Source organism: Sceloporus occidentalis, unplaced genomic scaffold (assembly GCF_023333645.1).
Source record: "Sceloporus occidentalis isolate IW3139 unplaced genomic scaffold, rSceOcc1.0.p SCAF_7, whole genome shotgun sequence".
NCBI lineage: Eukaryota > Metazoa > Chordata > Lepidosauria > Squamata > Phrynosomatidae > Sceloporus > Sceloporus occidentalis.
In genome coordinates, this window is record NW_028316987.1 from 85,091,104 (window position 1) to 85,379,461 (window position 288,358).

At 39.4% G+C, this 288,358-nt stretch overlaps 4 protein-coding genes and 1 long non-coding RNA gene across 17 annotated transcripts in view; 3 read left to right on the top strand and 2 right to left on the bottom strand.

Annotated features, from left to right (window-relative positions):
* Nucleotides 1-20,100: 20,100 nt before the first annotated feature.
* On the bottom strand, nucleotides 20,101-55,194 carry DYNC2I1 (dynein 2 intermediate chain 1). 3 transcript variants are annotated; one of them, XM_089533544.1, is made up of 25 exons: nucleotides 55,058-55,194; nucleotides 51,026-51,079; nucleotides 48,496-48,919; nucleotides 46,513-46,565; nucleotides 44,764-45,087; nucleotides 42,667-42,734; nucleotides 41,120-41,168; nucleotides 38,339-38,416; nucleotides 38,139-38,204; nucleotides 37,323-37,569; nucleotides 36,372-36,474; nucleotides 34,936-35,065; nucleotides 34,635-34,746; nucleotides 34,341-34,426; nucleotides 33,640-33,769; nucleotides 32,431-32,603; nucleotides 31,063-31,225; nucleotides 29,956-30,069; nucleotides 29,192-29,253; nucleotides 28,222-28,273; nucleotides 27,837-27,897; nucleotides 27,172-27,271; nucleotides 26,566-26,697; nucleotides 24,355-24,578; nucleotides 20,101-20,593 (listed from the first exon to the last, which is right to left on the bottom strand). In XM_089533544.1, the coding sequence occupies exons 1-25, from the start codon at nucleotides 55,070-55,072 to the stop codon at nucleotides 20,422-20,424; spliced, it is 3,192 nt and encodes a 1,063-aa protein (XP_089389670.1). In that variant the 5' UTR covers nucleotides 55,073-55,194; the 3' UTR covers nucleotides 20,101-20,421. The 3 variants fall into 3 exon arrangements, with proteins under 3 accessions (XP_089389670.1, XP_089389672.1, XP_089389669.1); XM_089533546.1 differs by having other exon boundaries at nucleotides 20,102-20,593; nucleotides 41,108-41,168; nucleotides 48,715-48,919; XM_089533543.1 differs by having other exon boundaries at nucleotides 20,102-20,593; nucleotides 41,108-41,168.
* A 2,924-nt stretch (nucleotides 55,195-58,118) lies between these two features.
* LOC149310039 (extended synaptotagmin-2-like) lies at nucleotides 58,119-142,975 on the top strand. Of its 6 annotated transcripts, none has more exons than XM_089533547.1 (24): nucleotides 58,119-58,571; nucleotides 83,417-83,458; nucleotides 85,013-85,147; nucleotides 87,966-88,042; nucleotides 88,800-88,872; nucleotides 89,106-89,195; nucleotides 102,426-102,481; nucleotides 111,165-111,285; nucleotides 112,279-112,455; nucleotides 113,497-113,579; nucleotides 114,615-114,663; nucleotides 115,317-115,406; nucleotides 116,580-116,675; nucleotides 120,635-120,736; nucleotides 124,656-124,718; nucleotides 127,131-127,205; nucleotides 129,146-129,232; nucleotides 130,142-130,291; nucleotides 131,844-132,229; nucleotides 134,252-134,350; nucleotides 135,697-135,828; nucleotides 137,084-137,189; nucleotides 138,787-138,836; nucleotides 138,923-142,975. In XM_089533547.1, exons 1-24 carry the CDS (start codon nucleotides 58,227-58,229, stop codon nucleotides 138,966-138,968), a joined length of 2,730 nt encoding a protein of 909 aa, XP_089389673.1. In that variant the 5' UTR covers nucleotides 58,119-58,226; the 3' UTR covers nucleotides 138,969-142,975. The 6 variants fall into 6 exon arrangements, with proteins under 6 accessions (XP_089389673.1, XP_089389674.1, XP_089389675.1 ...); XM_089533552.1 differs by lacking the exon at nucleotides 58,119-58,571 and adding an exon at nucleotides 64,794-64,874 and having other exon boundaries at nucleotides 138,923-142,974; XM_089533548.1 differs by lacking the exon at nucleotides 124,656-124,718.
* An 8,990-nt stretch (nucleotides 142,976-151,965) lies between these two features.
* LOC149310040 (condensin-2 complex subunit G2-like) lies at nucleotides 151,966-211,791 on the top strand. 4 transcript variants are annotated; one of them, XM_089531443.1, is made up of 28 exons: nucleotides 151,966-152,051; nucleotides 158,273-158,378; nucleotides 159,065-159,253; nucleotides 163,317-163,431; nucleotides 164,700-164,860; nucleotides 165,505-165,639; nucleotides 167,278-167,372; nucleotides 169,979-170,048; nucleotides 171,147-171,233; nucleotides 172,135-172,230; nucleotides 176,901-177,026; nucleotides 178,818-178,997; nucleotides 180,498-180,650; nucleotides 188,571-188,793; nucleotides 189,371-189,474; nucleotides 191,920-192,093; nucleotides 192,823-192,893; nucleotides 193,077-193,230; nucleotides 193,351-193,524; nucleotides 194,574-194,690; nucleotides 194,784-194,924; nucleotides 196,277-196,376; nucleotides 198,774-198,958; nucleotides 202,715-202,861; nucleotides 204,223-204,326; nucleotides 206,378-206,475; nucleotides 209,583-209,688; nucleotides 211,538-211,791. In XM_089531443.1, the coding sequence occupies exons 2-28, from the start codon at nucleotides 158,301-158,303 to the stop codon at nucleotides 211,587-211,589; spliced, it is 3,435 nt and encodes a 1,144-aa protein (XP_089387569.1). In that variant the 5' UTR covers nucleotides 151,966-152,051; nucleotides 158,273-158,300; the 3' UTR covers nucleotides 211,590-211,791. The 4 variants fall into 4 exon arrangements, with proteins under 4 accessions (XP_089387569.1, XP_089387572.1, XP_089387570.1 ...); XM_089531446.1 differs by having other exon boundaries at nucleotides 209,586-209,688; XM_089531444.1 differs by lacking the exon at nucleotides 151,966-152,051 and adding an exon at nucleotides 152,509-153,020.
* Nucleotides 211,792-222,416: 10,625 nt separating this feature from the next.
* Nucleotides 222,417-229,694, bottom strand: LOC149310041 (uncharacterized). Its single transcript, XR_016281861.1, has 4 exons — nucleotides 229,653-229,694; nucleotides 226,070-226,095; nucleotides 223,962-224,065; nucleotides 222,417-223,384 (listed from the first exon to the last, which is right to left on the bottom strand). It is a non-coding gene; the product is annotated as an uncharacterized LOC149310041 (long non-coding RNA).
* A 4,993-nt stretch (nucleotides 229,695-234,687) lies between these two features.
* Nucleotides 234,688-288,358, top strand: part of PTPRN2 (protein tyrosine phosphatase receptor type N2) — a 651,730-nt gene continuing 598,059 nt past the window's right edge. For all 3 annotated transcript variants that reach the window (XR_016281968.1, XM_089533554.1, XM_089533553.1), the window contains exons 1-2: nucleotides 234,688-234,960; nucleotides 279,255-279,305. Coding sequence is in view for 2 of the 3 variants with exons in the window: in XM_089533554.1 (XP_089389680.1) it covers nucleotides 234,852-234,960; nucleotides 279,255-279,305 (160 nt within the window). In the remaining variant the exon portion in view is untranslated. The remainder of the gene's footprint in view (nucleotides 234,961-279,254; nucleotides 279,306-288,358) is intronic.

Genomic DNA, 288,358 nt, shown 5'->3' on the forward strand with positions numbered 1-288,358 from the left:
AATTGTGTATCCAGTGGGGTGAGCCATAGATGTCGGAGGTGGCACACAGCACTAGAAACATATGTACACATATGGCAATCTTGTCCACATGCCCAGAAATTTTGGAATGCCATATTGAATTACATATATACCATGACTAATCAAAATATTGAGCACTCTCTATCATTAGGGTTTTTGTTCCTATTCATTGCTGCTGTTGTAGTTGCCATCAAATTGACTTTGACTTATGGTGACTATATAAATGAGAGACCTCCAAGTCACTATCATTGCCCAAGGTCGTCCAATGAGTTTCATAGTCAAGATGGGAATCAAACCCTGGTTTCCAGAGTTGTAGTCCAACACCCAAATGACTACATCACGCTGGCTCTCAAAAGCACTATGTGCAAACAGTAATCTCTGGAACGACTAAATAAGACCAACTTTGCTAAAGACTACACAGTCCAACTTTTTTTGTGTCACTCCCAGCTGAGATATTTCTTTCGTAATGTAGACTTATTGTAATGATGCTTCTTATTATCATCTTTGTTGCAATTTTGTTATTGTATTCCTGTTTATCCACCAATAGTGGCCTCCATCCTCTTGTTAATCCTAATTAGAGTACACCCACTGAACCATTTGGATTTACCTACATGTTGTCTCACCATTCAGCAGTTGATCCAGTGTGTCTACTCTTGTTGACACTAACCAATAGAATTCCAGTCAAAATATTTTCAAATAAAGTTATGCAGCCTGACTTGCTTTGATTTCAGTAGCAGAGAGCTACAAGGAATTCCACCTGGTATATACTTTCATTGCTTTCTATTGGATTTGATCAGGACTAATGGTATGAGACCATGGTCTCTGTATTCAGAATGGGAACCACAATATTGGCTTCCAGTCAGGTTAGTCCCATTCTTAAATGCAAGGACATATCTCAGTCCAACCAAAAAAAGGAGTTTAAATATGTCAGTACAGACCTTTGTGGAGCCTGGATCAACATCCCTAAAAGGTAAACATGAGTTTCCATTTTTTTTAAAAAAAGCCAGTGCTTAATTTTATAAATAAAAGTCCATAGCAAAAACTTCAGTTTAACTTGTCCTTTTGCTTTTACAAGAGCATTTGTATATATTTCTCCTACCCTTGGTAAACCTTTGCCCATAAAAAATTGCTTTATAGCTCAGCTGTGGTCTTACATCATGTTCAGTTTATACTGTTGCTGTGTACAATGATGCCAATGTCTTAACCTTAATTCACCAATGGCATCCATTTATTTGCCCCATTTTATTTTATTGGAATTTTTATTTCCTGTGATCTAAATCCAGCAAAGTACACCTGTTGTGGTATGTGCAAATTCTAATGAAACAGTCAACTGAGTGGCTTTCATTCTGCAAGCAAACAATTGAAGAAAGTGCTACTTGTGCCCCTGAAATCCTGATCCTAGTTCCTAGTCAGTCCACTGCACTCTGTATATTAAGCCAATATATGTTATCAGGGTCGGGACCATAGATCAGCGGTAGAGTATATTCATGGCATACATAAAATGCCAGTGTCTTCAGATACTAATGAACCATGATATTTCTCCATTGATCAGTTGGGCTAGTGTTGATGGTAACTGTGGTTTAATAACATCTGAAGGGCCACGGATTCTTCAGACATGACTTAGAGCTAACTGAGCTGGGGAAAATGGGGGGGAAATCCCCTGTTCGGTTTTGGATTGCTTCTGTCACTCAGGAAAAAAGTGTTACACTGACAATATTTCTTATGATATTTTTTCCATTTGTGTGTATAGGCTCAGTCTTTCTTATCCAGATTTCTGAAATCTGAAATGTTCCAAAACCCAAAACTTTTTTCATGGGTGGCTGGGATAGTGACACCATGTGTGTGTGTTTTTTCATGCAAAAAAAATTATTTAAAATATTGTGTACGAAATTACATTTAAGCTATTTGTAAAAGGTATTTCAGAATACAAAAAAAATCCAAAATACTTCTGGTCCCATACATTACAAATAAAGTAGCACTGTTATTCCACTTTAACTGCCAAGGTTCTGATTTATGGAGTTCTGGGCTTTATAATTTGGCGAAGCACTGGAGCTCTCCCTAAACTGCCAATCCTAGGATTCATGGGACAGAAACTTGCCAGTTAAAGTGGAATAACAGTGCTATAATTCTGCAGTGTGGAAGGGCCCCTAATAGATACAAGTGGTATTATAAGCATGTTAAATAACAAATTAATCACAATGTTTTTTTGTGGGTTTTTCGGGCTATGTGGGTTTCTGAAGGTGCCTTCCTGAAATTTATATTGAGAGAGCACCTTAATTACCTGAGACAACTCCACTGTATAACAGTGCACTGTATGACAATGCAATACACTGGAGGCAGAGAAAAACCACTTCACATTATTATTATTATTATTATTATTAGTAGTAGTAGTAGTAGTAGTAGTATTCATCATCTTAAGTGTGTAGAATACTACACCAGATTTACATTTGGTTTCAGGATTTATTTGATCTTTCTTCACTTGACTTTTTAAATCATTTTGATTTTTTTCCCAATTATTTAATTATATTTTTTATGAATTTTATTTTTGTGCATCACATTTGTGGGTGTTACAAATGTAGAAACACCTTACATAAATAATTAGGCACATCGTAGGGTAGCGTATATTTGAAATTACAGTTTGTCCTCCATATCCATGGATTCTTTATCCACAGATTCAACCATCCACAGCTTTAAAAGATTTTAAAATATACAAATTCCCAAAGACAAAACTTGAGTTTGCCATTTTATATAAGGGACACAATTTTGCTATGCTACTGTATATAATGGGACTTCAGCATCCACAGATTTTGGTGTCCATGAGGGATTCCAGAACGAGAACCAAATTCCAGTGGATTCCAAGGGCTCTCTGTATTAACTTAAAATCAATGCAGATGTCTAAATTTTAGGCTCCACATAAAACATATTCTGCTCTTTTCCCTGGAAAAAGCTGAAGCTCATCTTGTATAGTGAAGTATGTCATTTATATAACCAATTGTGCAAACAGAAATACAGAATAACATGCATACATGTTCACAGGGGACCCTGAAAATGGGTTTTGTTAATTGTCTGCAGAGATGTCATATCAAAGTTCTCATCAGAGTACATGCCTCTGGGCAAAAAACAGACTTCACAGTGTTACATTCCCAAGAGAGACCATCATGGGGCTTCACATAAGAAATCCAGCTGCTGGTCGTAGGAAGAAATGGTTCCTGATTACTTTAGGGGAGGGAGGAAAGGGGATTGTGGACAGCATGCTGCTGCTGTTGTTGTTGTTGTTGTTGTTGTTGTGAGCCTTCAAGTCATTTCCAAATTATAGAGAGCCTAAGACAAATCTATCATGGGATTTTCTGGGGCTAAGAGTGTGTGGTTCACTTGGTGGGTTTCCATGGCTGAGCAGAGAATTAAACCCTGGTCTCCAGGGTCATCATCTAACGGTCAAACCTCTGCACAATGCAGTACAGCTTTATCTTTTGATAAAATTGTGACTTTCTAAATATACCTAGGACAGGGAGGGCATTATGCAGCCCTAGTTGTTGTTGTTTTTCCCCATTGAGCAAAGATCTCCCAGAGAGGGACAGGAGTGGATGGAAAGGCAATCTGTATGCTCTGTTCCAGAAGTTACTTTGCTGTTCCCTCATAGTCAATCTGGACCAGGTACTGGTGCATTACAGCCGGTAGCTCCTTCCACTCACTGTCTGCTGCTGCCACCACCATATTATTGCTTCACCTAAGGAGCAATGGAAGTCTTTATCCCCTGCACATCACAATCCACACAAGACCAGGGTCAACACAGGCCACACAGGGATCCACACAGGCCCCTAGCCTCCTGCTCCTCTACCCTTTCAGTCACACATCTCCAGCCCTCTAGAGGTGGCTGAACTACATCTTCCAGCAAACAATACTTTTGCTGTCTGGGACTGATAGGGTTTGCAGTCAACAACACCTGAAGGCCCACACAAAGCCATCATTGATTTAGAACAAATGAGATCTGGAGCCGCAGTTAGAATAGCATTACCATCCAGACAAGAATTAGAGTAGACTCAATACAGAATTGGATCCTTATAGGATGGAATATTATTGCATTGGTGATATTAATTCATTGTGTCAGCGGACCATAAAACAGATGCAGTTTTCTTGTTTTTCAGTCTAAATAGTCCCTTTTAACATTGCTCTTAAAGAGCCAGCTGTGGTGTAGTGGTTTGATCAGTGGAATATGACCCTGGAGACCAGGGTTCAATTCCTGGCTCTGCCAGGTAAACCCACTGGATGACCTTGGGCAAGTCACACTCTCTCAGCCTCAGAGGATGGCAATGACAAACCCCCTCTGAAGAAACTTACCAAGAAAATGCTATGATAGGGTCATCACAAGTCAGGATCTACTTGAACACACAACAACAACAACATTTGTTCTATTTAACTGACTCAAGACTATTGCCTCTTGATGCTATGAGCAAAAAGTATTATTGTTCTGCAAAATGTTGGTGTAATACATAACTGCAATTAGATTTCATAGAAAATACATGTCTTACAAACAAACAAACAAAAAAAAGAAACTTGTAACTGAAGGCTGATATGATGTTTTAATGGCATCCTTCATGGAACAGAAAATTAATGCAAACAATCAGCATCTGTTAATCCAACCTGACTGGTATATATTGCTATCTAGAAGGTGTGTACATTTATGAATTTAGTTTAGCGTCAATATTAAACAATGGAAAACATGATATTTGCCTGTATTAATGAATTAACATATGCAACAGGTCTGTACAGTGCAGGGATAGTGGGTAAATTGTTTGTAGGCTGCTGTTTCCCAATCTATCACCATTGTCTACAATGCTTGAGGCTGATGGGATCTGTAGGCAAAAAACATATGGAGGGCTGTAGTTATCCACACACACACATTTGCAGCAAAGACGGTGGCAAGGTACACAATAAAAGTTTTAGAATCTCTTCGGATATGCTCAGATCCATCAGGGAGTGCCAAAGGAGTGTAAGGCAGTTAAGACCCACTAGTTCTTGTTCAAGAGTGATAGAGAACACATGACTTTCATACTGAAAATTTTGGCCATCTCTCTAATTTCAAAAAAGCAGAGGTGAGGGAGGTTGGATTGCCTGTGGATTGCACCACAATTCCAAAAGGATGTTGAGAAGCTATCACGCAAGGGCTATTTATACTTTAATAGCACTATTCTAATGTTATTTAGCATGAATGATACAATGGTTAAATTGCAACACTTACTTCCACATGGCAATTACAGGGCATTAATGGTTCACGAATGGTAAAATAGCACTTTTACATTCCACACGTCGAAAGATAGGTTTGTGATCGGAAAGAGAATAACAGGTCATCTATCACTGCTAAGGAACTCTCCTGTGACTCACAAGTAGGACACAGGAAGTGATTCTGCTGAGAAGCACACCGGGGGAATGGGGGATTCAATTTATTTCCAGAAGGTTTAATGATGGATTCTCAATGGCGTAATTGAAATGTTGTCTTTCACACGATAGCGTGATAGCGTGAATGAAGTGCTACTGGCAAGCCATTAATGCTTTTTTTTGTCATTAATGAGAAGTTGCACTAGTACAATGCTTCAATGACGGGACAAGTACTGTATGTACATGATGTTGTGTGAAAATCTTCCTAGGATTGCACAAACATGACAAGAGCATAGCACTTTTCTCCCATTTCTTATTCCCATGTGATAATCTCCCAAAAGGATGTTGACAAACCAGAGTGTGTCCAAAGGACGGTGACCAAAATGGTGAAAGATCTAGAAACCCTAACCTTAAGGAACAAATTAAAGAGCTGGAGATGTTTAGCTTGGAAAAGAGAAGGTGATATTGTAGCCCTGTTTAAATATTTGAAGGGATGTCATATTGAGGATGGAGCAAGCCTGGTTTCTGCTGCTCCAGAGAATAGAACCAGAACAATAGATGTAAGCTACAGGAAAAGGGTTTCCACCTCAACATTAGGAGGAACTTCCTGACAGCAAGAGCTATTTAACAGTGGAATACACTCCCTCAGAGAGCGGTGGAATCTCCTTCTTTGGAGGTCTTTAAGCAGAGGCTGGATGGCCATCTGTCAGGGGTGGTTTGATTGTGAGTTCCTGCATAGCAGCAGTTGTACTGGATGGTCTTTGTGGTCTCTTCTAACTCAATGAGTCTATGATATGCAAGACCTCTGCCTGAAACCCTGGATTGCTAGTAGACCAGCGGTTCTCAACTTGTTGGTTGTGACCCCTTTGGGGCCGAATGGCCTTTCCACAGGGGTCACCTAAGACCATCTGAAAACACAGAGCATCAAAAAACACAGCATAATTTTATGGTTGGGGGGGGTCACCACAACAGAAGGAACTGTATTAAACAGTTGTGGCATTAGGAAGGTTGAGAACCACTGCTCTAGACAGTTGAATGTTCTGACAAGAGATTTAAATTGCTAGGTAGTACATGCAATCCTTACTTCAGATTTAATACGTGAACCTCTAGACATAATGAATGAAAATCCATTAGTCCTTGGCTTTGACAATGCAGGAATCGAAACATGCAAAAATGCAAGTCTCTTTTGGGTCATTTTATCCATTTTTTAAAACGTCCTAATGCCTTTTCCCATTACTTTTTTCTTTAAAAATGCTAATATTTCATGAATATTACATATGAGAGCTTGAGAGTGTGAATTTAAATAATGTTAAATTATTCTGTATATATTCTCCTGTTTGTTTGACTGAGTGGCATTGTTCTGGTAAAAAGCATTTAAAAGGATACAACAATGTAAAAAAATAATAGTGCCTTGTACAAATTTCTTCTTTCCTAATTGCCATTAAGCTTTACCACAGTGTTTTCCACATCGTGCCATCTTCCTTGTGGAATGAAACTTGGCAAGAGAGGGTGTATACATTGGAAAAAATAGGACAATCTGAGTATTCATTAAACCATTCTGCTCACTGAAAGAGAAACGCAGAACAATAGTAATTAAAATGCTATCCTGAGAAGACTGCAATCAGAGATGGTCTGTTTTTACAGCTGAGATCTGGGAAGCATTTGGCAATTAGGGTTTTCCATTCATGGGGGGGGGGGGGGGGAGATGGCAACATAAAATGTGACAGATCCTTTTTTTCCCCTATTGTGTTTCATTACAGACCACTTTCTAAAATTAGACTACACTAAGCATTATACAATGCCAAACTAGTTTTAAAATGCACAAAATAATGTCTACTAATGGTTCTGTAGGTTGGTAGAAACCATGGGACCTGGATTCAAACAGTAGAAGGGTGACTAAGGCCCTATTCAGATGTTGTTTGTAACGTATCTGAATAATCTCACTTGCGAGTTCCAGTTTTGTTGTTCACACTATATTTTTTATCAGAACCACATCTCTGTGCATCTGTGCAAGTTAATAATAATATGTTTATTTATTTATATGTTCTGTTGCTCACATGTGTCAGTATTCGAATGAAGATCAAATCGATGACATAGATGTAGTTGAAGCACATTCAAGGCATGTAGAGTTCTATCATGGTTTATCCTGGGTCTATTCGCATTGGTTATTCACACAGCTGAGAATGCAAATCTTTTAGGAAAACTTGGGGGGGAAATAAGATCAACTATCCTGGGTTAAGGGGGTATTTTGGCAGCCCCCCACCAAAAAAAACCTTAATATGATGCATTTGAAATGCATGTGAACAACAAAGATTCAACTCACATTTTACCAGGATTATTTTTCACCATCTGAATAACCCCCAAGGATAGGCAAACCCAGGCATCCAAGAAACATGTGGTATTTCTAATTTTGTCTGGAAAGAGGTGGGCATAGGAAACTATTAAGTGATCTATTGACTTGTTTAGCGACTCCCACAAAGGAATAATTTATTTAATAAAGTAGAGGCTTAGTGTTGCCAGGCTTTCAAAATAGCTGTAAGAGACAGCTGAAATTAATGGCATGCAGGAGCTGGCAATCAGGAGAGCTATTAACAAGTTTTTGTTCTGTCCAAAGACCAAATGAAAGTATTGATTTAAGTTCACTTAGCCATATGTTTCTCTGTAAAACTAGCATACCGTCCACATTTACAATTTATATGATGCACACATTTGAGTCTCTATGGACGGCCCGCACCCAAAAAATACAGCACATTTGGCATCTCATTCAGTCTATATAAAAGGGAAAGTTTTCTAACTTTCCAATAAGAAACATTAGTTATTATAAAGGACTCCTGCCAACCCTATAAGGGACATGTTTTCTGACCCTCAAATAAAAGACAACCTTTAAAATAAAGGACACTTGGGAACCCTGTGAGGAAAGTAGAAGAGAAAGCAAAACAAAAAGATCAGTGATTCCCAAACTTTGGTCCTCCATTGAACTAGCAGAAGGGGTTTATAGTAACTTATTTATTTATGACATGTATTTCTCTCCCCTCAACCCACTTGTACCCTGAGACAATGCACAATGAGTAAAAAGACTTCCATTCACTGTATGAATCTTCTCTCCCCATTCATATAGGGTGCTAAATCCTCCACTCAGCATAACAAAGTACATGCACAATTCTCTTGCCCAATGTATATATGCTTCTAAATAGATGGTTGTGAGAAAGTGTGCCATAGTGGTTTGAGACTATGACTCTGGAGGTCTGGGAGACCCTGTTGGAGGTCTGACTTACGCTTGCCATAAGTCGGAAATGACTTGAAGGCAAACAACACACACAGCACTATGCCAGTTCTGCCAAAATCTGAGGAGGGATTTGTTCCATTCCCAGCCCACACACCATAGGAAATTGGCACAATTGAAACAGGTAGTGTTTATTGCTTATACTGGAGAGTAAATATAGGGGATTTAGAGGTGATGCATGTACCCCGCAATTGTGAAATATGAGAATTCAGGACTGGGCCGCAGCTGGCTGTATCTCTGAATACAGAGAAACACAGGATTTTATTGTGTTCAGAGAAAGCTGTACAACCAAGAAGCCATACACAAAGTGGTGCAATTACAGGGGGAAAAAGATGTCCTTCACAGGTACAATAGGAAATGCAGGCAACTTAATGGAAATATACTGTTGTTCTGCTGCTTCAGTTTGGTCAGAAGAAAGTGGAGAAACCTTGCTGAAAATGTATTATGAAAATGGGCCTACATGGTATGGCATGGCATGGCCTTCAGTGGATGTTTTCCCATTAAACATTCAACAATATTCATGTATACTATAAAAAGAGCAAATCCTCCTATCTCTGATTTCAACACTGTGACTCATGGGGCTAAATGAGGTTAGACTGGGAAAATATAAAGCTTTTCAGAGCAGGTACATGTCCAGGGACAGAGACACTTTGAAATATAAGTGAGTGAAAAAATGTAAAAAGAGATCTGGAGTTCTTGGAGGATGATACAAAGCTTTAAATGCAGCTGAATTCTTTTCTTGAAAACCCACCAAACATGGAAAATCATCAACATCATCATCATCATCTGTATCCTGCTTTCCCCCCAAAATTGGGACTGAAAGCGGCTTTCAGCCCATAGGCCAAATTTAATGTCAAAGAGGTTCCCAGAGAGGATTCAGTGGTGGGCAAAACCAAAACCAAAAAGTGAGAACCCCCAATACAAGCATATTTTAGCATAAAGTTCTTTCTACCAGGAGGAGCATTTAAGCCTTTCAAAATTATGCAGAATCTGGGAACCACCAAAGAATGATGCATTGGGAAAGAACGTATGCTTCTTCCTGGCTTGGATGGGCTAAGAAAGAATTCATCAGTCATCACTCTCAGACAAAGGACAACCACAAAAGAGAAACACGAAGTGTGAATAAATGTATAGTGGTCTGAGTCCTGGATATGACTCTGGAGACCAGGGTTCAATTCCCTACTGAGCCATGAAAATCCACTGGGCAACCTTCGGCAAGTCATATGCTCTCAGCCTCAGAGGATGGCAACGGCAAACAACCTCTGAACAACTCTTGCCAAGAAAACCGGTAGCCCTAAGTAAAAAATGATTTAGAGGAACACAGCAACAAATTCCTCTGTCATATGTACATAGGAAGTAGTCAATGTCTTTACTTCTTACTTTTATTTTTTAAAAAACAACAACACTCCATTCACTGAATTGAAATTTACCACTCTACTACTGAATTGAAGCTCATGAAAATATTGCATCACAACATTTGTTGCTGTAAAGATCAGCTTTAGCATCCTGAATACCAGGAGGGCTCCACTTTATTTATGCAATATGAGTTAAGATGGTGAAGGGAAAAAATAATAAATGTTATGATGCTTTTTAAAAAAGGCTTTGCACTGTATGTGGCACTGCATCTACTCCATTTTGCCACCCTCTGGAGATGGTCATGCTAACTCAAGCCCCAGATCTGTGCAGAGGCATTGCTTCCCCCCTCCCTTTAAAAAATTATGGGACTACTAACCAAGCCAGGGTTCTTTTTTATGAACTACACTTGATCTTAGCCAAAAGGCCGAGAAGCAATTTTATTTCATTCTTTCCCTGCAAATCTCTGACAGACTTCAAGGTACTGACAGATGCTCAAGCATATTCATCTAAGGAAAGGAGTCTTTTAAACCAAACAGTTCTGGAAGAAGAACCAAGAGAAAAAGAAGAAAAATGCCCACAGTTTAGCTATTCAGATATTCTCTTCTCCTGAAGCTACTGTCTTGACTCTCTTAACACAATCTATTATACAGCTATAAATATTTTCTTTCCAGAGAAGATATTGCTTGAAAGATTCCACAATTATTCTAAGTAATTTATGATAGCGTAACTTATGATCAACTGTTTCAGGCATCACAACCCGCAAAGGCTCCAAAAGACAGTAATCATCTTAGATGATCTTGCCAATGAACATTGTGTACAGAAAGTACCATAAATTATAGTGGCCAAGTGTGGCATATTATCTTCTATTTAGTGGTGTACTGTGGTGAGCAACATTTCTTATGCTGTCAAAATGGCACCAGTAACACAGCAGAGAGAGATGTCAGGCTACAAGCAGGCTCCTCAAAGGAACCCCCAAATTTACGAAGGATCAAAAATGGTTTAGAAAACAAAATGAGCACCCTCTTCCTGCAAACAAACCAATGAAAAAGAACAAGTGTGGTCTGCAACAAAATGTTGCATAATGGAATGTATGTTTTTTCCTTGGGTTGAACCAATCAGTCATCCTCTCTTCCAGGATATTCCTTCCATTCCTCCTCCAGTCCTCACCCACCCCAAGTATTCTGTGCCTACAGGAGCACTTCTAATCAGGTGCTGGGAAACTTTCAGCTCTCCAGATGTTGTGGGATTGCAACTCCGTCCTAGCCAGCATGCCTATTGGTGAAGAATGCTGGAAACAGCGATTCAGCAACATGCGTGAGGGCATTTTATTGCAGCTCCACTTGTACTAAGATCCAGTTGCATATACTATACTGTGATGAAAGAGAGAGAGAAAGGGAGAGCACAACTAGTGTGGCACTGTGGTTTGAGCGCTGGACTCTACATATCTGGAGACCAGGGTTCGATTCCCTACTCAGCCATGAAACCCACTGGGTGACCTTAGGTGAGTCACACACTCTCAGCTTTAGGGAAAGACAATGGCAAACCTTCTCTTGATAAATCTTGACAAGAAAAAACCAGGATAGATTCACCTTAGGGTGACCATAAGTTGGAAATGACTTGAAGGCACCATAACAACAAACACACACACACACACAATTAGACTTAATCAATTCAATTGATTGAATAGCTGCATTCTGGTTGGGACTGACAGCAGGATATAGGCAATAACACCTGCATCAAATGTTCATGCTCAATGACCAGCTCTGCTTACGCTCTAGCATCACTACTTTTTATCTTATAGTTTCATAGAGAGGAAAGATTTGTTTCTAGTAATTACTCTAATGCACAGCAAGTAATACCATTTCCATTAACCTGAACTACGTATTTTAATATTTCCCTTTTGTTCTCTGTAACATCTTGTCCAGACAATTCTAATTTCATAAGAAACATGTCACTTATATAACTGTGTAATTGTAGCTTGTCAGGGCAGGCAAATGTAACCAATGCAAATAAGGCCCTTTACTTTGAAAAGAAAGTCCATAAGATTGGCAATTTGTAGTTGTAGGCTACCAGTCAAATTAAACATGCACTCATCCTTTTCCCTTGAGCAGCAGCTGCGAAACTGAGCTAAAAGGCCATGATTTAGGACTGCTGCCCCAAGTCAAAACAAATTTTGTCCTCCTGGGCTTTTTTTCCTACAGCTTTCCTGAATTCAAAAGGTGACATTGGGAAGTTCACTCTGTCCAGGAGTTCCACTGTGTACTTTCATGGCTTATTTCAAGGTTAACTACATGTCACTTTCAATGAGCAGCACCGTTTTAATTTTCTTTCCTATTTTATTCCAGCTGCTCCCAAAACTAACAAGGAGATTTACTAGAGCACTGATGGTAAACCTTTTAGACTGAGGGGCTGTGCACACTGGTGGGAAAGACCGGGATGGGAGTGGAGTCGGGGCATAGTGTCCATATGACACACGCCCGCAGCTCTGCCCCCAGGAGAGCATGATGCCATGCACCGCACCACATGGCATGCAGGATCACAGCGGTCCTCTGGCACTGCGTCCGTACGACGCAGCCCTGAAGAAGTGCTGTAAAACTGTGACGCCGTTGCTATTGTGCCCTTTGCAAGGTGCAAAAAGCAGTCACTTTTTGCAGCTCCTTTTTATGCCCTGCAAAGGCCAGATCAGGGGTGCAGCGTGAGGTTGCTGCAGCCCCAATCTGGCTGTAAAAGGGGCGGATGGAGGCCACCCCTTAGAAGCAGTCTGCACAGCCCGAGTGCCCAAACTCAAAAGGCATTCCTGCACCAGGCGTTATCTGGTGCTGGGGGGTGGGAGTTCCTGGGGGTGGGACTTCCACCAGGGGCGGAACTTCCAGGGGCAGAACTTCCCCAGAGACTGCTGAAGGCCCGGGAGGGCAGGGAGGAGAAGAATAGGTGTGTGCCTGTTCCTCCTCTTCCCTGCACTGTCCAGGTCTTCAGCTGCCTCCCTGGAAAAAGCTAAAGGCTCAGAAGGACGGGAGGAAGAAGAGGAACAGGCATTTGAAGTGAAAATTTAATTGAAAAGTCTTTATTGCCCCCCCAGCAAACCTACAATAGAGCCACTGAAGTCCCCCCTGCAATGCCCATCTGTGCCTAGTGGACAGCAGGGAGGAATCACTGGAGCACCTGGCTATGTCCTCATAGCCAGATGTGAAATAATTACATCAGCTGCTGAATCCTCTGGAGGACTTCAGCAGATCTCAGAGGATGATGTAGTCACTTCATGTCCAGCTACAAGGATGTAGTCCAATGCTTCTGTGATGCTCCCTCCTTTCCACTAGTCATGGCATGACATGGCAGGTGGTGGTGGACAGTGGCTCTGTGGTGGTCTTGGGAACCGACAATGGTATTACACTGCTTAGTTCGGCTATGCTGAGCCATGCAGGATTGTGGCCATTACTTCAGATGCTTGAGCATTGAACAGTCTTAAGAGCTATTAGGAATGACCTGCCAGAAGAGATTCAACACCTGAATACACTTTCTGAATTCAAAGCAGCATTAAAGACCTGTCTCTTCCGGCAAACTTACTCAGATGACTTTTAAATTGTGAATTTTAAGTGATGAGTTTTAAATGTAGAATGTTTTAATATGTGTATATCTTGTCCTTTTCTATTGATGCATATGTTAATGGATGTGTTTTAACTGATGTGGTGTGTCCGTTAAACATTGTTGTTCCCCACCTCGATCCATGGAAAGAGGTGGATAAGAAATATTATTATTATTATTATTATTATTATTATTATTAAAACCAATGTTATTGCCCCAGGAAGTAACACATTGGATGTGATCTCATTACTTGTAACATGTTATATCCATGCACAAAGGATTTTGAATTTGAATTGGCATTCTCGCATACCAATGGCACATATATGTCTGTCCTTGGTTTCCACTTCACTAAATGCATCTGAGGAAGTAGACTCAAATCTATGAAAGCTCATGCTGCCAACTTCTTTATTTCAGTTAGTCTTGAAAGTGCTACAAGATCTCTCTATGCGATGTTATTTCCAGGTTCTGGTGGCAGTGGATGCTGGTTGTGCCAATGTCAGTGGGGAAATGAAACCATCCTGTGTTTTAGTTTAAATTTTAAAGGAGTATCCAAAGTTCAGTGTTACATCAGCACCAGACTACTACTGGATAGAAATTTCTGCTTTTTCTGTGGGTAAACCAGTTTGGTCATTCCCACTGAGAAGAGTAGGCTATCTCTGGAAGTTCAGAGAATTACTTAAAGTGATTTGGTTTAACATACTTTTTCTATCATGGGCCCATTCACACTACAAAAATATAGTGCTATATTCTGCTTAAACTGTCATGGCAACATTCTATGGAATTCTGGGATTCATAGTTTAGTGAGGCACTAGAGTTCTCTGGCTAAGAATTCTAAATTTTTGTTGTTGTGCGCTTCCAAGTCATTTTTCACTCATGGCAACCCTAAGGTGAACTTCTAATGGGATTTACCTTTGGCAAGATTTGTTCAGAGGAGGTTTGCCATTGCCATCCTCTGAGGCTGAGAGAATGTGACTTGCCCAAGGTCATACAGTGGGTTTCCATGGCTAAACTGGATTTGAACCCTGCTTTCCAGAGTCCAGTGCTCAAAGCACTGCACCACACTGGCTCTCCAAACCCCTCCCTAAACTCCGAATCCCACAATTCCATAGTGCAAAACCATGGCAGTTAAAGTGGAATCATACTGCTGCAACTATGCAGTGTGAACAGGCCCTATATTTCAAGAAAAAACCCTCCGCCCAAATATTTAAGTCTGTTTTTTTCATAATTGTTCATTTGTTGATTAGCCCCTAACATTTTTCCATGTATAAAACTAATGCTCTAGGATCCTTTATGCTCATTTCTCATTCTAATTTGTCAAATAAAATGTGGAAAAACAGTTTCTCTTCTGGCACACAAGCTAAAGGTCAGAAAAGTCTGAGATAAATTTATACCTTTTTGTTTCTAACTCCACACACTGTTTTGGCAAGAGGGCTGTAGGGATTAAGCCTGTTATGCTTGTGAGATATTAGAGGATAAGCAAATTGGGGTACATATCATATAAATAGGCAGATATTTGAGAAATCTGAGTAGTTTCCACTAAAGAAATTGTTTTTATAATTTTATTACTATTTTTCTGTCATCCATTTTCTATTCTGTACCAGCAATATCAGAGCTGTTGTACCAGTACTATAGCAGTCAACCAGCTGTAGCTGAAAAGAGTTCTGTGGGAACTGAGTTTAGTTACTTTTAGTTAGTAGGAATGTTACTTGTTGTTTTTTGTCTCTATGAGGCAACTTTCCTTATTATCACTCATTCAAAATAATTTTTTTAGAAAAACACTTGAAACAAACTAAGAAAATGAGCATTTGTCTTGACAGAGGTTGCATCTACACTGCAAAAATAATCCAGTTTGACATCACTTTAACTGCCATGGCTCAATACTATGGAACTTTGGAAACATTAATTTATAATACCATAATATGCCACCATCAGAAGCTGTATCCACACTACAGAAATAATCCAGTTTCTGACATTATTTTAACTGTCATGGCTCAATGCTATGGAATTCTAGGAGTGGTAGTTTGTTATGGCACCAGAGCACAAACTGCCATTCCCAGAATTCCACAGCAATGAGCCATGGCAGTTAAACAGGTATCAATCCAAATTATTTCTGCAGCATGGATGCAACCCTACAGATAGATGTTTTTCATCTTCTCTTGGAAGCAAGAGCATTAAATTAATTTTAATGGGATTTACAACCCAGCAAATATTAATGGGATTGAGGTCCCCTTCACAAGATACAGCTACAGCACTTTGATTTCACCTTAACTGCAATAGCTACATTCTACAGAATCCTGGGATTAGCAGTTTGCAGAGGCGCTAGAGCTCTCTTGAAGAGAATTCTAAATATAGTACTTTACAAAAATACAAATTGCAGGATTCCATAAGATGGAACCATGACAGTTCAAGCAATATCAATCCCATTTAGGGAGAAAGGCGGGATATAAATCGAGTAATAAAATAAAATAAAAGTCCACACACAAAACCTCTACCCTCTGACTCTCAATAATACTACAAGGATGTAGTTGTACCAGAGGTTTGCACCAGAATGGCAGATTTAAATGATGAGCTGGCCTAATTTCCTTTCTATGACACTAACACAGAATTTGATTATTAAAGGTATCCATGGAATATCCCATTATGCATAAATATTCAGCTCTAAACAACATGGATCAGTTATATCTCATCCTGCACATATAATGTTGCACTGCTGAACCAGAAGGTATTTGTTAGTTTCTTCCTCATTGTTATTTTTCAATTTGTGCCTGGTGATATATTTTTTAAAATGTAATTCAAAACATAATCTTGTTACCTCCTTGTAGGGAACTGACTGATGTAAAACAATAGCAGCTTATCACCCTGCAGTTCTTTACCTTCATCATTTAAAGTCTGCTTAATAAAATTGTATTTTCTCTGCAGTTTGCATATAATTGTTTGCGTAGGTTAAATGCCACAGTGTCGATCTAATAATGTTTAGTTACTTATGTATTAAATTTTGAACCACACAGAGATTCCACCTAGAGAAATGCTATGAACCTACTGTATATGGTAGGTATCAATGTTAAATATATATATATATTTAATAAATTAATGCAGTCTGTCTTGAAAACATCAAAAGTCAAACAAAAGGCAACTTTGAGGTTGTACATCCCATTGTTCAAAAGCATTGTAAAGAATCTTTTTAAAGGTAGAGCTTCCCCCCCAACCTTGCCTTCATAACTTGTATTCTGCAATCACTTTTAGAATTACAGTATGTCAGCTCCCAGTGTAACATTTGGAAATATTCCATTTTTAAAATGTATTTAAAAGTAATATGACTTAATGTTGATTTTAAATGGACTGAAAATGACATGAATATGACCTAATTTTTTTAATTGTATTTTTATTATAGCTTGTTTTGTTAACTGATTGGGACACATTCTGTGGAAAGGCATCATATATAGATCTTAAATATAGAAATAAATAAAAATATTCCAGTAAGGCGGCTATGTCATGTCAAACTCCAAGTCCGCATACATGTTTTCATCAGTGACTCAATTAACTGTAACTTAAGTAGTTAAATCATTTTGACTATTTTGTGAGAGTATATTAAATTTCCAGTTTCTAATGTCCAACTTTAATGAATAATTTTCAAACTTAATGCTCCAACTGCTTTTCCTCCCTGAGAACATTTACCTTCTTCTCCTCACATCTGATTTGTCACTGTGGGAAATAAGATGTTAAGACTATAGGTTGTAATCCTGTAAAACATTTGTGTTCTTACAAAAGTACCAACACATAAAAATTGGATTTCTTTTTACATAGTACACTGTGAAACAAATTTGTCCCAACGATTTCATTTAATTGGGAGCAACAGGTTTGCCATGGAGGCTATAGGTCAACAATGGAGCATGCATTTTGCATGCAAAACATTGTAGGTTTAATTATTGGCATCTCTAAGTAGAGCAGAGAAAGATCTCCACCAGAAATCAGAACAGACTGGGGCTAAAAATATTTCACCTTGCAGATGATTTGGTTTACAACTCTCACGAAAACTTACAACTTTCAGCAACTCTATGAAATGTACTTTGGAACACTGATAGTTCTCCACCCTTCCTGTAGATAGTTTTGAATAGATTTCCTGTACTATAAAGTTATATCCTACGTATGTTCAATATATACAGTGGTCCCCCGGGTTACGAAATTAATTCGTTCCGCGGTTAATTTCGTAACCCGAAAAACCTTCGTAAGCCGAATTCCCATAGGCGCTAATGGAAAAAAAGCCGCGGCTCTGCCGCGGCTCCATTTAAAACAGCGCCGGGGTTTTTTCGTAACCCGAAAAAACCTTCGTAACCCGAAACAATAAATCCCTATGGGATTTATTCGTATCCCGAAAAATTCGTACCCCGGGTAATTCGTATCCCGGGGTACCACTGTATATAAAAGTAGAGCAGGGATCTCTGTTTTTGTTTTTTAGCCACTTTTTGATCACATTTTTCTTTAAACCAGCACCACCAGCACTACCAAAAGAAGGCTTTCAAGCTTATATTTAGACCACAGCCAAGGGGGCTGTGCAAAAATGTAATATTTCCTAACTTCTAGCATTTGGCTTTGTTTTCAAGTTACTGCAGATGTATTGTGATGTGATATTAGCAGTTTGAGCGTTGGGAGACCATGGTTCAAATTTCCCCTCAGTCATGGGATCCCAGCTGAAGGCAAAGTCCATTTGAATAAATCTTGCCATGAAAAATCCATGATATGCCTTAGGAAATGGCTTGAAGGCACACACAAAAACAAGTTTTGCATTATAGTTACTGACATAGACAGATTTATGTTGTTATAAATGGTTATATAATTTTTGGCTATTATTTTAAACTAGTAGCTGAAGTTTTTTTTAAAAAAAAAACTGCAAAGAATATTGGTTTGGAGAATATTTTAAATCTGAAATCTTCTTTCCACTACATACCTTAAAATATATGTGAACAAGATTCATGAGCATTCCAGATGCTTCCTTCTGGACAAGCGGTTAACACTGTATTTATGCATTATGTAAATACACCTGTCACTGCTTCTAATTTTACACAAATGTCCATATTAACTCACAATGGCTTGGTGCCCTCTTGTGGACAAGACTATTTTACTGTAAAATATTTAAATAAAGCTCCCATTGAGAAGATAAACTTGCAGAGCAACAAGTCCTATTAGTTTTTTGCATCAAGTGGCATACCACAGTTGACAATAATGTGAGCTTTAAAACTACATAGTACACTTCTTCAGTCTGGATGTTAATTTCTTTTGTAGAAATAATCCTAGCATTGTTAAATAACCATGATTTACCATTGCTATGAATTGTCACTAAGATTAATCTTCAGGTGGATGCAATTCATCCATTTAGAACACATACAAACAACTCATGTCACACTGGATATATATTGCCTTTGGTTAGTTTCTGTGGCTTGCTGGAGCCCTGGAAAGTCCACATAATTGCCCCTACAGTCAGGCTGATCTGCCATCACCTGTGCAATGTGGAAAAGAGTAATGTTCTGGCACAGGTATTAAGAGTCCAGACACAACTATCAGGATCAGAAGGAAGAAGAAATGCTTTAAAGCCCTCCCTCCCTCAACACAATCTCTTCCTCTCTAAGAATAGGGAAAGCAGGTTTAAACTGCCTCATTCTTGCCTCTGAAACTTGGAAACAGAATCTTTCACTGCCTGGTCTTGTGCATATCTGCCACAAGACCCAGTTTTTCTCAGCACTACAGACTTTAATTTAGTACATCACAAGTAGTAGCATTATGGATCTTATCATGACTTATTGCTGTTGTGAGTTGTGAGTATACTTATCTTGCATACATCTGAGCCTTGGGCAGAAAAGTAAGGCACTTTATCACTTGCATTTCATTGTCAGTTGACTCCATGATCTTTACATTTCCCTCTTCTACTCCTATGTATACAATTACTGATGATAAGAATTCATACATCTGGCAAAGCGAACTCAAAATCATGTCAGGAACTGTACACATCCAGTATTCCTGACATAAAGTGATCACGTCAATCCCTGCAAATCCAGGAGTAGTTGCTGGCATAAGTGAAGTGCCTGCAAAATACAAGTAACTCCAAAACCAAGAAAATCAAGAGTTTCCTTAGCTTTACAGTATTACAACATCAGAAGTCTTAATGATAAACTGTAAACATAAAAAATAAAACAGATTTCATATACAGTGGGCCCTTGTTATCCGCTGGCATTTGGTTCCAGGACTCTCAGTGGATACCAAAATCCATGGATGCTCAAGTCCCATTCAATACAGTGGTGTAGTAAAATAGTATCCCTTATATTAAACGGCAAAATCAAGATTCGCAACTTGGAATTTATACTTTATAAAAATATATATTTTCAAGCTGTGAATGTTTAAATTTGTAGATAGAGAATCCATGGATATGGTGGGCCAATTGTATATTTAGAAACAGATACTCAAATTTTATGGGAGCATATGCTCAGGAGTTTATTCCAAAATATCTATAAACATTTACAGTGCACAAAATATTAAAAGTAAATAATTTTTTCAACTAAATATAAATACATTTCCTTTGAAGGTATGATTTCATATATATATATCTGTGTAGTTTTGTGGCTAAAAAAATATTCTGTATTTCCAGTTCAAATACTGCGTACTTAAATACATACATACATACATATTATTTACAAAAAATGAATGAAAAACATGAAATATCTTTTAAGAAATAATGCCTGGCCAAAACCAAGATATTAACAAATACATCTCAAATCATGGTCACATTTGTGTATTCAGAGAAAGGTATTTGGATTTTATAAGGCTTGCTGCAATAGTAAATTTAGTTTCTCAGACTCCTCTGGTTGAGGTAGTGCCCATTTCTTCTTTACATACTTGATGTCTATTGTTCCAGATTCTTTGGCCAGCGCAATCCCAAGGAGACCACTTGGTTTTTCAGGCTCACCCAGAACAGCCATAGTTATAACCCTGAGGACAGAAACGTGTTTTTGCTTAAGAAATGGATAGAAAGAAAGGTATAATGGAAATAACAAAATTAATGCTATCAGCAAGGCTGGGACTAAATTCCACTTGACTAGAATCGTCAATAACCTCCTTGAAAAGCCTCAAGACCACTTGGTTTTGTCTGAGATGAGATACCAAGATCCTCCTCACTGCCCCTTGGCTCCTCATCTCTCAGAACTAGCTCCTCAAGCTGCCATTCCTTATTACTATTTTGGAGAAAAGCCCATCTCCCTGAGTGAGGCAACCATCATTTGGTTCCCTCTCTGCCCAAGTACTGCCCCACACAGTGCCATACTACTATAATGTCCTTTCCTTTTCCCTGCCTCTTTTTGTATCGTAAGGCATTTAACTCATCGTAACAAAGAGACAGTCCAAAAATGAAGTAAAGGGAGGAATCTGTGGGATCTTTTAGGAACAAAACCCAGTAACTTTCTGCAGAAGTAATAGTGTGTTCTAGCATATCTCTCATTCATAATAATGGAGCTTGTGGCAGGAGATACTTATTAACTAAGACTTACGAACAAAAGATGGATTGTAGTTAATGACAACTTTTCTTTCTCAAACCTACAAGAATCAGAATTGACAACAATGCTAATTCTGAAAGCCTCCTAAACGACATTATATTTACCAGAAATACCACTTTGAAAGATAATCTTATTCTGTCAAAATATTTAACACCAAGTTCAGGTTCCATGTTTAGAAACCTGAGAACAATAGATGGTACTTGTAAAGTTGTACCTCTGAGAAACTTTTTTACATGAAGGTGGACCGATAGCAACTTTCCTTTGCTGGAAAGTACTGTTGACAGACCTGTCATTTTAGCACACTGGGTCTCAGGCCCACTAATCCATCTTGTAAAAATGAGAGAACCTCCTTTATTTTTGCTCCTTCATGCAGTATTGAATTCTCTGAACGCCACCTCCAGAAAGCTTTCTAGGTGGCCTCATATATGTGTTGAGTAGATTGTCTTCTAGAAGCCAAAATCGTACTAGTTACTGATTTCAAATACCCTTTTTGAATCATGTTTCTTCACTCAATTTCAAAGCAGTTAATTTTAACCATTCTAGATTGGGATGGAGTATTGGACCCTGATGTAATAACTCTGCTGTCTGTGGCAGAAAACATTATTCCTCCACTGACATGCTTATCAAAAGAGGAAGCTACGGCCTGCAAGGCCAACATAGAGTTGTTGTTGTTGTTATCATTATTATTATTATTATTATTAAGCTTTATTTCTATAGCACTGTAAATTTACACAGCACTGTACATAAAATCTTTTAATTAGACGGTTCCCTGCCTTCAGGCTTACACTCTAAGAAGACACAATACAAAAGGAGAATGGAATGGTGGAGAGGGGGAAGAGGATCAGGTCCAGCATTCTTCTCTCCCTCTGAGGCCTGGACCAAGGCAGATGGACAGATGGAGGGCTCTGTATCTTAAGGATAGGCCTGATGGCATTGGCCCACCCTCTCTCCCCCTTGGAGGCCAGGATGGAGTCAGATGCCTTGTGGGAAGGGTTCAGTTCCTTTAGGGAGGCCCGATGGCAAGGCCTACCTTTCTCTCTTATTAAGACTATTACTGTATATACTCGACTATAAGTCGAGAAATTTATGCCCCAAAATGGACTCCAAAATCAAGGATCGACTTATGGAAGGGTCAATAGGTTTCTACTGCTGATTAGGTTAATAAAAAAAAATGCCCACCTTCCTCTGTGTTCAAGTAAACAGCTCCCCATTTGAGTCCCAGTGCCAGCAGCCTCTCCTCTCTCCGCAAGAGAGTGTGTGTGTGTGTGCATGAGAGAGAGCTCCGTCAGCCTTCCCTCGCAACTGGAGCTAAAAGTAGCTACTGAGGGAAGGGAGAGGGATGCAGAGAGAGGGAGCATGCCTAGGCTTGGACCCCGTTTTGCAAGCCATGGGTCTGGAAATGCTGGGCTTAAAAGCAGGGAGAAAGCAAGGCTGGTTGATGTCCTCCTTTTTATTTTGCTAGGCATGGGTCTGGAAATGCTGGGTTTAAAAGCAAGGCTGGTTGATGTCCTCCTTTTTTTATTTTGCTAGGCATGGGTCTGGAAATGCTGGGTTTAAAAGCAAGGCTGGTTGATGTCCTCCCTTTTTTTATTTTGCTAGCCAAGGTCTGGAAATGTTGGGCTTAAAGGCAGGGAGAAATCAAGACTTGTGTCCCTTTTTTTTGCAAGCCATGAGTATGGAAATGCTGGGCTTAAAGGCAGAGAGAAAACAAGGCTGGTGCCCCCTTTTTGTTTTGCAAGCTGTGAGCCTGGAAATGCTGATGCAAAGAGGTGTGTGTGTATGCATGCACCCAGACTTCTTTCCCCATGCTGATACTGTGACCCTTATGAGAGGTTCAATGAGGGAGATGTAGAGAGGGAAGTGGTGCTTTGTTTCCCCCTTTAGATCTTTTGTAACATGGCCTTGACTTATGCACGGGTCATATAAAAATCCATGATTTTGGCCTCAAAAATTGCCCTCGACTTATACATGAGGTCGACTTATACATGAGTATATACGGTAAGCTCTCTTCAGTTTGATTTTTGTATGAGTTTTTTTTATCAATTGGCAAAGGTGGAAAGGCATACAGAAGCTCTTTTGGCCATGTTACTTTTAAGACATCATGAAATTCTGCATTTATATTTCCACCTATGGTGGGGGGTGGGGTGGTTACTTTAAAATTCTCACCAGAAGCAAATATGTCTATTATAAATTCTCCATATTGTGCCTGGAACCAGCCTGTTTAAATTCCATTTTCCCAGTGATATTCTGCACCTGCTTTAAAAAGCAGCTGTCAAGTTTAGTGTCCCATAAACTATGGGTAATGTTTTTAGTCATTTCTTTGCTCAACTCACAATTCTGTTTAACTTCTTTATCAGTTGCTGAGAGCAGGATTTCTGTAGACTGGATAAGTGTACCGTACCTTCACTGACATGTCTATGCGTTTCTGTACACTCTGATTTCTATCACTGGTGCGAACCCAACTAATGCCATCTTGACCACTCTCATTTCCAGAAGACTGATACTGAATGTCCTCTCTGATTCTGTCCGCTCTACCTGTATAAACCAGCCATGGTAATATTTCCAGCCATATAGTCTCTCATCTGTTGTTATTTTTCCTTGGGGAATGAAAGAACCGTCGTCCAAAGCCTTGTTTTTGATCCAACATTTTAACACTTTCCTGATTTGGAATGGTAAAGTCATATTGTAATGTAACTTTTTGTAACACTGCAGCCACTCTATTAGCTCACTGCTGATCTTCAGTATCTTCCTGAATTGAATTAAGATCAGTGTCTAAACCTAAAGTATTTAGCACTTTTCAAAGTAACCATTTGAAATTATCTGCCTCAAATAATCTGCTCTTGCTACCCTCTTTTACTATTTTTATTTGTGAGTCACTATCACTTTTTGAACCAACTCTGCTGTCCCCAGAATTCGAGTCCAATTATGAAAGCTTTATCCTCAACCTTTATTCTCAAGAGAGAAATCTGTATCATGTGCTAAAGGGAACGGTGAAAAATCTCACTTTAGCAACAAATTATCTATCATTGTTAAGAAAAAGTGAAATGTTCTTCCTGGCCCCAATATGGTAATTATTTGCACCATGGTTATTAGTACAGATTAGCACAGAAGAAGCAGAATATTTGCAAGGATTAAAAGATGGAATATTAGCAACTTTCAATCTTGTATAATTTCAATTGAAAATGCATGTAATGGACTTACTTATCTGACCAGATAGGCTGCTTTGCTACAGGTGACAAGTCATTTTCCAGCAGGTCCCAGATATAAACAACAGATGTTGCATCCAAAACAAAAAATACAGCTGGTCTAGTCAGAGCCCACTGGAGGGCAATTATTGGCTGCCCTGTTGTGCTGTTGTTCCATTGCATAAGCGGAAGCTCAGACGTCATTTGATGCAATCTTATACTCCCATCTGAACATCCCACCTGTAAACAAAAAAGGAAAATATAATATAAATTTTAAAATCCTGTCATTATTAAAAGAAATAATATAATCTGTATATTGATTAAAACATCAAACAAGTACTTCTAAAAGGGAACATGTCACTTGCAAAATATAACAACTGTCCACTAAAAAGCAGATGAATGGTGAAGGTACACCTACATCTAGTAATGTTCTCCCTTCAGTCTGTTACTATCTCACTATTTGCACTGCTACAGGTATCCCTGGTAATAAAAAGACAAGGCTGGCACTGGGAATTAATCTCTATATTGACTTCTACAGTGGCAGACTTGCCAATAGTAATCTTGCCACTAGAACTCTGGTTCCCTTCTGCCTTAGCAAGCAAAAGGAAGTTGTGCAGTTTGTGAACATTTCCTGACCTAACATGTTTCACATCTACAGTCCATTAAGCAGCAGGTTGAACAAAGACAATGGCTTCCTGGCACACTACATATATTATAACACTGGATGCTCTTTGCCAGTTTAACATAACCCCTTTCTGGTTCCCACATCACATTCCAAAACTCTTTCCACCAAATCTACATAAGCTTATGCTACAATTTATTTTGTACAGTTCGTCTCAAAGATGCTACAAAATTCCTTTGCTTACTGATGTTTCACCTCATGGTTGCCTGCACTAGCCTTACAGTACCATCAGGGGCTGGCCTGAAGAAAGAGGCTCCTCCTCCCTAACTGTCATCTTTCGGCCTCTGAGGGAGAGAGAAGGCTGGCCCAGTACCATCAAGAGCTGGCCTGAAGAAAGAGGCTCCTCCTCCCTAACTGTCATCTTTCGGCCTCTGAGGGAGAAAGTAGGCTGGCCCAGTAACATCAGGGGCTAGCCTGAAGAAAGAGGCTCCTCCTCCCTAACTGTCATCTTTTGGCCTCTGAGGGAGAGAGAAGGCTGGCCCAGTACCATCAAGGGCTGGCCTGAAGAAGAAGAGCCCTCCCTCCGGTCCATCTGCCTTGGTCCAGGCCTCAGAGGGAGAGAAGAATGCTGGACCTGATTCCCTCCCCCCTCACCATTCCCTTCTCCTTTTGTGTCATGTCTTTTAGATTGTAAGCCTGTGGGCAGGGAACTGTCTGTTATCCCCTCTATTGTAAACCGCTCGGATTCCCAGTGATTGGGCGGTATATAAATAAAACCTATTATTATTATTATTACAGGAGTAATGCAGCACATGTAAAATAACACCAGTGATGTCACAATTCCTCACCTCTCCTCATTTTTGCCTTATGCATATAGTTCGTGTACATTGTGTTGATAATTCATAGCCTGAATCCAAAAAAGATTGGAACTAGTTGTGCATATCCAAGTTATCTCTGGATTAATGGTTATTATACAGTATTTCTTTTCTTGCACTGTATGGCAGAGCATTTTTGAAACAGGATAGTCACAAAGCAGTATGAAACATGGCACAAACACATAGTTCTCAAAACCAACAATTTCACTGGACATATACAACTCCTTGTACAGAGCATGTTGGTTGGTTAACTTAATCCAAAGCAATAGCTCTTCTTTGGTTTTGGAATACAGCAGTATTATACATTGATGGTTTGCACCTTTGTAGTTTTACTATATACATTACGAAAATATTCTGGGTACTTCTATATTTAATTTTCTTATGTGATTCTGCAGCTAAATGAAGAATTAAAATAATACTATTATCTCCTTGCTCTAAATTATCACCTAGCTAAGTAATAATCTTAATGACTATCAATATAAAAGACTAGAGAAATTCAGTCTCTAGCAGAACAGAATAAAATCTGAATCAATTAATGTTACTGGAGCTGGACTGAGCTATTTTGATGCTACTTCCAGGATTGAGCTATTGGATTGCAACGGCTTCTCCCTTACAGCGTATATATGTGTGACTATGCATAATTCAAACCCAACTTTCAGATACTGTTACCTTTAGCTACAATAGGCATCCTTGGCAATTCTGACCAACAAATGTATAAGAACATCCATACCAAAAATATTGGCTTTCCGAAAGGGGAGAAGTCGATTGCATTGACTCTGGTTGATCTTGCTCCCCCCTGCTGAGGTTTGAACCACTTGGGAGGTACTCTTAATTCATGCCTTGTACCATGACTCACTATGGCCTGTGATTTAAAGAAGGAGAAGGAAAGGAGGAAGTTATCTCTTATCTGTGTTACATAAAATAAAAATTAAGAATAAAGTGGACCCTTGTTATACGCTGGGGTTTGGTTCCAAGATCTCCTGTGTATAACAAAATCCGTGTATGCTCAAGTCTCATTGAATATAATGACATAGCAAAATGGTGTCCCTCATAAAAACTGGAAAATCAAGGTTTGATAATTGAAATTTATACTTTTTTTGAACATTTTCAAACCGTGTATGCTTGAAGCCGTGTATAAAAAATCCGTGTATAAGAAGAGTCGACTGTACTTTACAAAGAACTACTGGTTTTATTCAGACTTTAAAATGCAGTCATTGGTAATAAGTACCTCAACATGCATATTTTTAGTGGGTTACCTTTAAAAACCCACACATTTTTTTCACAGTTAGGAAAGGAAAGGGGGCAATAGATGAATTAAAGTTACAATCATACTTACAACATCTGTTCCAACAACAAAGTGATTAGGATTTGAAGGCAGAAATTTAATGTTCAGTGTTTGGGGTACCTCCATGAACATGGTATCTTTTGGACAAAAGCTGGGAAAATGAAAAAGACACAAGTGAATATAACAAATGAAACCTATGACAGAACATAGCAGCACAGCATGTTCCAGCCACCGAATAATCCCATTTCTTTGTCCAGTTTTCTGCTTAGCAGATATTAAGCATTCTGTGGACATTGAATGTCCACTGATTCTTCAATGGGCTATAAGGAGGAAGGGTTTAGCCTGTAAGGCATTCTCCCCCTAGAGTTTCCCTTCCTCACTTTTTTTCTTAGTGGCCTCATTGTTGCTACTCTCCTCTCAGCATTTACAAGAGGAGCTTGCTGTTGGAGGAATCAATTGATTTTCTTCACCTAAAGCAATTTGTTAATACAGTATGAATAGACATTTTGGCCTGTTCTCAGAGTTGTTTTTAGAAAAAGAAATGTACTCAAAGTTATTGATGAACTGGGCATGTATACACATTTATTTGTTTGATAGGACAATGTAGACTTTAAGCAAGCAAACACTTGTCAATAGTACTAAACAGGGAAGAGCACTAAAAATGTAGATACAGACAGCAATATGCTTGAGTTAAGAAGTTATATATCATATTTTACCTGCAATTCAGTTGCACAGTAGAGCTATGGACCAACTTTATTTTCCCCCCAGGAATTAAGCCTGAAAGTAGTAAAACTGGATTGTAATTGGTTACTGTTATTAGTTTACTTGGATAAATACCAAACAACCATCATAATTATAAATGAATGCCATATTCAAGCTAGGTATCAAAAAACTCAGTGGTCAGAGTGACTGTATACAGTCTTATAATTCTAATATTACCATTTTAATATTTCACTTAATCAATATATGCAACTGCACAACTGACTGCCCAGAATAGTTTCAATCTTGTGTGGTTACCAACACTGCTTTTCTCTCAGAAAAAAACATATTTCTCTCTCTTCCATTAATTGAACAGATGGTTCTATAATTAGTTTTACTCACCTAAATCACTTTGTGAGCCAGCCAAATCCCCCTTTTGAAGTTCAACCACTACCTAGAAAATGGCACAAATTAACAACAAAAAGCAACATAGTTGCAAATAATATATAATCTGTTTTTATATCTTTCTAGATCATTTTAGTAGGCCCTTCTCGATTTTGCAGTTCTCCACAATTAAAAGTTTGTATTATGTTCATTCTGATTCTTTTATTGCTGCCCATTCATGTGCCTACTGCAAAGCATTTCTTTTTAATCTTACATAAAATGTGAAACTATACATTTCTGTGATTTAAAATTCAGAATGAACAATTTATAATAAATATCAGAAGCCTAAAAATGGCTGTGTAGAACAGATTATTGTCCGTTGGAAATCCAGATTTTAAAGCAGGATAGTTATGAAACTAAACACTAATCCAAAACTGTAATTCCAATATTGCAAATCATGTTGCCCTCTTGAATACCAGTTCTGGTCTATGCACAGTTTCCAGTTGTAAAAGTGGTGTGCAACAAGAATTCTGCTTCAGACCACAAGAACAATTGTGCTTTCACGGCCAGGATTCATAGTTTTTTGTGGGTTTTTCAGGCTATGGGGCCATGTTCTAGAACAGTTTATTCCTGACGTTTTGCCAGCAGCTGGGGCTGGCATCTTTAGAGATGCCCACAAAAACTCTAAATGTGCTACATTTCATGCAACTAGGAAAAACAACAATGTAATTCTGTTAAGAATACTGTTTTGCACAGTATTTAGGCAAAATATTGCTACTGTTTTCAAAGGTACAAAACAAAAGGTGTTACAAATGCTTAACAGCTGCTCTTACAATTACAATGTATGTCCTATTTAGTAGAAAGGAGAACATTTCTGAAATGATCAAACCTTCAGTTTAAATGACACACACCTCCCCCAAAAAGAGTACTTTGAAAAAACTATGCAGCATATGAGTTAGATTTTGAGAAATAAAAAGCACAAACTTACCCACAGACTGAGAGAGCCATTTTCATCCATTGAAGCAATCTGAAATGAAAGCCCTAATATTTCTGTAGAAGAAAAGAGTAACCCAGTAGTTATATATCTGCACAAACTTTTCTGCGTATCTTAACTAATTTTGTCTTTAATAATTTAACTCACATAAAACCAATTAGACAGATTTATTGCCCAAGGCCACTATCCAAAATGTTGAGAGAACACAGTTTATTTATTTTATTGTTAAATATATGCTAAATATATACTGCTAAATATATGTTGTATGCTAAATACATATAAACAGAGCCACCAATCAAAGCCCATAAGCCAGTTCACAAAAGCAAATTATTTAAACTATTACATCGTTGTACCTCAAAATATTGAACAAAAATACATAATGATGAAACTCAATAGTGGCCACCTGCCTGCCCCCTTCAAAGACTCCATGGGGGGGGGGGAGATAACTTAAGTCTCTAAGACTAACAGATTGATCTCTTTGGGAACTCTACAAAAAAGTATGATTAGTTCCTCTAAAGAACATTTATTATGTGCATTTTTCATACAAAAAGTACCAGATTCAATCTCAGCATCTCCAGGTTGACTGAAAAACTTCTCACTTGAAACCATGGAGAACCAGCCAATGTAAACAATACTATGCTAAATGGAACAATGATCTGATAAGATAGGAGGCAGATACTCATGTTCCTGTGACTTAAGTGAAGGGACACAAACCGCAGATAGAACATTTGTTGATTTCTGGAAAGTAGTTCACATGCCTTCTGGAGATGAGAGATAGGAAAGCCCAGAGTTCTGCTCCTTGAAGACAGATGTTGAGACAGGTTCAATCATCAGTACAGGACATGTGTGGTTTATTGAGGCAAACACTCCATCTACAGTAAAGCAATAAGCAAAAACAGTCCACATTCAACCTATTCATCCCCAATCATTTTATTCAAAAATATGATAATTACTAATTTCTCAAAAACTATATTTTAACTATGTTCTCTGGTCAATCTGAGTCAGGCTTCTATTAACATATATGGCAACAGAGCCAGCCTAAGATATTTTGCTGCCTGAAGCACAGTTGTGGATGAGCCCCTTCAGCCATCCAAGTTAAGCAACACAGAATCCAAAACCCCAAAGCATAAAAAATTGGCTCCAAAGCATAAAATTCCTCAAAGACATCTCCTAATACCTAGCAATAAAAATATAGTATTCGCAATTTAAGTAACAAACAATTTGCTGCAGTTGTATGACACTGGGAATCTGCTGCTGGGAATTACTACCTCAGTTTGCTCAATGGTAGAGTTGTTATGGATAATAAAAAAAGTTCATTATATGGGCATCAACATTCTTTGAAACAGAAAGTGTTACGTCTAATCCATTTCAAACTATGAGGATTCTCAACACAGATACTCAGAATATAATCTTCCATTGACAGAATGTCATTCATCATAGAAATTATCATAAAAGAGGCCTGGGTGGTGAAGAGACAAATCTTCCTCTAACTGGTAATAGTATATACTATTATTGTTAATATTAATCTCTAAACCTTGAAGCGTATCAGATTTGGCAAATTTCTGTTTAAAACAATTAAATCCTATGCCAACTATTAAGAAATAAGTTCCCCTGAATTCAGTGGAGTGAACTTCCATATGACAGGACTGGTCTGGCAGCCTTATTGAACTTATTGTGGTAAACCTTAGATACATGCGTTTCTCCTGAAGCTTAACTTTTACTGCATAATAAGCAGAATACATATTTTCAATGGAATTAAGAAAAACAACTGAAGTGGAATGGAAGATTTTATACTTACAACCTGGTAATGTCTAATCTGGATGTAACAGAGATGTCATTCTGTTATTCAAGGTATGTCAACTAACCTGTAGAAAATGTAGGAGATCGAAATGTCCAATTTGCTTCATTGACTTTTATGGAGTGATGCATCCTGGAGTCTTCTCTGAGATCCCATACCAGCACTGAACCATCAACTGTTCCAGCAAACGCTAAAATAGCTTTACTGGGGCTAAAGCAGCAGCATGTCACCTAAGTAGCAGGAAAATTAAGTTAGCATCAAATTATTTAGCCTAGAGAAGAGATGGTTAAGAGATGATATGAGAGCCCTGTTTAAATATTTGAAGGGATGTCATATTGAGGATGGAGCAAGCTTGTTTTCTGCTGCTCCAGAGAACAGAATCCAGAACAATGGATGCAAGCTACAGGAAAAGAGATTTCACCAAACATTAGGAGGAAATTCCTGACAGTAAGAGCTGTTTAACAGTGGAACACACTCCCTGGGAGAGTGGAGAAGTCTCCTTTTTTAAACAGAGGCTGGATGGCCATCTGTCAGAGGTGCTTTGATTGTGAGTTCCTGCATGGACTGGATGGCCTTTGTGATCTCTTCCAACTCTATGATTCTATGTTTCTATTATCTGAGCATCATTAAAGAATGGAACTTGTTATGTTGTAAATGTTTTTCACTGAGACTTACAAATCAAAAAAATATTTTTTCTTCCACAGAAGTTCAGCTTAACTAAACAGAAGAGTATTGTAGAAAGCCTATAGTTTCAATGTACCCTTCATAGTGCTGTTGTTGCATGCCTTCAAGTCATTTCTGACTTATGGTGACCCTAAGGCAAACCTATCACAAGTTTTCTTGGCAAGATTTGTTCAGTGGGGGTTTGCCAGTAGGTTTCCATGGCCAAGTGATGTCCAGGATCATAGTCCAACACTCCAGGCACTACACCACACTGGCTCTTGTATCCTTCACAACCTCTCTTTTAAAATTCCTGATACGCTTATCTATTCTTTCCTTTTCTCTATGTTTTTCCTCTTCATGCAGAAGGCATTCTGGAAGCAGCTACTGTTTACTTTGCCTGATGTAGGCAGCCACACTCATGGCTATGGTAGATTTGGCTAGAGTACACTTCTGCAACACGACACCTTAAAGTCTGTATTTCTCCAGCATACCTTCACCCACTACCCAGTGCCAATATGGCTAAAAAACATCTAGCTAGAGAGAGGGCAGGGAAGAAAAGTGGGGGGTGGGAGCACAGAAAGGAGCTTCATTGTCAGAGGCTTTGTTAACTGAGATATGCCTGTATTCTGAACTGTTAACCTGATTTTCCTCCTATCATTTTTTTGCTTAAATTTTAACATACTTTCAGATAATTATTCAGGTTCCCTTTCAACAGGGAGGTGGGAATACAGTTGTGTTATGGTTCATTAAATGTAAATAAATTATATTATACCTGTGATTCACAGAACAAGAGTTTCTGAGGACTGGAAGGTTGCCAGACATTCCACACACATATGATGTATTTCCTGTCCAGTAGCAAATCGTTTGACTTTTCAGGTAAGCCATGAACAGAAAGCAGAGCTTGCCTCTGAGCCTGAGAAATGTGCAAGTGCGATATTTTTCGACCTAAGAAAAACATTGAAATTGTAGATTACATTTTTAAAAAAATACATGAAGGCCAAAGAGGCAAGGCCATTCTCCGATGGTGTCACGTAAAGCTTCATTTTTTACTTAAGGAGATATGCTATATTTTTGATTACAAAATAAATTGGGGGTGGGGGAGAAAGCAAGGATTAACAATTCTAGATCTCTTTTTTAACCTCAAATTGTCATTTCCCCTGCTGGAGCAAAGTAGAGGTACTTTGAAGCACTTAAAATGCTGCCTGAAAAGCACCCCAAGAGAAGAGAAACAAGTACACTGGGAGGAAAGCTTAGCTATATTTTTACTCAGTGCTTCAAGACAAACAAAATACAAAATCCACAGAACAGTGAGGACTTTTGTGAAGCTGGGCAAACCTGATTGGAGCCAGCTAATCAAAACGGAGGGAATGTTGTGAAGGGGGACTTGCAGTGGCCAAAGGATACACAACTGAGGATTGTCTCTGATACAAATGAGCCAGGGAAAAGATGGTATAGAGATAGAGAATAGCTATAAAAGAGACAGGATAGGCAGGCATAGAAAAGAAATGAACAGGGTTTGGAGGACCTGTCAATGATTAAATAGTTCAAGGGTAAATATGTATTAATAAACTTAGACTTTTTTGAGGGGGGAGTTTTTTACAACTGTCCAGCTGTTCCTGTTCAGTTTTCTCATGTTTACCACAGTGAGCTCACAAAACAACACAGCCCTGGTCCATATAGGGACTACCCTGAGGTCCAAGTACCAAACCCAGGGAGGGATCTTAAAGGCAAAAGGGGCAAGGTGTGTGACATGAATCCAAGAGACAGCCTGGAGAGGGGATCTATCACATCTTTACTGGGCTAACTAAAAGGCACAAAACTGGGCTAAATGGCTTCTTCAACAGTTCGTCCACCAAGAGTTTTTCATTGCAGGAGTAGACTCTTATGCCCTGCTTATGGATTTCCCATAGGCATCTGATTGGCCAAAAAACAGGATGCTAAACTAAACAGGTCTTATGAAGGAGAAAAAAAAGTTACTTACCATTTAGGAAAGGCAGATCAGTATTTAACTGGAAACATCTATCACTAATAGACAGACTGGATGGCCGTGATCTTAGATTCCGTCTAGGCTGTGTTGCTACTTGATCTTCCTCGAGGAGAACTTCAATCACCTTTTGAACACAATATTTAAAGAAATAAAAAAAAGTTATTTCTTTTTTCCATTTCAAATACTCAAGTAGTACTGCATCTGCATATCCCAATGCAGTGACTAAGACAGAAAACTCCATTCACTCTCTTCTGCTTTCAAGACATGCAAAAAAAATGTGGATGGGTCATGGAAGAAACCGTGCCATCCCTATCTAATCAAGAAAAACTAAAGTGGAGGATAGGGCAAACAGTTTTTCCATTTATCATTATGTCTCTGTATATTCAAATATATTCAATAATATACTTTAATATACAATGCACTGGATCCAGACTTATTCAGGATTAAAGAAATCATAGAGCCATGGAGCTGGAAGGGACCACAACAACCAGAAAGGTGTTCCTAATGTTTATATGTTCAAAGATCTGCAGAAAACAAGCTTGTTCCACTTTCTACATCAATGAAACTTATGACTAACCTATCCCAGAACAGCTTTAGACTGAGTCTGGACACAACTCTGTTTAAAGTTTACTGTTTACTGTTACCATTTATCAGCACTATTATATTACTAATACAGACTTTTAAAAAAAACATACCTGACAAGCTGATCGCAGAAAACTTGCCAATCTCTGGGAATCAATTTTTGGTGTAAAAGCAGAAACGTCACTACTGCTTTTTGGACCTGGTATGAAACACAAGGTTACATGTAGGAACCAAAACATCACAAAACATTTCTCAGAAAGCTTCATGAAATGCTGTAAATGTTAATGCTTTTTTGCTGTTTACTTTATGGAAGATAACCATTTAATAATGAGGGTAATCAGGTTTACCCTACTAAGCACTTGAATTACATTGGATTTAAATAACACTACACAACATATACTAATCACCTCCACACACAATAGCCGTTTCTCCAGGATGTTGGGTCCACTTTTCTTGAGTCTCTATTTCCTCAGTCTGAACATCTCTGTCCAGATTATCTTCATTCCACTGACAATAGGCCTAAAGTAGAAGAATGAAGTTACAAGTCAGAATAGTATTTTATTTACATCACACTGTCAGTTATATTAACAGAAGGGAATGACAGTGTTGAGGATCTGCAGATTTGACTAATTAAGTGATTTTTTTTTAAAAAGACTGTGTTGTCCTAAGAAATGTGATGAATTGGGATGAATACAATTTGCTCTATACCTGCTTGGTATTTATTTTTCCAAAGTTCCGGATATACATGTCATATTCATTTACTGGAGGTAAATCCAGCAAGCAGAAGCTGACTGAAAAGTCCAGGTCAATAAATCGTAGGAGTTCAGTGCTACGTTTCCTTGAAAACATATCACAGAAAAGCAAAATGATCAACAAGCACAAATCATACAGAGACATATAGCTGGTCTAGAACTATCTGCACTCCTAAAGCGATAAACAGGGAGTTCAGCACCAAGATGTATGAATCAAGGACAGGGGTGCTTTTTTTAAATGAAGTGAAAGACGTTAAGGTGAATTCTGAACGGGATTTTTTCTTTCTTTCTGGGTACGTGTATATACATCTTGTAAGGTGTTAAAGGCTGTGCCATACATTGCAAAGGGAACAATGTGGGTTTGCCTCCAAGGAGTTGTTCAACAGGAAACTGAAACTCCCTGATATATGTACCTTTTCGATACATGTATTTGTAAGCATGTTTGTTATATTCACACTTCAGCTTTTAGCTGCTCATTTAAAACATCTTTGGTTTTAAAAATGATATGTAAGCTGACTTTAGGTACATGTTAAATATTAATAACAGCTCGTTATAGTGAATATTCCTGAATAAAAGTTAGATAGACTTTCTTATTAATGCATATCTTTCAGGAGGGAAGAAAACTCCATAATAGTTTCACCTTGAGATTGCCATAAATCGGAAATGACTTAAAGGCACACAACAACAACAACAACAACAACAACAGCGACAACAACACCCTCTCCAAAGCTGAACAGATCTGCTCCTAAGTTCAAGAATCCTCTAGTTTATAAGGAAAAATACAGCTTTGTCTTTTAGGGGGCGAAACAGATGCCCTGATGGGGTGGCTTGGAGGTATCCCATTTAAGGCTGGATTGGGGCTGCAGCAGACAGACGTGCAGCCCCAATCCAGCCAGCTTCCACCCCAAATAGGAGCCCTTTTGGCGGTAGAGAAAAGCTGCCCCTTTGCCTCTGGAGGTGGCGTTTCACCATCGCCGGGGCATGTGGCATCTAAAGAGCATGCCCCCAAGTCACCCCGAAGCCGCCCGTCATGTAATTGCAGGTGCAACTTCCAGGTGACTTGGGGACATGGCACATGTAAACACCATGCCCCTAAACCAGTTTGAAGCTGACTGAAGCTGCCAGTCTGTTCAGCCCTTACACAAAACAAAGAACAGCACAGTAAAATACAGACACATACAGTTTTCAGCATTATATAGCACTGATTTCTATCCCCACTGGATGTGATGAATTCAATTAATTTACACCTTATGCACATGGCATGCACAATAAAAAGATTTTTCCACTTTGTTAGGAATACCGCACTTGTACCATTACAAAAATCAGTTTAAATTTTATACGCAGCCCATCTTGCAACAATTACATGAAGTGATTTATTTTATTATCACCTACTTCTGTTGAGTGGCTATCTTTCTGATGTTTTGCCGCTGTTTAGCTGTTTGGAAATCAATGAACTTTCCAGACATAGGTATATGAGCAGATGACTTTTGCCTTTCTGGAAAACAGGTATATTAATGAAACCTTTAAACAATAGGTGGATAACTCTGATACAAAGCAAATATAATTAAAATGACATTTCCTTCTGTTTTTGGGTTTTTTAGACTGATGAATAATTCAGTAGGGTAGACTTTATTACCTTCTCAGACCATACTATTCAGATAACATTATTACAATCACGTTTAAATCTTTGCCAAAGTAAAAGTTCCATCCACATGGAAGGAGCATTTACAGCAGGCAAAGGTTCAGCCTAGCCTCATCTATGATATATTAACTTTCCACATGCAGGGAGGGTTTTTTATGCACAGAAGCATCCAGTCATGGAATCTAATGACTTCCACTTGAATTATAATTGACAAAATATAGTGAAGCTAAAATAGTTGAAGATGCAAATAGAGAGAAAAAACACTTTGAGATTATACTGAGATTATCCTATGTTGGTCCACTACCCACACAATCTAAAAAGACTAGAAGAGGTAAAGTACACAACAGTGATGACACAGTGATGCTTGGAATGACAGACAAGCAAAGAAGCATAGCAATCACGGAACTTCCTAATTCCTGTAGTTCTTACCATTGGACAAGTGTTATGAGGAGCAACATAATATTAACAGGACATTTATTTATTAACTTTTATTAAAATATTTATATTTAACCTAAGGTACACTTTGATGGTCATTCCCTGAATCCCAGTTCCTTAGCCAGTGTAAACCCCCTCACAGCTGAGGTCTATAGCAGTCCATAAGAAAAGCCAGTTTTCATTGCCTTTAGAATGAGAGGTAATGACTTTACAACTAAATGAGGTTGTTCTCATAATTTCTAACTACAGCTAGTGACTGGACATACCAAGTTTTGGTTTCTTTTCATGTTGTTTAGGATGAAATTCTTTCTTTCTTTGCTTGGGGAGAAAGGTTTCAATCTTTTCATTTTCAGCATTAATTGCTTTTTGAATTTCTGCTATTTCTGAGTTCTTCGATATATTATTTTTTTTAAGTTTTTCTTCTGCTTCTCTTTCTTCCTTTTCCTGTTCTTGATTGTCTTCATCATCCTCATCATCCTCATCATCTTCATCATCAAAATCATCTTCATAATCCTTTAAAAAGAACCAAAGATTTTAAAAGCAATAGATCAGTCCAGCAAGGACACCTCATGTCTCCCTCACCACTACGTCCGTCTTACCACCGCACAGTTCTTTGTTGTTTGTTCCTTATTCATTACTAAAAAAGACATTTCACAGATGTTACAACAGTATCTTATAAAAAGTATTAATGTAATTTGTTTTACAGAAACAGCATTCCATTGTGGGCTTTTCACCTTCTGAGAAAAGGCCTATATAGATTAGTGGATTTTTGGGAAAGGACCATAGGCCATTGGTCCCAAGCTCAGTCCCTAACTCTGAACACTTGTTGCCAGTCAGTGTGAATACTAGGCCAAATACACATTTTGATTGAATATAAGGCAATGTCCTAGCTTTCTTCTATTTCTATAAAGTTATTTCTGTGTGTGTCATGGTGGGAGCTGTCAGCATTGCATCTTAATTGTACAGAACTCATAAATGGCCAAAGGCACATCAATTAAAATTCCTCTCTCATCATCCCTTTGGGCAGAGCTGTGTTTATTTTTATCTCTCAAGTCTTGCAAAAAACATGGGCCTGCACTCACCTCAAAATCATCTTCATAGTTTATTGAATAATCTGTATCTGGATAGGCGGTGCCCTTTTTTTGTTCCTGGTAAGCAAGAGAAACAGAATTAAATCTTGATATAACTGTACTGCTGACAATATTAACTGAAGGTATTTAACAAGAGAAATCTGGAATATCTGTGTGCTTAAGAAAATATTATAATTAGATATAACACTTACATTTTCTTCTTCTTCCTCTTCATATGCTTGCCTTTTGTGATGTGGACCCATGGCTAACAAGTCATCAGCTCTGTGGTGCTAATGTATCAATATACAAAACAACTAATATGAGAAAAGCATCGAAATGTGGCAATTAACTGGATGATTAATGAAATTAAATAAAAATCTAACAAATAAGAGTGAAATCCCACCCAAACTAGAAATTTCAGCATTCAGATCTTAAAACAATAGGTTAGAGCATGTCCAACTGGTTTTTGTGAATGGTCATGATAAATGTACTCCTTGATTCTATTCATTTGCGATTTAACCGAGACCAAATTTTTCTTTCTACTACAGATTTTAAGTTAACATAGCACAGGTATCTAGATTATATAACTTTATACCAAACACAGATGTTGTATGTGGTCAATATAATTACCTTGGATACGTCTTCGCTTTGCTCAGATACATCATATACTTTCAGTTCATGGCTTTTTGCCCTTAGCTTTTACAAAGTTTCCTCCATAATCATGTACATAGATTTCCAATTGACAAAGCACTAATTTATCTGATGAAGCTGGCAATCTTAGATCACAGTAATTCTGTTAGCTTTTAAGAAGCTGTAATACTTTTGTTTGTTTTAAGAGACTTAATGCAACTACCCATTCTGAACTTGTTCCATTAATACTGCATTCCAAAAGCAATTGGTATGATTTACATGAAAAACAGAATTTTTCCAGCTGAAGAAAGTGACATCTGTATGTATATGCATTTTATTTTAAAGAATTAATTATGTCATTTCACCTTAAGGTCTCCATATGTTAGAAACTAAGGCCCCATAAAGGCAGTCCAAAATAAAGCTGCTTTGGGTCACTTTGGAGGTATGTTGTTTAAATGATACATGTGTCCTAAGAGTCCGGAAACCATGCCAAAGCCACACTCCAGTCCTAAGGACCAGAACGTAGTTTTGGCACAGCTTCTGGAGACTTAGGACACATGCATCATTTAAATAACATACCTCCAAAGTGACCTGAAGCAGCTTTATTTTGGCCTATCTGTATGGGCCCAAAGGCACACAATTTATGCCTGCATCAGGTGTACATTCTGGAATGCTCAACTCTGCTGGTTTTTAAAAAGTAGTAACTAAATATTTATAGTCTGTTGGATGTTAAACTATTTTTAGATGTCTTTAATCTACCTTCATAAATAATTTCAAGCATTTTAAAATGCTCTATAGGAAAAGACTGTATGAGCAGTTTCAAATACTTTTAATACATAGTACTTTAAAAGGCTCTTTCAGTTCAACTGAATAGGGTTGCAGTCTCATGCACAATCATTTTGAAGTAAGGCCTACTGAATGTAGTTAAAGGAGTTGCAAATAAATATACAAAGGCGGGGTACAGAAGGGCAGGGGAAGACGTCTTGGAGGTGTATTCTGCTGAATACGGAGCCACCAGACCGCCCGCCCTGGGGGCGTGGCTCAGGTGTATAGGGCTTCCACATGGGGAGCAGTGAAGACGCCTCACCTGGGGCCATTTCTGACCCGCAGTTTCCATACCACCGCCTTGGAGGACGCTGCAAAGAGAGAGGCAGCTTCTGCACGGGCAGCCAAAAACGGGGCTTTTTTTTTCCTTTTGCCAGCTGGCGGATGCGCAGCTGCGCAGCTGCGGCGCTCAGCACCGGCGACAAAAGCGCTATGTGCACATTTAAAGCGCCCAGGCCCCTTTAAACTTTTTCCCTCGCCCTGCCCAAGAACAATGGTGGTCTCCTGCCAGCTGGTGATCAGCTGGTGTTGGCATCCTTGTCCACTTGCACGTTGGTAGTGTCACCAGCATCATGGATGCCTCCTCTCCTTTGGTCCCCACACTCTTGCTGAATCTGCAATGCACAGCCACAGCTGTCGCCGCTGCCACCGCTGTCCCCCTGCCATCCCCCATCACCTCCCTTGTACATATGTAAATATTTAAAGTTTTAGGGGTTTTTTATTGTTAGGCGAAAATGGCACAGGAATGTGTGTAGGGGTTCACTTTAAATTCCAAACTTTCCCCAATTCTAGCAGCGCATGCGTACATGTTGCTCTAGGGTTAGGGTTAGGGTTAGGGTTACGAGCATTAAAATAGAGTGCAGCTGTGCTGCAGCTTCCACATCTGCATGGCATCTGACGCTCTAATTAGAGCCTCGGTGCAAACTGCGCATGTTCCAGGACCCCGACTCATTATGCGACGCAGCAGACACGGAGCTTTTAAATGGGCAACTTAAATTAGCGGCGTAACAATTCTGGCGTACCGGTGCAGCAGCTTATAGACGGAGATGCGCAGCTGCGCAGTATATAGAAAAGAAGCGGGGAAAAGCAGCACCTTTTTAATGCCGCTTCTTCCCGCTTGGGGCGTGCGGGCGGTGTGTTCATGGCGGCATTCAGGTAAGGGCCGTCTGAAGGCTATACCTTCATGACGTCATGAACACACCCCTTTTTGCCCGTCTGTATCCCGCCATAGGGACCAGGACTTGTCATGAATCTTTAATTCGCTTTGATCATTGGAAAAGCGGGATAAAAATATTATTATTATTATCATCATTATTATTATTATTATTATTATATCACAATCCAAATAATGATAATCACTTCCAAATCCCATTCATTTAATCTGAAGAAAGTTAAGCACAAACCTAACTCTCCCTTCAAAATAAAACCCTTATATTAGCATATAATTCTTAGCTCTGTTTCCTTTCTGTTGTACTACCAATTCCCACAAAATTCTAGTTCGAAAATGCCAAATATAACCATCTTACATCTCGTTTTACATCCTCTTTTTCACTCATGTCACGTTTCTTTATTATTTCTTTTGTATTCCTATTAGGGAAAAAAGAATTACATTAAATTAAAAGCTCATGAAGTGAAAGATAATTGCCAGAGGAAAATGAGATCACAGAGGTGCATTACATCTGAATAAAGAAAATACAAAAGAGGACAGGGATAAGAGACTAGTGCTTCATATTTCTCCACTACTGTTGTAACATGGGCATACAATCCATGGTTCTCAGATTTCATGAAATCTATGAACCCTCGGTTTCTTTCTAAGACTAGCTCTAAATTAGTCACCTTGAATCCCATTTTGGAAGAAAGGCAGGATATAAATCCCTTAAATAAATAAATTATTTCATCACAAACACGTTGCTTGCTCCTTTGTAATTTCTCAGATATAGATAAGTCACTTTACATATTAGAACATTTTTAGGAGCAGCAATGTACTTCAGTCCTCAAACTGTTTTCCTCTAAACACCCATACTTTATCAGCTACTAGAAAAAACAAACAAGCCAAACAAAACCCTTCTTTACAGAGTTCTGGTCAGCCTTCCCACTTAGATGTGACAGCTAGGTCAACTTTCAAAATCATCTCTCCATTCTATTAGGGCCTTTGGGTGGCATTTTTGGATATACTTGTTTTAACCATTTTAAGCCATTTTAGGACTCTAAAAACCTATCCTAGGCTACTAAAGATCTGTCAGTGGCACTTTGTTTTACAGCGCGCCCGCGCCATACGTGGCCTTGAGCATACGCGCTCAAGCCGTGGGGCGTGCGCGGGGCGGAAGGGGCGGCGTGTCCCATTCAATTGAATGGGCGCGTGCACCTGTTGCGCCCCGCGCGCGCCCGCGCCGCCATGCACAAGCCCCATTGTTTCCAATGGGGCTCGAGCATAGGCGGAATTCGCCTTACGCGGAGGGATCCGGAACGGATCCCCCGCGTAAGGCAAGGACAGACTGTATTATGAGAGCGTAGCAAATCAAAATAGACAAATAAACATGAAGCAACATCACATCATCCTGTGAAACGCATTCTTAAGAAACAAACTGACATGGAAAGGAAGTCATACTAATTCTATTGGCCTCGAAAGGCTGGAAAACAACATGAATCACCCAAATGCTTATATAAAAATGCAGATGTTGATGCCTAAGAATAGATCCTTCCTCTCCCAAAGTGGTACAGGGCTAATGTTTAAAAAATATGGTTCTGCTTTTAAAACATTGTGGATTGGATTTAAATATTTTCCGAGACCTCTCATCATAGGGTCATCAGTCAATCATTGTTTGAAGCCATTAAAATCCCACATGGCATTTACTACTAGAAAGGCATGAATAAGCAATCTGCCCATGCATTTACTTGAGAACATATTTTAAAAAGAAAGAAAATTGGAAATAGATAAAATGAACAATGTAATCCTATGTGTATTTATTAGGTAAAATGAACAATGTAATCCTATGTGTATTTATTAGGTTCCACCACTTTATGGAGCTTACTGGACTGCATAAGATTGTTGCCAAAGTGTCTCAAATATCTGAATGGAGCATACCTCTCGTGTGGATGGACTGTATCATCTTCATGCCTTGAGCTTTTCCTGTGGCTTCTATCTTCACTGTGCTGGGAGAGGGGAGGGAACGTAATGATTCATACAATTTAAACACTATCAGGTATCTTAGATTATCAGACATGTAATTTCAAAGGTTTTTACTATTTCCTACAGATTTACTCTTCTTGTAGACAGAAATATGCAGTGACTGAAACAACTGCTTACGTTGGCTGGATAAACATTGGATATTATGTAACCAATGCTTGCTATTTTGATTCTACGACTGTATTCACAACAGCATTCTTGTAACATGCTCTATTGCAGTCTCTTCCAACTCTATGATTCTATGATTCTTCCTTTCTTTTTTTCAAATCAAATTAAAATCACTATAGGCCAAAATAGACCGGGAAAAAACGCCAGCTTCGGGGTGACATGGGGCCATGGTGTTTACACAGCGCACACCCCAACACCACCCCCAAGCTGGCATCACACCACCATGCTGACCATGCAGCAGGTGGCATCATGACATTTTTGCAGCACAGTGTTTACATGTGTCGCACCGCAAAAATGCTGAAAAGCTGTCACTGCAGCAGAAAGGGCACCTTTTATCTGCCCCAAAAGGAGTGGCATTTTGCCGTTTATTTTTGGGCCAGAAGAACGCTGGATCGTAGTTGCCTCGCCCCTATCCAGTGCTCAAAGAGATCACGTAGAGCTAGATTTTTGGGGTCATCTGTTGTGCCCCTATGTGAACAATACCAGAGATACAGTGTAGGCCTGGGTCCCCACAGCATGTATACAAAGCCAAATAATATTGTGGTTCTTTTGTGTCTGGGAAAGACTGGCTTGAATTGGCTTTTTAAACGCAACTAGAATAAACCCACCAAATTAATGGAGCTTATATAAATTTTGCTATGCTAACTTCACATTATTTAATGGATCTACTGTAGTTGGGACTAAGAGATATAGGTCTTTATGAGTAAACATGGTCTACAGGCACATGCTCATTAAATCAGAGCATCAGGAATAGGTTTTATTAAATAAATATTAAATAAGGCTGTACAGCTGCTAGGTTATCAGCCCCCCCAAAAAAAAACAACACATGGGACTGGGTTGGAGATTAGTTTACAAATAGTGTGTCTGCTAAATAAAATGGTCTACATGATGACTTATAGCCTGTGCAGACTGGCCATTAAGGTTGGCCTTGGGGTGGATTCAGGGTGTGGTGTCCATACGACGCACGCCCTGACTCTGTCCCATGACGACGTGACGCTGCATGCCACTCCACATGGTGTGCGGCATTCACAGTGCTCCACTGGTGCTGGGTTTACATGATGCAGCCCCAAAGCTGTGGTGCCATGGTTATTGCACCCTTTCCAGGGTGCAAAAAAGAGCCACTTTTTGCAGCTGCTTTTTGTGCCCTGGAAAGGCCAGATTAGGTCCGTGGTGTGCGGTTGCCACTGCCCTGATCTGGTATGGCTGGAGCCAGCTGCAGGCCATCCCTTAGGGGAGGTCTGCACAGCCCCTTAGTTTTAAGAGATATGTGGCCATGTTCTAGAAGAGTTTATTCCTGACGTTTCGCAAACATCTGTGGCTGGCATCTTCGAAAATGCTGGCATGACAACATTCTCTGAAGATGCCAGCAACAGATACTGGCGAAATGTCAGTCATAAACTCATCTAGAACATGGCCACATAGCCCGAAAGACACACGAAAAATTATGGATGCCAGCCATGAAAGCCTTCAACTTCACAATTGGTTAGTCCTTTATATCTTAACACTCCTTATTCTTGCTTTGGTCAGAAACTCCTTCATCTTGAATTGCTTGCAATGTACACTACTCAATTAAAATAGTAAAAAGGGGAAGGAGACATGCCTTTGGCTAGGAAATATAGTTCCTATATAAATTTTGTGTTTCTTGGCTTAAATCTATTAATTGACATTTTTCATTACATCTTGATTTATTTCAACCCAGATTCTTGATATTTTATTTACCCTGCCAAAACCCTGTTCTTTATAACACATCATTTCTCACACAAATGGTTTTACAGTCATTTGCTGAGAATGATACATTTGCTGACTGAAAGTCAATTTAAAGCAAACCTTGTGGTCTCTCTCTTTTTCTTCACTTTCTTCTTTTTGTTGACTTTCACCATTCCCACTATGATGTCTCCTTCCATGGCGATATTGTTCTTTATGTTTTCTTGATATATGGCTTTCTTCACCATCTTTGACATATATGAGATTCTTCAATTTCAAGTACTTCTCTTTTCCTTCAACAGCTGAAAAGTCATTCTCTTTCTTCTCTTTATGCCTTTGTCTTCTGTCCTTATCTGGGTCTTGCTCCTTCTGTGCCTTGTGCCTGTGTTCTCGTTCCTCATACCTGTTTGCTGAAACCTCTCCCAAACTGTCTTTCCTCTCCTCATTCTGGAAGCAGGTAGGGGGATTAATAGTTCAAAACATCTTATTAGACCAGAAAAGACATAAATACATGTTAGCATCCAACAAACCAGAGATCAGCTTATCTTTGCAGTAGGAGCAGCTAAATAAACCACAGAGTTCAATTCTGCAGTTAGTTTAATTTATCATCTGGCAGTGGGAAGCTTCCTTTCACTTAAAGAGTCCAGGGTTTGTTCTTTGCTTCTTCCTTTGATTTACTGGGGAAGAACAAAGCAGAAAAAAGAATGTGCCCCCTGCCGTATCTCCAGTAGCAGAGCAAACCTACAAGTGGCAGCAACTGACCAGAATTTACCAGCATACTCATTTGTGATGAACTCTGGGTTCTCATATTATATAAACATAACTGCTGTAGTGGATGTAGACTTGGTCCTATTTCTGTTGAAATCAACAATACTTATGTTATTGTTCAGTGCCTATTGTGTACACTTAACCCTCATTTGGTTGTTTTGGAGTTTCCTCCCACTCATTGAATGCTTTTTTAAATAAGGTTTTTTGGTACCTTGTTAAAGGGTTTCCACCAAACCTGCTGATACCTTCCTCTTATATTTGGATGGTGTTGCTTTGGCTACATAAAAAGTCATACTTAACAGAATGAGTCGTGTTACTAGTAAACAGCACACCTTTAATATATCTAATACAGCTTTTAAATTGTACAGGCTCAAAACTTGTGACCTATCTACATTTTTATTTTGGCAAGTGTAGGCTGACTTTGGGATAGTATTGCAGTGTTGCTCATGAGAAGAAATGTATTTTTTCTACATGGAGACCAGAATCTAGGATACCTTAAAGCTCTTATGTTAAGGTGTGGTATTTTCCAGAGCATGTGAAAGCTATAGTGAAAACTCTGTTCAGATCACTCTGAGTCCATGTGGGGAGGGGAAAGGTGTCCTGTACTAGCAATGGTTCTGATGATAAATCATTCCCTTCTCCTTTTGTTTCGTGTCTTTTAGATTGTAAGCCTGCGGGCAGGGAACTGTCTGATTAAAAATGATAAATGTAAGCCGCCCTGAGAGCCATTAGGGCTGAAGGGCGGGATATAAATACCTAAATAAAAAAATAATAATAATATAAAAATGAAGACATATTATGCCTAATTAATTTGTTTATAAAGTCTGTCAAAATATCTGGTGAAATATTATGGATAGTGCCTGTTCAATGTCCCTTAAATCTATGGAATATTTGTGTAATTATGATAAAATAATTTTAGACACAAAGTGAGCAAACAAAACTACTGCACCCACAATATGGAGAGCAAATTAATTATGTTTGAACACAATAACCAGATTATTCTCCAGTATTTTGTTTACTTTAGCACTGGAGGCTTCACCTAACCAATGAATTGTATTTTGCTATTACTTCTGAGACATGACTTGATCTCTTGCCTTTTCTTACCTTTCTCTCTGTGTGTCTTCTCTCCCTTTCCTCACCTTTTATTTTTGGATGATCTAAAAAATAAGGACACTTATAAGATTAAACAATTTATAGGCGTGTTACAGACCGCCCCTTTGAGGCGGCCTCTACCCGCCCCTTTCCCCGGGGTATCGGGGCCTCAGTGGCCAGAATGGCAGCTGCTGAGGCCCCGATCCACCGCTTTCCAGGCTGCGGGGAAGCGGCAAAAGGTCGCTTCCCCGCAGCCTGGAAAGGGGTGTCCTAGGGGCTTCAAGCCCAAAGGACACCCCGCAGCGGCGAGGAGGAGGAGAAAGGGGCCGCTTGGCCCCTTTCTCCTTTGCGTCGCTGGGCGCAGCTGTGTGAAGGCTGCGCCCAGCGGTGCAAACCAGGAAGGAGCTCCGAAACGGAGCTCCTTCCTGCTCCATGCAAAGGGCGCACTAAGCACCCTGGCGTGGAGCGACGACGTCATGTCTGCGCCGCCCCGTATAGAGGCGGCGCGGTTGTGACGTCATCATGGCGGCCCCCATGTAGATGGGACGCCGCCATTTTGTACAGACTCAATCCGTACTAGGGTTAGAGGGTGCGGAAGCACCGCACCTTCCTAACCCTAATACGGACTGACTCCGTACTAAAAGGCCCGTCTGTAACGGGCCATAGTAAGTACATTTCAAACTCTTTCGCACTTTATACAAGATAAGCACTTCACATCCCTCCAAAACATATCTCTGATTTCTTGTAACTATAAAACAATTCAAATAAGACATATTTCTTCTGTATTAAAATTCTTGTACCACTCTGAGACAATAAATCTCTAGAAACTTAAAGCAAGTATACATACATGTTATTCAGTTTTTCTCTACTAGTTCATTTTTTAGGTTTCCCTATCTATTCTCATGATACATTCAAAGGGACAGTTTGGCCATTGCCCACACATATATAATCTATACAGAATGGAGCATGAGTGTAAATCATTCCCCATGGGGTACTGATACCTAATTCTTGGACAATAATGGGAAAAGGATGCATCTGATGAAGTAGAGGTGAAGCAGAGGGGACAAAAGGATCAGCCAGAGGACGCTCCCACCCCGATTGTTATGGACCACTGTGGGACCATGGCAACCAGTCCTGGTGTGGCGTCTGCGTGATCTGGAGGTGTGCGTCATGTGCATGTCCCACCCCCGGATCACCCCAATGGCGGCCCTTTGGGGCCATCTGTTTGAAGCTCCAATCTAAGAAAGCTTATGATACAAACTTCTCTTTCTCAGGGCCCGAACAGACAGAAATGACACACACATCTTAAGAGGACAGAAGGTGCGCCAAAACTGGTGTGTGGCTTTGGTGTGGCTTCAGGCCTATTAGGACGCATGCATCATTTAAATAGCATACCTCCAAAGTGACCCGAAGCAGCTTTATTTTGGCCTGTCTGTTCAGGCCCTCAGTTAATCTTAAAGATGCTACAAGATAATTTTGATCCAGACTATCACTGCATCCACACTGCAGAAATAATTCGTTTTGACACCACTTTAACTGCCACGGGTCAGTGCCGTGGGATTCTGGGAATGGTAATTTGTTGTGGCACCAGACCTTTGCCAGATTATTTTTCAGCGCAGACGCAGCCTAAGACAGTTATGCCTTTGACTTTCTGACCCTGCTATCTTGCTAAGACAGACCAGCTTTAAAAAGCAGCATATGTAAAGCCACAACTATCAGGAGGGTGGTTTCAAAATATATATACAGTGAACCCACGCCATATGCAGACTCATTATAGGCAGCTTTCATCTTATGCTGAAGCCACCCGGCAAAAGGGAGTATGGCACGTGAATCCGCGGTGCACGTGCATGGCCGCACAGCAAGCCCAAGCCCCATTATATCCAATGGGGCTTGAGCATATGTGCTTTTTGCCTTATGCAGGGAGTGGTGGTGGTGGTGGTCCGGAATGGATCCCTGCATAAGGCAAGGGCCCACTGTAGTAACAAATTAGTGTACCTGCATGAACTTTGCTCTCTCTTCTTCTATAATGTTCTTTACTCCTTTTCCCATAAGCTGCCATAGCGTTTTCCATCAGAATCTGTCTGCGATCATCCTTCTTATGCTTTCTTTCTCTCTCTTTACCACTGTGTCTCTCTCTACTGTTTCCTGTGATATGTTTTTCTTTTTTGGTATATTTTTCATGAGTAACTGGAATTTTCTCATTCACTCGCTCACCGGGGTAATCTTTTTCTCTTCCCTTTTCTCTTCTTTCATCCCGATGCCTTTCACTTGATTTAAATCTTACTTTTTCTTTTACTCTCTCTTTGTCTTGGTCTTTCTGCAAACCTTCTTTGTAGTCATCAGTATCATTCTTGTCTCCATCTCTTGCTTTCCTCTGTCGATGTCTTCTGTCTTCAGACTGACTATCTGATCGAGATATCTGAAAAAAAGAAGCTACTGTTATGTATCATTTTCGTAGTCTCATACTTATCATGGCTGAAGAGCTCAAAGTGCTACACTGAATGAAGGATTTAAAAAATTCTTTATAACTCCATTTTTATATTGGAACTGCAAACCACTTGTCTCTAAATTGCCTTTCAATATTTGGGTTCATTTTGTGGCAAACAGGGGCAAGTTCTATATTCCTGGAGTTGGTTTATCTTTTATCATTTCCTGTCACATTTTAAGAAGAACTATAGAGGAAAACTGAGGCATTAAGAGGGTTCTGAGGTATACAAGGGGTTTGGGTTGGGGCATTTTTGTGTGTTTTCATGTGTTTTAGGAGCTTCTGTGGGAAAAATATTACTAAAAATCATGTAGAGCTTTTTGTAAAAAAAAATAGAAAGTATAGCATAGGGGGATAGGTGAGGGAACTTCAAGGGCCTCAAAAGTGGCAGCCAAAGAGTGCACTATGCCCACCCATTCTTTACAGATACAGAGAACATGTATTTGGATGTTGTAAGTTCATTACTTAGTGAAAATGGACTAAGGAATGAATATGCTTCCTGAATATTTTGTCAGGAGAAAAACTGGCAGAACAAAGAATAGATAATAATATAATAGGTGAGATAGTAAACATTTAGATATAATGCTATACAGTGGTTTAGCGTAAGAGTAATGAATCCTGAGAATCCTTAGCTCATGCATTTGCTCCTTGTATGCAGCAAACATTTCCCCCTATTTTTTCTGAACAAGTGAAATGTGGGCTGGCATCCTGTTCAATTACTATGGCATAAGTCAAATTTATGGTATGGCGAGTCAATGCACTTTCTTGGTTATTGTGGGGTTGGAATTCTGTTCTGACCATGCAGCAACCAAATTCCACCACCCCCTCTCCGCAAACGTTCCTTGTAAACAGTGTAGCCCTCACGAAATGGACATTTCTGTGGCGTCACAGAGCAGGGGGATGAGTGAGGACATGTCCAACTGTTTTCCTGTAGCTAGACACTCAGTGACTAACATCTGCAAAGATCTCCAGGTGTCCTTGAGATTTCTCTGCAGATTATGTCCTTGCAGCATGTCCAGCTACAGGAAAGAACCCGGAGATATCCCTGCTCATTTCATCACTGTCTGACACCAGAGAAACGTCAGTGTTGGGTTTGCTGTGCTTACTAAAGTAGGTTTCAGGGGCTAACATCGGAAAATGTAGTTACAGAGATGTAGCTGTGTGTGATACATGTGCAGGATCTCGGCCACTGTTAATGCTTGCCTCGATCCAAGAGCAAACTATATTATTATTATTGTTATTGTTATTATTATTTATGGTATTAATACCCCGCCTTTCAGCCCTAAAGGCTATGGTTTACACTAGTGATTACTGTGTCCAAAGGTAGATGAGCAAAAGACACCTGAATGTCATATTCATTACTCCAAAGCATTGGTTGACATTATATCTGAATAGCTCTAGAGTGTCATTCTTTCTTTTTTTATTTTTTTCAAGTAGATCTAATAAAAAAAAATTCTACCCTCCATTGCTTAAACCAGATCACAAAGTTACTTTGGTGAGTAGATATGTCCTATAAGCCATCAGATTGCTATTCCTGTCACGTGGCACACATTTCATTTTGAGCTGAGAAAACTTTCAGTACTAGTCAAAAATTTTTACTTAATACCCATTAATGACTATTACCAAATGCTTAGCAAATGTAAAAAAAAAATACTGTGTAAGACCTCAAATAAGTAATTTTGAATTTAATTCTCAAATTCAAATCCACTCAAAAATTCAGATCTGGTATTCTTTTAATTATTATTCTTTTAATTATATTGTAACTGCTATAATTGCTAGATTGGCTGGGATCCAAAACAGCCATACTTTCCTTTTTCAAAGAGCAAGCACATATACCACAAGGTAAATGACTTCTGAAACAAAATGGGAGGGGGGGGGGGGGTCGGTCAAAAACTGTGTATGATCTGCCCGGGGAAATGCTATACAGAGAAACAAGTTTAAAATCCTATAAGCTGCTAGGCACAGCAAAAATTCATTTGGCTTCTAAAATTTCTATAAGGTGTCTAGCAATGATGGTAATGGTTCAGGAATACATGTTACCTTAAGATGCTTCTTTAGTTCATCTGATTTCCAAGTGTCATCTTTTGTTCTTCTCTGAAAAAAAAGATAGACACTCTTAAAATGGGAGTTGTTTTTGGAGTATCAAGTCAATTCACATTTGAGCAAGTTGTTCATGTTATTATGTACCTACTAGCTGTTTCCAACTTATGGTGAATCTACTTGGCAAGATTTGTTCAGAGGGTGTTTGCCATGGCCCTCCTATGAGGCTGAGAGACTGTGACTTACCCAAGGTAATCCAGACGGTTTCCATGGCCAAGTGGACATTCGAACCCTGGTCTCCTGGAATCCTAGTCCAACACACAGACCATTACACCATACTAGCTCTAGTTTGAATACATACCATACTTATCCTGTTAAGCAGGACTGGGGAACCTTCAACTTTCCAGACATTGATGAACTAACACTCCCATCACCCCTCACCATTGGTCAGGCTATCTAGAGCTAATGCAAAGTGGAGTTCAAAAATGTTTGGATGGCTCTGATTCTCTGTTACAAAGGCAGAAGTATCAGGGAACAGAAAAGTGCAAAGTCTGAAATTTAAAAGAAAGTTAGCATGGAATAAAAAGACTCAACATGTGACCCTCAAAGAACTGAAAGTTACTTAGCCCATTGAACCAAAATAGCTTACAGGGTAAATTCAAGGAGAATGGGGTTATCAGAATTCATTATGACAAGGAGGTATTCCTTCAAATATCAGAGGGAGTTCCTTCTGTGTATCAGTTCTTGGGAAGAATGAATGGAATAAGACTCCATAGCATACTTAACCTGCTTGCCAGGTTCTGATAGGAAACTGGTTGTACTTTGTATGAAAAGAACATTGGATTAACTAGGTATTTGGTCTGCTCCAGCTAGGCTTTTGTTATTACAACTGCAAACGTGAAGCCCACCAAACATATCCTCATAGAATATTTTTTTTCTTTTTAAAAATTCATTCTTTATTAATTTTGAATAACAATAGTTATCAAATGTACTATACAAAACAGGATTAAATAATTCCCCGTATCCCCCTTCCCCCTCTCCTAATTCCCCAGAAAAGAAATTTATTCTAAGATTTATTTTTAAATCAAATATGACTGGCTTCTCCTTCCTATATATTATCCAAGTAAGATAAATTATACCACAAAAGATAATATCAACAACTTCATATCGTTTATTTTTTAAAGTTCCCTCAAAGCTCATAAACTTACTGATGACAACCTATATTAGCTGTTTAAATTATATACAAAATGAACAGTTCTCATAATTCCACAAATTTGTCACAGCGGTTTGTGAAGATTTCCCACCCGGGTTCTTGTGATTCAAAAGAATGTGCTTCAATTGATCTTGTCAAATTATCCATCTTTGGCTTCTAGCATCCTAACCATGCATATTATTTATTAATTATTATTTTATTTTCCTATATCCCACCTTTCTCCCAACACAGGGACTCAAGGCAGCAAACAACATGTATTTTTTAAAAAAATACAATTAAAACCATTAAAAGAGCATATAAAACAAGGCACAGCAAGATGGCTTCTCCCTTTGCTCAAATAAATAAATAAATATGTACGTACATATGTATGTAAAATATAATTAATGTATTAATATCATAATAAGTATTTTTTTATTTATTTATTTTTATTATGGTATTTATACCCTGCTCTTCAGCCCTAAATGTTATCAGAGAGGCTTACAATTATTATTTTTAATAAGACGGTTCCCTGCCCTCAGGCTTACAATCTAAAAAGACATGACACAAAAGGAGAAGGGAATGGTGGTGAGGAAGGGGATCAGGTCCAGCAGTTAATCTCTCCTCTGAGGCCTGGACCAAGCCAGATGGACTGGAGGAAGGGTTCTGCTTCTTAAGAATAGGCCTGATGGCTTTTGTATTTTAACATACTTTATGTATTGTAAAGTTATAAAATTGATAAAATTATAAGAAACACATTTTACGCAACACAAAATGTAACAGTCAGACTCCGTATTATGACAGCTCATATTATGTGGTTTCAGTTATACACAACCAGGGGAAAAATGTTCTCTTAGAGGAGGAAACTGTTGAAGCACAAGATCACATTTGAATGATGACAACAGGACCAACATACATACACAAAACCAGCAGCATCAACTAAGGAATGTGAGTGCAAGATAGGAGGCTGTTTGCACTGCAGAATGAGAAACACACATTCTGTACTGAGGTGTGAGTTTTTCCAACAGTCCAGATATTGCAAAAGGTGCTACGAAAGATTCAAAGGGAATAGGCAATAGTGGTGCTGCTGGCCCCACAGAATTTCCAAGCCCCTGTTGAACTGAGTGGACTGTGTTGCATGCTTTGTGTGTTTACTCAGAAGTACGTAAACCAGTCGCCTTATTAATTTTGGCTTATTTGTGGGGAAGTCTAGCTACAATTAGCTTTTAAAATGAAGAAGGTTATGTTTATATGTAGTTGATGATACAAAGGCTATAGTAAAGTAGAGGGATAGGGGAAATGTGAAGACGCGACTTATCCATGGATTTTTTATCCACAGATTCAAGCATTCACGGCTTGAAAATATTAAAAAAAAGTATAAATTCCAAATAGCAAGCCTTGATTTTCCATTTCATATAAGGTACACCAATTTGCTCTGCCATTGTATTTAATGGGACTTGAGCATCCACAGATTTTGTTATCCATGGGGGAGCCTGGAACCAAACCCCAGCGGATAACAAGGTCGCACTGTATTTATGTTTAGTAAAGCAAGAAAGAAATTGAAGTGGCTGTTGGAATGAACTAACAAAATGACAGGCAATGTTGAACACTATGATAGACCAAGAAGTGATAATAGGACAGAGAGTATTATAATGGAATATAGATCAGGTTGATAGTGAAATCAGACACGTAAAACATATAGTGAGATGTTTGAAAAAAACGTTATAGGATTACACAAACGGATCAACAGTACAAAAGATACGAGTGATTGCAAGGCGATAAAAGTAAATATTCAATGCAAAAACAAGAAGCTCATCGAACAATACCAAGTAATCCAGATAATACCAATACCAAATAATCCATCAGGGATAAGAAGGAAGTGAAGGATGTGTGGTAAGAATGAAGAAAGAAGTATGGATTGACTGAAGTGAGTTAAGTAATTGAATGTAAAGTAAATCGAAGAAGGTGTGTAAATCTACAGCGCTTTATAAATAAAGTATAATAATAATAATAAGAAGAAGAAGAGAATGCAGTTTAGAGATGAATGTGATGTAAGGGTTTTTTGAAGGGAGATTGTGGAATAGAGAGAAAATAATGGAAGGATATGGATGCAGAATAAAGCTTGGAGGGGAAGGAGAGATTAGGGAAGAATAGGATTATTTATTATTATTATTATTATTATTATTATTATTTTAGGGTATTTATAGCCCTCCATTCGGCCCTAAAGGCTCTCAGAGTGGCTTACAATTTTTATTGTTATTAATTAGATTGTAGAGAGGCAAGAGATGAAATTCTTTTGCTCTCTCTCTCTCTCTCTCTCTCTCTATATATATATATATAATTATATCTATATACAATATAGATATATAGATATACATATAAACTACTAAGCTATTGGAAGAAATTGCTTCTTAGCCTGAAATGGTTTGTTTAAAGATGACACTGTGGTTGCTGTATTTTGTATGCTTAAATGTGATGGTATGATTGTAATATTTTAAATTTTAATCAACAATATATATTATATATATATATATATATATATATATAGAGAGAGAGAGAGAGAGAGAGAGAGGTAAACCAGGTGTGTTGACAGGGATTTAGGGCTTGTTGTCCTCCTTTGCAACTAAGGCAGTGCTTCTCAACCTTTGGGCCGCCTCCAGATTTTTGGACTACAATTCCCAGAAGTCTCAGTCACTATGTTCATTGTTCAGGAATTCTGGGAGCTGAAGTCTCAAAAGATCTATAGACCCAAACGTTGAGAACCATCTGTTTCCCCTGAGCCTCGTAAGGGAGCGTCATCCCTTCCCCTGAAAGATGTATACAGCCCACCTGACCGCTCTCACCTTATCGCCCTCCATCACGGCCCGTAGCGGACTCAAAGGAGAACATGCCCAACTCCGCTTCACCTCGGACTAGGCCGCAGCCTGGTTAGGGAACCAAGGCAACCGCGTCGAAGCCCCGCCCAACAAGACGCTGACAGAGCGGAGTCATAGCCGATAGGCGGAGTCGATCTACCTGAACCAATCGGAAGCACGCTACGGGAAAGGGGCGGGACCAAGGCCGCAAAGGATTCTGGGGGTTGAAGTCTTTCTGGTTTTTAGCCTGGCTGTCCATCTTGCTCACCTCAGAGCTTGTTGAAATGTCAGGGAGAGGTTGGGACTTCGAGTTATTTTGAATAATACAAGCCTGTCATAGTAGAAACACCAATGAGTCTTGGAAAAGGCTGCTGCAATGACACTCTTTATCATTATGAGGCTATTATTATTATTAAGCTTTATTTATATAGCACTGTAAATTTACACAACGCTGTACACACAATTAAAATACATAAATCTGCCTATGGCATATATTCCGCACAAATAATTAAATGATATGTATTAATTCATGTTAACGTTCAATAAAATAGGGCAGACAACAATTTAAAATGACATCGGATAACAGTCGTGCGATGCCTGGGAACGCTTCCCTGAACAGTATAGTCTTCATCTCAATAGATTTCTTTTCTCTGTAGTGCACTTTTCGCTTTTAAAAAGGTTGCCACGCTACCTGACAAATCCTATTTAAATTCTCTGAAGATGCCAGACACAGATGCTGGCGAAATGTCAGGAATAAACTCTTCTAGAACATGGCCACATGGCTCGGAAAACCCACAAAAAACCCTATAAAGTCCTCTTTTTTTCATGTTGTGTGCCTTCAAGTCAATATGGCGGCCCTATCATGGGATTTTCTTGGCGCGTTTCTTCAGAGGGTGGTTTGCCATCGTCATCCTCTGAGGCTGAGAGAGTGTGACTTGTCCAAGATCACCCAGTGGGTTTCCATGGCCATTTGAACCATGGTCTCCAGAGTAATTTTAGTCCCTATGATTCTTTCGGTTAATTTTATTATGGGGGGAAAAGATGCCATCCATGAAAACCTTCGACTTCACATATTTACTCAGGAAGAAGGCCTACTGTGTCCATCAGGCTTGCAGTTAAGTAAACATAATTAGTTTTGCGAACACTCTTCCTTATCAGCGCTCTGGAAAACAAGCGTTACAGATGTATTATCAGCAAACTCGGTAGAATATTAAAAATTCAAAATACACACAGGGAGTATATCCCTAGCACAGATGCGTGTGTGTAGCATTTCACGGCTGAATTGGCTTGGAAGAATGAGCATCGTATTAGTACTTAATACTACATGGATGTCTGATAGTCCTGTAATGTCACAAACTGAGAGGACATAAATAAATAGACCATGACAACACAGAATTAGAAAAGCTAAGCCAATTTATAGACAGCCAGTGTGGTGTAGTGGTTTGAGCTTTGGACTATGACTCTGCCATGTGAACCCCTTGGGCATGCCACACTCTCTCAGCCTCAGAAGGTGGCAATGGCAAAACTCCTCTGAAGGAACTTGCCAAGAAACCCCCATGATAGGTTGGCCTTAGGGTTGCTGTAAGTCAGAAACAACTTGAAGACAACAACAACACAATTTATAATTGCTTGGTGGATTTTACACTTCATGATTGAAGAAGAGGTCACAGGCACACCCCTCTTTTAGTTTTGACTCATGTTACTCTGGATTCGAATCCTTCTTGACTAAGACAAACCTGAAGGTGGACTCTAGAGAGGAATAGGACAATCTTTTTAGCTATGTTGCTCTGACTTTCAAAAAGTGTTTGCTTTATATGAGTCCAAAACACACAGCAGAAATAATTCAGTTTGAGGCTGAAACTGATAACCAAGGGCTGCATCAGTATTGCAGAAATAATGCAGTCTGATACCACTTTAACTGCCATGGCTCAGTACTATGGAATTCTGGGAACTGTAGTTTTGTGAGACATTTAGCCTTTTTATTGAGGACGGGTGGGTTTGGGAGGGTTGGGATATAATGATGATAACTGTTTTATTATGTTTTAAGGGTGTTTTATTATTAATGTTAGCCACCTCGATCTGCTTGGAGAAGCGGGATACAAATACATTTCATTTTCATTATTATTATTACTATTATTATTCTGTCAGAGAGCTCTGGCACCACAATAAACTGCAGTTCCGAAGATTCCCTAGAACTGAGCCAGAGCAGTTAAAACGGTCTCAAAACGGATTTTCCATATAAGGATTTGACAGCCGTTGGGTGCGCGCGCACCCTCTTTTTAAAAAGGCTATGGGCCTCTGAGGGAAATGGATGGGCGTGGCAGTTACGGGGAAGACCCTTGGCAGGAAAGCCAGGAGGGAAGGAGGGGCGTAAACCTTTTTCAGTTAGGAAAGGATGAAGGGGCGTTGTCCCCTTCAGTGACAGACACCCCTAGGGACGCAAGGATTGGGCGAAAGGGCTAGAAAGAGGCGGGGCTTAGTCCCTGGAGAGCCAATCACAGGGTCGTTTTTCCCTGAGGTGTTTTTCTACTACACTACTGAGTTGGTCCCTTCACTCTCCCGCATCCTTTAAGGTTCGCTCCTCGATCAGAGAGAGGGAGGTGGCAGTCACTCAGACACTCCTAGAGACGCAGGGAGTGGACAGGAGGAATAGAAAGAGGCGGGGCTTAGTCTGGGAAAGAGCCAATCCCAGGGCCGTTTTTCCCTGAGGTGTTTTTCTACAGGACTGGAAAGAGGCTTAGTCCTGGGAGAGCCAATCGCAGGACCGCTTTTCCCTGAGGTATTTTCCTACTACACTACTGAATTGGTCACATGTTTCCCCCCGCATCCTTTAACTAATGGTTCGCTCCGGGAGAGAGGCGGTGATTTTCCTTGTCACTCTCTCATAGCGACGCAGAGAGTGGAGGAGAGGGCTAGAAGGGGGCGGGGCTTAGTCCTCGGGGAGCCAATCCCTGGGCCGCTTTTCCCTGAGGCGTTTTTTCCCCACTTTCTCTCTCCCCCTCCGTCTGTTACGGAATGGTTCGCTCGGCGTCCAGAGGGAAGGAGGCGGTAGTTGTCGCTGTCAGTCAGGCGGCGCGAGGCGGTGTCGGCGGGGGCTGCGTCCCTCCTTTCCTCAGAGAAGCGGGATGTGAGGCGGCGCCGCCGGAGAGGAAGCACCATGAGCGGCGCAGGGCCCCCGCAGCCCCCAACGTGCCCCGGCCCCGGAGGCGACTCAGAGCCGCCTCCAGCCCCTCCACCAGACGCCCCTCCGTCCATGCTGAGCGTCGACGTCCCCGGCTTAGTGTCGCAGTTCGCCCGCGCCTTCGCCCTCGTCTTCCCCGTCTACGTCCTGGGCTACCTGGGGCTCAGCTTCAGCTGGGTCCTCATCGCTTTGCTCGGCCTCTTCTGGATCCGGAGGCACCGCGGAGGGAAGAACTCCCGCCTCGGACGGGCCCTCGCCTTCCTCCGCGACGAGGAGCGAGCCGTCAGGCTCACCATCGCCACCGGGGACCTGCCCGCATGGGTGAGCCTCGGAAGGAAGGAGCCCTCGCCTCGACGTTGCAGGAAGAATAGCCCAGTTTGACAGCGCTTTAACTCTGCCTGGCTATTTGCTATGGAATTCTGGGAGTTGGAGTTTGTTGTGGGCCCCACAACAAACGCCATCTCCCAGAATTCCATAGCAAAGAGCCAAAGCGGAGCGTGAGCTTTGGTAGACTTGAACCCGCTTCCTCAGATGCATTGGGGGCAATGGAGGGTCCAGAGGAAAGAAGCTTCTTTGATTCTATGGTTGTCTGAACTTCCCTAGGCTTTTGCCTACTTCCTCAGATGCGTGGCTTGGAGTGGAGAGTCCAAAGGCAAGAAGTTGAGAACATGAGCTTTCTAAGGCATGAGCCGCTTTCTTCAGATGCGTGAGGTGGAGCGGAAAAGTTAGAGAAACAAGCGTCTGTGATTCTGTGGTAGCCTGAGCTTTGCTACACTTGAGCCTCCTTTTTGAGACGCATGGGGTGGAGTGGGGAGTCCAGATCAAGCAAGCTTCCATGATTCTGTGGTAGCATGCGTTTTGATAGACGTGAACCCACTTCCTCAGATGCATGGGGTGGAGTGGAGAGTCCAGAGGAAAGAAGCTAGGAACATGAGTTTTTGTAGACTTGAACCCGCTTCCTCAGATGCATTGGGTCGAGTGAAGAGTCCAGAGGAAAGAAGCTGCCATTCTGAGCTTTTGTAGACATGAACCTTATGCAGATGCATGGGGTGGAGTGGAGAGTCCAGAGGAAAGAAGTTTCTATGATTGTATGGTAGCCTGAACCTTTGTAAGCTTGAACCCTCCTCCCAAGATTAATTGGGGGGAGTGGAGACTCCAAAGGGAAGAAGCTGGGAGCCTGAACTTTGGTAGACTGGAGCCCTCTTCCTTCGATGCATGCGGCAGAGCAGAAATCCCAGAGAAAAGAAGCTTCTATGATTCTATGGTAGCCTGAGCTTTGGTAGACTTGAGCCCACTTCCCAAGATGTATGTGGTGGAGTAGAGAGTCCAGAGGAAAGAGGCTTAGAGCCCAAGGTTTGGTAGACTTGAACCCATTTCCATAGATGCATGGAGTGGAATGGAGAGTCCAGAGGAAAGAAGCGTCTATGAGTCTGTGGCAGCCAGAATTTTCCTAGACTTGAGCCTACTTTCTGAGTTGCATAGGGTAAAGTGGAGAGTCCAGAGGAAAGAAGCTAGGAGCATGAGCTTTTTGAAGGCTTGAGCCTAATTTCTGAGTTGCATTGGGGGCAATGGAGAGTCCAGAGAAAAGATGTGTGGAGCATGAGCTTTGGTAGACTTGAGCCTACTTCCTCAGAGATATGAGTTGGAGTGGAGAGTCCAGAGGAAAGAAGCAGGGAGCATGAGCTTTCGTAGGCTTAAGCCCATTTCCTCAAATGCATGGGGTGGAGTGGAGAGTCCAGAGGAACGAAGCTTCTGTGATTCTCTGGTAGCCTGTGCTTTGCTACATTGAGTCTCCTTCCTCAGATGCATGGGTTGGAGTTGATAGAGCAACCATATGTCATAACTGCAGAGAAGGACAAAGCACCTTTAAATTTAGGACATTCAGAAAAATGCAGGACATTGCCAAATAAAAACTGAAAACACTGATATAAATATAAATCCACGCTTCTTAGTTGTGCTCACAATGGAGGACCTTTTGGAATTCATATGGACAGAAGGTTGAAATGTAGGACATGCCCTGGAAAAAAAGGATAGATGGTCAGTGGAGAGTCCAGAGGAAAGAAGCTGGTAGCATGAGTTTTCATAGGCTTGAGCCTACTTCCTGAGGTGCATGGCGAAGAAAGACGCTAGTAGCATGGGCTTCGTAGACCTGAGCCTACTACTTCCTCAGATGTATGGGGTGGAGTGGAGAGTTAACAGAAAGGAGCTGGTCTCCACCCCATGCATCTGAGGAAGTAGGCTCAACTCTGTGAAAACTCATGCTACCAGCCTCTTTCCTTCTTTTAGTCTCAAAGGTGCTACAAGATCCCTTTGCATACCCTGCTTTGCTGTTGTGTGCATTTAAGTTGTATCTACCTTATGGCCACCCTGTCACAGGGTTTTCATGGCAAGTTTTGATCAGAAGGGGTTTGCCATTGCTGTCCTTTGAGGCTGAGGGAATGTGACTTGCCCAAGGCTGCCCAGTGGGTTTTCATGGCGGAGCAGGGGATTTGTACCCTGTTCTCCAGAGTCACTATAGAGAGCATCTACACTCTGGAAATAATGCAGTTTGACACCCCGCTTGAACTGCCTTTGCTCCATCCTACAGTACCCTGGGACTTGTAGTTTTGTGGAGCACCAACACTCTTTGGCAGAGAAGGCTGAAAACAGGGTTGTAAAGCTACACATCCCAGGATTCCATAAGATGGAGCTTCAGCATTTAAAAGTGTTGTCAGAAGTGCATTATTTCTGCAGTCTAGATGTATCCAGAGTCTAATGCTCAAACCACTGCACCACGCCCAGCTGTGATGGTTAAACCTGCAAGGGGAAAAAGGGCCTGCTTTGTTTTTAGCGTTTCATCTCAGTCTCGCCCCTTAACCCATCCCTTCCGACTCTACTACTAGGTGCCTAGGCTGGGATCAGCTTTGGATCTTGTTCAGTGACAAGACACACTCTCTTCCCCCAGTATGTCTTTTAAGCAGGGTTTGGGGTGCATCCATTGGTATTTCAAAACTTGACTTTAGCTCGCTAGGTCAAGCTTGGTCTGCAGCCGAACCTCTATTCTCCGCCCTCCATGCTGGAAGAAACACGTTTCTTTCTATCTCAGACTCTTGCCAGACATTGGAAACATTGTTGTCCTGTGCCTTTTGTTCCCTCCCCTCGCAGGAAACTGGACTGCATCAACACTCCTCCAGTAGTAATTGCATTTCTTGATGAACTACTGAAAGATGTGTCTGCGGATACTTGCTTCCCAGAGAGCTCTATCAGAGAGCTCTGGTGCCACAAAAAAACTACAAAACCCAGGATTCCATAGCACTGAGCCATGGCAATTAAAGCAGTGTCAAACTGGATTATTCCTGCAGTGTGAATGCAGCCAGAGGAGCATTTCTCTTGCACTGTGAAAGTCACGCCCTCAGCAGCATTCCCACTAGATCTGTTTTCTACCACTGTGCTGCCCCACAAGGAATGACATTTCCCTGTGAAGAAGCCCCAGGACTTACCTGTACAGACTTTGTCCTGTTGTGACTACATGCACTTTAGAAATGTTGTCTCCTTTATGTGAGGAGTAGTGAGAAGGTTAAATACTGGTGGTTCCTCGTCACAATTGCACATAGATGGCCTCAGTTGTTTTTCAGTTTGCCCGCTTTCAATCTGGTTATCCTGTGAACTCCATAAATTTACTTTTCTTATTTAAATAGTTGTGTGTGCCAGTGTGCTGTAGTGGTTTGAGTGTTGGCCTATGACTCTGGAGACCAGGGTTCGAATCTCTGCTTGGCCATAGTAACCCACTGGGGCAAGTCATACTCTCTCAGGCTCAGAGGACAGCAGCGGCAAACCCCATTTGAATGAAACTTGTCATGAAAACCCAGTGGCATGTTCACCTTAAGGTTGCCGTAATTCGGAAACAGCTCTTCCTTGTGAGACTCCTGCCCGCTAAGTGTCCCATCCTCTTTTGTATCTTCATGAAATGTAAAAAACGTAATTTGTGGGTGTGATTTCTCTGTACTGAACTGGGAACGCTAATGTTCAAGGAAATCTGCAAGACTCTGCTTGTATTCGTGTGAAGAAGAAAGTTTCAGTTTATATTGTTAATACAGCATTAGTATGACACTCACATTTGTTTGTGCAATCCCTAAATAAATAAGTAGCTTAAGTTAGAAGGAGACATTTATCAGGATGAGATGAGGACGTTTTCAGCATGGGGCCTGGTTGGGAGAAGCTCTTGTGAGGGTAAAGTGCAGATTGGTTTTTGATAGCTGTGTTGTGCTTTTGGAGCATGGCTCATTGTGAAAAGAAATAGGGCTGATAATCATTGCACTAAATCCCTTTACTACTCCCAGGTGGAACAGAGCCATCGGATCAGTGGGATTTACACACGTCTTGACATATACTCAGCAGTTGAGTCGGTGGCTCAACTTTAATTAGACATTTACCAAGCAGGCGATTGAAATGACTTTTAAAGCAGTATAGGAACTTGAAAATGTCTTAAAATTTGTGAGTTTAATTTAATCATAGAGTTTGAAAGGGCTGTTGCAGCTGCAGATGGGTGGAATTTTTTACATTTCCTTAGGTTGCTGGATTCAGTTGAAGCAGGGGCTAGTTCTACAACGCTAAAGGCAAAGCTATGTGGAATTCATGAGCATTTATTGCCCTCAGGTATGGCCACATCTTGGTATCTTTTTGTGCACTCTGGAAAAGGTATAAATTATTACAGAGGTGGCCAGGTTGCTGAGAAAGCCAGGCCTGTTCTTCAAAGGTGTATTGTTTGTATTCAATTGTTCATCTTCCTGGTGCAGAAAACCCGAAGAAGCTTACCTCTCTTTCTGTGATGGCAGGAGTGATGTTTCCTGTTTTGGTATGCTGAGAATGTGAGCAGTAAAACTGCTGTAGTGCAGCAAGGCAAACCAGGGAGTGGCAGAGTCATTATGTTGGCAATGAGAATGTGTTTCCATTTTCTCCCCCCTCCCCCCCCCCAACCGTTCATTGAGGGCAAGTTGGTTAACTACATAATTGACAGTCATCATAAATGATGACTCTGGCATAAAGGTTAGAGAACTGAGTTCTGGGGACCCAGATTCAAATACCACTTGATCATGAAAGTCATTGGGTGACCTTTGGCAAAGTTAGGTCCAAAACATACTGCAGAAATAATCCAGTTTTTGTTATTTGAAAACTGGTGGGAAAAGGTCTGCGACACACATTTGTTCAAAAAACTTTCCTATTCCTCCAAGAACAGATCTGGATAAAAAAAGACACATACATTCATTGAGGATTGGTCTCTTTTTATTGATTATTTCAATAACAATATATATCTCATTTTGCTACACCTCCACCAAGCTGGTTTATGGAAGGACATCTTGGACCTACCAGACTGTAGCAAAATGATCTATGATTTCCCTTTCTGGATCTTTTTATAACTTTGAAAGAGTGTATTATTGGGTAGAAATTCTCTTAGCTCATTCCCAAGGTCTGTTGTTTCTATTGTTTATAAGTTTGTTATTTGATAAAACTTAATAATAAACTTTTAAAAAGGAAATAATCCAGTTTGAGACCGCTTTAACTGCCCTGGCTCAGTGCTAGGGAACACTGGGAATTGTAGTTTATTGTGGCTCCAGAGAAGGCTAAATGTCTCACAAAACTACATTTCCCAAAATTTTCTAGCTCTGAGCCAGGGCAGTTAAAGCGGTCTCAAACTAGATTATATCTGCAGCGTGTTTTGGACCTTAGACTCCCTCAGCTTGCCTACCTCACAGGGTAGTTTTTGTGAAGATAAAGTTGTGAGGAAGAGAGCCATGTATGTACACTAACCTGAGCTCACTAAAAGAAAAGTGGGGCATACACATAGCTGTAATAATAATAATACCTGGTCTTACTAAAATAGAAATAAAAGAAGTAAAATCTTCTTCTAGAACATGGCCACATAGCCCGAAAAACCCACAAAAACCATAAAATCTGACTGGATACATAGTATGGTGATATAGCATTTTTAATGTGGTCTTTTATTGACTGGGATCACTTGGGAAAAAATGTGATGGTGCAGCAGGAGCAGAAGTAGAATGAGACTTGAAAAGTGTTATGAAGGTTCACAAAATGGTATTGTTTAGCAAAACCCTTTGGCCCCCCTTGAAAACACCTTCCTTGTGCCAAAAATATAGAGGGCAAGATCCTAGGTCTAGATGTACATCCTAGATGTAAAGGATTTCCAAATGCAATAGTGGGATTTCCTTCCTTTTCTTTTTGAATAACTTTCCCTGAAGTTGTATTTAAGAACTTGCGTGGTTAGCCATAGGCAACAAGAAATTACATACAGGTGAGTAAGTTGTTTGGCAGATAATGTTCCATCCTTCCTCTGCTCCAAGCAATGAGGCAAACAGACAGATGATTTCTTCCTCTCTGACTTGCATAGAACTGCAGTGGGTGGCTGGAGAACCAAAATTCCTGGTTCTCCATTAACAAATTCCTTCAGGCAAGTAAATTTTGTGGACCTATTTATAAGGCTGCCCTTCATTTATCATATTGCTTTTATTCTGTTTCTAGTTTCTCTTTTGCCTTTCCCACATTAATATTACTTTTTCATACATGGATTTTACCATAGGAGGAGAAGGCATCAAGAGAAGAGAGGAAAACAATGTCCCATTCTTTTTGGTAATGTTGCCATTGGTACACAGTGTTGAACACTTTTGCACGTTATTCATGTTCAGGTTTACCCACTGACATGTTTTATTCTTAGAAAGCAAAATCGGGGGGATATCTCAGTAAGCATTGTAAGTCAGAGAACAGGCTAGTTGTTCTACAAAATTCCATGCCCTTTCCCATGATCACTAGCTAAATTTAATAAGTTTTACATATAACCCCTTCTGATAGTGAGTCTAACAACTTTGATATTCTGTCACGGCTCCCATTCTTGGGAGTATAAGAAGGAGAAAGGGAAGGGAGGAAAAAAGGAATATGGCCGCACCTTTGAGACTAACTACTTTTTATTTTAACACGAGCTTTTATGCATGTAAACTCACTTTTTCAGATACTGTAGAGTGATATTAAAACTTTGGTCTATAAAGCATATTTATACAGTTGTGGGAGTGGGATAGATTCCATGTAATAGGAACCAGAAAGATTTGAGTCCTGTCCCTTGCCTTAAAAGGGCTGGGCGAGGTGATACAGATGTGTAAAAGCAATAAATCTGCTTACCAAAAATCTTATAGATCTTCTGTGGTCATTCAGTAATATTGTGTCATCTGTATATCTGAGATTGTTAATATTGCTTCCTCTGATCTTCACTCCTCCTGCCTCTGAGTCTAAGGCTGCTTTTCATATGACATTTGGATGTATGATGTGGAGGCTATCTGTCGGCAAATAAAGACATGTCTCCTAGAGCTTGTAGAGGGCTCTATTGGTTGTAGCTCATTGATGATGCATTTGAATGGTCATAGCTGGAGACTGTAGGTAACAACTAAGGGTGTTCTGCCATTTTGTGTTTCTTGGGAGTGTATATCGTTGGAGTGTATTATTAGAAGGGTATATCATGGACCAGAAGCTTTAAAATTCTCTCATCCTTTGCTTCAGCTGCTTTTATTCAAGGCTATGTTTCTATGCAAACTAAAATTGCTGGGTAGGTGGGGTCCTCCAGAGGTTGTTGGTTTATAACTCCTATCAGCCCTAGCTATTATAGCTTGTGGTGGAGGCTGCTGGAAGTTGTAATCAATAGTTTCTGAAGTGACACATCTGCATTGTCTGGAACTAAACTAAAATAATAATGTTGTTTCAGCTTTACATTTGGAGAGGGAAATAATCTGGTTTGAATTTTATTATATTTGCTTCCCCCCTTCTCAGTAGCAAAATCATTTTAAATGACAGTTGTGTAAATAGTTCCTCAGACGTAAGCTTCACTTAACAGCTATGTGTATATATGATTGAGAGTACCAGCATGGTTTGAGCATTGGACTACAACTGTGGAAACCAGAGTTCAGATTCCCACTGAGTGAACTTGAGTAAGGCCCACTCTCTCAGCCTCAGAGAAAGGCAAAGCCTCTCTGAACAAATCTTGCCAAGAAAATCCATTTTAGGTTTGCCTTAAGGTCGCCATAAATCAGAAATGACTTGAAAGCAAACAGCAACAACAATATGGGACAACAGCTTTAAACTAAACAGAGCTTACCAAATGCTTACAAAGCTGTGCAAATTTGTCTGTCTCTTCAGATATTTTTCTTATTAATAATCTAGAAAGGTAACCAAGTCACATTCTTTCTTCTACAGTTTTTCGGCTGCAGTCTTATCCATACTAAATAGGAATCAATCATACTTATCACATTTGGACTACTTGGTAAATGTGCATGGAACCCACAGTTAGAATTTAATTTCCTAATCTTAAATAATTTGTATCCCTATCAATTTCGGTGGGACTTGCACTATGATCATAAACTCAGAAATAAAATGTTTTCCTGTTAGGCTCAGTTGCAAGAGAAGCACTGGACAAAGTACAGTAGTCATGTCTGCCTAATACAAATACCCATTTCTCTTGCTGAACTTGTATGTTTATAATAAACTTTGTGAAGAACTTTAGGGAGGCATTCCTTTGTAATGAGTCACTGCAATATTATTTTTTCAACTCATTCTTGGTGTAGCTGTAAAATTTCCATCAGTAAGTTTCTCAGTTCGTAGTTATATTTTCTTAGATGTTAGCTGCATTATTTAATGCAACTAACTTGTACAGTAAGTTAAGCTATAAACATACTTTTTGAGAAACAAGTTTAATTAGAATTAGTAGAACTTCTGAATATAAATTTATTTGGGATTGAACTGTGAAACAGTAGAAGTTGTGGGCTAACTCAGTTGAATAATATATACAGAATTGGTTACTAAAACGAGACTGTGGGTTGTCTTTGGCTGAAAATAACTGTCATATGATGAGTATTACATTGTCATTTGGCTGTCCTTATCATATAACACCATGGCTTAAGAGCTGCATTTCCTCCAGTTCAAAGGCAAACCCTTTTGCATGTCAAAATTACAAAATTATGTTTCCTGACATAAAGTAAAACACATTTTAAGATGCATCAGATTCTTAATAATGGTTATATTAACTAGTGAAATTCATAGCATAGTTCTTGAGGATTCTGTTTTCATAACCTTTATATACTGTCTACTAGTTGTCAGCATGAATGTCCTTATTTGAGGTTGACTTATGTTGTATAATTGTGATGCAGCATTAAGTGTTCCATTGCATCCTGTATATATCAACACTACGATTTTGCCCTGGTCCTCTAATAGTGTAATTCTAAAAATATGTGGACTTGTGCCTTAGCATGTTCCTGAGAGCTAAATTCTGCATGCATTAACAAAGCTGTCATCAAATGAGATGGGGTACACTAGAGGCAGTAAAATAATGGTAATGTGCATGAATGTGGCTCTGTAGTTACCAGAAATGCTTGATTATTTGTGAGAAGATTTTGCCAGTGTAAAATGCCATATGATATTTTCACAGTAACTAATAAAATAAATATCACATGTCCCCTTATACTTATGTAACAAAAATAGGACAATCCATATGATGTAATTTTTCTGTCATGCTATGCTGCACAGTTTTTCCTCTTTTCAGACTTTCTTACAGTGAAAAAAATGCTGTAGTGCCTTTGTATCAAAAGGTAATAATCTTCTAGGTCTTTCAAGTACTTTGAAGTACTGTAACTGTAGGTATTTTTTTAACTTGGTGATGCTAACTAATGGAGTACAGTAAGGCCTGTCTTCTAAAATCTGAGATGTTCACTCTCAGTTGAGAAGAAGTTATGTGCCAGTTCCCTCAGTTTTCAGAAGCAACTTTTGGTGTGAGACTTATCAGGTAGTGGTGATAAAAAAAAAAGTCAGACCTCATCATATAAGTAAAAATGTTTTGAGGTTGTTTGGTTGTTCATTTGGTTATTTGGTATTTTTGCCACCTACTGAAATGTCAGAAGATAGAACTGACTGTCATCTTGCGTCTGCAGTACACTAACTTAGATTCATTTATTTGTATAGTTCTACAGTTCATTACTAAATTTCAGAGCTTTGCTAGTGTATGAATACAATCAACATATTTCTTCCATTTCTGGTAGCATTTATTTATATATTTGATTACATGCTGAATGAACTAAATATGCCCATCTGCTCCTCACCTCTGCTATTCCATTGGAATTAATTGATGTTGTGATTTAATTATACAGCATGCTGTTGAACAGTAGAGTTCCCCTCCTGTTTTCATTGCTTTCCAAGGCTCTCCTCCTCATTTCTCCTTTTTAAAAGGAATTGTTCTATTGAGTGTTCGTCCTAGCTATAGGGGTTATCAGTATTGTTATTGTTAGATGCCCTCGAGTTGCCTCCAACTCATGGCAACCCTGTGGATAAGACATCTCCAAGAATCCCTTTCCTTCACTGCCCTGCCCAGATCCTGCAAGCCCTTGTCCATCCATCTGGTCTGTGGTCTTCCTCTCTTTCCTCTACCCTCTACCTTTCCTAGCATTATTGTTTTTTTCTAGTGATCTGTCCCTTCTCATTATGTGGCCAAAGTACAATAGTCTCAACTTGATCATCTCAGATTACTGGTCTGAAAAGTCCTATTGCATGTGTCCCTAATTCACTTTTTCTCCATCTATTCTGTGCCAAGTCGGCCTCCCTTACTTGCCTTGCACTTCTCTGTTTTCCCAGTCTTAAGAGGTTTGGAAGTGACTTTTGCTAGGCCAATCTATTTGACTATGGCGTGTTACAGACCGCCCAAAAGCGGGCAGTCTGTCACCACTGTCATTAGCTGCGCTGAGAAGCCCCAGCGGCCAGACCGCGAGGCTTCCCGGTGCAGCTAAAAAGAAGCACCGAAATGGCGCTTCTTTTTGGCACCCGGAAGTGGAGGCGCGAGGCATGCACTCGCGGCGTCACTTCCGCCGCCGACGTCGGGACGCTGTGTGTCCAAGATGTAAAGATGGCAGCACCTGTGAGGACGGCTGCTGCCATTTACTGTGCGCTCCCGCGTACTAGGGACAGGGCCGATTAGGAAGGTAAGACCCTTCCTAACCCTAGCATGCCCCTTCCTAACCCTAGTACGCGCGGAGCGCGTACTAAATGGCGGTCTGTAACGCGCCTATGCTAACAATACCCAAAGTAAGGGCATGATTATTATTTGCATGATTATTATTTGATGTTTTTAGTTTGTTGCCTCCTTAGTATTCATATGTATTGTTTTATTATTTTGTAGAATGTATGCCACAGGCAGGCTTATTTTTATCTATTTTTATCTATTTTGTTAATTGTATATACAGCGCTATGCTGTGTAAACCTACAGCACTATATAAATAAAGCGTAATAATAATAATAATAATAATAATAATAATAATTAGTTTGGCCTTCACCGCAACCTGTTTTAAGTCCTTCCTTCTGCTGGTTTAGAAGAAAAATATAAGTAGCTCCCTTATGAGAATCAGATATGTTTATGTTCTGATACTTCAGTTGAATCACTTGTGAACATTGCATTGTACTGCCCATTCTATCAAGGTGTACGCTCCCCTTTAATCTACCTAAATTTACAGAAATTCTCAGGAAGACCAACCAATTATTACTTGACATTACTGCTTGAAGATGTAGACTCGCAAATAATTGAGATCATGACTCAATTCTGTGCATCTGTCTTTACTATGTGCAGACAAATTACCCAGGGCAAGATCTAATATTAAATGTTGAAAATAGGTTGCTAGAAGGGTGCTCTGCAATCTGATGTGTAATATGCTGCCTGTCTATAAGTACATTTGTATTTTAGCTGATTTTATTTGAATGCACTAGTGTATTTGTAGGTTTTTTCTACTAGTTAATACTTGGACATTTTTTAGATACTTTGGTCAGAGTCCGTAAGCAAAATTGTATTGTATTGTCTGTTCTCACCTATCTCCTTCCCTGAAGAAGGGATTCTTCAGCTCATGTAGTGGTTGGTTGCACATCTTCAATTGAGTTAATGTAGTAACTGTATAGGGAATGTGTAACAGTAAACAAAACATCCTGTCAAATCCTGCCTGTATTTTTAAAACCGCAGAGAAATTGTGTACTTTAACACCTGAATTGCTTGAGCTAAGAGTGTTCTGATCACTGTTACTATTTTAAACTTGAAAAATATGCTGTGTTTGTTATACCTTGGAGAGTAAAAATATGGCATTGGTGATACTACATGTACTGTTAGGCTGGAAATTTTATTTACATAGAACTATACTTGGCATGATTCTGGCATACAACCATTAGTGCAACCGAATTTTCCGTCTCCTTCCTTCCCCCTTGTAGTTCTCCACACCACTTGATAATTAGCTCTGGAGGCTTTCCTTGTCCTCTGGAACAAGAATTAAGTGCGTATGGGCTGCAGCGGAGGGAGGGGATTATCCATTCTCATTCTGCTGGTGCAAATAGTCCCATCAGTCGAAGTATTTACCTGGACTGTGCCCAAAATTTAGTGAAATTTAATAATGTTAGCTCTTGTTTTATTGATGTGACTACAAGTGTCGTCACAACATGACTGGCTCATTTTCAGATATAGACTACATGATGTACAAATCAGTCCAGCTTTACATTCCTATTCTGTCGGTGGACTTGTCTGTGGAGATTGGCATAACAGCATGTAAACTCAGTGACAGATTTTCCTTTTCAGCTTTTTGTACGTATATGGCTTATATAACCATTTCTTTAGGGGAAATGACTACACTGCTCCTGAGACAAAAATAGACCTGGCTGGTATATTCCAAGCACCTTTCCCCCTCTTTTACTGTTCTTTTTTCTTCTTCTCTGTCTGGCTCTCCAGCCGTGTATAAAACAGCTAACATACAATCAGGGGCCTGTAGTGGGGATCAGAAGATCATATTATTCAATCTGCAGCCCTGGCAGGATCCTCAAAACATTCAGCATCATCTATACTGCATCATCAAACCCCTGAAGATTAATCTGTCTTTGTGGCACATCTGTTAACGGACCACAAAGTACAGCAGTGAAAAAGATTGGCTTCTTTCTTGACTGCCTAAATACACTAGGAATTTTTTAGAAGTATACCATAATTGAAACTTTTCTAATTTATGCTCCTAAAGCAATAGCTTGTATTTATAGGGGCAGATATAGTATTCTATCAACAAACAAAAGTTGAATGTTGAAGTAAGGTCCACAACACACTGCAGAAATAATCCAGATTGAGACTGCTTTAACTGCTCTGGCTCAATGCTAAGGAATTTTGGGAACTGTAGTTTTGTGAGACATTTAGCCGCCTCTATCAGGAGAACTTTGGTGTCATGATAAAGTACAATTCCCAAGATTCCCTAGCACTGAACTAAGGCAGTTAAACCAGTCTCAAACAGGATTATTTCTGCTGTGTGTGTTGGACCTAAGTGAACATGAATAGAATAGAGTTGAATAGAATTTTTATTACAGTTTTATTATACTTTCAGATTCCAGTATAGTGAGAGAAGATTGGTGCTAGTCTACTGTGGAGATCATTACCTCCACAGTAAGTGAGCATATGCTTTTATTCTGGAACAATATAGTGGAGGCAATGAGTATAATTACTTGTGAGTCTCAGGAGTGGGGACATTTAAATAGTTGCTGGCCCTTAAAATCTTGACTTGCATTGAAGCCTGTCACTCAAACTCAAACATGGCAAAAATGTTTGGTAATTTGTTCACACTAGAATCCATCCAGGTAGTTTGTTAGTGCAGACTGATTTGGTGTGCCGTTTCTCCAGTTCTGCCAAATGTTTCCTGTTTGGCAGATAATTTGAACTTGAATTCTGTAAAGAGACACAGGTCGAAAACACACTACAGAAATAACCCAGTTTGAGACTGCTTTCACTGCCATGGCTCAATGCCAGGAAATTCTAGGAATTATTATTATTATTATTAACCTTTATTTATAAAGCGTTGTAAATTTACACAGTGCTGTACATGCAATCTTAGGAACTGTAATTTTGTGAGACATTTAGCCTTCTCTGTCAGAGAGCCCTAGTGCCACAATAAACTACAATTCCCAGGATTCCCCGGCACTGAGCCATAGCAGATAAAATGGTTTCAAATGGGATTATTTCTGCAGTGTGATTGGGACCACAATTTTCTGACCAGATGTGTTGTTCTGCCTGTATTTTGGCAAGATACAGGTACATCAGATAAGACCTGGGTTTCTCAATAGGGTCAGGTAATAGAATGCCAGTGTTGAAATCAATTGGATAAGTATTTAGAACAGGACAGTGCTCTCCTTATCAGATGGCTTTCTCAAATGGACTCTTAGTGTAATACTCTTTGAGAGCTACATGGCGTCTGACTAATCTTGTGTAATCCTGTCTAAAAGTTCTTTTTGTGATAGATCCTAAACCTGTCTGTAAGTTTTTAATGCACGGTCAAATGCCTAGTCTTTCTATGGTTTGATTGCAAGTTTATGAGAGGTTCTTGAATGTGTTTGCTGTTAAGCCTAACACTGTCCATGAATAGAGAGAAATTACCAGAAGGGTGCCCACATACCACAGGTACAAACTGTTATGTGACTATATAGAAAGACAAGAATACTACATTTTTTAAAAAAAAAAAATCTGCAGCGTGAAAAACCTCTTCCATGTTTACTAAATTTAGGAACTACTATTTTAAGAAAACCTACTAATCTTAATGCAGGCAAGGTCATGTAATTTTTGCTTCTGAGTAGCATATTGTGAAGTCGGCACTTTGGAAACATTTCAGTGTAACAAGAATATTTAGAGACATTGTTGAACTTTCATCTTAATTGGGAAAGTAGATCTGCAGTCTTCCACAAAAATGAATGTGCGGAGTTGTGGTGTTTGCTAATGCTCTTTTGTAACACTGTGCCATTTGCTTCATAGAAGGTTACTTCTTTTAAAAAAATGACAAAATGTTTTATTGACTGACGAAAAAGTCAAAGGTTACTTTTGATATGCAATGTAGTGAGAAAAAACTCATGACATGACAGATTATAACATTGTAATTTGACAGTTCAAAATTGGATGGATGGCTGTTGGTACATCCTTTACGAACTCTATCTTCATTAGCCTTTCTCTTACCTTTTGTATCCAGAGAGTTTGTAGAAACACTTACAGCAAAGCTCAATGGTAGAGCACACTGAAGGTCCATATTTCAATCCCTGGCATTTCCAATTGAAAGGACATCAGGAAATGGAGGTGGAAGAAATAGCCACCTCATCTATTGAAGTTTATTGCTTTGGTCTGATGTTAATCTAATCAGGGCTGGGAACTATGTGTTCCTCCAGAAGTCATTAGACTGCAAGTCCCTAAATTCCTCAGCATTGGCTATGCTGGCTACTACTGCTGGGATTAACAGTGCAACAACATCTGGAGAGCCATAAGATTCCAGCCTGATTTAAGCATTCCTGTCTCATTTTACACACTTTGAGACTGATTCAAAATGCGTGCTCATGAAACATGATTAGTTATGTTTGTTACAGTACGGAGAAGCTTGGTCTTTTGGCAGCAGATATTAATCATGAGGGGTGTGGTATCCGGTTTCATTTTAGCCGTTGAGGCCCTTTGATTTTTGTTGTAACTCTTTCAGGGTAAAGTCCTGAATCATTATCTGTTTTATCTCATTTTCTCTTACATGTTGTTAAAGGGGGAAATGTTAAAATTAAGCTTTGATGAAAATAGTGTGTTGGTCTTGTGCTGATCTCATGGCTTAAACATGGAGATAAATGGTAGTTTTTTCTCATCCGTTTATGGCCATACAATTATGAATGCTTAATTTTAGAAAACATCATGCATAGGCATTCTGCACATCTGGTTTACTATCTAAATTGTTATTGCTGGCAGCTTCCTTGTTGTTTCAGCTGCTAAATATACCCAAGATGCATGTGCAGATAAGCACACTAGTGTTTTTTTATGACTGAAATAGATGTTAGCTTTGACAGTTCTTTGCCAAGTTCTTACCTCTGCATGTATTAGAGGTGTTGCGATGTGCCTAAGGTTTGAAGTGGTAACAAAACATTTTCACTTAAACTAGCAGTGTAGTGTAGTGGTTTGAGTATTTGACTATGACTCTGGAGACCTGGGTTTGAATCCCTGCTCTGCCATGGAACCTCAGTGGGTGAACTTGGTCCAGTGATATCCTCTCAGCCTCAGCAAATGGCAATCGCAAATCCCTCTGAAGAAACTTGCCAGGAAAACCCTGTGATAAGGTAGTCCTAGGGTTGCCGTAAGTCTGAAACAGCTTGAGGGCACACAAGAAGAAAGCTCTTTATACAGTGGGCCCTCCACATTCGCTGGCATTAGGAGTGAAGAATCTCTGTGAATGAGGAAAACCGCAAATAAAAACATCCCACTGTGCTTTTTACCTGAGAAAACACATCTCTAGGAATCTCCAGGTCCTCCAGTGTAACTTTGTGACCAACATCTACCAGAGGTTGATCACAGAATCATGCTGGATGACCTACAAATGCCTAGAGAAGTGTTTTCTCTAGGACCTTCTAGGTTCTCCAGCACAATTCTATGGTCAGCTTCTGGCAGAGTTGTGCTGGAGGACCTAGAAATTCTTAGAGAGAACATATGAATTAAAACCACAAATAATCAGATCTGCAAAAGTCAAAGCCACAAATGTGGAGGAGAGTCAACTGGAATATGTTTTCAGAACATCCCAGCCCCTCCTTCCCTTCCTTAGCACCCCCCCCCCCAAACTTTGTTTTAGTTGCTGCAGATTCTTGTTGTATTAATGTTCTCTGTGTATGAATCATTTCAGCTCACAGGCTTGAGTTTGGAATAAACTTTTTGCAAAGTGTAGTTTCATGACTAAGTATTTTTCAAAACCAAGCTCTCCATCTGCCTGGTAATAAAATATGTGCTGTCGTTTCTCTGTAAACAGTATGGCTCTGCAGTTTTGGCTTTAGCTTCTTATAAATTACTTACATAAATCCTGATCAAGATAGCTATTGACTTGCACTATAATGGGATGGGGGGACATTTTTTAAAAAGCAAATCTAGCTATGTGTTCTGGCAAACAAATGGGAACATTTCAGTAGAAGGTGTAATAGTTTTTATTAGCATAGAATAACATAGTAAAGGTTCTCTATATCTCCTCTTGAAAGTAATTACACATCTACTACTACTTTCCTCCTTTCAAAAGGACAGCCCCGCTGTTCTGCTACAGTGAAATAAAAAGGAGTTGTGAGGCACCTTTAACGCTAACAGATTTATTAGAACATGAGTAGCTAATAAATTCCACAATAGGCTCCATTTGACTGTTTACCCAAGAACAGCTTGGAGATCACATTAGAAATACATTGTAAGGCTGTACTTTACTTCTATGGACAAACTACATAATATGGAGAACATCTTCATGAATGTCAATTCCAAAGAGCAACTGCTGAATACAAATTTATTTTCAGAATTTCTGTCCCATGTTTTGTTTCAGAAAAGTAAGTCTTTTAAAATGCAACTGAAATACAGCATTAAATACATAGCAAAAATGATGACACAACACAAGCTGTCTTATCGTGAAAACTTCAGGAAATAAACAGAGGAAAATAAAGGTTTTTTTTTTTTAATAATAATATCACTAACCTTTTGATGTTGCTGAAGTAGTGGACTCATGAGCCTCTTTAAAGAGGTGCAGAGGTTTCGGTGCTACAGCTGAGAATCTTAAGCTGTGCTCTAGTTAAAAAGGGTGAGAGAATTCATATTGGCAAATGTGTTATATAAAACATACTGGACCCAGGTTATGTGCTTTTAGATAGCTTTAGTGCCATGAATAGAGTTGCCATATCCCGCCGGGGGGCGGGACAATCCCGGTTTGGGCGGTGCCAACCCGGTCCCGGTCCGGTTTGGCGCCCAAACCGGGACGGCCCCGCCCACCGCGGCCACCTCAGCCCCCGCGGCGGCTCCAAGGCCTTGCTGAGGCCTGGGAAGGCTCTCCGCGGTTGGAGCTCCAGCCGCGGAGACGCTCCCTCCCGGGCCCCAGCGAGGCCTTCGAGGCAGCTCCGCGGTCGGAGCTCCGGCCGCGGGGTCCTCCAAGGCCTGCGCGAGGCCAGGGAAGAGGAGGAGGCTGCTTCCCACCGCGGCAATCGCCGCGATGAGGGGCAGCCCCCGCCTCCTTCCTGGCCTGGGAGCAGGCCTAGGCTCCCTCCCAGGCCGGGAGGAGGAGGAGGAAGCCTGGCACCGCGGCGATCGCCACGATGCCAAGCTTCCCCGCGCCCTTCCTGGCCTGGGAGCAGGCCTAGGCTCCCTCCCAGGCCGGGAGGAGGAGGAGGAGGACAAGGTTTAAAAATCTAGGACTTTTTTTTTTAATTTCCTAGCCAGGAATTTTTTTTAAAAAAAAGTCCTACATTTTCAAACCTTGTCCTACATTTGTCCCTGTTTGGAGGTCCTCCATTATGGCAACCCTAGCCATGAAGTATGCCCTCAAACTGATAGGCAAGAAGGAGTGCAACAAAACCTAGTGCGTTTTTAGTTACTCATTCCCAATAGTGCACATCAGTGATTTATGCAGGTTGCCAATAGTTCTTAGAGAAGGGTTATATACATGTAGACTTGAAAGAGCTAGATGACAGGGTGAGACATTAGAGGACACGTTTTAATAATCATTATGCTATACTTAAGATATGTGTACAGAGATATAAAATTATCAAAGCTAGATTCTGATAATGTTGGAAGTGGTTTGGCATACTGCATATACTCATGTATAAGTCTAGAAATTTTAATCAGAAAACTGACTCCAGAAACCTAGGTTGACTTATCCACAGGTCAGTGAAAGTACTATAACTCTTATAAAAAAAAGGAGAACCATTCCCTGGTGAAAGGCAAAAGTGCAATTTGTCCTGGAAGCACTGACCTCACTCTACCCTCTCTTCCATCCAGCCTTTAGTGTGAGCCAAAACAGTTTTATGGCTGCCATAATTTTGCCACGTTCTTTGGCATTATTTTCCTTTACTTGTTACATGCCCCTAAGTTTTACCCTTGACTTATCCATGAGTCATATCAAAATCCATAATTTCCCCCCAAAATCTGTCTCAATTTATACATGAGGTTGACTTATAGTCAAATATATGTGGTACTGTAATCACTTAGCTAATTCTAACATTTTCATTTCCATGCCTCGTTTTTAGACAGAATTAAGTAATTCCTTTATTTTCCAGGACTTTTAATTTATAAGTAGCAACCCTAATTTTGGAAGTCCCCCCCCTAATATTTTGTGAATTAGTAGATAGTTATCTACTAATGAAAAGCTTCCTAAAACAGGTAACTAGCAGACCTCTTTTTTTTGGGGGGGGGGGGAGGGGGAGAGGTAACAATAGTGCTCATCACCTTACTTAACGCTCTTGTTATCATGCTAATATGGGTGTAATGTATGTTTGAGGCTTTTAATAACTTGAACTCTCTCTTGGTTGTGCACCTTCAAGTTGTTTCTGACTTATGGCAACCATAAAGCAAACCTATCATGAGGTTTTCTTGGCAAGATTTGTTCAGAGGAGGTTATTCATTGTCTTCTGAGGCTGAGAGAGTGTGACTTACCTAAGGTCATCCAGTGGGTATACGTGACCAAGCTGGGAATTGAAGCTTGATCTCCAGAATCATAGTCCAACACTCAAATCACTATGCCACACTGGCTTGCCTATGAAATCTCTTACATAGGTCCAAAAAACATTGCAGTTTTAACTGCCCTAGCACAAGGAATTCTGCAAAATGTAGTTTTGTGAGACATTTAGCCTTCTCTGTCAGAGAGCTTTGGTGCCACAATAAACTACAATTCCCAGGATTCCCTAGCACTGAGCCAGGGCAGTTAAAGCATTCTCAGACTGGATTATTTCTTCATTACCCACATTTAGCTTGTTTGTAGAGGAAGCTGTGGGTCCATATTGCATTGCAGGAGGAGTTTATCCTTTTCTACTTTAGGGGGGGGGAACACATTTCCCCCCATAAGATTGTGTTAGAAATTGTTATTTTCTCCAACAGCTGCCATTGGTACTATGTTTCCGAAGTGCTTAATCTATGTCTAGCATCAAAATACCAGGGTTATTTTTAGTTTTGTTTGTTTGTTTGTTTTGGCTGCTTCCATTCAGTTTGTTAGGTTTGTCAGTTTGTTTGGTGTTTTGTGGGACATTTGCAGTTTAAGTATGTGTACCATTGTACACAGTAACTTTTTGGATTCTGAGTAGCATGCCCTCCATCTATTCATTGTAAAATAAATGCAGCTTCAACTGTATGTATTTTGACCTAGGCTTTTCTTTGTTTAAAACAGTGCTCAGCTAAGCACAGCTCTGCCCAAGTGGCTGCCATTCTCTAGGCGAATATTGCACACCTTTTTGGCTTAGTTCATTTTGTCTGAAGGTATGTGCCTCCTTGGGACAGCCTTATAAATATGCCTGCAGAAATTAATAGCCTGCTGGAGGTAACAAAAAAGAGGTAAGAAGTTCCATTGTTATTACAGTCAGCCATTGCATTTCAGTGTGGGATGCAGAAGAGGGGCATGTTGCCTTCCTGTGACAAAACACTTCAAATCTACAGTAAGTGCAGTAGAGAGATTAAGTGCTTTGTACTCCCTCCTCCTACCTGAACACTCATTCACCTGGATGCAGTTCCCGGTCATATGTAAGTACTAGGCTAGTGCTTAAATACAAGCCTGCTCTACGTCTGAAGTCTGTCTAAAGTTAAATGACTCAGGCTGCAGATAACTGTAGTGGAGATATATTGGACAAGAACTGAAGAATGGTCATCTATTCACTTAGTGCTTTGTAGATGTCTGATTCAGAACATCACATTATTTGCATGCTTATCTATAAAATATGTGTGCCCTTGATGCCTTAAATGTGAGCTGGGCAAAAGGATTTGGGGCCCTGTGGAGCTATAAAAAGAACTTAAGCAGAAGAAATAAACAGTAAAAAGCTGTTTTCCTAAAAATGCTGAGGTACATTTTCAATAGCTCAAAATAATGGTGCATTAGAAATACAGTCTTTGGCGGGAAGTGGCATTTGAAACATATAGAACACTCAAAAGAAATGTTAACCAAAATGGCACACGTACCTTTTAGGATAATTGTTTCTGCTCAAGGATCTAGCCATCCTGTGTATTTATAGAGATAGTCAGACCCCCCCGGGGCCTGAATGCACAGGTAGGATAGGTAGACCGGCGGTGTACCTACCAGTGGTGGCAGGTAAGAGGATGCATGTATGTCTAGTCTGCTGGTTGTCATTTCTGAGAAACTCTGCTCCACACAGCTGGACTTCTTAGATTCGGCTAAGAACTCAGACAGGATATGCCAGAATGGTGTGTGGTCTGCCTGTTCCTGGCCCTGGGCTATTGGCCTGCATTGTCTAAATAGGACAATGACAGGCAGGGAGAAACATGGGCCTTTTCAGCCATGCATACAACCCCTTGATGGGGTGAGGAGTGAAGTAAATTCCAGACACGGAAAAAGATATGAGACATTACTTTTATACCCTAGCCCCAAATCTATTTATTTATTCATTTTAAATAAATTTATATGTTTGACAGTCCTGATGAGAAATCTGTACCAAGGACAAGAGGCCAATGTCAGAACTGAATTTAGAGAAACAGAGTGGTTCCCAGTGGGCAAAGGGGTCAGGCAAGGCTGCATTCTATCACCCTACTTGTTCAACTTATATGCTGAAAACATCACAGGAAAAGTAGACCTAGAATCAGAAGAAGAAGAAGTGAAGATAGGAGGAAGGGATATTAACAACCTAAGGTACGCAGATGATACCATAATAATAACAGAAGACATCAGACTTGGAAAGTTTACTAAGGAAGGTTAAAGAGGAAAGTGCAAAGGAATGGTTAATGCTGAACAAAAAGAAAACAAAAATTGTGACCACAGAAGAGATACATAAATTCCAGCTAGACAACAAGAAAATTGAAATAGTTAAGAATTCCCATACCTTGGACCAAATATAGATCAGAGTGGTGACTGCAGTCAAGAAATAAGAAGATGACTAGGAATGGGGAGGGCAGCTATGAAAGAACTAGAGGGGCTTCTGAAGAATAAAGATACACAACTGAGCACAAAAGTTATAATCGTCCAAGCTATAGTATTCCCCATCACCATGTATGAATGTGAGACCTGGACAGTAAAGGACATGGGCATGGGCTGAGTGGAGAAGAAGGGTTCTTGGAGGTGTCTCATCCACAGGATCGCCATGAATCACAGTCATCTCAAGGCCAAATAATAGCAACAAACATTATATATGATTCTATAAATATAAATTATTTAAAGTAATATTTATATATACATTTAAATACATAAATTATTTTAATAAATAAAGTTGTTTCCTGACTATTTTGCCTAATGTGAGTACTACCACACACTCGATCTTATTATTATATAAAGAGCATAGAGCCCACAATACGTTTTCTTCTCCATGTAGGACACTAACATAATGGGCCAATTCCATCCTCCCATCCCCTCCATCTATTCTCATACCCCCCCCCCCCAAATTTCTCAGCTTAATATTTTGTGTTACAACTGCAGGATTTCTTTGGTAGACTGAGTGGGTTTCCTTAGACCTATTTTGTTTGGTTACTACGAGTATTTTGTGAACTCAGAGATTATAATCAGGCATTGGGATCAGGGGTTAAAATGTATGTGTGTGCGTTTAATTCACAACTTGTGTGAATTCTGCATATCTTCTTTATATATTTGGGGAGTCCTATGAGTACAGTATGTAGAAGCCACTACTTTATTTTTGGTAGTTCTGGCCTGTTACAGACTGCCAAAATAAAGCTGCTTCGGGTCTCTTTGGAGATGTGCTATTTAAATGATGCATGGGTCCTAAGAATCGGGAAGCTGCACCAAAGCTGCACTCCAGTGCTTAGGAATGGAATGTGGCTTTGGTGCGACCTCCGGACTCTTAGGACCGATGCATCATTTAAATAGCATATCTCCAAAGAGACCCGAAGCAGCTTTATTTTGGCAGTCTGTAACAGGCCTCTGTTTGGCTTCCAGAATACAAGGCACTGAATTTGTTATTGAGGGAATGTCAAGTATGTTACATTGAAACATGGAGATAAATCAGTAATGTTCTTACTACCAATATCTGCATATTTATCATAATGATTTCCTTCAGCTCTTGCCTTTGCTTAGTCCCGTTATTGGTTTGTGGCTCAAAATGAGGTTTCAGATTTAAATGAAAGGATGGTAACATCCACAAGTTTGAAGGCATAAAAAGAGTTCTGTGTGAAGTTCTGGTTGTGAATGAAACTAAAGAATTGCAGTACAGTTATTTTAGTTGGCCTGTATTTAGAGGTTTTTTAGATTGCTGCATCCTGAAATAGTACAAACTTCTGTTTTCTCTGTCCACATTTTTGAATTCACTGTGTTAGCTGAAGGGTTAAGGTCATGTGAGGTGATCAGAAAGGTAGCTAAGAACATTGATTTCATTTGATTTGCCATCATGAATACAAAATATACAGAAGGGCTACAACTATATATTAAAGAAGTCTTCAGATATTTTAAATAAAGATTTCATGCTATTCCACAGACTTCTCACTTGCTTCCATGTTATTTAGATTCATGGTCACTGCAAGATAGATTATATTCTTTTCTCATAAAGGTTCTTATAAACTTATTTCAGAGCAAAAACAAACAAACAAACCCAAAGGCATTTACATTTTATAGAACAGAAAGGAGTAGCTCTGAAAAAAGTTGTAGGGAGACACCACCCTTTTATTGCCATAGCTGCCTGTCTGTGTTAGACACGATTGCCCTGTCTGTTTGAACTCAGTAATGTATAAATAAAATATTATATTCTTATACTTAGAAGCCTTCAATATACATTATTGATAGATCTCATGTACATACTTTAGCTCATTAAGTATGACTAGCATTTGGAACAAACAGCCCTTTTACTGTAGGTGTTAGGGGTCTGAAACAAAGTAAAACTGTATATGCAAGCAGATTGGAAGTCTGCTGTAACAATATCTGTTTGGATCTGTTGTCCTTTCCCCCCTGTTTCTCCTTCTTGCAGTGAACTACCATAGTGACAAAAACCAAACTGACTTTGCTTGAAGACTGTGTCAGCAAGCTGATGAGGTTTTCCCTACTTTCCTGATTGTACACACACTACAGTAGCTTAAAGGATAGTGGAAGCATATGTCCCTGGTTTCTTAACCATGGATCAAAATTAGTTAGCCAAATTGATTAAGCATAACTAATGCAAAGGGATTTTATAGCACCTTTGAGACTGACTGAGCGAAAGAACTTGTAGCATAAGCTTTTGCATCTGAGGATGTAGACCAGGTCTACAAAAGCTTATGTTAAGTTACATCCCTTCCACATTGCAGAAACAAAGCACGGTAACACCACTTTATTGGCCATAGCTGCATCCTGTGGAATCCTGGGATTTGTAGTTTGGTGAAGTATTCAGACTGACCTGTCAGAGAGCTATGGTGCCTCACCAAACTACAAATCCCAGGAGTATGTAGGATAGGATAGAGTCATGGCACTTAAAGTGGTGTCAAACTGCTTTATTTTTGCAGTGTTGATACACCCTTAGTCTCAAAGGTGAAACAAGTTCCCATTGCATACTGATATTTGAGACTAACATGGCTATGTCTCTGAATTCTACCAAGTAGCTAATGTTGATGCAACAGTGGCATCACAGCAGTGATCTGGGAAAAGGCAGATAAAACCATCCCCATCAAAAGAGAAAATTGTCTTGGCAGCTCCCAACTAGCTCCAGAGCTGCCAGAGCAGGTTTCTTTCCTGATAGTGATGGTTTACCATGTTTTCTCCCCCATCACTATTTTGTCTGGCCATTTCACTTCTGCTGCCGTGCATTGCCAGCATCATTAGCTATTTGGCTTAGTTACACTGATCAGCAGGATCTTGGCCAGATACAGGGAAATGATGGTGCCTCATCACCAGTCAGATTGTCATACTCTTGGGGTTTTGTTCAGGCTATTCTGTGCATATATATTAACGCTATAGAAAACCTGTATTCAAAACAGCCTGTTTTCAGTGGTAGTAAAAGATTTAACAATTTTAGGCAAAAGGGGGGAAAAAGGTATTTGTGCTCTCCTGGTCTAAGCCAGTAATAGCAAGGATGGTCAGACTTTATTTTTCATGTTCTTTATGGTCACTAGCTTGTTTGGTACAGTTTAGCATGTTATGTTTTTACATTCACCCGCTAATGTTTATATGTCAATGTGACTTCATCTGTTCTAATTTGAAACTTTCTTTTGTTAGGTTCACTTTCCAGACACAGAAAGAGCAGAATGGCTAAATAAGGTAAGCTATTATTCTTACTGCCTAGAAAAGTTTGTAATAAAATTATTTCTTATTGCTCTTGCCTTTTGGCCAGCACTCATTTATTACACCATCGTCCTTGAATATGGCATTTTTAATATGTTTGGACTATATCTCCTATCACCCTCTGCTAACCTGGGGACTAGTTGAGGATGATGGGAGTTGCAGACTAAAATTTATGAGGTGATAGTTTGTAGAAAGCTGCATTACACACTTTCTGATCTTTCTTTTGGAAACTCAGAACCTCTTGTCTTGGACCTTAAGAGCTACAAATGAATTGGGTATGTGTGTCAAATTCTGTACCTTTTGAAGTAGTTAATGATTAGTTCTTGCTAATTCTCAAATAACACTAAAAGCTAAGACTTCAAGACTCATTCCTTTCCAAAGAAAGTGTTGCCTTGGTCAGGAGGAGGTCCTGGCATGATAAACCAACTAATGTCTCTATATGTCATAATTGGGGAAACAGACTGTACTGTCTTGTTGTGCAGTTTGAAATGAAGCATTTCCCTGATATTTCTCTCCCTTCAGGGCTTACTTACAGCCAGCATGGAGACATGTGTTGCAACACTTGCAGCTTTTAGAAGTAGTGCAGATGATGGCTAAGGAACCATAATTTCTACTCTCTCTGTGTGTGCACATGCACCTTCCCCTCTCGACTTGTGGCGACCTGTGAATTTTATAGGGTTTGCTTAAGTAATGCATGCCATTCCTTCCTCTGAAATGTATTGCACTTGGTATTCATTGGGTGGTCTCCCATCCAAGAACTAACCAGGACTAAGTTGTTTAGCTTTCAAGATCAGATAGGATTTGTTGCCTTTAGGATATTCAGGCCACACTTTGCTAGTCAACTACTAAAAAGCTTCAGATAGGACTTGTGTGCTAATTTGCAACAAGTTCTTACTTACTTAATTGAAAGACATATGTTGAGAAGATGCATATGAAACATTGTAGATGAGTTTTAGGAATAACCTTTAAGAGGCTGCTGGGGTACCATAACTAGTGACTACCTTATATACTCATCTATAAGTCTAAAAATTTGATGCTCAAAAATTGACCCCCAAATCCCAGGCTGACTTACTTATGTATGGGTCACTATGGTAATATAATAGCAGCTCTTTCAGATTTCCCCATGCAGTTTTTTTTTCTCTTGAACCAAGCAGAAAAAATCCTGGGTGACTGATAGATATTGCTATTTGTTTAAGAGTTGTTCCCTTGCCTGCGTGCCCCACTGCCTGAGAAGTGAAGGCTGAAACAAAAGCTGAATGCTGAAACAAAAAGCCTCAATTGGAGTCCCTCTTGCCGCACGCACACATACACATACTGAAGGAGCCTCCAAGTTTTACTCTTGACCTATCCACAGGTCATGGTAAAATCGTAATTTTGGCCCCCAAAACTGCCCTTGACTTATACATGAGGTCAACTTATAGTTGAGTATATACAGTAAATTGCACATAACATTATCATTTTTATGAAATACTCTGTTCACATGATTGTGTGTCATGGCTAAAACCTCCAAAATACTTTTTTCTTTCCCAGACTGTAAAGCACATGTGGCCTTTCATTTGCCAGTTTATTGAAAAACTTTTCCGGGAAACCATAGAACCAGCAGTCAGAGGAGCAAACAGTCACCTGAGTACTTTCAGTTTCACAAAAATTGATGTAGGACATCAGGTAAGATTTTTCTGGGCTGTGTGTGGTCTGCACACTTTGAGCCTGTGTCCAAAAAAATAAATAAATATTTTTTCTGGGTTGACCTTCCTGTTTTTCTTGAGATATCTGAATATAACTTGCTGTTGGGAAAGGGAGCAGTCCCTGATAATAACCACCTATGTTAAAGTGAAGAAATATTTTTATTTCAAGAAATTATTTTGATGCATTGCTTCCATTACAGTGATTCACAGTGCTGTACATTTTGAACTAAATATGTACGGGAATCAAATTTGTTACTCTGCAGCAGTGGCATGGTATATTTCAGTACTGTGGTGTGTTTTTGTCATCTTGCGTATTTTTTTGGATGACATATTTTCTGTCTTAGTGGTGATCAGGTGTTTGATTGCTGTTGCTGTGGTGATGGAACAACAGGAGAGGAAGGGTTGTAACGTGTAAAACGACTCATGTTGCAATTTTTTTTTTTAAGTTGTTAAAAAAAGATTCTTCCTTTCTGGATACAGATTGGACATACGTTATTCTGTTCTTTGGAAAAACTTGTTCAGTGTACAGATGCATAAGCATCAAAGTACTGTTGCTCAGGGCAGATATTGTTTGATTGCTCTGCTCAGCTCTGTTCTGATTCAGTGAGCAGAAGCAATGGCTGCCTCGCCACTCACATATTAATTTTTGGCTAACTATAAATAATAGCCATGCAATAAGCATTTGGACAAAAATAACTTGGGGAGAATTTTGACACCACTTGTAAACATTTACTAATGTGTATGTAGAGAGATTTTGTAGCACCTGTGTGACTAACTGAAAGAAAGAAATTGGCAGCATAAGCTTTTGTAGACTTTCGTAGAGGAAGACAGCCAATTTCTTTCTTTCAGTTAATCTTAAAGATGCTACAAGATCTCTCTACCTACTGATTCTGTAGACACGGCTATATCTTTGAATTTGTTAATGTGAATGATGTTGGGAGGTGGGGTATATTTTTTTGTCTGCATCTCGGAAAATGAATTCATGTACAGAGTAGCTTGGGAGAGATTTGATAGAGCACTTGATTCATATTGTTTTCCTATTTTATGTTCTAAAAATTCCAGGCAGTACTAACACATTATTTATGGCAATATAAATGACAATGTATTCATTCCTTTTTTCTTTTAATGTTTAAACAATTTATTTCTCAAGCTGCAGCCAAAAAGGGTTGTGGCTCTCAAGCTACATAGAAAGGGAATGGATGCCCTCAGGCTTACAAGTCTAATTTTAAGACATAACACACAAGGAAAAAGGCTGTAGGGGAAGGATAAAATTAAATTGCTTCTTTCTTGCCTTTCTACTTGATGATGTGCCTTCCAGATGACTGGCAGTTAGTCGGAATGAATACATAATAACATATAATAAGATTGTTTAAAATAAAGGAGACTGATGAAGGCTGTGGAAGGAAAACAATGAAAAGTGTCCACTGCTTGGGCTTTAGATTACAGATGGGCAACATACCACCTTCCAGAAGTTATTATCTTCCTTGAGTTATTCTGACTAGGGCTGCTGGAAAACTTAGACCTGTTACAGACAGCCAAAATAAAGCTGCTTTGAGTCACAGTGGAGGTATGGTGTTTCAAGGATGCATGCATCTTAAGAGTCCAGAAGTCGCACCAAAGCCATGCTCCAGACTGGAGCATGGCTTTGGTGTGGCTTCTGGACTTTTAGGACGCATGCATCATTGAAACACCATACCTCCACTGTGACTCAAAGCAGCTTTATTTTGGCTGTCTGTAACAGGCCTTAGTTAAGCAATTCATAGAGGGTGCCTTATCTCTACCCTTGCCTTAGAGATGGTGTTGCTGTCTTTGTAATTGCTGTTCCTGCTGATGCTTTTTTGAAATTCCATGATGGTGGTGGTGTGGCTGTGTGTACCTCTTTTGAACTAGATATCTCGGTTATAAACCGCGTGCAAGTGTCAAGGATCCCTTAGTCTTTCAAAACAGTTCTTAAAATATTTATTGATCAGCCCATACATTGTAGCTATTCCCTTGGCACTGGGGGAGAAGGACAAAAGAGAGACATTTCTTCACAAAATTTTGCTACCTGGTCACTTGAATGACCAGGTAGCAAAAAGTTCTTACTCAACACAGGTGAGTAGGTGGTCTGATTTATAATAATTGTATATATTGGAAAATAAATATCTGTCTTATTACACAATGCTGGTGCTTTCTTTTTCTCGAATAGTGTGCCTTTTGGATGGAATTTGGCCAGAGTCCAGTTGGGGTGCTCTGTTCATGTAACAACCTGTTAGACAAGTACAGTAGTCACAATTTTTTGTCTGACATTGAAGGAATATAAAATTGTTATTGTTGTCAAGAAGAGAACATTGCCAGCTTGAAGCAAGCCACTTATCCTATGCCTGGTTTCCAGGGGGTGGGGACTTCTGGGTGTGCAGGTTTGGACAACTGTTGTGTCCTTTGGAACAAGCACATGTCCCAACCAGCCTTCCAAGAGCGTTGTCGTTCTGATGACCACTCCCCTTCCCCTCAAAAACTAGGCAAAGAAGAAATAGGTGGCCTGGAGCCAAAAACTTTCCCTCCTTTGTTGTCTTTTCTTCACTACCTGTTGCTTGCTTTCCGTCTCCTTCTAGCACATTGCTTCTCCATGTCCCAGTGTAGTTAACCAACGTCATCTCCACCTTGGTACTTATTAACATGTCCTATGTGAAAGGAAGTCTTCAAGCTATATTTTTTGACACAGATATTTTTTTCATTTAAGAAACAATCTATATTTACCTTTAAGAATAATTTTGATAGAAGTATTTGAACCTTTAAAAACAAAATCTTTACTTTAGCCCCTTAGGATTAATGGTGTTAAAGTCTACACTGAAAATGTGGATAAAAGGCAGATCATTTTGGATCTTCAAATCAGGTAAACTTGTTACAGTATATATTTAATAAGCATCTTTACATTGCTTCAAATTTGTATTTTTAACAATGTTTAGTTATGTATTGGAGAGGTATTGTAAAATGCTTCACATTGGTTACCTTGAAAGTATTAGTGGAAATAAAGAGTTAAAGGGTTGGTTTAATAAGTTTTCTATTAATATGAAATATGTCTTTCATGTTTGGGAACTTCAGATTAATTTAGCCTTGCATAATTCACACCCATTATGTACTCCATGGATAAAGTGTTCTGCTTTACCTAATGTGCAAACAGAAGATCATGTTTCATGCAAGTTATGTTGCAAAGACATAGGCCAGGAAATATGGGCAGTAGTGACATTAATGAAAGGTATGTGTGTACATATGTATAACCCACTAGTCTTTTTCCTACTTGTTCTTGTCATTTTTCTTAGTTATATCGATACTGTACTAATACTGTAACACAATGACATCTAATAAATTAAAAAGTCAAAATGTGAAAAGATTTTTGTGTTTCCAATGTAATGAGTATGTCGCCAAACACTGTAATCTTTCTTTAAAAGCTAAGGAAGCAATGTTTACTCCAGGAACTTGATTTTGCTAAACCTCAGGCATTGTTAAGCCCCATTTTCAGGCAATTAGTGAAGGGACGCAATCTGTGTCAGTTTTAGCATACTTTAGGAGGGAAAACTAAGTTTAATAAATGTAGTGTTCTCAATAAAAATATGGTAATTGAGGGATGCTATTTGTCTTCACACTTTTAGTTTTGTTGGCAATTGTGAAATTGACTTGGAGATCAAGAGATACTTCTGCAGAGCTGGTGTGAAGAGTATACAAGTAAGTTTCTTTTTTCTTTCCTGCTCATTATACAGCTGAGTTAGTTAAGGATTGAAATTCCATAAAATCAATTATGCAACTCCCCACTCCAAATGGGAAACAAAACTTTATAGGTTTGTTCTTTTTGGTGTAATTCTAAGTATGCAGAATGTAGCAATTATATATACCGTACTGTATTCTCAATATTGCATCTACCATTCATGCTTATTATCCTGGTGATTTTTTTCTTCTAGATTCATGGTACGATGAGAGTTATATTGGAGCCTTTGCTAGGAGACATGCCTTTAATTGGAGCACTGTCATTGTTTTTCCTTAGGAAACCAGTAAGTGAAAAATCTTTATATTTCCTTCCTGACTTCTGATATATATTTGTAATATGAACAAGCATTCTAATGTGTGCTGCTAGGTTGCCCCTACTAAGCTACTCCAGCAAGCAAAAGTGGTTAAAGTAACCAAGAACTAAATCAAAAGGGTAGCATTACATCTTTTCTCGTAACATGCCTGAACTTGAAACCAGAATTTGTAGTGAGTAGCAACAAACCATGAGCATAACTTTCTGGTAAGTTCCCATTCATTGTAGCCATCCCCACTTGTGGGAGGGGAGAGGCAAGTGGGAGTTGCTGGGCAGCAGATCAAAATACTCAACACTTCAGGTGTACTAATTTTGTATGCAGTAGTTGTTGTTTTGTAGTTTTAAAGTTGTAATAAAAATAACAGCATTTTGAGCTTTTCCTCCAGAATCTGCATCTGTGGCATGAAGAACTCGTTTCACCCACAGTGATGCAGGAAAGCATTTCCAGTGGTAGAATGGGGATGGAGACAGTCTTTGTCATTTTCTTGCAGTCTTCTGGCTGAAAATCTGATCTTGAGGTTGGGATTCCCTTCAGAATAGTATAAATAGTGATGCTGCAGATGGGAGTTGTAGATGCTGGGGTTGCATCTACTGGTTCAACTGGTTCAAAGAGCTGCTGCCAGGCTGTTAACAGGCGCCGATTACAGAGCCCATACAACTCCTCTGTTGAAACAGCTTCATTGGCTGCCAATTCGTTCCCGGGCACAATTCAAGGTACTGGTTATATCCTACAAAACCCTACATGCTCAGGTCCACATTATTTGGCAGACCGTTTCTCCTGGTATGAACCTGCCCGGACTCTGAGATCCTCTGGAGAAGCCCTTCTCTCCATCCCAACACCTTCACAAACACGTTTGGTGGGGACACAAGAGAGGGCCTTCTCAGCGGCTGCCCCTAGACTCTGGAACTCCCTGCCCAGGGAGATAAGAACAGCTCCCTACTTGATGGCTTTCCAACGGCAAGTGAAGACCTACCTGTTCAAACAGGCATTTAAGGAATCACTATAAGAACAGGCAGGAATGTTGGACTAGTTTAATCATTCTGTTTAATGCATGTCATTTATCTATTTATTTTTAAAATGTTTTAATTGTACTTTTTGTTTGTTTGTTTTTTAATTGCTGTGAAGCCTCTCTGAGTCCCAGTCCTGGGAAAAGAGCGGGATATAAATAAATAAATAAATAAATAAAAATAAAATCCCCTCGTCAGAGTGTTGTGAAGAGAATGTGATTCAGAATACTTCTGAGGAAGACATTGAATCTAATCCACGGGACTGGAATAGTTTAATTGTCCAAGGAACCTGAATATTTAAGTCACCATAGCATATGTTATAACTTTTTGTTGTTGCCCACAGTTCTATATGATGATATTCAGTTACAAATAATTTTGAAAGTGTTTTGAAGAACAACCGCAGACCCTGTAGACCTCAGTCTGTTACCAGCCCTAGAAGTTCTCACAGATTTCCTAGAAGTTCTCACAGATACAGACAGCACACCTTCTATAGACTCCTCATGTCTCTGGAATTTGAAGCTAGAGCGAAACTAGGATCTGGTTCAGAAACCAACCTGGAAGAAGATTTCACTATACAAAGAAATTACTCAGTCTTCATTACTGGTGAAGTTCTATATTGTTCTTTTAAGATAATTCAGAACTATACAGATATAGTTGTTATGGCCACCTGTTTCCACTCCAGGCAAAGGCATAATTTCTGAAATTAAAATAAAGCACCACATTGATATTTTGTTTAGAAATCTGAGATTCATACTAATGGGCATAATAATTGTAGGTGATATTTTTAATTATTATACCCTGTGGTCTAAAGTTGGAATGATTAATTAATCAAACTCTAATTGGAGATTACCCAAATTCAGATATGATTTCATTGCAACATTAACTTAAAGGATATAAAACCCAATGTAATATAATTCAAATTAGCTTTCGATGTAAAACTGCATGCTGCATTTCTGCTGTACAATCAGGCACAGAATTTATTGCAATCTTTGCTTTATTTCAAATTAAGAAGTGCCAAAACCATGGATTGCAAAGCTGTTAAAGCGTAACAGTCATGTCCTTTTGAAGGCCGAAAATCAGCGTGAGAGCCAGCATACTGTAGCAGTTTGAGCATTGGACTATGACTCTGGATACCAGAGTTCAAATCTCTGCTCAGCCATGAAAACCCACTGGGTGACCTTAGGCATGTCACACTCTCTCAGCCTCAGAACACCAAAGGCAAACCCCTCTAGTCAAGAAAACCCTGTGATAGGGTTGTATAAGGTCACCATAAGTCAGAAATGACCTGAAGGTGCACAACAATAAACCAAAATCAGAAGCTTGAAAAATCTGGGACTCAGGATTCCCAGGACTCAGGGTCCATGGTTCAGGTAGGCTCCTCCCACCTTCCAAGTCTCAGAACAACAGGTTTTGTGAGTAGGGAGTAGATGTTCTTGGTGCCAGTACGTGTGTCAGGACCAACCAGGGTTGATGCTGCTTTTTTAAAAAACAGTCAGGATGGCTGGTCAGACATGTACATGGCTAATTTCTTTTATTTTCATTCTAAAGCATATATTATCTCTTTCTATAACAAAATATGATTATTCAAAATGTGTTTAGCATCAGAACAGCAGAAACAAACTTTTTCTTATTTTTATAGTCATGATGATATTATGGTTAAAGTGAGTTTTAAATTGCAGAACTGTGTATCTTCAGAATGCTCCTTAAAAAAAACCCCAGAAGTTGTCTTTTCCTCCCCCCCCCCCCCGACATATAGAAGAAATTATAAAATATAGTTTGGGGATGCGGTGGGATGAAATGTTAATTATGTGGTTCACAACATGGCCATTTAAGATAGGAGTGTAAGGCCTTTTAAGTCCAAAGCTTAAGACCTAACTCCAGTGTGACACCAGTGAGTAAAAAAGTCACAAATGTAGTTCCACTGAATTGAACCATTGTGAAGGAGATAGCATGTACATGCAAGCTGCTACAAAGCAAGACTGAGCGCTGAGCAGCACATACATGCTGTTTGTACAAAGACAGAAACACAGTACCAAGCCAGTAGTTATCTTGGTTGTACAATGCGAAACCATACTGGTTCTTTTCCTTATTCAAATTCTAGAATTTCATTTTGTCTGGTGCAACAGACATTACATTAATTATACTGTTGCACTCAGTCCCTTATGAGCAAGCTGTACTGAAAGCTAAAAAATCAAACTGACAGAAATGTTTATGCACTATGTGGCTCCTTTTTTATTATAATACAGTGGGACCTCAGTATCCATGGACAGCAAGCCCGCGTTATCCCCAGTGGCAGTGCGTGCACATGGCCATGCTGCCATTAGGAACAGCCCAGTGTCTCCAGTTGTGGCATGGCCACACCACCATTACAGACAACGGAGGCTTACCTGATGTCTCATTGTCCCTAATGGTAGGACGGCCACATCCGTGTGCCGACAATGGGGGCTGTCCCTAATGGCAGTGTGACCATGTGCACACGCCATCATTGGGGCCAACGAGACTTGAGCATCTGCAGATTTTTGTATCCGCCGATACTGAGGTCCCACTGTATTACTCTGTGTTTCCCTGAAATTAATGCCTACCTCTTTTCCATTTTGTTTTGCATCTCACCAGAAATTTTGACCAACCCCCCCCCCCTCAGTATTTGAAAAACTGTACTGAATTGGACGGTCTCAATGTCAGCCTTTCTCAGTCTTTTTATCCTGGAGGAACCCTTGAAATAATATTTAGGACTCAAGGAACCCCTGCGCGCATATATATATATATATATATATATATATATATAGTGATTTTAACAAAATTGAGCCGTAGATATGTCTGTGTATGCATGCACATACATACACATACACATATCTACAGCTCAATTTTGTTAAAATCGCAATCTTTCCTAGAACCCCTAGAAATGTCTCACAGAACCCTAGGAATCCTGGGAACCCTGATTGAGAAACTCTGCTGTACATTATACTAAGAGTGTGCAGCTGTTGGGGATTGGGGCCACATTGGTCTCCTCAGGGAATTTGGAGAGCCCTCACCCACAGTTGCAACTTTGGCACATCTTTAATCTCCCCTGTGCACTTTTGGACTCGGGAAAGGGCATTTTTCAATAGGAAATGGCCCTCTAGGCCAGGGGTTCCCAACTTGTGTCTTGGAAGCCCTTAGGGCTCTGTGTGCACTTCCCAGGTGCTCCACAGCCGCTCCAGGAAAATGAAAGAAATAAAAATTGAATGAAATTAAAGAATAAGAATATATTCTTATATATACTCCTTTTTTAAATTTAAAACTTTATTCAAAATATATCATACAAAATCTTGCAATCATAAAACAATGGTATAAAAAAGTTTCATGTCATTAAAAAACTTTCTTTATTAAAGTTTTACACAATTCAATTCATTTAAAATAAATTTGACCATAAAGAACAGTGGCTAGATGGAGGAGAAACTGATGTAAAATTTGTATTAATATAATCTATAAGAGGAGACCATTTTTCCTGAACAGGTCTTTGATTTTGTTGTTATGAGTTATAGTTCATGTTATATGTTAATTTCTCCATAAGCCATTGTTCCCAAACTATTTTCCACCAGCTATCCAGGGATACAAGACCTGTTTTCCAATTATTAGCCACTTCTAGACAAGCTGCTGTCAGCAAAAAAGATATCAACTTTCTATTTTTTAAAGATTTATTACCTTTTGTGTATATTGAAAATAACAAAAGAACTGGGAAAAATAGTTTTTGTTTTGTAATTGAAGCAGTTTGGTTGATCACATTATACCAGAAGTGGGTAATTTTGGAACAGTGTAGCCACATATGGATGTAAGTCCCTAAGACTGAACAACCTCTCCAACACAGGTGATATAGATTTTATCATCTGTGATTTCCTAACAGGGGTCAGGTACCATTTATGTACTAGCTTTAGAAAATTCTCTCTGGTTAAAGCTGATCTTGACTTCAACACAGAAGATGACCAAATAGCACACCAGTCTGATTCTGGAACTGATATATTTACTAGTTCACTTTCCCACAATGTTTTGATACATATGATATCATGATATGAATTCAACAAGATGAGATAATATATTTGGGAGACTGAACCTTTACTAATTCCAAAAGGATCATTGCATAAAATTTCTAAGGGAGTCATAGATCTCAATCTTTCCCCTTTCTTAAGTAAGCTAGAGGAAAAAGTTTTTATTTGCTTAAATTGAAACCATGAGATCGGTAATGGGTCTAGAGTTGATGCTAAATCCTCAATTGATTTGAGTTTATTACTCTTAAAGAGGTCTTTAATTTGATAAATTCCCTTTTCTTCCCAACCTTTATATTGCCAGAATTTATCCTCATGAAAAAAATTTGATGATGTAAAAACAGCCAATTAGGTGACAAATCTGGAGATTCCATTTTTGCCAAATCTCAGTGGTAGTTTTAAAACAAGGGTTGTTTAGCCCTTTAATCTCCTTTCCTGATACTTTAAAAAAAAATACTGTGGAAAGTGTGTAGATCGATATTAAGTTCCATTTTTACCCATGAGATATTACTACTTATATATATATACTCCTAAACAACATCAACTTATAAAACGTAAGATAGGCCTCTTAGGGGTTCCGCCATAAAAATAAGGGCTCTGGGAGTCAAAAAGGTTGGGATCCCCTGCTCTAGGCCACAAAATTGGCCTTGGGGCTTCACATCTCCCACCTGATTGTACTGTATATCATATTTAGGCTTTGCTTGATGAAGTATTATATCCCTGATAGCTTTAGAGAAAACAACTACTGTAGATGTATATAATGACCCATTTATGCCAAAATATGCAGTCAGATAAAGTTAGCCAACATGCTTCCTTGCTTAATGTTGGGCTTTGTCCAACCACTACAGATGAAGACGTCTCTGACCTTATGTCATCTTCTGTGGAAGTCAATTTTGTAATGGGGCCACCTTGTTTTGCTCTGTTGTTGGTGTGATTTAAGCTAGCAGCCTGTAATATACAACAAAAACAAGAAGTTAGCTTCCTCTCACCGACAAACTGGGAAAGTATGTTCCCCTGTCCAATGTATAGAGAATACACTGGTAGCTTGAAAAATCCAAGCATAAGAAATGAAGTTTAGAAGGCCATGGCTGTGATTATTTTAATGTGGGTCTTGATTTCTTGACCAACTACATTGTGTTTATCTAAAACATTTCATTGAATAGCAACCACCATGTCTATGGTGGGTTATAGACCGCCCATTTGGGGCGGTCTGGACCCGCCCCTTTCCCCGGAGTATCGGGGCTTCAGTGGCTACACCGGCAGCCGCTGAGGCCCCAATCCGCTGCTTTTCGGGCTGTGGGGAAGCAGCAAAACGCCGCTTCCCCGCAGCCTGAAAAGGGGTGTCCTTGAGGCTTCAAGCCCCAAGGACACCCCACGGCGGCGGGGAGGGGGAGAAAGGGGCCGCTTGGCCCCTTTCTCCCTTGCTTCGCTGGGTGCAGCCGTCTGAAGGCTGTGCCCAGCGAAGCAAAGCGGCGCCGCGGACCAGGAAGGAGCTCCGAAATGGAGCTCCTTCCTGGTCTGCGGAAAGGGCGCCCTAGGCGCCCTGCCGCGGATTGAGGACGTCACGTCCGCGCCGCCCTGTCTGTGACGTCCTCACGGTGGCGGCTGTATGGAAGGGCTGCCGCCGTTTAGTGCATGATGGGCACGCACTAGGGTTAGGGCGGTGCGGAAGCACCGCCCTTTTGTAATCCTAGTGCATGCTCATCACGCACTAAACTGCCGGTGTGTAACCAGTCTATGTCCTCTTTAATTTGAACTTGAATTTCATGGAGTACAGCTGGAATTGTGTTTTTTCCATTGCCAGTTCTCAGCCCAGGAACATGAAGAGTAGTAGCTGATTTCTAAACAAGTATAAAAAGTATTTATGTGTATAGTAATTCTAAGAAGTCTTTCATTGCCTTCAAACTCCATACAGAAAATGGTTTCTACTCAACTTTCTCTTGGTAGAGGTAGCTTCTGCAGTAATTAAAAAAAGCTAGTTGAACTTCACTTCATACTTTTTTTTGTAATGATCCATCTTCAATGCAAGGAAAGGGTCAATGCAGAGCTTAGACAAACTTTTCCTTCCTACAGCACTCAGCATTGTCCTTCTAGCATGGCCAGTGGTCATAGAACAGGGTGACCTATGCATGAATGCACACTGCTGTAGATTCCGATAATCTGTTTCTAATACTAGTTACAGTATTTAATTTTTGCACTGAGCAGACTAGTCCTCTAATGAGGGAGATAGATTCATTCTTCCACACTGACTCAAAATCATTCACAGTATATTAGCTGAACTCATCTTGATAAGCATATAATAGTCACTTGTGCCATTTTCTGTAACTTGATCAAGATGACTAATTTTGTAGCATGTAGAAATAGTAGGATGTCTGACAAAATCTCTGTATGGCTCAGAAGCCACAGAAAGCTTAAGCAAACTTATTAAACAAGTACGTTCAGAATTATTAATTTAGACAGTGTTGCCATATATAGTCATCAAGGCCAGCAACAGAAACTGACTGAAGAATATACTGAATTATTGCCAACTGTTACTTTGGACTGGAAAATATGAGAAGAAAAACTCCGTAACTTATTGCCAAATAATTCCTCTGTTGTCCTGACAAAATATTGCAGAAAATTTTTTCTTAGGTTCAGCCTCTCAGGTTCTTAGATGAAAAATGCAATAAACCTTTCAGCTTGCACAAAAAATAATTTCAGACTGTCATATAATGAAGGAGGTCGGGGGAAAACAGATGTCACAAAATGCAGCACAAAATCTCATTATGAGTTTGACAATATTTTCAAGAAATCTTCTAAATAATTTATTGCAAACTCTAAAAACAGGAGTCCACAAAATATTGATTTGTCAGCCAGCCTCTGTTTTATTCTTTTTATCATCACTGTTCCCCTGAAGTTCTTTAGCACGTGTTGTACAAAGAGCTTGGAGGACGAGCAGCAATTTCCTCTGTTTGTGCTGAGGAACAGAAAAAGCAGGAAAACAGCAGGAAGCAAACAAAGAGGAGCTGGGAGATGTCTGACATGTTATGTGCAGAGTTTGAAGATAAAGAACAGCAGGGGTTATTTTCACCACTCCTTATTTTACACAAACTTTCACCCAAATAAGGGAAATCATCACTTTTCTCTTAAGCATTCTATGACTATCAGAGGGCTCAAGGAAGAGTCAGAGGCCCCTCCAGGGTCTGGAGAAGGGAAGCAAAAACTCTGTAAAACTCAAAACTCAAAAGCTCTTTCTTTCCTACTCAAAATAAGAATGCAGCTGTAGCTTCTGGAGGTCCTTCTAGCCAAATGCTTGGACCGTCTGATGGATTTGTGGATGCCTTTGTAAAATGACTCTGGTCTGGGGCCAGAGAACATCATTTTTACCAAAGGTTGCTATTGAAAATGCCCTCCTCATAGCAACTAAATGGTCTTTGCAAGTATTATGTCCAGAAGCATGTACCGTATAAATCAGGGTCATTATACTACTACTCTTTCCCTCATCCACTTGGAACATGACTATTTACTTCCTATATTTCTTACGCTTTTTAGTTATTTAGTTATTTTCAGGATGCAAGATTGCATGATGCTGAAGAGTAAGTGTCATCTCACAGTGGAAAAAAAAACAACCAATCAAGCTAGTTTGTGGCAGGGAGTAATTCTCACAGAAAATGAATTTTTTTCCTGGTTTTTTTTTTTTTTACTTGAAAGAGAAAGTTCATTATTAGTTTCAGCAGGCAAACAAAAACTTCTATAATTCTCTATTTCATTTAGATAAGTACAGCTTGCTTTCTGCAAACTGCACATCTTCAAATCTGAGGCTCATTTGAGTGAGAATATCCATACTCCTATAAAGGGCTTGGCTTGCTGTCTGCTGAAGTGCTAACCAGAATACTAAGGCACACCATGTCCCAGATTCTGTATGATCAGATGTAAATTTCCCTAGTAACTGGACTGAGATGGACTGAGTGTACCAAATTCTACTTTGGAAGTGCCCTAGCCCTTATGGGTTACTCATGCTCAAGAACATAGGCCTTGTTATCACAAACAACAGACTGAAGAATAAATCTGAATCTGGGCTGCATGTGAGGAGATCATGCAGGTAGAGGTTTACCTAATCTGGAGACTTCCTTTTTATGTGAAATAGAGGGTGGGTTTTGCTCTTTGGGAAATGTTAGCACAACCGTATCAGAGATGTCAATGGAAACATTTGTGAGAAGGGATGTGAAAACAGTGGAAGATGCGGTGGCATACTACATGAGGATTGTGAAGACACACCCAACTAAAGGTGGTGGCAGGTTTGGGTGTGCAACGCCGGTACCCTGGTGAGATCAAACTCTTTACCCAAAAAAGGCTCTGAAGCTGAATGTAAAGTTGAAAAGGGGGGAAATTTAATTTAAAAGACAAAATAAAGAGCTTTCTCCTCCCCAGCTCTAAACAAAAGGTACTTTACAGTTGCAGCAATCTTCAGGTTGTCATCTTTCTGGGTCTGATGGTTTGCTCTCCTCACTCAATGGAGCTGGTGCAGGGTCTTTCAGCTCCTGAAATCTTCTGTTCACTTGCTGATGGTAACTAATTTGGCTGAGTTGGTAACTAATTTGGCTGAGGTGTAAGAAATGCCCTTTCCGGCTGTCTGGGCCTGTTTGCCACCAAAGACAGCTCTCTGCTAGCTCCCAGCAAAGACTGCTCCCCAACTAAAAACCTCTAGCTATAGCAGAGCATGCTGGGAAAGGGCAAACCAAACCTGGAAATAATGCAGGGGAATCCTACAGCTCCTCCCACAAACTAATACAATGACTTTTCTATACTAAAATAATCTATGGCCTGAACCAACACGAAAGAAAATGCAGGGGGAAGTCAATCAGTCCTGGCAGGACATCACAAGGATCTTATCATGCTTCCTCATACATTGTACTGGAAGATCAGTTGACAGAAAGACATACCAGTCAGCTTTCGGTTTATGTACATGTATTTTATAAACATATGTGTGTTGCATTTTAAATAATTTTTTCAATCTTTCCAGGATATATTATTAATCTGGTTTATATAGAGAGGACAGTTCCATAGGTTTCTGTGTCGGAAAAAAGACTATTTATCCCTAGTAATTTGACTTAGATTTGACTTACATAGTAATGTAGAATCAGGACCAGGCTCTGAGACAATCAGGAGAAGTCCTTCCCTCAGTCCCACCACCACTGCAAGCACAGTTTGTGGGATACAAGGCAGGAGCTGTTCAGTGCCTTCAGCTAGAATCTGTAACTCCTTGTCCAAAGAGACCAGAATGACCCCCTCATTGTTTTTCCGTTGGCAGGCTAAAACCTTTTCATTCAGACCAGTTTTTAAAACAGAAAATTTTAAAAGAATGGCCCTTAAGAGCTTTTATTTTTTTAATTGCATTTTTTCTTTTATTATATGATTTTATTACTATATGATACTGTAAGAGTTAATTCTGTTTTATTGCTCACATTTTGTAGGTTTTTAATTGTACTGTTCTTTCAAATTGTGAGCCTCTTTGAGTCCCAATTTTGAGAAAAGTGGAACAATAACAACAACAACAACAACAACAATAACAATACCACCACCCGAGCGGGCATATAATAGGAGAGATGCTGGCTCAGACCTGAGTGAGCTTCATGATATAAGTTTTTGTCAAAAAATAGAACAGGCCTGATCATTTGCCTTAGTAACTGTATTTTATAAAATATATATTTGTTAAAGAGTTTTTTGTTAAAGAGCATGCAATACTGTGGGTATAGAGTTCTCCTGGGTGTTGGAGATGTTGGAATAGTTTTCATTCACCAGAGCCATAAGCTGTAGAATTTTTTGCTTCCCCCAAAATGATCCTAGGTATTTGGTTCACTGCTTGCCTTATGTATAACACTACTGTTCTTGCCGATGGGGGTGTTTTGTGTGTGTGTGTGTGTGTTTAGCAAGAACCATTTTGTGGCACAAGAACTGTACAGGAAAGGCCTCTGTAAAGGCATCTTTGGGGACCTGGAAATGTTGCATAATCTGGAAAGGATGACAGAAACTTTACCAAGTGACACAAATTTGGAAACAAAACTCAGGAGCTGTTGGAAACATCCATTTGCCTTGGCTGCCATTTCACATCCATCTTTGGAATAAGACACATATATCTGTGTACCACATTGCAAAAGTACAGCAAGAATCAAGTCCAGAGCATGCCCTATATGTAGGATTCTCTTCCCAAAACATATTTTTGGGAGTATACTGTCACATTGCTTCTCTTTCAAATTTCCCCACTAATTTTTGTTGCATATTATAGTGATCATAAATAGTAAAAATGGTGTGCAGTGTCTCATTCCTGCTCTTGTAAATCTCTGTTCAAAAATTACCTTGAAGAGTCACTGAACTTGTTCTTCTACTCTGGGAGGCTTTCACTCAGCAAAAGAGAAATCTGTTCTAACCACTTCATAAGTGAAGAACAAAGTAATAAACACTGTCATTGAAGTTAGAATAAGGTGCTTTTACTAGTGAACACAAGTACTGGACTCCAAAAAAAGGTGAGCCTACAATTTCACCAGACTTTGGGGCCAACTCATAATGGAATCACCAGACAATGGCCAGTCCACTTTTACCCTGCACCCAATTTCTAAAGATACTATTTCCCTGCATTCCAGTAGCCGTGAATATTCATGAGACTGAAGACTAGGGCCTAAAATCCTTCTCCCATTGCTGCCAAGTTCTCTCAGTTTTATGTTCTCTTTTCTTTCACAACAGTAAATTCATTTGGTAAAGAAGGAAAAAGAAGCCCAATATATTTTGCAATTGTGGAAGACAAGACCTCCCTTTCTGACCAATCTCTGTACAAAAGTGGACCAGGCTATCAAATCTTATTTCAAGACTGGCAACGAAGCTGTGTTCTCAACTGTACATGAAATAGTGTATTACATTAGGGGCATGGGATGGTCATATGACATATAGCTTTATCCTCCCAGTACCTCATCACTTGCTATTGACATGCATGTACATGTTGGTGTTGGCATATATGTGTATGTATAATGCCTATTAGAGTGTGTTCTGGGCTGGTTGTTTGATCTGTGCTCGCTAATATGCTTGGAGAAGGTGACATGGGCTTAATTTCACTTGACCTTACTAGCATAGTTATGCTGACAGTGAAAGAGGGGGGCATAAGAAGAAAATGGTGGCAACAGTAACAAGGAAAAGAAAAATCAGACTTCTGGCTTCAGCAACCTATCCATTGAATGCCTGGCTCCAGGTAGAGGTTTTCCATGGAGCCAAGAGTGTATGGGAGGTGACTTGGACAATGACCTGTACCTGTGGTCTATTAGGCAAGCCGTGTTCCCCTGTATGATCCCAGCCTTGGTGAAACTGAAATCAAACTAGGCCACCAGATAAGCAAGAATGATCACTTGAGGATGCTGAGGCACTGAGGACTATTTCTAATGAACACCCTTATTGCTTGCTTGCAGGGCATGTGGCACTAGTCTAGGCTTTCTAGGAGAACTGTGCATAAAAATATTTTCAAACAAATCAAAGTACTCCAAGGAAGCTTGAGAAAACTACACGATGAGCCAGAATGGGTATCTGGGACAATGGTCTCATCATTAGTGAAAAGTATTTTGTTTTCCCCATGAATGTTAAGACTGCTCAGTAAGTTCAGCCAACAACTCGCAAACATGCCTCAATGATATGTAGCAATAACACTGAGGACTTTGTTTTAATGAGGGAGAATCAAGAAGTCCTACAGCTGACAAAATTATACACAGCACTGTTTTTTCATTGTCATTTCTATAGTAGGTAATCTTGTAAAATATTATTACTTACAAATTTCAAAGCACATAACTCAAACTCCTTGCCACTTTCTTTTAACAGTAATTCTGATGGATTTAAAAGAGGCTTTCAGCAGTAAACCTGTTTTAGAACATGAGCATAGTTTGTTTTTTGCAAGAAATTATGCAAGAGGTTATCCTGCTGTTTTCTATATAGAAAGATAAAGACATTGTTTTGTGCCCTTCGTATTATACAGTACTCATGACGAGACTAAAAACGAATGCTTTGTTCAGTTTCAGAATATTGGCTGAAATTCGCAAGTGCTTAGCTGATTGCCCCCCTGACATTTTTCTGACTCAGAAAGTATGACCCTTGTTCCTATTTATTGAACAATAGAAATTCTGAATAGCAATTAATACTATTTTTCATGTCTTCAGCTTTTGGAAATTAACTGGACAGGACTGACCAATCTTCTGGATATTCCAGGACTAAAGTAAGTGGAAAATAGAATAAAACTGATTTAATAGAAGTATGCAGTCTGTTTCTGTGTGTGTGTATGTATGCATATCAGATATTTGAAAAGGACTAAATGTGTGTATTTCATCTGTTCTCTACTATATTGTCAGAAATTGTGAAATTAATATCGCCAATACATAATAAGAGTTAAAATATCCTAAATCTACTACGGTGGACCCTTCATATCAGTAGGCTAGCTATCTGTGGATTTGACCATTCATGGATTGCCATACCCTATGTCATTCAATGATAGTGTTTGTACACGGATGCGCTGACATGTCAGCATGTGCATCACTGCCAGTGAATTATATGAGGCACATCCATCTGCATTTTTTTTTTTTTGCTGTCCCTTGCCCCTCCCCCCAGCCCACTCCCACAGATGGGAAGGGTCCACTGTATATGTATAAATTGGTTACATCCGCATATTGCATACTTTAGTATAAACTACTAGAAGTGCCCATGAAGCTCATGTTCCCATCTCAGCAGGGTATCTGCCTTGCTCCTTTAGATAATCGGTCCAGAAGCAGTTCCTGGCATTGTTCATGTGTTTGTAGTGGAGAATAACATCTATGTAACATAGGAGGCTCCAGAGAGAATGAGATAAAAAATGTGTCTAGGAATTAAATCTGCCCCATTTCCTCATATAGTTATCATTCAGTTGATGTATCAATCCTCTTCCAATTCAAGCAGTTGGTCATTTGGGCCATTTTCACTGCTGTGCTGAGTAAAGAACTTAGTGGCCTCTTATTTCAGTAGAAATTAATTGTTGTTATGTGCTTTCAAGTTGTTTCCAACTTAGGGTGACTTTAAGGCAAACATGTCATGGTGTTTTCTGGGGCTGTGTGTTGTATAAGACCTGCCTCAGATCAATCAGTGGGTTTTCATGGCCAAGCAGGGATCACAGAATCATAGAGTTGGAAGAGACCGCAAGGGCCATCCAGTCCAACCCCCTGCCATGCAGGAAATCTCAATCAAAGCATCCCCGACAGATAGCCATCCAGCCTCTGTTTAAAGACCTCCAAGGAAGGAGACTACACTACACTCTGAGGGAGTGTGTTCCACTGTCGACTAGCCCTTACTGTCAGGAAGTTCCTCCTAATACTGAGGTGGAATCTCTTTTCCTGGAGCTTGCATCCATTGCTCCGGGTCCTAGTCTCTGGAGCAGCAGAAAACAAGCTAGCTCCCTCCTCAATGTGACATCCCTTCAAGTATTTCTATCATATCACCTCTTAACCTTCTCTTTTCCAGGCTAAACATCCCCAGCTCCCTAAGTTGTTCCTCATAGGGAATGGTGGGGCCTGACCAGAGCAGAATACAATGGCACTATTACTTTCCTTGATCTAGAGACTACTTCTATTGATGCAGCCTAAAATCACATTGGCTTTGTTAGCTGCCGCATCGCACTGTTGACTCATGTTCAATTTGTGGTCTACTTGGACTCCCAGATCCCTTTCACACATAGTTTCATTCAGCCAGGTGTCACCCATCCTATATCTGTTCATTTCATTTTTCTGCCCTAAGTGCAAAACCTTGCATTTCCCAGTGTTGAAATTCATTTTGTTAGCTTTGGCCCAGCTTTCTAGTCTGTTCAGGTCATTCAGGTCTGTTCCGCTTTGGTTGATACACCAACTGCATCCCTACCTGGACCTAAAGGACCTTGAAGCAGTGGTACTTGCACTGGTAATCTCTCGTTTAGATTTTTGGAACGCACTCTACTTGGGGCTACCCTTGTACCAAATCCAGAACCTTCAATTGGTTCAAAATACGACAGCCAGATTGGTCACCAGCACATCTAGGTTTGACCAGTATTAAAATCTCTTCACTGGCTGCCAATTACCTTCCAGGCACAATACAAGGCATTGGTTATTACCTTTAAAGCCCTACATGGGTCAGGCCCATGTTACTTGCGGGAACGCCTCTCCCTACACAATCCGCCCCACACTCTCAGAACATCAGGGAAGTATTTACTGGAACCCCATAGTACCAGGTTAATGACAACTTCCCACGAGGCGTTTATAGCAGCAATCCCAAAATTATGGAATAGCCTACTGGAAGAGATACATTGCATTACTACCTTACAGACCTTCAAGAAGGCACTCAAAACTGCTCTCTTCCAACGGGCTTATCCATTAGATTCTATATAGAAGTTGATGATAATATCCCACTCTTGACTGTGATCACTGACTACTGACAAATTGATTTTAGAGTACTAATAGGAATTGGTAAATTCAATATTAGTAATTTATTGATAGTATTAATATTTTGTACCATTTGTATTACCTTGTATTATTTTATTGTTGTAATCCCACCTTGATCTTTGGAGAGGTGGGAAATATACTGTAAATATAAATAATAATTATTATTATTATCATTATTATTTTGAATTTTGATCCTGCCCTCTGGGGTATTAGCTACTCCTCCTAATTTGATGTCATCTGCAAATTTGATAAGTATACCCCCAATTCTGTCATCCAAGTCATCAGACCCTGACCTCCAGTTCTCAAACCACTACCCCATGCTAGATGCACTGATACTGCAAATGTTGGTTAAATTCCCAGCTTTTATGTTCACTTGATCTCTCTGTGTGTAAGAAACTCAGAAAAGTGTAGATACAAACTCAATAGCATAATGCTATAATAATTTTGTACAGGAATGGCTGAGCAAAGCAGTACCTGGGTTGTGAATGTTCTTCTGGAAGGTACTAGGCTTATTACCTTTCGCAGAATATGTGGTTTTTATTTATTGTAGTCCACCTTTCAACTAAAAATAGCACTTAAGGTGACAACAACATCACTGACGTAAATTAAACTCTAAGACTGTTGAAATCATAATTAAAACAAGCAAGATAATAAAACTGTACACATAAATAAACATGATGACTTTTTGATTTTGATTTTCAGATGTGAAAAAAAAAGTGTTAGTGAAGACGAACCATACGTAATTATAGGCAATGAAGGCTGAGTTATGCTATGCTGTTCCTATTTCTGTTTTTTTGTAGAATCGGTAGCGTCTGTGGTAAATTGCTGTAGTGTAACAGCTGGAATAAAAAAAGTGTTGTTATGTGACAGGCTCCCAGTATTCTAATTATATTTGGCTTTCCCCTTTAAAGGGAAGAATGTAGTCATTCACGTTCTGCTGCAGTCAGGGAAGTCTCGTCTTGAGGTGGTGGTAAATATTTGACATTAACTTGTGGCATTCCACCCAGTAACATTTGCTCTGAAGTCATGAGCTTCCTCTCGGTTAATGCTATTTTTTCTCTTGGAGCTCATAATTTGAGGTAAATTTAATCTGAATCTATTATAGACATTAAACATTATTCCTGTTGCAATCCCCAAATGCAGTAATTGTTGTTGCCGTACAGATCATTAAAATGATGAGCTAATATTCTGGTGGAAGAAATAAATCTCACAACTTGTTATTGTTTCTTCTGAAATTCTTTGATGTGCTCTATTAGCCAACATATGTTTGCAGTATGAACCCTGGTTCCCCTTCCATTTCTGAACACATCTGAGGAAGTAAACTGAAGTCTACAAAAGGTCATGCTGCCAGTTTATTATTTCAGTTAGTCTCAAGGGTGCTACAAGATCTCTCTGTGTACTGATTCTATAGACTAACACAGCTATATCTTTAAATGGTTGTATGTTCTGTTGAGTCAGCAAATACTGTCCTTAAACTCAAACGTTTTCTGGCTTTTGTGAAAGCATTTTTCTTTTAGAGATATTTATTTTCTCAATCCCAGAAATCTTTGATTCAATTCATTGTAGCTGTTCCTTTTTAGGAAATTACAAATTAGTCCATATTAACTGTTTTACCAAGAAAACCTAGAAAAGCTTTATTGTAGTATCTTTCCCACTGTCAAGAATTCTTAGCTGTTTCAAACTAAATTTTAATTATACTGGCTAACTTGGTTTTAAGATGAAAGTTGGTCCACAGATACCAGTTTTTTTAAAGAAGTTTATTATATATATATATCAGTAAAGCTGAAGTAATATTTATATTCTTTTCATTTGAATAAAGTATAAAAACATCTAAAATGCAAGTGACTATAAGACTGCTTAGTGCAACATCAGGTACTACATAAGGCATTTATGTCTGTTGCTGAATCTTTATACAGTTCTGAGGACTTCCCATAGGAACTGGTTTGGCACCTGCCTTTTTCAGGACAGCAAAGGCAGGAATACATTTTTCTATAATAATTACAGACTGATAGACTGAGTCTCTCTTATCTGCAACTCCAAATTCTGAAATATTTCAAAATCCAAAGTCATTCTCATACAGTAGGTGGTTGAGATAATGACACCTTACTTTCTGATGGTTCAATGTACACAAAGTTTGCTTCATGCACAAAATTATTAAAAATACTACATGTAAAATTATCTTATTATTAAGTGTATAAGGTGTATGTGAAACATAAATGTATTTCATGTTTCGATTTAGGTCCTATCTCCAAGATACTTGATGTAAACACACATATCCCAAAATCCAAAAAAACCTCCATTATCCAAAACACTTCTGGTACTAAGCATTTCCCGTAAGGGAGATTCAGTCTGTAATTACATTGTATTCCAGCCATCCGCTATTGTAAGAACATCAGCTTTAGTTTAAACTTGGAAATAGCTCTGATTCAGAACTGGTTGAAATTAAGCTACAGCAAAGTTTATAGAGAAACAAAGGCTAGAACCCCTTTCCAAATAATGCAGACTAGCTCTCCTCTAGATAAACAATTTTACCACCCATGACATATGTGTTATTTGAACTGTATTGATATTAACAAGACTCAAATGTTTTCTCCTTAGCCTGGATCTTTGCCGCCATAGTTAAAATGAGTAATGCTACATTTTTGGAATTAAAGATTACGAAGGACCTAAATCTACCAATATTTGTGGCTCAGGGGAAGCATGCTTGTCATTGGCCTGTTACAGACTGCCAAAATAATGCTGCTTCGGGTCTCTTTGGAGGTATGCTATTTAAATGATGCATGGATCCTAAGAGTCCGGAGGTTGCGCCAAAGCCACACTCCATTCCTAAGCACTGGAGGGCAGCTTTGGTGCAGCTTCCAGATTCTTCGGATGCATGCATCATTTAAACAGCATACCTCCAAAGAGACCCGAAGCAGCTTTATTTTGGTAGTCTGTAACAGGCCAATATTGTCATACAATGAAGACGAGTGTCTTACAACAAATGAGATTTATGTATCTGTCCCACTAGCATTCTCACTTTCATTTTTCCAGTGTACTCTATTCACCATTCTTTTAATTCTCCCCAGTTGTGCTGAAATATGAATGAGTAATGTTTATATAAAGCTTATTATGCCTTGCCCTTAATTTTTAAACTTTTTTTATATACAAAATACCTCAGATAAAACATTTATACAAACATAGATGAAGATTACTTACAGTGTCCTTGTTCAGTATAATAAATTCATTTTGTAGAAATATTGTTTTCTTTGTCATAATAATAATAATAATAATAATAATATATTTATGTATTTGTATACCGCCTCTCCCATTTGAGGATTGAGGCAGGTAACAGCAAGGAAAATCTCAAATACAAAGCCACAAATAATAATAATAATAATAATAATAATAAGGAAGCAGTCCCCGAAAACCCCCATCCTTCTACCCTCCCTCCCATCAATACAAAATAATAACAATAAAAACATTTAACTGGAATAATATCAATTAAAACAGCTTGGCAAGAAGTGACAGCAATAAGAAGGGAATTGTCTTCCCTTCTTAACTACCTTCATTCTTAGACTTCAAATTTCTACAACACAAAGATTTTCCCCTTTTGTCCCTCAGATTATAATTGACACATTTCCTTATTTTAATATACTGTACTCATAATTATTTCCTTTTTTAAATGACCATGTATAACCATTTCTTTTTGCAGTAATTAATTATCAATTCCCACTCATTTTCCCTTTGTTTTGTCTTGTTTCTATTTAATCAATTACTTAATGTGTCTGATTCAGGCCTTGCTCTTCTTTTGAGGCACTGTTTCCATCTTGTGGTTGCTCAAGATAATGCTAGAATACATGTAAACAGTGGGACTTAATTTTTGCTTCCATTTTGGTTTCAGGTGGTAGAGAAATCTCATGTACACATAGGGCAAGGCTGGATACAGAAAGAAATGTTTTAAATTCAAATCTGACTTAACAAAGGAGATATTAGTTTCTGAATAAAGAAAGTATAATTAAGAATGTGTCAGGTTTCCTTCAAGTGGATTATTTGGTAGAGTGATAGACAAAGGGACACTTTTCTGTCAACTTACTTCTTTTTTTTGCATGCTTTGCACAGTTGCGGTTTTCCTTAATTTTCTTTTTTAAGAAATGCTATTGATTGCAGAAGTAATCCTATCAGAAATTTCAAAAAAGCAGATTTTATGACCAGAGATGAAATTTAGACCAGAGATAGGGGGAACTGAGATATAAATGAGGCACTATAATGAACTGATATGCCACTACAAACAGTAGTGGGGATGAGAAGGCCATATTTCTTTTTTCTTTTCTTTGCCAGTTGCATTTCAAGTAATGTTTCTTCTTCAAAAGCATTATATAGTCATGAATAAATATATGGAAATGGTGTCAAAAATGTACAGAATTTGAAGCTAATAAATTGAAATATATTTTAAATCTATTGAAGTTGCATTGAAAACAGTACAAAAAGATTTTAAGATGGCATGTTGTTTGCATTTCTGTCTATTTGTTATATGAAGTGAGATCTGCTGGGGAGGCTCTTCTCTTTGCCCCACCACCCTCACAGGTACTTCTATTGGGACTTCTCAGTGGCTGCCCCCAGGCTTTAGAACTCCCTTCCCAGAGATATTAGACTGGCACCCTTCCTATTTGCTTTTCTTGGACAAGTAAAGACTTTTTGACATGCGTTTGAAAGTCCATTTTATAAAGACTGTCTGACCTAAACAATGTGATGGATATTGCAAGTTGTGTTGTGGTGTGTGTGTGTGTGTATTTTTAATGGTTTTAATAAGCATATTTTTTCATTTACTGTCTTTTCAACTGTATTTTGTAAATGTTTTAACTATGCATTTTCGTAATTTATTGTAAGTTGCTTTAAGTCCCAAAGGAGAAAACAAAAGGATAGATATAAAATACCGTATTTTCTGGCTTATAAGGCGACTGGGTGTATAAAACGACCCCCAACTTTTCCAGTTAAAATATAGAGTTTGGGATATACTCACCATATAAGACTACCCCTCTTCCAACACACACCAAATAAAAAATTTTAAAAATCAGATTTGATTTCAATATGGTAATTTTAATTCAAATGCTTATGACATGCAGGTACTTAGCAGGAAAACCTGTTGCATACAAAGCCTGCTTGGACTGTTCAGCTCTCCCTCCCTGCCCAGCCCTCCCTGTCTTCAAGACTATCAGAGTGGTAGCTGATTTCATACGATCGCCGCATATGGCAGGAATGTGTCCGCGGCCATTTTTGAGCTCCCCCCACTATATGTGGTGACTGCAGATTCTCCAGTCCAGCTTGGAAGTTTCAGCACCTGCCCTGTAAGATGACATCCGGCGTATAAGACGACCCCCGACTTTTGAGAAGATTTTCCTGGGTTAAAAAGTAGACTTATACACCAGAAAATACAGTATAAATGATATGAGGTTTCAGTAACATGCTAACATAAAACAAACAAAAATCCACTACAGATAAGATAGCTTACTTAGAGATATAACAAATATCAAAGAGTTTTTTCAAAAGGAAAAGGCTTTCACAATGACACCAAACTTCGACATTTTTTCATCCATCTTGCCTAGAAATGCCAATTTGCTTAATATGCAAAGGGATCTTGTAGCACCTTTGAGGTGCTACAAGATCCCTTTGCATACTGATTTTCCAAACTAACACGGCTATGTCTTTGAATTCTACAGTTGGTTAGGTGAGTACAGTCGGCCCTCCTTATCCACGGATTTTTTTAATCAACGGATTCAAGCATCCACAGCTTGAAAATATTAAAAAATATATATACATTCCAAATAGCAAACCTTGATTTTCCATTTTATATAAGCGACACTATTTTGCTATGCCATTTTATTTAATAGGACTTTAACATCCATGGATTTTGTTATTCACTGGAGGCCCTGGAACCAAACCCCAGTGGATACTAGGGGCCCCACTGTACAGGCAGGTACCACCAAAATCCGAAGGTCAGTTTATATATGTCTATACAGTACTTGGATGAGAAAAAGCCAATGTATAACAGGAGCTGTAGGCTATGTTTCAGAAGAAGGAATTGGCAAAACCACTTCTGAATATTCTTTGCTTAAGAAAACATGTGAAATTCATGGGGTTGCCATAAGTTGAGAGGCAACTTGAAGGCACGTGTGCATACACACACATTGCCCTTAGGGGGAGATCATTGTCTGAGACAGGTCAGGCAAACATAAAGCTTTTTCTTCTCAGTACCTTGGTTCTTCTGAAAGAGTGGATGTGTTAGTGATGTACCTGAAACCCCATCATGCAGAAAAGTCATCATGAAATTAATCTGAGTTGAAATATTTCTATCCTACAAAATGTTAGAACTGTAAACTAGCATACTTTTTAGGGCAAACAATTGTTTATATAATAACAGTATGTAAAAACTATTGTTAATGGTGTCTAGAAATAAAGTTGCCCACATTTTCTCTCCAACAGTGGCTTATCAGACACTATAATACTAGATATAATATCCAATTATCTGGTGCTTCCAAATCGGATCACTGTTCCTCTTGTCAGTGAGGTACAGATTGCTCAGTTGCGGTTTCCTATACCAAAGGTAAGAATCTTAGCCTAATGTTCTGAAATAATACACTGTTCATTATTTCTGGAGTGTCTAATAATGTAGGTCAGTAATTCTTAAACTTTGGTCCTCCATATAGTTTGGACTTTAGATTCCAGAATTCCTGACAGTTGGCCAAACTTACCAAGGCTTCTGAAGTCCAAAACACTCAGAGGACTGAAGTTTGGGAAGCACTGATGTAGATGTAGAGATAGATGAATCCCATTTTGGGACAAAGGAGGGAGATAAATCCCATAAATAAATAAATAAATAAATAAATAAATAAATAAATAAATGATGTTGAACAAACTGATTAAGTAGAATAACTACTGGATGCTAGATAACAGTTCATTAGTTTTTCTTTTACGAAGTGTAAAAAGTGTAAATTAAAGTTCCTTTATTTGTCCCTCTTCTTTTTTTTCTTGTGTGATAGCATTTAATAGGTTGGAATCAGAACAGGATTCTTTACAACCCAGATATCAAGTAACTGAGAAGGACTCTCAATTTGTCCTGTTCATATGATTCTGGGCTTATGTATACAAAAGGACCATAGGTTTCTCAGTCACATTGCTCTAGATGAGTTTCTTTTTCTAGGCAAGTGGTTTCCAAACTTTCATCTTTCAGATTTTTTGGACTTCAGCTCCCAGAATTCCTGACTGCCAGCCAAGCTGGTTAGGGCTTCTGGGAGTTGAAGTCGAAAACACCTGGAGGACCAAAGTTTGGGCAACACTGTTCTAGGCTGAGCTTAGGAATCACTGATACATTGCATCCCATTTCCAGCCTATGTTATAAAGTCATGGCCTATGTTAAAAGTAAGCTATATTAATGATTATCCATACTTCAGTTTTTTCATACTTACCATAGACTTTATAGAGAATAGAGAAATGATAGAAATAATAGAAATGATAGAATGCTAGTATTAATTGCTATAGCTAGAAAGAATTGTTGTTGAACATTGTATAACTGTTACTGTTTTTTGCTTCTTCACAGGGTGTACTAAGAATACACTTCATTGAAGCTCAGGATCTTGAAGGAAAAGATACTTACTTAAAGGGAATCGTTAAGGGAAAATCTGATCCTTATGGAATCGTTCGTGTGGGTAATCAAATTTTCCAAAGCAAAGTCATCAAAGAAAATCTCAATCCAAAGTGGAATGAAGTTTATGAGGTAAAAGGTTTAAATGACTGATCAGTATTTGTATATTTGTCTAATTTCACTGATGGTAGAATTCAAAGATATAGCCATATTAGTCTGTAGAATTAGTACGTAGAGAGATCTTGTAGCACCTTTGAGACTGACTAAGCTCTGTCTACATACTAATTTCATTGAAGTAGTTCTAGAACCTGATTTCTCTTACATGGAGAAAATCCCAGGAGCCAGTAATGTGTAGTGGTTTGAGTGTTTAATTAGGATTCTAGAAGAGCAGGGTTTGAATCCCTGCTCAGCCATAAAATGCCCTGGGTGACCTTGGGCAAGTCACATTCTCTGCCTAAGAGGAAGGCAATGGCAAACCTGTCCAAGAATAAATCTTGCAGAGAAAGTCCTAGCATAGGGTTTCTTTAAGTTACATTCAACTTGAAGGGACATAACATTGACAAGCCAAGAGAATCTCAGTCTTGCATATATGACTTTTCTGGTTTTGGTGTCTGGATTTCTGTAGCCACCAGTATAGCAGGATCGTTTTAGATGCATTGCCAATCCACCATTTGGTGCTGCATAGATGATCCCTTCTAGATGTTGCCCCATATTCTGATTTCCTTTATGTTGTAATTTAGTAGCAGAGCATAATTTAATGTTATAGTCAAATCACAAAAATTGTGGCATGCCTTGTTTGGATATGTCTGTGGCTTGGTACTACATAAGAACTCTGGGAGGACATTTAGCATAGGACTTATGCTTATATCCTTAAAGCTTTTGCCTTTGAATCCAGCCATAGACAGAAGAGGTGCTCTGTGTGTATTTGCCTTGATTGGTGGGGTGATACAAAAGCCAGACATGTAGTTTGTCCTGTTTTACTTTAAAATGTTGTCCGAAATTATCGGTGTTTGAAGGTTAGAATATGCATTACAGCTACTTAAGTCATCCAGCACTTTTTCTTACTGGAAAATATGAGGGATTCTCTGAATGTTATTCGTGGCCCTTATAGATGTGGTGTTCTATATGATTCTTAACTGACCCTCTTGATCTTCTTAATTGTTGTATTTCCAGGCCTTAGTGTATGAGCACCCAGGACAGGAGTTGGAGATTGAGCTTTTTGATGAGGATCCAGACAAGGATGACTTTCTGGGAAGGTAAATAACAAATAAAAGATATTTTTATTATCAGCCCAACCGATGTGCTTAGTACACCTTTCTGATTTGTATTTTAATAGATACAGTTGCATGTTTCCAGCATTTAAGTCTTTTTAAAGTCCCAAATGTCTGTATTTTTGACTGTGTGTATGTTCTTTCAAGTTGACTATCAACGTATGGCAATGTCATGAATTTCATAGGGTTTTCTTAGGCAAAGCGTACTCAGAGGTGGTTTTGCCAATCCCTTCCTCTGAAATGTAGCCCATGGTACCTGGTATTCATTGGCAGTCTGTCATCCAAGTATTAAACAGGGTTGACCCTGCTTACCTTTCAAGAACAAATAGGATCTGCTGCCTTTAGATTATTTAGACTACTTGTATTAGTGTGCTACTATCAAAATCCCTTTTCTATGATTGAAATAGAAAAAATATATTTAAAAAGACATAAAAATAGCTGACATCACCAATAAAGTCTCATTGCACTGTGGATATCTAAAAAAAATTCTGGGCCTTTTGTGCATGGTATTTTTTTAACATTTGTATATCTCTTGGAAAGAAAAAAAGGGGGAAATTGATTACAATACTGTAGAAGTAATCTTGCCTGCTTTTTTAATATGATATATTTAGCCTTAACTATCTCATATTCTTGAGGAAGGAATAACCATTGAGAAAAGTTCATCTGTGCCCTCTTGAAAGCCATGCTTTGGTATTTCCTTCTAGAAATCATTTTATCCCAATTGAAGGGCCTAGTTTCCATAATGTCCGTAACAACTGCAAATGCTACTCTTATTTACATCTTTTAATGGACAGTTACTCTGTCATCTATTTTCAACAATTCCCTTTTCTCTGAATGGCTTCCTACTCAACTAGAATTCAGATGCTTTTTTCTTCATTCTTTATTGGAAGGAAAGCAAAATATGAATACAGAGCTCGTGATTTTATTTTTAAATGCTTCATTCTCTCCTCTTGCACAACTCCAGCTTTACATTCTATAAAGAGAGATTTATTCTTCTAATGCATTGTGTTCTATTTCCAGTCTAATGATAGACTTAACTGAAGTTGAAAAGGAGCGCTACTTAGATGAGGTGAGTCTTCACGTGTTCAATTTGGGGAGGGGTGACTGAAAGACTGATATTCTAACAGTGTCCAGCCTTACCTCCGAATCAAACTTTGGCTTAATCACACATGAGGTACATGTTGTGATGGCTTAGCTGAATTTGCATACCAAGGTGCCAGGGTTTTTTTTTTTAATTGCAGATTTGGCATATGGATTAGCATTTATAATAGAAAGTAAGTGTTTATCATTGTCTTTCTTGGGCCCTAATGTATTATGGGGCAAAATATTATACTGCTGAAATACTTACTGTAATATATATGATTACAGTATGTTAAACTGGCTAATATTAAGTAATCCTGCCAGATGACTGACTGGTTAGAACCAAGCAGATAGAGTGTGTTGAAGTAAACATTGGAAGTATTCTGTTATTTTTAAAATGGGCCATCATAATATTAATTTTACTACAGTTTTAGAGCATGATTAAATTCAAGGAATAAGTAGAGACAGTGCTACTGTTTTAGAAATAGCATAGCTGTCTTGTGCCAATTACACAGTGTTAATGTTATGTCAGTGTATCTTCCAAAAAGTACTATCAGTATCTCAAGGTAAGTATAATGGAATATGTTGCTTTATTAGGGAATGGCCTTGCTTCTTACCACAGTTTATTGACTTCACTTCCAGTGGTTTACTTTGGATGAAGTCTCCAAAGGAAGATTGCATTTAAAACTCGAATGGCTCACATTGATGCCTAATGCAGAGAATCTTGACCAGGTATGTATGATATTATGTCCTTGCAGTTTTAAATAATGCAGGGATCCCTGAATGTAGTTAAAAATGAAGATCTACACATCCACACGCACATGCACCACCTCTAATTTTCTTTCAAAAGAATGAGGAATAGTAATCAAGATTTGCTGGGGTGTAAATAATCAGAAATTGACCAAATTATTATTATTATTATAGTTTATTTTTATAGAGCTGTAAATGTACACAGCACTGTACATACAAATGATCAAATCAATAAAAATGAAACCTGCCAATGGCGTACAATCTACAAAATACGTATAAAACAATAGGTAATAATATAAGATATAATTGGTTAAAATAAGCAGGCAACAATTAAAAAAATCAACATCAACTATCCAATCAAATATCAGATAAATAATCACACAGTGCCTGGAATGCTTCCCTGAACAGGACAGTCTTCAACTCATATTTAAAAGTGGTTAAAAAAGTGATGTCTCTTGTTTGTGGGGGAAGAAGGTTTCAGGAGTGAAGAGCAGCAGGTGAGAAGGGATGAATCTGGGATGGGGCAGTGGAGATCCTAGGCTGAACAGTAAACCTTGACTACTAGAACGGAAGGTACAAGTGGGAATGTACGGAGAAAGAAGTTCAGATAAATACAGAGGGACCAACTTATGCAGGGCTTTAAAGGTCAACAACAGAAGCTTATAGTGAATACGGAAGGGAAAGGGGAGCCAGTGAAGGAATGATAATAAAGGAGAAGCATGGTCAGAGTGGCGAGTGGATGTAATGATGGTGCCGCTGAATGCTGAATGGAAATTAAAGGATGAAGACCAAACAGTTCATTTAGAATGTCTAGAGGAATGCTGCTCGCTTGGGCAGCAATGCACATAACAGAAAGTGGGAGAGTCACAGCTCCATGTTCCTTTGTTATGGTAAGGACATGCAAGGAAGAGAAAATGTCTCTTTGAGAGAAATTCTGTATCATAGAATTTCATTTGAATTTAGTCTTGGGTTCACTCAAATCAAAAATGTAATTTTTAGAGAAGTGTTTTCTTCTTTGTACATGTATGATATTATTTTGAATTCACTTTTATTTATTATATAGTTACTTTGCATATTGTAATTTGTTTCAGTTTTACTTAGAAGTAACGTGGAAAATAATACATAAATGGAAAAGAGTTTCTTTTCTAATCTTAGGTGCTAAAAAGCATAAGAGCTGATAAAGACCAAGCTAATGATGGACTTTCCTCAGCATTACTTATTCTTTATTTGGATTCAGCAAGAAACCTACCAGTAAGTCTTGTGGTACTGATATGTTTATTGAGTGATTCTTCATATTTTTCTGTTACTCATTGCTTACTACTATGCCACTTTGCTTCACTAACCCACATTATGCCATATTTTAATTACATGTTCATGTGCATTTTGCAATGTTAGCATCTTTTTTGTAGTAAATATAAATTGTGCTTGAACTAATTTTGAAGAGCCTAATCAAATTTCCAGGATGATATGTTTTTAATTTTCAAAAATATTATCTTGTATTTTGTATCTTAAAACAGTGGTAAGAATAATCTTTTAAAACAGAAGTGGGCAGTACCTCAGACCAACTTCAGATCAATGTATCTTTACTCAGATTCAGAAATAGATAATTTTGGAGCTTACATTTGTGAGTATCTAAGCAAAGAGGGGGAGTGGGAACCTGTGACCCTCCAGATGTTACAACTGTCATTCACTATAATTCTCAACTTCCATAGCTAGTGATGATAGGAATCCCAAAGCATCTTAAGGGCCATCCCCTTTCTGAAGCTAGGGCTGCAGCCCCATGTACATTTACTTGAATAATTCTCATTAGCTTGGATCCTAATTTGTTTGCGTGTAAACTGTACTCATTGACTTGGATCCTTTATTTATTTATTTATTTATTTATTTATTTATTTATTTGCATGGAGGGTGTAATGACCCTGCAAGACAACAGGGGCCAGGAGATACCCTCCGGTTTGCCCTGTGCAACACTCTGGCCGTCTTCTCCGCCCTGGTTTCAAGAGGAAGAACCAAGCTTGATAGGCCCAGACATAAAAATGTAGTACAGTACAGTAGTTCCAATTCCAGCTGTTGCCATACCCAGCTCTCTAACCTCTTTCAAAATAACTGAAAACATGATGCAACTGGCTAGACATTCCCTGACGTCCCTAGAATTCTTTCCTGGGATTCCTTCCTTCTCTCTGACCTGGAGCAGTTAGCTGCATGCTTCCACCACATGGCCCCCTCTCCTCCTCCTTCCCAAACGCCTGTCCTTTCCCTCGTTCTCACCTTCCATTGCCTAATGAAACCATGTAGATGACAGAGTCAATCCAGTCTCTCCCGCATGATCCATTGCTTAGATCTCCTGAATTAACCCTTCCTGTCACCTGGCCCCAGTGGCCTTCCAGGGCCATTACAGAGGGGTACACTTTCCCAAGCTCTATAGGGGTCCTGGGTGGGCTGTAGCCCCATTTTACTATAAGGAAAAAAAATGAATATTTTTAGGTCATATCTGAGGATGTTGTTGTTACTATTGTTATTATTATTGCCATTGTCTATACCCCACCTTTTCCCCAAAACTGGGAATCAGGGTGGCTTATAAAAACCTGTCTCCTCATATCTATGTAACTGTTGTCCAGATTTTGTGAGATGTGGTGGAACAAATCAAAAGTAGTGAATAGTAGAAAAATATTTCCCTCTGTTTCTCAGTCAAACAAATCGGGTTTACCTGAACAAATACACTGACCCTTATAGGAGGGCTTTAGCCTGGGGCAAAAACAAGTGGCTAAAGTAGGTAAAGACCAGCATTAAGTAGTTTGAGTTGGCCATCGTTTAGTGTCCATTGCTTCTGAAAGGTGTAAACTTTTTCATAACTGTAAATCATGGTAACAAGACTGCTGTGAATTTGATCTCCAAGCCACTGTAAACTTTCTTATTGGAATGGAGCCATATTCCACAATATCACTCAATTCTTTTGTGTATATACATGAAATTACACACATGTGACATAAGCTATAATTCTGTCTTACTATTTTTGTTTAATAGTTGTATTGGTTGGTTGGGGGTTCTGTTTTGGGGTTTCTTTGTGTGTTTGCTTTGTTTTGTTTGTAAAATTCCACACTTCTGTACAGATCTCCTGCCAGGTTTTTTAATTGCATATTTGGCATATGGATTTGTACATCTTTGGATTGAGGCTAGATGCAGAGTGCCAGTTTGTAATTCCACTGATACAGGGTGCAGTCCCACTGTTCCTTTAAGAGGGGTGAATAGAGAAATTTGCAACTAGCAAGGAATTATTTTTAAGAATGATTTACCTTAAGCTTAAAATTGTTGCAATATGTGGGGTGGCTGTCTTCCAGCATGTTTGTACTAGACATACAATTTATCTCTTTACCTTTGCCTTTATGGAAGAAAAAATCCATAAAAAGAGTGTGGATTAGAAGGGAAACAAGACAGAATATTGCATTTACAAGCTAATGTTGCCTTCTTGGATGAAGGTTGTATTCGAAGACCCCAAATTTATCTTTGTTTTGTTTTTAATCACATTACTTTCTACTTGTGCTGGGTAGTTGGGAGTTGTATCCTCCTGTAATAGGCAACCTTACATGCTATGTTGTTTCCTCATGCATCTAATAGAAAATAGACATCTTCAGATTGTTAGGTTTGGTTAGAAAGGGCTGTTTCTTCCTGATTCCGTTGACATCCGCCTTTTGCAGAGCAAATATATTTCTGTAAGCAACTTAAGGACATCTAATTTCCTGTTGTTAGAAAGACAGAATTACAGAAATCTAGTATAGTTTGCTCATGTGTGATGATGATTTCAATAAAGTATAATAAGAGGACTTTGGCCATTTTAAAGCATACACCTTTCACTGTACTATCTGTGCAGCTGTTCCAACTGCACCTTGTAAAGTTGCTATGTAGTAAATTTTAAAATGGAAATAACTTGTTGCAGTCCATGGGTAAAATACTATTTTCTTGGTGTATATTCAAGATGGGCCAGTGAATAGTTAGATTAATGACATTAAAAAGAAAGACAATTGGGGTTATAAACATTTTACATTCCCTTTCTGTTACAACTTTTACAATTAAAATAAAATTACAGAAGGTACTTGAAACCTTTCAGTAATGTAGTTAGTTGGGGCAATCTGTCCTAACCCTGTCTGTGCTTTAATATCTTCTTCTTAGTTCCTTTTCCAAGGGACTACAATTATAGTGCCATGATTCCACTTTAACTGCCAGTTCTATGGAATCCTGTGATTTGGAATTTGGCAGGAGTTTTTAGAATACTCTTCCAAAGAGCTCTAGCATCTCACCAGACAACAGACTCCAGGATTCCATAGGATGCAGCCATGGCAGTGCTATAATTGTGCGGTGTGAATTGGTCCCACGTGCCTCCTTTATCAGTAGTACTTAATGTAACAGGAAAGAGGAGGGCTTTCTCAGTAGTGATGTTCCAGGTATGGAGTATCCTCCCTAAAGATGTTGTGTTTTCTGTTCCACATGACAACATATTCACCCACCTATTTTAATTATAGGATTTAATAGTGGTGGATTTTGTCTCATTGTATTTGTACAAAGGCAGCAGTTTTAAAAAATCAAACTAGGAGTGCAAATGTGTCATTATATAGCACCTTATTTAAATAAACTTTACACATTGCCTTTGAACTTGCTTAAGTAGTGGGGACATGTTTGTTATGTGGAAACCTTTGTCATTTAAAGGGCTCCAGTCAGATGTTTAAGGTATTAAGGGAGGGAAAGCAACTGTGAAGTTTTCTGGAAAGACAAGGATTTTTTTCCTACTCTGCCCAGAGGCTCTCTGGATCTGTTCAACAGAGTTGGATCAGCGATGTATATAGATGCATCTAATCTGACTAATTTTAAACATGGTCAAATGGCAAGTTGATGGTGCAAGGATTGCTTGAGATGTGTGATGGAAAGATTATTAAAGCTATAATAATGGATATGTCAGTAAAAGGTTAAATGTTTTTACTGTTCGAATGGTGTTGTGAAATATTCAAACAACTGAGGAAACAAACTGCCTTGCAATAATAATGAGAAGAAATGAAAAGCGCTGTCATATTTACCATTTGTGTATGTGTGCACGTTAGTAATTTCAGACTCCTTCAACTGTTTTCCTGACCTGTGCTAATGGTAAAGCTGCTTGTAGATTCTTGCTACTCCAATCCCATCATTCTCTGCTTTCTCCTTCCATTTCCATTTTCCCAAAGAGTATCTACGAGGGAAACTTTGGGTGTGGATACTTAAAAGAGAGGAGAGCTTCGGGACTAGTCTTTTGTGAAAATACTACCTCACTCTATAGAGCACTATTTGTGAGTTCTTGTGTGTTACATGTGTATTATATTTCCCATTTTTTTAACCTTCCAGAGTGGTTTGGTGCTACTAAACTCACTTAGTTTTAATAGCGGAATGGTGAAGCATGCATTTATTGTTTATGTGCATGATTTTAAAAGTGTGCATTCTTATACTTTTACTGGATTTTCAAATTATATTTTCAGCATAGGTTATTAGGTAAGTTTGTGAGTTTCAAATTAGCCTTCCAAAGGCTGGCATGTTTGTCCAGTAATCTGTGTGACTCACTAGAAAAAAATTAACGCTGAAATCTGCTTGCAGAGAAATGAAAATGTCATGAATTATAAAAGTCAACCTCTGTTGTGATTCTGTTGGAAATTAAGTTTAAATATTTTGTGTGATGTATGTGAGGTCTGGAATCTCCTTCATTTGGTTCAAGTTGCACAACTAAAACTTTTAAAAGATATTCTGTGAAAACGTACAACTTCCTAACTGGCCTTTAGTCATTAAGAAATGGCAGATATTTCCACCAGTTGAGAAATAATAACTTCCATTTTGGGAACCCCAGAAAATTAAACGTGGTTTGACAGTTGATTGTCTGATGGGCTTTCCTGGGAAAATAGGAAATGTTCTTGTATTTGGTTTGTTTTAAACTGGTTTTTAAATTTATTTATGACTGTATGAGTATATACTGTACAAATTCATGTATAAGCCTAGAAATTTTAGTCAAAAAATGACCCCAAAAACTTAAGTCGACTTATCCATAGGTCACTGTAAGTACTGTACTTTAACTCTTATTAAAAAAAAAGGAGCCATCCCCTGGTGAAAGGTAAGAGCATAAACGGTCCTGGAAACACTGACACCCTCCCCGCCACCTCTCATCCATCTATTCTTTTAGGGTGAACACAAACAGTTATTCCTGCTGAAATTTTGTAAGTTCTTTGGCATTTGGCAGAAACACGAGAGACACTGTAGACTGGGTCAGCCAGAAAAATCACCAGTAGCAGAACACGTTATAAACCATCCTGGGCATAAAATGCTGTTTGAAAACACTGAAATTCTGGACCATGCCAACAACTGTCAGGTCAGAATGCACAGGGAAGCCGTTGAAATCCATAAACATCTGGACAACTTCAACAGGAAAGAAGAAACACTTAAAGTAAACAAAGTTTGGCTAGCAGTCCTAAAAACCACCAAAGTCAAGACCCAGCAAATGCAAATGAAAACTACCCAGGGTGAGGGGGGTTTCCCAGCAGACATGGATCACTATTTAAATAGACACCCTGAGGCCTTGCCATTCAACAACAAAACAATACACAGATTAGCATGCAAATCATTTCCTCTCAACCCACAATATCTATACCCCATTTTCTCCCATGCCAGCATTCTCTGAAGTTGCCAGCCACAGTTGCTGGTGGAATGTCAGGAAAAAACTCTTTTAGGACATGGCCTCATAGGCTGAAAAACCCACAAAAAACTATGTTTTCAGTAGCCTTATCCTTTAGATCCTTGGTTACACGCCTCTTAGTTTTACCCTCAACTTAACCACCGGTCATATCCAAATCCATAATTTAAACAACAAAACCTGCCCTCAATTTAAACATGAGGTCGACTTATATTCACACATACATGGTAAGCTACCTACATAAGCTATCCTGGCAAGACTGTAGTTTTGATAGGTAGCAATGGACTGCAATAAATAAAGTTCACAAATGACTTACTTTGCCACTTTAATTTTTAAAAAAGGCCCACATACGCATCCATAATTTGAAAGGTTAATAAAAAATTATCATTATTAAGACTGGCCCAGGTACACGTAATATTTTATTATCATAAAACCAAGAGAGTAAACACACATGAATTTTTATACTTTGGAAAACTGTCAGTAGTTTTTGCATTTATTGGCTTTATAATAAGCAGTAATCTATCTTTTGGGGGACCTTTCCCTTTGGTACTGATTCCTGTTTTTAGAAGTCTTTGTGAGTATAGACAGGTAAAACTATTTGGTTTATAACAGGAAATTCTTGAACATTGATTTTCTTCCTAGTCTGTAGGAACCCACTTTTGTCTGGGACCACTATCTTTCTTCATTTTATCTCAAGTGATTTTCTTGTAAAATTTGCATGCCCAAATTTGTTTTTGATCTAGAATGGTGATGATTGTATGTGGTTATGGGGAAATCACATATGGGAGGAGAGTATACATAATCTCATATATTATTACCCATCTCTAATCTGTGGTTCAATGTACTGTCAGAATTGTTTCACACTGCGATTAATGTCATTTCTTATATATATCAGAATTGAAAATTGCAAAATCATTTTACAAGCAACTTGATCCAAATTAAAGTGGAGCTCATTTTTTTATTTTAGAAGCATCTTACCCCTTTTTATTTCTTTTAATTTAAAGATTCCTTAGCAGACATTACAGTTTACTTGCCTGAAAACAGCATGCAAATTGCAATCCCCTCTACTGTCAATTAATTTATTCTGATATTTCTGTCTTGTCTTGATCTAAAGCAGTTGTAGTACTCATTCTGAATTGGAAATGTTTTTTAAGATAATCTGAAGTGAAGTTTCAGCATGATCATGAACTTTAGCACACATTCATGACACTTGAACTTCTGCAAATAAAACAAAAGCTAGCAAGAATGGAAAAGTTCATTTCCAGAAACGATGCAGTAGAAAAGAAAGGTAGATTATCTCTATTCTAGGCAGATGTAATTTTAATGCAAGTCATTAAAGCTTTGTAGGCAGTCTTTCTGTTTCAGTGGTGCTCAGGTGTACTGCACCTGATTCTTGAGATATTTAGTCTGTTTGCAGATGACATGGGTGTTGCATGGGTGTTGCAAGGGTACAACTTGTTTAAATTTTCCTTCTGTTTTGATAGGAAATTCTCCCTAGAAAAAGAACACAGTCAAATTGACTAGAAAGTGTGGACTCATTCTTTGTAGAGGAATGCTACATTCTTGGATGTGACTCCTGATTTATTAATGACATTTTAAGAAGCTAAATTTACAGATAATGCCAGCACATCCATTGTCTTCATATAACAGTCAAGAAATATTCCAACTCTATACACCTCACATCTGTAGGCTTCTGATCAGTTTTCTGCATGACGTCCTTTTTCACCCAAATTCATGCTATACCTTAAAACAATACAGATACAGTCAGATAGGATTGGCAGCAAAATCTTCATTAGAGATTATTTAAAAATGGAAAATGTAGTTAAATTTTTGATCTTTTGGCTAATAAAATAATTAAACTTACTCTTTGTGTTTTGGGTTATAGCATGAGTGCATAGCTGTGCATATTCTGTTTCTGAATAATCCTAATACAGTGGTATTTTAAAACAGAATTTGGCTGTTAAAGCATGTTCTGTTTCAAAACCCCTGGAGGAAAATGGCACAGTGAACACCTGCTTTCTTTATTTTAGAAAACCTAATTCCTGAAACACAGCTCATTGCCAACAGCTGGCATCATTGCAATTTTGCCTTGATGGTTTAGTAGCTTGTCCAGGTCACTTTTCAGGATGGTTCCTTTATTTACTGAAAATAAAATGTGGAAGTGTTCATAGAAATGATCAGAGGGATGGCTAATTTTCTTTTAAATCCACTGATATCTCCAAATCACACAAGAAATGTATGTTGCATTGCACTGGTTGGAAAAAAGGTTTGCTGTAATAAGAATTCCAAAGGAGAAAAATCTTAGCACTACTGCAAAAACAGTGTTTGAAATTATCATACTGGAACTAAAAATGGAATGAGAACAAAAAGCTGTGTCAGATTTTTTTGAAATGGTTTCTTAAGTTATTTTTCTTTTGTTCTGAGAATGTATGTTTGGTCTCCTGCTGTTGTCCCGTCCTTAATTAACCAAGTGGAACTGCTTCATTGCATGTCTTATTAACCCTTTGTATGTTCATTTTCTTCTGATTTAAAAGCATAATCCATTAGATTATAATCCAGAAGCCTTGAAGAAGTCTGCTGTTCAGAAAGCTCTAAAGGTAAAAGTAATATACCATAGCTTTCCATGTAAGATCATGCCATTCAGTGGAGACATCTGGTTGCCTGTGCTGGACAGACCTTCTGGTGTGTTTGTACCAAAGGAGATAATGCTACCAAGAACGAAAGACAGAGTGATGTTTAGTTTGTCTGTGAGAGGGGTTTGAAAATCAGGTCACTTATTCCACTGTATACATTAAAAATGTATAAAGCAGGGGTGGACAACTCTGTGAATTCAGGGGCATTTTCTATCCCCAAGACCATGCAGGGATTGCATCAGCCTCTCCAAATAAAACCATAAGTGACCACTTTTGGTTTTACAAAAACAAAACAAAAAGGAGCTGTTTTTGTTATTGTTGCTCAGTGGAGGCTTTAAAGACATCAGAAATAGCATTGGATATGTGCAGCATGTGGCCAAATGAGCCACATGATTTTTACTATGGTGTACAGTCTCCTCTCCTAATGCATGGATCTGAGATCTGCACGCTTGAATATATGCAGAGGGGCGACCTCTGCTATTTGCAGTGGTGCGCACACCTTGCCACGCGCACAGGGGCATGCTCCATTCAAGCCTATGGGGCTTGAATAAGTGCAAGCCTTCGTTTTCACGGGTGGGGAACGGAGGGCCAACTGTACAGTCTTTCTGTACAGTATTTCAGAAAGTATTAAGAACAAAGCTGACACCTAAGATAAAATAATTCAGCTGTGAATTATACTGTATTCCAGGGATCAAAGCAAATTATCTGTCCCTTTTTCTAAAGTACAGTATTATTGAACTTTAGATATAATGACCTAAACTGAGTTGCTCATTTCAACTAGTGCAGATTCACTGAAACAGCTGTAGATCACATTGCTACAGAGGGTTTTCTCTAGTTGGATCTAATGATTGGATTTAGGCCAGTGGACTTATTAGGCCAGTAGCATGATCTAGAGCATGTTTTTATTCAAGTTCATGGTGCCTTTCTATAGCTTGATCCAGAAGTGTGCCAAATACGTTAGCAATAATTTAGCAGATAATTTGCCAGACTTGGACCTCATTCACACTACAGAAATAAACCTGTATCGAACTGGTTTATTTTCATGAAGTTCACACTCACATTTTATTGAAGCATTCCAATATAAAAAAGAGAGAGTAGTGTAGGAAAAACCTGTGTCAGGTGAGAAATAAGAACAACTAGTGTTCTGAAAATAAATCATAAGGCCAAACCATAAATAATTTGTGTCTTGTAAAGGCAGTTGTCTGCGGGCTTGATGTATTCATCACTCAGAAATAATTATTGCTTTAAAAAAAAGAATGGTATTAGCAAACATGCCAAATATTGATGCTAATATTTTTAGAACTTAATATGGAAGGGATGGGATTTTTAATGGAATTGGCAATGGAACCATTGCAGATGAAAGTTGCATGAGTTTTGAAATCTAGAATTTTAACTTTCATTCAATGGGAAATAATGATCATGAAAACTCAGAAGGTTAACAGAAAGTTTTGTAGGATATAAAATAAAATGCAAATTCCTCTTACTTTAAACACTCAAACAATTGACTTGATCTGAAAGTACATGTTTGTGGCCTTCTAATTTGCTCTAACATTGTTTAACTTCTGTGTTAATCATGTTACACTTTTTTTGGAGTCCCAATACAAATTAATTATTAACATTCCAAATAACATGTTTTAATAACATTAATAATTTCAGGTTAACTACCTTTTCTTAACAAAAAGATTTCTATGAGTAACTGATGCAAAGCATATTAACAGACATTCAAGACTGAGAAATGTTTCAGTTTCTGTAATGATTGTAAATCACTGTTTACTTTTGCAGTTTGCCCTAATGCTATTCAGCTGATGAGCAAGGTTCAGACTTGACACATGGTTGGTCTCTAGTAAGAGAATTGGGTAATCCTATAAGAAATCATAGTACACCTTCTTATTTGCAACTCTCTTCCAAATTGTTTTATGATTCCGGTGTATAGCTTAACCATCATACACATATCAGATTAGCTTTCCATCATGCATATATCAGAATAGCTTTCTTAGCTTGTGCTTTCTCCATATCCCCCATTTGCATGCAGACCGCAACATTCATTTATTTGTTCTAATGTTGCTTCATTGGCTTTGGGGGATTTAAATGCTTATTAGAGAATGAAATGTTAAAACTTTATAAAACAGTTTCATTCTAAGCTTGTAGAAAGAGAATGTGCAAAGAGATTTGAAACTTGAATATAAATTATTTCAAGGTAGGTGTATATGACTGTTGTACATCCCCATAAATGCCCATGAAAAAACAGCCATTGTAAAGAGTTCAGAATAGTGGGCAAGAAGTGGAGAACAGAATTCAAAAGCAGTGTTAAATTGATAGAGGGAAAAAACAAAACAATAATATAGTAAAGGAATTTCATTTTCTCCTCCTCTTCAGTCAGGAAAGAAAATAAACAGCAACCCCAATCCTCTTGTCCTATTCACTGTCGGACACAAGGCACAAGAAAGTAAGGTGAGTGTCACCTGCTTAAATCTGTCTGGATTAGTTATAAATATGTATATTTGTTTATATATGTTTTGTCCACAAAAGTTTAGATACTAAAATAAAATAAAAATGTTTGTCATCTTTGTCCTGTTGTAAAACTGGCTAAGAGATAGTTTAGACCAACAGAGTGTTTTTATATGGTGCTTTTCATCTTTAAGATCATACATAAATCAGACTGTGCATGAGTACAGCGGCTAATTCTTTGACTAGCAGTGGAGAAAATGCTGCTCCATGGAAATGACTGCTGTCCAGTTTGGATTGAATGGCCTGCTTTTCATGGAGATTTGCTCTCCTAATCCTGCACTTTTGTGGGTGGAGAAATAAGTGGCAAGTGTGTGTGTGTGTTGTAAGAGGCAGGGATAGCTCTGGAGGAGGATTCCCAAACTGATAAGTCCAGGCCTGGCTATAGATTTCATCAGTACGTTGGTCAAGAACTTGGGGTTCCTATATATGTATAAGGCTACCTGTTGAGTGAAACGTTCTTCCAATGCCTCTTGCCGCAAGACATCATAAAAGTATTACGATGGCTTTCCTTCCTTTTAATGCAGCCTTATATAACTTTGTGGAATGGGTTAGGGTTAGAGAATAGTGAGTTTGACCAAAGCCCTTATGTCAGTTTCACAGCTGAAACAAAAACTTAAACTTGAGTTTCATATACCCATACCTACATCCTCAGCAATGCATTGCATAGACATGGAAGTAGGCTTTGTAAGCACTTTCAGTATAAAATTGAATTTTGTATGACTTGCCTATCAACAATCTATCTCAATTCTGTGCTTCTTTTTCAGAGTAAATACATTAAGGTTGCAAAACAACAGTGTAGGTCAGGAAAAAACCATTTTGCAGGCTAGTTGCATCCCTTGGAGAATTCCATTCAGTGCGTAGGGCTTCTCCCCTGTCTTAACTCCTCACCCTCCGTACCAGCTATGGAGCGACGTGTATCTCTTCCTCCTCAGCCAGCACAGAATACCAACAAATTACAGGCACTGGGATATTCACGACCCAGGGTTTGGAGGACGCACATGAGCCTCCCTCATGGCTCAAAATCATGAGGACTGCACCTTAGGGGAAAAGAACTTGTGCTCCAGTTGCTTGCTTTTCCCCAGTTTAAATTACCAATGTGAGAGTTTGATTCATATTAGGGTTAAGCCTCAGTATATCACACACAGTAGGCCTAAAGACCCAGGAGGCACCAGATCTTGTTTGATCTTGGAAGCTAAGCAGGGTAAGTTCTGGTTAATACTTGGATGGGAGATTGCCAACAAATATCAGCTACTGTAAGCTGTATTTCAGGGGTAGGAACTGGCAGAACCTCTTCTGAGTTTTCCTTGATTAAGAAAACCCTAGAGCTGCATCTGCACTGCAGAAATAAGCCAACTTGACACAACTTTAACTGCCATGGCTCAGTGCTGTGAAATTCTGGAAATTGTAGTTTGGTGGGGCACCAGAGCTCTCTGACAGAGTAGTCTAAATGTCTGACAAAACTACAATTCCCAGAATACCATAGCATTGAGCCATAGCGGTTAAAGCGGTGTCAAACTGGATTATTTCTGTTGTGCAGACACAGTCTTTGAAAGTCATGGGGTTGCTATAAGTGAAAAGGCGGCCTGAAGGCGCACAAGCACACACATACCTCACATATGAGAGTCCCAGTACCGACCAGATCCTGACAGCTTGCATTAGGCTGTGGCAAGTCTGACTGAAGCTAATGTGAGGGGTTTTTTTCTTTTCCCAAATGCATACTTCAGTAAGGGGGCTTTCTGAATGGAGTGGTGATGCTTTCTGAAGTATTAGGGCAAAGAAATTCAGCTCTCATGTTTGTGAGGAAGTTTTCCATCCCTTTGGTGTAAGCTGAACCTACTTTCAGTCATTAATTTGAACAGAAACCTCTCCATATCCCTAAATAGATCCGGTACAAGACAAATGAACCAGTGTGGGAAGAAAACTTCACTTTCTTTGTTCACAATCCTAGACGGCAAGAGCTAGAAGTTGAGGTAAGTTGCCTCTTGCTTTTTACTTCTCTGAGTGACCACCTGCTCCTTCCATCAGTTGCCTGTAATTTTTGCCATCAGGTTTCCATGGGCTATATTCCTCCTTCTGCAAAACAGTCTTGTAGCATCTTATAGACAATGAAATACATAATGGTATTTATGGCTTTACAAAATACTTTTCGTGGCTGAAGTTAGTATGTGTGGCATCCTGACCTGGTAGAACTTGTTTTATTTCTGGTAATGCTGAAAAGTTCACATTACCTATAACATTTTGATGGTCAGTGTAAACTCCACTTTTTGTGGTATTGGCCTTTAGTGTATGGAAAATTAATGAGAGTAAAGTAAAGACAGACTATAAAACTAAGCGTAGTTGATCTATATTATTGCCAATATGCTAGGAAAAATTATTTGCTGGAATTAGGAGCAAGGGTCCCTATGAAAGTGAGAGAACAGCAAATAAAAAAACACATTTTTTTAATCTGAGACTACAGCTGTCTAGGAATCTCTAGGTCCTCCAACACAAGTCTGCAGTGAATATCCGTTGGAAGTTGACCATTGAATTTCACTGGAAGACTTACAGATGCCTAGAAAAGTGTTCTCTTAGGAATCTCTAGGTCCTCCAGTGCGACTTCTGGCAGATGTTGTCCATACAGTCATGCTGGAGGATCTAGAAATTCCTAGAAAGAACATATTAATCAAATCCACAAAAGTCAAAGATGTAAATGTGGAGGGGCAACTCTGTGCCTTACTGAAATTTTGATTAAGTTTATTCTTCATTGACTTTTGATTTTTCATGAGATCAGGGGAATTTATAATCTCTTTTTACACCATGCAGTCAGTATCTGTTAGTGAAGAATCATGATTTTTTTTTGAAAGGGCTTTAACTGGAATGAAACCTTTATTTTTTTCTAGGTCAAAGATGAACAGCACCAGTGTTCATTGGGAAATTTTAATCTTCCCCTAAGCCAACTCCTAGCAAGTGAAGATCTAACTATGCATCAGAGATTTCATCTTAGCAATTCTGGCCCAAACAGCACTGTAAACATGAAGATTGCACTCAGGGTATAGTATGAAAAGATTTCTTAATTAATATAAATTAATATAAATGTTGACAATGATATGTAGTTTCCTTTTCTGGGCTGTAGAAGGAAGGAAATCCACTTACTATGTTTTCTTTTTACATTTCAAGAGAGATGAGAATAAAAGTTATCATGCTTCCAGCTACAAACCATCATTTATATGTGAAGGTACAAACATCAAAAAGCCTTCAAAATAAGAATGTATACAATTGGGAAGGCAGCATTATTTTCCATAACACTGAGGCCCATACATCTGCATGGAAACACATCTTTTGCATGTAGGCCATTCCACATTCAGTCCCTCACATCTCTGTTTAAAAAGCTTCTCACTTAGCAGGATGGGGCAGAATCTTTGACTGAAGATCTTGAAGGGCGTTTGTCATTAGGTTAAAATCTACTGTTTTAGTTGAAACTTGTTATAAGGCACTTTCCTACTTTATACTTGGTTTGATCCACTGGAGGAAAGTAGGAAGCTCTGTAACTATGTAATGTCGACTACGACAATTTTATTTACTTATATCCCGTCTTTCTCCCAATATAGCGACTCAAGGCAGTGAACAGCAAATTTAAAACAATACAATTTAAAAACAGTACAAAAACATTAAAATGTATAAATATAAAATTTAAAAAACAATGAGTATGCCTAACACTGTTTTTTTTACTTTGCTTCCTGATTCTAAACATACATTCATTAAATTTGAAAATCAGCAACATTAAATATAATATATGATGCTGTATACCCAGTACATAATCCATTTACAACCAGAAATAAATGAGATTGGATTTGGATAAGACTAAGGATTGGGTCAGACACTTCACACTATGGAAAAGGGCGGAACACAGATCACTAATACTGCTTTCCCTTCGTAGTGTGATGCTGAATGGGAAATCTAGATTTAGGCCATCGTACTCCACATATATCTACCCCTAATTTATGGGAAATTAGTTGGGGGGAAGGGTTGGTTCTCTTATGCTTATCGCTCCTTTTCTCATATACTCATATAATATAAAATAATGTTAACAAATATAGGGAGATAGCCAGAACAAGTTTGATGACTGGGGGTTACAGACATATTGAGAGCAATAACCAAGCTGCTAGTACTTAACAAGTGGAGATTTGGATTGCTAATGTACTTCTAAATTACCAATGGATATATTAAAATATTAACATCTATGGGAAAAAGGAGATTGGTAAGTGCAACACTGTAAACATGCTTTAGGTTACAGAAAGGAATTCAAGCCATCTTCTGCTAACTACACTTCAGTCAACTGGATATTTCTCCACTGTATTGAGGGGGTAGCAAGACTTCAGTTGCACAGATCCCCTTGCCAACATAAATCACATCAGAATCTTTCAAGTATGTACGTACCGTGACTTGCAGAGATAGCAGGATTACTAGGTCTAGACATGATATAGTTGCTATGGAATCTGAAATTTAGCAGACCACTTTGTACATTTTTAGACATTACGTATCTTAATTTAGCTGTAATGCAAGAAGGAATTCATGTCATATTCTTTGTTTTATTATTGCTAGATCCTTTCTCTTGAAAAGCAAGAGAGGTCGCCAGACCACCAACACTCAGCCCAAGTGAAGAGGCCCTCTGTTTCCAAAGATGCAAGAAAAGGTTCTTTCAAGCCTCAGGTCCCCATTTCCCCAGCAGCTGACTTGAACAAACCACCTGCTTCCACAGCAGCAGACACTGATAAAAAGACTGATACGGTTGAAAAAAGCCCTCCCTCTAATCCTAGTCCTCAGTGGCCAAGAGATCTCAGCAGGAGTTCCTCCAGTCTCCTTGCCTCCAATTTGAGCTATTCTCCCAGCCATCTTTCAGTCAAAGAACCAACACCAAGTATAGCTTCGGACATATCACTTCCCATTGCTACACAGGAGCTGCGGCAACGACTAAGACAACTTGAAAAGTACAGTATTTTTTCCTCTTTTAAATATTGGTATCAAATCCTAGGACTAGTAGGAGTCAGAAGGGCTGTTGAATGAAATTAAGGGCTGTGATACTTAATACATCAGGGCACAGAATCAAGATTGATGCCCTTAATGACACTATGGTTTATCACACGGGGGGACCATATGTGCCACCATCCCATTAAAGTATTAAAGTGTCCGCAGTGTGTAAATGCGCAAATGGTTTTCACACACAGCTGACAATAATGTGATAAGGGCACATTACCAATGCGGTAAAAAGGGTAGAACACGCATTTGGTTTTCACACAGATGCGTGAATATCCCATTAATGGTTTGGAAATAGCGACTTTTGCATATGAATGCATGTGTATTAATTGCGTCACTGGAATCCACGGTGGAGTCTTGGAACCAAACCCTAGCAGATACCAAGGGCTCACTGTATTCATCCTCATCATCTTCATTTTATCTGTTTATTTCAATGACCCATCCCTGCATTTCCTTCCACATGCATAAAGGAACATAACAATACGAAAATAAATAATCCAGAGCATATGCTGCAAGCCTCTCGCCAGCCAGCCATATCTGCCCACAAAGCAGAAATGGAGGTATACTTGCCCCAATAAACCATGGAAAATCCGGCAACAAGCTCAAAATCGATGATTATCCTGTGAATAAAGCACAGTTAACTTTCACACCATAGCAATTGCACAAATAAAGCGAATTCATGAATGAAGCGAAAATGAATTCACGATAATTTCCCATAACTGCCTAAATGCTGGATCATGTCTGTTAGCAGATTAATAGCAGATTGCACACAACATCATGTGAAAACAAATCTTGCAATTATGTTTAATTTGCACAATAAACACGGTATTTACCCCTTTTAACTTCCAATTTCTCCCATATGATAAATTCCTATGTTGCTTTGGATCTCAGATTGTGAGAAAGGTGAAGTATAAATAAAAGCATGTTGTACTGAAGCAAAACTAGGCATACAAACAACTGTTGTACAAGAGCAGAACCCCTGTATTGCATTTAGGAGGTCCTGGGTTGTGGACTCTGCCATTGTTGATTATATAATGATCAGTTACGGTAAGCTCTTACTATAAAATTAAATCAATCTCTCCAAGGAACATGTTCAGAAAACATGATCACATATTGACAGTGTCTATATTGTTTTATTGATTAATTAGAATTACAAATTCACACTTGAATTTAGGTGTAAAATAAGGTTTGTGCAGTTGATGTGACATGACATAACATAAATAGCAATAAAATTGTTTTGCAGAAGTAAACTTAAAGTACTGCTTAATGTAAAAATATTTGTTGCTGCTGTAAATAAATGCAATAACTACTAGAGTCTAGTAAACAGTTATATATGGTTGGTGTTCTTATAACTGTGCTGTCCTTTACAGTCATTCTTTAAAAATTGCTTACCTAGAACTGATACCCTTCTAACTGATATATTCGTCATTTATCTGATGGAATTTTCCTGCCCAAATCTAAGACACTTTGTAAAGTTCCTTTTTTAAACTAATGTGGAGATCATTCCCTATCTGTTAGTTTCTCTCCATTATGCTTTTCAGAACTTGCATGTGAGATAGTCAGTTACAGTTTTCTCATTATAAAGTTCTTAGACACACACACACACACATATATGAGAGAGTTTTATTGTTTAAAATTGAAGAGCTATTCATCCCATCCCTCGACTTCTATAAACAGTCACTGCTTACTAAGCTAACTTTATTCATTTTGTTTACTGTTGTCAAAGGCACTTTGAATATAAACTTTACTGTTATCAAAGATAAATCTGAAACATGCATGTGGTTCAAGAGAAATTCGACACATGTGCATTTTGATACTGAATACCTATCTCTGTGTATACAGGAAGAAAAGATGGTATAAAACAATGCTTCATTGTAACATTCGAGAAGTCTAAAACTGAAGCTGCTTACCTGTGAAGTGCTTGTTATGCTATAGTAACTAAATACTGACTTCTAGTATTATGATGATTTTCACAGTGGCACTACGTTAGGACAGTCTCCATTGGGGCAGATTCAGCTAACAATTCGTCACAGTTCACAAAGAAACAAACTTATGGTGGTGGTTCACACATGTAGGTGAGTAGAATATTGTACATCCCTGAATCTTGGATGGAAAATGTTGACATTACACACAAGGACACACTGGATTCATCAGTTTAAGATATACTAGTTGCTTTTGCAACCCTAAGCCATTTTGAATAGAGGCAACCAAGGTTTGTTTGTTTGAGAATCATCAGACATGTTTTAAAGTGTATGATATAGCACAACAACTCATTTTCCATCCAAAATATTAACCATGTGTGTAATTTACTTGATTATGATGTATCTGAGACATTTCACTAGAAGAATAGCCTTAGCGGAGTGTAATATTAATTGTTATGTTACAGAAACCCAGATTGCTGTGCCAAGGAGAAATTCTACCTGAATATAGACACTCCAGAGAAGTACTATCCATCAGGATTGACAATGCTGCACTAGGTGGACTCTCGCATCTGAGTCTACCTCAGCCCTTAAATATCCTTAAACCCTGAATATTGCAGTTCCCACTGAACTATAAAATAATTAATAGTCTAAGGAATGTCTTTTGTAAAGCTTGCTCTATTTGCCTTCTCATTATTGTGCCTAAATTATTGTGATGAATAGGTATTTCAGGGATGGGGCTCTAGTAGCGTTCCATATATTTTTGGACTGCAGCTCCCAGCAGCTCTAGCCAGCATATTCAAGATAGCATGTCAGGCCTAAAAACAATATTTCATGAAAGCAAAGATACCAAATATGTTTTTCAGTTTCTCACAAACCAGAAAATTACACTCCTTTACTGAAAATTATTGGCTATTATTGGCAAAAATATTGGCTATTACTGGCAAAAAAGTCTTCCTTTAGTCTACTATTGCTTTTAATGTACAGGGCACAATTTCACACCTATGCGAGTTTAACTTTTACCAGGGTCTGGTGGAGAACACATTAGATAGACCTAATGAAACTGAGGGCAAGAAATGGGGAGCAATAAATTATCATCTTCACATATTTTTGAACCAAATCCTAAGATTTCCCTAAATAGTGTTGCCAGTGTATGGCCTAATAGTCTGTATTTGAGTAAATATTAAGCAATAGCAAGCAGTTTTGCTTTTTTGTCTTGTCCGTCATGTGACTTCTTGAAAATACCTGACTTTGTCAATAGCACTCAGCTCCACTCCTCTGAAGTTGTCTGAACTTGAAAACTAGCTTGGCCAGATTCCTGCCAGCCAGAATACTTTGTCTGGGAGGCAGGTGAGTGGGTGCATATAGGCAAATAATTGGTAGATAAGAGCTCAGGCAGTAATGCATACAGGAGACAACCAGCCTGATATGATCTACAACCTGTACTGCTTCTTATTTTGTACATTGTTTTGATCTGGTTATTTTATGTTCTTTGGTCACAGAAATCTAATAGCCTTTTCAGAAGAGGGATCTGACCCCTATGTTCGAATGTATTTATTGCCTGACAAGAGGAGATCAGGAAGAAGAAAAACCAGCGTGTCAAAGAAGACTTTAAATCCAGTCTTTGATCAGGCGTATGTTGTAATCTCAGTTTTCAGCATGAAGTTGATAAAATGGTTTTGCTTGCACTGAAATGAAACAAAACTAAACTTTAAAGACTTACCAGTAATCAGTTTCACAAGCCCTGTCTATATTTTGTTTTCTGTCACCTAGTAATGGCCTTTAGCTTTGACAAAAGCTAATAGAAATGCTTTTAGCAGTTTACTGTTGCTAAGCTTCCAGTGATTCCTGCAAAAAAAAGACAAAAGATGCAGCATCTTATGTACCACTGACCTATGGTTTACTTCTATAATCCCCACTGAAGTACAGTCGGCCCTTCTTATACAAGGATTTCTGATACACAGATTCAAGCATCCACAGATTGAAAATGTTAAAAAAAGTATAAATTTCAAATATCAAAACTTGATTTTTCCAATTTTTATAAGGGACACCATTTTGCTTTGTCGTTATATTTAATGGGACTTGAGCATCCACGGATTTTTTTTATCCACGGGGGATCTTGGAACCAAACCCCAGCATATAACAAGAGTCCATTGTACTGTCTTAAATCATGGATTTTTGTGTTAGTGCAGATCCAGTGAAAGGATTTTGAGCTTGCAACATACCTAAGTTAATAACACATATGCATCTTAGGAAGTCCAAATGCATCCGAGGAAGTAGACTCAAGTCTACGAAAGCTCATGCTGCCAAATTCTTTCTTTCAGTTAGTCTCAAAGGTACTACAAGATCTCTCTACATATTAATAACACAAAGAATTTTGTCTAAATTAGGCATGTTGTAAGCAGATGTAAATCTGAGTTCAACAAAATTCTTCAGGAAGAATGAAAAGTAGAATTTCCAGGATGCCTTTGAAAATGTTTGTACTGGTCAGACGAATGAGAAAGAAAATAAAATTGAGGTCAGACGGATGAGAAAGAAAATAAAATTGAGGTCAGACAGATGAGAAAGAAAATAAAATTGGGGAAATGAAATGCAGTTTTGTCCATCAGTATTTTTCCATGTACTACATGTTTCAGTTGCTTCATTCTCAAAAATTCTTTGCAAATGTTCAGTGATTTTATTCTGGAGGCCTGTGGATTAGGATGGATGGATGGATAGATAGATAGATAGATAGATAGATAGATAGATAGATAGATATTAAACACAACCAGAGATTCAAAGGTGCAGATATTTTCAGTGCCTTATTCTGTGTTCCATTTCACAAGCAGAACAATGCAGATTTCCAAAGCCTTTCATCTTATTTTCTCTAAAATCTTTCTCTCTTTTCAGCTTTGATTTCAGTGTTTCATTAGCTGATCTGCAGAGAAGAACTCTAGATGTAGCAGTAAAAAATAGTGGTGGTTTCTTGTCCAAAGACAAAGGGCTGCTTGGTAAGGTAAGTTAAAAACATTTAAGAAACATCCCTTAAGACACCAGTCCTATGTTTTGATCCAAGCCTATGCCCATGAGCTACACCATGAGCTGAATTACTCTGATGCTTAATGATGTAGCTGCAGTAGCATCATCAAAATAACTCTGAAATGAAACAAACTTTGTTTCCCTTTAAATTATGTCTCTTCTAATAATGCTAAATTTATCTCATTTTGAACTGTGAGAAATTATGCAGTGCCGAGATGTCATCAGATGTCTAGATAAACAGCAGCATGATTTTTAAAACATAAATATTCTTAAACCAATGAAACATTGTATCCTTCAGATCATATGTAAAATATCTTCAGTTTTATGAGAATATTCCACGCTTCGTGTTATATTACCCCATTTATGAAAACATTTTTAACACCTCGACTTTCTCTCAACATGAGATCAACAAGTTTAAAACAAATACATATAATAAACTTGCTTTGTCATTCTTTCATTTCTTCTACATAGTTCTTCTATGTATTTGTTCCACCTCTTTGTATCTTCTTGGTAATGTAATATGGTTCCCAGCTAGTCATAAAGCATCCCCACTCTTGGTTTAAATTTCCTATTGGCCTGAAGTACATGGGCCAAAAGCGCCGGCCAAGGGCCGATTCAGGGGTGTGGCCTACAGATGACACATGTCCCTGGAACAGGCTGAAGCCATGGCACAGCTGCCTAAGGCAGCCCAGGGCCACCAGAAAAAGGAGTGCAAAACCTTGCTGGTGGCCAATTCAGGTTCATGGTGGCAGCCAGCTTCAGGCCCTCAGTGTCTGGTTGCTGTGGTCCCACAATGAATGGGGAGCGACTGGGGTTGGTGCTGCCAGAGGATGCTTGAAGGTGCTGGTCTGCTTGACCCCATTGATTTCTCAGATACTGTGACTCTCTGCTGTTAAATCTTGCTGCATTTCTTTGGATGGAGAATTTCCTTCTTCCTAGAAAGAAAGAGAGAGAAATTCTGAATTTTTGTCCCTGTAACCAAGAAGGGATGCTGTCCATTCAGATGAGGGATGAATCCTGGGTAAACCCAGTTTTTTTCCTGAAAATTGAAATAGTAGGAAGACAGCTGAAGTTTTCTTTCCACTTTTGAACGAACTGTTCTGTCACTTGGATTTCAGTGTTTTAGTTTGGACTTCTCAGGAGAGATTTAAGGACAGTTTTACCTCTGCAGAAAATGCTTACCAGCAAGGGATCATATGATCTCTTCCCTATAAGGAAAATCAAAAATTCACAGGGAAATAAAATTAAAAATTCCATATGTGTGTATCTTAGGCAGTCTCCAGACACTGAGTTCACTGAGGTTGGAGTTGGGCAGCCATGTTAGATTGTAGGTCAAAGCAATTAAATGGTACCACATTTTCATTTTTGAGTATGTGCTCAATACTTGTCTATGACTTGTCTATACTATAGCTAAAGTTTGAGTAGTGGTGAGATCCATGCCTTTAAAGTTTGAAATGGGACCTAACCAGAGTTATGTTTATGCAAACCTAAGATGCTTATGATTCAGAACCAAAACTCCAACAATGCCATAGTGTTTTTAAAAATCTCATTTGCCTTCTTACTATCTTACATAGGTATTGATACCACTGGCATCCGAAGAACTTTCCAAAAATTTTACCCAGTGGTAAGTATGGCCACTGTGATCCTCTTTCCTTCGTAGTTATTTTTAATGGTGTTGTTCACTTTCCTCTCTTTTTGTTTATCTTGTAGGTATGACTTGACAGAAGATGGTACAAGGCCTCATGCTGCACCTTAGGAAACCTGATTGCCAGAAGCTCCTGTTAGCATACTTTTGCCAACCTTTATATATTTTATCAGCATTGTTCACACAGATGTACCAATATTATTTTTTTTATAACTCTTAGTTATTAGGTCCAACACTGCTCCCCAACAGTTTTATAACCCTTGGACATTTTATGTAGGCTTAAGTCAGTTTAACTGTAAACCTTCTTGTCTATTTGTTACAGCTATTTTAATGTGCAATAGGGTTTGTAGAGTAACAATGGAACCTTTTTTTGGATTTGTACCCTTGAGAAAAGTGAGAAAATGTTTATCTGTTTTTCCTACCTTGTTTAGTTTTACCCCAAAATGTTTGACATGTAAATAGATAGCATTTTTAAAATGAATTTTCCTCTGTGGTTAGAGGGCAGAAGACAAGGTCACAGCAAGGATATTTTCTTCTAAACACATGCTGTAAAATCTGTAGACCATGTTTTGGGAATGGTCATGGCAGCAAAATGGTCTTAATTTTACTAATATTATAGATTAAAAGTCTGGGAGAAGTTAACATACCACTTAGCCCACATATTTCCAGCCTTAAAGGCTTACAAGAAGGGAGAGTTAAAATATTAACTTTTTAATATTTATATGAAAATGTATTCTTGAAATTTCAGCCAGATGATGCATATAGCTCACAAATTCATTGAGATATTATAAAGAAAAGTATATATATAAATACTGTATAAAAAAGTCTATCAAGGTCCTAAAATCATACTATGTTCATTTGGGGACTCTATAATGTGAAAGTGAAGGCTTCAGTAATTTAGTGCACTTTGCAGTCCTTGCTTCCTGTGAGAGATTAGTTCCCCTGACTACCAGAAAATTGTCTATGCAACAGTATGATTAAGAGTTTGATATTAACCCACCCCCCATGATCCAACATTTATAGTAGTATCACATTGATCGATAATACCTCCTTTATAACTAGGTCTTCACAGCATAATTATTGTTGTCATCATAAAATGCTGGTTTGTCTGCAGTTAAACTGGAACTTTTATTATAGAAAATTCCATCCATGTCTGAATATCTGACTGACTCTTTGGTTGCTTCATGATGCTCATAGCAGAACTTGGAGGAGTTATCTCTCTTTATGGGTGTAACTTCCATGTAATAGTCACATTCCATTTAAATGCCACTGTGTTCTGCTGCAAGGACCAGCACCAGAGTCCATCAGATACATCCCCAGTAAGGAGTCTTTCACTGGAAGTGAAAAGGTGTTCTTTGGAGATTGCATCAAACCAGCACTGAATTTGCATGTGTTACTTCTGAATGATAATCATGCAGTAAAGAAAGTAAAAGAACCATTTTAAATCAAGAGTGAGTTGTAATCAGTGTAGCTTTTTCATTTCATTTTTACAGGCCTAGGAAATTCAAAAGTAGGGTTTTTGGACAGAGTAGGGTTGAACCTTGAAGATGATTTGAGTGTGAGTGTTTTGCTTCCTTTTAATCACTATTGCATTCAGAATCAATGAGGCATTAAATGTATTTCTTCATTTCAAAAACTATTTCAGATGAGTTTATCAACAACAAAAAAAGATGCTTGTATTTTGACCCAAGAAGCAGTATAGTTCATGTGTGGACAGTAGCCTCACAGTCTTGGACCTTTAAGAGTGAATAAACTTGTGGAATATTAGCTTTAAAATTAAAAATTATAGAGTCTTTACCTCTAGTATAGACAATTAGTATCATCTTGCAGGAACCTCTCCTGCATATGCACCATTAATTTCAGCTTGCACAAATGTTCCCGTTGTGCCCTTTAAGTACACTACTAAGAATACCAAAGTGCCTGTCATATATGTAAGAGATTGTTCCTACCAAAATTTACAAAATAAATCATTTTTCGTTTTTCAGCCTGTACTTTGACATGCTATATCCGTATGTAACACACACTGACATCCCTTATTTAATTTTGCTTCATTAGGATTAATTAGGCAGACCTCTGCAGCATCCTTTGGATATTTGAATATATATAAAATACAAAGAGATCTTGTAGTACCTTTGAGACTGAGAGAAAAAAGTTGGTAGCATAAGCTTTTGTAGTCTGTGAAAGCTTATGCTGCCAACCTCTTTCTCTTAGTTTCAAAGATGCTACAAGATCCCTTTGCATACTGATCCAGACTAGCACAACTATGCTTTTGAATTCTATATATAGAATATCATGATTCAGCTCCCTGAGAGGAACTGCATCATAACTACTATAATTTGGATTAATGTAGTTCCTCACTTCTCTTTAAATGACAAGAACATATCCAGTGTGTGACTTCCTTTAGAGAGTTCATATAAGGGAGAATATATAACATGAAATCAAAACATCCATGGGAGCTATAGTTTTTATGATGAATCTTTATGGGAAACAAGATAGGTTAAGGTTCAGAAAATGTAGGGAAATCTTGCTGGAGAAAATCGGAAGTCCAGTATCGAGATCTGCTTGCGTGTGATGTTAGTAAATGAGAACACTGTGTGGTAGCATTATGTGGGACTCCTAAATTATTTGGTTTCTACTAACAGGAGAGCTTTCAAAGAAGGTATCCATAATAGGATATATATGGATTTGTTTTCTGAGAGCTGAAGCCATAAATATCTGGACCGTCAAAGGTTGAAAAACACTGGTCTAGAACCTTGAGTCACTAACCAGATGCTGACAAAGGCAGACAAATACAGGCTGATAATTAGAGAAGGGTGCCTCGTCAAAGCGCACTCTCAGCCCAGAAAACTGTTATTGGTACTAGAATCATGTTCACATTTTCTCTCTCACACATAGGGCTCTTTCCCATTACACAGTTATAGCACAATGGTTCCATTTTCACTGCTATGGCTGCACCCTGGGTTTGTAGTTGGGTGAGGTACTATAGCTCTCTGGCTGAGAATTCTGAATACCTCTCCTTAAACTATAAATCCCAAGATTGCATAGGATGTTGTCATGTAAAGTGCTATAACTGTGTAGTGTGCAAGGGCCCACAGAAATTAATATAATAAAACAATTGATGTTTTCTGGGTTTTCCCATCCATTTTATTTTCAGCAATGTAATTTAGAGGTTAAAATGTTTTAAGGTTTTGCTACTTTTAGAAAACTGGGAATCAGAAACCCTTGCTCATTTACTGAAAATTAACTGCTGCCTGATCCTAATGGTATTTGTAGAGCATTAGAATCAGATCCGACTGGTAACAATTAGTATTGCAGGCTACTAATAAATATATAAACACTTTCAGTCCTTTGTTGAAGTACTGGTCATCATCTCCTTTCTTTATCAACTCCCACTGTATCAGTGTTTCTAGTGTTCTTTCCAACATACCCATATCTGCTGCATGAAGAAATAACATGATGTGATAATTGTTCTGTTGAATGATAGATGCCAAAAATAATAATAATGCAATATGAAGAGTCCTGTTGGGTGGCCCCAAAATGAAGAAATGGACCTCTAATGAAAATCTGGACCAAAATATGGAAAATTATTACAAACAAAACTCTACAGAAGTTAGAAGTGGCTTGCAAACATCTAATCTGTCCACAATTTACTGGTGACTCATAAAATAATGAGGAAGGAATATAAAGCTGCTATTAGCAAATCATGGACTGAATGTCGTTAGACTAGCTTTCCGTACTGTTATTTTCTAAATCCTGTGCCTTAAAGGAAAGCTTAAAATATTTTGTGTTTAAACCCAAGCTTTGTTCGCTGTATTTACAGTTACATAGTACTGAAATTGTTGATCGCGCCATTTTTGCTGGAGAGAAAAGCAGTACTTTCCATTGGGCTACTGTAATCCAAACACCAAGGCAACGTATTAACTTGGGTTTGGATTTAAGGTTGCTTTTTCTTTCCAATCCTCAGTATATCAGGCCTGAAGCAACTGGTGAAAGGAAAAGAAAGGGTGGTCGGTTTATTACAGATTGCTTCTTTTGCTCATGTAATTTTGCAATTGCATGTATTTATTCAGTAAATGATTCATATGGAAGTCATTGTGGCGTTTGGATTTTATTTCTCCATCCCAATATGGTCTTAAATATGTCTGCAACTTAATTTGCAGTCATTGGTGCATTCAGCTCACACAATGGTGTCATATTGTGCATATCTCACTGTACTGAAATGTTACAGGGGACAGATTTTCCAAAAATGATGCAGAGAAGAGAGGTTTAAGCTCTTGAGGAAAGCAAATGCTAGTTACTCCCCAAGCTCTGTTAATTGGATCCTCAAACTGACACAGCCCTCCTAAATGACTGGCAGAAGCATCACCATTTTTTCAGAGCTTGGTTCTATAGTAAGGATATTAGCATGACAATCTAGAAGACAAAGGTATAGCCATGTTAGTCCATAGAATCGGTATGTAAAGAGATCTTGTAGCACCTTTGAGACTAACTGAAAAGTGCTGCCAATTTTTTTTCTTTCAGTTAGTCTCGAAAGTGCTACAAGATCTCTCTATGTACCCAGTCTAGAAGACAGCTAAAGATAAGGGTATATCAGCAAAGGTAGATGAGGCAAGTAAAACATACAGTCAGCCTTCTTTATCCACGGATTCAAGCATCCATTAATTGAAAATATTAAAAATATATAAATTCCAAAAGGTAAACCTTGATTTTGCCATTCTATATAAGGAACACTATTTTACTGTGTCATTGTATATAATGGGGCTTGAACATCCACAGATTTTGGTATTCACAGAGGGTTCTGGAAGCTAACCCCAGCGGATACCAAGGGCCCACTGTATGTCAAAGACATACAATTGGCTATCGTCTTCTACTTTCAGCACTTTCCACAATTTTCTGGTATTCCCCCAACCCTTGGCTTTCAGCTATGTTCAGAATGCCTATTCAAACCAAACATCTTTAATTTAATTATTCCAGAGGGTTCGTGACCTGTTGTCTATAAACCTGTAAGAGGATACAGGAGGTCCATGAGCCAAATGAAAGCATTTGTGTTTATTTCTCAAGGTTTTCCTTTCAAAAGTTCAATGCATTTTTCTGGGGAGGAGGTCCATAGTGTTCATCAAAGGTGTCTATGACTCAGAAAAGATTAGGAACCACTGTATTAGCCAGGTATCTCAAGAAATGGCTTAAAATGGAACACACAGATCCTTTGGTACTTCAAAAATAGGGTCTTATCCAATGTAATATTTGTACCATTCTAACATTTGGTGAGGATAAGGGGGAGAGCCTTTTCTGTGGCTGCTCCCACACTCTGAAACTCACTTCTTCAGGAGACTAACCCCATTGCTGCTCTTCTTTTGTGGCAGGCAAAGACATTTTTGTTTAAGCAGGCTTTCGATGGCTCATAACTTTTAAAATGGGAGACTTCTTATGGTGAGGGGAGTTGCTTTCTTGTTACATTTTTGTATGCTTCTTGATGATTTTATACTGTTTTTAATCTATTGTTTCTATCTGATGATTTTAATTATGAATAAAAATGTATTGTTTTTAGCCCATTCGTTTTGTGAGCCACCTTTGGTAGCATAGAAAGGTAGCATAGGAATAAAATTAATAAGTACCATAGATTCCTTATTTACAGTAAACAACATCCGTTAAGGCGATTAAAGGTGCAGTCATATACATACTTATAGCTCAGTGGTAGTCTGCAGAGTTTTAAGTATTGCATTTAAGAAGAATTAATGTAATAACATGCTGAAGCTATACATAACAGCAGTACGGTAGCATGCTGGTGCTCTGTGTCCTATAACTGACCATGGCTCTGTTAGAGATGGCTTCAGAACATCACTTTCAACTTAAAAAGTCACTTTCCAAGCTCTGCTTCTCAGCAATGTATTGTAATGGAGGACTTGATAGAAATGGAGATTAAAATTTGCTTCAGCATCTAACGTTAAAATTATGTTTAGTTTGAGCCTAGACAGTAATGACTCTGAGCTGCAGAGAATAGTCTACATACATGTGATTTTCCTTATTTCTCTCTTTCAAAAAGCTGGAACAGCACAATATTTATGTTAATGCTATCATATTTATGCTTATATAGAGTTTTTACTGTCAGATAGGTGACAAATACATAGCACTAGATGGTGCTGCAGTTCCTGATGAATGATTTTTCTTCCCATTCACTTCTCTTTTGGCTGCATGCATGGATAAAAGGGGTAAATAAAGCTGTCCAATTTGAAGATGTATGTGAAATGCCAAGTGACCTACACAAGAATCTACAGACATCTATTTTTGCCCTTCAGAAGATGATTCTTAGCCTGCACAGGGTCACATTTTTCATTTGTAAGTTGTTGGATGATGGGGGAAAACAGGTGCAACAGGATTCGCCAAAACTTTGGATTATTAGCTGAAGCTAAAGCTAAAAAACAAAACAAAAACAAACAATTTCTGTCCTAATGAACTCCTGTGGCTACATACTTAGATTCATATACTCATTCAAGTTGCATAATCCTGCAAATTAACATCCAGAAAATGTATGCGTATGCGTAGTTACCAACATTGAGCCTTTTATAAAAGGACAGAAAAATATAAGGGAGGCTATATGGGTAGAAACGTGTGAGGTGTACCTTCAAGACATTTCCGACTTGTGGCGTCCCTAAGGCAACCCTATCATGGTGTTTTCTTGGCAAGATTTGTTCAGAGGCTTGCTGTTGCCATCCTCAGGCTGAGAGCATGTGACTTGCCCAAGGTCACTCAGTGGGTTTCATGGCAGAGCTGGAAATGGATCCCCGATCTCCAGAGTCATATTCCAACACTCAAAACACTACTCCATGCAGGTACAATTTCCTATAATAAGCTAGTGTGGGTAAAACCAGTGTGTATTTCTACAGAGGAAATGTTAGGAAAGATAAACTGCAGTGAAGTAGATTAAAAATATGTTTTTAGTCTATAGTACTTTACAATAAACTAAACCTCCAGACACAAAATTAGTAAAATGGCAAGTTGAGTGTCAACTCAGTTTTCCAATAAGTCGTAAACCTTTAGCAAACTGAAGTCACCCTGCATGGAAAACTCTGTGCAAGTACATACTTTCATGCATGCAATAGGGGGCTTACAAGTGATGCATTAAGTGTCTTCAAAGTTATTCATACTAAACACCATTGATATAAACTGATAATTTTTTGGAACATGCATTCATTAGCTGTTGCTCTGAGAAACAACTGTTGCTCAGATTCCCCAGATTCCGAATTTTAAAATAAGAATCCAGGCCTTGTAGAAGCAAAAAAATGTGAAACAAAACATACAGCCACTACAGTTGGTCCTCCGTATTTGCGGCTTTGACATTTGCAAATTTGATTATCCACAGCTTTGATTTATATGTTCTCTCTACACAACTCTATGGCCAGAGGTTGGCCATAGAGTTGTGTAGGAGAACCTAGAGGTTGCTAAAGAAAACACTTCTCTAGGCATTTGTAGGTCCTCCAGCAGGATTCTATGATCAACGTCTGACAGATGTTAACCATAGAGTTGGGCTGGAAAACCTAGACGTTCCTAGTCATTTGTAGGTTCTCCAACAAGGTTCTATTATCAACTTCTGGCAGATGGTGACCATAGAGTTGCATGGGAGGATCGAGATTCCTAGAGAGAGTTTAAAAAATAGTGATATTTTAATTTGCAGTTTTTCCACATTCACAGGGGTCCTTCATCCCAAACCCCAGAGAATGTGGAAGGACCATTGTACTCTGCTCATACATTTTTCTAAGTACCTTAAACTATTTTTAGGCAACAAATGAAGCCAATCAACATATATGATCAACATAGAACATCCATTCTGGTCCTCCATTTTCCTGGAGGTGGGTGGGAAGTAAATACGGCACTTTATCGGGGTGGCTATTATATTCTTAAGACGGCTGGGCTGTGTTCATGCACCTTCCTTTCTCCTTAGTATTTTTTTTTAATGTCTCTCAAATGAAATTTGGTTGGAGTCTTAACATGACTTTTATGCAAAGCTTCAGTTTAATATTCTTCTCCGTTGCAACTGTCAAATTCCCAGGGCTTTCTGCTGCACAGTGTTAGCTTCCAAACAACCAAACATGCATGCACATGGGCAAGGGAAATGCCCAGGTGTGTTGTAGTTGTGAATTAGAATAATGTAACACTGAGTATTTTTGCTGCTGCACCAATCCCAGGAAAGTGGGATATAAAATGTATAATAAATGAAAGGAGGAACAGAAATGGAAGGACGCTTTAATTAAATGTGACTCATAAAGGGGGAAAATATATATATATTGAAAAAGTTTCCCCAGTAGAATATACAATAGGCTTCCTTATAGTATAGATTGGCATTCCTGAACGGGTCTCACAGCTCAAGTCAAGTGTGTGTAAAATAAAACTGATTCTCGCATCAAAATAACTATTCCTGAAGGGGCATGGATGGTATGCAGTCAAAAGAGTTCTCCAGCTATCGACTGTGTAAATATCACAGGGAATATTTTACTTGTATTGCTGTTGATAATAGTAAATAATAATAATAATAATAATAATAATAATAATAATAATAATACATTATAATGGCTTGCCTGAGGCATTCTAGGCTACTTGACAGCTAGTTGGAGGGCTCATTTAACAGGAAGAAAATGTGATATTGCCTGGTGAAAAGACAGCATGGAAGCAATGCTGCATTTGCTGTTGCTCAGCAACATCACATGGAAAGCCCCCTTCCCAAGATTGCTTCCCCTCGAATTGACAGGACAACGAGAAAGACTCTGAGATTAATATAAAAGGTATAGATTATTCCAAACCGGCATGAAGACATGTCAAAAATGGAGGCCTGCAATTTAGGCGTATTGAAGGAGGGCACCCCTTAAAAACCGACAAAGGGTGGTGGGCTCATTATTACGGTGCACTTGTGGTTCTTAGAAGAATTGCAAAGCCCTACATGCCTTCCTTTGGGTTTTCTGGCATATCACTTCAGAGCTGATGTTTGTTACAATGCAGCCTGCTGTGATTTCCTTGTCACATTTTTAGCCGCAGGGCTAAAACAAAATAAAAGAACTGTGTCTAATATGCTATGTCAAATCCAAATTCACGGACAGCCGTGCTTCAGTGAGTTTACCCCGTTTTTAGAGCTGGGAAAGAAGAAAAAAAGAATTGACAAAGCAAAACAAGAGTCTCCCTCATTACGGCACAAACCTTTTAGGATTATGTCGATTCTGCTCCTTTCAGGTTTATGCCGTAATAAATTTGTTTAGGCACTGCAAGTTTGCCCATTGTTTTTTTTTTTTTCCTGCAAGAGATGAACACCTCTAGGGCTTCGAGAATTAATTGATGGATTACTGCAATTTGTGCTCCAGCATTTGTTTACAAATGGAAGCTGCAGGCATTTGGGATACTGCCATGCTTTGCAAGAGGTGAGACTTAAATCAGCCCCTCTCTGGCAGGAGCATCAGGGATTAATTATAAAGAGCTTTTACATTTCTATACCGCTTCATACTGAACTCAGAAGTCTCTAAGTGGTTTACAATGTCTAAGCCAATTGCCCCCAGTAAGCTGGGAACTCATTTTATCAACCCATGAAATGATGGAAGGTTGAGTGGACCTTGGAGCTCCTCTGGATCAAATTCACCAACATTGTGGCTGCATAGTTTTTTGTAGGGTTTTTGGGCTATGAGGCCATGTTCTGGAAGAATTTATTCCTGACCTTTTGCCAGCATCTGTGGCTGGCATCTTCAGAGAATGCTGGCATGGAAGGGAGTGGGGTGTGTGTGTGTGTGTATACACATATACACACACACACACACACACACACATACTGTACTGTACTGCGTGACCCTTGGTTGAGAGTATGTGATTTACATGTTAATTTGTGTATTGTTTCATTATTGAATGGCAAGGCCTACAGGGTGTCTATTTAAATAGTGATCCATTGTCTGCTGGGAATCCCCCTCACCCTGGGTGGTTTTCATTTGCATTTGCTGGGTCTTGATTTTGGTGTTTTTCAGGACTGCTAGCCAAACTTTGTTTAAGGGTTTCTTCCTTCCTGTTGAAGTTGTCGAGGAATTTGTGGATTTCAATAGCTTCCCTGTCATTCTGATCTGATGGTTGCTGGCATGGTCCAGAATGTCTGGGAGTGCTACCAACACTGACACTCACATGGCTGATAAGAGCCTGCTGGGCAAGATAACCATGCTGAGCAGTTCCTTCACAATGCCAAACAACGTCCAATAGAATAAGTCACTAGCCAGTCCAAAGTTCAGGATTACAGAGAGCCACACTACCAGTCCAGCCCGAGATCAAGAGTACCATAGGGTTGGCCAAGGGTCTGATCTGAAGTCAAGGATTCAAAGGCAGTCAAGGGTCTAGGAAGCCAGGAGCCAGATCAAGCAGCATTCACTAATGTGAACTAATAATCTCTGGCAAGAGCTCAGTGTCTGCCAGGTGCCTTATATCTAGCTCCTTTATTACAGCTGCTGATTGCCTAATGAGCGCTTCTCAGCAAGCCTCTTGGAACAATGAAGGCAAGCCCTTTGTGATCTTCTCTGGCTAAAGGCAGAAACCTCAATGCTCTGCTGCTCTATGTCTCCCAAGTCTTCTGGAGCAAGGCTGGGCTGCTGAGCCTCAGGCTCCACTGGAGAAGACCCCACAAAGCTAGGGTCTGGTTGAGCCAAATCCACTGGGGCTGGGAGCGCAGAGCTGGGGCCAGGCACAGCCTCAGGTTCCTCCTCGTCATGGCTGGCTATGACACAGAATTTCAGTGTTTTCAGAAATCATTTTATGCCCAGGATGGTTTCTTCTCAAGCAAGGGTCACACAATATGTGTATATATGTGTGTGTGTGTAGAGTAAATCTACAGCACTATATAAATAAAGTGTAATAATTATAATTATAATAATAATATTTTACACCCCACTCTCTTCCATGCCAGCATTGTCTGAAGATGCCAGCCACAGCTGCTGGTGGAACATCAGGAATAAACTCTTCCAGAACACGGGCCACATAGCCCAAAAAACTATGGCGGGTTATAAACCGCCGCTTTGAGGCGGTCTGCCACCGCCGCCATTTGCTCCGTGCAGGAGTCACAGCAGCCACACCGCGCGGCTCCCGCACGGACCGAAAAAGAAGCTCCAAAATGGAGCTTCTTTAAGCGGCGCCTCTATGACGTCGTGAGGCGCCAGGGGCGGACTCGCGACGTCATAGATGCCGCGACACGTGCGGACGCACAGCGTCCGATACGTAAACATGACGGCCCCCATGTGGAAGGGGCGCCGCCATGTTGTACGTATAGAATATGTACTAGGGTTAGGGGGGTGCAGAAGCACCGCCCCTTCCTAACCCTAATACGTATTCCATACGTATTTTTTGGCGATTTGTAACCCGCCTAAGTATGCTGGCCATGAAAGCCTTCGACTTCACATTGTGGCTGCAGTACCAGCATTTAACCACAGAGGACCAAGGAGCTGTGTGAGGCTAGGTGACAAGCACACCATACAGTCACAGAGTTGGAAGAAACCGCAAGGGCTATCCAGCCCAACCCCATTCTGCCATGCAGGAACTCACAAAGCATCCCTGACAGATGGCCATCCAGCCTCTGTTTGAAGACCTCCAAGGAAGGAGACTCCACTACACTCCAAGGGAGTTTGTTCCACTGTCGAACAGCCCTTACTCTCAGGAAGTTCCTCCTAATGTTGAGGTGGAAGCTCTTTTCCTGGAGCTTGGATCCATTGCTCTGGGTCCTAGTCTCTGGAGCCGCAGAAAACAAGCTTGCTCCCTCCTCAATAGGATATCCCTTCAAGTATTTAAACAGGGCTATCATATCACCTCTTAACCTTCTCTTCTCCAGGCTAAACATCCCCAGCTCCCTAAGTCGTTCCTCATAGGGCATGGTTTCCAGACCCTTCACCATTTTGGTCACCCTCCTTTGGACACACTCCAGTTTTTCAACGTCCTTTTTAAGGATGCCCAGAACTGGGCACAATATTCCAGGTGGGGCCTGACCAGAGCAGAATAAAGAGGTGCTATTGCCAGGACAGATGAGAGCCAAGATGTGGTTCAGGTGGTTGCAATCGGGATTATTTCTGGATTAATTCTGCAGTGTGCTTTGAAACCCGGACAGAAGTTTGAAACGTAGGACATGTCCTGGAAAAGGAGGACGCTTGGTCACCCTGCTTGGATCAAGGTGTAATTGTATTTTGCTTGCAGTTATACTGTAAATTGCCATTAAGAACTCAGGAAAATGCTATTCCGCCTCCGATTTGCTTTGTTTCCAGGAGAAAGGCCCAATTCACAAATAGGATGCGGGGGGGGGGGGGGAGCTTTAAGAAATTGTTTAAAATATGTGTGATAAAATTAAAAAAAAAATTAAAAATATTTTTATTAATTTAATTTAATCTTTATCCCGCCTTTCTCCCAAAAAGGGACCCAAGGCAGCGCACGATATAAAAATGTGTAAATTTACAGCGCTATATAAATAAAGGTTAATAATAATAATAAAAACACATTAAAACCTGTTAACCTCTATTAATATGTATAATAATAATAATACATTTAGGAAACTATTAAAATAGCCTAATTAAACAGTAAAAAGTTTAAAATGTTTAAACATAACAAAATTTAAAACATAGAAAGGTTAATATATATATGTGTGTGTGTGTGTGTGTGTGTAATAAACACATTTTAAAAAACTTATTTATTTAACTACTTTTAATTGCCCCTCAATTGTTCCTAATTAAGTTTTCTTTCTGTCCACACTGCAGAAATAATCCAGTTTGAGACCGCTTTAACTGCCCTGGATCAACGCTAGGGAATTCTGGGAATTGTAGCTTCGTGAGACTTTTAACCTTCTCTATCAAATTCCAAGAATTTCCCTAGTATTGAGCCAGGGCAGTTAAAGCGGTGTCAAACTGGATTATTTCTCCAGTGCGGAAGGGGAAGAATAATAAAACGCCTCAGCGGCCCAAAAGCACAATTGCGCATGCGCAAAAGGAGATCGGGGGCGTGCGCGCGCGCGCGAGAGAGAACGCGCCTACATCGTCTCCTTTCGCCGTTCCTCTCCGAACGCTTTCGGGAGGACGGAGGCGTCCGCCTGCATGCGCATGCGCAGTGAGCGCCGAAGGATGGTTCTTTTAGTGGCGCCGCCCGCCGGAGAATTCGAACCGGATGGCGAGAGAGCGCGCGCTAAACTGAAAAGATGGATTCTTTGTTGTGAGTCTCAAGTTTGCTTCTTAAGGGAAAGGCGAGCGGGTGCTTTCTTTGGAGCAGGATTTTATATATATATATATATAATTTTATTTTTTCTTTAAATATTGTCAGATAAACCAGATGTTTCCAAGAAGAGGCTGTGTAGGGAGTCATGCAATTTTGTTTTTGGGCGGGCTTACTCTTGGGAAAATATTTATTTATTTATATTTAAAAATAGTATTATTGCCAACATTTTAGGCTTGCAAAAAAAGGTCCTGCAAGTGATTATTATTATTATTATTATTATTATTATTTTAAAGTCAGTACAAGTTAAGTCTGCTTTATCAAGGAAATGCTTGGCTCCAGGGGTGTTTTGCAGTATTTTGCATAGACATTATGTTATGGGTCATCTTGGATTTGGGACCCAAGTCCAAACATTAAATTCACTTAGACACAGCCTGAGAGTGATTTTGTACATAATACTGAACTGCAGATAAAGGAGACTCCAGCTGTGGCTGAGGGTGAACCTGAATAACCCTCTGCTCTCCACTTTGGCACCTGTTCTTATCATGTCCCAGTTCCCTCCTTTTGTCCCCATCTTGGTTCAACTGCTACAGACTGAATTCAAAGTGCATTGAGTAGCTTGGCTGTGTGTCATTTTTTTCTTATGGCACCCCTATCCTGAGGGTTTTCTTGCCAAGTTCTGTTCTGAGGAGGATTGCCATTGCCTTCCCTTGAGGCTGAGAGAGTGTGACCTGCCCAAGTTCACCTAATGGGTTTCATGGCTGAGCTGGGAATCGAACCCTGGTCTCCAGAGTCATAGTCCAACGCTCAAACCACTATGCCATGTTTTCCATGATTGTTACTATTACTATTATTATTACTTACATTATTACATTATAATAATTACATGATTGTGTCAGGGTGTGCAAGTCAGCACAGTGAGTTGTGACTGGATGAAGGGTAGCCAATGGCAGGTGTAACCAGAATAAGGTAAGCCTGCAATTAGTAAACGAGGGAGCAGTTGGCCAATTAGGCCAGGTGGCTATCATGGGCAATCCGCAGACAATGGCGGGTTACAAACGGCCCTCAAGGGGCCGTTTTCCCACCAGCGCCATTCGCTGCATAGCGAAGCCCCAGCGGCCAGACCGCGAGGCTTCCCCGCGCAGCGAAAAAGGAGCACCGAAATGGCACTCCTTTTCGAAACGCAGAAGTGGCACCACAAGGGGCAGAGCACGCCATTGCGGCGTCACTTATGCCGCGACACATCTGGACACACAGTGTCCAAGACGTCAAAATGGTGGCGCCCATGTGGATGGGCGCTGCCATTTACAACGTGCACCGCACGTACTGGGAGGAAGGGCCATGAGGAAGGTAAGAACCTTCCCCTAATACAGCCCTTCCTAACCCTAGTACGCGCAGAGCACGTACTTTATGGCGGTTTGTAACCCGCCTATAACTGCAGACTTTGCAAGTCTGCTGGGTGCTCTCTATGCTGTTTGGAAGTATTCTGGGCTTGCTTTCCAACATACACCCCAACATATTACATAATAATAATAATAATAATAATTACAGCAGCACTTTACATAACGAATATGTAAATGCAGATAAAAACCTGCCGTCAGGCATACAATCTAAGTGTAAAAACAGGAATTATTATTATTATTATTATTTACAAATTTTATTGCTTAAAATCTGAAAACAATCTAATCATCAATCACTTACCAATTAAAACATCACACACACCTTCCAGTTACATAAATGATGATACTTGAGGTCGTAGATATTTCATCCCACTATATCCTGCTAGTTCTCTTGTTCTTTTCTCCGTTCTTCTCTTCTTTTCTTTCCTTCTCGGTCTCTTCTCCTTACATAACTCAGCCTTCCATAATCTTTCTCCTTCCTAATCTACCAAATTTCCATTCACCATTTTCCATTCTTCTTACATACTAACATTCTCCTCTATTCCCTCTATTGCCTTCTACATGACCTACCTATACCTTCATTCACAAAACAGGAATTGTAAAATTAAAACATAACTTAAAATACTTCTAGACTATAATCAAAAGCAAAACACGTTAATAACCACCAAATTAGATTGTAAGTTGGAACACTTAATTCCATGATAATTTTAATACACTACTATACTAACACCCCCCCTTTGAATGGAAATAGCCTTCAGTCAAGGACCTTTCTTTGTCCTAGTCATTTCATAGACAGCCAGAACATATAATAGCTGAGATTTTCAGAGGACATTGCATGCAAATTTCTCAAACATAATACACTGCCTGGTGGTTTTCTCTGCTGCTTTATGCAAAAGTAAGTTGGGAAGAGAGGATTGTCTGGTCTGTTATGTCAAATGCTGCCAGCATTATGTTAGGTGTGAAGTCAAAGGCTTTCACGGCCGGCATCCATAGTTTTTTGTGGGTTTTTGGGCTATAAGGCCATGTTCTGGAAGAGTTTATTCCTGACGTTTCGCCAGCAGCTGTGGCTGGCATCTTCAGAGAATGCTGGCATGGAAGAGAGTGGGGTATATATACTCTTGGTTGAGAGGAAGAGATTTACATGTTAATCTGTGTATTCTGTGGCTGAATGGCAAGGTCTACATGGTGTCTATTTAAATAGTGATCCATGTCTGCTAGAAAACCCCCAACCCTGGGTGGTTTTCCTTTGCATTCTCTGGGTCTTCACTTTGGTGTTTTTCAGGACTGCTAGCCAAACTTTGTTTACTTTCAGTGTTTCTTCTTTCCTGTTGAAGTTGTCCAGATGTTTATGGATTTCAATGGCTTCCCTGTGCATTCTGACCTGACAGTTGTTGGCATGGTCCAGAATTTCAGTGTTTTCAAACAGCATTTTATGCCCAGGATGGTTTATAACGTGTTCTGCTACTGCTGATTTTTCTGATTGCAATTTGGGTCAATCTCATAGTCTGGAAACCCCCCCCCCCAAAAAAAAAAAAAAGTTATGTTAGGTCTTTTGTTAGCAAAACTCCCAATTCTAAGCTGTTGAAAAAATTGTCTCTCAAATTTCATCTGTTGTGGAAATATGGTTCAACTACTGTTATTACTGCACTGGGGCTGTAGGAAGAAAATGCTTGTTTCCTTATGGCTGCAAATAAGGCACGAATTCATAATGCTGATGGACTGAGTACATTTCACGATCTTTGCACATCACAAAAAGAGATCTTGTTATGGGCAGAGCTGCCCACAAAAAGGCAAAAAAAAAAAAAGTATGTAGGAGAAAAAGGCATTCTGACTTTATTAAAATATTTACCATGGGCACTTGGTATTCTCTGGAGTGCCACCTGTGGCTGTCAAAACCCATGAATGCTCAAGTCCCATTAAAGTTATAAGACTTGCCTGAGTTGGTTGACTTGTCTCACTTCTATTGTTTCTGTGTCATTGTTGATAATCTGTGCACATTGCACACAAAAACTTGGTTATGGGGCAGCTAGAAATTTCATGAAGAAATAAATGGACAGAGTTGATTCAATAGGGCAAGAAATTTCCCTATTTCTGTACACCTTTTTGGGGCACCGTACAGTAAGCCCTCCATATCCAGGGATTCAACCATCCATGGCTTGAAAATATTCCAAAAATATGTACATTCCAGAAAGCAAACTTTGATTTTGCTATTCTATATAAGGGACATTAATTTATGGTGCCATTGTCTTTAACGAGACTTGAATAGCCACTGATTTTGGTATCCATGGGGGGTTCTGGAACCAAGCCCCAGAGGATACCAAGGGCCTACTATATACTTTTTACTACAGAGAGTGAGCAGATTTGCAGAAGTGTTGTTCATGTTGCTTCGCTCTTTGTCAGTCTTCTCTGAAAAGTGTTGTAATTGTGTAGGACAGTAAGGAGGTTAGAATGACCGCTAGCTGTAATTAAGGAGCTATTTTCTGAGCAAATGCAACTTGTTCTGCCCTATTGACACAGACAGCCATTCTTCCATATATTTATTTAAATACATACAGAAAGCATTTCTGCTGAGCGACGGTGCCCCAAAAGGTGTACAGAATGACCTAGAAAGTACAGACACTGGCAGAAACAACCCTGAAATATCCACTGCCATCAATACAAAGCCAGACAGCACAGCCACATGAACAATGATTCACTACCAAATTAAAACAGCAGCCGGCAGAAACATCCAATTACCCAGCAGAAAAATCCTTTAGAAAAAGCCAGGGTTTTATTTTGCTTGTCAGTGGAAGGCCAGCAGTGTGTGGGCCAATTCCACTAAAGAGTTGCAGAGAGTTGGTGCTGTCAGGTAAAAAAGACATCAGCAGAGGAGAAGGATTATTCTTGCAAGCAAGCTAATAAAATTTGGGCTGGACAATGCAACTGTTAGGTGGATTTGTAGCTGGTTGACTGGCTGAAACCAAAGGGTGCTCAGCAATGGCTCAACTTCATCCTGGAGAGAAGTGACCAGTGGGGTGCCACAGGGTTCTGCCTTGTCCCATGCTATTCAACATCAATGACTTGGATGAAAGAATAGAGGGCATGCTTATCAAATTTGCAGATGAATGCAAAAATCTGATCTAAATTTTAGTTGTGTGTGCGCTGGCAGCTGTATATAGGTACAGTCAGCCCTCCATGTCCACAAAAACTTTATCCATGTATTCAACCATCCACAGCTTGGGTGTGTACACACACACACACACACACACACACACACACACAGTGTGTGTGTGTGTGTGTGTGTGTGTGTGTATACACCAATATATTCCAAAAAGCAAACCTTGATTTTGCTATTTTACCTAAGGGACACCGTTTCACTATGCTATTGTATTTAATGGGTTAAGAGCATCCACAGATTTTTGGTATCTACACAGGGTCTGGGAACCAAAACCCAGGAGATACCACTCCATAACTCAAATAACTAAGTCAATGTGCTCCTGGGCATTAGTTCTTCAGTAGAAAATGTGGGAGAAATAACAGAGAAATAAGGATATGTACCTAGATAACAAAACAGAAGAGCAGTTCAACTTGTTTTAGCTAGCATTTTATCTAACGCTACCAATATGTACATGTGAGATGGAACAACCCAGCCATGTAAGACTTGGATAAGTAAATGAAACATTTCTGAACCTTCTGGACACCTTTGGAAGACTTCTTCCAAAATGCATCAAGGGATCATCCCCCCCTTTCACAAGCTTCTGTTTCCTTTTAAGTTCACTTTGGTGGCCAAACTGACACATCTATGCTTTTCAAAAATATGTCACAGTAACTGCCAAGGCAGACTTATGTGCTTTCCCCTTTTTGTTATGTTTTATTGTTCTTTCATGCTCGATAGATGACTCTGGAGGTAGCTGCTGTTTATGTCCTGTTGTAGGCAACACACACAACTACCGTGGGAATGTCTAAAGTTGAATCCCATTCTGTCCTAGCTCAAGATTTATTGCTTTTGTGTACTGAAGACACACTACCGCAATTTAACATTGAAAGTTTGTGTTTCTCCAGCCCTCCTTTACCATCTTCCCAATGCTTGTGCTGCTAAAAATGTTTCCAACTAGACAGAGGATGAGGAGGAAATGAGGCTGGGTGGGTATAGACATTGTAAAAAAGGACTTCATGGCCAGAGTGTTTGTTAACTGAGGTGTGTCTGTACACAATTGCTGCATCATAGGCTGTTGTAGCTGGAAGTTGGTATGGACTGAGAAACTGGCTACCATGGTCTGTTACGGATACGGTTCTGTTTTGAGTGATGAGAGATTTAACTAAGCCAAAATTTCTACTTGTTCAGGTTGAGTCTCTTTTATCCAAAATACTTGGGACCAGACGTGTTTCAGATTTTCAATTTTTTTGGATTTTGGAATACCAGTATTTCCAAATACGTACATAATGAGTTATCTTGGAGACGGGACCCAAGTCTAAACACAAATTCATTTATGTTTTATATACACATAGCCTGAAGGAAATTTTATACATGATTTTTAATAATTTTGTGCATGAAACAAAGTTTTATTCAACCGTTATGTACACTGAACCATCAGAAAGCAAAGGTGTCACTCTCTCAGCCATCCATAAAAAAAGTTTTGGGTTTTGGACTATTTTGAATTTCAGGATTTTGGAAAAGGGAGACTCAGCCTGTATTTGAAATACAAGTCCTTATCTGTTGTTGTTGTTTTTAAGAAAATATTCTGGCAATATGGTCTACCTAACTGCTACTATAAAGTTATACTGTCTGAATTGCTGTTATATTATTAAATTGATTTTCCTGTTACTACGTTTTTCTTTCAGACTCTCGTGAATTATAAAATAATACAACATGACAAAACGCGAGGCTTTTCTAAAAGCTGTACTTAATGGTGCCACTGATGAGTTCTTGCATTACATCCGTCTTCATGTAAGTAAATAAATCTGTCTGTGGTTCATATGGCATCACACTACGAGTGCCAATTTTCTGGGTAGAGGTGGCTGCCAGAAAAGTTTCAGTTTTATTAAATAACCAGATTCCAATGATTTATGTTAAAAGGTTAGGGCAGGACAGAGATGATAGAACATTACAACAGTGTAACGTATTAATACTGTCGGCCCTTCTTATACACTGATTTTTTATACACGGATTCAAGCATACACGGTTTGAAAATGTTAAAAAAAAGTATATATCAAACCTTGATTTTCCATTTTTATAAGGGACACCATTTTGCTATGTCATTATATTTAATGGGACTTGAGCATACACGGATTTTGTTATACACGGTGGATCTTGGAACCAAACCCCAGCGTATAACAAGGGCCCACTGTATGTTGGGCAGGTTTGTGCCCTGCTCACCAGCTGCCACCAAAAGACTCCAGAAGTTTGGATACATAAGAGACATTTTTGTCCAATATCCCCCCAAAAACTTGAGGAGTGCCATGGAACCTCAAATTATCACATGAAGCTGGTTGGCCATACCTTCTCCACCCTGTTTTTATTTTATTTTATTTGTTTGAAATTGCTGGCATGTTAGAAGAAAAATTTATATTGTTGTAGTCTGACATTAAACATTTGGTTATTCCATTATGTTATTTGGGGAAATCGTTTTACAGAAAGCTGTAGCTGATCCATTTGACCTGAATGAGCTGCTTCAAGAATTATCAAGGAAACAGAAAGAAGCATTATGGGAGTCATTAAAGCAAATGTTAGCTCACGTTTTGTTGGAAGATCCAGTAGAGGAATGGCAGAGAGCTGGTGAAGACCGTGACGATGACATGGAAACTGAAAGGGTCTCTAAAAAGGTAATTATTTGTTTCAGATAGCCGAAAACAGAAATCCCTTAGTAAATTTCCCCCAGTGGAATTGGGATTTGCCTTTCCTTCCATCACAGTACTCTAGGCTGGTAAAAACCAGACATTTTCCTAGTTCTCTAGAGCAGTGTTTCAGGGTAAATGATGTTGAAGGTTGTTTATTTTCTAGCAAATTCTACCAGAAGAAGCAGGAGCCAGCAGAAATATAGAGTTGGATCTTGGCCATGGTATCTAGTCTGATTAATTTTTTACCCTATATTCTGGAATATGTGTTTTTAAAAATAGCTGAAAGTTTCTTAGCTTTTAAAAATCTGTTCATTTTACCATACATACATACATACATACTTTATTGTTTTTGGCCAATGGCCATTGCAAGATCAAGGTAATAATACAATTCACAACAAATTGTATCAAGTAGCAAAAGTTTAACAGTAACAACTGTGGACAACTTAGATAACATGAATATTCACTGTTGGACCCTTTTAGATCAAGTTATCCCCATTACAGGCAACAGCAATCTCTGCTATGTATTTCTTCCTAGTCTTTTTAGCAGCAAGAGCAAACAATGCTACGCACCAGGTCACATATTTATCTATGTCCATAAGGAGGTAAAGTACTTTTTCTTGAGCATTTGAAAAGATTTTATTATTGATTAAGGGTAAAATAAAACGCTCCCTAGGACATTTATACAAAGGGCAACAGGTTAAATAATGTACCAGATCCTCTGAATAGGAGCAGCCAACAATACATCTCCGTTCATTTTTTGGAACCTTTTTAAGCCTTCCATCTCTTTCAGCTGAATCAAACATGTTAAGCCTCAGTTCTGTGAAGGCTTGACGCAACTGGGCGAAAGTGAGGTTGTCGAAATAATCCTGGTGATCACAGAATTGTCTGAGGCTATAATATAAAGGGCACATGGAGATTCATGGACAGTATGTAAATCTTCAAGAGTAGTAACTTCTAATACTGTATTATTTATTTTTACCTTCCTTGCAGGATAATCTAACCCTGCCAATTCACTCATTGAAAGTCCATACTTAGTAATTAATTGGGCTGCCCCATGAACCCAATTATTAACAGGTAATCCATTATTAAGTTCCAAAAGACATTTTTTTTTTGTAATCTGGAGGTTGGCATCTCTTGGATCTTAAACCAATAACACAAGATCCTTTTATCTATTTGGCTTTCTAAAGTTGGAACAGAGGTTTTGAGACGAATCATAGCAGTTAGAGTGTCCCTAGGAAGTCCTAGTAATGCCCTTAAAACATAATTCTGAGGCACTTCCACACCTGGGACCTTAGGTATGCCCCAGATCTCTGCCCCATAAAGGATCTGTGCCAGAGTTTTAGCTTTAAAGACCATTAGAGCAGGGTTTACTAAATTGCCTCCCTTATTAACATACATTTTTCACTTCCTAGCTAGTGTGGCTTACATGGGGCTTCTTGGACCAGTTTCTTTGCTTGGTACCTAAGTAATGTGATACGTCTCAGGAGATTGTACAGTGGTCCCTCCACATTCTCTGAGGTTAAGGGTGAAGGACCCCTGTGAACGTGGAAAAACGGCAAATGAAAAACTGTTATCCTTTTTACCTGAAAGAACACCTTTCTAGGAATTGCCAGGTCTTCCAGTGCACCTTTATGGTCAACATCTGCCAGAAGTTGACCATAGAACCATGTGGGAGGACCCACAAATGCCTAGAGAAGTATTTTCTCTAGGTATTTGTAGATCCTTCAGGGCAACTCTATGGTCAATTTCTGACAGAGTTACCTTGGAAGACTTAGAGATTCCTAGAAAGAACATATTAATCAAATCTGCAAATAATCAAAGCCACCAATGTGGAGGCCCAACTGTACATAACACCCTGCATGGTTTGCAGACTTCTGCGCTTGCTCTCATGAACATGCTCCTGCTCTCTCTGTATGCGCACACACACAGAGAAAGCCATATATTGTTTTAAAAATGATGTGCTTTAGGGCTCTGACTACTCTGGGATATTTTTAGGGCAAATTAGCATGTTAGCTTCATATCCAGTCATTTCCTGTTGTTGTTAACTGCTGTCAAGTCAACTTCAACCCATGGCGGCCCTGTGAATAAGAGACCTCCAAGTTACCCTGGCACCAGCTGCCCTGCTCAGGTCTTGCAGATCAGCCGTGGCTTCTTGGACTGAGTCTATCCATCTGGAATGTGGTTTTCCTCTTTTCTTGCTGCCCTCTACCTTAACAAGCCTTAGTGTCTTCTCCAATGAGTCTGGTCTTCCCATGGTATGGCCAAAGTATTACAGTCTCAGTTTATTCCTATTGCTAAGGATAGTTCAGGCTTCATTTGTTCCAGAACCCATTTGTTTGTCTTTTTGGCCGTCCGCGGTATCCCTAGAACTCTTCTCCAGTACCACATTTCAAATAAGTTTATTTTCTTCCTATCAGCTTTCTTCACTGTCCAGCTTTCACAACCATACATAGAAATGGGGAATACGATGGCTTGGACAATCCTGACTTTAGTATTCAGTGATACATCGTTATAATTCATGATCTCGTCTTATTCCGTCATTGCTGCTCTTTCAAGTCTGCGTCTGCACTGCAGAAATAATCCAGTTTGACACTACTTTAACTGGCTCAGTGGTGTGGAATTCTGGGTATTGTACTTTTGTGAGACATTTAGCCTTCCCTGTCAGAGAGCTTGGGTGCCACAACAGAATTCCATAGTGTTGAACCATGGCTGTTAAAGTGGTGTCGAACCAGATGATTCCTGCAGTGCAAATGCAGCCACAGTCTTCTTCTGATTTCTTGGCTACAGTCTCCATTGTGATTAATGATTGAGCCAAGACATGGAAAATCGTGAACTGTTTCAATGTCTTCATAATCTGCTTTAGCTTCCATCCAGACATGGGGAATAAAGAGAATGATTTGTGCAGCAGACATTTCTGAGTAGGATTCCCACTGAGAGAGAGACTAAGCTAAGTAAGTGAAGTAAGCTGCCGAGCACAAAACACATTGGCAGTGCTGAAGACAGCTGGCCAGGGAAGTCCCAGAATATTTCTCTATGGCAAGATTCCACAGATTTGTTCACTTGCAAGGACTGCCCCTTCTTCAGTATGTAGTGGATACTGAGGCCTGAGGAAAGGACTGTTCCATTTCCCACTAGACAGATTCTTCTTTCCTTCCTTCCCATGTGCTGATGGAATTTAGCTAGATGTGTACTCAAGGAGAGGAGCAAACACTGTTTTAATTTTTAAATTATTATTTCTTCTAAGTTCTAAAATGGATAAACTGTATTGCTTAATAGAGGCACTTTGTTTTCATTATGGCTTCTGGTATAATCCTTTATCCAGGAAGACCCCTGGATGTTTCTTAAATCTTTGAGGCATCTGTTTTCAGGGTACAGACAAGCAAAGGAGGTAGAAAAGGACAGGTGATCTTCTTTCTGTTTGAGAAACAAATTAGATTTTACATTTCATACATTTCTGAATTCTTCTAGTGTGTCCCGTTTTCTCCAGGTCTGTTTTCTATTACCACTTTTTGGCCTACTTATGTGCTGACCAAACACTATCTTTGTATCACCGATCTTTTCCACCTCTAACTCCCCTGTCTTTGGTTTCTGTCTTTGTCCTTACTCTTCCTTCTTTTTCTGCATCCAAAAAATAATTATAATAAATCTTACACTTTGCTTCCCTTGTCTGCCTTTGCACTTTTCCTTCTCTTTTGTATAACCCTTTCTCTTCCCCATCCCACCCCTCTCTCTTTTCCCTTCCTGCTCCTTTCCACCTAAATTGTATTTTGTCAAAAGTCACAAAAAACCTGGGCTTGTCTAGGATATGACATTATCTTTTGGCCTTATTTCCTTGCTTTAAAAAAGGCAATGAAGGAAGGACCACTGAATAGTAACCAGTTCTGTATGCAGTGACAGAGGATCAAAGAGCACTATGACTTTTTTTTTAGTAGTGGCTAAATAATTATATCCTATTGCCTAGAATTTCAGCTTCATTGAATATGATCTGCTTCTGATGTTCTCTTTATTAACATCTTTCTTTTTATCTATGTTGCCTGATAACTTTCAGGAACAAACCACAGCTGTGATTCAAGGTGTGACAACTGTAGTTACTACTTCCATACCCATAGTAGATGAAAATATAAACTCCAACGCTCTTTTAGAATGTGCTCTGATATTAAATGGTACGTACTTTTTGTGATAAAAGAATAATGAAATGAACTGGTGGAGTTTATTCTTTCTTTTTAGTCTTTTGTATGTTGATTATATGCCAATCAACTTTGTATTTTTGCATGAGAAAGGAGATACTGTATTTAAAACCAGAATGTCAGTTCTGAGAGTGATGGTAATTCTTTATGCTTTAACCCATAATTTCTCTAGATGCTCTTGCTTTATGATGCATCTTTAAAAACTGTATTATATTTTAGACAACTGTTTATTTCATAGTAGAGTCATGGATTCTTGTAACATAAAATTAAAAAAAAAATCTAAACTACTGATGTATATACCAGGTGATTAAAAAATAATGGCGTAAAAGTAATGCTGCTCTTATTTGGTTTTGCACCATTCCTTTTGAATCATTCTACACTGTTTCTCCTGAAAAGTTTGTAGCTTTTTAGCATGTGCATAAAAACGCTTTTCAAGTTTAAAGTACTTTAAAAGTTATATATGGGCTTTAGATTACAAATCAGTTTAAAATCAGTGTGCTAACTGGAATAACGTACATCCTATATTCTTTACGTTCATATACATCTTGATGATCAGTACACATTCTTCATGTGGGCATTTTTGAAGAAACAAATGGATTTGAAATATTGAAAATATATACGCAAAGAGACGGGGGAGACTGAGAGACCACTTTTTAGGATCAAATGGTGTCTGATGGATGTTTTTATAAAATAATACCATACATATTTCAAGCTGTAAAACATCAGTCTTGGGGGGACCATATGTCTTGCCTAAGTGGGGTTTATGGCTGAGTGGCGAAGTGAAGCCTGGTCTCCTCAGTCCCAAAACTGCCTCCAGATGCTGATTGAAGTCTTTCACACCCTTGGAACAAGTAGATAGAATGGGAAAAGTAAACCTGAACACCATTTGAGAACGCCTTAAAAGAGGATGTCTAAAACTATTAAGTGTTTTATTGTATGAGTACTTGTCAAATATTTCATGTTCATCATATTGTGCAAACATGCATATGGTACCAGACTTCAGTAGCTTCTTGCTGTATTATCTGAAAACAGAAATGATGGCAGTATAGTTATGGAATTAGCACAGTGACTTTAATATTAAAACAATTTTACTCAATGTTAGTTGTGTTGTGACTGATATTTGAGCTAACTGGGGATAGGGAAGGCATTCAGCTTTCTAGAGGAACATTCAGATTGGTGGCTGTCTTTTTTTTGTCTCAGAAATGTTGTTGTACTTTAAATATATTTGTTCATTTTTGTGGTAGGCATTCTTTATGCTTTACCTGACACTGAAAAGCCTTTGTTGGGAGCCATCCAGAGCCTGTGTGAACAGTGGTGGACAAAGGGACTTAAAGGAAAAGAACCATTTGGGAAAACTGCTTTCATCCTGTTTCTGAAAAACAGCCTTGAGAAGAAAACTGTTATGGTATGCTTCAAAATTTTAGAATTAGATTGGTTCTATAAATCAAATCATCTTGTTGTAGATCACAGCGGTTAAAGGGGGTCTTCCCTGCTCTTTTATGATGGAAAATTCATTCCTGAGGTTTATTAAAGCTGGGTGAAGTCAGATGCTTAAAAATATTGGCAGGGGTATATGACAGTAGAGAATTAGAATTTCCCTCCTCTGTATCCATGGAGTCTCCATCCATGGATTCAACAATCTATAGCTTGAAAATAATTTTTATTAAATTCCAAAAAGCAAACCTTGATTTTGCCTTTTTATATAAGAGGCATCATTTTACTATTCCATTATATATAATGGATTTTAGTAACCTGGAACCAAACCCCAGTAGATACCAAGGGCCTACTGTAAACCTACTACTGCTTAAGCAGAGCATTTTCAGACATCTTGGACCAAATATTTATATCCTCACCTTGAGATTCTTCAGTCTACTCATCGCAGAGTATACAGGATCAGCAACATCTAGTAGATTTTTCTTATATTCATACATAGATATTCATGGATGAGTTCTGGATCACAGTATTAGTTTGTATTATTCTGTTAATGGACTGGATTTATGTTCCTCTCATCATAATCCTCACCAAAATGTAATTGTGTGTCTCCCTTAGGGAGCAGATGTAATCCGTCTGTGGCATCTTCATCGGGCTTTATTGTGTTTTGATTACGATTCAGAGGAGAGTAACAAAGTGAAGGATTTGTTACTTCAGTGCTTTATGAGTGTTGGCCATATTAAAAAAGAAGAGGTAAGAGAGATTTTAAAAACTTTTAAAATAATGGTTTTAAAGTGGGTAAATGACAAAAAGAGGCAGAGATTCCCTTAAAAGAGGCAGTGATAATGCTGAGCTGAGACTTCTCATAAGTTATCCACATTGTCAAGAATCTGAGCAATGCAAAGTAGACTTACCAGTCCTTCAGTTCATTTCTTTGAAGGAAGTGGTTCTGATCTTTGGCTAATGTTTGAAAAATTGTGGCATTTGGCTACAACATGAGTGAACTGCGTTTTATCTTACCACATATACTCAGGTATAAGTCGACCCTGTGTATAAGTTGAGGGCAGCTTTTGGGGCAAAAATCAGGGAATTTGATGTGACCCATGGATAAATCGAAGGTAAAACTTAGGAGCATAGGGGGATTAATAAAAGAGACTCACTGGAGGAAGGTTGACCAAGCAGAGTCCTCTCCTGAAAGCCCTCCTTCCAGGCTCCACATGGGAGCTCTGCCCCAGTTGCTCCAAATGTTGCTAAGAGATCTCTCCCGGACTGGAGACAATTACTGGGATCCGGGTTCTGGCTTAAAGAAGCCCCTTCTTTTTTTTCTCCCTGGCGGCCCCCCTTCTCCCCACATCAGATGCCTCTCGAGGTACATCCAAGGTGGGAAGGAGGGTCAGGAAGCCAGAGCTCTCCCTCCACTCTCCCCTCCACCTTGAATGCCTGTCAGAATACATCCAAGTAGAGAGGAGGGTCAGGGAGCCAGAGCTAACCCTCCACTCTCCCCTCCACCTTGGATGCCTCTTAAGATATATCCAAGATGGGGAGGAGGGTCAGGGAGCCAGAGCTAACCCTCCACTCTCCTCCCCATCTTTGATGTATCCTAGGCATCCAAGGTGGAGAGGAGAGTGGAGGGTTAGCTCTGGCTCCCTGATCCTCCTCCCCACCTTGGATGCATCCTGAGCGGCGTCCAAGGTGGAGAGGAGAGTGGAGGGGTAGACCTGGCTCCCTGACCCTCCTCTCCATCTTGAATGTACTTCAAGAGGCATCTAATGTGGGAGGAGGGGGGCCGCCAAGAAGAAAAGGAAGAAAGGACTGTTTTAAACCAGAACCCGGATCCCAGTAATTGCCTCCAGTCTGGGTTTTTATGGTGCTCCAGTGGCCAAATGGGCAGAGGGGAGCCTCCTGGGCGAATGAAGCGGCAGATGTGGGAGAGATCTCTTGGCAGCATTTGGCGTGGAGCCTGGAAGGAAGGCTTTCAGGGAAGGACTTGCCTGGTCACCCTAGCTCTAATGAGTCTCTTTTACTCCCATCTGCTTTCTATTTTACTGTATTGCCTCATCTATAAGTCTACCTAGGATTTTGGAGTCCATTTTGGGGCATAAATTTCTTAACTTATAGTTGAGTATATACGGTATTTATATATTCTTTGCTTGAGGCTGTGTGCTGTTTTTTTTCTTTCAGGACGTTTTAAATACATAATTCTGCTGTAATGCCTATTTTATAAACATCCTTGAGTACATGCTGCGGGGCTTATTCCCAAGGAAGCTGGAATTCAGCCCTAACTATATCAGTACAAGCCATATGGCTGTTAAAATATTCTACTGCAATTTTTTTTAAAGGAAGTATAGCTATTTGTGGAATGATATTAGTTGTATGTATCTTCTTTTATAGGGAAGAAGATTCCTGAGTTTTCTTTTCACGTGGAATGTAAACTTTATTAAACTGATACATGGGACTGTGAAAAATCAATTGCAGTGTTTCCCTAGGTATGTTTCAATTAAGGCAATGCCCCCAGAGCCTTTTGCACAAAATGATAAGCCACAATTCTGAAAAAAGCCTTATTTATGGTTCATGAATGAGCATGCTAGTATACACATGGCTTCCACCACCAAACAGGTGCAGCTTCAGTAATCAGGAATCTATCCACTTTTTTGTTGCAGAAGTTGGAATTCTGTTCCAACTGTGCAACAACCCAAATACACACCTCTTCCTCTGTATCAATGGAGAGCAGAGGGTGAAAGAGAGGAGCATCCAGCTGTTTTCCTATGGATGATTACACAGCATCCTCAGGGACTGCCAGAAAACACACAGGAGATTTTGGAGAATGCCTGTTGCAGTGCATCCATCTAAGGGCCAAATTTTTGCTGCTCCTCTTCTTTCCATCAGCATAGAAATAGCCAGCTTGGGTGGGATGCTACACTGAAAAGGTGGGTGGATTTTCATCCAGAGAGGTATTGTAACTACATGCCAAAGACACCTGTTCTGTTGGTGATTCTCAGTGTTAGCATTATCTCTGAATCCAATGCCTGGCTTAGGAATCACAAGCCTACTGTATATACTCATGTATAAACTGAGGTCACGTTTGGGGGCCAAAAGTATGGATTTTGATATAACCTGTGGATAAGCCAAGGGAGTGGTTTGAGTGTTGGACTGGGACTCTGGAGACCAGGGTTCAATTGCCTGCTCAGCCATGAAATCAACTGGGTGACCCTGGGCAAGTCACATGCTCTCAGCTTCACGGGAAGACAATGGCAAACCTTTGAAGAAATCTTGTCCCGAAAATTGCATGATAGGGTCCCCTTAAGGTTGCCGTAAGTCAGAAACAACTTGAAGGCACACAACAACAAAACTTGAGGCTGCTCATTTTCCCACCTAGGCATTCAAAAAGCCACGTAATCACTCAGAGAAGAATAGCAGCTTCAGCAATAGCAACTTCATTTATATACCGCTTCATACTGAACTAAACAGTCTTTAAGCAGTTTACAACTGTAAGCTAGTTGCCCCCAACAAGCTGGGTACTCATTTTAGCAACCTCGGAAGGATGCAAGCATGAGTTGAGCTTGAGCCCTGGCTAGTGTTGAACTCCCAACCTTATGGTTTTGAGTGAATGGCTGCAGTACAGGCATTTAACCACTGCGCCACCAAGATGGTTCCTTCATTGCTAAAAGCTGAGGTACAGTATTAAATCTTAACCAAAAAAAAGAAAGAAAAGAAACCATCCCTTCTCTGAGTAGAAAGGTGAAAGACGAGAGCTTAGTAAATTTGAGGAGAACCTAAAAGAAGCACTGATCCCTTCTACTCTTTGCCATGGTGCTACTTCTGGTCTTTTTAAATGCCTGAGTAGAAGAAAGATGGTGGTAGCAGCTCTGTGGTGCTTCCCATGAAAGGAGCACTGAGAGACTAGAGGGGGTCAGTGCTTTTAGGTTCTCCTGGGCCAGGCTAAGCTCTCACCTTTCGCCACTCTACTGAGAGAAGGGGATGGTTCCCTTTTTGATAAAAGTTAAGGTACAATACTTAAATTGACCCATAGTTTTTGTTGCTGTTTTTGCCTAGGCTGCATCCATACAGCAGAAATAATGCAGTTTGACACCACATCAACTGCCATGGCTCAATGCTATGGAATTCTTGGAATTGTACTTTGTTGTGGCACCAAAGCAGAGCTCTCTCTTGGGGCAGGAGTATGTAAATAGCTAAGACTTCAGTGAGGACACCAAATGACTAAGGAGTTTATCACACATGAGGAAATTCTCTTAATTTCGAATGAAAAGAAAGTGGGGCCAGAATGCATTCACGTAAAGTTGCTAGTTTAGTGAAATTACGTGAATGCTCATTGTATTCGAACTGGCTCCCCATTGCCCAAAAATAGCATGCCATCGCCCGAATTTGCGTGTGGCAGTCTATCACGCAATAACGTGAAACCCCATGATTGCACTTGGACTGACTTCCCATTGCCCAAATTTGTGTGTGGCGGTCTATCACGCAATAATGTTAAACCCCATGATTGTGTTCAGATTGCCATTGGATTATACTTCCAATTTCTCTTGTCTGATAAACTCCTAAGGCAAATGAGATGGAGTGGTTGCCTCCACTGTGTGGAATGGTTGCTTCCACTTTGTTGCTAGAAGATATCTGCTCCTCTTGCCTGTTTGGACTTATCAAAATGACCATGCTAAGGTTGAGTGAGGGAGGTAAATGTCTCTTTATATGAAAATATGGTTCCAACAGTTCTCTTGCAAGACCCTTCATAAACAAACCACCATTGTATCCAACTGCATTTAATAACTGCAGTTCTGTACTAGCATGTATGCTGGCTGTGATTACCCAACAAAAAGAGCATTGCAGAAATTCACAAATACAATAATGAATTGAATCCTCTGTGTTTAGAGGTTGTAGACTACTGAAAGCAGATACTGAGATTTAAGACAAATGGATCTCATATTTTATTTTTCAATTGCTAAAATTGAAATTTTGTTTTGTGGATAAGTACAAAATGTCTGATTGGCTGTTAAAAGTAAAGAAATACAGGTATTTATATGTCTGATTTGTAGCTTCTGTTTTCTAACTCTAATTGTCTTGTAATATACTGACATAGGTCCTTGATGACGCATATTGCTGAAATTTATTTTCGAGCATGGAAGAAAGCTTCTGGGGAGATACTGGAGGTATATTGTTTAAAATTGCCACATCTTTTCCATTTCAAGATAGGATTTTTATTTTGTTCTACAAAACAACTGGTAATTTGTCTTTATTCTCTACTGTGTGTATTTTTGATCTTGAAATCAATGTGCTTGTAAGGGTTGGCAGATACCTAGTGAGGTGAAAGTCTTCCTTTATAAACTTGTACAGAAAGATCAATCTTAAATATATATCATTGCCAATTATGGCATGTAAAAGTGTGTATTCATGTTTTCAGTACAGTGACCAAATAGCCTTTCTTTACAGTGGAACACTTTTCAGGATAACAGGCAGTCATTATTTTTACTAGACTATTTATGAAAAGAAACAGTTGCGTAAAGCTCTCTTTGCATTAGATCCAAACAAAGGCAAATCGAAGTTGCTTCAGCTAGTTCTACTTATAATAGGTTCCTTTGCTTTTTTTAAAATGTTTATATGCTGCATCTCCTTAACAGAATGCAAGGTGGCTACCAGCAACTTATTTTTTTTTAAGTATCAGAAGAATAAAAGATGGAAAACTGAATCAGTCAGTAAAAATTATGTTATCAAACAGCCTCCTGCATCATAAGCCAGGAATGGACCTCTTCTGGCTTTTTGGATATTGTTGGATTGCAACTGCCAGCAGCATTAACTGGCTTAGCCAGAGGTGAGATGGCATAGGAGTTGTAGTTCAATAATATCTGGAGGGCCACAGGATCCCCACTCCTGGTTTAAACCATTCAGTTGGTGTTTAATCACACTTATGGGCCCGGCATCCTCCTAAAACAACATTTTAGCAGCTTGGCTGCCCAGTGCTGTTTCTGCAGGTGCAAGTTGTTGTGAGACTTCTTGAGGCACTCAGCATTAATAACATGCCTGGGCATCTCTTTCTGACCTCAAGAGTGGCACCAGCCGACAAATGGGGATTGCATGACGAGTCAGCTGCCCAGCGTTCACTTCAAGAGCAAAAAAGTTGCAGGAGGGGAGAATTTGGGGCCAAAATACTTCAGTGGCAAAAAGGAGTATTCTGGCAAGTGAGGACGGGGCTAGAGTCATCTGCTTTGAGTTTTGTATATTAACTAGGGTGTGTTTTATTCTTATTTTAGGTAATTGAACATAGCTGCATTCAGGATTTCATGCATCATGCAATTCATCTCCCCAGGAAGTCTCCATTGCACCCCAAAGTGCGAGAGGTGTGTGTGGATTATTGCCATAGAAACAGTGATTTTCAGACTTCCTAAATTTTGGAATCCTTTCCTGTGTTGACCTGTATCCTGAGAAATCCTCATGTATTCATGTGTTACTTAGGATTCCCTGGTATTCTCTGTTTTTGTACATCCTCCACTTGCAAAACCAGTGCAATGGATAAATGAAATTTTATTTTTTAGTTATGGTTACCTCTTATTTCACCTTGAGGGAATTCCAGGCATTTTGCATGGTTTACCCGCTTTTATCCTCGTAACAACCCTGTAGTGTAGGTTCAGCTTACGCTGGAACTAACCCAAAGTCACCCAGTGAGTTTCATGGCTCACTGAAGGAGCTGAACCTGGGACCTCCTAATTTTATTAGACATTCTAAACATAATTTTAAAATGATTTAATAATGAGTTATTTTTCCTAAAGAAAAAAAGAATATCTTGACATTAGGAAATCCATTATGATTTGACAATTATAATGTCATATTTTGAGTTTGTATTTCAGCCTGCAAAAGTTTTTGAGATAACTGTTTTAAAAAACCAGTTTGACATGTGGGATGGTTAGGTCACTCTTCAAAAAACTGAAGCCTATCTCCCCCTCATTCACTCAGAGCTTAGTTCATGTGGATGGATGGATGGATGGATGGTGCTGCTCTTTTCCAATAACTAATTGAAACATCTGTACTTACATTCTCTTCAATAATTGTGGGTGAAGAGATGGAGAACCTTTTGTGGGCTTAGCTACCTACACTGAGCTACAGCGTTTTGTAAGCATCCCTTGTATAAACATACTGTCTTTGCCTACACAAACCATAGAAATTGTTATTTTGCTGATGAGCTGCATTTCTTAAATAGCATGTGAAATGATATAACATTTATTTTGCTTTTTGTTTTGTCAGTTGCTGAGCTATTTCCACAAACAAAATAAATGCCGTCAAGGAGTTGAGGAAGTTCTTTACAGACTTTATCAGCCTCTTCTTTGGAGAGCGCTAAAGGTAATTCTTTCTCAGTAATGTAACACATTGTAGATACTTTTATTATGGATGCCTTCTCCTTAGAAGCCTGGTTGGTACAGGCACTAGTTTAATTTTGGCACTAAAAAAACTCAATAACTTATTATTAATGCCTTGGGAGCCCAATTGATTCCCCCCCCCCCCCCCCCCGGTTCAAAATGCACATGTCTGTAGTTTTAAATTGTCTTGGCCTTTTTGGGCCATTTTTACCAGTCAAATTGTCAATATGCTTTCTGCCAATTTAAATTATTTTTTGTTTTAAAAATGTAAATTGTTTTAAACGGTTTAAACTGATTTTACTAGTGAAATGCCCTCAGATCCCATGATTATACTGCTCCTAATGAACACACTGGGAGACCATTACAGAGTTTTCCAGAAGTTTTATATATCTGCAGGTGCTCCCTTTTTACCTAGATCTAGGGAATGATTAAGAGCTAGCATGGTATAGTGGTTTGAGTATTGGACTATAGCTCTGGAAGATTGGGGTTTGAATCCTGGTTCGGGCATGTAAACCCACTTGGACAAGTCACACTCTCTCAGTCACAGAGGATGGCAAGGGCAAATTCCTCCCTCCTCCTTGAAGACATTTGCCAAGAAATCCCCATGATAGGTTTGCCATAGGTCAGAAAGGACTTGAACGCGAACAGCAGCAAGAAAGGGAAAACTGGTATAGGATCAGAGTAGGACACAAATGACCACTACCTGTGCATCTGTTTGTGGTTCTGACTTTTATATGCCTTTCTTTGTGATTATTCAGTGGATAGTTTAAATGGCAGTGATAACATTATTATAATAATAATAACTTTATTACATCCATTTGGCCAGCACAAGTGTAACATTTATTTAGAATATGTACTCATATTCCTAGTGTGACTCTATCAATCTTGCATTCCTTTGATCATTGTGAGCCGTGTCACTGAGTAGTTTGATGCATACGTCAAAGGCACACTTATAATAAGCTTTATGATGGTCTACCAAGTTATGAGATTATAAAGCAATTGTGTACGCAGTCCTTTGCCACTGTTTTTGCACTGTGAAATTTATTATGGGTGCTTTTTCTGAAGCCAAGCTGTCTTGACTATTTGGCATCAAGTCTTAATTTCACAAATCACTTCATTTTAAGCGATGCTTTGTTACTCATTCATGAAATCCATTTTACTCAGAGTTGTATGTGTGCCTTGATTCTGAAATGTAGTACAATCACATAAATATAACTTTAAGATCACTATTCTCCTTTTTCCAAAAGGATGTCAGCTTTCTTTGTTGAGAAAATAAAAAAAATTCTGTTTCTTGAAACTATGTCGCCAGTACCAACAGAAATAAACAGTGCAAACATATTTGGCCAATGCTAGTACTGCATTGCCAATCCCAAAACTGGAGAAGGGAGTATTGTGTCCTGAATACTTTACAGTTCCTCTTTATGATTTATGGAAACAACTTAAATTATGCAATAGAAAAATAAATAAATCATGTTATCTGAAATAAAACATGTGATGATATGTCCCGTTTATAGAATCTGACTTACGTTGATAAAGAAGTTATAGTGTCTTGGTGCATAATTTTCATCTCTTTAAGCCCAGACTATATAGTACACTGAAATGTTGTTGTTTTTGTGTGCCTTCAAGTATTTTCTAACTTATGGCAACCCTAAGACGAACCTATCATGAGGTTTTCTTGGCAAGATTTGTTCACAGGGGTTTGCTATTGCCTTCCCCTGAAGCTGAGAGGATGTGACTTGCCCAAGGTCAACCAATGGATTTCATGGCGAAGCTGGGAATTGAAACTTGGTCTCCACAGTTATAGGCCCCATACAGACAGGCCAAAATAAAGCTGCTTCAGGTCACTTTGGAGGTATGCTGTTTAAATGATGCATGTGTCCTAAGAGCCAGGAAGCCATGCCAAAGCCACGATCCAGTCCTAAGGACTGGAGCGCAGCTTCCGGACTCTTAGGATGCATGCATCATTTAAACAGCATACCTCCAAAGTGACCCAAAGCAGCTTTATTTTGGCCTGTCTATATGGGGCTATAGTCACTACACCATGCTGGCTCATTAAGTAACACAAAACCTATCTATTCCCAAGCAAGTATGTTAAGGAGTGCCATGTTAACTTGTTATGTTGTATTTCTCCAGAATCCTTTCAGAATAACCAGGAAATTTGGTCATTAAGTTTGTGCTAAACTTGATCCATTGCTAATAATGCAAGGTGTTCAGTCCATCCAATGGATAGGGGCAACTCTGTTGCATATAAAACTTATGCAAGTGACGGACACAGCAAGAGAAAACAGAAGCAGATTGAAGAAAGAGGAGATTATCTTTTTGGTGCTTGCGAAATGCAAACCAGTGTGATATAATAGTTTGAGCACTAGACTATGACTGGAGACCAGGATTCAAATCCCCACTCAGGTACCCTGTTTGGTGACCTTAGGCAAGACACACACTCTCAGCCTCAGAGAAAGGCAAACCCTTTCCAAGAAAAGCCTGTGATAGGTTTGCCTTAGGGTTGCAATAAGTTAGAAATAACTTGAAAGCACAAAACCACAGAAAATATGGACTGTTTACAAAGAATAAACAAGAGCTCTCATGCTGGAATGGTAGAGCAGAGAGGTCTTAACCTCAAGAAAAAGCACTTTGTGCTTCGTTGTTAAACATTTTTCAAGTTACGTGTTTTGGGTGCCTGGAAATATAAAAGCAGTTAGCTTACTGTAATAAGCAGGATCCCTTACTGATGGTTGTACAGAAAAGGACGAAATACAGGTGCCATTCTTTTTAAGAAGTTTTGAAATTTCTGTATAGGCATACTTCCATTAACAATGCTGCTGACTAACATCTTTTTATAATTTCTTTTAAATACATGCTCCCCTTTCCTCCTTATCCAGGAGCACTGGCGTTGAGAGGATGGTGAAGGAGGGCTGGGGAAACAGAGACTTTTAGTGCTGGGTTGCAGCCATGTGCCTGCAGTAAAAAATACAATAAGGCTTGAGCTGGGAAAGAATCAGACTCTGCTCTAGCCGATCCTACTGTAGCTGTGTGTGCCTGCATACGAAAGGCAAAGCAAACAGCATCCCTTACTGAGCATGTATAAGCAGCCAGAGAGAAAGGGGGAAAGCAGATAGGTCTGCCTCACTAGCGACTCCTAGTATGTTTTAAAAGCTGTCATTAGTTTTCAAAATGGAAACCATCATAGTGAAGGCTGTTGAAAGTAAGTCATCCTTGGATGCATTTTATAAGAAGCCCTCAGGTTATGTCTAGAAGAATTTAAAAGTTTTTGTTTACCTATGCAAAGCTCATCTGATGTGGTCAGTTTCACACATTCATATTACTTATTTTGAATTGAATGTTTGCTGAAACACATTGAACTGCTTTTCTTTTTTTAGTGCAGGATCCTTTCCCTTTTCTTTCCTTGTTATTTCTGCCTCTGGTACCAAATTTTCTGATAAAGAATACCCATCTACTTCATTAAATGAGGTATGCCTATAATTTGAAACCAATTATTAGATAACATCATTGGATGTACAAAATTAAGGTTTGCTCTTGTCCTAGCTGCTTTGCCAAAATGTTCTAGGCTTTGCCAAAATATTCCAGGCCTTGCCAAAATAATAAATTCTCAAGCTCTGAAGTCTACTTGAAAGCTTGTTTGATTACTAAAGTACGGGTAGATATGTGAGTCCCCCTGTGGCAATTGGTTCACATTAGCCAATTGTTGGGATAGCTGTAGTAGGGAGGCTGTAGTGACCAGTGCTGCATGGGGATTACTAAATTATTGGATAGAAATTTTAAATGCCACAGTGAAGGCTGGTGGAGTATTCAGGGGAAAACATTTTGCAAGTTTGGGTAATCATTAAATCTTTTTAAAACTGATAATGATCCACTTTTCCTGTATTAGAGGAAGACAGCTTTCTGGTATGTTGATCATCCCATTTCCTGTAACAGGCAGGAAGTAAACTAAAGGGGTTTCCTTGGGATCTCGTAAAGTGCAATAGCACGCTCTACCAAAACAGCCTGTTTGCTGATTTGGCTCCAAACAAAACATCATTTGTGCTCTTACTCTTTGCCTATCACACCACCGTTTGTCTTCATTTCTCTCTCATCCTCAGTTGTGTCCTGCAAAGGAATAAAGGGGTTCTTTTATCTTTCTTTCCTTCCTTCCATCTTCCCTCTTTTCACCTCTAATTTCAAACCCCTCAGCAGTGTCTGTGCATCACAGCAAGGAGGGAGACAACATGGATTTTTTGAAGGATTCCTGGTACTCTTCCATGACAGCTTTTGTGTCATCATATCTTTATTTTTACTGAATGATTATCAAGTTTCTCACCATAATATTTGCCCTCAGTTTTTACAACTACCTATTATTTTCCCTTCCTCATTGACTTTCTGGTAATTATAATGGTGAAAAATGAATTTCAGGCTCCAGTTTTTAGTTAGAAAGTTGTTACCACAATTAGCTGGAAAGGATGCAGTTTGAAAAGAGAAGGGATCAAAAATTGCTGGTTTGCAGGTAACCGTGCGTCTTCTCTCTTCTTTCTGCACTCTGAAGGAGTGGCCTCTGGAAGTGAGGCAAACACAGCAAAGCTAATGTTGGGCCTGCGGTTTTCTTTTCTGACCTTGAGGAATTTGGTTACTTATCTGAGCCCTTTCCCTCCTGTGTAACAGGCCAGAAACTCAGAAGTTCGATCAAATGCAGCATTACTGTTTGTTGACGCATTTCCTATTTTGGATCCTGGTTTGGATAGAGAAGATACTGATAACGAAATCCAAAGGCAATTTGATGAACTTTTCGTAAGTACTTTTTGTGTTGTCTCTAAAAACCTCTTCCATCAAACTGGTTTTATTTAAGGGCCAGTATAGGCAGCCCTAAAGGGGCAGCTTGACATCACCCCTCTGATTGCCAGATTGGGGCTGCGGAAACCACATGCCATGGCCCCAATCTGGTGTTTTTCCAGCCCAAAAAGAAGCGGTAAAATGCTACTCCTTTTTGGGGTGGAAAAAAGCTACCCTTTCCATCACCGTGGTGCCTTTTTGGCCCTCCTGTGGCGTATAAACACTGCACCATCTGAGCACCGCAATGCTGCCTGCCATTTGGTCAGGGTGGCAGTGTGACATGGCTTGAAGGTGGTGTCGTGATATGTGTCATCTAAACGCCATACCCCCCCATTCCACCCCTAAGCTGACATATTATACCAGTCTGTTTTGCCCCTAAGTTTCACAAACCCTTAACAGAAGCAAGAGGACATTTTTACTTGCACGTGAAATAAGGGATTAGACATCTTAGAAGTTAGAAGGTTTTCTTCTTGCAAGCAAGAAATATTGCTTTACTTTGTACCCTTCAATATTAATGAAAGCTAGCACTGCATGGATTTAATGAAGTGGGCTGTAGTCCCAGAGAGGTTATGCCACAAGGGCCATAAGACTATTTGTCATAATTAAGCTTTTTAGAAAGTGAAAAGCCTGATAACCTAATTCCTTATAGGATTGGATAACACTGTATAGGATTTCCAGCATAATAGTGAATGTTGATCTTTCCATTCTTTCAGTAACAGAATGTAACTTCCTTAGGTTCAAAATCTAAATAATGAACGCCTAGGGCTGGTGTACACTTAAATGTATTACAGTCGGCCCTCCTTGTCCCCAGATACAAGCATCCACATCTTGAAAATACACTTGTCCCTCCTCATTCACTGGGGTTACAGGACCCCTGTGAATGTGGAAAAAATGCAAATACAGTGCGCCCGCATTATACACAGCTTTGAGCTTATGCGCTCAAGCCCCGCGTGTGGAAGGGGCAGTGCGTCCCATTCAGATGAATGGGGTGCGCGCCTTCATGCCGCCACACATGGGGCTCAAGCACAGGCGAAATTCGCCTTATGCGGGGGGGGTGTGTGTGTCCAGAATGGATCCCCCGTGTAAGGCGAGGGTCCACTGTAACAAAAACACTATGTTTTTACCTGAGAGAACTCCTCTCTAGGAATCTCTAGGTCTTCCAGTGCAACTCTGTGGTCAGCATCTGCCAGATGTTGACCATAGAACTGTGCTGTAGGAGCTACAAATGCCTAGTGGTGTGTTCTCTCTAAGAATCTCTAGGTCTTTCAGTGAGACTTTTGGTTAAAGTTGATCGTAGTTGCACTGGAGGATCTAGATAATCCTAGAGAGAACATATTAATCAAATCTGTGAATAATCAAATCTGCAAAAGTCAAACCCACATGATTTTGCCATTTTATATAAGGGATGCTGTTTTACTAGCCATTGTATTTAATGGGACTTGAACATCTGAATCACTTGTGATGGATTCACATTCTATTCAAATAGGATGAGGAGTATTTTAATCGTTTAGGTAAGCCCACAGACTGCTAAATTACTGCAATGGCAATGGGATCATTCGAAACCGAGATAAACTTCTAATCTAAGCATAGAAGAGGTAAGAAAAGTTCCCTTTTCTGAAGATGTTTAAAGCACCATCTTCTAAGAAGGCCATGCTGTCAAAATTATTTTGGGCTGCCTATTTGCATAGAAGAAGGCAAATTATGACAATATTCGTTATTTTTTAAATTCTTCCTCTCCCCATTTGTTAGAGTCTCTTGGAGGATCCTCAGCCTCTCGTCCGTTCAACTGGAGTGCTTGGTGTTAGTAAAATAGCATTCAGATATTGGGAAATGATTCCTGCAAGTGTGCTTACTGATCTCTTGAAATCTCTAATTGAAGATCTTGCGTGTGATGCAACATCAGCTGATGTTCGATGCTCTGTTTTTAAGGTAAGTATTCTTGGAATTAAGTTAAGTCTCTTCCCTTTAAAGAAAATCTTGTTTCTCTTTGAGTTACAGATTTATGACCCATGTAAAATAACCCTCATTGCAGAATGATGGTATTCACAAGTAAATGGCAAACTATATGCTGTAATATACAGTCAGCCCTCGGTATCTGTAGGGGATCCCTTCTGGATCCCCCATCTTAGATACCAAAATCCACAGTTGCTCAAATCCCATCGTCCTTAATGGCAGCAAGCCACGTGGCTGCGTTGCCATTAGGGATAATAGGACTGAAGTCCTCCTTCCTTCCTTCCTTCCTTCCTTCCTTCCTTCCTTCCTTCTTTTCTCCCTCCCTCTCTCTTCCTCCTTTCCTTCCTTCTTCCCTCCCTCTCCAAGGCTTTTGCCCCGGGCTTAGCTCTGGAGGCGGAGGATGGAGCCTATTGGCCAGAGGGAGCTGGGGCCGGGATTGGGTCTTGGAGCTCTCAGGCCCAACACCCAGGATTGAACTTCCAGGCCCCGAGACCGAAGCCCCATCTTTCTTCAACTGATGGGGCTCCAGCTTCTGCCTCCAAAGCCAAACCTGGGGCACAAGACTCAGAGAAGTAGGGAGAAAGGTAGGGAAGGAAGGTAAGAAGGAAAAGGGGGGACAGAGGTAGAGGGGAAGGGAGGGAGGAAAGGAGGGGGGAATGGAAGGAAGGAAGCGGGAGGGAGGGAGGACTTCATTTGCATTGTCCCTAATGGTGGCACAGCTGCCTGCACGTGCCGCCACTGGGGACAATGAGGGCTTGCTGTCGGCGGATGCTCAAATTTGCGGATGGCAAGCCCACAGATACTGAGGTCCCACTGTGCATGAATCCTTATTCCTTTCGTGTTCCATGAGCATAAGGTCAAACAGTTTTGGGGAATGGAGGCAGTTTAGCACAGTTCTGCCCTCACCTGGCCCAATAGAATAGCCCACCAGCTTGTTTTTTTACAGATAATACTTGTTCCTTTGCCAGTCTTTTAATGATAGAAATTTTAAAAGACGGGTAGGGTGGCAAAGATAGTTTGCCACCATGCTGCAGATTAATGGTAAACTTGTGTGAGAGTGGAAACTACATCTGATTGGAAATGAGAATGCGATCTTAATAACTAGAAAAATATAGTGAACTTTTCCAAAGCATAAACATACGATAACAAAATTTGTACCTTGAGACTGAAACCTTCAGTAGCTGTGCTGTGCCTTAAAAACTTTTGCTTTGTGCTGCCATAAATATATTTTCTGTCTTTGTTCCAGTCCAGCTGTATGTTCCAAGAAAGAATATTAATAGAGAATTTTTAGAAGCACAACACATACCACTTTGCATTTAAACATCACATTTTAATAAAATGAGTTGCTTTGCTGTTGTCATTCTCCAGGGCCAGTTTTCCGTGCTGCATGTATTTAGCAATTAGAATAGTTTCAGTCCTGTATCCCCTGTTTTCTTGTGATAACCTTTTATTGGTATTTTTCTTTCTGTCTTGCAGTGCTTGCCTATAATTTTGGACAACGTACTAAGCCACCCGTTATTGGAACAGCTCCTGCCAGCTCTGAAATACAATCTCCATGACAATTCAGAGAAAGTTAGAGTGGCTTTTGTTGATATGTTGCTGAAAATTAAGTCTGTCAAGGCTGCTAAGGTAGGATAAATTAGGTTTGCTAGGCTGAAGACAGGACACACAGAACTAGGCAATTTATTTCATGAGATGTGCATTCATCAATATTTCAACAATCTTAAAAGGAAAGGGGTAAAAGTAACCCATTAACACTTCATGCCAAACTATTTACTATTGTTGCATTTTAAATTAATCAATGCCCAGATAGTTTAAATATCTTTTTCCCTCCAAGTTTTCTCACAATTATCTTGATAGTGCAGCAATCAAGTAAAGACTGAATGGTGGTATTTAATTATCTCCTGATTATTTTTTTTAATATAATGAGAACTTCTTATGTGTCAGTCAGAAATAGCTTGATATTTTATAGCTGCAAAATTAAACTGTCTATAAATGGATAATATCTGAGACACCAGCTAGGTGTTGATTTGATGATGGGAGTTTGAGATGTTGCTGAATTGTTTACAAGGGTATAGAACAAAGAAGAATAATGTTCCAGTGATTTTGAGAAAATGGATGCTGTCATTTTATGCTTAGTACAGCAAATCAGATCACAGGGGTACTGGTAAATAAGTGTTTGCATGCCTATATGCTCTGTTGAATTCTTTAGCCTAAATCCAATTACCAGGCCCTACCTGAGAAGCTCCAGTAAATCGAAGGTTGAATGCTAAGACAACATTTATGTAAACCTTGTTAATATTTACTTATTTGTATCCCACTTTTCCTCCAGTACTGGGATTCAAGGTCTCTTAAAACATTAAAACAAAGATGGTTAAAAGCACTTACAAAGATAGAAATAAAAACATATTAAAAGTTATTGCAATTAAACTATTCCTAGAATTAAAATTGTCTGAAATGAACCCATTAAAAGACAAAAAAAAGTAAAGAAAAAGAAGCATCAGCAGAAGATCACACTGTTAAAAGCTCTTGCAGTAAGTTCCTAAAAGCCTAAAAGGATGCAGTTGATCTTGCCTCTTAAGGAGTGAGTTGTAAACCTGAGAGCTGCTGCTGAGAAGACCCTCTCCCATGTTTCCGCCAAGTGTGCTTTGAAAGGTGGTAGAACTCTGAGAGAAGGGTCTCTGCCAAAAAAAACCTTAGAGTCCAGGCAGTCTGACATAGAATGAGATGGTCCTTCGGTTAGCTTGGGCCCAAGTCACAGTGGCGTCAGTAGCTAGGCTATCACCCAGTGTGGAGGGCTGCTGACTGCTTTGGCTACACTCCCTTCCCTCCCCAGCCACTGTTACCTTGGCTGGACAAGTGAGGCAGTGGGAGGGGATAGAGTGGCTGCATTCAACCTTCCTGCTGCTCTGTCACCAGGCTTCCTCCCCAGGGATAAAGCCCGACTATGGAGGAGCTGGAAAGGGTGCACATTCATCCCCTTCCTCCTATGATGGAGCAGCTGGGAGGGGCACTTGTTCATTCCTCCTGCTGCTCTGTTGCTATTATTATTATTATTATTATTATTATTATTATTATTATTATTCTTTATTTCTAAAGCGCTGTAATTATACACAGCGCTGTACAAAGTCAGTAAAATTAAGGAATATATAAAAGCCTGCCCAAGGCGTACACTCTAAAAGTAATAACAATTGGATAGAGGAAAAGATAAAATTACAATATAGGAAAGAAAAAACAAGTTAAAAAACATCAGCTATAAAAGCAAATCACATCAAACATTATCAGACAGCCAGATGACAATCACAAATTCCCTGAGAACGCTTCCCTAAACAATATGGTTTCCAGCTCAGCCTTAAAACTGGTTAGGGAAGTGATGAGCCATGCATGCAGAGGAAGAAGGTTCCAGGAATGAGGGGCAGCAAGAGAGAAGGGATGGATCCAGGACGGGGCAGAAAAAATCCTGGGTTGAGAGAGGAGACTTTGCCTACCAGAGGGGAGAGTGCGAGTAGGGATGTAGGGAGAGAGAAGATCAGTTAAATAAAGAGGGGCCAGCGCATGCAGGGCTTTAAAGGTGAGTAACAGAAGTTTGTATCTGATGCGGAAAGGAAGAGGGAGCCAGTGAAGGGAAGACAACAGAGGAGAGACATGATCATAACGGCGAGCAAGTGAAATAATGCGTGCAGCTGAATGCTGAACAGAAATTAATGGGTGGAGGTGAGTGAGAGGAAGCCCTGCCAGGAGGAGGTTACAGTAGTCTAGTCGTGAGACCACTAGGGCATGGACCAGTGTTTTTGTGGTAGAAGCTGAGAGATATGGACAAATTTTGGCAACATTATAAAGAAAAAATCTACAGACCTTGGCTGTAGTCTGGATCTGAGGGATAAATGACAAAGAGGAGTCAAAAATGAAACCAAGACTGCGGGCTTCCTGGACCGGCTGGATCGAGATGTTATTGACGGAAATAGAAAAGGAGTAGTGAAGGGTGGGCTTAGGTGGGAAAACAAGAAGCTCGGTCTTGGACATATTGAGCTTCAGACGCCGATGGTGCATCCAGTGGGAGACAGCTGTTAAACAGGATGACACTTGCTGTTCTAGCTCTGGTGAAAGATTAGGGGTGGAAAGGCACAGCTGGGTATCATCGGCGTATAAATGGTAGGAGAAACCAAAAGAACTAATAAGTTTGCCAAGGGAGAGTGTGTATAAAGAGAACAAAAGGGGACCCAAAACAGAGCCCTGAGGAACTCCAACAGATAAGGGGACAGAGGATGAGGTCTGACCACCCAAGACCACTGTAAAAGATCTATCTGACAGGTAAGATGTGAACCAGTTGAGAACAAGGCCCGAGAAACCAAGGTCAGAGAGTACGTCTATTAGGAGACAGTGGTCCATGGTGTTGAAGGCCGCAGACAGATCGAGAAGGACAAGGATAGAATAGAGGCCATTCGCCTTGGCCCGCAAAAGATCATTCGAGATCTTAGTGAGGGCCGTCTCTGTGGAGTGCCGTGGGCGAAAACCAGACTGGATCCAGAATGGAGTTGGTTTCAAGAAACTCAAGACAGCATGAATAGACAACTCGTTCCAACACCTTAGAAAGAAAAGGAAGAAGAGAGATTGGACGATAGCTAGCCAAGGAAGAAGGGTCGAGAGAGGGTTTTTTCAGAATAGGGGAAACTAAGGCATGTTTGAAGACTGAGGGGAAGGAACCCAAAGAGAAAGAGAGATTAAAGATATAGAAGAGGGAGGGTAACAGAGAAGGGGCTATAGAGATTAGAAGACGAGAAGGGATTGGATCAAGAGAACAGGTGGTGGGTTTTGATGAGTTCAGCAGCGAAGAGAGTTCTTCCAAAGAAACAGGAGGAAACACAGAGTTTATTGATAGGAGGGGCGAGGAGATTAATGGTGGGAGCCAAATCAGGGAGAGTTAACTCAGAACGAATAGTGGTGATCTTTGTAATGAAATAATTAGCGAAGTCGGAGGGAGAGAATAATGGAGAGATGGAGGGAGGAGAGGGTTTTAGCAGCGTGTTGAAACAGGAGAACAAATGCTGTGGGCGCCTCTCGTTGGCGCAGATCAATGATTTAAAGTAGTCTTGTTTTGCCATCGACAGGGCGCGTGAAAAAGATAGAATAAATTTATAGTGGATAAAGTCGGCCCACTCCCTGGACTTTCTCCAGATACGTTCGGCTGCTCGAGAGCAGGACCGGAGAAACCTAACAATAGGAGTGATCCAGGGCTGAGGCCTAGTCGTAGAGGAAGAGGAGGACACGCGCGTAGATACTGGGGCAAAGCTGTCAAGAGCTGAGGAAAGGGTGGAATTCAGTAAAGACATAGCTGAGTCAGCAGAATCCCCAAGATTGAGAGAAGCAAAGGATGAGTCCAAAGACTGAGTGAGATGGTTAAGGTTAAGAGAATGAAGATCGCAGAACTGGCGGAGGACGGTACGACAGGGAGGTGGGATATATGTAAGGGTAAAGGAGAGTAAGTGATGGTCAGATAATGGAAAATCAGAAGCCAAGTAGTCGGACACGACACGCTTGGAGGGGAGAACTAAGTCGAGACAGTGACCAAGGGAATGGGTTGGAGAGTTGGAATGTGGTTGGAGACCGGAGGAAGCTAAAAGAGAGCTGAAGCGGGAGGTTGAAGAATTCTTGGGATCGTCAAGGTGGGTGTTAAAGTCACCTAAGATCAGGGAGGGGACTATATCTGAAAGAAAAAATGTCAACCAAGACTCGAAATCTGTGAAAAACTGAGAGGCTGAACCAGGAGGGACAATAGATGATGGCAACCCACAGTTGCAGAGGAAAAAAGAGTCTAATGGAGTGTAATTCAAATGAGAAGGAATAGCTGGGGGGAGGAGAGAGAACCTGAAATTAGATAATAAGATGCCTAACCCTCCTCCATGACCCTCAGGACGGCCAGCATGTGTAAAGGAAAGACCGCCAAAAGAAAGGGCAGCAGAGGTAGCGGTATCATGGGCCGGAAGCCAGGTTTCAGTGAGGGCAAGAAGATCAAATGATTGTGACAGAAAAAGATGATGGATTGCCGTTGCTTTTGGGGCAGCGGAGTGGCAGTTCCAGAGAGCGCAAGAGAATGGTAGTTGGGAGATAGGGAGGGGGCGGATAGGAATGAGATAAGGAGAAGGAGAGGTGCAAGGAGTCATGGGGAAGAGAGGTTTGGGTGACAAACAGATGGCAGGATAAAATATAGAAAGGAGAAAAACAGAAAAATAAAGATACAGTGCTGGATTGGATGGGATGGCGATCTCAAGACATGAATTTTCCTTCCTAGGGAGAAAGCTCAGCGATGGAGCAGCCAGGAACAGTGTGCGCTTGCCCTTCCTGCACTGAAGGAATAAAATAAAGGGGGAGGAGGGCCCAACTTGGTGTCACCCCTCCTCTGGGGTATCACCTGGTGCTGTCTGAACCCCTACGCCTCCCAGTGACTTCCCTGCCAAGATGCAGAGGGCTTTATGGGTCACAACCAGCACTCTGAATTATGCCTAGAAATTGAATGGCAAGGAGTGGAGATGTGAGGAAGTTGTATGCTCTCTTTAGCCAGTCTCAGTGAACAATCTGGTTATGGCTGTTTTGGCCAATGGAGGTTTCTGAGCATTTTTCAAAGGCAGCATCCTTTAATAAATAATAATAATAATAATAATAATAATAATAATAATAATAATAATTGTTTATTTATTAACCGCTTTTCCCAGGATCAAAGCGGTGTACAAGTGTCAGTAAAGACAGTCAGTAAAAACAGTACCATAATTCACATATTAAAATATACATTAAAACGAATTAAATCCAAAAGCATAATTAAAAACATACAGTAATAATGTTAAAATCATGAGTATCAATACGTCAGAGTCAATAGGGGAAAGATAATCTTAGAAGGAATTGGGAGGGTAGGCTTGTAGGAAGAGGTGGGTTTTTAATGCCTTTTTAAAGGCTTCTACTTTAAAGCATGTTACAATCTGAAACGGATGTAAGTAAGGCATGTGTCACCATGGCCAGGTTAGACATTACACAACTGCCCCACTGTAATTAACAAATGCATTCCTTACCATTGGAGGAACATAGGACTGAATCCAAAAGTACACCCAAGTTGCAAACCTATATGTTCAGTGCAAGCATAACCATAACGCCATCCAGCACAAGTTCAATCCTTATTCCCTGATCTGCCTTTTGACTGATCAAGAATATCTCTGCCTTGTCTGGAGTAAGCCTCAGTGTGTTTGCTCTCTTCCACTTCATTACTGACTACTAGGCACCAGCTTAGTATGGATATGGTTCCTTCAAGTTAGGAAGAAGAAATAGAGCTGGTTGTGGCCAGCATAGTGGTGATATCTGACCCCAAATTTTAATCCTGTGGATTCAGTGGGACTACTCTAGTTGAGACTTGCAATAGGATTTGGGTCGTTACATACTGTTCAATTTGTTTTTCATACAAACATGTACAAACCCAACCGAAATTTAGAAAGAAAACCTACTCAGAACAACCCCACACTTCTTTTCTTATAGTTATGTTTGCATCTGTACCTTTTCAAAATTTATTTGAAATCCATTTTTTCCTGGAACTCTTATTTCATTGACTCTGATATATGCATGAAAATTAGGTCTTGGGGTGTTTTTTTTAAAATATACAAAAAATAAAAATAAAACTGAATAAAAGGGCATGTATCTGTAGTTACATTTAGGTTTGAAAAAAGAAACATGGAGTGTTTTTCAGGCTTCAAGCAGCTATGCCAACTTGTATGTAAATTTATGGTGCGGCAATGTGTTATTTAAACGAAGGGTGTTAAAACCTATTAAAAATGCAGCTTTCATCATTTCAGTCTGTTGCAAAAAATGCATTTTCATACACATCTGCGTGTAATGAGAACAGAACAGAATATTAACTTGCAGCAGAGCTTTTGTTCTTTGTTTGGTATTTAACAGTGGTGGCTGTTAGGTATTGGTGAAATATATTCTATCCAAAATCTAGGAACAGGATGCGAGTTATGAGCAGATAATTAGGCTTGATGTAGGAGGAGTGAGAGCAGATTAAAAGAGGGCTATTTGGTAACAGAATTGCTGAGAAGGTGAAGCGCAACACTATCCCAGACAGAGCAGTTAATATGAGGTTTTTTTTTTATTACAACACGTCTGCACCATTCACGGCTTTAACCTTCCATGGAAGGTTAAGCTGCAGGAGGTATAATGACGCATGTGCCACACGGCACACAGGAGTGCTCTCCCATTAAGACAAATGGGGTTTGAGTATACACGTTTTTCCCCATATGCATGGGGGGGGGGGGGGTCCATAACGGATCCCCTGCATATGAAGAGGGCTCACTGTATCATCATCATTATTACAATATTTCTGTACCATCCTAAATAATAATAATAACAATAATAATTTTTATTTATATTTCCCGCCTCTCCCTGCGGATCAAAGCGGGATTACAACAATAAAAACAACAATTACAAGATTAAAACTACAATGTCATATAAAATACACTCAATAAAACAATATACCCTTACCAATACAATGTATTGACTAAATCGTCATTTAAAATACATGTCATTACAAATAGAGGTGGAGTATTTCTAACTCTTATAACAGATTGGGTGGATAGGCCTGCCTATTGATATGCTGTCAAAATATTCTCAGGCCAGCTTGCATGTAAAATTTAAACAAGTTAAACCAATTTAAAACAATAAAGAAATTTAAATAAGCTAAAAACATAAAAAATGGCAGTGAGTTCAAATAGATTTTAAAAAATTAAAAGTTTTAAACATCAGGAGTTGGGGTAGAATTGAAATGTTAGTTTGAATTCCATGTTAGTTTGGAAAATCAGTATGCAAAGGGATCTTGTAGCACCTTTGGGTCTAACTGAAAAAAAGACGCTGGTAGCATGAGTTTTCATAGACTTGAGCCTAATTCTTCAGATGTATTTAGGCTCAAGTCTACAAATGTTCATGCTACCAGCTTCTTCCAATTAGCCTGACAGGTACTATAAGATCCCTTTGCATATCAGCATTTGGGATGAATCTATGAGGCTCAAAGGCCTCAGTGAACTGTAAGTTTTCATTTGGCACCTAAATGAAATCAGTGTTGGTGCCAGTGAGATCTCTAAGGGGAGGGCATTCCATAAATGGGGAATCTTGGCTGAGAAGGCCCTCTTCCATGTTGGAGCACAGTGTATTAATATCACCGGTGGGATGCAGCCTTCCCTTGCACTCACAGCAGAGAGGTGCTGCTGCAAATATCAAGGTCCCAAGCCATTTATGACTAAATGTCCTCATAAGCACCTTGATTTCAAACTAGAGCATATTGGCAGTCAATGAAAAGAGGTCATTAGCTTACTTTCTAATTAGCTTACTTGCTGTTCACCGCTATGATCTTTGAAATAGCGGTATATAAATAAAACAAATCATTATTATTAAATTATTACTAGATCATGAATTTGCAAGGAGTGCACCCAAAGGGTAAGAAATCTGTCAATAACAATTATACCTAATTATATTAACTTGTTTTTCTCCCCACCTCCTCCAATCCTGACAAACCAGTTTTGGAAAATTTGTCCTATAGAGCATCTCTTAACCCGCCTTGAGATTGATTCACGGCCTGTGGCACGGCGCATAGTAAATCTTCTGTTCAGCTCTTTCTTGCCTGTCGATCAGCCAGAAGAAGTGTGGTGTGAGCGCTGTGTTACGCTAATCCAAATGAATCCATCTGCAGCTAGAAAGTTCTATCAGTTTGCGTATGAGTACACTAGCCCAACCAACATAGGTAAAGTTCTAGAAAGTGGTCTCCGTGTTGCTGACCTGGGTAACAATAAATTATTTAAAATGAATTATGTAGCTTTATTGTAAATGCCTGTGCATTTGTAACTGCTTCTATAGGATTCTGAAATTCCAGTAAACACAAGGTCAGCAAGCTGCTGGGTAGGTTGTATTCTTGACTAGCATAATGCATGCATATAAGCTTGTATGTATTTGGCTTGCTTATTTTTAAATGTAAGTAGTACTTAAACCTTCCCCAGCGCATAGTCTTGAGTGATACAGGGTGTTAACTTCAACCACATTTAAATAATTAATTTGTATTTTATTTTAAAATACGTAGACATGAGCATGTTCATGGCCACTTATAAATCAATTTAAACTGCACACAAGAAAAACAGTGAATGGAATATTAAGCTCTGAGCAGTATGTTTTATTCCTTAACTATTTTAATTTTTATTTGTTGTTTAAACTGTAAACTTCAAATATTTAAGTCTTTGCTCTTTTTTTTAAAGCAGCAGTACCTATACTGCTTAAACCATTCCAAATAATATTTCACAATTATACACTTTGTTCTTTAATTCTAGCTAAACTGATGCTTACCATTCAGAGCTGTTTGAATGCCTGTATCCAGCAGGGATTAAAGACTTCTGACAGTGGTGATGAAGACAGTGAAAAAGAAAACATGAGTGTAAGAATACAACAATAAGGCTTCTAATATAAAAAAGTTAAATCGTTCTATGAAATCTGCATTGGACCTTTCTTTTGTGATGTCTCTGTTACAAAATATATCTGATTATTCTCCTATTCTCTGTCAAGAGTGTTTCTGGACACTTTAGGCACTAGAGAATAGAGACTTGAAAAGCTATGACGTCTGAATAATTTACCTGAATTCCAACTTATCCTTACGTCAGTGATGAGTTGAATGGTTTTCAGGTTACAATTACAATTCAGTATCTCAAAATCCTATAGTCTTTCCATGGACCATTGCATTATATTGAGTTTATTTATTTATTTATTTATTGTGATTTTGAACCATCTGTTAACTAGAGTTGCTGAGAAAATGTGTGCATGTGTCTGCGCGTGCAGGCGCCTTCAAGTTGCCTGCCAACTTAGGACAATCCCATGAATTTCATAGGGTTTTCTAAGGCAAGGAATACTCAGACATGATTTTGCTAGTTCCTTCCGATGTAATATAGCCTACAGCACTGGGATTCATTGGCAATCTCCCATCCAAGTACTAGTTAGGTATGACCCTGCTTAACCTTCAGGATCTGATGCCTTTAGGGTATTCAGGGGAGGTGTACTAAAATTACAAAATATAACAACCGTACATAGGAAAAAATATGACCAAAGGCAGCAAAATATGGAGCTAAGATAAGACAAGTAGCAGAGAATAAAACATTTCAACATATAAAACCAACATATAAAACCAAGTTAAAGCCAGCAGCAGGATGAGATTGTAAAAATGGAAAAGTACTAAAACAATGCATGGGAAAATTAAAGTGCATTGGGAGAATTAAGATGTTCCAGTCCAAATCAGCAACTAACATTGCATTTAGCATGATGCTATAGGTGACTTGCAGTAGTCTTAGCTTTGACATTCCTTGATTCACTTCAGTTGCTTTAGCATTCATTCTTGCATGAAAAAATTTACCAGGTTGAGAATACTGTATGGCAGTTATGTGCAGATGTAGATCTTTTGTCTCAAAAATGTCAGCATAAAATAAATGAAAGTTTGCTTACAAATAAATACTTAATTTTTACCTCACTTCTCTATCAGGGACAATTGAGGCAGCTGGGACTATTTGCAAGGACTGCTCTTTAAAAATTCATGCTTAGCGCCTAGATGCTGGGCAGGTGGCGGGGTTAGAGAGCAGGTCTAGTCTAGGCACACAGTGTCATAGCTTACTCCATGTAGTCCTACTCCTGCAACAACCCACGATTGCCAAAGGAGCCAAGAGCTTTGGAGGTTTACCTTTCTGGACTACAATTCCCAGTGTGTTGGCTGTGAGATCTTGTCCTCCAGAATAGTATCTTTCCCAAGCTCTGCACAGGTGTCATTTGTAATTTGCAAAAAGGCCTTATGTGAGCTATTAAAGAAATGCACAGTGCAGTGCGTTGCAGCACTAGGACAAATGTACATGTTAACAGTTGAAGCACAAGTGTACATGCAATTTGAATGAATGAGACCATCCTAACCTGGTTCCATGTGTAAGAAATAATGTGGGACACTGAAATGTAGAGTGTATTCCTAAAAGACTTGCTTTTGATCACCCCTTATTGAACGAGAAGATTTGGGGAATTGCATTTACCTATGTTTACATTGTAATGCAGACAATCCTTTGGCCTGCACCCTACCATATGCAGAATACAACTTGTATCAAACATATGAACCCAGTCCTAGACTCTGGGAATCCCTTATAGCCAAAATGTAACTGCTGTAAGTTTGTTCTTCTAGGTTTAGGCTTACATGCTTAAAAAACCTGAAGCATTATGAACTTTTGTTCAGCTATTCACTTTATTTCAGGGAAGAAAAAAACTTTACAAATTTGCTACTTTTAAAGAAAGGGAAGACAACAGAGGGGAGACATGATCAGCTTCTAAAGAAAAAACAGATTAACATATTGATTAATAGATTTATTATTATTATTATTATTATTATTATTATTATTATGTGATAATATTTTCTTTAAAGTCTTCTTGGGAATACCCTAATGGCATCAGATCCTGGAGGCTAAGCAGGGTCACACCTAGCTAGAACTTGGGTGGGAGATCACCAATGAATCCCAGTGCTGTAGGCTCCCACTCCTCTGGTATCCTAATCTGTACATTCTTTTTTCATTGCCTTAAAGTAAATACATCTGGAAAATAAAAAGATCATATAATCCTAACTCACCTAGTTCACAAGGGTATAGCACAGCAGTAGGTATGAGGAAATAGCCATTTAAATTCCTTTGATCATTAATCCTTTCTTTAAAAGTAGCAAATTTGTAAAGTTCTTTTCTTCTCTGAAATAAAGTGAATAGCTGAACAAAAGTTCATAATGCTTCAGGTTTTTTAAGCATGTAAACCTAAATTGAGATCCATTATTTGTGATTAATTGCATACTGACGTTCAAATATTTACATTTCAGGTTTCAAATGATGTATTATCTGTCAATGATGTACCTTCTATGGCCAGCTTACTTGAAGTTATTGTGATCCTCTGGAGAAGTATTCATAAAGCACTTGATCGTAACGAAGGAGCAAAAAATCATATTGTCCAAAAATTTGCTTCTGTACTACCTGAATATTTAAAAATATTTAAGGTACATCCCCTATAAAATACCCTTAAATTGGTTATGGTTGGTTGAAAGCAAATATTTTAATACATATGTTCTTGGAAGAGCAGCCAAAGTAAGCTAATTATGTCTGGCTCACTGCAACATTATTCTCTAGCAAGTTTTATTTTGTGGCTTTTGACCCTATGTAGGAGTATATAAGAGTTACAGGAAAGATTAGGGAAAGAAAAGAGAATGGAGGGTGGCATGGGGAGAAAGCAAATATAGGTAATAATCATTTTTAATAAAATTGATATTTCATTTATTTTTTTAACTTTTGTAAAGTAATGTTATAGCTGGACCTTTTTAAAATTATTGTATGCTGTCTTGAATCACATTTTTGAAAGAAAGATGTGCTATAAAAATAATAATAGAGGCTTATAGTGGCTGAGAAGTTCTAAGATTGACTTTTGGTTGCATATTGTTTTCCTCTTAACTGAGTATACAATTCAGTACAACTGTGTGTACCACAAAAAATTGTCTGTCTTTTAATTGGTTGTTCCCTTCTTCTACTTGTACTACTACTACTATTGCTATGACTTTTTCTCTTTTTTCCTCATTCTACTGCTATTATTACTGTTACTACTGCTGCTACTACTTCCCTTCTCCTTCTGCTTCTTCTATTTATATCCCTCTTTCAGTACAAAGACTCAAAGCAGATTTCTTTTTACAAAATGTTTAGAAATTCCTTACTACTTTTTTTTCTCTTCAACCTAGGATGATCGTTGTGTATCTCCAATAATAATTCTGGCATCTTTCATGCCACCTGCAACTATTCCTACATTCAGGTATTCTTTTTTTTTTTTTTTTAATGAAATGGTGGATTGAAACCCTTTACTATTAATTGTATGGGTTAATTCCCAACAGAAAATTACATATTTCCATAAGTAGGGAATGGAAAAATTCTATATTTTTTTACATGTGTGGATGTGTTTAAATAAGGTAACCCATGGGATGTTGTTTGTCTTTAGTTGTGGTGTGATCTCTAAACTAAAGAAGCTGGAAAATGGTGTAACTGAAAATAAATACTCTACTCTGCTTGACTGTTTGTGCCGCTGGGGAAAAGTAGGACACGTTCTTGAGTTAATCTGTGACTGGATAGCTGCAGAACCAAACAGCAGAGAGGTATGACTTCAAATTTGTTGAACTTATGCAGCCTATGAAATTGATTATTTTGTTTGACTTTTTAAGTGATGTCTTGTACGGCATTAAAAAACAGCAGGATTCTTTTCTTCCCATTCTTAGAGTAATGGGGTGTCTGAACGGCGAGTACGTATCCAAGAAACGCATGAATCAAAACCAGAATTGGCTCTTGATTATATAGAATACTTACTGACTCATTACATGAATCGGGATTGTCTGTTGTCGCTACCCAAAGAGAAATTGAGCCAACTTTTGAAAGTTCTCGAAGCCGCAAAAGTAAGTATTCATTTTCCTATGATGTTGTACTGTTGTTGTGTACCTTCAAGTCCTTTCTGACATTTAGCAAGCCTAAGACAAACCTATCATAGAGTTTTCTTGCAAAGATTTGTTCAGAGGGGGTTTGCCATTGCCTCCCTCAGAGGCAGAGAGAGTGTGACTTACCCAAGGTCAGCCAGTGGGTTTCCATGGCTGAGCAGGGATTTGAACCCTTGTTTCCAGAGTCTAACGCTCAAACCACTATATCATGCTGGCTCTTGATATTGTACAGTACTCTCACCCTCAGTATTCTACAGTATTTTGAATTAATCATCTTAAAGGACTTCTCCAAAATGCAAGTGGCCAATAAACATTTGAAGAAGATAGTTCTAATGTAGTGAAGAGTTCACATTTCACTAAATGGTTAGTTTTACACTGATGTTATGGAGCAAACTATACAGAAGACTGCTATTTCCATGCAAAATTTATATATAGAACTACAATATAGGCCTCTGCCCATTCAGATAACTTTATTTAATAAAAACTTTATCAACCAAGGATTTGGCAGAATAATCCCTTTGCTATTTGGCTTGGTTCCAGCCCAGAATCTTGGCCCTCAGCTTGCCATTTCTTCAATATTTACATGCAGTAAATTCCAAAATAAAATAAAAATTCAAGTAATACAGCCTAGTAATCAAGTAAAGTACTTCAGTAATCCTAAACATATCGACCTATATGCAGTTCCCATTAGGATTCCACAGTAACTTTTTTTTTAACTTTATGAACTGAACATATTCACTTAGATGCAGCTTCTGTTTTGATTCCAGTATAGCTTACTTTGAATGGTATGAATGCTTATTTGTATGAGCTAAATACTTCAAGGACATCAAAATCTTGCATGTCCTTGTAATCTGGATCTGATATATGAGTTAGGGGAATACATGTCTTCTGAAGAGAGAATCTTAGGGGAGGGGGGAAATGTTAGTATCCTCATATCCAATATGTGTGTGGAATGCTCAGATTGTTTCCTTGTAATATAATCTAATTCTTGCAAAAAATTTAAATTTCAGAACAGTCTAGAATCTTACCTTAGAGAAACTGATACAAGGTCTCCTGGCTTTTACCAAGCAACTGCACTGAGAGCCTTTGGTCTGTACTGTAGATTAAACATACATCTTCAATACAAGGTACTGTCATTTCAGGAGTGACTATACAATAGAGCAAAATGCTTTTCTGTACATTCTGCATAATCATGATAACTCTGCTTTTTTGCTGAACAGTTTGCCTCTGACAATCAAGATTACCTGTCAGCTTTGGAGGAAACAGGGGTGTGGATAGAAAATAGTATTCTACCTGCTCTTTTAACAGATGAAGAAGGCAGTTCAGATCACTCCAGTGAAATCTCTCAGCTGGTTGTCCAGGTAGTGTCTCTGTTTGTGATGGGGCTGCACTCTATATATCATAATTTTTGAATTGGTGAACTAGCACTGTCCACACATCACACCCATAAGGATCACGCAAAGCTTGTTTTAAAGCAATCCAGAACTTGGTTTGACATCCAGGCACAGTGGCAACACAGAGCTTAATTTTCAGTTTGCTTAGAATGGCATGAATTTACAGGTACTTGTCTGTAATAAACTTTCAGTTTATTACATTTTTAAAACATTGCCCTTCTGTAAAGATGCTGAGAATTGTCTCCCTTCTTCTTTGCTTCATTTGCTCTGCAATTTTTGGCAAATGCTTCAGGAACCTTAAGAGATAAGGGATCAATCATAGGCAAAGTTTTGTCACACTATCGCCCCAAACCATGGTTTCCAAAACCTCCTTCAAACCATGGGCTTTATTTTATTATGTTCTGAACTTCCGACTGATTTTTGAACCACAGCAATATCAATTCAGACATGATGCCAAATCATAACTAAGGTTCCTTAGCTGTGGTGTGACCAAAATGTGTGACCTGCGGATGGGATGGTGAGTCTTCATTAGAATCATGATAGTTTCTTAAGGAGGTTTGTTAGTAATATTTTGTCAAAATGAAGATCCAAAGGAGACATGATAACTGTCTTTAAATAGTTGAAAGATATCTATGCATAAGGGGGAGCAGTATTGTTGGTCGATGGGGAGGGCTACAAACACTAGGTAGAAACTGAAAGGAAATCACTTTCTGCTAAAAATTAGGAGAAGTTTCCTATCATTAAGAACTGTCCAACAGCAGAACAAACAACCCTGAGAATCTGCATTGGAGATATTTTAAGCAGGATCTGAATAGCTATTTGTCAGGGATGCTCTAGCTGTGTCCTGCATTACAGAGTTAGCACCGAATAAGTGGCTGGACCAGATGACCTCAAACAAATCTCTCAACTCTATGGTCTTGTGAAACAATGTGATATGGCACTGTTATGAACTACTGGGATAGATACATTCTAACTTGATTTATATAATCTCTATAATTGAGAATTCCCTTAAGGGCAGCATGACAGAGTTCATAAGCTTTTTATCACTGAAAATTAATTCAGTAATAAGATCTTGTTACTTCTTTATATTACTGTTTGATTAAAAATATGAAAAATTAGTTGAAGGTAAGGATTTTTCCAAAAGCCGGCAAAACAATTTCAATAGTTAAATTCCTTTTCCTGTCTTGTTCTTGAACAACTATAGTCAGCTTCTTCATAGTAAATTGTAATCTGAAAAATGATGTTTTTAAAAAGTATCTAAGCATTAAGAATTGGTTGTGCAATGTAGTGAAGCTAAATTTTCCGTTATTCCTATGTAGACTTATCTGACAGTGTGCAAAGATTTTATTGCTGTTGGTCTTGGTGATTCAGAGTTTCAAGCACGCATTCTGACCATGGGGGCTGTGATTATACATGGAGGTATGCTCTTTATAATGTGTAATTCCCATAGTGACTTAAAGAAGCAGCCAGGACAAAGGTTTCTGATTAAATAATGCTGCCTTTGTTTGGTGTAGTAAAGATCTCTTGTTTTACCCAGTAATCATTGGCATACCATTACACTACTGACAAGCAGCAACATATGGGAAATGGGATCTTGTAGCATGTCTGAGACTAAGTAACTGAATGAAAGAAGTTGTAGCATAAGCTTTCATAGACTGCATGTGCATCCACACTGTAGAAATGATGCAGTTTGTCACCTCATTAAGTACTGTAGTTCAAATCTATTGAAGCATAGGCTATGTAGATTTACAGGGTCTTTAGCCTTCTCCGTCAAAGGATCCCAGTGCCTAATAAAACTACGCAACCCAGGATTCTGTAGGATGGCAGTTAGTGGTGTCAAGCTGGATTCTTTCTACATTGTAGATGTACCTTTGGGCTACTTCCTCAGCAGGCCCGAAACAGAGGGGCTTAAAAAGCCAGTTTCCATTTGGCTTGGGGGCATGGCAATTACATGCATGTCCCCATCCCACACTGAGGCTGCATCAAGACCTGCTAAGATGGCCCAAAAAGAAGCGGATCCTTTCCACTCCTTCCCACAGACCATTTGGGACTGAGGCAGGCGTCGCCCTCAGGACGGTTCCATGACAGGCAGGGCAAGAGCACCCTGAGGTCGCTCCTTCCTGCCCATCTGTTTTGCCCCCAAGTCTACAAAAGCTTAGGCTACAACTTCTTTCACTCAGTCTCAAAGGTGCTACAAGATCCCTTTGCATACTGATATTACATACTAATATGGCCATGTCTCTGAGTTCTGTATATGGGAAATATACTACAAATATTGTTTAACAATATTATTGTTAATGTCTAGGCAGAGTATTTCTTGTTTCCAGTATTGTACAGAAACTAGTAACATGGATAAAGGTGGAAGTACATATTGACTGTAATATAATAATGCCCATAAATGCTTACTCTACTTAGTACTAACAATATTATATAATGACTTATTAGCTGTTGGATTGCCAGGAAAAAAAATCAAATAAAGTATATAAAAGTTAGCAATTCCAAAATCTTCCTGATCCAGATGTCATCTTGAGTTGCATATTTCACAGTGAGGTGAGTTACAAATAGATTCAGCCATTATGCTGATGCCATAATTCAGTGAGTGGCCTTAAGTAGTCAGTGGGATTTTTTTCTGTTTTAGCAAAAGGTCTTCACAATAAACTTTATTCTTATACCCCGCCTTTCTGCTGCAGCAATCAAGGAGGCTTACATGACTAGAATATGTTGGAATAATAGATACTTTCAATAAATAAATTGACCCCCCCCCCCTTGAAACAGGATTAAATACAATACAGTTTAAAAATTAAACTTGTTCAAATGACAACAATTTTCTAGTAGAGGCTGTGGTTACATGAAGTAGGGAGAGTAGAGAAATTAGATTTAACTATTCTGGGAAGGCCTGCCAGAAGAGACCCATCTTGACAGCTTTTTTGAAGCTGTCTAGGCTGGTTATTTGATGGATCTCCAGCAAGGCGTTCCATAGTCTGAGAGCGGCAGCAGAGAACATCCTCTGGGAGGTTGCCGTTAGTCTGGTTTTTATGGGTTGCAAACATTTCCTTCCAGAGGGTGCAGGGCAGATTGTACAGAAGTAGGCGATCCCTTATATAGGTTGGACCCAAGCCATGTGGGGCTTTAAAGGTAATCTTCAACACCTTATACTGCGCCCAGAAACTAATAGGCAGCCAGTGAAGAGATTTCAGAGTAGGTGTAATATGATCACTTCTAGTTTTACCAGTGAGCAGCCTTGGGTGCCATGTTTTGTACTAACTGTAGTTTGCGGAATAGGTACAAGGGTAGCCCTATGTAGAGTACATTGCAGAAATCGAGTCGTGAGGTTACCAGTGCATGCACTACATGAAGCAGCAAAGCCCAAAAATATGTTCCTTATCTATTGTGTCACTATAGGCTGCTTTCACTTTGTCAAGGTAAATGATGAATAGTGCATTGGTGAGACTTTGAAGCCCCCATTGTTTCCTGTTATCAAAATACAGTTTTTGAGTAGAGTTCAGTTCACCTTTCTTTCTGGATGAATAGGTAGTCTCGTGGTGGTGCACATGTAAAAATAGGACGTGTATCTGAAATGAGATGTGATGGAACATCATAAGGTCATTTACCCTTGTTTTTGTCCTTTTAAAGAGAACACTCATGATAGTATACCAGCATATAGGAGTAAAGCTGATTGGGAGCAGATTACCTGTCATTCTGGCTTTATTGAAGGATCATACAAGTAAAAACACCAAGTATTATTTAGCTGTATGTTTTAAGTGTGCAGTTGCTGAGATTATATCCTGAAAGTTTATCCTATTTTTGTTTGCTTAGGCAGAGGCTGTGTTTTCATCCCAGTGTTACTTGGCATCTTGAGAGAGATGGTTGAAGCTTCATTAGCCCTTAACACTGACAGCGACCATTTTATGGAACTTCTTGACAATATTCAGAAGATGTTCCAGAAGATTCTAGAGTGTATGGCCCTCCAGCTCAGAAGACAGCAAGAAAAAGGAATTCAGGTATTTGTTGCATTTAAAGTTAGCCAGCTTGAATCACTTTTTTATCTGTGACAGTGGGAACAGAAACCTTAATGTGATGTGAACATTTTTCCATCTAAGATTCTCAGCTATATTGGTCAGATCAGCCATAGGCACAACCAAGACACAGTGTCCAGACACTAATTTGGGAAATGGCCTCTCAAAATGATCTAGAGTATCAATTTTAGTCTGAACATGTTCAATATACTTCACTTTCCCTCCTCTTCTTGATAAAAATGTTTTGTTTTTCATATTGCTACTGGTTCAGTGTTTTAATAAAAGGGCACCATGTTCATTTGGCTGTTGTTAAAGATGTTCTCCTGTAACTGAATTAATGAAAGATCAGTACTTGCTTCTACAAATACAGGCTTTGAGAACTGCATTGGAAGCCAATTATTTATGTTAACATTATAGGAGATATGTCCCTGCATTTTTTAAAAAAACATTTGCTCTTATAAACAAGGTTTTTAAAAGGTTAATGATAGACAAGGTGTGATTGCTTTGCATTTTCAGTGTACAGAAACATGTTGGTTAAACTGCAGAGGTGATGTATATATTTTGTATCCTTGGTAACATGCCCAAGGAGCAAAATTAATGCAACAAAATACGCACTAGTTGTCATAGTAGGCTACTCAGTTAGTTTCATAGATAGTGTACCATGGTTTGTCCTAGTCATCCTTGGAAGGTTTGTCTGAAATTCAACAGTCCTAAAAAAACATTAGAGTTTAAATGTGCACTTAAACTTTCTGTAATACAGTCCAGAGGCTATTGTCCACAACCGTGACAGAAATGAGTTATCTATATCTCCCGAAAAACATCTAAGGATAGCCATACTGACCATATAGAAATTCCAGTAATATCCAAACAATGGCCCGGTACATACTTGTGTTTTGTCTGGAGTGATGACGGCCTTTTTTCCTCCGGAGGGAAGCCACAGCCACCAAACTACGCGGCTTCCCTCCGCAGGGAAATGAACCCGCAAAAAGTGGGCTCTTTTTCTTCCATGGCAGTTACATCCGAGTGCACCAATGGTGCACTCGTGACATAACATGCGAACGCTATGCGTCTGTTATGTCATAATGACGGTGCCCTTGTACACGGGCTGCCATCATTACAGTGCCACCAGTACATGCTAGGGTTAGGGATCGTGCGGTTGCTGCATGGTCCCTAACCCTAGCTATGCCACCACCACAAGGGCCATCTGTCCCGGGCCAATGATACCTTTATTGGGCCAACCAAAATGGACCATATATGTTGCAAGCCTTCGAAGCCACACTGGTTTTTATCAGGCAAACAGGCCTGCATTTTCTGTTTCTGGTCTTAGTTCAGATGGTAGGGAGGGCTATCTGCAGGATGGCAGATAGAGAACACTACCTATATAGTAGCAAGTAGCTTCATAAAGGAAGGGGACATGCTGGATTCCAAGGAAACATCTTCTTTGAATTGCAAATGGACATTAAATTTCCTTGAATTTGAAAATCTATCAGTGACCACATGGCCAAAGTGGGAGGTGCCAGCCTGCAGATAGCCCTCCCTTGCAACATGTAATTATGCATTTTGGTTGGCCCAGTCAAGGTAGCTATATTCTCCCTGTTACCTTGTTTTCCAGTTCACAATGTGGCTGTTGAGTCCTTTTGACTTATATAGATTTGTGACTGTTTCTGAGATTTATACAAAGTATTGAACCCAAACCTTGATTCTAGCTGCTTTTAAGCCGTTATCGAAAGAGTTCATATTATTGTGGTTGTCCACATGGGCCAAAACACGGGTTCCTCCTGGCTTCATGTTGTCTACTTCAGATGGCACAAGCCAAAACTCAGAGGGCAGGATTGGACTCAATCCTACCAGACCAGACACGGATCCAGAGGATTTGGCCTGACCCTGGAGTAAACAGCTAATACCCCAGATTAATTTGCCTTTGGTTTGCAGTGGGATCTCCTAGAAACTCTGCAGAAAACTGCAGCTGTTCACATGCGTCCCCTGCATGCTTCTTACCTTGCCATGCCTTGCTCTGACTGAGAAGCCCCCCTGTTGCCCTGTCAGATGTGCAAATAGGGCATCTGGCCATTTTGATCAAGTGCCCCTTTTCTATGTCAGATGCAGTGACGCAGGACAGCTGGGGGGGACTTCTCAGTCAAAGCAATGGCACGGCAAGGAGCATGCACCTGTCATGGTTCTGGGTTGGTGTGGAGATAGGTATATAAACACCTGCCTGTCCCCATGCCAACCCAGGTGAGCACAAGGGCCAAGGTAGCATGGCTGAGCCCATGCTGTCTTGGCCTGTTTGCTTAGCCCAATTGAATGTTGTTAAGATCTCTGTCATAGTACCAACAAAGGTCCCAAACAAACTGGCAGTAAGTGCCAGCCTTGGGTTGGAGCAGGAGTGCAGTGTTTAAATGATGCCCCCCCCCCCCAAGTTGGTGTCATGCTGCCCGCCCAGCCAGATGGCGGGCAGCGGTCCAGTGGCTTGGCATTTATATGCCTCAGGAGCACACATGTGAATGAAACAACCAAAACAAGTGAGCCTTGCAAAAGTAAACAAAAATATTTTGAGCTTCTACAGACCACTTTTCAAAATGTATTCATGGTGACTTTTCATTTCACTGGACCAAACTTACAAATCTATGCTTAAATGCTGGGGGTAAGCTAGTGCAGTATGCTTCTCTGCTCTCCCCTTTTCTCTCTGCTTTGCTTTTCATGCATGCTCTTTGAAGGATTCCGAAGAGATTCTGTTATAGGCAACCAAAGACAACTACACTAGGATTGGCTAGAGTAGAATCACATGTCTTCCCAGCTCAAGTGATATTGCACTGTTTACTGTGGATACACTGCTGCAATCCAATCCCAGAAATAAGGATTTCTCCAGAATTCCTTCACCCTCTTTCCATTGCTGATGCTACTTAAAAGCCTTCCAGTTAGATAGAGGATGAGGAGGTGAATAGGAGCTGGGTGGATGTAAAAATACTTTGTAAAAAGGGGCCTCTCTGATAGAGGCGTTTTTTTTAACTGATATATGCCTGTACATTTTAAGCTTCAGTAGTCTGTATGCTTCAAGGTATGTCAATGGGCCATAAATTCTTCAATAATTTTTTTTTAATTATAAGTATGTTGGCACCCCAGCTGTGAAATTCCCAATCATATGGAGAGATCAGGTTGAGGTTCCAATGGACAGCCAAGACTGTACTGCTTTGTCAAGCCTTTGGTCTTTAAAACAGTGTGTTTCTTTAAAACTGTCATCTTTCGGCCTCTGAGGGAGAGAGAAGGCTGGCCCAGTTCCATCAGGGCTAGCCTGAAGAAGAAGAGCCCTCCCTCCGGTCCATCTGCCTTGGTCCAGGCCTCAGAGGGAGAGAAGAATGCTGGACCTGATTCCCTCCCCCCTCACCATTCCCTTCTCCTTTTATGTCGTGTCTTTTAGATTGTAAGCCTGTGGGCAGGCAACTGTCTGTTATTCCCTCTATTGTAAACCGCTCGGATTCCCAGTGATTGGGCGGTATATAAATAAAACCTATTATTATTATTATTATTATTATTATTATTTCTGCTTGCTTTAACTGTATGCATTTTTTAAAATTGTTTTTAAAAGTTGTTCTGTTCTGTTTTTAGTGTTTTACAGTACTTGTTTTATCTCTTTATTTTCTGTTCATTACCTGAACATTAACTTGCATAAAGAAAAAGTAAAAAGCAAATACAATATACATTAATCAGCAAAACTCTTTCTTCTTCTTCTTCTTCTTCTAGTTAATTCAGTCTGTGCAAGAGCCTCTTGGAGAATTCATACATATAGTCCAGTCTTGTAGTATGGCTTGTTCAGCTGTTTACCATGGGGTCCTTTCTTCCTTATTAGCTGCAGCAGTAGTTGAGACAGGTTACATCCTGCAACGTAAGGTACACTTTTTTATTTTACAGTATTTTAACATGATGTACCCTGCCTAGTGGGGAGGCAGGAAAGATATTTATTATTGTTGTTAGTGTTGTTGTTACACTATCTTTAAAGGCAAAGTTTGTATGAATTTGAGGGAGGGGAGGTGTAAATGAGCATGAATCTGAAGTGGAAGGAAGGGGTTGATTTTAGGAGTGTCTTCGTATTTCTTCAGTGTGCCTTACAAAAACAAAAGTATAGTAATCCAGGCTCAATGCTAATGGAGGATTAATCTTTAATATATTTCAGATTTTAATGTTTTAGCTTTCAGTGCCCCTTCTAATATCATTTACATAAGGTTCCAGTTTATGCTGGCAATATCAGTTTTCTAAGGAATCTAGTCCTTAAGAGTCTAAACTATATTAGTGATTGGGAGAATACCATAAGGATCAAATGATATGAAGTGGATTGGGCTGGGGATGTTCTTCGCAACTGCTAATTTGTAGGCTCTAAATATGGAACTGTTTGTTTACATTAAAATGACTATTGACCTTTCCACTGCTCTGTTGCAGGTGCAACATATCTTTTAGGATCTTGGCAGCTTAGTATGTTTTACGTGTGATTGGGTATACATACATTGCTAATGTTCTTTAAATCAGAGGCAATGTCATCCTACCATGTGTTTGATTTTGCAAGGTTTTACTTTCCTTTTCTCATGATTTCTGCATCTCATCAGGTTGAGTGGCTCCCCCACACACAAACCTGCAGTTGTGATGGTCCTTTGTGTGTGCACACGTCCTGTTGTTAACAAAGAAAATAAAAAGCATATGTTCTAAGATTACACAGTGTTGTAGGGGCTAGGAAAGGAAGTAACTGGCTCCTCACTTTGTCACAACAACGGGAGCCAGACAGTGAAACCTACCACCTCTTTTTTAGGCAGAGTGGGGCCACAGCAACCACATGCCGCAGCCCTGATCTGGCATTTCCAGGGTGCAAATAGGAGCTGCAAAAAGCGGGAAAGGGTGTGGTAGCTGTAGCACCATGGCTATATGGCACTCCTTTGGCACTGCGTCATCTGGATGTGGAGTGGTGCACGGCATCATGGTGGCCTGGGGGGGAGCTAGGGTGTGCCAGTCTGAAGAGCCCCTAAGTTATCATTCAGCCTTTCAGCTTTCTGGAAGATTTATGCTTTTTAAAAAGTGTAACTGCAGAAAAGACAACTGTTTTGAATGATTTTCTTTCTGACCATACCATTCTACTTCCTTGCCACCCTCAAGACATTTCCTTTTCCAGTGAAATGCACCTTCAGATATCTTTTGTTTATTTTTTACATGTTTCTTGACTTCTTGTTCACCTGAGGAATATATTTGTTTTTCTTCTGTTTTAGGCATCAAATCCAGAAGACCTGACTCCACCAAAGACTCTGTCAGACCTTCCTCCACTTTCAAATGCTTTAATGACAGTAGTGAATAAATCAGTAAATGTGGTCAAGTAAGTGTCCTTTCCCCCATTATGTATATAGCAAATCAGTTTTAACAAGGTAAAACTTTGGCATCCCCCCATTGTGTGAGAACATGTTTATCTCCTTCCTCTGTATCAGGCAGATGACCTCTGACATGAACTGGTCTTTCAATGCCAGTGCTTGAGTTGAGTACATGAAAGCTAACAGGGTAAAAATTCATTTCAACTTTATTTCAGCCAACAGGCCATTAAACAACAAAATGTATATAAAACATATAAAACATTTAAAACACATGAACTTGTTAAAATAAGACTATAAAATAGATGTTCATAACATGCTCATGGAATGTACATTTATGTATATACAAAAACACTCACAGATATATTGAATGATACTAAACCATAGAACACAAAACCAAGGTGGGTATTTGTTTGGATATACAAAATGCAAAAAAACAAGACTGTTCATTTAGTTTGACACATGATCTTAAGTATTTTAACAGCAGGGTAAAAATGAACCAGAATGAAATTTTAATTCCTTGTAGACCCATAGACAATTAATACCCACTGCAGATTTACATTCTGTGCATTTTTGCCTGTGTTTATTTTATGTATGTTTGCTTTTGGCTTTGATATTTCTTTAAAATGCAACTCTTTAATAAATCTTATGGCATTATATTGTACTTTCTGTTAACTGGTCTAAGAACACTCCATTTAGTACTTTTAAGCAGCTGGCTCTACAGAGCAATGCTTCAGGGAAAATAGTGCATAATTTCTCTGGATAGATGCTATTGTCTGATTAGAATGACTTGTAGATTCTTTAGCTTCTCAGTGGTGTCACTCCAAACAATTAGGCTACATTCTACTGCTTGGCCTGCTAGGCAGACATGTGGCAAGGAAAGAGAAGACCATTGCCTTGGGCTGCCTTTTCGTCTTCTTTCTGTCTCCCAGTGACTGGCAGAATCTTTTGTAGTAGATAGGAGCCTCAGTCCAACACCCCTTTAGCATAGCATAAATACCCACATGTGGACATACACCATGGCAGTGCTATGCAGCCCCTAGGACAAACAACATTGCACAACACATGTTAATGACTGTATAGGATGCACAACTACAGTAGAAAATGTTCAACTTGCAAAGGCAAGGCACAAATGAATGTGCAGTCTGTGCAATTCCATTTCTGCCACTGTCAGCAGACTGCCAGTTGCACAGTGGTGACTTTTTGGCCCAACATGCATACCATGACTTTTAAACATGTGTTTGCCCCTAAGTGGAGTCTCCCTCCTTGGAAGTCTTTAAGCAGAGGCTGGATGGCCATCCGTCAGGGATGTTTTGATTGAAGGTTTGCATCGCAGGGAGTTGGACTGGATGGCCCTAGTGGTCTCTTCCCACTCTATGATTCTATGAATTGCATGTGTGGAGTATTCTAATGCATCCATACTAATGGCAGCATAAAGTAGCAAAGGTTCTCTCTCCCCCCTGTGCATGTAGGAATGAAGTACAGCTTTAAGTAAATAAAAAATACAGGTTGAGTATTCCTTATACAGAAATCTAAAGTACTTCAAAATTCAAAATAGTTTACATGGGTGGCCGATATAGTGACACCTTTGGTTTCTTGATGGTTCAGTGTACGCAAAAATTGTTCCATGCACAAAATTATAAAAGTGCTGTGTATAAAATTACCTTCAGGTTATAAGGTGTACAGTTGGCCCATCATATCCACACATTCTGCATCCACCAATTCAACTAATGACAGTTCAGAAATATTCTCTCTCTCTCTCTCTAAAATACACACACACACACACACACACACACTTCAAACTTTGATTTTGCCGTTTTATATGAGGGGAGTTAGTATAGAGGAAAAAAATATTTTGGAGGTGAAGGTGGAGAAAAAATGTCTTTCTGAGTTTGCTTGAGAGAAAAATTACAGTAATGGAAGTGCTATTAGGCCTCAAATTTGTGAAGGTTTTGAAAATGGTTCTTTTATCTCTAAATGCTCATGGTTTGTTTCATTAAATTCATATTTGCATAGCAACTTCAGTTTGTCTGTATTTAATACCTATTCTCTTGTTTCTTAGATCTTTTTTAAACGAGTTGATGGAATCCATTGAATCTGAAGAAATTGAAGGAATTATTAGTCTTACTGCAACTGTTTACATTGTTGCTGTAATTAAAAGTGAGCAAAACTAATTTTCTTTGAATTCATTGAAAGTTCCACAAATGTAATTGTGCTTTTTGTGCTTCCAAAAAGACTCTTGGACATCTCATCAAAACTGAATAAAAACTAGTCATAGAACCAGTGATTGTTTAAAGAACCAGAACTGGACGTAAACAAGGGGTGGAGAGGAAAAGAGGGAGAGAAATAATGTGACCTGCTCCCCTCAAATGGGTTGTGTTGGGGGAAGAGACATTTAACTTGTTATAAAAGATCTGCAGGGAGGTAAGTATGTATGCAGATGATGCCAGGTTTTCAGGATGGTGAAGCCCAAGGGGACTGGGAAATACTGCAAAAAGATCTCTTCAAACTGAATAATAGATGTCAGAATGGCAAATGAAGTTCATTGCAAGTGCAGAGTGATGCACATTGGGGCAAAAATCATAACTTTGTATACCCATTGATGGTGTTTAAAATAGCTGTGAGTCATGATGGCTAACTGAATGAAAATACTAATTTGACAAGCAGCCACAGTGGAAAAGGTAAATTCTTCATTAGGGATTATTAGGAAAGGGGTAACAAACAGAAATGCCAGTGTTGTTCAGTTTAGGCAGAGCTATTTGCACAGGCTGTTTGAGTAAAGTAATTGCCTAAAGTCTCTAAACAGCAGTAAACTATTTAAGGACACTTGGAGCTGTTGTAAGCCAGGTGAGATAATTTGTCATGCTAGCCCAGTATTTCAGTGTATTGAATTGGAGCATCTTTCTGTTGTCTAGTGAACTGCTGTGCTTCAAAAATGTGCTTTGAGTGTAGCTATGAATTCAGTTAAACTGGCTTTAGTTTCCAGACAAAGTGCTGGTTATTACCTTTAAAGCCCTACATGTTTTGGGTCCAGATTACCTACAGGAATGCTTTCTCCCATGCAATCCACCTGTACACTTGGGTCTTCTGGGAAATGTTTTCTCCTACCAGCCAGGACTAGATAGGCAATAGTTTCCTAGAAGACCTTTTCATCTGCTGCTCCCAGACTGTGGAATGACCTCCCAGAAGAGATACAGCAGCTGAAAATGCTGACTCCATTTAAAACAGCATTAAAGGCATAGCTTGTTTAGCAGGCCCACTCAGTCAATTTTAAATCATGACTTTTTAATTTGTACATTCTAAATTATGAGTGCATTTTGATGCCTTTATGCATGCTGTAGTGGTCTGAACGTTGGACTACAACTTTGGAGACAAAGGTTTGACTCCCCGCCTGGCCATAAAACCCACTGGATGGCCTTGGGCAAGTCACATTCTCTCAGCCTCAAGAGAAGGCAACAGCAAACCTCTGAATAAATCTTGCCAAGAAAACCCCATGATAGGTTCGCCATAAATAGATCACTTGAAGGTACACAACAACAATAACAAATTTTAATTATTGGCTTTATGTGTTTTTGATGGTGTTTTGTATTTTAATGTACTGTACCCCACCTCAAGCATTGAAGAGAGGCAGGAAAGAAATCAGTGTTGTTGTTGTTGTTATTGTTGTTGCTGTTGTTGCTGTTGTAGAAGTTAATGCCAGGGGTGTGGTCTATTAGGCATGCTTCATATTCAGAGAAAGCACACTTTCAGTACTAGATCCTAGAGTCAAACTTCACAGGATTGCTACTGTCATGGCCTGCTTTGGGAATTTCTATAAGTGTCTGCATGTCTGTTGTGAGAAACAGTAGACACTGTGAACTAAGCACCTTTGGCTTGATCCATCAGGAAAACTTCTGTGGTCTAAAATTCTTAACATGCCTTATAAGTTGAATGAAAACCATGAACTTGATGCATAAAGAGTACGCAATTACTAGAGCTGAACGGTACTCAAAAATTGACTTTCTTTGTTTCTAACTAATTGGGATAGTTTTGTCCTCACAGCTGTTTGAGGTTTTTAAGCCTGAATTATTTTCACAACTTCTATATTGAATGGCAATGTGGGTCACTCACTTGTACCTCTCAATATTAAAAGAGTTCAATCGTGATTTTGGAGATCTGTTCAGAGTGCTCTTAAATGTGTAACTGGGTCAGTTCATAATTTGTAACTAGGCTTAGGCTTGCAAGTAACGGTGGCATTGAGCCACATCCGTGATCCTGGAAGAGACTATATTACATGGTGACTCTGTGGACTCCTTTGTTTATTTGGTACTGAGTGACCCATATCTCTCTTCCTGGAAAGCAGCGCTAACAAAAAAAAAGAATTCTCTCCTTAGTCTTTGTTTGGCAGAGTTGTCTAGGCAGGGCCAATTGCTTGCCAAATCTCCAACCAAGCAAAGGATGCTGGACATTGACAGAGAGAACATGCCAGCCCTGACCATTTCATTCTCTTTTCCAGTAGTTTTAGTATCAAATATTCCTTCCAGCTATGAATGTGTTTCCCTTCTAAGTAAAGTATGTAAAAATGTAGAAAGTCACTTCTCTGATGACAGAAGGACATTTTCAAGATGTAGCCTGTGGTCAGAGATACCCCATGTAGTTCATTTGCTGTCAAGATCATACCACACATACTTTTGAATTGTAATTTTTATAAAGGTGCAAACAATAGATTGTAGCACCATTTTATGGAATTATTTTCTGTACGTCTGAAGTAGTCCTTCAGATAGTTTGATGTTGTTATTCTTTTAAATATTGTATAAGGTACAAGACACTTCTCTTTAATTTCGTTTTTGTATTGCTGTGATCAGTAGGTTGATAAACATTTTTTTAAAATCCCTTAACATATCCATGCATGGTGAGTTTTTAGCTTGATGCTTGAAGGGAATATATGCAGTGGGCCCTCCACATTCACTGGGGTTAGGGACACAGGACCTCCGTGAAAGTGGAAAAAACACCATTAAAAATACTTTTTAAATCCGAGATACATCTCTCTAGGTATCTCTAGGTCCTCCAGTGCAGCTCTGTGGTCAACATCTGCCAAGGGTTGACCATAGAATCATGCTGGAGGACCTACGAATGCCTAGAAAAGGACAACCTAGGGATTCATAGAGAGGACATATTAATCAAATCAGCAAATAATCAAAACTGGAAAAGTCAAATGTGGAGGTCCAACTGTAGGCCTGTTTCTGTATCACCGTAAGGTTCACCAATCTTCAACATATTTTTTTCAGCAGGTAAGAATAAACCTTCATATGTGAAAGATATTGCATCTGCCCTTCAAAGGAAGCTAACTTCATACAGTGAGATTACAAAGGAAGACATTGGCAATGTGCAAAGGTAAACGTTTGTGTAAAAAACAAATGTCAGTTTCTTTAAAATAATTTTGTCTTTTATTAGTGTCCATGGTTTCTGTAAAATCACATCAAAAATAGTATATTGACTTGGTATGTTTATTAAAAGTGGTAAGTATACAGGTCCACGTGTAGCTAAAGAAATAGGTTTTTAACATTTTGTTGTCATAGAAAGATTTCCTCTCCTTTCAGCTGGTGAAGAGCAATAGGGGGCAGAAGTTCTTTTGTTGAATGTTTCAGCATTAACCAGGCATTATGAAACTGGTGTGTTTAAACAGTTTTTACTTTAAATGCCACAGTTTAGAATTTGGGTAAAAGTACATACTGTTGTTAGGAAGGATCGAATTAGGGGAATTTTAATTAGCTCAAATTTGTGAGAGGCGTGTCCTAACAGGATCGTGTTCCTATGTGTATACCAGAGGTCATCTAGTCCAACCCCAAGAAACAGACTCCAATGCCAATGAGTTGCAATTAAAATATAAACATTTATTAAAGCCACACAACAAAGGGTATCACACATGCACACATACATTCAATGCTAAAGCAAGGGAGGGGAAGAGTTTGGGAGTAAAGGAGAAAGGATAGAGGCACCGTTGAAATAATTACCTTAGGAGTCTTCTCCAAGCGATGGATGTGAGGGATGGTGGAAGGTGGACACGGCCGCAGGGAACGGGGAAAGCAAGCGGCGACCGCGGTGGCTAGGAGCTAAGTTCCAGCGGGCTAAGCTAACAAGACGCCCGAAAGAGACAGTGGGCTTTGGCTTGCCCAAGTGATTTCAGCAGGACGCAGTACCCTAGAGAGCTCTGGAACACTTGCTCAACAGAGTTTGAGGTTTGGAACTTCTGCTCACAAGCCCAAAGGAGGGCTGAAATCTAGGTCCTATTTATGCTGCGAAACATATCTGCAGGCTATGGCTGTCAGCGGAACAAAGGTCTTGATGGCTTATCTTTGTCTAAGACTAAAGCTAAACAATAGATACACAAAAAGGGTCTGCCACTTCTTTGGGAGAGGACCACTATCTAGATGGCTGAGTACTTGATGCCATCAATAGGTGAGGCAAACTTCTTTTGGCCTCATTCTTTCAGGCTACCTGCGAAAACTGGTAGGGCAACTCCCAGAACTGGTTCCTTCAAGGTTTAAATCTACCTTTTCCTATGACCAAGTCCAGCAAGGCTGCTTGGCTATGTGGTCAGCTTGCTTTTAGGGTAATGGCAGCTGCGATTGGGTCAGTCAGGGGTCATGATTTTCGATCGCTTGGCACCCAAAATTTATATAAATCCAAACTCGATAACACTGTGATTAGTGAAAGATGAAAATGAAAGCTTACATGTTTTCCCATCGGTGTAGCCAAAAGAGAAAGAAAGAGTAGTGCACAACTTGTCATTTGTACCCTGTATGCTAACATGATGTCCAATGTTTTTGAAGTTGTATTTCTAAAATCTTGAAAACATATATGCGCACAACTTATGCAGATCACTGGTTCATAAAAGTGTTGCCGGAGGAGACATACCCAACATCTGGCACCGCACATCGAATGCTTTTTGCTAGAGGTTGTTAATTTTTCTAGTCTTCAGTATAGGGGTCTCTGTCCATAGCCAATATTTCTGCTGCTGAAAAGGATGATCACTGTTTGATGGCCTTGATTAGGAAAGATAAATTTAAACAGTAAAACGCTTTCCAATAGTGCTGTGTAATTTCAATCTGACATCCAGTATTTTGCATAAGAGCATCAGATATGTTATGAACAGATGTTCGGGTTGATGGAAGACAATATTTGCTTATTTGTTCATCATTTGTATAACTTATTGCAGCTACTCACTGTTTTTTTTTTTCAGAATCCTGTATGAAACTGCTATGCACACTTTGAATGAAATACTCCACCCATGACCATATAACTATTTGCAGATCAGAAATGCAAAGATGAGGCATTCAGACTTTCCAAAGAACTAAACTACTTGACTTTACAATATTTTGTACTCCTCCAAAAAAAAAAAAAAAGCCCCTGTTTTGATTGGCATTTCTTTTGACTGCAGGCACAGATAATATTAAAAACAAAATGGTATGCTTGTTTTGTAATAACTGTAGAGAAAAATCTTTAAATGCTGAAATATTTTTATAACTTCTATTAAAGATGGCTAATATACTTCTATAAAAACATTTCTATGTTTTCTGCCCCTTCTTTTGAACAACCTAAACTCTTCATATTAAATCAGAAGTAGTACAATTTTATGAGAGGCACCTTTTCTGTACAGAACTATTATCAGAGAAAAAAGTCATGCCAGACAAATCTGATCTCTTTCTTTGCTAAAATTACCAGCTTGGTAGATGAAGGGAATGCTGTGGATATAGTATATCTTGATTTCAGTAAGGCCTTTGACAAGGTTTCCCATGACATTCTTGCAAACAAGCTTGTAAAATGTGGGCTAGACAAAGGAACTGTTACATGGATTTGTAATTGGTTGACCGGCCGAACCCAAAGGGTGCTCAACAATGGCACCTTTTCATCCTGGAGGGAAGTGACCAGTGGGGTCCCACAGGGCTCTGTCCTGGGCCCAGTGTTATTCAACATCTTTATCAATGACCTGGATGACAAAATTGGGAGCATACTTATCAAATTTGCAGATGACACCAAATTAGGAGGAATAGCTAATACTTCAGAGGACAGGATCAACATTCAAAATGATCTGAATAGACTAGAAAGCTGGGCCAAAGCTAACAAAATGAAAGTCAACACAGAGAAATGTAAGGTACTGCACTTAGGGCAGAAAAATGAAATGCACAGATATAGGATGGGGGACACCTGGCTGAATGAAACTACATGTGAAAGGGATCTGGGAGTTCAAATAGACCACAAGTTGAACATGAGTCAACAGTGCGATGCGGCAGCTAAAAAGGCCAATGCAATTTTAGGCTGCATCAATAAAAGTATAGTGTCTAGATCAAGAGAAGTAATAGTGCCACTGTATTCTGCTCTGATCAGGCCCCACCTGGAATATTGTGTCCAGTTCTGGGTACCACAATTCAAAAAGGACATTGAGAAACTGGAGCGTGTCCAAAGGAGGGCGACTAAAGGATGTGAGTGCGATCTGGCTGAGACATCTGTCACCCCATTGATCGCCAGGGTTGATTCGGCTGATCTGGCTGACTAGGCGGGTGTCCCCTTCCTCCCTCACCGCTCCATGTGCGTCCCTCCCGAAGCTGCACTCTCGGTGGAAGAGGACGACCGTACCGTTCTTCGGTCAAGGGTATACGATAGCTGCGCTCCCCTGCTAGAACCTCCAAACAAGCTCAAAGGAGGGCGACTAAAATGGTGAAAGGTCTGGAAACCTTGCCCTATGAGGAACGACTCAGGGAGCTGGGGATGTTTAGCCTGGAGAAAAGAAGGTTAAGAGGTGATATGATAGCCCTGTTTAAATATTTGAAAGGATGTCATATTGAGGAAGGAGCAAGCTTGTTTTCTGCTGCTCCAGAGAACAGGACCCGGAACAGTGGATGCAAGCTACAGGAAAAGAGATTCCACCTCAACATTAGGAGGAACTTCCTGACAGTAAGGGCTGTTCGACAGTGGAACACACTCCCTCGGAGTGTAGTGGAGTCTCCTTCCTTGGAGGTCTTTAAGCAGAGGCTAGATGGCCATCTGCTGGGGATGCTTTGATTTGGATTTCCTGCATGGCAGGGGATTGGACTGGATGGCCCGTGCGGTCTCTTCCAACTCTATGATCCTAAGTAATTCAGCCAGATATTGATAAAATAAGCACTAATTGTTCTTTAAGTATATTTTGCATATCAGTACTGATACCAAAGTTGATGAGATGGATGATAAAGGGTCAGTTTATGCAGAATAACAGAATATCATATGTTATCTCTTTTTAATATAAATGAATGTATAGGTTGCCTCTTTGTTGTTGTAAAAGGTTACACATCTTTTGTCTACAACGAGCGTTGCAAGGCTGGATATGGCTGGTGGCTGCTGTAGCTTTAATAGTAAATGGATCCTGAATCAGGAAGAGATGCCATAAAGTTCTGTCAAGTGGAACAACACCATCTCTTTGTTACTGGCTCCCAAAATCTACCTTTTTAGCTGCTGGAGCCAATCTCAACACAGCTATTTATTGGCCGAGGGAATGTGGGAGAGCATAAAGAAGCATCCAGTTCTATTCCTGTAATAATAGCCTGTTACAGACAGCCAAAATAAAGCTGCTTCGAGTCACAGTGGAGGTATGGTGTTTCAATGATGCATGCATCCTAAGAGTCCAGAAGTCACACCAAAGCCACGCTCCAGCCTGGAGCATGGCTTTGGTGCGATTTCTGAACTCTTAGGATGCATGCATCATTGAAACACCATACCTCCACTGTGACTCGAAGCAGCTTTATTTTGGCTGTCTGTAACAGGCCAAAATCACTTTCCTTGATGTGTATCCAGGTACAGAAACAGAGCCACCCCTTGTATCCCCCTTCTGATGCCCACTGGACAGTAAATAGCCATGGGTCTAAAAGTTGATTTGGGGCAATGAGGGAATAGATGTGCTGTAGTTCCACTTGACAACAATTAACATTTGTACCTGAGCAGTACAAGTTAGCACTACTACATAACACAGGTACTGTAGCAAAACAAATACATTTTAAACTGTTTTTCTTTTGAAGAAATATGTTGGCTGCAATCATAAGCCTGCTTATTTGGAAGTTAATACTGTATTACAAACTGAGGTGGTTTACTTTTGAGCACACATTAAAAGCTAGCTAGTTTTCATATCTAGGTTTTCTGGAAAGTATTTCAGAAGTTGTGTTGGCAAATGCATTTTGGGGGCATTTGTCTCTTTCAGCCTTTTGCTGATATAGACAAAATTTCAGAAATCTGCTACCTACAAAACTACATACTGTAACTAATCTAAAGCAAAATAGCTTGAAAATTGTTCCTTTGTATGCAATGTGACTCTCCTTTTTTCCTTTATCCTTTTTTTTTTTACTGGCCTTTTGTTCTCTTGAGTGACTAATGGAGGTCATTCTGTTTTAAAATGAGTCTATTGTTCATGCTGTCAAGAACGAGCATTATCTACAGATTTGTAGGACTAATCACTGTTCTGTGTTCTGAACAGAACTCTGTAGAAAATTCCTCTACTATTCTAGCTGGTCATGGAAATGGTAGGTTTGTTACATATACATGCCAAATGCCTGAAGATTTTTGTTTTATGCCATACCAGAATTTATATAATGCATTTGGAGAAATGCAAATGTAACAGTAACTGAATAAAATAGTATGTAGAGAGATCTTGTAGCACCTTTGAGACTAACTGAAAGACAAATTGGCTGCATGATCTTTCATAGACTTCAGTCTATTTCAGATGCAGATGAAGTCTATGAAAGCTCAAGCGGCCAATTTCTTTCTTTCAGTTAGTCTCACAGGTGCGACAAGATCTCTCTACGTACTGATTCTACAGACTAACATGGCTATATTTTGACTAAAGACTAGATCACAATTCAGAACCTATTCTGTAACAAATGGGGCTTATATCTCATTAGGTATACACCCAATGTTGTCCAGAAGGACTATTTTGGGGGGCCTGGGATCCTCAGGAAGAGAAGGAGGAGGAGGATTATTTCAAAATTCATTTATAACCCACACTTTCCCAAATATTGAGACCCAAAGTGGTTTATAAAATTAGAACATATATAGTTTAGAATAGTAGCAAAAAGAGAAATAAAAACATTTTGTTGTTGTCAGCTGTCTTCAAGTTGACTTCGATTCATGAGAACCCCATGAATGATGCACCTCCAAGACCCTCTGTCCTCAACTGTTGTGAGCCAGAGCCATGGTTTTCTTGATTGAGTCTATCCATCTGATACGTGGTCTAGCTTTCTTTCTACTGCCTTCCACCTTTATTAGCGTTACCATCTTTTCTAATGAGGTTTGGCAAGAGCTATTTGTCTTTTTGGCTGTCCACAGTACCCTTAGCACTCTTCTCCACCATCTCAGTCGCTCATCACCACATCTTAAATGATTTGATTTTCTTTCTATCATATTTCTATCAAATTAGAAAATATTAGCATATAATTGAATAGTACCTAGAATCAAAAGCCTTTAAAAGCAATTCATTAAAAGATAAAAAGCAGCAGAACGCACCATCAATAGCACACACAAGCCCTCGTAGTCAATTCCTAGGAACTCTGTCAGAATAGATTTTTAAAAACAAATGGAATTTGTTTTAAAATTACAAGAATGGAGCCATTCTAGCCTTTGCAATGAGAAAGGTCCAGTCTGGATACAGTCATCCAGAAGGCTCTCCCTCATTTGCACCAAAGGAACCTTGAGATGGGACTTAACAGGCTTCCGCTGGTCATATTATAGACCCTAGACAGACTCTTAAAGGGGAGATGCAGTCCTTCAGATAGCCTTGACCATGATTTTGTGGATAGCATTATATGCATTTTATCTGACATGGATGCCACACTTATAAGTATGGGACATTATTTTAGCTACATCTAGGCTGCTGTCGCACACTCGAAATATCCAGTTTGACACCACTTTAACTGCGATTGTTCAGTATTATGGAATTTTTGAGAATGTAGTTTTGTAAGACATTTAGCCCTCTTTGTAAGAGAGCACTGGTGCTGCAATAAACTACAATGTGTTGAGGTCAGACAGTCCATCTCATCTGACTCTTCAGCAACTGCTGACCAAGTCAGATCCACAAGGAGTATGCTGAACCACTTTCCTTTCACAGAGCCCCCGACTGGAACCCCTGCTTCTGGAATCAGGTACATTTTCACCTTATGCAATCCTAAAAATCACTATTTGCTACCACCTTTTATATAGTTACTTGTTTGTATGTTAATGCATGTTTTTCTGGAGTTCTGTTTCTCGGGACCAGTATACACAGGCTTGATCCCTGCTTTTAGTTGCCCAAAGCCCTTTCAGCAGCTTTATTTGAGCTAATAAAATTCCTTCATTAAATACTGGTTGTGGTTGCCTTCTGGAACCTTGGCATTTGGGGTAACAGAAATGTAGTCCTATTCCCATATGGGCACAAACAAATATCTTTTTAAAGAGGGACTCTGTGGACCTGGGGGGAGGCACACAGGGGGGTCCCTGAGGCCATATGGGTCACATAGTTCACACAGTCCATCTTTCACGAGAATACAGTTTAGTGCTAGGTTTGCACCTGATGCTTTATTGCTCAGAAAAGTCATACTAGAAGAGATATCTTTGATTCTGAAGTTTGGATTTTCTACAGACGACTTTGCATAGAAATATAGATTTCTGTTCCTCCTAATTCCGGAAGGGCTTTTGTTAACGTTAGCTCAGCTCCAAATGTGCTGAAGTAAACACTAAACAGATGCTTAGGTCTTCAGTTAACTCTCACTTATCATTAGCATTTTCATTTAATGCAAGCCTTATCTCCAGCTATTCTCTCAGGTAATCACTAACTGCACTTTCCGCCTCAAACTCAGAATCCAACTCCCTTTTCAAGCTCCTTTCCAGCTGCCGTGCTTTGGCAATGCATAAAAGACATTATCATTTAGCTTCGGCCTGAGGGACCAAATAGCACCTCACAAGCTACTAGTTATCTCTCAGAATCAATATTGTTTATATCTTACTGCGGCTCAATCTAAAAGGGTTTCCATCTCCATTTTCTTCCCCTTGGTATTTGACAAACATTACATTGGAATATACTTCTCTGCTAGAGCTGAAAAAAAGTCACCACTGCTGCGGTTTTTAATGAGGTGAGCAGGATCTTAGGAGCTGCTGGCGGTCTTTGAAAATATAGTAGAAAAATTTCTGAACCCACTGCTGCCATTATGAAAAGAATTCTCTCGTGTTTTCTCATCAGAAGGCTGAATGGATTCATCTTTACTGGTAGCAGCACTCCTTCCACAATGCTTGGGTTAGAGTTTAAGCTATGTTATGCTCCTCTGTTTATTTCATTAAGCAGATATGGTCTAAAAAGTTTCCAGTCCTCGGAATATTATCTAATATATTAACGTGTACTCGTGGCTGAGTCACTGTTCAAATAATTTTTACAATGCTGGCAACTTGGGTGGTTAAATAACCTTCAACTATGCAAACAAATATAGTGGCTAGCGACCAGTCAGTTTTAAAAAAAACAAAACCCTGGGTGTAACCTTTGGAGTAACTGAGGAAGGCAAGGAAAGAGGAAAGAACTTAATGATAAATTTAACTTGGAAGGAGACTTAATTGGGGTACTTGCCTATCCCATAAGCACCACAATCCATCATTCTAGTGCTAAACTATCTGCTCTTGTGCCCTCTTTAGTACAAAGGGTTCCTAAGTCAAAATACACCTTGACTGCACAAAGGGCGTTTTCCATCTTGGCCCCGCAGCTCTGGAACTCTCTTCCCGACGAGCTCCGCTCCTTCACCTCTCTTGATCTCTATAGGAAGGAATTAAAGACCTTTCTCTTCCGACAAGCTTTCCCCATGTGTCCTGACTTCATGCTGTTCTCCCCTGTTGTACAATGGTTTTATTCAGCTAGTCTATTTTTTCTGGTTTTTTATGCTGTTGTATTTTATAGTGTTTTAAACGTAATGAGCTGTTTTTATGATGTTTATATTGTATGTCTTGTATTCTGTTTTTGTAGTTCTTTTGCCTTGTTGTAACCCGCTTTGATCTACCCTGGAAAAGTGGGCTATAAATAAAAATTATTATCATTATTATTATTATTATTATTATTATTAATATAATCTTAATTTTCATGTGCATAACTACTAACTGTATGCCCAGCACACACATATGTGCAATTATTCATAATTGCATCCGTAATGGGCTTCACACTTCACAGACTTGGTCCTTGCCTTGAGGAGTTGATAAACTAAACTCCACTGCATCCTAAAGCTAGGAAGTAAATACTTTGCATAATTATTAGAGTGGTTTGGGCAACTCAAGTTGTTGTTGTTGTTGTTGTTGTTGTTGTTGTTGTTGTTATGCTTGATTTACAGAGCACTGTACATACAAACATCTAATTGTTAAAAATGACATCTTTTCTATTCAGTATTGCAAGGTTGGTGGTAGCTGCTTGGAATCTGAGATCAAAATGAAATTTATGAAATTCTGGAAACTAAACATGTGCCTCTGTATAAGATGTGTATGTAAACTATCCTTCTACAAAACAATATTCTCCAGATATATTGGACTTTAGCCCATACTTTTTGCCCTCCTTCCAACCACCATCTTGAGGGGGAGAGAGGCAGCCGAGCAACTACAGGCCCCGCCTGAAGGACAAAGAGCCCTCCTTCCAACCACCATCTTGAGGGAGAGAGAGGCCTGTGTGAGAAAGCAGATCAGCTGGACTTTCCCCCTTCCCTCCTTTTGACCATCCATTAAGAACGTAAGCCCTTCCTCCATTCCATCTGTCTCAGTCCAGGCCTCGGAGGTAGAGAAGAACTGCTGGACCCGATCCCCTTCCCCACCACCTCTCCCTTCTTCTTTTGTGTCGTGTCTTTTTAGATTGTAAGCCTGCGGGCAGGGAACCGTCTAACTAAAAGTTTCTATGTACAGCACTGTGTAAATTGACAGCGCTTTATAAATAAAGGTTAATAATAATAATACAGCAAACCACTTGTTAAAGACTGACAGTCAGTCTGAAACTTCTGTGGGCATCATTTTGTGAACACTGGCCCGTTAAAAACGGGCCTTAAAGTGTGTGCTCCGTGCATGCTAGGGTTAGAAAGGGGCGTCCTTTTTGGACGCCCCCAACCCTAGCACACGCAGAGCGTGCACAAAATGGCGGCGGCTGTTTCACACGGGCGCTGCCATTACGACGTCACGACTGTGCCGCCTCTATATGGGGCGGCGCGGACGTGACATCGTCACGCCACACCAGGGCGCATAGTGCGCCCCTTCCCTGGACGCAAAAGGAGCTCCGAAATGGAGCTCCTTTTGCCGTTTGCATCGCTGGGCACAGCCTTCAGACGGCTGCACCCAGTGATGCAGAAGAGAAAGGGGCCAAGCGGCCCCTTTCTCCTCCTCCCCGCCGCTGCGGGATGTCCTTGGGGCTTGAAGCCCCAAGGACAACCCTTTCCAGGCTGCGGGTAAGGGGCCTTTTGCTGCTTCCCTGTGGCCTGGAAAGCGGCGGATCGGGGCCTCAGTGGTTGCTGCTCTGGCTGCTGAGGCCCCGATCCGGCAGGGAAAGGGGCGGGTGCAGGCCACCGCTTTTCGGCGGTCTGTAACCCGCCACTGAGTTAAACCTACTATATGTAGTTGGATCCATATTTTGTTATGGGCAACATTGACCCCTGGAAATCAATGGGACCTGAATTAGTCTATACTATGTCTGGGTCCAATGCCTGAATTGCCTGCATCAGCCTTCCTCATCCTTCTGCCCTCCAGGTGGGGTGTTCTGAAAGTCCCAATATTCACTAATGAAAAGAGTAATTTTCTGTGCCTTCTGGGACTGACTGGGAGCTGTAGTCAAATATCTGGAGGATGCAGAGTTGGGGAAGTGCTAGACTGCAACTCCAGATGGCCCAATTGTCTATGCTGATATGGTTTGATGGCATGAGTTATGATCCAAACACACTTAGAGGGTCACATGTTCCCATTCCTGCCCTATGTGACATTAGTGAAAAGCATAGATTTCTGCAGTGAATTTCATGTGGGGCTACATTTGAAGTGCCTGAGTGCTACATTTGGTGCAATGTTTAGCATTTATGCTACTAACTGACATACTGCAGAGATATATTAACTGGTCAATTGTTTTCCAAGTGACCCAAATCAACATATTAATCGACATTACCCATAAAGTCCTAAGCAGCTGAGGGCTTGTTATCTAAGGCCCGTTACAGACCGCCCAAAAGGGGCGGTCTTGGGCCGCTGCCCGTTGCAGCGTGGAGGAGCCGCAGCAGCCAAACCGCGCGACTCCTCCGCACTGCAGAAAAGGAGTGTGGAAATCGCGCTCCTTCCGGCAACCCGGAAGAGACGTCGCAAGTGCTGAAGCGCGCACTCGCGACATCTCTTCTGGGTTGGGACGTGCGGACGCAGAGCGTCCGCTACGTCAAGATGGCGGCGCCCATCTGTATAGGGTGCCACCATTTTGACGTATCGATTATGTGCGAGGGGCAAGGCACGTGCAGAAGCACCGCCCCTCGCGCGTAATCGCAGCGCGATGACAGCGCCTCTTGCGTCCGTCTGTAACGCGCCTAAGTGACCTACTATCTTACCATGAAGCCATCTAGATGATAAGATCTTCAGGAAAGGCCCTGTGTCATAACTCATCCACTGGAGTTGGAGGATTCAGATAGAAAAGAGGAGTCAGATGGCCAGGTATCTGCAGCTCCTAATAACAAGGGTCTTTCTGAGTTTGTAGGGTTGAGGCAGAGGACAACCCTACTCCTCAGCAGGAAGTGGCAGACACCAAAGACTCATTGCCATCATTCATGGAGCAACATGAGATAAGGAGAGATTGTGTTGTTCCAAGTGTTTGTGAAGTAGGAGACCCTGATATAATTAGGCACCTGGTGTTTTGGAGATAGATGCCCATAAAGCTCTGGGCAGTTCTAGTGTTTCTGTTATTCACAATCTTCTTACTCTTGGTATTTCCATTTTCTTGACCTTGGACTGGCAACACTTTTATGACTCTGTTTTAATTGTTGCTGGCTTTGTTTATCTGGACTACTGAGTTGAATGATTCCTGGACTGGCTGAAGACCACTCTCTTGTATCTCCCTCATTTTGATGGACCTGGCCAGGACTGAATTAACTACTGGACAGCTCTTGCATTCTAATCACTGGATTCCTGGGACACTTGCTGACTGGCACATAGGACACCTTATTGAGAATACTTGACCACTGTGAAGACCTGTTTTATTGGCAAACAGCTGTCTCTGGTGTCAGTCGCAGACTATGGAATACATTTCCTTAGGAGTTGTGGGATCAGTGGACTCTGAAGATGCTTTCTCTCCTCAAAATTGTCTTCAAAATTGTTTTGATGTTTACTATGTACTATGATGATTTAAATGGTTTTTATTATTGTGACAATTCAATAGTTGTTCCTCTTTTGTTTTTATAGATTTTTACATTTGTTCTTACTGATGTTTATTAGCTTCCCTCAGCACTATCTTCACCAAAAAGTTGAGATACAATGTAATAAACAAACAAACCAATAAATAAAATTAAGTGAGGCACATCAGAAACCATTAGACTGAATTATGAGGGGAGGCTGAACCATAGCAATTATAGGTTTTTCATAAGCCAAGACAGATATGAATTCTGTTTACAGGTAGTCACGTTCATACTGACAAATACAACTGCATTACTAAGCAAGACACATAGAAACCATTAAAAAATAACTTGTATAAGACTAAGCCTCTAATGTCTTGAATTTAAACTAATTATGGGTGAGAAAATGAGGCATTTCTTACCAGTTAAGCCTGTTGGCCAGTTTGCATGCCCCCAAATTTTATGGATAACTCTAAATACTCGTAATCATGTTGCAATGCTATATTTGCAAAACTAAAAAAATGAAAAACACACTTAGCATTTGCTTTCTTGCTTTCTGGCTTCAAAGCATTTAATGACACGTTATTTATAACTGCAACTGCAAGCTGGGAGGTGAAATTTATGTTTCTGCCATAAAAATTTTAGTTTTTAACAAGACATTAACCAAAGAAAACTGTCCAAATTCAGGGTGGGAGTAGTAGTATAATTACTTTAAGTATTTAATTTATAAAGCAATTATTGATTGGGTATTAAACTCATCTTTTAGCTGGTAGTATACCAACATTGCAAAAAAATAAAAAGCAAGGTAATGGTGAAATGCTTGCCATCCATCATGTGTATATTTCATTTATTTTTCACTCTTATTTCCTTAGTCCTGGGATTCACCACCAATTATATTTGAAACTCTTGAGTTTACTTTGTTAGGTATTGCTGTAAATTTTACTTTGTACAAAAGATCCGCTGGATTTAGTTTACCAAGAGGTGTATTCTGCAATCTGTGATGAAACAGCCCCACCTGAGTCCTGCATACACATTGTAATGTCTTTCTGTATTTGTGATATATCCCATGAACGTTAGACTTTCTCTACACCCTGAAAGCATACAAACTTATATTGTGATATTTGCTCTCCTTTGGAGGGAATGAAGGAAACAGGAGAACAAAAATATATTGGATTTCATCTTATTATGAGCTTCCAGAAGAAAAATAAAGAATGTATCTGCCGATGCATAATATGCATAAATATAATCGTTACATACCTTGAGGTTTATCTCACTTTTTGAGAGCTATTATCCTAGTTTGGAACTATTTATTTCCTCTTCAATAATACTTTGATTTCCTGCTATGATATTTTCCCTGCCTCTGAATAAACTACTTATCTGTGTGGCTTCTTTTATTTTGCATTGATGTTCCTGAAGAATATTTCCACATTCTCCAATTGATTTTATGCAGTAGAAAAAATGGCCCAGACCAGGGGTAATATTGATTTTGATGGTCTTTTTTTTAGTCAATAAAGTGGAGGGGGGATTCCCCCAAACCTATTCAGGAGATCTTTGATATCAAAGTTGTGTTATCTGTTCTGGTAGTCTGCAGTGCGAGCTTTCATTGAAAACTACTTGTAAGCATAACTTTCAAGTCAGCATAAGGTTTATCTCCAAGATCAAAGCTCCTGTAGTTGTTGCAGCTGTTGTTGTGTTGTTCCAAACATGTTCTCTCCCCAACCATAGACCTACTTATAAAAAAAATTAAATAAATCAAGGTGGTTGTTAATAGTGATGCTGAGCTAAATGATTGCTGTTGTGTTTTAATTACACATCCTCACCATGCCAAGGCAACCAACAGACAGCAGGAACAACATTTAACAGTCCCTGGTTTGATGTGCATTCTCAGCTGCATTTCTGGTGCTAGCATGAAGGCATTGCAAATGAGCTGATGTACATGATAAGGTATCTCTTATGTGGAATACACTTTTGGGGGAGTCTTACAAATCCATGCAGCCACTTATTTGATTTATATCTCACGTCTCTCCCAAATGGGACTCAAAGTGGCTATACACTTTTATAATTAAATAAGATTATTGGTTTATCCAGCCAGTCCATAACTGTTTATAATAGTTGGCAGAAGGTCCCCAAGCTACCTGAAGGACCATGTCCTCCTCATACGAGCCTCTGTAAGGACTTCATGGGCGGGACATCTCTCGGACTCACCAACCCCACAATTATGTCTGATTGAAGGAGATCTCCTAAGCTCTGAAACTCTCTTCAAAGAGGAATAATAATAATAATAATAATAATAATTTTATTTCTTACCCACTTCTCCTCATGACTAGAGTAGACTTCCCTTCTCCCTTCTTTATCTTCTTGTTGGCAGGTTCTGCTGCTTCCTTTTACCCCAGCAGGTTTTTGAAGACTGACTATAATACAAGAAAATGACTTTTCTCACTTTGCTATGCTGCTTTCATGCTTTGGTTTTAAATACATTATTTTAAAATGGTTAATTTGAAAATACTTTAATGTCAGTTTAATTATAACTTTTGTATGTTTGGTTTTTATCTGAACGTGTTTTTAACCTTTATTTCTTTTTATCTTATAAGGTGCCTTGAATCGCAGCTTTAGGAGGAAAACAGGGTATACCAAAAGCAAACTAACACAATGCAACATGACGTTTCAAGTAGTATACATCTGGCCTTTTTGCGTTAGTATTACTATGTTGCTTTTAATGCTGTTTTTAATTGATTTTATTGGAATGTTTTTATAAATAACTGTTCGCCGCTTTGATCAAAATTTTGGAAAAGCGGGTTACAAATAAACTATATTATATTCCAACCAAGCTACTCAATGTGCAATGATTCCCAAACTTTGGGCCTCCAAACATTTTGGACTTCAGCTTCTAGAATTTCTGACTGTTGACCAAGCTGTATGGAGCTTCAGGGAGTTAAAGTCCAAAACACTTGGAGGACTAAAGTTAGGGAATAAAGGTGCTTCCAGTCACTTTGCAGGTATGATTTGTAAATGATGCATGCATCCTAAGAGTCCTAAGGACTGGAGCGCAGCTTTGATGCAGCTTCTGGCCTCTTAAGATGCATGTGTCATTTAAACAGCATACCTCCAAAGTGACCTGAAGCACCTTTATTTTGACCTGTCTGTTCAGGCCCTTAGTCTGTCCTGGGAGCACCTAAAAGAAGCACTGACCACCTCCACAATCTCTGCCACAGTGCCGCTCCTAAACTTTTTGAATGCTTAGGTGGGGAGATGGCAATGATGGGCCGTGGAAGCTCTTTGGTTCTTCCCTGCAAGGGAGCGTCAAGAGGAATCAGGCTTTGAAGTATCTGAATAAGACATTTGTGTATGTTTGTCAGATTTTCTGGGTTCAAATGGTTGAAACACTGGACTTGAAAAGGCCAAAAGCGAAAGATACTACTACTACTACTACTACTACTACTACTAATAATAATAATCTTTTATTTATATCTCACCTACTCCAACTAGGGTCTTTATATCTGCTTAAAAGGTAACAAAACAATGTATACAACAAAAGTATTCAAAACAAATGTATACAAAATGAACCGTAGTAATAATGGCAAACAGAATACCACAAAATAGCAAATACATTAAATAATGTAAACTACATTAAAGCAAGTAACATAAAATATAATGCAACAGAAAAGAGGCTAAGAGAAAAAAGTGAGTGGGAAAGGGAGAGGCTAGCCTTATAAAGGCTCAACAGCTGAAGATAACCTATCTCAGTAGCTCCTCGTTAACCTTATAATAACTCGAGTTATAGATCTTATTCCCATTCCAACACAAACTGGGCAAAGTTATCACTTTAAAAGCTATAATCACTGCTGACATAGTTGCCATTTTCTTTGCTTTGCCTTTTTATTCTTTTTCACAAATGTGCATTTTCTTAGCCCCTCCTGTGCCTGGTTGTCTCTCTTGCTCATCACGCAGCCACATTTTATTGTAGTTCACTCCCCATTCATCCAGTCTTTAGGATGAGCACAAACAGTTACAGTTATGCTTGCTTAAATTTTCAAAGTTATTTGGCATTATTTTCTGTTGCTTCATCCTTATATCCTTTGTTACATACTTTTAAGTTTGATGTATCCATGGGTCATATCAAAATCCACAATTTTGGCCCCCAAACCTGCCCTCGACTTATACATTAGGTTGACTTATGCTTGCGTATATATGGTAAATACCATTGTGGTGTAAGGAACATAGTACAGTATGTTGGAATTCGAAATGTACTGCCAAAATAAAATAAATTGAGTCAAGGAATAGATATTGTCTGCGCTCCCCCTTGATTAGGTTTCCATCACTGGAGTGGAAGAGGAAGTTCAAGTTTGCATGTTAATTGTGTATTTGTGTCATTGGTACTGATAAAAATGTTGTGTTTCTTGAGAGTGTTTCCTTACCAATGCTGAACAGCTTTGTTGGCTGACTGAAAAAAAGAAGAGAGAGACAACATTTAATTTCTAATATATTTTGATAAATGGTAACTAATGATAATGATAAGTATCTTGTCTTATTACTTTCTGCCATATGTTTCTGTCTTAGTTGAAGTTATTTTTTCCGCTTTGTGCTCGTTCAATATGTCCCTTTTTGCTGTTTCCCCCCCTACACATTCCCTCTCCAGCCATATGGCTTGCATGGCCCCTGAGAATTCAACAATTTACCTTTCAGCAGTTCCATTTTTCATTGTGTCCTTTCTATATTGCCTACCTTTGCATTTTGTTTGTTTCTATTTCATATGTTCATTTCATTCTGAAATTACATATCCTGCAATGGTGGTTTTTCTTTTAATCACAAATATATATTTTTAAACTCAGTCAAAAATAGTGACTTTTCTAAACAGTTTATAATTCTTTGGCAAAAACTTATCCGAAAAAGAAATATACAAGTAAATGTTGACTTTAATAAGTGGGTATTTAATCTGGCTGGTAGACATTTTAATAATAATGCCTGAGTTATATGACTTGCTGCCTGAAATGATTAGCCATAGATTTTAACATCAGAGAATGTATATACACTCATATTTTCTATTTTGAGAAGAAGACTGTAGTTGCCTTACAGTAGACCTTCATGTATTTCCTAATCTTATAAATTATGGACCATTTTCTTTTCTTCTTTTTAATATATATAATGATTGCTCACCTTCATTGTTCTACAATCAGAGTGAATGTCTAAAACACCGTCATGACATAGATCACAATAATGAACTCATATTACCAATTCAACTTGGTGGTTAAAAAATAGAAAATATGTAAATCATCTCCCTTGGGAATGGAACTTTGAATTCACCCATATACTACCAGTGGCTTCAAGTGTTACTTTCAGCTGCATTCATAATTCACAAGACATTTGCTGAAGGAACAAACATAAAAAGAGCCACACTGCGTCGGAACAAAGATCCATCTAGTGTAGCAGCCTGCTTCCCACTGTGGCAAAACAGATGCCTCTGGTAAGTCTACAGTCAGAGCCTGAAGGCTGTAATAAATTCTCTCTTGAATATCAGCAGCTGATATTCAGTAGCATCCTACCTCTCAACCAGAAAATTCCATTCAGTCGGCACGATCTATGGGTGTCAATAGACTTCTCCTCGGGACCATCCCTACCATTAGGCAAAGTGGAACTGCTACCTCAGGCAGCAGGTTTTGGATGTCGTGAAAGAGCAGAAAATTGTTAGTTATTGATGTTGTTATGACTGTATGTTTACTGACAGAGAAGGAGGGCATGGGGTTGAGGATGTTCTATTTTTGTGTCAGAACCACTTGGGTGGCTCAGGTATTGTGCACCTTGTCTTGGATGAATGGAAGCCATGCCCCATGAGGAGCAGCTTAGGGAGTTGGGTATGTTTAGGCTGGAGAAGAGAAGGTTAAGAAGTGACATGATTTGTTGTTGTTGTTGTTAGTCAGCTCCGACTTATGGTGACCCTGTGAATGAGACATCTCCAAGACTCCCTATCCTCTACTGCTCTACTTAGGTCCCACAGGTTTAGGCCTGTGACCAACCTGATTGAGTCTATCCATCTGGCATTAGTCTTCCTCTTTTTCTGCTGTCTTCCACTTTCTCTATCATTACTGTCTTTTCTAATGAGTCATGCCTTCTCATGATGTGGCTAAAATACAACAGCCTCAGTTTTGTCACCTTGGCTTCTAGGGAGACTTTGTTCATCTTTTTGCCCATCCATGATAGCCTCAGCTCTCTTCTCCAGCACAACTCAGATGAGATGATTTTCTTGCTCATCACTTTCTTCACTGTCCAGCTCTCGCATCTATACACAATGGCTTGTACAATTCTATCTTTAGTGCTCAGCTTCATATCTTTACAGTTTAGGATCTTGTCTAGTTCTTTCATTGCTGCCCTTCCCATTCCTCAGTTGACATGATAGCCATGTTTAAATATTTGAAGGAATCTCATATTGAGGTTGTTTCCTCCTCCTCCTCGAGAACATAGATATAGAGCAATGGATTCAAATGACAGAAAAAGAGATTCCACCTAAACTTTAGGAAGAACTTCCTGATGGTAATAGAAGTTTGACAGTGGAATACGGTGCCTCAGAGGTCAAATTTGCACTGAAGAAATAATGCAGTTCAACACCACTTTAACTCTCACGGAAGCATCCTATGACAGAGAAGGCTAAATATTTCACCAAATTACAAATCCCAGCATTCCCTAACATTGTGCCGTGACAGTTAAAGCGGTGTCAAACTGCATTATTTCTGCACTGAATAATAAATAATAAAAATAAAACTTTTATTTTTATCCCACTTTTCTGTGATGAGACAATCAAAGCGGCTCACAACACATTAAAATATACACATTCAATATTATATCTCAGATCCCCCCCTTAAAACAGAATTAAACATAATACAATTAAAATTAGATATTAAAATACCTATTAATAAAAAAGAAAAAAAACAATAAAAATAACGAGGGCAGAGTGACGGGCTAACACATGATGTGAGGGCACTTCTACTCAGGAAAGGCCTGCTGGAAGAGATCCATCTTGACAGCTTTTTTGAAGCTGTCTAAGCTGGCAATTTGACAGATCTCATCCGGGAGGCCGTTCCATAGTTTGGGAGCAATTGCAGAGAAGGCTCCCTGGGAGATAGCATTTAATCTGGTCTTTAAAGGCTGCAATAGATCCCTCCTAGATCACCTGAGTGTGCGGGGCGGATTATATGGAAGTAGGCGATCCCTCAAATAGATTGGACCCAAGCCATGTACAGCTTTAAAGGTGATAACCAACACCTTGTACTGTGCCCAGAAAGATCAGAGTGTGGTGGAGTCTTCTTTGGAGGTTTTTAAACAGAGACTGAATGGCTGTCTGTCGAGAGTGCTTTGATTGTGTATTCCTGCATGGCAGAATGGGGGTGGACTGGATGGTCCTTGTGGTCTCTTCCAACTCTATGGTTCTAGTCTATGATTTTGCTCCTTGTGTTTCCTCGGGTAGAAACTATTTTAGAATATCTTGCCTTGCCTGCTTCCATTAATTTGCTTATTCTTCTTTTGGACCCATTGAATGTACTGCCCATCAACATGTTTTGTCACAGTGAAGTCTGAATTGATTTATTTTGATTAGTTTTTTGCTGCTTAATTACAAGGTTGTTAGTAGGCTTATAAGGCAGAGCAAAAATGTTCAAAACACTTATTTTGTCTGTCCTAGAACTAGTCTTAAGCAAAATTTTAGATGACCCTCCCCCATTTTAGAGTAAGGGAAAGGAGACACATGTCACTCTGTCAACGTTCTCCATACCAGAAAAATGATTTTATATACACATTCAGCAATGCATTATTTCCTGCAGTTTTATATTCTGATCATATTTACCATGAGAAATGTGACAAAGAGGCACCTTGTATATTAAATGCTTGCGCAAATTTCAGTAGCAAATTATTGCTGGTTTAAACTGCTTATCAGACTTAAGTAGTAATTACACAAAACGTGCTTGAACCACACTTAGGGTCCCATTGCCTTCTAGGATAGGAGCAGTATACCTGGGTGAATGCAGCTAAATGGTACCTCTGTTTTCTTCGTTTCTAAAATAAATAAATAAATTGATTTATTTACAAATATATTTACACATCTATTTATAATTATCTTAATCCTTTCTGTTCCTCCACCTCATGATTTATTTCTGGTTAGGTTTGCTAAATACCAGGTAGTTAAAGAAATCTAGCAAATAGCGAGATAGCAAATACATAGCTTCCTTTTAGTAATGCATTTTGTTCATGCTATACTGTAAAATGTAAGGCAAGGGGAATGTGCATAGTGAGCTCTAGCCACCATCTACAAGTGTTCAAATTTGCAACCATCAATTTGCAACCATTAAACCTGGCCCTACCCTTTGGGGCAACAGAGAACAAGTGTGCACACTCCTCTCTGTAACATCACTTGAGATATTTAAAGACGTGTAATCCTGTTTTCTCTTCATCAGGTTGAATACAGTCAACTCCTTCAACCTTTCCTCATATGTTTGTTCTCCATACCACTTATCATCCTTGTTGTTGTTTACCTTTAAGTTGTTTCCAACTTATGGCAACCCTAAGGCGACCCCATCATGGGGTTTTCTTGGCAAGATTTGTTCAGAAGAGGTTTGCCATTGCCTTCACCTAAGGCTGACAGCATATGACTTGCCCAAGGTCACCCAGTGGGTTTCACGGCAGAGCTGGGAATTGAAGCCTGGTCTCCAGAGATGTAATCCAACAGTCAAACCACTATGCCAATGGCTCTGCCCATATCTAAACCTGCTTCACCTTGTCTATACCCTTCCAGAAATGAAGTGTCCAGAATTGAACACAGTACTCCAGGTGAGGCTATCTACTTCAGAATATAATAAGAATACACGTGGCCCTTGGTATCTACTGGGGTTTGGTTCCAGGACCACCCTGCATGGATACCAAAAGCCATGGGTGTTCAAGTCCCATTAAATACAATGGCATAGTCAAATGGAGTCCCTTATATAAAATGGCAAAACCAAGATTTACTTTTTGGAATGTATATGTTTTTTGAATATTTGCAAGGTATGGATGCATAAATCCATTGATAAAGAATCTGTGGATATGGAGGGCTGACTTTCCTCCTCTTGGGAACTATGGTTCTATTAATGTCCATATCAATATAGTTGGCTGATTTGCAAAGTCAGGAGCTTCCCAGCTTTGTAAATGAGCCAGCTGAGCTTAGGCAGGAGGTGGCATTGGTGGCAAAATTCAAATGATAACATATGGCTGCATCCCGGAAGAGGATTCAAACTGGGAAAGGTAAGCCAGGTTTTTTAGCTGTGCAAAAAAAATCCTATAAGGGGTAAGGAAGTGAAGGCAATCATCTAAATTGAAAGCTACAGCATTAAGTATTTCATCTACAACATATGGATCAGATGGCTTATGGTTAGTGAGTGAGTGGCTGCAGTACAGGCATTTAACCACTGCGCCACCAGGGCTCCATACACACACACACACACACACACGCATATGCATACACGAATATGACTGACTATATCTGGGGTGCTGTATGATCTAAGCCAATGGTGTGAAGCACTTCACTCCAAAATCAGGCAAAGCAGATAAAGGCTGAAGAATTCAGAAACAAAGTACTGTACCCTAGAAAAGTACAAGCCAACAATTAATACCGTGGAGAAAGAAGCAATAATCCAACTGCACACTTGAAAATTCAGAGGTACACGATGATTTCTCTAAAAGCAGGATATGTGAGAATTTTGATTTAGCCATCACAAAGTTTTTAGGAAGATGCTAAGAATGTTCTAACTGGGTTAGGAACAAAGACTGCAGGTTGGAGAGAACACCAGAAATCAAGAGAGCAAAATGCTATCTTCTACCAGGTATGGGCACAGCTTTCAAACCAGCTGAAGCTGGCAAGAACATCTCACCTCAAGTGGCAGGGATTAATCCAGTAGCACCTCTGGGCCATCAGAAGGTGCAAAACCCTGTCCAGGACAGGCAATTGGCGACTTGCCCAGACATGAGAACCCCCCATCAGCACTGCCTCTGTCCTGCTGGGATTCAAACTTAATGTATTGGCTTGCTTCCAGCATACCAGTGCATCCAAGCATTGTACCAAGGTTTTGCGCTGCCTCCCCTGACTTACAAGTTATGTAGGATCAGCATACCAATGACACTTGGCCCTGAATTTTTTAATGACCACTCCCAATGGTTTCACATGGCAGTGAGCTAGAACAATGCTATCCCGCAGATGTTCAACTTGCATGCAGAACATATTATAAGAAAAGCAGGCTTGGACACAGAAGGAGGAGGAGTGAAAACAGGGGGACTGCAATCAGGAAATCAGAAGAAGATTAAGAATGGGGAGGGTGGCTATGAAAGGACTCAAAAAGATTCCAAAATGCAAACATATACAACTGAGCGCAAAAGGTAGAACCATTCAAATGATTGTATTCCTTATTACCATGTATTGATGTGAGAGCTGGACAGTTAGGAAAGAAGATAGGAAGAAAATCCATTCAATTGAGATGTGGTGCTGGAGAAGAGTGCTGAGAATCCCATGGACAGCCAAAAGGACAAAGAATCAGGTCCCAGAGCAGATCAAGCCGGAAACCTCCCTGGAAGCCAAGATGACCAAACTGAGGTTGTCGTACTTCGGACACATCATGAGAAGGAAGGACTCATTGGAAAAGGCCATAATGCTAGGAAAGGTGGAGTGAAATAGGAAGAGAGGAAGACCACATGCCAGATGGATGGACTCTATTAAGGAGATCACAATGGGTTTAATGGGTTTGTAGGAATTAAGCAGAGTAATGGAGAACAGAGGGTCTTGGAAATCTCTCATCCATAGGATCTCCATGAGCTGAGATTGACTCGAGGGCAGTTAACAACAAATCCCACAAATAAATGTAAGGCCTTAAATGGATGCCTTTTCTAGGCAGGCTCACGGATCAAGCGGCTCCTCCTACCTACTTTAGTTACAATTTGGAATCATGGCTTCTTGGTTGTTGTAAAATATTTACTATTAACAAGTATGTGTAAGCTGTTATAAGACAGATGAGTGTCAGTCATTCCTGACTTAGGGGGTCATTCATATGTTGTTGCTTTTTTAGTGCAACTATGCACATAATCTCACTCACGCATTCTGGGTCTGTTGCTCACACTATGGGACCGCATCTATGTGCATCTCTGCAAGCTCAGTTGCTCACAAATAAGCATGGAGTTGATGATGCAAATGTATTCAAAGCACATTCAAGCCATGTAGAGTTTTATTGTGGTTTATCCCAGGTCTGTTCACATTGGTTATTCGTACAGCCAACAATGTGAATCTTTTAGGAAAACTCAGGGAAAAAGAGATTGGTTATCCCAGGTTAAGTGGTTTTTTGGCAGCTCCCCAACAAACTTAATTGGCTGCATTAAAAATGCATGTGAACAACAAAGATTCAGCCCAGATTCTACTTGGCTCCTCTTCATCCTGGAGAGAAGTGACCAGTGGGGTCCCACAGGGCTCTGTCTGGGCCCAGGGCTATTCAACATCTGTATCAACGGCTTGGATGAAGGAATAAAGGGCACACTTATCAAATTTGTAGATGACACCAAATTAGGAGGAGCAGCTAATACCCCAGAGGAGAGGATCAAAATTCAAAATGATCCTAATAGATTAGAAAGCTCGGCCAAAACTAAGAAAATGAATTTCAACAGGGTAAGGTACTGCACTTAGGCCGAAAAAATGAAATAGGATGGGGGACACCTGGCTTAACAAGACGGCATGAGAAAGAGAACTAGTAGACCACAAGTTGAACCCAAGTCAACAGTATGATGTAACAGCTAAAAAGGCCAATGCAATTCTAGGCTGCATTAATAAAAGTATAGTGTCTAGATCAAGGGAAGTCATAGTGCCACTCTATTCTGCTCTGGTCAGGCCCCACCTGGAATACTGTGTCCAGTTCTGGGCACCACAATTCAAAAAGGATGTTGAGAAACTGGAGTGTGTCCAAAGGAGGGTGAAGGGTCTGGAAACCATGCCCTATGAGGAACGACTTAGGGAGCTGGGGATGTTTAGCCTGGAGAAGAGAAGGTTAAGGGGTGATATGATAGCCCTGTTTAAATATTTGAAGGGAAGTCATGTTGAGGAGGGAACAAGCTTGTCTTCTGCTGCTCCAGAGACTAGAACACGGAACAATGGATGCAAACTGCAGGAAAAGAGATTCTATCTCAACATTAGGAAGAACTCCCTGACAGAAAGGGCTGTTTGACAGTGGAACACACTCCTTCCTCTGAGACTGTGGTGTAGTTTACCTCCTTCAAGGTCTTTAAGCAGAGGCTGAGGGGATATATGTGTGTGTATATATGTTCATATATATTCTCCACACACACAGAGTGGAGCTGTCCCTCTCTCACACACACACATTCACACATATGTATGAATGAATAATTGATTGCATTAGTCTTCAAATCATATATATATATATATATATATATGAATACCTGAAGGGATATGTGTGTGTATATCTATATGTACACACACACACACATTATCCAGACACATATGGAGCGGAGCTGACATATATTAATTAATCTTCAAATCACACACACACATATATGTATATGTATATGAATGATTATTGAATTAGTCTTCATATTTATTGAATTAGTCTTCAAGTCATATATATATATATATATATATATGAGAATATCTGTGGGGAAGTGTATATATGTACGTACTGTATATGAATATGGATGCATGATTTTGCGAATTAGTCTTGAAATCATATATATATATATATATATATGAATGATTTCTTGAATGAAGTCTTTAATTCATATGTATGTATGATATAGGTATATAAACACAGGAGGAGAGCCAGCGAAAGGGCCCTGTCATGGAGCGCGCTGGCCCCTTCATCGACTGACGAAGCGTGAGGAGGGGGAAAAAGCCTGGGGGCTTGGGCTTGGGTTTAGGCGGCGGAGCCCGGCCTGGATCCGCGAAGAGCGGGGTGCAGTGTGGAGGCGAGGCGGGCGGAGAGGAGGCGCCTGTCGGCGACGCCGCCGCCGCTGAAGAGGAGGAGGAGGAGGAGGAGGAAGCGGGGAGGGGTCGGTGGTTGGCGGCTACTGCTGCTGCCGTGGCTGAGGCGGGACGGCGCTGGCCGCTGTCCTGGGTGTTGAAGCGGCGCTTCCCGCCCGGCGAGCATGGACTGAGGCTGGGGCTGAGGAGAGGCATGGGCCGCGCGTGAGAGGATGGGGTCCTGCCTCCCCTTCCCCCTGAGGCTGCTCCTGCAGCTCCTTCTCCTCCTCCGGACAGAAGCCGCCGCCGCCGCCGCCGCCGCTTCCACTGAGGCCAAATTCGGTGAGTCTTACTGAGGGGGAAATGAGGACGGCAAGGAAGGGCCAGAATGGCGGGGAGAAAGGGGCGATGCTTTGGGGCACTTGGCGGCGTTTGCGAGGCGGCGCCATCCTTGAGGTCCTGAGGTAAGTTGCGACTGTGAGGAGGGCGGCGGAGGGGGAGGGAGAGGACCCCGGCCGGCGTCTCCATGGCGACGCGCGCCTCTCCGCCCCGCCCCCGCCCCTCCGCAGGGGCTCCGTCGCCCCCGTAGCTCCCCCTGCCAAGCGCCAAACGTTTTTACCTCAGAGGAAAGGGGCGGCCGTTGTCTTCCCTCACTCGCCTCAAGGGTCACACGCGCTCTGCTCCAAGAGGGCCAAAGGAGCACAGTGGACATAATAACAACGATAACAATAGCAACAACAATATCAATAATAATAACCAACAACAACAACAATAATATCAACAACAATAAAAATAATAGCAACAGTATCAATGATAATATCAATAATAACAGCAACAATAATATCAATAATACTATCAATAATGATAGCAACTGCATTATCAATAATGTCATCAATGATGATGATAAAAATAGCAAGAACAGTATCATTAATATCAATAATAATATAAATAATGGTGATGATAATAGCAATATCAATAATAATATAAATAAAAATAATAGCAAGAACAATATCAATATCAACAATAATATCTAATAATGATAATAATAATAGCAAGAACAATATCAATAATAATAATAAGTTTTCAGTGGTGTCCCTAGGGTTGGTGCCACCCGCTGTGGTAACTCATGGTGTCACTCCCCTCTCCATTGACCTCCTCTTCCCAATTCACACTATACAGAATCCTTAGCAATGCAGTCTTTCTTTGGCACGAATGTTACTCGTCAGTCTTCATTCCCACATACCACCGAACGTCACGCTAATAGTTGTGACAAAGACAACTAGCGACATTAAAATTTATACCTTCATATGCACGACCTGAATCTATTTACAGATACATAGTGAAGATTGGGTTAAACTGTGATGTTTTTAAAGAAAATTTTAATTTTTAATTAACAAATTAAAATTTCAAAATTTTCTGCCAAAAGGAAGGTGTGTTGAGGAGCAGTGATGTCACACCCCCTTATTTATTTATTTATTTATTTATTCATTCATTTATTATATTTATTTGTATCCCACCCTTTTCCCAGGACTGGGACTCATAGAGTGTCACTTGGTGCGGTCCATACCATAATAATAATAATAATTGCACAAATGCATAAAATAATAATAGTAATAATAATAATACAATTCAAGCAACTTAATAATAATTTCCATCAATCAAGCATTTATTAATGCTTAGACCAAAGGCCATTTGCATACAGAGTGTTAAAATACAATACAACATAATAAAAAAGTACAACACAAAATAAATTACATAATAATCTTGCATGTAAAAGATTTAAAATTCAATTCGGTTAAAACATAATTAAATGGGAGCATCCCCAGAGCAATCAACAGCCATATCAGCAATATATCTTGCCCGAATTTTCATTGCTGCTGGGGCAAAAAGAGAAACCTTGCGAGTTACTATAAAGTCGGTATCAGACGGAATAAAAAGATCTTTTCTGAAACAGCATTAAGTATCTAAATAAGGCAGAATAGGTCCCAGAAATTTGGCTTTAGACTCAGAATATAATGAACAACAACAAAACAAACAAATAATGAGGCAGCTCCTCAATTTCTAGTGCCCTAAAAATGCATAGGTGCAGGGTCAAAGGGGTGTGCCATCCATCACATCTATAGGCATGCTCTGGAAATGAAGGGCTGTAAAAGCTTGCCTAAGTTTTGGGAAGGTGAGATTTGTCATATAGACAACCCTTTGATGGTCAGGTTTATAAAATCTATTCCATCTGGAAATTTTAGAATTATTAATAGCCTGTCTGTCCAGCTGAGCACCAAGGTGAAAGATGTATCCATGAAGCTTCTCTTTAGAATTCAAGATAAGAAAATGGTCAGGCGGAATAAGATACAATTCAAGCAACATAATAGTAATAATAATAATAATAATAATAATAATAATAATAATAATATAGACCATGCATTCCTTCTCACTGAGATCCGTCCCCTCAGCTATAGTGACTGATGCCCCAACCCTATTTTATTTATTGCATTTCATTTCTGTCGTGTTGGAGGACCTAGAAATTCTTAGAGAGGACACTTCTCTATGCGTTCTTAGGTCCTTCGGTATGATTATATGGTCAACCTCTGTCAAAAATTGACCATAGAGTTGTGCTGGAGGATCTAGAGATTGGTAGAAAGGTATTCTCTAAGGCAACAAAAAAGAGAATGTTTTTTTATTTGTGGTTTTTCCACTTTCACGGTGGTCCTGTGCCCCAAATGCCATGAATGGACGGAGTAAATATTTTACTCCATCCTGCAGGATGCCTGTGTCTTCACACCTTGGCCGCCACTCCCAGGGTGACCAGATGTCATAACCTCAAAGGAGGACAAGTCACCGCAAAATGTAGGCCCTTCAAGAAAAATGTAGGGTGTGAGAAAAATAAAAGCTAAAAACACTCATACAAGTATAAACTCATGTTGCTTAGGACATGCTCAAAATGGGGGCCATTTTGGAATTCCTCCTGGACAGAAGGTTGAAATGTAGGACATGTCCTGGAAAAGGAGGATGCCTGGTCACCCTGTCGACTCTTGCTCCTATAGCTTGACATGGATGCGTGTGTCAAAATTGCCCTTGTCCTCATGCCTTTCCCCACCTCAAATCTTCCCCCTCTTTACTTCACCAGCAAGGTTAATGGCCATTAAAAATAAATGGTGGTAGATCTTGGTGAGAGCTGTAGTAAGACAGAGGTGACAAGAGTCTGGTAGTGGCTTTGGGAAGTGAACGCTAGAAGAAGAAGGTAGACTGTGTTGGAAATTCAATCCAGCATTTGACTGCCAGTAAGATGAATGGCCATTTAAAAATTACAATAATTGTGGGAGCTGTAGTAAGGTAGAGGTAAGAAGAGTCTGGTAGTGGCTTTGGGAAGTGAGTGCTAGAAGAAGTCAGGCAGTGTAGGAAATTCAAGCCAGCATGTTACCATGAGTAAGATTAATTGCCATTTTAATAATAATAATCATGGCAGACTTTGATGGGAGGTAGAGGTAACAAGACATGTGTCACCTCAGTGAAGCCTGATTTCTTCCTCCCTCACTTGGCTGAGTTTTTGATCAAGATATTCTCAGTTATTTCTCTCATTTGCATGCCCTTACAATGACTCTTACCTGTTAGTTTCAGGTGTCCTTATAGACCAGTGGTTCGCAGACTTTTTGGGATGCCTCCTCTCTCAGCCTGTCCAATAAAAGAAAGCAAGAGCAGGCAGGAGAACACAAAGCTTAAGCAGAGACTCAAACCTGAATGCACCTTTTTGCTGCTGCTTTCCCCCCAGTACCACATGCTTTATCTCCTTGCTTCAGTCAGTCTGTCTCATCCAAAATGGTGCCATGCCAAGCAACAGAAATGGTGACTTTTGCCCAACCCTCACAAGAGTTTCCTGCCACTACAAGTGAAAGATGCAGCTAAGAGAGTGAGCTCACGTGGGTAGGTGAGGAGCAGGAGATGCCACCACACAAAGTGAGGCTTCAAGGTGGTTTTAGAGGACCCTGAAAAGAAGTTTCATACAACCCTTATCTCCACCATGATCCTAAAGGATGCTGGCTCTCCTTGTCTTTCTTGTGCACCAGTACTTTGACTGAAGACCCCTTCCATCCCCTTTCCCCTTCACTGTTCCCCTGGATCTTTCCACTGCTCCAAGGGTGCCCCCCCACTTTGCAAATCACTGCTGTAGACAATTTGGCAGTTTTGGAGTGTCACGGGCTCAATAGATTGCCCCTAAGGGGCAGCCTCCAGCTGCCTCTTTTGTCGCTGGATTGGGGCCGTGACAACTACATGGTGCAGCCCCAATCTGACATTTCCATTTTGCAAAAAGGTGCCGCAAAAAGTGGCTCCTTTTTACGCTGTGGAAAGGGTGTTCTAGCTGCGGTGGCGGCAGCGGCTGCACTGTGCTCAAGATGTGACATGACGCTGCTCACTGACTGATCAGGCGGGCAGCATAAGGGTAGGGGTTGGGTGGCTGACGTGCGGATGCCATGCCGCCGCTCCACCCTGAGGTCGGCTCTTTATGTCGGTCTGTTAAGCCTCACAGTTTCTTCTGGTGAACCTTTTACCATTTACTCTATTACAAAAAGTTTTATCAGCTGCAGTTCCAGCCTACCCTTCATCCTCACCACATTTTCAACACCACAAGTTTTCTACACTTATATTTATTTATTTATTTACTATATTTATACCCTGCCCTTCAGCCAGAAAGGCTCTCAGAGTGGCTTACAGATAGTTAATTAGACATTTCCTGCCCTCATGTTCATTTCATGAGCTAGCGTGGTATAGTGGTTTGAGCATTGGGTTCCAGTCACACAAACCCACTGACTGATGGGAAAGTCACATTCTCTTAGCCTTAGCAGAAGGCAAAGGCAAGCCCACTCTGCCTTAGGATCACCATTAGTCGGAAACTAATGAAGGCACACAAAAACAACAATTCACTTCATGGATTATTTTCATTTTTAGCTCATGTATAGGTCAGTCTTTCCATCCAAACTGGTCCTGATATTGCCTCATTTTACAGCTGTAATCTTATTTAACACCATAATCACACATAGAGATCTTTCTGATAACTGTCTTCCCGATGTATCTAAATCAAACCATTCAAATAATACAATTTACCAAATAATCCTAAAGTAATTTTAAGATGCTTTGATAGATATAATTCAGCAAGCATATCCCCAGATTTATTTCCTTCTTTAAAGCTATTATCTCAGTTAAACTAATATTTACTGTCAATTTTACAAAACCTGCACAACTCACTTACCTCTTTATTCCTCCTGAAAGCTAAAGCCCCCAAATTATCATCTTTTAAATCATAAACACATATTTTTGACACTCCTATCCTAAACTCATTCTCACATTATAAGACAAACTCATTTATAATAAAGCTGTTATTGCTATTGCTATTATCTCTCCAAGGACAATATCTTACTTCATATGCAAATATTCATGAGCAATTCCATGCTACAAAAAACATTTCCTTTAGTAAAAAGAAAAAGAAAAGAGAACCCAGATTTAACAGGATTACAGATTATATACTTATTTGCTTGCTTGCTTATGTCTATTGCTTGCCCCATTCAAGAACACAAGATGGCACATATGGGCCTAAGTCCTATTACTTAATCCCAACTGGAGTACACCCATTGAATAAATTGTTCAGTGTTAACACACTGGTAAATCACATTGGTTCAGTGATATTACTCTAATTGGAATTAACAGAAGAATTCAGGCCACTTTCCTCTGAATTTTCATTCATAACTAGCTTGTGAGGAATACAAACAAAATACGTTCATTGGCCAACCAAAATGCACAATATACCTGTTGCAAGCTTTCGAAGCTCCATGGGCTTCTTCAATAGCTTGTGAGGAACATCAAGATGAGGGTGTATTTAGTTATTTCTACAAATGTATATACAGCTGAACATAAAATACTATGCTTGTATGAAACTCACAATAATAGCAAATTAAATAAGTGAGTAAATACAACCAAGTAATCGATATAAGCAATTACATATCTGTATCACACTTCCTGCTTGAAGGAGAAGTATGACTAGCCCAAGACATATTATTGCACCTTATGGTTAAGGAAAGATTTGAATCCAAGCCCATTCCTAGTCCAACCCTCTAATCCAGGGGTGGCCCAGGAATTGTATCCAGCCCCCTCCCAAAGTTTGTATTGCCCTCAACAGACTGACTTTTTTCTGGCCTAAAGTGAGGATGATTTGCTACTCCTGGATGCCTCTGGGAATGGGTGCCTTTTAAATAGGTTGCAAGAAAGCTTGCTATACTGTTTAATATAAAAGATGCACATTTTTGAGAATTAAAAGTGGACTTGGTGCCATTGTTGGGGGGAAGTTGGTTTTAGTTTTTGGTAGTTTATACACCCCCTAGAGCAGGGATTCCCAAACTTTAGTCCTCCAAATGGTTTGGACTTCAGCTTCCAGAATTCCTGACTGTTGGCCAAGCTGGCTGGGGCTTCTGGGAGTTGAAGTACAAAACACCTGTGGGACCAAAGTTTGGGAATCACTGCCCTAGGGGTCCCTTGGCACTGGTACTGCCACAGTTGCTTCCCCCCTGTACATCACACTGGTTTTATTGTGCTATGATGTGGTAAGGCTGCAGTCCTATATACACTTATCTGAGAGTAAGTCCCATTGAAATTTATTGGATTTACTCCCAGTAGCCAGGTATCAGGTTGTCGTGTTACTTTTTAAAGGGTCCACGGTAGTCATTAGTCTTTTGTAACAAAACATAACTTTCCCTCTTGAATTTGTTCCTTTAATAATATTCCCTATGAACACATATTATAACTGAAATTCCATATTCTCTCTAGTCAGTTGTTCAAATATACTTAAAAAGCAGACTTTGAAAAAGGCCTGTTATTACATATAAAAAGCCATATACTGAGAATCTGACTCACTGCCAATTTATCTGTTCACCCCAGGCTTACTACAAATTGGGGAAAAATCATTTTTACTGAGAAACCACCCGAGAAGTTTGAGTTTTATAATGACCTATATAAGTCGAGCCATTGACAGCTGCTATATAAGTCAAGCCAACCGATCCCCATCTTTGCTTTTCTTTCTGTTAGAGAACAGATTGACCCAGCTTGTGTCCTTGTATTGCTCGGTGCCACATATTGCCTGTAAAGGTAAAAGGATAGCATCCTTATATTAGTCTTAGTTAAAAGCCCTATGTTTATCAACACAAACTAAAGGAACATATCCTTCTATGCTTGTGTATGCTAATTAAAATGTCACAAGAGATTAAAATGATAATGGATAACATATTTGCAAAAGGTGGGGACAGGTATTTTAAGGAAGATTTTGTCTGGAATTGACTTTGCCAGCAGTTATAATAGATACTTGTCCTTGTGAAAGATGTATTTATCTAGATGAATAAGCCTGAGGGCAGGGAACCATCTAATTAAAAAGATTGTATGTACAGCGCTGTGTAAATTTACAGCGCTTTATAAATAAAGGTTAATAATAATAATAATAATACATTATGTGTACATTATAAGCTAAAATCCAATTTTCAACATTTTCTTGTGTTTGCTTCATTGTACTATTGGCTATACATTGGAAATAATTTGGTGATCACAAGCATACCATAAAATCACTTTGTGATTTCTTTTCCCTTCTGGTTTCACAAAGATCCATGGCGGGATACAAACGGGCAGGGGAAGACGTCTTGGAGGTGTATTCTGCTGAATACGGAGCCTCCAGACCGCCCACCCCGGGGGCGTGGCTCAGGAGATGGGGCTTCCACATGGGGGGCAGTGAAGACGCCTCACCTGGGGCCGTTTCTGACCCGCAGTTTCCAAACCGCCGCCTCGGAGGACGCTGCAAAGAGAGAGGCAGCTTCCTCACGGGCGGCCAAAAACGGGGCTTTTTTTTTCCTTTGCCGGCTGGCGGATGCGCAGCTGCGCAGCTGCAGCGCTAAGCAGCGGCGGCAGAAAGCCTATGGGCACATTTAAAGTGCCCAAGCCCCTTTAAAACTTTTTCCCCCGCTCTGCCCAAGAACAATGGTGGTCTCCTGCCAGCTGGTGTTGGCATCCTTGTCCTCTTGCACTTTGCCAGTGTCATCAGCATCATGGATGCCTCCTCTCCTTTGGTCCCCGTGCTCCTGCTGAATCTGCAATGCACAGCCACAGCTGTCGCCACTGCCACCGCTGTCCCCCTGCCATCCCCCATCACCTCCCTTGTACATATGTAAATATTTACAGTTTTAGGGGGTTTTATTGTTAGGTGAAAATGGCACAGGAATGTGTGTAGGGGCTCACTTTAAAGTCCAAACTTTCCAAGCAGCGCATGCGTACATGTTGCTCTAGGGTTAGGGTTAGGGTTAGGGTTAGGGTTACGAGTCTTAAAATGCGCTGCAGCTGTGCTGCAGCTTCCACACCTGCATGGCAGCTGACGCTGCAATTAAAGCCTGACTGCAAACTGTGCATGTTCCAGGACCCCGACTCATTATGCGACGCAGCAGACACGGAGCTTTTAAATGGGCAACTTAAATTAGCGGCGTAGCAATTCTGGCGTACCGGTGCAGCAGCTTACAGACGGAGCTGCGCAGCTGCGCATCTAACGGAAAAGAAGCGGAGAAAAGAAGCACCTTTTTAATGCCGCTTCTTCCCGCTTGGGGCGTGCGGGGGGCGTGTTCATGGCGGCATTCAGGTAAGGCCCGTCTGAAGGCTCTACCTTCATGACGTCATGAATACACCCCTTTTTGCCCGTCTGTATCCCACCCATGTGTTTTTTTTAGCTTTCCTCTGGATTATTTTCTGTAGGCATTTAGCAAGCCAGTCCTTGTACTAAAATCAAATTTACAAAAGAAGTAAAACAAGGTGTTTTTTTTAAATAATAGAGCAATAATCTGAAACCATCTGAAGCAAACATTTATCCTGCTATGATGGAAATGGATTTCACATATCATTTAAAGGGAGATTGTAATATTATTCATCACTTAAGCTCATAAACAAGAAGTTTCTCTTTTCTCTTAGCAGGGAAGGAAATGTAATTGCATGAGATCAAATGGTAGGATGGCTTGGGCACCTCCCATCAGCTGCACTGAAGACATCCAAGGGTTACAGCTTATTTATTCGTAGTGTAAGACATGGTTCATTCTTACAAAATCATATATATAACACTTTCTGCATTGCAAGAGCCTGTGTTATGCAACCCCCTTGCTATAATAGCTTTGCTGGCTGCTAGTGTGTTTCCAGGCTCAATTCAGTGTTGCTGATGACTTGTAAATTCCTTTATAGTTTGGGTCCAGTGTTACCCAAAGAAAGGTGGGGCTCTTGGGGGGTCCCACCAGATATGACAGTGTTACTTTAATTGTTGGGGAAATTCATTTTTGCAAGAGGCTGGGTAACCTTTAGGACTGTTTACACCTGTTTATACCAGTAGAAACTGAGGAAAAATCTAGGTTTGGGGTGAATTAAGAGAGTTTTATTTAGAAAAATATCAAACATACACAATAGTGATTCACGCAGACACAGATTCAGAGCTAGTTGAAATGGTAATATGGTGGAAATGGGATAGCGGAGCTTGAGGGATTTGCAGGGGGTGATAATTACCTGTCTGATGAATAGACCATGGAAAGCTGGTGTGGCTCAGACTGGGAGGACTGAGGAAAGCACAGTTACACACACTGAGGGCAGCCTGGGGCAACTGTATGCGTACTATGAGTGTGGAGAGACTAGGTTCTTGGAACCAATATTTATACCTAAAATTTAGCCCCAAGCAGTGGACTATCTTGTCAGGTAACAAAGACTGGCTGTCCTTCCTCAGGAATTGACAATAGTATCCCAGATTGGTCGATGGCTTTAATTTTGGGGTGACAAAACCAGCAACTGGACCAGGATATCCTCCGGATGGATGAACAGGGAATTTTGACTAGAAACACAACAGGGGGTAGGCAGAGAGGTTGGATTCCTGCTTTGGATGCAAGGAGATACTTTGTCCCAAGAGGAAATGCACATGACCTCAGGGAAGGAAGGAGTACTTAGCACATTCATTTAGATTTGATTGTCTTATTACCTGGATGTCCACATGTCTCAAGACATGCTCCTTTTCTCCTGGGAACCTGATTGAGTCTTCCTGAAAGGTTATCAATCTCTCAAGAACATGCTTTCTCCAGATCTATAGGGATCCCAAAATACAGTGCGGGGTGTGCAGTGTCTGATAACACCAGGCTACCTTACAGACTATATTACCAAGTACCAGGCTGCTTAGGCTCTGAGATCCTCTTTAAGTCCAATCATCTTCACAGGTGTGATTGATGGGACTTTCTCAGTGGCTTCCTCTAGGCTCTGGCAGTTCCTTTCTAGGGAGGCTAGAATGGTCCCTTCCTTGCTGCCTTTCCATTGGTTTTCATTTGAAAACTGAAGGTTTTCAAAGGAAGGGCTTTTCAAGTGTGCTATGTTGTTTTAATTGTAATATTTTTTAAACAATTGTATATTTTAGATTTTTTTAATGTTAACAGTTTAATTCTATTGTAGCATTGTTCTTTTGTATTTTTAATGATGGGCCAGTACAGACTGGCACTAAAAGCCACCTTCTGGGAGGCTGCGAGCAGCTTGGGGGCGTGGTGTGCACATGCCGCATGCCCCCATGACACCTTGAGGGTGTCCAGAGCGGCCACACATCAGCTGGCTTCTGGGCACCTTGGAGGTGTGGTGGTTACATGCTGCAAGCCCCCAACATGCTGAGAAGCTGCTGTGGGGCTGTGGAAGAGCCACTAAAGGTGGCTTTTCCACTGCTGAACAAAGAGCGTTTGGAAACCATTCCTTTTTCAGCCGGTGCCATGATGGATTGGGGCCATGGCATGTGGATGCCACAGCCCCAATCCGTCTTCTGGTGGGGTGGTTTCATGCCACCCCATCCGGGTTGTCTGTACAACCCCTATGTTGTATTTGCTTTATTTTGTAAAGTGCCTTGTGTCCCAGTTATGAGGGAGAAAATGAAGTAGAAATAAAGGTGATGATGATAGTAATAATAATATTGAGAAGAACAATTCCTGCCTTAAGAATGGGCTATCTTCCTGAATAACAACAACAACAACAACAACAATAACAAACTTTTATTTATATCCTGCTCTTCTGTAGCAAGACATCAGAGCAGCTGAAAAGGTCTGACTGAGTCTAATCCAAATAAATGTTGCTATTTTTGAAGAGCAGAAAAGAGAAGTGTTTGGCACTGACTTTTGGCATATGAGGCCATAGAATATGTCATGTATGTGTTTTTCTCTTGAAACTGAATGTGAATTTTTTAATGTATTCAGACATGTATGAGAAACAATTTTCTATCTATGTAATATCACAAATGTCCATGATGATTACAATGTAACATGTATTTATGTGCTTGTTTGGGATATTTATAACCTATGCTTCAGCTCTGAAAGAGTTTCTAGAATGGCTGACAATTGTTAAAAACTACAAATCAATAAGTAATGTAAAAATAATTTAAATCTACAAAAGAAATCTTAAAAGCAGAAATCAATGACACAGTGAAAAAACCGAAACAGAAGATCTAATTACTCTGATGGAATAAAAATACCTTAATAGTGGTTGTTCTTAGGTAGGTATTTCTAGATAATGCCCCCCCCCCCCCCCGATGGGCACTGTGAAAGGCCTATTTTGGATCACTACTTTCCTCACCTCCAAAGATGGAGGAATTTGAAGACAGTCCCTGAAAAAAGATCTTATGACCATACATATGCTTTTAAGAACTTATTAGAAAAAGAAGCCATACTCCTGATTCACAGAATCAGAATGTATAATATACAACCTACAATCTAGGAAGATCACAGAGGGGGAAAAGACAGGAAGAAGGAAAGGTCAAAGGATAAATATGTGCAAATGCAGTTATACGCGCCTATACTTGGTTTCAATTTGGCATGAAGACTGAGCCATTAAAGCAAAAGAAGGGTTTAAAGAAGAAAAGAGAAAGGTGTTCTAGGAGAGAGTTTCCTAAGTAGAATGAAAGGCAAGTGATAAAGAATACAGTTTTCCAGAAACACTGTAAGTGTTTTGGGCAGCTGGGAAAGAGAGCAAGAGAAATGAAAACCATAGGGATAATTGGGTAAGTGGTTTTATATAAAGGGCTATATTATTTGCAGGATGAACAAAGGGATATGTTGAGAAGTTATCAGTTGGGTAAGGGGTTTTATCTAAAGGACTACAGTGTGTTAAGGCAAGCTTACAAACAGAAGGTTCTTGAGATAGAGAAAATGAATTTTAGCTGAGGATACTGAGAAGAAGTGGGGCTGGTTGTCGATTTTTTATAAGGAGAAGCTGTACGATGTGCTAGTGATAGTCTGAATATGGAGAGAGAGAAAGATCAAGATGAAGCCAACATTTTGGTGCGTTACAGTCTACCCGTTTGGGGTGGCCTGTATCCGGCCCTTTTCCTGCTGGATCGGGGCCTCAGCTGCCACAGCAGCAGCTTTTGAGGCCCCGATCCACCGCTTTCCAGGCAGTGGGGAAGCGGCAAAAGGCTGCTTCCCTGCGGCCTGGAAACGGGTGTCCTTGGGGCTTCATGCCCCAAGGACACCCGATGGCGGTGGGGACCAAGAGAAAGGGGCTGCTTGGCCCCTTTCTCATTTGCGTCACTGGCACAGTCATGTAGAGGCTGCGGCAGCGACGCAAATCCTGGAAGGAACTCCGAAATGGAGCTCCTTCCTGTGCCGCCGTAAGAGCGCCCCAGGCACTCTCGCGTGTTGTGAGTACGTCACTTCCGCGCTGCCTCATTTGGAGGTGGCGCGGTGGTGACGTAGCAATGGTGGCACCCTTGTGCATCAGGAAGTGACGCCCCTTCCTAACCCTAGTACGTCCTGGGGATGTACTATAGCCGTGTCTGTAACGCGCCCCAGTTTCTGATGTACAAGGTAAATTGTGATGAAGTTAATAGAGGGTAATGTTGGTGGGCATCTTGGAAGAAAACTGAAGAATTCCATGTCATACATTTTGACTGTGAGATGATGATGAGACATCAGTGGAAACAGAGGGAATGTAGTTGGTTTTGGAGAGATAGTCAACATATAGATCAAAAGTAGGCAGCTTGTCACTCCCCAGATTTTGTTGGACTGTAACAGCCCAAAGCAACACAGACAATGGTGCGGGGTGAGAGGAATTGCTATCTGATTTTTTGAGGGAAAGCCACAAGTTAATATTACAAATATAGATAGTACTGTAGTTATATGGATTATATGTACTAGAGGATAGAGAACACAGACCACAATCCTAAAGTGCCAAATTATAGAGGAATGGAATTGCCACTTGAACAAAGATTTCATAACATGCTAAGCTCAAGGAAGAAAATGTCTTCTCCCCTTATATTTGCTAACATTTTAATAATGGTCTGAATCATCTTGGTTAGTTTCAACTGGAATAGAATAATTAAATCTATTGTTGAATTAAGAGTCAATGTAGGTAAATCTCACTGATAACATGGTTTTGAATTTTAAAAAACATTTTATCTTGTATACTTCCATGATACCCATAAGGACAAAGAATTAAAAAAAATCCAGACCAGAACTCTAGCTTCTCAGCTGTCATTAACAAAGATTTGTAGATTTCATTAAAAGAAACAGCAGGTCTGTAGTCATTGTAAACTGGAAATATAAGGCAAATGTAAGCCGGTATGCTTCCTATTTGTTTTGTGAGAAACCAGTTTGCTCTTGCAATTTAGGTCCAAAACACACTGCAGAAATAATCCAGTTTGAGACTGCTTCAACTGCCCTGGCTCAGGGCTGGGGAATCCTGGGAATTGTAGTTCATTGTGGCACCAGAGCTCTCTGACAGAAAAGGCTAAATGTCTCACAAAACTACAGTTCCCTAAATCCCCTAGCACTGAGCCAGGGCAGTTAAAGCAATCTCAAACTGGATTATTTCTGCAGTCTGTTTTGGACCTGTGTGGCTCTCCTCAATGGAAAGTTATTGGTGTCCTGTAAAAGACAAGTAATCTAAGAGTTTAGATGTGTTGGGTAGTACTGTCTAAATAAAAGGTAACAGCAAAGATGAGAGCCAGTGTGGTGTAGTGGACTGAATGTTGGACTGTGACTATGAAGACCAGGGTTTGAATCCCCTCTCAGCTATGGAAGCCCATCTTGGGTTGAGAGTGTGAAACCTGCGTGATCAGCATTTGCTGTTTGATGTTCTTTTTGTCGCCTGCTTTATTGAACCATTTCCTATATTGCTATATATTTTATATGTATCATCCTACTATTTCTTAGATTGTACGCCATAGGCAGGTTTACTCTTATATATTTATTGTTTTAGGTACAGCACTGTGCAAATCTACAGCGCTAAATAAATAAATAAATAAATAAATAAATAAATAAATACTTGCCCAAGGTTACCCAGTAGGTTTCTATGGCCATGCAGGGATTTGAACCCTGCTCTCCTGAATCATAGTCCAGTGCTCAAACCACTATGCCACGCTTTACATGTAGGGGAAACTTGAACCTTCTCCACAGCTATACCCCTTACACACAAAGTTCTCATCTCCCTTTTTAGTCTCCATGTGGAGTCAGATAATTTAATGGAAAAGTTGTTCATTATGTCCTTTTCTGTGAGTAAGAAGGAAACTGGGACTCAACTACATGCTGTGCGTTTAATGGAGAGTGTAATTTAATCTTAGCTTCAGCCTTTGGAGTTGAGGCAATATACTGTGAGGCTACTCGGAAGTTGGTGTTTTCTCATGTATTATAATAATAAAGCCCTCTGTTATAAGTTTCTGAGCCTGTGTGTTATCTAGATGGCAGATTTTAGAAGAGGACTGGCAGCTAAACATATAGGTTCACTTCCTATGTGAACTATATACAAGGGTGATTTCATGGATGAAGGAAGACAGGGAAGAAATTTCAGCTTGAGTGGAAAGACATTGTATGGACTCCAGGTATATGCAGGCAGAAAAAAAATCATAGAATCATAGAATCATAGAATCGTAGAGTTGGAAGAGACCACTAGGGCCATCCAGTCCAACCCCCTGCCATGCAGGAAATCCAAATCAAAGCATCCCTGACAGATGGCCATCCAGCCATGGTGTATAATTTTGTTAGAAACCAGTTTCAATTATCTCAATTTTGTGGCCACTCAGAATGGTAGACCTGTTTTATGGTATTATCAGACTAGGAGCCATTCATACTACCTTTTAACCCAGTTTTGAAATTGATTCTTCCACGTGAAGTTCATATTGGGCCCGATTCTGTCACAATCCATGTCGAGGCTTGCACAAGGAAATGCCCCTATCCAGATTCGGGCTAAAATTAGTCTTTTCTGAAAAGACCCAGGTTCCGTGAAATATGAACTTGCCCTCAATCATGATCGGGGCAAATTCAGGGAGGGATTAAGGTCAGAGGGTGGGCAGAGGTCAGAGCATTCCCTCCCCTCATCCGAGGAGGAGGAGGAGGAAAGAGCCAAAGGAAAAAGGGGAATCTGAAGGAAAGGGTGACAGGAGGCAAAAAGGGGAAATCAGGGTGACTGACGGGGGCTGCAAAGGGCTATCAGAGGGAGGGGGGTAGCGGAGAAAGTGATGGAGGAGGAGGATGAGGATGAAGGAGCTGTGGGAAGAAGGGAGCCATGGAGGGCATGGAGCAGGAGGAGGAGGATGAAGGAGCCAGGGCAGCTCCCAGAGGGAGGGGAGGGTTGGAAGGAAAGAGGAGGAGGAGGAGGATTGCCAAGGGAAATTGGGTTGCGGGGCAAAGCCGGAGGAGGGATGTAGGGAAATCAGTCTGTAAAATCAGGCTTTTATTTTTGACAATTTATGCACATGATTTTTTTGGGTGACATGTCTGTGTGCTTGCTTGTGCTTTATTTCCTCTTGCTTCTGGATTATTATTATTATTATTATTATTATTATTATTATTATTATTAGTGTTATATGAGGATGCTACAGTCAGAATGCCTGCGCTGCATTTCCCTTTTATTCCCAATTGATTCCATGGGTCAGTTGGAACTGACAGGTCACTCTCTCTCAGCCTCAGTGGAAGGCAATGGCAAAGCTCCTCTGAAGAGAATGTAGCAGGAGAAAAGGGGTCAGTTCAGTTCAGGTCACAGGCAGGGCATGAACGGAGCTCGCATCAGGCACCTTCCCCCCCTTTTTATTTTTTAAAATTATTTTTGACAAAATATGCACATGTTTTTTTGCTTGAGGCAGATATATAGATAGATAGAGAGAGAGAGAGAGAGAGAGATAGAATGTGGGTAGCTGCTGCTGGTTCACTTTCCCTTTCATTTGCTGGCTCCCAGCAAAGGGGAAATGTTACAATGGGCAAGACTTGCAAATGGAATGCTACAATTCGAATGTTACATTTGTTGCTCTTGTCAATTTGGCCAATTGTCAAAATGATACATGTTTTTGCTACTGTCTCTAAGGAATTCAGGGGTAGCCCTGAATTGCTTTTAAGAGAAAAAAAAATGCATGGCAATCGCATCCTTTTCTGGCATTTCCAAGGTGAGGAATTTATTATTATTATTATTATTATTATTATTATTACATGTGTAAGAGGCATTCTGGGGTGGCAAGGAGGGGGGATACAGAATGCCTTAGCTTACATTTTGGGGTTGAAAATGCCCACAACACACACACACACACAGATTTTTAAATTAGACAAAATGTGCGCATTTTGGTGCATTTTGTGCCTGGCTCTTTAAAAAAAGGAGAGGGGAAAGCACACTTCCGATGCCCCAATGAGAGCTGCACACGTCACCTATGATGATTGCTTGATTGACATCAGGCGCCTTCATGGTAAACCCCGATTTCTGAAGAAGACATTTGGGTTAAAATGCCCCTCTTCTTGTAGTGGGCACTTACTACCGGAGAGATTTGGGAGGCCTCCCCCCGAATCTTCCCAGTTCCTTCAGGATCAAACCCGCCAGTGGGAATGGGGCCTTAAGAAATGTATGATGATGCAATGAAATGTGCAGTTAAAGAGAAGAAAATGGTAGTTTCAAAATATTATTTGAGCAATTCAAAAACTCATAATACAAAATTACAATTATATTTTAGCTGACAAATATGAAAATTAAAATGGGAAGTCGGAACTCTTCTGGAATTCTGAAGCCTGATCATGCTTTATACCCATTTCTCCTGTCAGTGTTTATGCCACTGCTGCTCACCAACAATTGTTTACCAGTGTTTTCTAGATGAAGGACCCTCCAGTCTAAAACATGGGTATCTTTTTCTGAAAAGTCACACGAAATATCCAAATGTTGAAAGGGCTAGAAGACATCCAGTACAACTTTCTAAAGTGCTGTTTTGTGTTTGTGCATCTTTCTTCCTCTTCTTCATTTTTTTTAAAAAACATCTCCCACATTTGGTTGGAATTCATGATTCCTGTTTTGTGAAGCTTGTAGATGCAGCTGTTCTGCATTAATGAAATTCAGAAAATTCTCCGGATTTTCTGCCACTCTACATAAACATGATGGAGGTCACTGAATGTGATTCTAAGTGTTCAAGCACAATCAACAAAATGCATACACGTGTTAAAATGGTAATCACTATGTGTGTGAATTGCAAATTGTACAACCCTGTGTAGCTTTCATTTTCCTCTTGCAAGATTTACAGTTTCAGCTAAAAGAGCTGCAGAATTCCCAAAGCACTCTAAATGAATTATTCTTCCAACGGTGTTCAGCCTTTAAATGGAAGCAGTCAGCAGTGCTGTCCTTGAGCTGTACCAAAAGGACTAAATATGGGGAACTGCCTTGGGACTACTGTATCTGACTGCCAGTTTTCTGTTCTCTGTTTCGACCATTTGTCTGCTTATCTCACTGCTAGTGCTTATTGCCCTTTTTGAAACCCTCTAGGGAGGATCCCTTAGGAACAAGACAGATTTTTCACCAAACGCTGAGGAGCTTCTTTGGGCTTGCTGGGGATTACAATATGGGAAACCTACCACCATTTCCTCCTCTTCTCTGTCAGTTCTTCTAGTCTGCTGTGGGATTTTGATAATTTAGTTCTTGGAACTGACAGTGAAGGAATTTTGTAATGTTTTGTGAAGTAGACTTCACTTTAAATTGAAGAATTTCAGTTCCTTAAAGTAACATGCTCAAACATACCAGCGTATTCATTTTTGAACTACAGTTCAGTCAAGCCTACTTGTATGGAGAGAAAGCTTAAAAATGTGTGAAGTCGAAGGCTTTCATGGCTGGCATCCATGGTTTTTTGTGGGTTTTTTGGGCTATTGGCCATGTTCTAGAAGATTTTCTTCCTGACGTTTCGCCAGCATCTGTGTGCAAACAAGAATCAAGGAAGACGAGAGACACTGCAGACTGGGCCATCCAGAAAAATCAGCAGTAGCAGAACATGTCACAACCATCCAGGGCATAAAATACTGTTTGAAAGCACTGAAGTTCTGGACCATGTCAGGATGCACAGGGAAGCCATTGAAATCCACAAACATCTGGATAATTTCAACTGGAAAGAAGAAACCCTTAAAGTGAACAAAATTTGGCTGCCAGTCCTGAGGAATAGCAAAATAAGGACTCAGCAAATGCAAATGGAAAATCACTCAGAGTCAGGGGCTTTCCCAGCAGATAATGATCACCAATTAGCAGACATTAATCCTCTTTTGCATTAGCCTCCCAGCCTGAGGCCAGCCATCAACACAGAACAATACACATGCAAATCACTCCTGCATTTCCAGGCTCACACAGTATATATACACCCAATTTTTCCAGGGAAGCGTTCTCTGAAGATGCCAACCACAGATGCTGGCGAAATGTCAGGAAGAAAATCTTCTAGGACATGGCCACATAGCCTGAAAAACCCACAAAAACCCACTTAAAAATGTGTTCAATTAGTAGTTTATAATTTTGAGTGCCAAGTATTGGTGCAGAGTGTCTCAGTTTACTGAAGATTTATTGTCAGTATTTCTTCAACATTTCTGCCTCAAATCAACATGGATATATAGTCCTTTTTATATACCTTTTGAAGATTAAAATCCATTTATTAGGAAATCTGTGGGAATTGTTGTTGTTATTCCACCTTGCAAATGTTCTTAATAGCTTTCACACTTACCTGTTGGTCTGTTGAATATAACAGTTACATTCTGATGAGTTGAGATTACTGAAATCAGTAGAAACATCTTTGTCATCTCAGAGCCTTCATGAGCAGATCCTGATGATTGGGTTAGGGATACTCATGAAAGTTGTAAAATCCATATCAGTCGTAAAATCCAATCCATATCGTATCATATCAGTGTGATACCTTTATTAGGCCAATTTACACTTGTGAAAGCTTTCATGTTCTGCAGAAATCTAGAAATGACAATACAGTACAGCAGAGAGGGGTGGGAAGGAAAAATGAGCTATATTAAAGGCTTCAGTATCTGATTATACCATTAAGATGGAAAGTGGGAGGGGGCTAGAGATAATCAAATCAAGGTCCAGAATGTACTGAGATATTTTTTTATTGTCACTGTGGATGACAGTGTTGGGTCCCAAATTAATTAAACTTGCTTTGAATTAATATTTGTCCTGTAGTGAAGCTTTATAGCTGTCATTACATGGATAGAGCCTCTCATTGCTCCAGTGCTGTTAAATCTGAGCACATTGATGATCATTTTCAGAAGACATGACTGGATTGTGCTTGGATTGGAAGAATTTGAAAGCATTGGTCATCTGCTTGTTTGTGTATCCAGATGCTGTTGCCTTTAGCAGGCATATGTGATACACAATTTTTTTCACTATGTACTGATTCGCTCACTGAATTGCAGTTTTAACAAGTTATGGTACAATAATTTATTGCAGCATAATTTATTGCAGATTGTAATGAGTTAACATCCTAACATCTATTTAGGGAAATATCTGTTTAACATCTATTTAGGCAAATATATTTCAGGGAAAGAGAGAGCCAACATGGTGTAGTGGTTTGAGTGTTGGACTAGGAAACAGGGAGACCAGGGTTTAAATCCCAGTTTGGCCATGGAAACCTACTGGGTGGCCTTGGGCAAGTCACACCCTCTCAGCCTCAGAGGAAGACAAAGGCAAATACGGTATCTTCTGAACAAACCTTACCAAGAAAATCCCATGGCTCACTTTAGACACAGGAATTTGCTTATATATTTGACTGCCTTGCCTGAATTTTGATTACTCATTTCCTTTTTTGCTATTTACTTACTTTAGGCAACCTTCTGGTGTTATGGAAATTAGAAAACTCTGTTTTCTCTCTTAAAAGGAACTAGCAGGAATGCTTCTTTTTGTTTGCATAAATGTTTTAAAATGGTCAAACAGAGAGGTATTCACAGGCAAAATTCTCTACTTAAACTGCTGAATGTTGTTCCCTGGATTAAAAAGACGTAAAGAGAGTAATTTCTGGTCTTTTCAGTTTTGGCTCTGTGCTCACATGTGCTTATCAGTGTTTGAATTGTATAATTAATTTGAAGGCTAAATATTAATGAAAAAGAGATTTACTAGCTGACTCATGAAAAGAGTTCAGAAGGAATTTTTAAGATCCACCAAATGAAGTTAAGTATTGAAATGCATGAGTCTGGAGATGATGCAGTTCATGACTGCATCAGATGTGAGTGCATCTCGGATTTGATCCGTTTTATCAATGGCAACAGAAAAAGAAATTATTATGTTTTTATTATATCTATGTGTGGAATAAAACAATGTGCTAGATGCAGGAAAATTGGGGGGGGGGGGAGATTTTGGCCATGAGTATGATGTAACTTTCTTTCCCTGACCGTCCCAGAATAGTTCCAGCAGGGTTTTTTTTTTTTTTTTTTTTTTTTGCATAAAGGGAATCCCCTATCTCAAGAGATATTCTCACCACTCCTAACTCAGGAGAACAATTTATTGCCTTAGGGCTGCTTTCTCCATTTGGCAGAGAACAGGGTTGGAACATTAGCCCCTAAATCATCAAAGTGATTCCTTGTTGGGAGGGTTTGACATTTCTCTTTTCCTCCCCATTTCATCTCTTCAACAACCTGTGAATTAGGTCAGACAGAGAAAATATGGCTGGCTCAAGTTCACATAGTGAATTTCATGGCTCAGTAAACTGAGCTATGTCACAGTCCAGTATTTACCAGTGCAGCACATCTTATTGTATAAGATGCCAGACATACATGGAACACAGAAGTTGATCATGTTAGATAAATTTTAAATGGTCATTTGAGCACTGTGCCCCGTTTTGTTTTTGTTTTGTGGATTAGTGTTGGCCTTTGACTGGGTAGGGATGTGGTGGCTTAGTGGTTTAGATGCCAGTTCTGATGATTGTCAAGTCAGAAGGTTAGCAGTTCGAGGCCCAAGTGTTGCGTGATGGAGTGAGCTTCTGTCACTAGTCCCAGCTCCTGCCAACGTAGTAGTTCAAAAGCATGCAAATGCAAGTAGATAAATAGGTAGCATTTTGTTGGGAAGGTAACAGCGTTTGGTGCAGTCATGCTGGTCACACGACCACTGGAAGTTGTCTTCAGACAATGCTGGCAATAATAATAATAATAATAATAATAATAATAATAATAATAATAATTTTTATTTATATTTCCCGCCTCTCCCTGTGGATTGAGGAAGGATGACATCAATAAAAATAATACAATACAATATAAAAATATAATTAATAAATACTAACATTCATGCAATAAAATAAGCTAAACCATCATCTAATCATCCAGTAATCAATCAGTCGTAGTCCGAAGTGGGCCAATTATTTTAATGCTCTCCTATGTAAGGTTGGGTGGGTAAGCCTGCCGGAAGAGATCCGTCTTAAGTGCTTCTTAAAGGTATCTAAGGTGGTAATGAGATGGATCTCCTCTGGCAGGGTGTTTCACAGTTTAGGGGCCATAACTGTGAATGCTCTGTGGGAAGTTGTCATTAACCTGGTCTTATGGTATTCTAATAAATACTTCCCAGATGTCCTGAGAGTGTGGGGCAGATTGTGTAGGGAGAGGCATTTCCACAAGTAACTTGAGCCCAAGCCATGTAGGGATTTAAAGGTAATTAGCAACACCCTGTATTGTGCCCGGAAGGTAATTGGCTGCCAGTGAAGAGGTTTTAGCACAGGTGTTATATGATCAGACCTACGTGTACCAGTGACCAGTCTGGCTGCAGCATTTTGAACCAATTGGTGCTTCTGAACTTGGTACAAGGATAGCCCCATGTAGAGCGCATTACAGAAATCTAAATGAGACCACTGCTTCAAGGTCCTTTTGGTCCAGGTAGGGACGCAGTTGGCATATCAACCGAAGTTGATACCAAGCACTCCTGGCCGTTGCATCTATTTGAGATGATAACTGTAGGGATGAGTCCAGGAGAACTCCCAAACTGCGAACTTTGTCCTTTAGGGGAAGTGTGATCCCGTCCAGGATAGGCTGACAAATTTCCATTCCTGGAACTGAAGTACCTATCCCGAGTACCTCGGTTTTCTCTGGATTCAGTTTGTTTTCCCTCATCCAGCCCATTACCGACTCAAGGCAGGCATCCAGAGGAAAGATGCCACTCTTAGTTACTGTAGCAATCAGAGACATAGAGAAATAAATTTGGGTGTCATCAGTGTACTGATAACACCGCACCCCATGTTTCCAGACAATCTCTGCCAGCGGCTTCATGTAAATGTTAAACAGCATGGGGGACAGAATGGCGCCCTGAGGGACACCAGATGTCAGCTCTTTTTTGGAAGAGCAGCTGTCCCCCAGCTTCACCATCTGGAATTTTGATGCTTTGGCAATAGTCTGTCTTACTACTTGCTACGATGGGTTAGGGACTGCCAGCTCATCATGGACACTGAGATCCATGTTCTGCCTCCAGCAGATACCATTCTTTATACCTCTAACAGGATTATTCACTTTGGATAATTGTATGTACAGTCAACCCTCTGTATCCACAGATTCCTTATCCAATGGATTCAACCATCCACAGCTTGAAAATATCAAAAAATATATAAATTCCACAAAGCAAACCTTGATTTTGCTATTTTATATAAGTGACACCATTTTACTACACCACTGTATTTAATGAGGCATCCATGTATTTTGGTATCCACATGGGGTCCTGGAACCAAACCCCAGTGGATACCAAGGGCCCACTCTGTATTCCCAGATCGGGGTAAGAAAAGTACAGCATGTGGGCTGCATGCATTCCAACTTTTTTATAGCCCTCAGTCTGTGAGATTTTTATGGCTCTTAGCTCCCTTCAAAATTCAGACAAAAAAGGCCACAAAGTGCCATCGAATGCTAGCTACCATGGCTTTCTACTACAGTATATCTGCCCCCCTGACCTGCTGTGGGCTACATCATTTTGGAGCTACAGGAACACATCAAACCCAAACATCACATCCAAGAGTAACTAGAAATCTATTTTTAATTATAATTTATGAGACTAAAAAATTCAAATTTGGGGGGCGGAAGAGGTGTTACATCCTAGGATGGTGCTGGGGAAGATTTTTTTCTGCTAAACTGCTACTCCTAGAGAGCGTAATTTTTTCCTTCCCTATGTGGGTCTTTTGGAAGATTCAGGATGAGTGCAAAGACTGCTGATGCCTAGAGAGCAACATGCAGTCTGTGGGCTGCAATTTGTCCACTCCGAGGGTTGATTTAAACTTTTTGGTAGGTGGCATAAAGCAGTTTGTACACTTAGTGAACCATATAAACAACAATTTTGGTAAGGAGGAGTCTGGACATTTTCATCCCACTGATTTCAGTAGGAAAACTGAGTACTGTATATGCCTTATATTTTTACTACTGAAATTAGTACTTAAATGTGGTAGTATGATGACTATAATAAGATAATCAATAAACAGATATTGATCAACAAGCAGATGCAACTGATTAGTATCTGCTTATTGATTATCCTGTTTTACTTCAGTAGACGCTGCAGGGTTACACAATCTCTCTCAGAATCTTCTCTCCAGTTGTCATGTATACTCTTAATTTCACAGTTTGGTAAGTTTGGGAATTGCTTTCTTAATGTGCAGCTGAATGTGTGAAAATAATTTATTGTGTTGCCTGGCAAGATAAAACCGGAAAGTCCTGAGCCCTGTCATTGCTATCGCTTAATCTATTGATTTAATTTTCTGATTAGAGGAAATAACTTCAGTATCTAGGTATAATAAGCAAGCTTTGCAGTGTGTCACTTTGTGAAAACAAAGTACGGTCCAACTGAAAGCATTTCCCCCCCTTTGAACAGTTGTAGGTGGTTATGTGACTTTTATGACAGGACAGGTCACAGTTGTTGTCAGATTTTGCTTGCTGTCAGGAATTACAGCAAGCTTTTGTCTTAAAAACAAAAATCTGGCATACAGGCTGCACTAAGAGATTTGAAACTGTAAATGTTTCCCAGTATTTAAGAACTAGGGTATCATGGTTACTAACTACCTTATTTGCATCTCTGTATCTCTATAACTCTTAAATATTTGATATTATTATTATTATTGTTATTATTATTATTAACCTTTATTTATAAAGCGCTGTAAATTTACACTGACTCTCATCAGAATGATTCTTACCTAAGTTATGTAGAGGTCAGCAGAGTCATGGTATTTTCAACCAGAGAATTGTTTACTTTAATTCTGTGCTTATTTGTGGTTGATGCCTAGGACCTTATTACATGGGTCACTTACTGCTGTCCAAATGTTGCTGAAGTGTTGCCCAAATGTTTCAGAAGGACCGGAGGTGGGGCCATCCATCGCACTTCTGAAACGTCATTGAGGTTTCCCGCTTTCCTTTCATGGTGGAAGCGTTCGCGAGGAAGCCTCGGAAAAGCCATTTTTGAATAACAGGATATCCTTGTTCTTTCAATATTGCAGCCACAAGGTTGTGAGTTCAGTCCCAGGCAGGGCTCCAAAGTCCACCCAGCCTTCCATCCTTTTGTAGGCTGGTATGTTGGGGCAATTAGCTTACAGACTATAAACCACTTAGAGAGTGCTTAGTCCACTGATAAGCTGTATAGAAATGTACATACTATTGCTATTGCTATGTATATATATATATGAAGAAAAACCAGGAAGAGGAGAGGATCTAGAAACAGCATCTTTAGTTAAGATTCTTATTTTAGTTTCCAACCAGTGAAATATTTGTGATTTCATGAAGTGCTATGAGCAAATGTGATTGATGGCTGCTCTATAATGCTTCATGGTATCACCAGGGATGGCTGCCTATATCATCAACATGGAAGCTGTCCCTAGGTCTTAGGGCTAGAGGTGATCCCGGCCTGGCAACACTAACAATAATGGAAGACAACAAATATAAACAGAAATCTCTTTGTATTTTTGGCCAAGGAAGTAGAAGGCAGTTGCAAAACAGGAAACAGATATGCTAGTGTTATATGTGAAAGAAATTCCAAACAAAATTGATATATAGTAATTAGTTCTAGATATAATAATAGGTTAGGCTGTTCAGAGGGGAAAGGAAATTTTTAAAGAATTAGTTTGAAGGGCTAGATCTACCATGAGGAAGATGTTAAAGGTCTCTAGCATGTTAAACAGCTGAAGAAAAAATGCCTAGGGCGTACTGCCTGTTTAAGGCTAACAGTCCATGGTATCCACAAAACAAAACAAAACAAAAAAGGAAGCACATCTTAGGATGCTAAAAATGCTCTGAAAAGCCTGACACATATCAGAACTACTACCATAGTCTTCAATTTTCTACAGTGAACATCTAAATATATTATCTCCTTTCCACACTTACGCACAGAGATCCAGGTGACTGTGGCTAAAATCATATACATACTTATCTGAGAGTAGGATCATTGAATATATTTGTATTTCCTTCTAAGTAAAGGAATAAGATGCAGAAAATTGTGTTTAGTGTGATCTCAATCAGTGAGACTGGAACTAAATCCAAATTACTTATGTGCTGGAAGCTACTGTAGGGGAAAATGGAATAAAATAACAAGAATATTTTAAAACATTGTATGTTTTACTAGCAGGGAATAAGAAATATTTTTACCAAAGAAAACTAATGATATACATATAATATGTTGACAGGATATTTGGAACTTTCTTCCCTTCCTTCTGAAGTCAATCTATATATTTATAATCATGTTGTCCTGAAATAATTCCAAAGTGTTCCAGCTCTCCTGAGCATGTGGGGTGCACTGGAGAGTATTATTTTGGGTGCGTTATTATTATTATTATTATTATTATTATTATTTCAGATGTACTGTTCTGCCAGTGGAAGTCAGTTACTGAATTTCCATTCCATTCAAGTTCATTGACTTCAGATCTTCAGTTTAGTCACCAGCCTTTTCTCCTTCGTTTGAGACGGATCATGATGGACTACTTGAGCTTGTCTCCCATGTTTTTTAAACATCTGCATGAAACTTCATTCGCAGATTTTGAGCAAGTATGCTGATAATACCTATCTCTGCTTTCCCTTTTCATCAGATTCAGTTGAGAGAATGGAAGAACTGAATAGGTATCAGAAATCAGCAATGAACTGAATGAGGACAAGCACAAAAGCTGAATTCATACAGGATAGAAGTTCTTGTTGATAAATGATTTGTCTGGCTAGTTCATAGTCTGGTTTTTAAAAGTTCATTTTTAGTGCTAAAACAGCCCAAACATGGATTTTTACATTAGATATTTTTTTAAAAAATATTATTTTGGGTGTATGTGTTTTGGGACTTCAAAATGGCCTTGCAAAACAGCATGCACCTTAGCTATTTTTTTCCTCACACCTGCATTTTGTCATAGTGGTGTTTTTTATGCTAAAACAGATGGTGCTAGCACTAAAGCCTGCTAATCTGACATATTTTTAAATCAGTAAAACAGCAAGTTCTGTGTTGTCCTTTTCTCATTACTTATTTGCTCCCCCTTCTAAAAAGACAGAAGTTTCTTTTAAAGGTAAATTGTAGTTGATGATTATGCAGCATTTGTGTAGCTCTACTGCAATACTGGGATGCATAGTATTATTACTGCCAGATGTAAGCCACTTCAAATCACTCAGAAGGGCAACTCCTCTCGTACAGTAAACTACTTGTAAATAGTGGCTGGATTTTTAAATTGTGTGAAGTTAACCTTGGCTCCATCTGTACTGCAGAAATAGAGCCTGGGATTTGTAGTTTGTTTTGGCACTAGATCTCTTTGACAGAGAAGGCTAAATGTCTCATGAAATTACAGAGCTCACCATTATATAGCATTGAGTCATGACAGTTAAAGCTGGATCCAACTGCATTATATCTGTAGTGCAGATGCAGCCCTTGTCACCATAACAAGTGTGGTAAAGTACTGCAAACCTCTTTTTAGACAATCTAGACTTCAAAGAAGTGAAGGCTTTTTCACTTCAAAGAAGAGAATAACAGAAGATAGTGTGTGTGGAACTGAGGGGCAGGATGTTGCAGTGATGATTCACCATGTTTTTCAAAGCTTCTTGTTTGGCTAACTCCACAAAATGCCTAATGCTTTTTAAAAGCATTGGCAAGACGGGGATGGCCTTCTTCCATAATTGCCTTTGTTTCTCTTGTATGGTAATTGTCTTTTGTGTCTGTTCTTTGATAATTATGTAATTGTTCATGATCTCTGTACCAAGAGGGAAATTTTCCTGTTGTTCATGAAAGGCAATATGAGAAAATTAAATTTGAGTATAGTAGACCGGGATTTTCAACATGATGCTCTCTAATCACAAGGATTTCTTAAGGATGCCAGCCTGGTATCCATCAAAGTATCTAAATAGCTCTTAAGCTGTTGTGCTTCCAAAACGTATAGGAACACTATGGTTAACCTATCAAATATGTTCAGAAGGAATTTGTCATTGCTTTGCTCTGAGGTTGTGAGCGCATAACTTGGCCAAAGTCACTGAGTGAGTTTCTCTAATTTTGTAGGGGTCTGAACCTTAGTCTTCTTGAGTCCAACACTCCAATTGCTACACCTTGCTGGCTCCCATATCTATAAGTAAGAATACGAGTGAAAGAACTGCAGAAATAGAAGGAAATATCATATATAGATAGTGCAGATTCTTTTACATAACGTTTTCTCAGTAGATTGGACCAAAAGGAGCACATTTTGTTTTCAGCAACTGTCATGAAATGAATAAGTTGTTCATAAGAAGAGAACAGAAATTTCTTGTTTGCTCGCCAGAGTATCTACAAATTAGGAATATCCAATTTTTGGACATGGAGATTCAATTTTTAAATTATTTTAGCTACGTACAAAGGGATTTATGTGCTGTATTTCTGATATACAGCAGTCATGGTTGCTCACAGAATATTTAAATACAACAGTTAAACAAACTAAACAATATAAAAATAATGAAAATACAAGAAAAGTTAGAAATAGCAGATAATACAGTAACAAAAATAACTAGGCAGCCAAATTAAAAGCCTATCTAACAGACACAAAAACAGTAGATGAAAAATTATGATATAGACCAGACATATTTCTTAGTGCAGGGTCAGTACTTCACAAATGCCATGCAGGCAATCTTCCTTTCCACAAGAGGTATCTGAAATATAAATGGGCCATGAATTTCTCCAGAAGGCCCCAGAGATCAGGCAGGAACATTTGGGAGGAACTGGTCTTTGAAATCCTGTGCTGTTTTAGACATTAAAAGTAGACGCTGCATTTGGCGTTATTAGTCTATAGAACCAGGTCAGTTCGGCAGCACTCTAGATTAACCAGCTGTCCAACACTAATTTTTCAAAACAACTAAAGCATTAACTTCAGTGATGTCCATAGAAATTGGGACACTTTCTAGAAAGATGTAGAAAATGTAATATTGCTGCAAATTAGATCCATCATCATTATCCCTGGCTAATGAAACCTTTTTAGAAAGCATGACTAGACAGACTAATCAAAGAATGTGCAATAAATGAGAACCCTGTATTACTCTGTGACAAAGCTGAGAATAATCTAAAATATCTAATATTAAGTATGCAGAATATAAAGCATTGCTACCTGCACTTCATAAAACCAGAAATCAGGCTTGCAGTAACTGAATGAATATACAGTATTTTAGCAAGCTTAATATGAAGGGAAGTCCTACCAAAAAACAAAACAAAAACAAAAAAAACCCTAATGATATATACAACATGTTTTGTTGGAGATACCTGACTGGCCACAACTTTATTGTCCTACAGGAGCAATAAACCTAAACACAAAGTTGGGAATGGATTAAGCCATCAGGTGATCTGCCTGTTATCTGACACCCGTCCCCCTCTGGCTGCCATGGTGTTATACCAGAGATGGCACACCCAGTGGGCACAGGACATTATGTGGGTCTCCTGCCATCTGGGGGAAAGTAGAACCAACCTAGCTGGGTCTGCTCTTACCCAGTTCCCCAACTGTAAAAAGAATTGTGACATCAGGAAATTAAACATAAAACATATTGATCAGCAAAGTACCCTATACATCCCCATGGCAGCTGAACAACGTAAAGGGAGACTGGGTCAGGAAAGCTCCCTGCTGGCCTGACTGAATCTGGGTGCTCCAGGAAAATGGTTATATGTCTGCCTCAGTCTACTGGAGAGAAAACTTTTGGTGACAGATCTATGTGCCAAAACCCTCTTGCTGGCCAGACTAGGCCAGCCACCTCCCTGATCAGTTTATTGGCTGGGAGGAGGAAGAGCTTGGTGCAGAGCAAACAGACTGTTCCTACCACCTGGCATGGCAGATGGAACCCAGAAAAGTGATTACTCTGCAGAGGTGCAAATTAAGTGCTCCAGGTAAGATGTGCGTTCTTTTTGCAGAAATACTCTGTTGCACAGTTGAGCAATTTTATTTTTTTAACAAAATCATAGGACAAGATAGCTGAAAGGAGAACAATGACAATAATTGTCAGGACGGAGGATCTGAAGGCTAGTACTAAATGGCCTCCAGGCATGCAACTGTATTGTGAGAAGTAGGTGGGCATTTGCAATCAAGCATGTATACAGTTATGCCATTCCCTGAGCAAGCAGCTTAGTGAGGGTACGGAGGTAGTGTGATAATAAACCTTTCAGTACCAGGATTGCTTGGATTGTAGAAACACATGAGAATATGGAGTTTTATAGGACCACTTGGGTCACTTAAATTCAGCTAAATTGGAAGTGTTAAAATAAAAAAATAATCTGACATCGACAGCTACAGTAGAGAAGCACAGCAGAGGGCAGCCAGCACATCTCGCTTATCGCACAGACTATCATAAAAGCAAGGCAATTATGCTCCTTTTACACAGTCCCTGTTTTGAGCAACCCAGCGTACTTCAACCATTATTTGACAGTGGTTGAGCCTGATTATCAGTGAATTAGTCTAGACTGGGAATGGGGGGTGGTGGTGGAATGAATATATTCAAATAATGGATCAAAAACTGATGTCCTGAGTGTTGGCAAACCCTTCTGAAGAGATTACTGGAGGGATGAGGAATTCACAGTCTGAGATTTATTCTTCTCTCCCTCTCCTTCTCTCCACCTCTCTCACACTCCCCACATTCCATATTTAGGATTTTTTTTTGGCATAGAAAAAGTCATTTTCTGCATAGGGAACATGATTGTCTGCATAGAAGAACATTACAGACAATTCTGTTTTGTGCACAGAAATTCTATGTGCAGGTTTTTCACACTGAAAATACACACTGAACTATGCTGCTTTTGAAGGAATTGTCTGCCCAGGAATTCAAATCCTGGTATCCAGAAGCTTAGGCCAGTGCTTAAACCACAATGCTGTGCTGGCTGTCTTTGTTTACCACATAGGTATTCACATTTTGGTTTTTTTTTTTTTAAAAAATCCTTCTTTATTTTTATTTATTTGTGTAATTAGTGCATTTAAAAACGTACTTGTGCTAAATCTTTAAAGATGTTTTCTCTTCTGCACAGCTGTGACTTTTACCACCACTGCATCTGCTTTATACCACTGTAACAAATGAATATTTACCAAACACTCTGATCTTTTAGACTCTGTTGTGAAATGCGACTAATTCAAATAACCTTCATTTTATGTCAGCACTGTTCTTTTTAATTTCCAGCTATACAAAAATATACTTTATATAGGCTGCATCCATACTGCAGAAATAATCCAGGCTGACACCACTTTAACGATCATGGCCAAATGCTATAGAATTCTGGGGATTTTAGTTTTGTGAGACATTTAACCTTCTTTGTCAGAGACCTCTGGTGCCACAATAAACTATAAATCACAGAATTCCATAGCATTGAGCCAGAGCAGTTAAAGTGGTTTCAACCTGGATTGTTTCTGCAGTGTGGGTGCAGTTATAGGTACATATATTAATATATATACATATGTTTGCATTATATACATGCATAATACACTTGTGTGTAAATTTTTTTATTCATATGTGTTTGTGATGACTAATTTTAATGCTTTGGAAAGGGGTCACAGTATGGATGACTCATACAGGAAAGGATTAATGCAGAGTACTAAAACAAATAATAGTTTCATAGAAGGACTAATTAACAGCAAACGGTCTTGATAAGGATATATTTTCAAGGCCTCAGTTAATCTCTCTCTGTGTACTAACAAGGAGAGGCTACTAAATGGAGAAATTGGGTGCTTATATTATCATTTTCTTCAATACTGTCAAATTATATTTTGCCTCTTTATAAGTGAATATTAGGACAGAACAGATTATGAAAGTAATAGGGGTGGAAGGAACGGAAAGGTTTTAAATAAATCAGTTTCATGGAGAAAGAAGAGGTGAGGAACTGCTTGCTACTTTGGGTCATAACACACTTCATGAACAGAATAAAGTTCCTAAGAATCTTTACACCAGAGTAGTTGTAGTAGTTGTTGTCATTGGTATTTTTATCTATATCTTGTTTTCTTCCAAAATTGAGACTTAAAGCAGCTCACAGTTTAAAAGAACACAATTAAAACCAAGCAAAAAGAAATCACTGAGAATAGAATTAAACTGTTTGCAGTATTAAAACTAGTCATTCAATAAAATAATAAAATACAATTAAAATGATAAAAAAGCTCTTAAAATAGTTCAATTAAAACTGTACACTTAGAACTAGCTAGCCTGTTCTATAACATTTTTATGTTTTCAAACCCTGTCTGAATAAAAACATTTTAGTTTGCCAGCAGAAGGATAAAAAGCAAGGGAATTCCAGAGTCTAGGGGCAGCTACCGAGAAGTCTCTGTTTTGTGTCCCTTCCAACTGTGCTTGCGATGGTGGTGGGACTGAGAGAAGGGCCTCTCCTGATGTCTCAAAGTCCGGTTCTTTTCACATAGAGAGATACGATCTGGCAAATGACCTAGACCAGAGCCTTATAGGACTTTAAAGTTCTTAACCAGCACTTTGAATTGTGCCAGAAAAAGAAACTGGCTACCAGTGAAACTGTATCAAAAGGGCTGTAGTATGTACCTTACCCCAGTTTCTGGCTGCAATTTTTTTGGACCAGCTGAAGTTTCCAAACACTTTTCAGCCCCAATACCAAGTACTGTAGAGTGCATTCCAGTAGCCCACATGGTATATAACTAAGGCATGTACCACTGTGGCCAGATCCAGCATCTGAAGGAATAGGTGCAGTTGGCACACAAGGAATACGCACAGTTGGCACATAAGTGCACATAAGCAGTTCTGCCCATCACAGAAATCTAACCCTCCAAGTTCAAAGATTAGTCCAGGAGTATACCCAAATTGTGTTTTCAGGGAAAGAGGATGCAGAAGGGCTTGAGCATCAGTCACTATAAAAGTGGTTTCTGTGGAAAAATTGTAATAGGTGATAAATGAATAAATAATCCCCAATTAAGGTATATAAATTAGAAATATAGCTGATCCTCCTTCCCCCTCCCATATCCATGGTTTCTGCCTCAATGGATCCAACCATGGCTTGAAAATAAATATTTTAAAAATTCCAACAAGTAAACCTTGAGCTTGCCATTTTATATACAAGGAACACCATTTTACTACACCTTTGTATATAATGGAAACTGAGGATTCATGGATTTTGGTATCCTTAGAGGGTCCTGGAACCAAACCTGAGCATCCACTGTAGGTGTGAAACTCCAAAATGGCAAATCAGTTTAAAATACAGTATTTTTAGCGCATGTGTCAAAGCTGAGCATGAATTTTCACACACAGCTGTAAATGTATCACATGTAAGTTCCACTGTATACAAAGGCTTCCTTGCACATGTACAGTGTTTTAGCAAGAAGTGTTAATGTTGGGCATTTGTGGAAGTCTACTATATAATTTTCTTTTTTGGTGCTCCACTGAACTTTAAGTTACTGCAGTACTGAGCAGAAGGGGACAGAAGGAAAATTTCATGGAGGGGGCAAAATTCATATCCGGGACAGTGCCCTTATTTGCTCTCTCCATTGCTGCACCATTGATCTACAGTGACTACAGGATGGAGATATTTTTCCACAGTGATAACACAGTCTTTTTCTTTCTTTCTTTTTTTTTTTTTATAATTTTTTGTATTTTATTCCAATTGAATTCCAGTTTTTTTCCTCATTAAATTTTTATTGAGTTCTTAAAATAAAACAAATAAAGTCTGTAGAACAATGACAACAACAAGAACTATAAGGGCCAAGAGTATTTATCTGATGAATAGTTATTCTGCAGCAGAATCAAAAAATTAGTTCTGAGCAAAAGCCAGAGAGTCAAGTCGTAGAGTGTCCGTCCAAAGATCCATCTGTGAAGCAGGAGGTTGGATCCGGAGGGAGTGATGATTAACATAGTCAATAAAGATCATCCTGTATTCTTGAAATGTATCAGTCCTTTTGTGGCCAATGCAAAACCTTGTCATAGCAGACAGATTCTCCATCAACCACACACCTCAAATTCTAGATCACTAGTTCTCAATGGAGAGGTCACCTGAATTCCAACATTTGTCTACTTCTAATCTGGAAGCAGTAATAAGAAAAATGTTCAGTTTCCTATGTTTCAAGTTAGAATTACTTTTAACAAATATAGAAAGCAAAAGCAAAATTGGACAGAAATTTACAGTTTGATCACTGATACATGAAATTTGATAGAGAACTGCATCCCATAATTTTCTTTGAATTCCAGATTTCTATGAACTAAACTTGGACTATGTCTTGATTTTGTTTTTCATTTTTGACTTTTATGTTCCATAAAGTGTCTAAAGACAATAAAAGGATAGTTTTAAATTGCTTCAAGTCTTGATTTTCAATGATGACTATTAAAAGAATAATTACCTTTTTCTCCTAATGAGCTTTGCATAAAGATTGGCTTCCCAGTCTTTGATAAATTATTCAAATTAGGGTTTACAATTTGAACAGATTGTGTGCTGTATGGTACTTCTAAAAAAAACCCAACAAACCCAGAGAATTTACTTATGCAAGACTAGCAGGAAGTCTTTGTCCTGATTAGTAACCTTGGAATACATCAACACTTTAATGATGCAGCCTTTCATTTTGAATGGAGAATTGTGTATCAAATCATATACTTTCGAAAGATTAAAAAATCCTTTATCTATGCTTCTGGTATGACTTTAATTGTAAATAAAATATTCTATAAATTACATATTTAAATGAATAAATTAAATGAATAAATAGATGAATAAATGCCATAGCTATATCAATCTCCATTTCTAGCTCAACGATGCTCCTTTTCAAGGATTGTTGTGTAAAATGGATCACAGCGAAAAACACCTGACAAATATGGCAATAGGAACAACACTCATGGATCTCCTCCACTCCACTTGCACTGCTTCCAGTGATAAACAATATAACTGATGGTTGGGGATGTGCAGTGGTTGGACAACAGTGCATTTGGTGGATGCAGCCACTGATGTGCAACCTGCAAAGCGGAGTGTTTGTCAAGTGAAATCTCTGTGTATGTGTCACTGGATATCCTGACTCAGCTGAATGTTCTGAGGGAAATTTATCTCATGTCTCCAGGCACAGATAAGATGAAGTACCTGTAAGTCTAAACCTTTTGCTGACAAATCTGCAGTCCTGATAGGGCAGGCGAACTGGAGAGTGTAGAGTTAGAGAACACAGCCTTAGTTTTTATTTATTTGGCCATTCACAAATAAATGTCATTTTATGGATTTCATACAACATTATAACGTTTTGTCTGTTTAAACTCCCACCCTCGTTCACTCCTCTTTTGGAAAAAAAAGGAAAGATTTTGCCATGTGGATCATTAGAAAGACAACATAAGAAGAGTGATGTTTTCAAAGGAAGGTATAGTGAAATGCCAGCAGTATCTTATGTTAACTACTTCTAGAAGATATCAGTACTTCTAACACTTACACAAAAGGACATTGGTGAAGCAAAGTGTGAATGGCGGGTAGGCGTTTTAAGTGTGTACAGACAGCTGCAAAAGCAAAATGTGTTAAAAAATAAAATTGTTGACAGGCTAGATATAGTGCCATCACTTATCCATTACCTTACTTAAAACGTACATTTATAATATATGTTTTGATTATCTACTTGCCTGGCTTTTTGGTGTTAATATTTTAGAATTTATTACTGAAAAGAGGATTAAAGGGAAGTTGCTAATTCTAGAGATTGCTCGATACTCAGTACTGCAAACATGAAAGAAAGTAGAATGTATTACTTTCCCTACCATCACCACACAAGTCATCACTACTGGACAGAACTTTGCCACATGCATGATTGGCTACCCTATTACTTTCAATAGATTCTGGAGTGAAATGAATGAGGTAGTTCCAAGTGGTGATGATCTCCATGTGCACATCAGAAAATATTTAATTCAAGGCTTGCATTGGAAAACTGTAATCTGAGGCTCTATATGGATCTCGTGTATGTAGAAACCACTGTAATTTTCAATGTGAGAGAAAGCTCCATGTATGCATTTCAGTAACATGTATGCAGGTTTTCCTGAATTTTCGAACGAATGGGACTATGCCATCTTGGGGTCCCCAGCAGCTGCTGTTTATTGTTCAGTCCAGCTGAATGCATTGTGGATGTTATTCCCTGGATTATTTAGAAGGTTCAGAATTCAGAAAATGTGATGTGAGGTCATTTCTGTATAGAACCTAATCACTGTTTCACTTCAGAAACCTGGAGAATTTAAACTGAGTCCAGTGAAATGTCATTAATGCAACCTAAATAAATAGTTTCATTATTTATTTATTTCACTATGGCATTTTCCATTTTTAATTTGAGAAAGCCCTCCCCAAGGCTCATATTGGGAAATACAGTCTTTCAGATAGTCTGGACCCAGAGACCTAAATGAGTACAAATGGAATTTCAGTTCAGTGACATTAGTATTTAAAAAACAACCCTCTGGTTTGATACCAATTGAAGAACTGACTTTAAAAAATCCAGTTTAGCACATCTGAACTGGTTTTGTACACATGATAAATATTTAACTCGTTACCAAATTAGTTTGCATCGAGCAATGTCATGTTGTCTTCAACTCTGCTGGCAGATACTTCTAAGTGAGAAATTTGTGAGAACAGGAAATGCTTTGGAGCCTTGTGAGCCCCTGCCTTTAAGTGCAGTTAAAAGATAATAATAAAGATTAAAAATACAAATAATGATGCAACAGAACCCAATTAATACTGGTATGTTATCTAGTCTGGATTAAGCATCACTTTGTCCTCATATAATCCATTACCAACAGCAGACAGTGGTTTAGCACAGAGTCAGTTTTATTGGATTTAGATGGAAAGGAGAGTTGAATCAGATTTAGATGGAAAGAAGAGATTGAGTTGTCAGGTGTATTTGACAACTCAACTAGAGGGGAAAAATCATTGCTCAAATATTCTTTCTATGCAGACTATTTTAGCAGGATCATAGGCACAATTTTAGATCATTTTACGTATTTTTATTTTTTATTCTCCAAGGAGTGAAATACAGCAAGTATAAATACCATTATATAAATATATGGTGTATCCATATTTAGAATACTTGGTACAATCCTGGCTACCTCATCTTGAAAAGGTAGAGAAAAGGAACATACAGCGGAATTTTAAGCAATTGCACTCAGAAGTAAATTCCACTTTATAAACTGCAATAAACTATAATTCCCTGGATTCCCTAGCACTGAGCCAGGGCAGTTAAGTGGTGTCAAACTGGATTATTTCTGCAGTGTGTTTTGGATCTCATTCTCCAATGTGAATTAATTCTGTATTTGTTTCGCATACTGGATGGAACATGGAAGAAAGTTGTGTGAACCCCATGCTCCATTTCTCTCCCAGTGAGACTGGCTGCTTCACTCCAGGCCATCTGGAGTTACTACTTTCTTTATTGATTTCATTATACACCCCAAACCCAGTCAAATCTTCTTCACCTATATGAAGCAATAAAGCTGAAAAGGTAATCCAACCCCAGCATCTCGGTGCAGATTGGAAATAAGATGCAATCTATCTGCTGTAGGCCTTTCAAGCTGCATTAATATTGCATTTTGAACATGATCTCCTGTTGGGCACAGTACAAGATTTTAGTCAGGCTCAGGTAGAGAACTAGGGAATGATCTTCTTATCTGTCAGATGAAAATACATCCTTATAATACATTTTCCTAGGTTGCCTTGATCACACTGGTCATGTATCTTCAGACATACTGCATTATGCCTACCCAGGTTTGTTTGTTTTTAGGGAAAACATCAAGCCCTATTCTAAGATTTCAGCAGAACAATATATTATACCTTTCTTCTTCTGACCAACTTTGACTAATCTTCATTGGTTCAGGTAAGTGCCAAGTACTTCGGGGAAGTACTTTGTTTGAACTACAAGCCACAAGGTCCCCTAGCCAGCAGGATTCTGGAACCTCTAGTCCAAAAAAGAACTTTTCCAAACTATCAGTGCCTGCATGAAAAACTGCCAAGAAAACTTTTCTAATCTTGCGTTCAGGAGAGGTAAAAGAGAAGCTATAATTGTAACATGTCAATAAAACAATTTAAACAATGAGTGCAGCTGTAAAGTGCATTGAAATACAGCACCATTCCTCAAACAATGGCCAAGGCAACAAGGTACACAGACGTTGAGAAAAATCTTGATATAATGCATAATTATCTGTGTATGTATTATAGTATGTACACAAATCTATATGTCCTCATTTCTTAAATTTAGTACATGAATAGTATTGTTAATTAGCATTTGAACTAGTAGCTTTTGGTCATATTCCACCATCACTGGAAGTTAGAGAGCACTGCTTAAATGTGTGCTTCATCATCATCAAAAGAAGTGGGCAGACTTTGCATCATGCAAGTGTTACTGTGTCTTTGCATTCCCATGCTATGCTCATATGTACAGGGGTTGCATATGTTTTTCAGATCTTTAATTATGAATCATAGCATTCCATAAGGAGGTTACACCAAGTGAAATTAACAATCAAACACCATATCAGAGCATTTTAGAATAAAAAAAAAATGTAAAGACTAAAATAAAAATATTCACGATTATTACAGACTGAGTACCAATAGTTGCCAATTTTCAATGGGCTTGTAACCCTCTAAATCCCATCCTGGTGCTCTATCCCTCCCATTTACTAAGTGCTCTTTCTCTGTGCACCTCACTCCCTATACTGTGACTCAGGCAGTATTCCTCTCTTCTCATCCACTTACCCTTTCTCCCAAGGAACTAGATGCCTTTTTTCTCTCCTTAGTTATCCACATGCTCTTTTCATTCCATTACCCAGCAACATGGTCTCATTGCATGTAAATTGAGCCACTTATACTGAAGGGTTCAGACCATAATGAAAGGCCAGATTGCAGAAGAATATAGGGTTTTCTCCCCCCTCCCCAGGAGTAGTTGCTTGTACTAGCTATGGCTGTGCTTCTTGTCTTGCAAGTTGATGTTCTTGGAGTGTTAACTTCTCTGAATGCTGCCATTCCCATAATGTTTGTCCCTTGTCTTGCAGTTGCAACTTGCTGCTTTGTATTCTCACTTGTTCTTGCTACAGCTTTTGTTAGATATGTTTTTAAAGCTGGATTCCTATAGAATGCCTCCGGTGTCTTGAGTAATAGTGATTGTGGTTTAGACAGACTCCCAAATGGTGACTGAAGGTGATTGTTGTTAATTGACATCAAGTTGACTTCAGGTTATGCTAATGCGATGAGTGCATGGCCAAGATGGCTATCCTTAAATATATTTTTCCTGGATTTCAATATACCAAATTTAGCTGCATCAGAGGTATCCTAAACAAGAGGGAACAGAAGGACTGGGACTTAACTTTTTGAGGTTTTCTACTTCCAGCAAAAGTAAACTGGTCATTACCAAAAGTCATTGGATTACAATTTGGCAAAGTTTACCTATATAACACGTAAATGTTTTTCCAGATGTACCAATACAGAGATGCCTTGAGAAATTCAATGTCCTCTACCTAAAGAAAGCCGCAGTTACCTTTGCACAGGATGGGGACAGTTGGATTTCAAGAGAAGTTACTTTTCGGTCATCAATGGAGTTGAAATTTTATTACCTGTCTTTTATTGTTCTTTATCTCTAGTCATCACTTGGCCAATAAGGGGAGTGTCTACTTTGAAATCCTTCAGTATTATCTGAACTGACAACATCTGAGACAGAATGTAGGCCTGTGGCTTTTAACATCTTCACCATTTTCCTTCTGTGTGATTTTTAACATCTTTGCCTGATGTTAAGCCAGTGAAGCTTCGAAAGATTGAATAATGTATTTTATGGTTTGGAGTTGGTCCAATAAAGATATAACTGCTTGTGATTTTGTCCTATGAATGAGAGACTTCCACATCACTCTATCATCAACAGCCCTGCTCAGGTCTTGCAGACACTTTGCCTAAATTGGAACTTTATCTAAAGTAGAAAAGTTTACTTACCTTGTAATTTGTGCAAATTTCCCCCACTGACCAAAGTTGTTGTTAACTGCTGTCAAGTCAAGTGAATGAGAAATCTCCAAGGACCCAAACACACAGGCCAAAAGAAGCGGCTTTTGGCTGCTTTGGGGGTGTAGCGATTAGACATTGCATGCCCCCAACAGCAGGCCTGATGCTGTTCCAATGCTGCCAAAAAGAGCCTGAAGCCACTGCAAAAAGGAGTAAGTTTAAATTGACTCCTGCCAGCACAGTTTGAGTCCTGCAGTGGCAGCCCACTTTAGGAGAGGGCTGTACGGTTGCTGCAATCCTGATTCGATTGCAGCTGGAGCGGCTGGAGACCTCTTTTCCCTGTCTGTCTGCTTTGCCCCAAGTCCCTCTATCATAACAGCCCTGCTAAGGTCTGTTACAGACTCAGGGCTGTGGCTTCTTTGATTGAGTCTATCCTTTTGCAGTGTGCTCTTCCTCTTTTCCTACTGCCTTCTACCTTGCCAAGTATTTTCTAGTGAGTGATGTCTTCTCATGATATGTCTAAAGTACAACAGTTTCATTTTAGTCATCTTGGCTTCTAAGGAGAGTTCAGGCTTAATTTGTTCTAGGACATCTGCAGAACTTTCCTCAGCACCACTTCTCAAATGAATTGATTTTCTTCCTATCAGCTCTCTTCACTGTTCAACTTTCTCAACCGTACATAAAAACTGGAAATCGAAAATCGAAAATATGATGGCATGCACCATTCAAATATAGTAAAAGTCTTTGTTGTAGAAGTTTGAACAGCAGTTTGATTGCACGGGAAATTAATGCAGTGGTCCTGCAATACCTGGTATACCCTTTTTGGGGGATTAGAATTTATATTAAGCATTTTCAATATGTTGGTCCTTGTTTTAATTTTCATATTTGTTAACAGATTTTAGTCAGAACTAGAATAGATTCTGCCTCTGTGGCTTGAAGCTGCTGTTTTGGTATGCCATTTGTACCTGGTGATTTATTTCTTCCAAGTGCTCTGAGTGCAGCTTCCACTTCACTTTCTAAAATTGTAGGTTTATCTTCAAATGGTTCTTCTTTGAATGAGTCTGTCATCGTTTCATTTCTTTTATATGGATCTTCAATGTATTGTTTCCACTATCTTTTTATTTGTCTTTGGTCATGTACAATGAGGCCTCAGTATCTTCTGGAGTTTGGTTCCAGGACCCTCTGTGGATACCAAAATCCATGGATGCTCAAGTCCCATTAAATATAATGGCATAATAAAATGATGTTCCTTATATATAATGACAAAATCAAGGTTTGCCTATGGGCATTTCTATATATACTTAAGTATTTTCAATCAGTGAATGCTTGACATGACTTCTCACAAGAGAGAAAGAGAGTCCTCCCTCCAGTCCATCTGCCTTGGTCCAGGCCTCAGAGGGAGAGAAGAACCACTGGACCTCATCCCCTTTCCCACCACCATTCCCTTCTCCTTTTGTGTCGTGTCTTTTAGATTGTAAGCCTGAGGGCAGGGAACCGTCTATTTAAAAATAATAATTGTAAGTCGCTCATAACCTTTAGGGCTGAAGGGCAGAGTATAAATACCATAAATAAATAAATAAGGAGGGATAACTGTAATGTGTTTCCCTGCTGGTCATATAGCATCACCACTCTTGGTTTTAAATTTTCCATTGATTTCTTGGATCTTGTGGAAGAGGTTGCTTGTTCTTCATTTTTCTTTGTATCACTGAAGTTGAAAATGCAGGCTAAAGACAGGTATAAATTGATTAAAACCAATAGATGAATTTAAAGAACCAAATAACTTCAAGGTTTGTTCCCCTAGGATTTCCTTAGTATTTTTTGCTAAATTGCAGGTGTATAGATTTTATATCCTAGGAGCTGTAGTGGAAACATGCAGGGAGGGAGACAGTACATAGATATAGAATGGAGTGGATACCAGCTTTTCTAGTACCTGGAGAAACAGTTTTTCCCTTTCCCAAAAATGTTGTGGTTCACAATGTTGTCTTTGGCTTCAGCATCTTCTTTCTCCACCATGCTCCCATTTCTGTCTAGTATTTTCCTCTTTCTGGATGTTTTCTCCTAAAAGGGGGTATGCTTTGTGCAATGGTGTCATTGTGCTGTGATAAATTCACTACACAGCACATTTTGGAGTCTGGCAATGGAGTATTTAGGAACAATCTTACCCCCATCCAGAGGGGGTAAACAACTCTCAGAAAGGCAAACTATGCTCAAACAGAATACTATATTTTTCATGGGGAATCAATTATGTAGTTCAATGTACTAAAAGCCTTGGATTTTTAACTATGCAACAGAGGTTTCTTATGTAGGTATTTAGCAATAGAATAAATTTTTCATGAGTGAAGGGCATGCTCTGAAGCTATAGTGTATACACTAATTAAATAGAGAAGTCTACAAGTACTGTATAACTTTTTCCATTAATATCTGGGAGATTTAGTAGATAGGAGAAACCTTTTAGCAATAATGATTCCCATAATATCTGGAGTTCAGTTAACTAACACAATTAATTCTACTGCTGCTTGCAAATTAAATACAATGTATGCTCTGCAAACAAAGTATTTTTACAAGCCCTTTAATGAAACGCGCTTAACGAGGCTAAACTAGATGTAAGAATCATTTCAGAAGTGTAAACAGATTATAGAACTAGCATCTTAATTTAGCTCTTGACCCGGCCATAAGAATCTATGAGGTCAGGACCACAGTCAGGACCACAAAGCTACTTTAGTTCTCCACTACTAAAAAGGTAGAAATAGGTAGTTGCTACGCTATCATTTTAGGTTGTTCCCAGCTCAGCCCCCATCTCTTTGTTTCTGTCGCCCATTTGTATTAGGTGACGCCCAATGCTCCTCACTTCTTGGTTGCTAGTCCTGGCGCCACTTTATCTTTCTAAATAAAGGGGACCCTTTATGAGTCAACATTCATATCAGTCTTCCTCAGGCTGTGATAAATGTTTATATTGTACCAATTGTTTTTAGATGAAATATGTTTTATATTGTGATTTTAAAATAACTGTTATTAGTATCATTGTGTTTGTATAATTCTGTTGTAATCCCGCCTCGATCCATCGGGAGAGGCGGGACAATATAAATAAAACTTCTTCTTCTTCTTCTTCTTCTTCTTCTTCTTCTTCTTATTATTATTATTATTATTGGGTTGTAAGTACTGTACTACAGGAACAGTAATGGGCAATATTGCCTTGTAGTGGTAATTCCGCATTAGAAGAAATAGCTTAGAATTGTCCTGATCTGGCAGGAACATTTTCGAATAATCTACTGTTGTCTTAACCTTTCCAGCTGAATTTAAATTTTCCTGTTTCTTTCTTTAGGCTATTTAGGCAGGGACTTTATAGGCATCTACAGGCAAAATATATTCTTTCTCACTAATAGTTTGTTGTCCATAATACGCACTGGAGAAAAATACAGAGAGTGAGCGAGACAAGGATATGGGGGAAGGAATGTGGGCAAGAGGTTTTTGAGTGTGCTTATGTTTGAAGCCTTAGAACTAAGTTATTTTTGCAGGGAAGTAGGATTAAGAAGATGAACCAAAAGTTACATGGAATTGGGGTGTGAGGGGAGGAGATTTGCTGGAAAGGAGAGAATATATATATAAAATGCATATATTCGGAGAGAATTTGTTGAGATAGCAAAAAAGAGTGTGAGGAACCATTTGAGGACAGTACAGTCAGCATGGTGTAATTATTTGAGTACAGGGCTAGGATCCCGGAGATTTGGGTTCGATTGTTCACTCAGCCATGGCAACTCGCTGGGTGACTTTGGGTGAATCACGCCCTCTCAGCCCCAGAAAAGCCTGTGATAGGTTTGCCTTAGGGTTGTCATAAGTTGGAAATGACTTAAAGGCACACAATAACAATAACAAAGTGATAGAAAAGTGGTGTTTATGGGGGAAAGTGTAATAAGAAACATGGGCCAAAAGATAAAAACTAATGGAAGATAGTGAAACAAACTGAGAAAGACCATCATATGATCTGAACAATGGGAAAACTGAACATATTTGAGAGCAGTCAAATTTGGACAGAGATGGGAGGACTGAGATGTGAAACAGAAAGGTCAGAGAGAACAGAATTACAGTTATTAAAGTGGGAAATATTCATATCACGAATCAGGTTTTTAGCTGAGGTAAACTGCCCAGGGTCCCCGTACTTCCAGTTTTGAACCAAGAAAAATTGGTTGAATGTGAGGAACAAAGAGAACGGAGAGAAAGTAATGAAAGAAAAGAAAAGAAAACAAAACTACATGCCTGTTCAATAATGTTCATGAAGATGATAGATATGGAGAAGGATCAGGGAAAAATAAAGTGTTGGCAGAACATAGTGAGCTTAAAACATATTTTCAGAACATATGACTGAAAATATAACATTTTGCTGTCTATGCAAAATGTTACACTACAGCCAAATACATCTTTAAATGTAAGTTTCTTGCTCTTGTCATTTCTGTCTTTGCAGTTTGTTCTAAACTTCTTCAACAAGAGTATGAAAGTCTGTCTCATTGTGATTGCTGAAGTAATGAGATTTACCTCACTTGCAATTTTTAAAGTCACAAAGGATAGTAATTGTCAAAATAGAATTCACATTGTCTGCTAGCACTGAGACTACTATGCATCTCCTTTTCAAAGTTCCTGCTGCTCTTCTCCCCACTTTGTTGGAAACCACATAGGGAAGACTTTCCATCCTTATATGTGGGATGTAAAATTCTTTCAAATTAAAAGTAAAAAATTGCTGGTCCAGATTTGAATCTAGCTTTGTCAAGATTACCATAATTACATTCTGCATTTGAGCTCCAATACAGAAACATGAAGCTTCATGATGACTCAGCTTCAGGAAATAAATCCTTGGGGACTGGCTGGCTGTATTTTTACCCATTTTCCTTGTTGTTTTTATCTCTTCTGCTTGTTTACTGCTTTCTTTAGAATTCTAGTGTCGATCATTTGTCTGTCTACAAATTGAGATTTTTATAGACTGAAATGTTGGACAGCATTCCATCTGCAACCATTTGAAACCCTCCTAATTTTATATTTTTATTTCATTCTAGGATGCCTCTTCGAGGATGACCTCTGTAAATCTTTTGAAATCTGCATAAATGGTAAGTGTCTGAATAAATGGCGCATTTAGCTGAGCAGTTTATTCTATCCTGTGTACTTTGATGCATGTGGCTAGCTGAAAATCACTTCAGTGTTTCAGCAAGTAAATCATTCATCAGGCAGGCACTTCATGACTTGTATTCTCTAGCAATGATTAGCTAGCAGATTGTCTTACTTCTCAGATGAAAAGCAGAAGCAGGACATCATTCTTTTTACTTCTTTATAAACATGCTGCTGCACATGTGTCTTGGCAACAATCTTGCTACATAAATCCTGCATTAATCTAACTCTACCAACTGGAAAAATAAAGCATGAGGTAGTTCAGGTCAATCAGATGGCAGTCATATTTTCATCTGACTCCACATATCTCCTTGCTTGCTTCTGATAACAATTACATTACGAAATTGCTTCCCAGGTATTATAAAAAATATTAGATGCTCAGGTCTGGCATTGTTCTCATAACCTTTAAAACATAGCTTGCAGATCAGTCATGTATATTGCATATTACAGTATCATATAGTATAACATAGAACCTAATATCTTCCCCAATCCAGTGTTCTTTAGGTATTCTGGTGTTCCATCCACCATGTAAATGATCAAGAGTTATGGAAGGTATAGATAGGAGGAAGGAACATTGACAATATAAGATATTTGGATGACAGTGTATTTCTAGCAGAAAACATAATGGACTTGGAACAATTACTAAGGAAGGTCAAGGAAGAAAGTGTAAAGTAAGGCATTATTTTTGTTTTCTTTATGTTCAGCACCAGTGACCATGGAGGATCTATATAAATCAGAATTCAACATAAATTCAACCTAGACAGTGAGGAAATCTAAATAGTTAAAGATTTCCCATACCTTGGATCAAACGTTGATGAGAAAGGAGACTGTAGTCAAGAAATAAGAAGTAGAAATGGGAATAAGAAATAAGAAGTAGGAACTGGAAGGGCAGTGAAGAAAGAATTAGAGAAGATCATAAAGAGTAAAGATATACAACTGAGCACTAGAGTTAGAATCATCATCACCAAGTATGGACGTGAGATAGGGACAGTGAAGAAAGCAGATTAAAAAGAAAATAAGCTCATTTGAGATGTGGTACTGGAGAAGAGTGCTGAGAATATGGTGGACAGCCCAAAAGACAAACAAATGGCCCCTTGAACAGACCAAGCCTGAAATCCCCCTGGAAGCCAAGATGACTAAACTGGGGCTGTTGTACTTTGGCCACATCATGAGAAGACAGCACTCATTAAAAAAAGCAACAGTACTAAGAAAGGTAGAGGGCAGCAGAAAGAGGAGGATCACACACCAGATGGGTAGACTCAATAAGCGATGTCAAGGGACTGAATCTGCAGGACTTAAGCAGACCAGGGGAGGATAGGAGATGTCTCATTCACAGGGTCGCAATGAATCAAGGTTGATGCAAGGACATTTAATGATAACATAGCCTTGAAACACCTGGAAAATACAACCACAAAGAAGGATACTTTATTATAATTTCTATACTTCCCTGCCAAAAGTTGCAGAGCACCTCAACAGTCCTGTGCAACTGTGCACTTCTATAGTCAGTATATTTGTGCAGAAAAAACCTTTAGATACTATACAACTCTTCTCTCCTGATACTTATCATTTACCCTCTTTCTGATTCTGGATAACTGATGCACTTGCTTGCTGCCTGGAGTTGTTACATCCACCTCCTTTATGTCTCCCTTCTGTTACTGATAGCTTAGATGCAACACATGCTCTATGACATCTTTACACTCTAGTGCAGACTAACAGACTGAATTTTAAAAATCTGCAGTCACCTTATTTGAAAGAGGAAAAAAAACAACCCATTTTCCTAGCTTCTTCTAGCCAATGATGTTTCCTTATTATTTAATTTGGGACTAAAAGGACACATAGTCTACATATTGCACCTACATTTGGGATTTCTAGAGCAGGTATGAAGCTTGTGGAGTTGAACCTGTTCAGCTTAGTCAAAATTATGGTACAGATGATGGGATCACTGTAGTTATGACAGAATTCTTCTCCCCTTCCTGAGTCTTGCAGGTATATGCATAAAACCCACTTTCCCATGACTCACTTTCCCATGACTACCTGTTGTAGGAATATGGAATTATCTAATGTAAATTATGTTTTACAGCCACAACTACCTGATGGTACATTTAATTATATTTCTCATTAGGCGAGGTTAGTAAAAATGAATTATAATGAATCACCTTTCAGTATTTTCAAATTAGAAGTGTCATTACTCAATTACAGCACTGATAATCCCAGGCATTGTATAGTATTTGATTAAAAATGATGAAAAAAAAAACCCAAGAAGGATTTGTTAAAAATATAATTTATTACACAAAAATTCACAGCAGGTTCCTGATTTCATAAAGAAATGGTAATTTTTAACTGATCTTTTGATATTTATTTGCAAAGTGATGAAAGAAATGTACAGTATTAACATAATAAGAAATTATTATAAGATCATTACATAAAGATATTTTACCCTTTGTGAGTTAAGATGTTTCACTGTGAAATTGATAAATATTGGAGAGATGGTCTGAAGTACATGAAAGATCAGAACAAGCTGGAATTTAATTCAGAGAGGAAAGAAATGCTATTGGCTGGTGTAGAATAAGTGCTTTTGGTTTAGGCCTTAACTATACTGAGCAAGATTGAAGTTCCATTTAAGAATCAGAGTTGCAGTTAGTGCTCTTGGATGTATTGTTACTTCTATGTGTTAAGGTGGATATAGCATCAGCATTCCTTTCCTGGAGATATCCAAGATGGTGAAAGGTCTGGAAATGAAGGCCAGTGACAGGGGTGAACAAGTGCGGAAGGTTAGGGGCCACATTAGCCTCCAGGAGACTTTGGAGGACCATATCTTCTCTAACAAAAAATACCCCTCCCCAAAAACAACTATAGGGGATTTGAAGCATTTTCACCATGTTTTGGATTTCAGAAAAGACCTTTCTTGGACCTAAATTGACCAAGGGCCCCAGAAAAATGTGTTGGAAATGCACTCCTCTAGTGAATATTTTGGGGAAATTCTTTTTTTGGAAAATTTTTGCAAAAATGGTTTTTGATCCCTGGGGGGGGGGGTGGGGGCTCCCCGAGGGCCTTCAAACATGGTGAAAATGTCCTCTATATTCCCTTGAGTTCATGGGGGGGGGTATTGTGGAGAAAAAATGGGAAAAAGGTCAATAAATATGTTTGACTGCTGTGGGGGCCTTGGAGCATAAAAGATGGAGAGGTAATATGGTAGTTATCTTTAAATATCTGAAGCAACATCACGAAGAAGATGGAACGGACTTATTTTCTGCTGCTAGGTCATGAGTCATTAGCTTCAGATTGCAAGAAAAAAAGATTCCACCTGAAAATTAGGGAACAATTTTCTGATGCTAAGAGCTGTTCAACAGTAAAATCAACTCTCTGAGAAGATGTTGGACTCTCCTTCTTCAGCTGTCTTTAGCCAGATAGGATGGCTATTTTAGGGGAGTGCTTTAGTTGTCTATCCCTGAATGGCAGGGAGTTGGACTGGATGGCTCTTGCAGTCCTTTGCAACTCTATGTTCCTATGATTGTATATATGCAGGCACAGTGGTAATGCTTAGATATGATTACTATAGTATGCTTGTTCACTTTTGAAGTGTTTGGAAACTTCACTTCATACACAGTGTAACACAGGAAGCATATTATTCCCACCTTTGCTGTCTTCCAGTTTGTTGTTGGTAGTGTTGACCAGTAAACAATTTAATAGGCAAGGACTGCTTCCTTAAAACGAGTCCTTCATGGGCTGGAGCAGATGGGCAGGAAAAAGTGGCTCAATCCTGCGTTATCTGAAAGTGGGTTAAAACTTCGCTGTTCACACTGCCTGCACCATAGTTGGCCCAAACATCCATGGGCTTCCACACCGTGTGGCATCAAACTGAGCCATTCAATTACTGGGTTGTGGGGTTTTTTGCCACCATGCACATGCACCATCACACAAACACACCACCAGTGACCTCCAGTTACCTCCCTCTACCTGCCCAGATGCCATTCCATTGGAAACCTGCCCTAATAATAATAATAATAATAATAATAATAATAATAATAATGTTTATTTGTATTCTGCTTTTTCGCAAAGGAATCAAAGCAGATTCCAACAGTATAATTAAAACCTCAAACAATTAAAAATTACAATTAAAAACCCCCAAACCCCAAACCCTCCCCCAATTATAAAAACAGTGATCAACCCATAAAAAGAGATTAAACATCCAAATTTAAAACTGTCCAATAGGAATACACTAAAATTTCAGGCACATTAGAGCAAGAAATGAGGGGGGATGGGGGGATGATATCAATCAATTTTGATATCGGAACAATAGAGGTATCATTAGAGGGGGGAGGCAAGTCTAATGGATCTAACCTAGTCTGGAAAGGCCTGCTGGAAGATATCTATCTTAATAGCCTTTTAAAAGGCTTCCAAGCTGGTAATATGGTGGATCTTGTCCGGCAGATCGCTCCAGAGCCTGGGAGCGGTTGATGAGAAGGTCCTCTGGGTCACCGCTGAAAGTCTGGTCTTCTTAGGTTGTAGTGGATTTTTCCTAGGACCCGGAACAATGGATGCAAGCTACAGGAAAAGAGATTCCACCTCAACATTAGGAGGAACTTCCTGACAGTAAGGGCTGTTTGACAGTGGAACACACTCCTTCCTCAGACTGTAGTGGAGTCTCCTTCTTTGGAGGTCTTTAAGCAGAAGCTGGATGGCCATCTGTCAGGTATGCTTTGACTGAGATTTCCTGTATGGCAGGGGGTTGGACTGGATGGCCCTTGTGCTCTCTTCCAACTCTACGATTCTATGATTCAAATAATGGGAAGGCTCCTGTTGTCTTACTTTTCTGTTTGACCAGATAGAGCTTTTCTTTGTGAGACAATAAGTATTTTCTTAGTAGTATTGATAACTTTGTCACAAAGGCTGTGTTTGGCCTCTGTAGTCTTCTTTATCTTTGACCAGTGCCTTCTGATAGCAGTCAGAAAATGTTAATTTTCTTTCATAAACCATTTTATCAGTTTGCCAAAATCCAATTCAGAGTTGGTTAAAGAACAGTATATTGTTTTTAGTTTATCTTAATGGTCAGAGGATTGGCCAAATGAGATCTCTTGGAGTTCTTTTCCTGAGCTTTTTATTTGCAGATTGATTTCATATACTTCACTTCTAGTCAGTAACCAAAACCTAATCGATGTGGTTATAAGTCTGAAAAAATGATAAGTATTACGAATCACCTATTTTTCATGCGGGAACAGGTTATAAAGAAAAAAAAGGAACTTTGATCAGAACTTTGCTTATACTGATATGAAAGATTACTCAAATTACTTACAACTTTCTATCTTTGTCAAGGATTAAAGAGTTTGAAGTACTACTCCTTGTTCAGTGTTTAAAGTTCTTAGAAGTGGCCAAGTCAGACTCTGGCTCCATCCACGCTGCAGATCTGGTTTGACATCATTTTAACTGCCATGGCTCAATGCTATGGAATTCTAGGAAGTGTATTTTGTTGTGGCACCAGAGCAGTTAAAGTGGTGTCAAACCGGATTATTTCTGCAGTGCAGATGCAGCTTCTGTCAGCATCAGAGGAAGGCATTGGCAAAATCTCTCTGAAGAAATCTTGCCAAGAAAACCAAGTTGTAGTTTCACCTTAGGGTTGCCACCCGTCGGAAATGAGACAGTGAGTAAATTGTGGTGTGTGGAAGTGTTTCTTCCATACGTTGGAGCACATATGATAATGCACTGGGCAGGGTTTTTAAAATGCTGATATTAATGTTGAGCCTCTCAACTACAGAAGCATCTAGGATTGATGGCATCCACAACAGTTACTCTATTAGCTCATTTGTGCTTCAAAACTCTTCAGCCTTGGTTGCTGTCAGCTATGCACATCAAGGTGTATTTGTCAGGGAAATAGCTTTTCCAATTGATAGGGAACTTTGCTGGTAAATGGTCGAAGACAATGTTTTGAAAGATGTTCTATTCATGCAGTCCTATCTGTACCAATTACAACAGATTATTCTCTAGGAGGATGGGCGACCAGATGTCATAACCGCAAAGGAGGATGAGGCACCACAAAATGTAAGACATTCAAGAAAAATGTAGGACATTACAAAATAAAAGCTAAAAACACAAATATATATGTGTAAATTCATCCTTCTTAGTCATGCTCAAAATGGAAGACATATTGTAATTCCTCCTGGACAGAAGGTAGAAATGTAGGCTATGTCCTTGAAAAGGCAAATATCTTTTTGTTTAGGCAGGTGTTTCATGTATAAGCAGGGAGCGTTGTTATTGGTTTGTGTGTTTATTCATTTTTTAACTTTTGTATATCTTTTAAATGATTTTATACTCTTTGATGTGGTGATTTTTAATTCTTTTTTTAAATTACTGTTAAGGTTATTTTTAATTTATTCTTTTTGGGAGCCACCTTGGGTGGGAGTAAGGCACCATATAAATTATAAACAAACAAACAAACAAACAATTGTTGGCATCTCACTGGGTATGCTAGATGGTATGCTCTGAAATTAAATCTCTATATCACCATTTATAACTTTTAGCCATCCCCAAAGCTTTCAGGTCAACAGGGCATTCAAACAAATTCTCTTGCACCACGTCATTCTAATGACTACAAACACCACCATTAGTGAATGAATAGACATGTAAATATGTGCGAATTTCATTGTTGTAGGTATCAAGGAAAACATTTGCTATTTGTATTGACAAGTAAGCCAACAAAGTATGTGGTTGGGGGGAGTCCATGTGCATATGTTAACTTTGTTGTGGTTGTATTTCTTCAAGTCATTTCTGACTCAGAGTGACTCTAAGATGAACTTGGCAAGGTTTGTTCAGAGGAGGGTAACCTTTGCCTTCCTCTGAGGCTGAGAGAGTGTGACTTGCCCAAGGAGTTTCCATGGCTGAGTGGAGATTCAAACCCTGGTCTCCAGAGTCATAGTCCAGTGCTCAAGTCTCAGTTTTTCAACCCAGGGGGAAGGCAATGGCGAATCCCCTCTAAAGAAATATTTCCGGGAAAACCCCACTGGTAGGTTCACCTTAGGGTCACCATAATTTGGAAATTACTTGAAAGCACGAAATAATAATAAGTATTGGTAGCTATATGTTTAAGTGGTATCATAGGTCTGATTGTGGAAATGAGTAGGTTTCAGCTCTAATTGTCCTTTCAAGTGTTGCACATATGTGTTGCATCAAAAATAGCTACCTACATGTAGTTTAACATATGTATATGCACTTATGGAATATAAAAAACCAGTCACATCCATACATTCTTCCTTGGTTACCGAATAATTGCACTCTATCGTGCTGTAGTCAAGTATTCTATTTCAATATAAACTCCCTTATAAATTCCATAAGGTAGAAGTAGGCATGTGTCTACGATAGTGCTAGCATTGCCATTGCAAGCTGTGCATCTGAAACCATGACAATGGCATTAAGAATTTGCTAAACAAAATCTGCTCTTGCATGCCATGCGGAGTGTATCCTATTTTCTGGTATAAGCTGTTGGCATGGTTTGAGTTTACTGTAAGGTTTTACAGAAATTTATCTAAATGGACAGAGATCTTGTGTGGTCTTGTTGATACAGTGCTGGTTTTGGATGTGGAATAAAAGCCTTCATAAACAATGAACTTCCACTCTTTGTTATCTCTGTTGTAACAAATTCAGCATTGACCTATCTCACAGGGTTGTTTTGAGGATACACTACCAATAACTTATTCAGCATCATGAATCCATAAATGTTACTAGCCCACAAACCATCTCATGTACCCACACATGTCTGTATAAGTAATTTTGGCACAAAATTTATGGCTTCTCTTTCTCAGTTTGCAAAAACTTTATGGGGAGTCATTTGAAGGTAATACTTACAGTTAAATTCTTTTTGCATTTATTCAGAAGTAAGCCCCACTGAGTTAAGTGAAACCTAATATGAGTGCAAGATTGCAGCCTCCTTGAAGTCCAGATTTATAAGCAAAATTACAAGTCTTCTCAACTAAATGTAGTACAGCTAATCAGTTTTGATGAGGACTTGACTGTTAGTATAAGTAGCAGTTTCATGATATTTCCAATTTTAAAAGCCGAATTGTGTTCCTGCCAGGAATCCTCAAAAATTCAAAGTGATCTTTTTTTAAAAAAGTTTTCTGTGGGATATACCTGTATTTGAAAATTATGTGGTAAGACATTCCTTTGTGACAGCATGGGAAGGGGTTTTGGTAAGATTTCCGTGCATCGAGTTTAATGTGAGGAATTTTTTTTTCTGTGCACCAAATTGCCACGAAGAGCAGAGAAAACATCTTATTTAAGAACACACATTATTTAAGGGTCCATCCATAATTGTCTTTCTTATATATTTAGTCTTTTCCCAAGTGTTCATTGTGAGTTACATATATCTTGTGATATATTTTTGATTCAAAGCTAAATGAATTTTATAAGTGACAAACTGTATTTATAATTGTTCAACCAGTAAGTTTGTTTCCTTTAGTTTTATCTTTACCTGGAGGTTGTCACCCTTAAAAAACATAGTTTATTGTTGGCTATTCTCTTTGTCCTTTGTGGTACCATATCAGAAGACTGCAGGAGGCACAGAAAGAAAGTTTAACAGCTGGGATGTAATCTTTTGCATTTATCACATGGAAGGGCAATAGATTTTTACAGTAATTACTGCTCATTTAAAAAAAAAACATACTATAGTATAAACATACTGTTGTATAAATGTTTGAGAGAAATGCATAGCATGTAACTAACACATTTTTAAATATTACGTTTCAAATTTCAAAACAGTTTACAGTGTTCTTTGAGCCTGAAGCAGTTGAGCAGGCTGTGAATATATAAGGACAGAGTTTTAGACAGATGAAGTGAAGTATGAGGATAAAGGAGAGTGGCTTGAAGGAAAAAGGGATACTAATTATTTGGTGGCCAAAGATAGTGGTATTGAAGAAAAAATTCTCACATGTGAGGGCAACCTTCCCCAATCTGGGGATCACCTGATGTTTTGGACTTCAATTCCCATTAGCCTCAGACAACAAGG

Bases quoted from the DNA above. Each gene is read 5' to 3' on its own strand.
- DYNC2I1 (XM_089533543.1), bottom strand. The intron at 35,066-36,371 runs GTAGGTGATAAT...TATGTTTTCAAG, and splicing joins AAGATAGCCACTCAACAGAA to GAAACGTAGCACTGAACTCC. The intron at 27,898-28,221 runs GTGAGTAAAACT...TACTACTTTCAG, and splicing joins TGGCTCACAAAGTGATTTAG to GCTTAATTCCTGGGGGGAAA.
- LOC149310039 (XM_089533547.1), top strand. From the start codon at position 58,227: ATGAGCGGCGCAGGGCCCCCGCAGCCCCCAACGTGCCCCGGCCCCGGA. The intron at 120,737-124,655 runs GTGAGTTCTTGT...CTGATTTAAAAG, and splicing joins CACTCTATAGAGCACTATTT to CATAATCCATTAGATTATAA. The intron at 127,206-129,145 runs GTGAGTGTCACC...ATCCCTAAATAG, and splicing joins ACAAGGCACAAGAAAGTAAG to ATCCGGTACAAGACAAATGA.
- LOC149310040 (XM_089531443.1), top strand. From the start codon at position 158,301: ATGACAAAACGCGAGGCTTTTCTAAAAGCTGTACTTAATGGTGCCACT. The intron at 188,794-189,370 runs GTAAAGTTCTAG...CTTTAATTCTAG, and splicing joins CACTAGCCCAACCAACATAG to CTAAACTGATGCTTACCATT. The intron at 202,862-204,222 runs GTACACTTTTTT...CTTCTGTTTTAG, and splicing joins GTTACATCCTGCAACGTAAG to GCATCAAATCCAGAAGACCT.